The sequence below is a fragment of the Crocodylus siamensis genome, chromosome 3, assembly GCF_052110815.1.
Source record: "Crocodylus siamensis isolate JL-2025a chromosome 3, ASM5211081v1, whole genome shotgun sequence".
NCBI lineage: Eukaryota > Metazoa > Chordata > Crocodylia > Crocodylidae > Crocodylus > Crocodylus siamensis.
In genome coordinates, this window is record NC_143397.1 from 92,047,853 (window position 1) to 92,336,210 (window position 288,358).

Sequence of the window (288,358 nt, forward strand, 5' to 3'; positions counted from 1 at the left end):
TGACAGAAGACGCTGGAACAGGTTTTGAAGGCTGCTTGGTATCCTTGTCATGTGGTTATATTTTACACAGAGCCTGCAACAAAGATTGGTGCCGTAGCAAGGGGGCTGGGGAGCAAGTGGGGCAACCAACCCAGGTGCTAAAGCAAAGGGGCATCAATAGGCACTGCCCAGCAGGGCAGGGCATGGGACGGAGCTGCAATTGGTTCATCTGGGGAGGCTACAGAGACAGGGTGAGGACAGCTCCTACCACTGTGTGCACTCCCAGGCAAGCATGCGGGGGGAGGGGCATGTGCCCCCCCAGATCTATGCACGGATCAAGGGCAAGCTTGCCCCGGCCGCCAATCTTAGTTGCTATGGCACTGCCAAAAGCTTTTACTTGAAATAATTATTCAATAAGTTGGGTACTCCATTTAGATGTTGAATAAGTATGTCCAGTTCACACTGAATCTGAGGCCTAGCTTTTGGACTTGAGATACTACCACCCATGCAGAGATATCTCTGACCTGAGCTTGGAGGTCAGAATAAGGGCCAGGCTAATTCACCCCTTTTTGTCTCTGAGGCCTAAGTTGCTTGGATAAGTGTATTGTATACATAAATAGCATGCACAAAAGTATCCGACAGATGGTAAAGCCCTGCCCTCTTTTGCCCCAATGTCAATATGTTCTTATCCAAAGCTAGCATACCTAGCTGGAAAAATGGGCTGTGGCCTAGCTCTATTTTTGCTTGGGCCAGAACCCGCCCACTATGCAGCAAAAATACAAATAAGGCAAGTGCTGGTAAGTCTTCTCTTCTCTACTCAGAATTGTCACTAAAACATGACAAGTCCTCCCTAATACCACTCCTTAGGAAAACACCCTGGGGCGTCGGCACATTGCATATCCATGTAGAAATGTCCCAGTCAGCCCTGAATGAGCTCTGAATGAGCTGATGACAATGTTCCAGAACAAAGAATTCTGGGATATGTCCCTGTTCCCCCATCACCCCTTCCCACTTCAGGTATAGGCTACTGCAAAGTAATAAAGGCATTGTGCTGGGATACTAATGTCTTGGTAGGGCAAGGCCCCATTGAAAATCTAGACCCAATATGGGTGTTGCAGGGGTCTGGAAATAAGAGCTTCCTTTGAATCTGAATTCATTCAAGACACAAAACAAAACTATCATACATTCTTCTGAAATGCCAGACATTCAAGTAGAAAGTAGCTTATTTAATGTGTGTTCTCTATTTTGAAATGTATGTCAAAATCTCATCAACTGGCCTGTTACTTTTGATCACACAAACCATATAAGGCTCTCTTGACTCCAAAATCCTTTGGAAGGCAGAAAAGGATGACACCTTAGATTTATTGTTACAGAGAGGCATAAGCTTTTTTAGGTGACAGCCTACTTCACCAGGTGCTTTCAGATTACTTCAGACTAACACCGTTAACTACTTCTCTAAAAATCTTGTGGAAGTTTTGCAGCAAAATGCAATGAAAAAGAATTTTAATCAAAGTAGAGCCTCTCGTTGATTTATCTAGATTTTAATTGATAAAATCTGTATTCATGCAATTAGAGACTTATCTATTTTGAATAGCCAAAAGGGAAAAGATTAAATGATCTTCATACATTATTTTGTCTATAGGACTTTTTTCCTTTCTCTCAATAACAAACTAAAAGCTATATTATATTAAAATACACACACACACAGCTTGAACTTCTCTTTGAAAAATTCTAATACTTTTACTTTCAGCTCACTACATAAACGACAGCTTTGAGAGAGAGAGGGCCTTGTTACTAATTTTGAGGAGCTCCTAGAGCTCTTAACCCCTGGATTGTCCACATGTTAACATCTTTATGTGGCTTAAAGCACTTGTTATGCAGATCAAAGTTATGCAGCACTCATTATGCAGTTCAAAGTTATGATCATCACCCCGCAACTCTCAAAAGGGCTTTCACTCAACAAGGACACTCCTCCAGAGAGAAAGATCACACTTTTGAAAGTGTAGCAAAACCCCCAGTTTTTATTTTTTAATACACATAGATATGCATTCCCTTCCCCAATTATTTCTGGGTTTTCTTTCTCTCACTCTCTATTCCCTATAGACAAGCATAAGTGAGCTCAGACTTAGAATAAGCTTTAAACATTTTTATTTTGCTAGCAAGTTTTTGGTTTTAGATATCCACTGTTTTATATTGTATTATTATTAGGTTTGTATTGATTCTTACTGTTGTATATTGTATTATCATTTTCATATTGATTTTTATTGTTTCATATGGATATTGTATGGTTTGGCCTGTGTTTGTAAGTGAACAAAAGTAATGTCAAGTTTCTGTTTTGTATGTCAAGTATCCATCTTGTGTCCTCTGCCTGGGCATCCCCTGTGTTGCAACTGTATGAGTCACGTACCCCTCCCATGTAAATTGGTTACCAAGTGAATGAGAGTGATTGGGAATGATTGAAATGCAATGGTAGCAGGCCTTTATTGAATGGCCAGTAACAACTGGGCCATCACCTCACATTGATTCATCCAGGAACCACAGACCTCACCCAGGAACAGAGACAAGAACCCAGCATTTCAAAGATAAAAGACCCTGCAAAACCAGCAACTCTACCATTGTACCCCACCATTACAGGCACCTGAAACTGCACATCCCTGCATGGAGCACACATGCTCAGTATGCCAGGGGCTGACCCTTGCCTGGGCATGCCTCCTGTCACTAGGGTCACACAAGGTCTGCTGCTATAAAGAGGGGCAGTGAAGACAGACCCAGTGGGATGCCCTTTCCATCTGGACCAGCACCATACCACACCACTCATCCACCCAGAGGCCCTGCCAGCGACCCCCCTCTGGACAACACCTACTGGACAAGGACCCCTTTCCAGCCTGGATAGGTAACTATCACCACCCACCCCCTCTTCAACCAAGGACTTGGACTCTGCTTCTCTTCCCTACCTGGATTCCAACCCTTCCACTGAGCCTCTTTCTCCTGCTGCCATTGTGAGAGAGAGAGAGAGCGAGAGAGAGAGAGAGCGAGAGAGAGAGAACCAATAACTTCATGGGGCTGTGTAGTGTGTTGTCTGTGTGATAAAACTGTTATTTGGACCCCTAAGTTGGGTTTTTGCTTTATTGTGGTTTGGTCCTGCTCCAATCTCTGCTCCTCGCCCCTCTAACTTCTGTCTCATTTCTCCCTCTCCTGCTTCTGGCTCACTGCCACCTCCAACACCTGTCCTGAGCTCCTCTCTGCCTCCAAGCCCCCCCTGATTCTTTGCCACTATCTTATCCTCACTACCTTTTCCTTTTCCCTTGAGCAACCAGGTTTCTGTCTCAGTTTCTTTCCTGGCTGTCTCCTCCTTGCCACCACTTATCTGCACCCTGGCCCCCAATATCTCAGCTGTCTGCCTCAGTTTCCAGCCCCAGTCTACCTTAAGTAAACCCCAGCCACAGTGCCTCAGCCAGCTTCTCTGTAGTCCACTGGTTCTAATCCTGGTTCTGACAACTTTCACTGCCTACACTTTAACTCTCTCTCTTTCACCTGAAACTTCCTCCAGGCACCCCAAGCACACACATACACATTGTACCATTCAAGTTAGGAACTTACCTGTGTGTATGTGTAGGTGGGTTGTATGTGTGTGAACTGGTGAGTATGTGTGTGTGTATATAGATATATATACACACACGGCATTGTGTGCATGATATACAAATTAGTGATCTGTGTCTAATTTTTGGGGTGTATAATGTACGTGCTTGAATTGGTGACAGGTATGCATGTGCCTAGGCTGGTTTGGATGTGTATGTGCCTGAGCTGGTAGTGTGTGTGTATATGCACCTAATTGATTTGTATGTTTGTATATGTGCAATTGTGTTTACACCCTCCTGTCTAACAGCGCAATATTGAGCTCCTGAGAGTCAGCCTGACCTCACAGGGCTACAAAAGAGCCACCCAGATACCATCTGAAGGATTACTGTAGTACAGAAGAAAAAAAACCCCACGAATCGCACACCACTGGTTATGACATATCATCCCTCCCTGGAACCTATCCAGAAAATCCTCAAGCAATTGCACCCCATACTAGAAGGAGACCTAGCTCTCAAAGAAAACCACCCATCCTATCCTTTAAACACATACTAAACCTCACCAACCTTATCACCAAAGGCAAACTTCCTATGACCCAAAACACACTGAATGGATCCAGACCATGTCAGGACACGAAAAGTAAAATCTGCCAACACATTTCCTCCACCCCCACAATTACTACACCCCACAACAGAACCATCAGCATTCCTGGATCTTACACCTACATCTCCAGCAATATAATTTATTTCATTAAGCACACCAAATGCCCTGATGAAAAATATGTGGAAGAAACCAAACAACTGTGTACCAGAATGAATGCACACCAAAAATCAGTTGAAGACAAGAATACCTGTTAGGGCACATTTCTCACAAGAAAACCACTCTGTCTCCAATCTCTCAGTTCTAATTTTCACAGGGAATTTACAAAACAGCTTTCACAGACAAGCCCAGGAACTTCACTTCATTAGCCTACTGGACACTAAAAATCATGGACTAAATATAGACACTGGATTTATGACACATTATAACCTGTGTAACGTCTGACTCTCCAGGTAAACCCTCCACTTTTTACCAGCTATTCTCATTCCCTTCCCCTGCAGGATTATCTCTTGATCCACATAACCCAGCTCCTGTTCCATTAAGATGTGGCCACTCCACACAGATGTGCCACTCAAACTGAAGGTATGACTGCAAGTTAGCACTAAACTGATCACAATTTATGTGCCTCACAGTGTAACATGTAACAAGGCCCTAAGGTTGTGTTCCACAGTACCAATATGAATATTTAGAAGAAGCAATTCTGTATTTAAATTGTCCTTTTGTATATATAGGGACCCTCACCATTCGTGGGGGATACATTCCAGAGATCCCTACAAATGGCAAAATCCGTGAATATGCCATGAATGGCATGTACCCCTGGCAACTGGGGGGGGCATGGCTACGCTGGTGGTAGTGGGAACGTGGCGGCGAGAGTGTGGCGGCAACAGCTGGAACCCGGCGGCAGCAAGCGTGGAGTTTCCGTAGAAGCTGCCAGTGCTCTAACAGTGTCATCATGCTGCCAGCGGGGAAAGAGCATGGGTTGGCACGGCACCGCAAATTTTGAAACTGCGAACGCCAAACCCGCAAATAGGGAGGGTTTCCTGTACACACCTTCCCTTTACTGCATAGAATCAGGTTTAATCAACCATGTGTCATCAGTCCTATGCTACTAACAGTTAATAGATATTCTTCATTGAGGTAAATAGAGGACAACTGTGTTTTGGAGTAATAGCATGCAAGACTCATCTTCACTGTTGTGATATTTTGTAATGTCACTGTGAGCAGTAAGCACTGGAAGAAATCAATGGAATGGAAATACTATAAACTAGACTCAAAGTAGTAAGTATGTAACAGATTCTTCTCATGGCATTTACAGGCCAATTTTGCACACTTGCAAAGTTTAAATGGGTTGGAAAAACAACATCTAGTTGGTTGCATACTTTTTTAAATTAACCTCAAAATCTGAACTTTTCAAGTTTCACTCAACCCTAGACTAAATATGTACATATGTAGTTGTATGACTTCTTCTACACCATTCAGATCACTGAGTGAGAAATGTGTGGAGAGACTATTACTGTGGCGCATTTGTAATTTTCAAAAGAAAACTGAGAAATTTCCATTATGCTCAAGCAAATGTAGCCAAATGAAAGCACTGCCTAAGTAATGTTTGAATAGTGTATAAATTAAGGCATGAAAGCATCTAGTCACTCATTTTAATTGCTAAAATGCCTCAAGGGGTTTAGATTAGACAAAGAAGAGCCCTTAGAAAGCTCATACTATATCTCAGGGGCAATACTGATAGCTAGGAATAGAGCAGCAATTCCTTTTACACTTCACAGAGGAACAAAGTTCAGATAGAGATATGACAAACAGATCATTTTGTCTGAGTAGAAGATTTTAAAAGAGTATCTCATAACCTGAAATGGTGCAAATTACCTGAAATGGTTTAGCAAAGGGCTTCAGTTCAAACAACAGAATCATTCTGAGAAGAACTACTCCTAATTGTTTTCTTTTTGCTATACCACTGCAATAGTAATGTATGGATTGATTTTATCCAAAAAGCTGCTGGACAGGCCCTTTTACTACATAGCCATTTGACTCAAAATAAGAATAAAAAGCAGTTGAAAAGAATATTTGAAATGATTTCATTGTTCACAGGTTCAAATAACCTGTACAATGCAAGTTGGAAGAAATGGACTAATTCTTAGAACTGACATCCAAAGATAATGTCTTTATTAGGATAGGCTTAAGAAAAGCAGTGTTTATGAAAAGGTCAGGACTATTTAAAATATGCTGTAAGCAGGTATATCACAATATGGGTTTTAATTAATATTTATAGTAAGCCAATCCAATGAATGCATGAACCCAGTCACAAAAAACCCACAAAACTTACATATTAATGACCTTTGGTGGAAGAACGTGTGATTAATCTTAGAGGGTTAAACGCTGCCCTTGGTTATGCATGAGCAACAGCCACTGACTTCAATAAAAGAATTGCTTGCATATCCCAGGGCATAATTCAAACCAGAGAGAATGCACAGCTAAAATGGGTGCCTAGTAATCTTTGAAAATCACAGTGTAAAATTAGTGTGCAGGAGATGAATGGCTGCAGGGAGATATGCAGGAACAAATAAGCATGAGTCTATAATACTGTCTTTAGTTTCTTCAAATCCCATGACATTATTACTTAAATGCTCATGGGGAGGGGGTGAAATCAAGCCTTACATACTGGCTTGTGAAAAAATTGACCCATACTGATCATAAATACAAAGATGGTGCAAATATAGGTATCTTTACACTGACTTCATAGATTTCATAGACATTAGGGCTGGAAGGGACCTCATAAGATCATTGGGTCCAGCTCCCTGCCCAAGGGGCAGGAAGTCAGTTAAGGTCAAAGGATCCCAGCAAGATAAACTGTAGAAATGTTTCTTGAAAGTGTCAAGAGTAGGTGCTTCCACCACCTCTGGGGGAAGAGTCTTTTCCAGGCCTTGAGGGTTTGGACAGTAAAGATGTTTTTCCTTATGTCCAGCCTAAAACTGTTTTGCAGGAGTTTGTGACCTTTGGACCATGTCATCCCCTGGGGTGCTCTGGTGAACAGGTGTTCCCCTAGATCCTGATGCGCACCCCTTATGTACTTAAAGGCTGCCACCATGTCACCCCTGAGCCTGTGCTTCTCCAGACTGAAGAGTTCCATAGCTCGCAGCCTCTCTTCATAAGGCTTTTGCCCTCTGATCATGCTTGTGGCTATCTTCTGGACTCTTTCAAGCTTCTCCATGTCCTTCATAAATTGTGGAGCCCAGAATTGGATGCAGTACTCCAGCTGCAGCCTCACCAAGGCTGAGTATAGCGGGAAGATGACATCCTGGATCTTGCTTGACATGCCAAAAGAAATTCTGACTCTAAGTTTGCTCACACTGATATTTAGGTGCAAAACCAGATTTGTTTTCACATCCATATCATCGACAATTCACATTATTACTCTTTATACTCACGTTGTGGCATAATTCCAGCACAAGTCCACAAGCTCTATCTACTCTAGGGGTGTGAACATGTCAGCCAAAACAACCCAATTTGCAGTGTAGTTCCAGTGTAGCTGCATGCTGTAAAGCAAGTGCAAAGATGGCCCCCTGCATCAATCCCACATTTTTCTGTCCCTGTCTTATGGCTGTCCTTCACTCTCTACTGTCTGGCATACTGGGTGCACTATTACCCTAGTTTTTAAAGCCTTTAACCCCCCATTTTCATTGTAGAATTTTCTGCAATTCAAAATAATCCCTAGTCTGCCCTAATAACCATAATCTCCTGAAGCACTAGCTGACCAGAAGAGTACAGACAAATTATGGTGAACTTCTAAGAGTTTAGTAAACACTAGTATGTAAGCTGTAGTGAAGATGTATAACACTGAGGAGTAGGTAAAAGCCTGCCCTGTGGTGTTGATCTATGCCACAGGAGTGAGAGCTGAGAGGCTTGCTCAATATACCAGTGTTCTGGGTCCACTCCAGGCAAAAAGATCTGCTTATAACCTCACAGATGTAGTGCAAGGCATATCAGGCTACAATTAACACCACATTTGGTACAATGACATCTGAACAATTTTGCAGGTGATTGATGCTGTCTTGCCTTCAGCCTTTCAAATACACATGCAGTCACCATTTTGCAGCTAGTAAGAGTGCAACTGAATGGTCTGGATGATCCTATGCTGAAGGTAGGGTAGATTTGCACTTTATAGACTAACCAAAGTAAAGCTAGCACAAGGTTTTGTGAGCTACAGCTCACTTCATGTTGAGAAAGGACATGCAGAAAGCAGAGTATAAGGAAAATAGATAAATTAGAATACAAAAGACAAGGAAGGGGAGAGAAAGAAAGATCTCATGCTGTCAGCAGTATCTGTGAGCCATGTCAGGAGAGAATTGCTAGATGCTGCATGCATCTACAGATGAGGTTACATCGCTGCAGCAATGTGCTACAGTGACAGCATTTGCAGGCATCTACATGTGACCAGCACCTACATCTCCGTAGCAACATGCTTTCCCATTATAGCATGAGGTTACTGCTAAAAATAATCATGCACTGCATGTACAACGCAGTACAGACTGTTACTGCACCATGATTTAGTACTTCCAAAGGGAAGTACTAAATCACAGCACAGTAACGACATTGCCATAGCAACATGTGTAGTAGACATGCCCATTGATGAATATGTCTATGGGAAAGAATAAGATCTCAGTTTTTCTGACCATGCAAATTTCCAGGCTCTTCAGAATCTCAGTATTATGCACTTGCCAATGATGCTGATGTTTGTGCGCATGAACCTTCCCTTGTAATGTGCTAGGCCCTGGAGAACTAGTACCCCTGATGCTCAATATCACTGTCAGTTTCAGAAGGACACATTATGGGCACATCTTCCTTCAGTGGTCTCTACCAGCTTGAAACCCTTTTCTCTAAAAGCCAGGTATTATTTCAGGCTCATCCTTGATAGGGGTAACTGCATCACAAACCTGGACCACCAGCTCAGTGGCTGACCTTCCATACCCTACTGGTTAGCCATGGATCTGTAGCAGTTTGGTCTCAAACAGCACAGTGTGGATTGGTTTGCATGTGCAATAATAACTGAAGGAGGTGATAGAAGGATGGCATGACCTCATAGGACCTGCTACAGAGCATACATAGTGACTACAGAGTAACTACACTCTTAAGGAGAACCTTGGGGTGCATTTTTTTTTATTTAAATTAATTTAGGACTCATGATTCACAGGAGTAATGTGGCATTTTCATAATTTAAGTACAGCTGAAGAGCCAACCCCATAATGGGGACATGTAAAAGCCCCCATTATGATTGTTAAACCAGAAGCTACAGTGGCCTGGGGAATTCTACCTGGAGGAGAGAAAGGAAAAAAGAGTACTTCTGTGAACATGAGGAAGTGTATGTAGGAATCAAGATTATTCTTAAAGTGTGAAACAAACTGTGTACCTTAATGTCTCAAGGCTAGGAGATGAAGTGACCTTTGGGTTGCCGCCATTGTCCATAGATAGTGCCATTATCCACAACAACCCCATATATTCAGAGATAACAAAAAGGATGACCTTGTAAAAAAAGACATTAGGGCTGGATCCAGATGTGTACCTCTTTGTAGTGCTACAGACTACATGAGTTGCACATGTGGGATTTCCTGATAGCAAAAAACCCCTGGAAAACAGATGGCGCAAACCATGCCTAAGTGGTGAGCACTGGGACAAACACAGAGACGGGGGAGCGGGCAATGCACAGCAGCCCAGAGCAGCTGGCTGGGGTGCACTGTGCCTCAGCGTTGGAGCTCCACATGCTTCAGTACAGGGGCTTCACAGTGGAGGCCCTATGCTCAAGCATGCAGAGACGGGAGCAGCCAGCCCAAGGCTGTCTGCTCTCCTGTCTTGAGGCACACTGGGCCCCAGCCAGGTGGGGAGTAGGCTGGGGCGCAGGATGCCTGTACAAGGATTCCACAGTGCATGGAGATGCCCTAGGCTTCCTGCTCTCCCATCTCCATATGCCACGCCCTGGCTGGCTAGGGCACAGGGTGCCTCTGCACAGGGGATGGGTAGCCCCTGCCAAGGCACCCAGTGCCCCCAGCCAGACCCCACCTGCAGCACCTGAAGCAGCAGGACAATGCATCTTGCTGCCAAGCACAAAAGCAGGAGCATGCACTGAGGCACGAAGTATTTGTACTGCTGCAAGGGCAAGCCCCTGATCATGTGGACTCAGCCTAGGCCTGAATATGAGAAATTCCTGCTGCATTCCCAGCTCTTCCATAAATTTGCTGTGTGACTTAGACAAGTCACTGCATCCTCCTGTGCATTCTTTCCCCGTAATATTTTCCCAACTTCCAGGGAAGTATTATTTAATTAACCCGTTATCCAGTCAGTGTGGTCAGACATGTCTTACTATCCTGGATGACATGTGCACCTAATTAGATACAGTCTAAGATGTGGGTCCTAGCCATATAATGGAAAGCTCTCCTCACCTACCAAAGCCACCATAAGGTTCATACTATTGTGTAAACACAGGGAGAACTGAGGAGTGCATCTCTATTATTTATATGCTTTTCTCTTCTCTCATGCAAGGCTTTCAAGGTTTAATGGCAGATAACAACAAGCAATTTTGTGTCACTTACTTTGTCTGATAACGGGATTAATTCATGCTGTTTAAACAAAGTTTTCACTCTTTCTAATATGCTCTTTCTTCCTCCTCCATCCCCTCCACTCTACCCCTCAGAGGACTATCTGCTTTTATCAGGAGTCAAAACAGAAGGGTGAAAAAACAAGTAGATTATTTTAAAAGAGATAGAATGTCGGAAGAGATTACCTGTGCAATATAAGAGGCATTGAGGCAAAAACCTAGAACTGTCAGCCCCACATCAACAGGGAAACCTTCAACAGAAAGGTTACCTACATTCTGAGCAAGTTAAATTGCTTTATGCAGAAAAAGCATGCATGCTAATTATGAAAGCCTAAAAGTAGGGCCAAGCTAAGAGTAGAAAAGTGGAAGTGACAGTAAGCAATTCAAATTCTCTTGTAATCCTTATGCTATGTTTAACTAGTAGAAAGACATAGGTAATAAATTATCCATGGCTTTAAACTAGTTGTAGATTATTGAAATGACTAGTTTTATGGCATATCAGATCCATTTGCACGTCTGCCAAAATTGTGGACCAAATACAGCACCGGTTTTGTTTCTTTTCTCTTTTCTGTGGGAAACGGAAGATCACTTCAAAAAGAAACCTCTCCCTCCTCCTACTGCTAGTACTTCTATTTAACAAACACTGTTTAAATGACTTGCTGTTACATCAGATTGCAAGGAATACAAAGTTAGTATTGCACTGGGGGAGGCAGAGTTAGATGTTGGTTTACCCAGATTATTTTCAAGCCACACTGCATTTGTGAAATCAACAGAGAATCCTGCAATGAAAGAGATGGCTAAATTCTGTTTTCCCTGTGGGTTGCACAAGGTCTCTTTATGTCAGCTCTGGCTCTTTTCTAGCTTCTGGCCACCTTTCAGCTGCACTAGGACATATCTAGCTTTCACCCATGGTTTTTGAAAATTCTCTCTGACCCAAGAAATAAAAGTATTGATGGGCTAAAACCAAAGCAGAACTGTTGATCTGGGTCTTATCCCTTTTTCCTGAAATTTGGAATTATTGGATTAAATGTAAACCAGAGTATCTTGGGTCTGGTTTTACAAAACTAAACCTAACGTCCCATTTCTTTTTAGTTGTATCCTTCTCCTTCTGAAACAGAGGTGGGTCAAATGATGTTGTAACTTTTTTTCTCCACACCATTCTCTACCAGTGGTGTAACTAGGTAAGCGGGACTGAGGCAGCTTCTCTGGGAACTGACTTGGAGTGGGGGTAGTGGGAAAAAAAAGCTGACACTTCAGCTGTGCAAGTACACTGGCAGCAGCAGTGGCAATCAAAACTCATCACTACCCCATATATGGAAGCTGCCTTGGGCACCCAACTGCATCATTATGTCTTTATTTTCTACCACATCTGAAATTTGAGACCTTGAATTTTAACCACCTTTGCTTTCCATTTTCCTAAATAAAAAATATCACCAGTGTTCATGCTCCCATCTCAAAGTTCAGTTTCCCTTTTACGGTGTTTCTCCCTGCTGCTAAGATGCAGGTACCTGGGAAGATAGTGGCATTAACTATCACCCCAGAGAAGGGAAGGGCCTCCCTTGCTGTGGCCTTCAGTAGACCCACCACTCAGACCTCACACCCTTGCTTGGCATCCACATATGCCAGGGAGTGGAAGGCTCCAGAGAACCATCTGGCAGCAGTTGCTGGCCAGAGTGGGGGAGGATGGACAGGAGGCAACCAGTCTTCACAATAGCCTGAGCAGGTTTAAGGCTGGTGCCATTGCTTCTGATTGGATGGGGAAAGGTAAGCAGCTACAGGTGGCTTCAGCCTCATAGTCATGGCACAGACATACTCCTCTGCAGTGGTAGCCAACCTGTGCAGATAGGACTGGCATGAGCCCATGACAGAGCAGAGGGATTCATAGGACCAGAGGGCTCATTCCTGGACCCTCTTTCAGCTCACCAATCCCTGCACCAGTTTCACAAACTGTTAGTCTTGAGCCACAATAGTTTGCTGTAGAGTTCTAAGCCGCTTGTCACGGAGTCACAGAGGGGCTCCGTGATTGTGAGGGTGATTGGCAGGGCTGCCAATCACCCAGGCAGCCCAGGTGCCTGGTTGCCAGGACAACCAGGTGGTCACATGGCCGGAAGAGGGCAGGGCCTGGCCTTTATAACCAGCGTAGGCCAGAGCCTGAGACACAGTTCCCTTCGGGCTGCTGCAGGAGCAGGAGCTCTGCGGCTGAGCTGAGTGGCCTGGGTTAGTGGCTGCTATTTCATCGTGCTAACCGGCTGCAATGATGCAGGGAACAGCATCGCCCTGACTGGAGGTAGGATTGCGGGCCCTGGTGGGGCTTGGAGTTATTAGGCGTGTGGAGCCTTTGCTTATGTTATAGCCAGATGGCTTGAGTATTAAGTTACAGTTTATCCGGAGGACCGGGGAGGCTGTAGGGGAGCGAGGAGGCCTCAAGGGGAGCTCCCCAACAGCTTGGGGGTTCCCAGTGCCCAGTTGAGGCACAGTGCCAGGGGCACTAGTGTCGGTGCGGCTGGGCATTATATTGCGCCAGGGAGGTGCAGTGTGCGGGGTTATAGACCCCAGCCCATAAGGGCGGTGTTTAGCCCCGGAGCGGGGCAGGGACAGGGCGCCAGAGGCGCGGAAGTCAGCCCCGAGAGGGCAAGGCCCCGGAGCGGGGCAGAGACAGGGCGCCGGGGGCGCGGAGTCAGCCCCGAGAGGGCAAGGCCCCGGAGCGGGGCAGAGACAGGGCGCCGGGGGCGCGGAGTCAGCCCCGAGAGGGCAAGGCCCCGGAGCGGGGCAGAGACAGGGCGCCGGGGGCGCGGAGTCAGCCCCGAGAGGGCAAGGCCCCGGAGCGGGGCAGAGACAGGGCGCCGGGGGCGCGGAGTCAGCCCCGAGAGGGCAAGGCCCCGGAGCGGGGCAGAGACAGGGCGCCGGGGGCGCGGAGTCAGCCCCGAGAGGGCAAGGCCCGAGAGCGGGGCAGAGACAGGGCGCGGGGCGCGTGGCGTGTCGTCCCCGGAGGGGGGAAGCCCAAAGGGGCAACGCGCAGGGAGCGCGGTAGCGGCCCCTGAGGGGCAAGGCCCCAGAGAGGGGCCGAATAGCCAGGCCTAGCTAGCCACCCGAGGGCGCCGAGACTAGGGCGGCGATAGCGCCGGCCCAAGGGCGCCGAGCCTAGGGCGGCGATAGAGCTAAGGCTAGCGCACCAGGCGAGAGAGAGCCGGCCCGAGAGCGCCGAGACTAGGGCGGCGAGAGAGAGCCGGCCCGAGAGCGCCGAGACTAGGGCGGCGAGAGAGAGCCGGCCCGAAGGGCGGCGAGAGAGAGCCGGCCCGAGGGCGCCGGCGCCGAGGCTAGGGCGGCGATAGAGCCGAGATCCGGGCAGAGTGAGCGAGCCGGCCCGAAGGCGCCGAGGCTAGGGCGGCGAGAGTGAGCCGGCCCAAAGGCGCCGAAGCTAGGGCGGCGATAGAGCCGAGATCCGGGCAGAGGGAGCGTGCCGGCCCAAGGGCGCCGAGGCTAGGGTGGCGAGAGTGTGCCGGCCCAAGGGCGCCGAGGCTAGGGCGGCGAGAGTGCTCCAGACTCAGACCGAGCCGGCGATTAGCCAGGCGCCGGCTAGAACCCGGCCCAGGGGGGGCCGGTAGTGAGCGGCGCTGGTGGAGCCGACACAGGAGGCGCCAGCAAGTGGCTGGGCGCCAGCGTGATAGGCCCAGGGCGTGGGGAACGGGCCAGAGATTGGGGCCCGACCCAAGGAGGCGCCAGGTGGGCGAAGAGCCCCGGTGCCCGAGAGTGAGAACAAGGGCACCCGAGGGGCGAGGGACCATACAAGCGTCCCCCGGAATAGCTGCGAGGCTTGGGGCGTGCTAAGGGGGAGGCTTGGAGGCACGCATTGCCCTTAAGGCAGAACGCTTATCAAATACCCGTCTGGAATAGGGACGAACAACTAGACCGTCCATTAGGGAAACTGGCAGCCTCCACATTATATATCTTACCATCAAAGTCGTGGCGGGCGAGGTTCTGAGGGTGCTACGTCACCCTAAAGTGACGGTAGGCGGCGCTAGGGGGTTCACGGCCGCCCCTAGCCGCCGCTCCCTCACACCGCTCTTCTGAGCAATCCAGCTGGAGCTCATAGTCAGTGAGCCAGCTGTCAGCAGCGTTATCTTGGTGTGTAAGGAACTCCATGAGCTCCCCCAGCATCTAATCTTTCCAGTCCCACTAATGTTTCTGGCAAGGGACTTAATCTGAACAGGAGTGTCCCTACAAGTCCTTGAGGCAGCATCTGCACTGGAATCTCCCAGGCCAGAGAGAACTCTGGAGAGTGACCAAAGTAGAAGCAACCTTTGATGCTTCCATAGTTAGCAGATAATTCATGTCAATTCTGGAATATCCACACATATTCTGACAGGTGCACAGGCAACTGTGCATTGATAACAGAGCAGACCCTGAATCATTACACATTTCTAAGATATTAGAAGCGAAAGCCAGAACATCTTGCTTTCCCCACTGGTTTCCAGAGGAAAGCAGGATGAGAGTGGTACCACACCATGGTAAACCTTATCTCAGCTAGCTACCATCTCCCCATCTTTTGCTCTGTGGAGTCTTCCACAGGTGGATGGGAATGTCTCACTAAGAAGGCAGCCCCTGACCCATGCTAATTTATCTGGCCCTATCTCAGGACTTTACTTCTCTGGCTGATGTCTCTCTGGCATCACAGAATGGATCTCTTTGAGATTGCAAGTGGCAACCCCTCATGTTATGCCCTGCTGCTTCTTTCTGTGAGCTCTCATGCCTGTTGGCACTGGATTTATGACTCAGACACCCAGGCAAACCCGCACACTAACCATGACCTCTCTGTTCAATAATAGGTGAATTTTATTGATGCACAGTGATAGCAGGTAAGAAAAATGCCAACTATTCCATATCTACTAGTCCTAGAGCTGTCAACAGAGGGAAGGTACATCTGGCCAGTATGCAAGCTTCACTCTGAGGTTCTCTCTTGAACATCAGATGTCGGCAGCCTGAAAGTCAGCGGCTGAGGCCCAATTCCCCAGTGGGCAGGTGAGATGGGATGGTGGTATTTCCTCTGTCCATGGTGGCCTTGAGTTCCCCTCTCAGAGACCCTTTGCTCCTCTGAAATACCTTCTTTTGTATTTTTCCCCTCCTGATGACTCTTCATCTCTGGGCATTATTGATTGGTCTCCCTATGTCATCATACTTTTCACGTTCTGTCCTGTCAGCATATGTCTTTGTTTCACAAACCCGTCACATGCACACACATGCACACATCCTAATTTTGTTGTTTACTGGTTTATCCTAATTTGGTCCATCTACCAAAACTCTAATGTTGCAGAGTCCCTTATCTCATGTTATGGAACAGTGTGGTACATGTCTTCAATTTCATAGCCTGTGTATCTGTTTGCCTGTGTCAGACAGTGGGCCTTGAAGGAAACTTTGTCACAAACAGGCTTTTAGAAATCAATTAACCCTTGCTGTTTGCCTGGACCATTGTTCTAATGAAATATCTACTTTACCTACAAGACAGTTCACAAAAGCAAACCTCTAAATACCATTTTCTAACCATTAGTCCCAGCACCTACCCTAGAATCATGGAAGGACATAGCTAGTTATGATATCTTCCTGGGAAAGGTAGTGATTCCACGGAATTCATATGAGGCTTTAGAAACATATCAATATTATAGCTTCATATCTCTCCCAGGCATCTTAGCAAAGAAAGCAGCAACCAATCTCATCCTGAACTAATAAGATCACATTGCTCTCTTCCCCCATTGACAATTGTCCCCTGAAGAACAATTCCCTGTCCTGTGCCCTGCCTGAATGTTCTAAGCCCGCTGTTGCCATGAACTTGAACTGTGAGAGTTACCTGGAATTACAAAAGATGACACCCTCTATTACCACCTGAAATGGCTGCTTCCAGTATCCTTGGGCTGATGGAGGTGGCTACCATGCCAGAACTCAAATGATAATAATGTTCCCTGGCATACAATCTATCCACACCTGGCTCTCAGAGAGAACCATATGGGACTGTCACTGGCCATTGCCTCTGAAGCTACATTCTGTTTTACACTTCCCCTACTTTTGGATCTCCCTTCCTCTGCTTATCCTCAGACATGCCTGAATGCCTTTGACTGTGTTTTTCTGTGTGCGAGTGCCCTGAAAACATGTCCCAAGGGTTGAACCCTGGTAATGCAGGTAAGAGTTCTGCTGAGCCCACCCCAGGGTACTAGCATGTGAAATACAACTGACAATAACCAATATCCATGGACCAGAGGGAAAGTGAGACCCCCAAAACCCAAACTACCCCAATGCACATCGGATGCCTATAGAGGGAGAGAAAATGGGCTAGAAGCTGCTCTTGCTAGGCAGTGAGGTCTGGCAGTAATGTGGGTGGATCAGGTTTCCAGTCACTAATTTCCACTAATTCTAACTGACCCAGCCACTGAGTGCCTTAACTAGTCTATCAGACCTTAACTGGATCATTGGCCCATACAGAATGCAATGCCCCCTCCCTTTTGGTAAATGCCAGGGGTGGAAAGCAATCTGTACTGATTGACACTCCTTCATCTAGCCAGTTCCCCAAGCCATGCACCAAGTCACATCCACATTCTCAAGCCATACCCTTAGAGCACCAAGTCACATTCAGACCATGTACCACCTCAGAGCCCTGAGAATCCACCAGTCACCCTTTCCCCCAGAGTTGCTGAAACTTACCAGCTGTGGGTGCTTGTCTTCCATGTCTGCTGAATAAGGGTCTCATGCAAGCTGTCCCCATATTGTTCATCTTGGGTTTGGGTCTGGGTCTGGATGGGGAACAAGTCCAATGAGCAGGAACCCTCATGTTCTTCCATGGAAGATTCAGTATCAGGTCATGGAGAAGAGATTCCATTGTTTCATAGTTTCTAGGGTCAGAAAGGACTTGAGCAGATCAATGAGTCTGACCCCCTGCCATGGCAGGAAAGAGTACTGGGATCAAACGACCCCAGCAAGGTGTACATCTAGCCTCCTCTTAAAGACGCCCAGGGTAGGAGCCATCACCACTTTGCTTGGAAGTTGGTTCCAGACCCTAGCCACCCTAACCATGAAGTAGCGCCTCCTGATATCTAGCTTCAATATACCCTCTGCCAGCTTGTGACTGTTATTCCTGGTCACTCCTGGTAGTGCTTGGGGGAACAGGGACTTCCCCAGTGCCTGCTGGTCCCCTCTGACTAGTTTGTAACAGGCCACTAGATCTCCCCTCAGCCTTCTCTTGTGGAGGCTGAACAGGTTCAGGTCCCATAGCCTCTCCTCATAGGGCCTGCCCTGCTGCCCCCTGATCATGCGAGTGGCCCTCCTCTGGACCCTCTCCATGTTGTCCACATTCCTCTTGAAGTGTGGTGCCCAGAACTGGACGCAGTACTCCAGCTGTGGGCTGACCAGTGCTGCATAGAGGGGGAGAAATAATGATGTCATTTTCATCATTGTTGTTGCTCCTGACCAGGCCCATGGATGTGCAATACATGCTGTGGCAAAAAGCAATAGTATGGTCCTCCTAAAGGATCCTCAACAAATCCTCACAGAAGGGGACCACAGTCCTTGCAGTACCCAAGACCTTGTTGCCATCCTTGCCCTGAACATACCATTATTTCATGCATTTGCTTTTACTGCAGATCTGCTTCCAGTCCCTCTGGTGCCCAAGCCACCACCTGGGCCACAGTGCGCTTGTAGGCCACCTGGTTTTGTCAGCTGTTCTTCAAGCTTTTGGCAGTGGTGGCAATTGTTCTTTTCTCACACCAGACTGTGATGAGGTCCTGCACTTCGCTACACCTTCAGTTCACAACTGTCATGCAGGGGTCTGAGGAGGATATTCTCTGGTCCAGTTCAGTTCATAAAGCTAAGTGATTGCTGTCCACACCAGAGCACTTAAGCAAAATGGCCACTTTTAAATGAGTATTTGAGGTGGTGCCATGTAGGTGAGGCCTCCCCTGCATCCCCAAGACAGGTGGTGGTGTCACCTTGAGGCAGTACCACCCCCCTGAGGCCATTGAGTTCTGGGAGGTGGGTGGACCAAATCCTGGAGTGAGCTGTAGGGGAGCATTCGGAGTCGTGCATCCTGGGATGCTGAAGGACTGCAAATTGCTCATGTTATCTGTGTGGAGCAGGCTGACAGTAGCTGAATGTGTTCCTTAATATGATTTAAAGATGCTCCTCACTCAAGAAGCCATGAGTTTGCTACAATACAAGCACACCAGGTATATATTTTACTGCTTGAATACATGGTTTCTTGCATTTTAAGTACATTTAATTCATACTGGGAACGTTTACACAAGATGCTTAACTCGCATTAGCATAGTTTACTGCAAAGTAAGCATGCGCATCTACATGTGCACGTTTACTATGCAGTAAACCTCCCTAATCCCAAGTAATATTGCCACCTGTAAATGCAAGTAGCAAATTTACCCACAATTAGTAACAGCAACATAGCACTCATATAGATGTCTAATCAAGAGCAAAATCTGGGCACAGTCAGCTGTCCATCATGGGGTGGGAGATAGCTCCCTGCCCCTGGGAGCTGTCTAGTGCTGGGATGGGCTGCACCACAGGAGCCCAGGTGGGGACTATGTCCCCCTGTCCAGGCAGCAGGTAGCTCCAAACCCCCTGCTTCCAGATCATGATCACAGAGTGGAGCCCGGGAGACTCTTATCTCCCAGAAGCCACTCCACAACCTTGGGGCCACTGTGGGGGGGATGCTTACAGCCCAGCAGCAGCTCCAGGACTGCTGGACCACTGCTAGGAGATGTTTATGTCCCAGCAGTGGCTCCAAGACTGTGGGACCACTGCTGGGAGAGACTTATCCTAGTAGCAGCTCCAGGACTGTGGGGCCGGAGATGCTCATCTCCCAGCAACACTTCCAGGACCACAGGGCTGTTGCTGTTGGGAGATGCATTCATGGAGCTGGGAGGGGGAGGGGACACAAGCTCCCCAGCTGAGTTCCCCCCCACCCCAGCTCCACGCTTACAGGGCTGAGCAGGGAACAAGCCCCCCAGCCCCCACCCAGCATGCAGGGCCAGGGTTGGGAACTGTCCTGGTCAGGAACAGGTCCCAGCCCCATGCCCTGATTGGGTGATTGAGGCATAGGCTTGGACAGAGCTGCAGAGGTAGAGTAGATCCTAGTCCCCTGCCCCAGTCTGCCAGTGGGGCAGCTAGCAGCTAGCTCACTGTCCCACTGGCAGATCAGGGAAAGGGGCTGGGGTCTGACTCTCCCCTGCAGCTCCTTCCAAGTCCCCTGCCCCTAATCAGGAAGCCAGGGCCAGAAGCATCTTACTGCCAGGGCAGGGGGACATTGTCCCCACTCTGGCAGCAGGAAGCCCCCCAGAGCCAGGAAACAGCTGTCTTCTGGCTCAGTGCTCCCTGCCAGCCCCTGGGCTAGTACCCAGGGGAAGCCTGGAGCTCCCCCCAGTGGTGACAGGAGCCCATTACAGGGAACCTGGCACAAAGAGCAGCAAATCTGCTCCTCAATGCCCACATATGTAGATGCTTCCCCATAAATGCTTACTCTGGAGTATCTTACATTAGAGTAATCTTAGGCCAGAGTAAAGGTATGTGTAGATGTGCCCACTCTCTCATATGTCATGGTCCTTGGAGAAGTTCTACCTTAGTCTACATTAAAACTAATATTATAAAAGTAGTGCCTTTTAACTTTATCTATCTCAGATTTTCATTTAATTATATCTAATTCTCATTAGGAATAAACAAACTGTTTTCTTCATGCATTTAAATCTCAAAAGCACTGAAGTCCTTTATATCTGCATATTTAAACTTAATAACCCTACAAATACATCTCTCTGCAGCAATTACATGTTGGTCTGATTAGTCATTATAGATATACAATCAACCCTTGTCCTTTTCTATCTAAAATCAGATACAGGGAGAAATAATGTAAGTAACAACCATAAACACAAGATTGTGGACACTCACCTGAAGTCATCAGTTTAGAAAGGTAAGAGAACAAGATTTGCACACTTAAGTATGGACAAGGGTGTGCAGTCAACAATAAACAAACAAACAAAAGCATTTTGTTCAACTAACGGTTTCATTTCACCTGAAACAAAATGCTTTATTTTGGGTACTTCTAAGAAAACCAAAATTAAATGAAGGCTAAATTCACAAGCCTGCTAGCAGCAATTAATTTAATAAGGACAAGTGAAAAAATACCACACTTAGGACAGAGTGAGCACATGCACAAATATGAACTGGAGAGTGACTGACTGGGCTGTAGTCCTGCAAAAAAAGACCTGTGTTTTTTTGTGATCCCAAGCTGAATAAAAGTCAGAGAAGTGGGTTATTGCTACGTGGGGGAAGGCAATAGTATACTGGAATGCATTAACTGAAGTGTTACATTCAGGCCATGGGAAGTAATTTTTCTTCACTGTTCAATACTGATGATGCCTCACTTGGGGTGTCTTTACACATGATCTAGGAGTGGGGAGGGGTTAATTAGACCGGATCCAAGAACCATGCTAATTAAAACACCTGCACCATCTCATATACATATTCAGTGTCCTGTGCTTCAAAATGGTGGCAGGGGTGCTTTAACTAAAGCTCATTCAATGAGCTTTATTTATAATTCCCCCACCACCATTTTGAAGCACAGAGATGCTGAGTACATGAGATGTGAATGCTTCTGGAGTATGCTAATTAGCACACTCCAGCAGACTCAATAAATCAAGTAGGTTCTTGAGTGTTGTAATTACAGCACATCAGAGCAGCATCCCTGCACATCTACAGGCACTTGGTGTCCAGTTTTGGAGAAGACAAGAAAGACATGGACAAGTTAAAGAGTTTAAAGGAGAGCAACAGAAATTATAAGATGTCTAGAAACCAGGATATAGAAGTAAAGGCTGAAAGAACTGGGATAATTTACTCCAGGACCATGTAGCCGGAGGCCTGTGGGCCACACATAGCCACCAAGGGTTTATTTTCTTGCTACTGCCCTCCTCATTGCTCTGGCTGCAGCAGCTGGTGTCTCCGGACTTCCTGTCTTTCCCCTGGTTTCCTGCTCCTGTGCCTACCACAGCTAGCAAGGGGACATGGTGTGGCAAGAGTGCCAGGGGAACCTACAGCCAGAGGAACTGAACTTGAGTCTGCGGTGCTTGTGCATGCAATGAAGGGGAAAAACACACGGTGCAGCAGAGGTGTCCAGCCTGTGGAGCCTGGGACCCCAGCTGGTGAAGCCCCAGCCACTAAGAAGCTGGAGAACCCTGATTTAGCCTGAAGAAGAAAAGACTGGCAGAGGGGAGAGAAGGGGGGGCAGAGTTTGGTAACAGCTTTCAAAATACTGGCAGGGTAGTTACAAAGAGGCTGGTAAAATACAGTTCCCTGGAGATACAGAGGAAAGGACAAAAAAAACCAACCATCTGAAATTGTAAGAAGGACATTTTAGGTTAGACTTTAGGAAAAACTTTCTAAGAATGGGTGGTTAAGTATCAGAACAAAAGGTTTAGAAAGGCTGTGGAAACTCTATCCTTAAAAGTTTAAGAGCAGGTTAGACAAGTACTCACCCAGAATAATTTACATAGGGATGATATTGCCTTCAATAGTGGATTGCACTAGATTATTTCCTGAGGTCCTACCAACCCTACTATTCTATCCAATATTCTGTGATTTAATTACTTCATCTCCCATCTCTCTGGAGAGTGTCGAAACCACAAGTCAATAGCATATTCAGCAAGGGGAGGGACATGAGATGATACACTTACAATGCCTCTTGAAGCTGTTCTACACTTTGCAGCTAATTAAACATATCGCTGGAGTGCAGGTTTCTCAACTCCCAGGAGACTGATCTGGCCACCAAGCTATGACACTCACCTGAGACACAGGAGGCCTCTATTTAACTTGACTCTCTAATTCAAGACTGAGATTTCTATTTGTCCTAACCACCTTAAGATAGCTTATTTTAAAGGTATTCTCCTTTTCAGTGAAACAGAAAACAAGAGAATGACTCTCTACCTCATGCAGGTGGGACATGTGGATTCTTCAGTAATTAATTAAACCTTTGATAACGAGGGAGAGAGACTGCCTCCACAGCAGAATATCCCATAGCCTGGAGCTTCAGGCACTCCTGTAAGACATGAAATTCTGAATTTGCTCAGGAAAAAAAAGGAATTAAACCCAGGCATCCCACACCTTGTATGACTGTTCTAGCCACTGACCTACTAAAATGATATTTCCTCTACAAGCAATTTCAGAATCTAGCACTCACTCAGTCCCTGATATTTTCTAGCCAGAAAAGATTTGCCAAAGTCAATCTGAGTTTGTGACTAGTTCTTAGATAAGAAAAAAGCCTCTTTTCCGGCAAATTTACCATTTGCTATGTTAGTTATACTTATTTTTGGTTCCCTACTCTGAAGAGGTACTTGATATTTGTTAAATATTTGGGTAGCCTTGGGTGGAAAATGGAGATTGCTCCTGTTTGCCTGGCACAAAATGGCACCCCATGTATCATAGCAAGACTGAAGTACAAAGAGCTTTAAATGAGGTTCAGTCAGCCTTACAACAAACTAAATAATATCCTAGGATTTTTTTAAAATTATTTTTACTAACCAATTTCCACTTTCCAACAAAGCAGTTATTCATATCAATTACAATGATCAAAATGACAAACACAACCTCAACACGTAGCTATTGTTATACTGTTTATTGTTATTTCCAGCTGAAATATTTGCAAATGCATGTGTTCCCCCCCCCATTTACACTATATTTGCATGAATGCATTCACTTTAGCATTAATCTTGAAAAGCAATGAGAAAGCAACAGGGTTTTTTTTTTAACCTATTTGAAAGAATTTAGCTAAGCCATTCAATAGTTTAGTAATATTCTTAATTGGTCTGTTGAATTTTAATATACAGTAGGTCTACGTTATCATTATGCCTAACACCGTTGAGGAATATTATAAAGTAAAGCACAGCTTGGAACCTTACAGCTCTAGCAATTTGAATGTTTATTACCGTGTTTATGTAAATTAATGTTAAGATAGATCTTAAAGCCAAATACAGTTTTACCTTACAAAGCTTCTTTTTTTTTTTTTTTTTGGAATCTCAGAGAACTAGAAACCCATGTGTTTTACTGTTACTATGTGACTGTATCTACTATTGTGTGATAGTGGGCCTCATTCAAATAAATCTCCATGAATCAATAGGAAACTATATTCCCTTGACTTTATACTTATTTGTAAAGGCTACACACTGTTGAAGGTTATGGTCACTTGCACTTTGGCCAATTTTCCCTTGAAAATATATATATTCATGGTGGTATTTCAGATTTACTTTTTAAATTTACATTAATACAAAATCTGACACAAGCAAAACCAAGTTGCCTTGAAAATCAGTTAACTGGCTTTCAATGCAAAACTGCACACTTTTTCCCCCTCTTTTATCAATAGTGAATTACAGAATATTCTCTTAAAACCCATGATCTTATAATTGGGCTATATTTTAAGTGTGAAAGGCACATTTTGTCTTTGAATTGTTTTTTTTCTATAATAAACATAAGTAAATAGAATTTAACTGGGTTAAATTGCTGTCAATGGCACAGATGCTACCTTCAAGGATGTAGGTTGTCATTGGGAACAGAATTTAACCCTTCTAGGCCCCTACTCTTCATGGTTTCATTTTCTTCCATTTTTTCTTCTATAGTCCCTTTCCATTAGCCCCATCTGTTCTTCTCTCCAGAGCTTCATGATTAATAAGCTTCCTGGTTCCCTCAACCAAGCAAGTTCCTTCTACCTCAGATCTCTGCTTAATATCTACTTCTTTTACTTAGCACTTCCAGAAGCTCATGCTTCAAAATATGGGCAGGATTATATATATGTAAAAGCAGGTAAGCATATAAAAGCATGTAAGGTAAGTTAGTGGCTTGTGTAAATTTTGTTCCTATATTGCCTGCTGTACTCTTTACTTAGATATCTAGCTTAATTATAGAGGTATTTTTGATGCCTTTCCATTCAATAGAACAATCAAGCCATTAGATTATAAAGCCATGCTTTGTAGATATCCCAAACACATACAGCATTGCAAATATAAACAACAATGCGATTAAACCAACAATAATGTGTCTCTCACTTATACAGTATCTCATATCCAAAAAGCCATAATAAAGCTAATGCAGGGTTGTAAATCAAGGACCACCTCATACATCTCATGTACAAAATTATGCTACAGAAGAACCAGTGGGCTTAATTGTGTTGAATTTAATTGCTATGATGCCACTTACAGCAACATAAAAGCCTGCAAGTAGACTAGTCCTATTACATCTTTATATACTCTTAACATAATTAATCTGATAGTATACATGCATGCAGATTGGTGAGTGTGGTCTGGCATGTAGTTCCTTAGCTCTCATGCATGGAACATTTAGAAATTTAACTGCTAGTCAACTCTGTAATAGGTGTGCCCAATGAACAGTTTGCATCAAAACCAACCTGACACAAAGTAAACAGCATGCATGGCTTTAAGTAGTAAAGTTTTCTCAGACTGTAGGTCAGGGGAGGGCAAAATAAGGCCTGCAGGCCAGACCCAGCTTGCCAACAGATCCTATCCAGCCAGTGGCAGGACCCTTGGCCTTGCCGGGCCCAGACATGAGAGAGAGTCTGGTCCATAGCATGTGCGGCTGGTCCTACCATACCCCCCCTCCCCGGTGCACAGCAGGGCAGGGTGGTACGGTGACCAGACTCCACTTCCTAGCAACCCCAGCAGTGACAGCTCCTTCCAGCTGCTGCTGCCAGTGTCACCACCACTGTTGGACCCATCCCTCCTGCCTGAGCACCCCAGCCCATCCACCCCACACCCACTGCCAGGGGTGCTGGACAGACCAGGCAGGCAAAGTCTCCATGGAGACCAGCCAGGAGTCTCTGAGCAGGGTGCACTCAGTTGAGCAGATGGGATGGGGTTGTAGGTGGGCAGGGAGTGGCATCTGGGAGAAGGGTAGGCAGGCAGGGGTGGGGCTGAGGCCAGGGCAGAGCCATGATGTGGGGAGCAGATCACAGCTCTGCCCTGGTCCCTGGTCCCCAGCTGCATGCTGTCACTATCCCATGGTCCCAGACTTGGGCCTGGCCCCCACCCATCCATCCCACCCTTGAACGCCACTCACCACCCACCTATGACACCATCCCATCTGCCTGGCTCAGCATGCCCTACCCATGGGGTCCTGGGCTAGTCTCCATGGAGAGCCCACCCTGCATGCAGGGCAGACAGCCTGGGGCCAGATGGGAGGAGAGGGAGGCATTGATCCTACCACATCAGCACCACTCCCCACCATCCCAGGCTGCCACCTCCTTTCCCCCCACAGTGGGTCAGCACCCTCCCCAGCTGGCAACAGTTCAAACTCCCTAAGTGGCCCTCCATCCTAAATATTTACCCTGTTCTAGGTGGATTTATTGAGAGAAATATTTTAGCCTTTTCTGATTTATAAACTCTTTGGCAATGACAGCAGATAGCAAAAGTAATATGCCACTTACAACTCAGAGCTTTCCATTCAACTGTTCAGTCCTAGCCAGAATATTTCTTCATCAAAATCTGTTTCTGTCTGCTTCTAGCTGTTGAAGCTTCTATTTCCAAAATTGCCTCTTTCCCCTAAGAGGATTTCACTCTCTACAACACAAATGGAAACCCACATAAATTAAGACACTAATAATCCTAAGGGTTCAGGTTCTTGCTATTAACACTACAGCCTCTTATTTTAGTAGGTAATAGCTTTACCTCTTTGGTTGCAGTGCTTACGATTGCACTGCTTAGAAGTTGTCATTTGTTATGGTGAGAAAAAACTGCACAACTTCCTTAACACTTCATAGTGGAGAAAAACAACTCTTCTATACTGCTGAAATCTAGGCTTTTGTTCAGTTCATAATTATAAGGTGTATCTATTGAAGAACTCATCACCTTACTTCAAGTACTTTAACAAGAGATAATGTGCCAATGATCAAATGAGATTCCCACTTTATCCTTAGTTGCCTGCTGTACCACTAAGCACCAAAAACTCTCTTACATCTGGTCCACATTGTTAATCAGACACTTACTGATTTATATCATCTAGACCTCAATAAAATTTATTGGAAAAAATTATATGATATGCAGGATCTGTGATCCCAAACATGTAAAGGATCTCTCAAACCATACATTTTTAGCAATATCTTGATTAGATTCTCATATATTTCTTTAAAATGGTAACTAAACCAAGCTATAGAGGAGGAGCCTTGGGAAAGTCCACCGGACAGATTAATTGATTTTTTTAATTTTTATCGGTCACCACCATTCAGTACATTCCTATCTGAAAGCAGAGTACATGTTAGATGACATTGTGCAGAGTAGCATGTTAGAAAATCACCTAATATTGTGAATTACTCCGATTTACACTGTGCGATAGATACATTTTGGGATGAAGTGTGGTGACATCAGAGAGCACAAAGCATGGCATGTAAAAGCAATTCTTTAGCTATCAGTTAATTTGTACCAGAAGAAGAAAGAGCTTTTTCAAGGTCCAATTTAAGTTGGCAGGTTAAATGTTATGAATATCGTTTTGCTTCTGTTTTGCAAGGCAGATCTAAACGTTAGCATGTACTCATACCTCAACAGTGACATAATGCTCTTTCCTCTGCCTGGTTGCAAATTTTGTATTTCTCACCAGTTTAAAAATCCTGAAAACAAATCTGTGCTACCTTCCATTGAGGCAATGGGAGTTTTGCCATCGACTCCAAAAGGAACAGGATTTGACCCTAAGTAACCGCAATGTAGATTTTTAGATTACTCCATCAGAAACCTTAAAATTCCTTTGTTAGTTTTTGAAAGAAAATTAAGTTAGTTTAGGTCATGAACTTAAAATAAAGGTTTTGGCAAAGCTGTTTGATACATCAGTGCAATACTTGATAAAGGTGCCATTTGATGTTACATTTTCCATCCTTAAATGCAAGCAGACATTAAATATCTTCTAATTTCTGTAGTACATTATTCAAGTCATTTGTGTAGGACAGTACAGAATGCATACTAATAAGCATTACTTTTCATGTAGTGCAAATTTAAAAAGCAGCAATGAAATGCAAAGTCTGAAACTTACCTCCTGGGGGGAGGAGGGTGGGTTTTTTTATTCTTTTTTCAATCTCTTTTTATTTGATTATATTCTGAAATGTTAACTAGGGGTTCATTCTTGTCACACTGAAAAACTACCAAGCTGAAATGTGCATGACAACTTCCTACTGCTCGCAGTCAAAAGGGCTTCACAGACAGGAAAATGCCCATAAAAGGCAAATTTGATTTCCAAAGTTTGGGTGTAACAGGGGGACATTCAAACAAAACTTACTGTAAACTCAGCTGACATGACATTATTTGCCATGTCATGTTGTTCACTGGTAAATCATGCTTCCCAGTATTAATATGGGCATGGGGACATAGTTGCAGAACTAACCACAAAAGGTAGAACATGTGTTGTTTTTTAATCTGATTTGGACATGCTGAAACCCATCATAACTTTTGTGGTATTCATATACTATAGCATTAAAAAAAACAGCCCTTCTGCTTAACACAGAAATCAATTAGTTGTGACCAGAGCTCGAAACAGAAGAGAAGGAAGATACAAACTGTGCTCATGGATAGTTATTTGGAGAAGGTAATAGTTAACAGGAATACAAAAAGGATTTCTGGAGAAGGCTGCACTCCTTCACAAAATATGCCTTCTTTTTTGATAAGGGATTTATAGGCCTTCCAAAAAGACAAGCCCTTGCAATTGGAGCACAAGGGCTCTTTTCCTATGGAACATCTTCCAAGTTGAAAAGGCTAGCTCACACCTGCCACTTAAGAGCATACTTTCCCAATTTAGGTCAGCAAGAACTCAAAACAGCACCCTAGAAAAGCACCAATGTCATATTTACAGACAGTAAGACCATACTTAACTGAAAGGCAGAAGGTAGGGCTGGGTGGCACCTCTCTACTCTGCACTTTTTTGAAAGAGCTGCGTTACCTTTTTTGACCTCTCCCTTGCATATACACTTCACAAGCCAGGCATTCCCTTAATGAGTAAGCACTATTAGCTCAATCCTGCAAAAATCTGTTCCCAGGGACCATATTTCCTCCCATGGGAGGATCTAGAATTTTGAAAACAGGTGTGCAGATGGTGAGATGAAGTATCACATATGAAACAACACACATTTTTCTCCAGTTAAAAATAAACTAGAAGCTTTACTAATATGCTAGGGGCCTAGCGATATATTATTCCATTTAAGATTGAAGCAAAAACAAAAATAACTTCATTTGGGAGGAAGGAGGACCCAGGAAACTACAGGCCAGTCAGCTTTACCTCAGTCCTAGGTAAGCTTTATCCTGGTGCATGTCCATGAGGGGCCAGCAGGGGAGATTATGCTTAGGGGTAACCAACATGGGTTCATTAGAGGCAGGTCCTGTCAGATCAACCTGGTCACCTTCTATGACCAGGTCACCAAATCCTTAGACACAGATGTAGCAGTGGACATAGTCTTTCTGGACTTTAGGAAGGCCTTCGGCACTGTCTCTCACCCCATTCTCATAAAAAAAACTAGGGGACTGTGGTGTCAACACCTACACAGTCAAATGGGTCACTAGTTGGCTGGAGGGCTGCACCAAGAGAGTGGTGGTGGATGGGTCGTTTTTGACCTGGAGGGACGTGGGCAGTGGGGTCCCCCAGGGCTCAGTCCTCGTGCCCGCACTGTTTAACATCTTCATCATGGACTTGGACGAGGGTGTAAAAAGCACCCTGTTCAAATTAGCAGATGACACTAAGATGTGGGAGGAAGTGGGCATACTAGAAGGGAGGAATAGGTTGCAATTGGACCTAGACAGGTTATGGGGGGCGGGGGCGGATGAGAACAGGATGGGTTTGAACACTGACAAGTGCAAGGTGCTGCATCTGTGGAGGAAGAACCAGCACCATACCTACAGGCTGGGGAACTCCCTTCTTGTCAGGGCAGAAAAGGATCTTAGAGTCATCACTGATGCCAAGATGAACATGGGCCGGCAGTGTGGGGATGCAGTCAGGAAGGACAACGGCACCTTGTCATGCATCCACAGATGCATCTCAAGCAGGTCCAAGGAGGTGATCCTCCCCCTCTATGCGGCACTGGTCAGGCTGCAGCTGGAGTACTGCATCCAGTTCTGGGTGCCGCACTTCAGGAGGGATGTGGACAACATGGAGAGGGTCCAGAGGAGAGCCACTCGCATGATCAGGGGGCAGCAGGGCAGGCCCTATGAGGAGAGGCTACGGGACCTGAACCTATTCAGCCTCCACAAGAGAAGGCTGAGCGGGGATCTTGTGGCCTGTTATAAACTAGTCAGAGGGGACCAGCAGGCATTGAGGGAGTCCCTGTTCCCCCGAGCACTGCCAGGAGTGACCAGGAATAACGGTCACAAGCTGGCAGAGGGTAGATTCAGACTAGACATCGGGAGGCGCTACTTCACTGTGAGGGCAGCTAGGATCTGGAACCAACTTCCAAGCAAAGTGGTGCTGGCTCCTACCCTGGGGGTGTTTAAGAGGAGGCTAGATAAACACCTTGCTGGGGCTGTTTGACCCCAGTACTCTTTCCTGCCATGGCAGGGGGTCGGACTTGATGATCTGTTCAGGTCCCTTCTAACCCTACCAACTACAAAACAATGAATTAATTGGAATGAGTTAAAAGAAACCTTCAGGGTTGTGAAACAGGTGCTTCCTCGACTGGAGCAGGGAACATAAAGCAGAATTGCAGAACAAAGGATAGCTTGATTGGTAGAACACTGAGAACATTAAAAAAAAAGAAAGAGGATGGTTAACACCTGTGGAATGAAGAGTTTGAAGCGATCAGGTAAGTTCTAATGAGCCTTAAGGTTAGTTGACTTCCCCCAACTAGAAATGCTGCTGCACTGCCAGGCAGTTGGTTTTAAACTTTGGGTGGACAACAAATCAAAAGGAGATGCCAGTGTACTGGTGCACCCACCCTGGATCTGCCCACTTCTTCCTCCGAGGAACAACAAGAACCACAACCTTCCTAATAGTGTTTACTGACTCCAGCATCAAGATTGTGCGAAGTCTACTGATTCACCTTCTCACGCAATGACATCACTGGGAGATTTTCAACTGACTGTTAGGATTTCTTTACAAGTGTAAGTGCCACAGCTCCAGGCACTTTGAAAAGGACCCAGTGCTGCAACGCTTACAGTTGTATAAGTGGTGAAATGCATGACAGCGCTGAGCAAATGGCAGTGGTGCCCTTTTGAACTAAAACACCTCAGAGGTGCTTTAGTTCAAAAGGGCACCACTGCTATTTTCTGTGCACACAGTTTGTCAGTTATGCAACTGCACATGGCGTGGCACAATGCGCATCAGCTCACTTGTAGAGTAGATTCAATTAATCTTCTCTGAAGTGGCGTATCTCCGGTGCATCGCAGGGAAAAAGGTATGTGCCTAATGCCCTTAGAGCCCAGTCCAGCTCTTACGACAGGAGTGACTGAGGTCATAATGATTACTTTGCCTCATCTTCTATTGCAGAGCCAAACAACAAATTTTTTTAACACTGTGTGTGTTACAGATGAAAATAAAATAAGTATTGTTTTTTCCTGCTCATTTTTCATACTTACCGTTTCTTGTACCTTCATCCAATTATCTAATATATAATAATAAATTAAAAGATAATTAATTCTCTGTAAGCTTTTCTTTAGTAACACTATGAAAAGCAAATCCCTCAAAAAAGTTGTATTTAAAGTATTGAAAGATCCTTTGTACTTTACTTTCCATAAAATTAAATAATGTTTCCTGTGAATTCCATTCCCTTATCTTTTTCTTTAAAAATCACGGTGCTTTACCAAATACGCTGTAAGAAGTACATATTCACAAGTAATACTGTCATTCAATCAAAATAACAAGCTAGAGTAGAGCAAGGACATAAAACACATTCGCTTATGACTTCACAACTTCTGATAACAGTACATTTAGATTAAGGGCTTCAAGCGATACTAGATACCATTCAGCTTCCATAAAAGTATGGTGCTAAGGCTTTTTCAGATAAAAACAAAATGTGATGGGAGTGGGAAGAAAACAGAGTTTTACCATTTGAACAGGATTGGAAGACGAATTTTGGTTTATATGTAAGCACTTTTTAGAAACAATGTTAATCAGCTACTACAAACCTGAATATAGACCTTTATTTCCAAGCATATTTTAAAATTGTTTGTGACTCTACAACAACTGGAAATTCTACTGTCGGTGAAATCCCAGTTCCTGTGAAATCTTTGGCAAAAGTCACATAAGCTTCAATGGGGCCAGGAATTTAGCCCTGGTTTTTATTTTAAATTACTACTGGTATTAGTAACTAACTAAAGATGAGAACAATAGGTGTGTAGAGGGACGGAAATATCTGCACTATATCACAGGCACCTACATGATATTATCCCATGTGATGTGGGAAATCAAGGAGGAAATAAAATTATGGCAAATAAGTTAAAGTCTTTGGGGAAACAAGGGGAAAACTATTAATTGGGAAATACTTTCAGCCTGGCTCCCTCCAACACTGGCAAAGTTTAGTCTTCCTAAACTGAGTCCAGGATCAAGAGGAGCACTAAAGGTCAAATTATTTTTTAACTAATAATTTCCTATGGTGATCCTATTTCATCCTGCTCAAATCTCTCAAAACTACTAAAACAAGAGGGTGGGTGGGCTCTCCACCTCTTCACTACTTCCTGTGACTTAGTCTTGAAACAAAGATGACAGAATGTTACAAAGGTACGTATGATAACAACTCTACAGGAACTTGAACAGGGTGATTTAGGATTGTATTGAGACACCTAAGTCAGCTTACGCACCTAATAAGTGGACTAGGATGTGGCCTTAAAATCTTAAAGATGTGGGCCTACAGGAGAAAGGCATCTGAGTGAGCTGTCAGCAGCTATCCAGGAAGGAAATGCTGATAGAGGGTATGGGTAAACACATATTTTAGCCTTTTTAAAAGGGGAGGGGGGAATGGTTGTTCATCAACTTTTACCCTGTAGCTGTTAGGTTGACATGATCCTATAATGATAAAAGTCCTTCAAACTGTCTCCACTGAACTGGTATCTTTCTAATCAGATTCTCAGGGACTGAACATAGCATTTCAAGTGAGTTCTTATCAGATCTCTGCAGATTAAATAGAGCACTTACCTATTTATTCCCTGATGGTAAAAAATCCCACACATTTATTAGCATGTTCTTTAAATAAAACAAGTGAAAGACTGTGCACAAAGTCCAACAAAATGCCAGCTTCTTAGTGAAACAGAAAACACCATCACTGACAGCATACCTATCTGAAAAACGTCTGCTTAGGTACATTCATCACCCAAGATGCTATAATTTTGCAAGAGGAAAAAAAATTCAGAACAGGAAACAGTGCAGCTTCACCATATTGCTCTGTTATTATAAAACAAATTACACGGACAAAAAATCTGAGAAGATGGCATTTGTTGTTGAGGTGTCTTTTTAAAAGTGTGGTATAATTCAAGTGATCACTGAAGCAACATACATAGAAATGATACCCAAACAAATAAAACAATAACAAAACTGTGTATTTCCCCATTGATGTATATCACACATCAAAAGACTGAAAACATATAGCTGATTCTTTAAGCGAAGGTATGTGGTGAGTCAGTATTCATTCCAGTTTTCTTCCATTCTCACATTTACAGAGTGTGCACATGCACGCACACATTTAGATTTAATTATTTCTAAATATCATCTGTGCTGCAATTCCATGACTTTCCACAGTGGCGATGCAAGCACCCTGCTGTTCCTGAGATTTCCCTCCTGTTCTTACATTTGTCCTTAAGAAGCCAATTAGTAAGATTTAATTTATGAGCAACAGCCATGGAATCCCCCCTGCAGATTGTTTCAGGCCAACCCAGGGAGATAAAGCCAAATATATGAGTGGGTGCTAAGACTCTATAAACTGGTGTTAAACTGTCATGGTGTTTGAAGATGATATGTGTTCAATTTACAGCTCATTCACTGCCAGTGGCATTAATGTTAGACATTATCTTCTGCTCTTTTCCAGAGATAAATTGGAGGGGGGGGTTGTTTTCTTTTAACTTATTCTTTGCTCTATTTCATGATTAAGTTGAATATGTCCAGGTGTTTGTAAACGGTTCACCAACTGGCCATATTAATTCTTGTGATCCAGCTGAACTCTCAATTGCTTTTAGTTTTTGACAATAGATAACTGAACTACTGGAAAACATCTTCTTCAAAACAATGTTTCTTAACCCTATGATAAATAGCAGGCAGAACAAGAGGTATAAGTACTAATGATATTTAGAAAGAGATGGGTTAAGACATGGAAATTTTAGATCCAGATATGAACTTTTTCAAGCAGAACTAAAGGTTTAGGGAGACATTTGAAAGGTATATTATTGTTTATTTTTCATGCCAATGACACATGGGATGCCTCATTCAATATATATATATTTTGTACAGAAAGATTCAGGACCGGATCTTATTCCACCTACTAGGCACATGAGTATACTTAGACACTTGAGTATGATCCTATTTCACCCCGTTTGTAGTAGTCATATGTTGGTACAACCATCTGTACCAACATATGACTATGTATACCTAGACCAGGGGTGGCCAGCCCACAGCATGTGTACCACGAGTGACACAAGCAATCTCTTTGTGTGGCACATGGCAGATCAGGGAGGGAACAGGGAACACAATGACAAATATGGCAGGAAGCAGAGCATCAAATCAGGCACGGGGAGGGGATCAGAGTGGCACTCGAGGAGGATGTGGAGCTAATTTGTGGCATGCCTACCAAAAAGGTTGTGGCTTCTGCTGTTCTACCTCATTGTTTGGGACTTTCAAGCAATAGAACACTTGCAGGTAAGCACTATTATTAGCAAAGTGCGTTCTTTTCAGCATGATACCCATGTCTAGGTTTTTATGGCAGAGACATAAAATGCAATTCATTAAGGATGGGATTTTAAAAAGCACTTGAATGTTTGATAATCATTCCTTCTTAAAAGTCAGTGGTGAAACTTCCATTAACTTGAATGGGAGCGGCTTGTCTTAGATGGCACGTGCATTCATGAACTGTGCAGCCTTTTCTCTAATGATCATAATCATTGTCTGCAAGCATTTAGACAGGTTGGGCTTCACCTAGAGTTCATAAATATTATGCTATTTAAAAGTAAAAAAAAAATAATAATACTTTTGAGGATGTTTAAATTTACTGACTTTCATTTTCTGAGAGACAACCTGCTCATGCTTTTAGGTTTTTCTGTGCAAACAGAAGGTCCAGAAACTCTATTTTGTGATAAAATGAAAACTGAGGGTCTCAGTTGCTTACCTCCAGAAGCTGGGGCTTTAATATAAAAAGAAACACACTAGTATTTGAAAAATTCAAGGAAGAAATCATTAGAGATGGCAGCACTGACATAAGCTCTATATACCTACTACTCAATCCCATTTGCCCGAAGCAGCCAACACTCCCCTTTTTTTTATATGTCTACCTGTTAGAGTTGCATTGTAGCACACCTTATTCTTACTTTCCAATCCAAAAGTGACATTAAAACATAAATATTCCAAGGAGGTGCTTTCTTTAAAGATGTTTTCATTATGAAATCATATAATGTATTGAAATTTTCTATTTAATATTTGCTTTCTACATTCCCTGCCAAAAAAAAGTATTATAGATTATGCCTTTCCTCTCCTAGACAACCACCAACTTTACTAGGGTGGCACCCAAGAAAACACCACAGGATGGAATGTGCTAGAGAGACTTTTTTGAATGTTTAAACATATAAGATGTAAGACCTACTTAGTACTAGACTGTAATTGGTGCTGGCATTTGACAGCGTGTTGGTAGTTTGCACTCAGTAAGTGCACCTGGCAGTGTCAGTCTTTTTTCTCTCACTACCTGTCTGTCATGCTGGAAGCATTTTTCTTTTTTCAGGCACAGCGTATCTTTATCAAACAGATTTGAAATGACTGCACAAGGGTAGGCCCCAATCAGTCACTTTGCCCTGCTGCTATCATTGCAATCTATATTTAAATCATCAAGATCTGTCCATAAAAAAAAATCCCTAACATTCAGGTTAGGTCTTTGTCTATAATTAAATCATATAGCAGGAAAAGAACATTGGGGTGAGTGTACACTTAACCCTTGCACAGAACATCTGTCAAAAGGTTCTTGTATAGCCCTAGGGTATGCTGCTCATCATGGTAAAAATGACTTCAAAATATGAGAAAAGGGGTGGAAAAGAAGAGGAAAACACATTGGTTTTAGAGGTAATATTGTTTTATGGCAGAGAAAATGTAGAGCATGAACAATGACTATAACAACCATCATATAAATGGATAGAATCTGAAATGATCATTTAATTCTTACTCAGTCAAGTGCCTGTTCAGATCCCTGTAAGCACTACTTCAGTAAGGACCATATCAAAGTGGAATAGGGGTACTCAAAGTTTTTATGCCGCAGCCCAGCAAACCACGGCCCAGCAGTCACAGCCAACCGCAGCTGGAATTTTCAGCCAGCAGACAGATAAGGATACCCCCACCCCTGGGTGGGGGGTGAGCTAAACCCTACACTGCCACAGGCCCTGCAGAAGGAGCTGTGGCCTCTCCACCCAGCTCTGTGAGGTCGTGGTTTATCGGTCCACAGCCACTTCTGGTCCTGCAGCTGACTGTGCCAATTGAGCTGATTGAGAACCCCTGGAAAAAGGCTTCAGTGGGCGCATCTACATAAGCTGCTACATCACTGTAGAAACAAGCTACGGTGACTTAGCTTGTTACTATGGTGACATAGCATCAGTAAGCATGAACCATGACACCACAACTACTGCACAGTAGCAATGAGCTTTTACACAGTAGACAATAGGGTCAAAAATGACCCATGTGGTGCCAAGACTGCCTAGTACTGGTTCTTGCTGTGCAGTCAGGTGCATGTGTAGATATTTCTCTACTGCAGTAGACCAGCTTTGTATGCCCTTGATTTATTTACAGTTTAGAAACAGCCATCGATTGATTGGAAGTGATGTTGTGAAAATGCAGAGAATACAAGAAGGAAAGAAAGAGTCAGGACCGAACAATGCATACCATGATGGTGGGTGCCAACCATCACAGAACAATCTGTATAGATACGCTCTTTGACTCGAAAACAAGAACTAATATTGTGATATGACAAATATAGAAAATTCACCATTAATTTCCATGCCCTCCAGTTGGAAGAATTATGGAGAGTTTGAAGTCATGTGAGAGACACATTTTCTCCAACATGGGAATACTAAGAATGTTAACTAAGAATCTTAGAGGTAAAATAAAATCTGTCTGCTATATTTTTTGAGACTGGCATTAGAATAGCTATCTGTGATGTTAAAGAGATTATCCAATATCAAAGCCATTCAATATCAGTTCATGGTTGATAATGAATACTGCATATTCATAATGAACATACTATTAAAACTGTACCGTGTAAGGCTATAAAGAATTTAAAATGTCCCCTGCTATTAAGTATGAGTAATCAATCCAGGAACCTGTATGCAAAACCTGGTGGTAAGTTTAACCCACACAAACACACTGGCTGTGGGTCCTAGAATTGTTGTTAAAAATCAAAATGGGGAAACAGACAAAAATAAACTGTTATTTCAAAGGAAAATCTGAGTAAGGATTATAAACACACTTAGAAATGGGAAATACATTATGGTCATGAGTCACCTGTGCATAAACATCACAGCAAAGTGTTTCTGGGAAGGGATTACTTGCAGATGGCCAGAGATATAAGCAAACAAAATAAATTAAATTACCCTCTCTCTCTCAAACTCACACACATACATATACACAGGTCAGAGGCTTAGCTCCTTCAGTACCCGAGGCAGAGTCATCAAGATTATTCTGCCCTCTGTGGGGAAGAGGCAGAGAAGACTCAAGTAAGACTCTCTTAACTCAGGCAACACCTGCAGCTAGTTTTGTAGTAGCACAAGCTGAATGTGTTGCAGTGGAGGGACAGGCAGTGGTGTGGGCTCCCAGAAAGCCACTCTTGGTGCCCTGTTTGCTTCCTTCCTTTCATAGTTTCATAGTTTCTAGGGTCAGAAGGGACCTGAGCAGATCATCTAGTCTGACCCCCTGCCATGGCAGGAAAGAGTACTGGGCTCAAATGACCCCAGCAAGATGTTCATCTAGCCTCCTCTTAAACACCCCCAGGGTAGGAGCCTGCACCACTTCTCTTGGAAGCTGGTTCCAGATCCTAGCCGCCCTGACTGTGAAGTAGCGCCTCCTGATATCTAACCTAAACCTACCCTCTGCCAGCTTGTGACCGTTATTCCTGGTCATTCCTGGCAGTGCTCAGGGGAACAGTGACTCCCCCAATGCCTGCTGATTCCCCCTGACTAGTTTATAACAGGCCACAAGATCCCCCTCAGCCTTCTCTTCTGGAGGCTGAACAGGCTCAGGTCCCGCAGCCTCTCCTAGTAGGGCCTGCCCTGCTGCCCCCTGACCATGCGAGTGGCCCTCCTCTGGACCCTCTCCATGCTGTCCACATCCCTCTTGAAGTGCGACGCCCAGAACTGGACGCAGTAGTCCAGCTGCGGCCTGACCAGTGCTGCATAGAGGGGGAGGATCACCTCCTTGGACCTGCTCGAGATGCATCTGTGGATGCATGACAAGGTGGGGCACAGGGCTGTGCCTCCCATGGCAAAGCTTCATGACGGAGAAGTCATTCTCCTTCCTGCCCCACAGAACACTATTGGGCATGGGGTTGCACCTACCTGGCCGTGGCAAAGACTCCTGGTGGAGAGGAGGTCTTAGCAGCTTCCTCCTGTCACTCAGCATCCATAGCTAGTGTCACTTTCTCCCCCTACTTACTTTACTGATTCTGTTAACATTTAAATGTCCACTCTTGTTATTGGATGTATGGAAAATGATGTCATTAACCTTATTCTTTTTTTTAATCAGGAGAAAACTTCCAAACACAGAAATACATACTGGGTCAAACCAAGGGTGCAGAAATTTGTTCAAGCTGGAGACTGCCAGCAATTGCTTAAGAGGAAGAATTATTTGCAGTGAGGAGCTAAAGGCTTCTTAGTAGAGCATTATGCCCCAGAGTTTGAGGGCTGCCAGAGTTCATGTTTATTATTTTATGAATTCTGCCTGTAAAAAAACATAGATACTCCTCTCACCCCGCTCTTAATCCTGCTAAAGAGCCTTTCACCTTAAATTGAGTGTATTACTTGGCCACCAAATTATACGCAAGTTATAAGATAAAGAATTTGCCATTAGTTTTGGTTATATCTGATGTTGAATCTCAAGAAAAAATAGCTGAACACATGGCCTGCTTTATATTCCCAATCCATCCAACCATATTCCATGTTATTTTGGACAAGTTACTTCACTTCCCCATGTCTGTGCTTCCCTCCCTTACTCTGTGTCTGTCTAGTGCAGTGGTTTTCAACTGGTGGTCCATGTACACTTGGGAGCCCACAGACTATGTCTAAGAGGTCTGCAAAAGATGACTACAATCAATGAAAAATATGTGAATACACACACTTATAATTCAAAGGGGAAAGCCATTTTGAATTGATAATTTATTAATTGATAAATTTAGACATTTTAGAGTTAGTTTTGGTTTTGATTGTGCCACAGATTTTGCTCTGACAACAAAAAGAAAATAAACTGCATTCAGAAGCCATAATATCATACTAGAACCCAAATCTTACTGGATTAGTAGAGAATTTAAATAAATTTCTATGATGACTTCTTAAATATTCATGAGTTATGTATAATTTGTTTAAACTTCATAAACACTATCATAATTTCTCCCATTTAAAATATTTACATAATTTAATATTTACCTATTGCACTAGATTTATATAAGGAGTATGTAAAATACAGCCTGCAGGCTAGATTCAGCCCACCAAGGGATCTTATCCAGCTCATGGTGGGTTCCCCGGTCCCACAAAGCACAGGAGCAGGCAGCAGCCTGGGCCATGGTACATTTGGCCAGTCTCTCCATCCCTGGGTGCTCACTGGAACTGGGGAGGCACAATGGCCATACTCAGTTTCCCAGCGGCTCCACCAGCAGCCATTCCTTCTGGGTGCTGCAGCCAGCAGACCCAGCCCTGCTGCCCAGGCACCCCAGCCCATCTGCCCTACACCCACTGCCAAATGGGGAACCTGTGCAGGCAGGGTGCTAGCCAGGTGGTTGGGATGGGGCCACAGGCAAGTGTGGAGTGGCATCCAGGAGTGAGACGTGTGGGCAAGGCAGGGGACACGCCAGGATCCTGGGGTGGTGACAGTGTGGGGCCAAGGTAGAGCCATGATGCACTGCCCACATGTTCCTGCAATGGACATGGGTTCCACAGGCAGGGCCATGCAGGATGTGCATCGTGACTCTGCTCCAGGCCCAGCCCTGGCCCCGGCCCCATGCTGTCACTGCCTTAAGATCCTGGCCCCAGTCCTGGCCCAGCGCTGTCACCACCCTGCAATCCTGGGGTATCCATGGAGACCAGCCAGGAGAAGGCTCACAGCCAGATGGATGGAGAGCTTCATACAGGGCCAGGTCCCAGATTTTGCCACAGTGAGCAGGGTCAGGCCCAGAGCTGGGGCTGGGGCTGGGGCTGGGGCCAGGGCCAGGGCTGCAGCGAAGCTGCAGTTTGTTCTCTGAAAGGCCTTACTTGCAAAACCGCTGCCCACCACAGGGATGTGCAGGTAACAGATGGTGGCTTTACCCCAGGCCACTCTGGCGCCAGCAACACTCCCTATGTGGCCCACAGGCCCAAATAATTGCCATGATTTATATGAATATTCAAGTGTATATTTTTCAATATGAACCCCAAATTTTATGCATGTATGGGCATTCAGCTGATTAAGATTACACATGTATTGTATGTTACCTATTACGGTTATCCTAATGTCCTCCCATTCAGGACCCGTTTACACCTTACACTGTGAACAACACAAATGCTGACTGGTGTTACTCTTAGCTTGAGTTTGGAGCAGTCATGCTCAAAGCCACAGGGGTCTGGAGGACAAGAAGTTTTTTCTGGGCTTCCTGCCCCCCTGGGCCCTCCAATTCCCCCCTCTGCCCTATGGTTTCCTCCCCACCCTCACCACCACTTGTGGCTGCCCATGCTGTCTGTCCCAGGGGAGCAGGCAGGGAAGGGTTAACCTGAATGTCCAGCCCCATTACTACCACTGCTAGGCTGCTGCTCTTCCCTGGGCTGAGCCTGCACACAGAGCAGTAGCAGCAGCAGCAGTGGCCAGGCAGGCAGAGTAAACCTTTCCCACCTGCTCCCCTGGGGACAGACAGCATGGAAAGCCGCAAGTAAGAGGAGGCAGGGATCTAGGATGGGTGGGGGTGGGGCAGTGGGTCTGATCTGGGCTAGTAAGGAAAGTTGACCTGCCACTCCGGCTGGTAGCAAGGAGGCGGAGGCTGCAACCCCACTCCTCCACTCCCAGCTGGCTGCAACCTTCCCACCCCCCGCATGTCTGCTGGCTGCAAACCTCCCCGCCTCCGCTCCCATGGGACGCTTCACTGGCTCACCAGTCTAAATTCAACAGCCACACCTGATTCCTATGCTAATCCTTTTATAAAATGCCCTATCTTCAGGTACTAGTAACAGGAACTCAGTTGTTATTGAACCATCTAATTCAACTAATGTTGAACATACCATTATTGATAATGATTGAAAACTTTCCAAATAAGGTTTGTCTCATCCTGCATCCTACATAACAGACGCTAGAGTTCCAGTCTATAATTTCTACCTCAAGTCCATAATTTATGATCACATTTAAAGGACAAGTATCTTCCTTGTTTTGCTAAGACATTTTTTGTATTATTAACAAAATATCAACAGCCTGATATACTTGCTCAGAAAGAAGGCTGTAGAATTGTTTATAAATGTTTTTGTTATCTCAAGGATAAGGCTACTGCAATTCATTGTGTGTCAGTGTTTCAGATCGTGTTATCTCCAGCATTCAGCTGAGTATATCAGTTCCACTTTTAAAACCTTATACCATTTCTCATTAAAAGTTGCATCTATTTTAAAGTATTACTATTTACATATAAAGGCATCAAGCCATGACCAGATTACCCAGTCAGGGTCTGACAGGGACACCTGAAATCCCACCCAACAAATGCATGTATTTAATATGTTACATATACTGGCAAATGTTCATAAGGCATTGGGTACGCAGACACCCTATATGTATATACAAATATAGTATTTTGCAGCAGCATCACTTCTGTCCATCTTTGAAATTCTGATCTTTAGCTGCTGTAGTCTGGACTACCTACCAGATCTTTTGCCATCAGATGACCGTTGTTATTTTGAAGGATCATAACTGGAAACCTGAACAGATTCCTAGATATAACCTTGAGAAAGGAAAGTATATCAGCTCTGTCAAGGTTTTTATATACAGTACTCACTCTACTCAGTTTTGTGATGCACGAGGACGAGGCAAAATCTTCACCAAACAGAAGAAGATGCATCTTTAAGGATTTTGAAATAGCCCAGCTGATTTTCACTATTTGGGGATCTAGTCCAAGATCTTTTAAGTTGTTCATAGGATACAGCACAAGCATAAATTGTGCATCTACATCCTACCTCATAGTGATGCTGTGGAAGAGGCTCTTGGGTACCCCTGGGTGTTCCTTCTTAAAATTCGGCCGCCCAACTCAGAAGTAAGATGCATTCATTGTCTTTGGTGCAGACAGCCCCTTTCTGACTATGGCTGAATCAACCCTGCCAGAGATGACATATTTAGAATGCAAAATAATACTTCCAAAATACTTTGTATATTTATCATGTTAGATTAGATGTAAAAAACAACTGTTTCCAACTGGCACCATGTATCTGAGCAAGATACTTCCAGCCTTCCCCCCTTACAAAGTTTTCTTGCCTGGCCCCTATTTCAAGATAAATGCTGGTCTTTATTTCCAGACTATTTTTCAATAAGAAAACACAAACCTTTGGAATTCCTGCAAAGTTCAGCTTCATAAGGTTTGAAAGAATCACATCATAGAGAAAAAAACTGATCAAAAGAGTGACTGTCAAGCCTGGGAATGATTATTTTAGTGAACAGGTCACAATAAGAGTACAATAGAACTCCAAACAACTGTGTTAATTGGGACCAACTCCTGCACATTGATGAAAACACGGTTGATCGGTAACCACATACAACATGACTGCAAATCCACAGGTAAAAAATAGATGGCAATTTAAAGGGCATTTAGAAGGGTATTTTTGAGAGAGGCAAGGATTATTTGGGGTGATATCTTTTATTGGATACAGCACTGCATGGTTGGGATAAAGACAGACAGGATTTCAAATGCAAGGCATTGTCTTGTCTAACTTTATCCCAACTATATAGTTAGTCCAATACAAGATACCACCAAAAATATCTTAGCTTCTTACATAATTTCTGGACTATCATAGCTACATCACTCCAACGCTACCAAATGGGGACACATTTTTAGAGTTCTCAAAAAACAGCAAGAGATTTCCAGGTCCAAAAAGAGCAAAAACTCTGCAGAACTCTAAGAGAAGGAAATACATTGTACTGCAGAAACAATATGATGTTGACTGGAGTGCAGTTGTTTGGCTTTGGCTGTATATGAAATGAAAATGAATGATTAGGGAAGGTAGAGTAAAGACTTCCATTCATCCTCTCATACCCCATCAAATGCACAGACAGTCTATGGAACATATTGCTACAAGACAGCATTGGTAAGATTCAGGAGGTTTAAAAAAAGGATTAGAGATCAACAATATTCATAGTTAGGGTTAAGTTTGGAAGTGCATACACATATGAATTGGGTAATAAGCCAACCCTTAGTTACTGAGGAGGAAACTGCCTGTATGGATTGGATTTCTTCCTCTGAAGCAGCCAGTACTGGTCACAGCTTAAAATACAATATTGATCACCTGGATCACTGCTGTGGTCTAAGACAACTACTCCCAAATTTAGCAAGATTTGCTGCCTTCCCTCTCATGCTTGTGAAGGAAAGAAATGTTTTAACTTGGAAAAACAAAAGAATAGAATTCCGGAGTCTGACCCTTTCCTCCTGTTCCTTTGTAGGACATAGGCCTTTTTAAAACCCAAGTGGAAAAACAGTTGGCTGGAGATCAATATTCCCATTTTTTGAAAGAGGATGGAGCTAGACTGTTTTCTGTGATGGCAGATGACAGAACAAGGAGCAATGGTCTCAAGTTGCACAAAGGGAAGTTTAGGTTAAATATTAGGAAGAATTTGCTTACTAGGTGGGTGGTTAAATACTGGAACAGGTTACCCAGAGAGATGTTGAAATCTTCATCCTTAGAGGTTTTTCAAACCCGGCTAGACGAAGCTTTTAGCTGAGATGATCTAGTTGGGGATAGTTCTGTTCTGACCAGGGGGTTGGACTAGATGACTGCCTGAGGTCTCTTCCAATCCTAATTTTCTATGATTCTATTTTTCTTTTGGAAATTAAATCAAGTAATATGCAATTAGGGTCTACAGAGAGAGGAGGAAAGAGGGGGACACTTTTCCAGGAAGGTTGTTTTGGCAAAAAACAGGGGGCACACAATTGTGCACTGACATTATTTACCATGTGGTGAGTGCATATAAAGATACTTGCATATGCAAATAGTTAGAGAACTGCTAATGAATACTATGAATACGGTGTGTGAATTTTCATACTAGCTGTGCATAATAGACTTTGCACAAATGCAGAATCTCCCCATTTCCCAGGGAGGAAATGCATTTGGGTGGAAAGTGATTCTTTTTCTTTTATGGGAATAAAAATTTTGAAAAACTCTATTGCAGAAGATCTGAGATGGAGGAGTCGGCTTTTTCCTCCTGGCTCAAATGGCTCAGGAGTTCATTGCATCACATTAATTGCATGTGTAGATGCACCTACTGTCTCTCACCCTGAGCTGCATCAAAAATGAATGCTCTAGCATTGCAAATCCTTTGCATGCATTTCTCTGCAGTTTAATTTGCTAATTATTTATTTTAATTCCCTAATAGTTTTGCACCCTGGCCCCATTTCAGGTTTCCTTCTGTAAGTACACCTGTTGCTAAAAGAGAAGCATGATCCAAATCTAGCTTGTCCTCTTCCTTCAGAGACTGCAGGCTGCTATATAAACACAGCAGAAAAATGAGATGGAAATCTCATGAGAGGAACTTTTCCCTTGAGTTATTCAATTTTCCCTTCCTTCAGACAGGTTGGAAATAAGATATTTTGAAAAATAAACATTGCCTCATCATTTTAGTTTAATTCAGAAAGAGCAGAAATGTGTGCATACAAAAATAGAGAGTATATTTACTTACAGACTGAAATTTGTAGAATCTCTAAAAAAAGAACCTGGTTTTAGTTTGAGTGATGATTAGGAAGAATTTCTATTTTATCCACATGAATTAGTGCGTATACTGTGTGATGCACCTGGAGCCCAGATAGGCATGTAAGTATGTATATATGTATGTATGTATGTACATACTTATTTATGCAATGTATATACTGCCCTTTCCAAAAAGGCTCTTTCAGCAAGAGATGCAGAACAATTTAAAAGGGCATAAGCAAAACAAAATATAACAAAATAAAGCAGATTCGCTTTACCAACACCTCCACCTTGGTTTGATTGCAAATACCTGCCCAAACAGAATGATCTTGCAATGTTTCCAGAAGATGTCTAGCTCTAGTAGGTGTCAGAAGAAAGGGAGTTTCAGAGCTGAGAAACAACTGCCAAGACTGACCTCCCAAGCATTTTCACCAAGTGGACTTGGTGTGCTCATGGTACTTGTGGAAGGCTGCTCTCAGCTGACCTTAGAGCTTGTAAGGTTCAGGCCATGTAGGGTCTTATAGGTCAAAACCAGCACCTTGAATTGTGCCCAGAAAACTACTAGGAGCCAGTGCAGATGCTGGAGGACTGAAGTTATGTGCTCCTGGCAGCCAGACCCCATCAGAAAGTGGGCTGCCACATTCTGCACCAGGAATAGCTTCCAGGCAGTTTTCAAGGGGAGCCTTATGTAGAGCATATTGCATGAATCCAGCTTTGTGGTTATAAAGGCATGAATAATGGTGGCCAGACCAGAGTCTGAAATAAAAGATCACAGCCTTTTCACCAGATGGAGTTGGTGAAAGACATTCATAGCTGTAGTTGCCACCTGAAAATCCAGGTGCAGCAGAGGACCAGGAGCATCAAGGCTGAAAACCTGAGTGACATCGGGAGGCTGAACCCCAATCATGATAGATATCTCAGTCCCCCAAATCAAGTGGTCTTCCCACCACCATCATCTCCTCCTTGTCTGGATTCAGTTTCAATTGATTTATTCACATCCAGTCCCCAACAACAGCCTGGCAGGTGCAGCATCAGGAGAAGAGAAGTTCAGCAAAGTCAAAGTTCATTGCAGGGAGTATTATTTGTGAATATTTCAGAGGCAAATGTGCCTCAGAGAAGAGTAGTGCTACTCTATATACAAAACAAATCATGTAAAACAAAAATAAAATTCCTCCTCTGGGGTAAAAGGAACTATGAACTATTGCCTGACAGTACTTTATTTTTATCTGCATTATTTGTTCTGTACCACATACAGAACTAAAAGTCAGTCAACAAAGGTTATATTCCACATACGTACCTATTCTTGATAGCTCCAAATACTGTCAACTTTACATCTCTATTTACCTGATTCTTAACTCAGGAAAGCCTCCCAGTGAAGTCAATGAGAGCTATGCTTGAGTGAGAAATGTAAGCTTGTTCCTCATCTCTCTTAATTTTTACGTATATTAGAGTAGCATTTAGGAGCCTTAAATTATAGGCCAGAAGGACATGTGCTAGTCTCTATAGAAGCACAAAGCAAAAAGACAGCCACTGTGTCTTCTCAAAGCTATTTATGGTTACTTTTGTTCTCCTGGACTCATGTAAAAGGAGTTACTCTTCTTTTTCTTTGTTGCTGACTTCATTCTGGTCCTTCTAATGCCTCTGAGTAACCAAGTTAATTTTGGACACTGAATCATCATTAATCACCATTAATTAGTTCATGAAATGTGATTAGTTATTTTTAAACCACTTTCTGCATAGGGTCCCTTAACATTTGATACATTTACAAGATCTTCTGCAAAGAGCTGCTGAATGTTGCTTGTTTCAGTTTGGCTGCCAAGAAATAGAGAGATTGACTCTAGCTAAACATATAAACAATTCACATCTAATCCGCTGTCAGTTTCAGAGGAAGCACTGTAAAACACTACCATTTTATTTTTGTCCATTATTATAGATGCCTTAATCAAAATTCTGACTCTTACTATTTAAAATAGATATCTCCAGTTTTACCAGGGAATACACAAGTTATCACACAGACACATGACATTGCAGCATTATACTCTGACTGGGCACCCCTGAAAGGGAACATACCAGGGCTCTGAGCCTAAATAAACAAATATTTTCAACTATTATTAGTTCAAAAGCTACTTTTTAAAGCTGCAGTGATGTAGAATAATGTAGAATCTATGAAGGACAACTGATTCCTTCCAACTCCTGTTACCAATAAGCAAATGCTGCATATCTGATTAGCCCTACTGTTTAGAATTCAGAATAACAGTTCCCCAATTATATTGCCAACTAAACACAGACTATATATCCAGTTATCTTTATTGTTTAGTATTTAAAACACATATTTAATCCACTGCTATCACAGTAAGCATTTAAAGGTCTTCCAACACAAGTCTGAGAAGCAAGAACATATAGGATCAATCTGACAGTCCTAACTATCACCTTAAGTATTACTCAGTTCAGAACCATGCCTTTCTAAGCCTATTTTTGAAACAAGAAGCATTAAAAATAGGATCAAAGAGAATCTTAACACACATGAATAATCTACTCAGATGGATTTTTTACATAAAAATATGTAATTGGTTTTGCAAGGTTTATTTCTAGATGGACAAAAAAGTATTTTGTCACTCCAGATCTGTAATAATGAAAAGTAACATTGTAAGAGCTTTTCCTGCTTGAAAGTAGACTCATTGCTATTATCATTCTATACAGCCAAATGGTATGTATATCCATTGTTTTGAAATTAGTGAGTAAAATCTCACAGACATATATACAGAGCAAAGCTTAGAGCTGCTTTTTTTTATAAAACTGAAAACAAGTACTGCATAATATATAAAGTTGTGTAAATACTACATTTGCTCTGGTTTGTCATATTGTCCAGCATAAGTATTCCAAAATGCATCTATGTAAAACTTCATAAAGATAATTTCAGCCTGGGCAAAGCCCAATGCCAGCAATCCCCTATATACGTTGGAAGAGCTTTCACTAAACAGATTGTTTAGTGTAAAATAAAGAATCTCACTGGCTGGTAACTAAATTGATCATGGAGTGGCTTTGTTTTTCACATGCCAGTCTTACAAATTTGTTCGTTTCATAATAAAATGCCTGTGAAAATGTTGTTGCATATGGAAACATTTTCATGTAGTCGAAGAAAAATCAACAGAAGAAGGATTTTGCAGTGATCTAAATAATAATAATAATAATACAACCAGTAAAGAAGATGTACTACAGGCCACTACATAAGATATTATACAGGGACCCAAGAAACTCAGATTGTAATCTGGACTTTCCTACTGGCCTTTGTCTATTTCAGCTTCCTCACCTATACAAGTGACCGAGAGAGCTGACCTTAGGCAAAATGGCACCCTGGGCAAACTTGTATTTTGCTGCACCCTTCCACCTCCCTCACCCCAAGCGAGTGGTGCTGCTGCAGGCAAAGGGAGAGGCAGGTGGGCAGGGGCATGGGGTGCAGTCCAGTGAGGTACAGCAGCATGATGTGCCAGGTAGGCAGGTGGACAAGCACTGCTGCTTCTGTGCAGGATCAAGACAAGAGGACTAGAGTGGGTGCCATCCTGTCCACATGCGTCTGGCCCAGCTCCCCCTAAGCAGCTGCTGGAGGCAGGGGCAGGCTGAGATGGGCACCACTCCTTCTGCCTGGGGATTGCCCAGGGAGGGATGGGAGGAGAGCACTGCTGTAAGTGGGGGCTGTTCACACATATGTGTGTGTGCATGTGTGGTGCCCCCATGACCACATTGCCCTGGGTGGTCACCCACGTCACTCACCCCTAAGGCAAGCTGTGCATATTAATACCTACACTCCTATACAACATACATTTTCATAATGTGTTTACAATATGGCTAACAAAAATTAAAGAATCACTGAATTAGAAGCACCTATTTCTTGTATTAACAGATAAAGAGTTTAAAGGAAAATTAATCAAATAGAGTGAACTTATTAAAAGAAAATCATTGATATGATATGATATGATATTTATTAAAATGGTATATATTTATGGTTCTGTACCCGTGACATATCCTGTCTCAGTTCTGATGCATTCTCCTTGTCTCCAGACCAGAAAATAACTCACTGGTCTCAAAGAATGCTGACTTCAGTGGGGTTTAATTCTTGGTGCTGGCCAGAGAAATTGTTCTGTTAAATTGGGGTCTTGTTTTGTACTACAAACTAACCCAGAAGACATATATTAAAACATTTTCAAGATTCTAAGATCCATTCCCCTTGAGTTTATAAATATTCTACAAATGTTAATTGCTTCCAAATACTGTTTTTTTGCCACAGAAGTCTTGGCTTACTCAGTGTCCAAATTGATGGTCCTCTGTGGCAGCTATTCAACATGTTATCTACCTTTCACTGTGTTCCTGTAGCTATTTAGGATTGCAGGTATATAAAGGGTGTGCCTACATGTGCATTTCCACTGGCTTAAATGTACTGCACAGTAAACAGGAATAGGCCAGTATCTACACATGAAGGCGTTAATGTACATTAACACTGTGTGTAGACTTACTTGGGACTAAAGCTAGTCCCAAGTCAGTCCACATACACAGTGTTACTGCTCAGTAAGGCATCCATATGTGTTACTGTGCAGTAACTAATTGGGCATAAATTTGAGTGCAGATTTATGCTCAAGTCAGCATCAGTCACTATATTTACTGCACAGTACAGGTTTGCACTTGTAAACATTCACCCATACTGCACAGTAATTTCAGTTACTACACAGTAAATGCACATGTGTAGATGAGCCCAAAGAGTAGAAGAGGCAATTGTCCCAGGCTACTATGTGCTCTGGGGATGTGGAATGCTCCTGTCTGCAGATCAGCCTTAATAAAATAATACGGTGCTGAGAACAACTCCAGAGTAAATCTTCCTCATAAAATGGTTATAAAGAGCCTGACAATATTAACAATATATTTTTAAAGGAGTGTTGAAAGACTGATAATGGTATATCACTTCTATCCAGTTATCTCAAAGCACTTTAATGACCTATGACTCAGAAAATGCCTGCAAGTAAGGAAAATAGTGGTACCCCCATTACAGGTAGGGAATAGGGACTGAGTAAGGGTTAGAGGCTTACATGAGATCACAAAGTGTGCAGCAGTACTAGAAATAGAACTCAGAGAGCCTAGCTCGATGCTTTAGCTAGAAGACACTGTTCCCTTAATAAGAGTGTATGGCTAGATAATCAAATAAAAGGTATAAAAAGTCAAGCTGAGAAGCCTAAGAATAAATCTGAAATGATGAAAGGTAATAAGGACTTTGTGATTTCTGTAAAACAGGCTAAATGGTGCTTGCAGAGGCAAATTGAAAGACTGGAGAACTGTTGGACAGCTACATCTGTGGGAGTGCTGAAAATTCCTTCAGGTAAGAAGAGAGAAGTCCCAGTGGGATTCACAGAGAAATATTAGACGTTGATGAAGAAAGTGATCTGCTATAAAAGAAGTGTTGTTATAATAACTCTCACTAGAGGCTGAGGGAACAGAGGCAAAGCCAGTCCAGCAACAGAAGGGAAGCAGTTCTATACAAATTCTCTACTCACAATGATTGCTGAATCCGTATAACTTGCTCCCATGTCCCCATGCACTTGTTTCCTGCATCTCTAGAAGACCCTTCCATAATAACAGCTATCTGGTGGGTAGTGAGACAGCAGAATCCCAATAATTCTCCAGACACTAAATCTGCACTGACATGCGAGGGATGTAGTATCAGATGTAGGGTTAGCAAAATAAATGGGGAGGAAGATGTCACAAACTGTATGCTAGGCTTCTCCTGAGGCAACTCAGTAACTCCATTTCCAATACATCCGGCTTGTGACAATGCCCCAGGCCAGCCCATAATCCATGTAAACCCAGAGTAACTCCACTGGTATCAATGGAGCCACAAAAGGGTGAAAACTATGCAAGTGAGGTGAAAGTTTGGCTTCAAGAATACAGAGTTCTACATGGATAATCAAGCTTCCTGAGCATAACATAACTTCCAGCATCCCAGATGGAGTACCCACGCATGAGTACAATACAATAATAATACTTAATATTAAAAATAGGGACAAAATAGAACTATGACTCTGACCTTTAGAAATCCAAGAAGGATGTTCTGTGCCTGAAAACTGGTCCAACATTTCTCCCAGCTACACAGTTGGTCTAATAAGTGGCATCACAACAGCAACACTCTATCCCTTAAGAATTCCAAATCATTCATCATTTTATGGCTTGTCACAGAAAACTCACTTTTGCATTTGGTAGTATATTTGACAAAACACAGTTCAGGGAATTTTTTTATAGGATAAAAACACATAATTTGTATATTTTTCACCTAAAGCAAGTGCAAATTTATCTCCCTTAAAAATGCTATTTGTTACCATAAAAACAATTGTAAGTGGGTAGGTGGGTGGGGGCGTGCACGCATGTGAGAGATAGGACTGGGATATATTTAATCAAGTACAGTATTTGAGTGAAACCACGTGATTTTTAAAATGATTCTTGCAAACAAACAGAAAGCAATAAAAGAAAAAGCCTTTGTCCAGCTGCAGCAAACACAGCAATTTGCAGATCTGTTTATGAGATAAATTAATCCCCAACAGTAATAATTATTTGTATCCATTTTGTACAACTGTTGTTTGCGTGTGTCAGCAGAAACGTAAGGATCTGCTATTTAAAGGCTGTTAGCTGACAAAGGTGACATAAGAGGAAGGTCTCAGTTTAGTTCCTGGTGGAGAATACTGTTGAGATCACCCAGAAGCACTGCCACCGGAGGATTCTTCAGTGTCTGAAGAGACACCACAGTATGAATGGTTGCAGAAAGTGAACTGTGCTCATAGTCTTGGGAGTCAGGTCTGTCCACATGCAGTTTAAGCAGATCAAAGCACTGGGAGGTAACCTGCATTTCTGCTGCCCATGTTGTACCTAAAGCATAGGTGCCAACTTTTATTTTTGCCAGGGCAGACCTAAGATGATGGACATATGGAAAGTTTTACACATTTCAGGTGACGGGGAGCCAGGGCCCTCATGCCCCCACATACTTGGCATCTCTGACCTAAGGTCAAGTATTTATAGACCGAAGATTTCAATTCCATTGTTATTCATCTGGCACTTTCATTTCTAACAGAGAGGCATGAAGAAATGGAGTGTTGCTAAGCTTTGGACTGTCCTACCAGAACAAAATATGGAGACATATCCCTGATTTCTAATTTACTTCCAACTATTCGTGCTACAGATGCACCTATCCAGCCAAGCATGCCTTGAGGCAGTGGCTGATCTGTGGGGATACTTACATGGTACCTTCTGTATTTGAGCATGCTGAATTCCAGTCCTCCCACTGCTGCACTTGAGTTGCACTGGAGGAATGAGAAATAGGGTTATTTCATGCAGCTATACAACACAAGACAGAGCATCATCTAAAGTGAAGCAGTGAATGCATGCCACATTGTCCTACATCTCTGGGCTCTGCAGTAAGAATGCAGTAACGCTAATATGCAAATACCTATATTATGTCTGAAATAATGTGTGCAGATAGACAACAGACATTAAAACCACTGGGAAAAAAGAGTGTTAATGCTTTCCAAAGGTTATAATATAGGCAAGGGAGAGTGTGTAATAAATCATAAACATTGCTTTATAAAGAACAAATGTTTTTAGGTTGATTTAACAGAAATAGCCTTGCCTTTCCTTCAGGATATTTTCAGAGATTTATAGCATCTCTACCAAAATATTTTAAGCACATCTTTAAGCAACACATTGCTGCTGATTTTGCAAAGTGAGCAAATGAAATTTTCTAATTTCATTTGCTAAATAAGCTATTTTACTGCCTATTTGGTGAAGTAGCCAAGTTTCTGATTGTTTCGCATAGTGGACAGAAGTTGTTGACTAATCTGCAAATGAGGTACTGAAATTGCCTGTTGTTCAAAAGAAGCAATTTTTCAAAATCAGTCTAACTTACATATTTGCTGGTTGAGCCTATCAAATCCATTCCCAAAACAGCCTTCAAAAATTATACAGAAGAGAAGGGAAACATTTGTACCCAGAGCTTCCATGCAACAATTCATACACAACATGGACAAGTAAATTACCATATTTCATATATTATGTACATAGTATGAGAAATTAAATGTCAGTCTTTAGATTTAAAAGTTTACAGAGCCAATGAAGGAAAGAAGATGGTGTATTTTTGCAAGTAAAGCTGAACTATAAGCTCTGTCTTGAGATTTCACTCAGCTTTACACAAGCAAGCACCTTGAGTGAGTATGAACTGAGCAAGGTTCTCAAGAGTTTATCAGGGCGAAAAGGAGGTAAAGCAATGTTGGCCCTGGCCAGATGTAACATTTGACACACACCAGACACCTTTGAAGTGCTTCAGACAATGAGCAGACAGATACACCTACACACCTCATGAAGCACTCCAAAAATAACACCGGTGAAAACAGAGACTTCGTTGAAGTGCTTTTTCTTGTGTATGCCCATTCTATGGAGTATGACAGGGGGTTGCTCAGGGGCAGGGTGGGGAAAGCAAGGTGGACAAATGAGTGCTTTCCTGTCATGAGGGCTGAAGGGTAAGAATCCCTGTGCACCATTCAGCCACCAGTCTCCTTGTTCAGACCAGGGTTGGGGAGGAAGTGAGGGCAGGGACTCCCAGGATTCTGGTTCCAGTAGGGTGTGCAAAGTCCCCAGTCTCCTGGTTCTGATATGGGGCACTCCAGGAGACTGGAAATGAGTACACAAGAGTGCTTATTGACTGTCCGACTCCTTGTCGCCTGTTCCTCAGAGAAAATCTCACAAGGTTCTTAATTTCACAGGCTATGGGAGAGTCCCTGTTCCCCTGAGCACTACCAGGAGTAACAAGGAATAATGACCATAAGTTGATAGAGTAGATTCAGGCTAGATATCAGGAAGCGCTACTTCACAGTCAGGGCAGTTAGGATCTGAAACCAACTTCCAAGGGAAGTGGTGCTTGCCTCTACCCTGGAGGTCTTCAAAAGGAGCCTTGATAATCACTTACCCGGGGTCGCTTGACCCCAGCATCCTTTCCTGCCCATGGCAGGGGGTTGGACTTGATGATCTGCTCAGGTCCCTTCCGACACTACCAACTATGAAACTATGAATAAGGATTACATGTAAATAAATACAAGCCATGAATTCTATAACATGCTCTATACCTAAGTATCCAAAAGCTGTACCAAGATAGGAAAGTAGCATTATACAGTTTTACAGATGGAAAAACTGAAGGAAAATAATGAAAACTCTGGGAAATTCAGTGATAAATCTTATGACTAGTTGTATATCAAGTTATGATCAAGGCCCGTCAATTCAGTGGGCTTCAGACCAGGCCTGAGGCAGAGCTGAGACTAGAACCCACATGGTATCTGCTGAGACATAAAATGGCAGCAATTAACAAGTGCTGGAGGTATTGCATGTGTGTGTGTGTGTTTGTGTGTGGGGAGAGGCGCGTACATGCGTGTGCATGTAGAAGCCAGGTAGTTAAGCTAAAGATTTTAAACAAGCTGGCAGCAGAGGTACAGTCATGTAAGCACTTTAATTCTTCAGGGTGGCAATAAATTGGTGAGAAAAGAAATTAGACCTGTAAAAATAGACAACTGCCTGTGAGCTGTGCCTTACCTGTAGTAATAAAAATTAAATCATACATTAAAAAACTTAATAGACCCAGTTTGCTTACAGTATGCATATTTGTCCTGAAAAGAACTCAATGTTTTCCTATTGATAGGCATCAGTTAAAGCAAACCATGCATGCAGTAATGCTTATTTCAAGGAATTATATAGATCTGCGGATTAGTAAGAGGTTAATGAACCTTTTCATTCTAGTACATTGATTTGAATAAGGCCCAGGACAGTAGTGACTAGAGCTGAAAGGACTTTTTAGCATGAAATATCACCACTAAAAATGTATTTTTGGTTTTGGGCAATGTCGTGCATGCAAAACATGCAAAGACAATTATATATTTATAAAAAGCAGCATGCAGTATAACTGCCATTGATCCGCATGACTGAAAAAGGGATGGAGCACATGCCTCCATTCTGGGGCACATGTATAGATGCCCATGGTGTACTTGAATATCTATTTCTGTTCAACTACATAGGTGGCCCTCATCATTTCAGCATCTGAGTGCTTTCATGCATTATTTTATGTCAGTCTAGTTTCCCTTCCTTTCCTGACACTGTTGGCTACAAAGGACCAACTCACAGGATCATCATAAATTATAGTTTGTTAGACAGGATGTGAAGTTTTAATAAAATTATAAATACAAATTCTGGTGGGTTATGTGCGTTTGTGGTCACCTTAGCGCGCGTGCGCGCGCACACACACACACACACACATATTCAAACAATTGCTGGAATAGTAGTGTAGCACTAATGTTGGTTTATACCTATCCAAGGCACTGGAGTCTGCTGTCGATGGTCAGCTTCCTCTAGGGCAAGGTCTCCTCCAGAAGGGGGTCACCTGCTTGTCCTTCTGTCTCGGTAGGTCAGGTGCTGGATGAGGGGGCACCAACGAGGGTCACACTGGCGCACTTGTGTGATCCCCCAGCATCGTCTTGGCCACCCAGTCCAAAGGTCACTGTCCCACAAGAGTCTTGAGTAGTGCATGACAGCTGTCAGTCACAGTCACTGGGGTTCTGCCTGATGGTGCAGTTTCAGGAGTCCAACTTTGACATGATTGACTTAACGGCTGTATCATCATGGGTTATAGGAATAGTCAGTAGGGTGAGCGCTTAGTTCCAGGAATCAGTTCCTTGGCTTGATTAGCCTGAAATGGACAGAGGAACACATTCTCCAGAGGACTACAGCACTAACAGAGCACCACCCATTTAAGAGCCAGAAAGTTTAAGACTGACAACGCAGTTCAATTTGCCCTGCCTGCTTCACCTCAGGGCAACTGGATTTAAGATGTAGAACAGTCAGCAATAAGAGGTTGGCTGGAAGACAAAGAGACTGTGGGAGACCTGATAGACTAAGGAATAGCAATAGGTTGTAGCCTGCCAGAAAACCTGTTCTGGTTTGCATCTGCTAGTGCCCATAAGCTGTTAGTGAAGCAGCTAGAGAGGCTATCACTACCAAAGTCAACCTGTAGACAGAGGACCTGACAGTTGAGCTCACAGATGCTGAAGAGCCATTAAGAAGGAACATCTTGTAGCAAAAAACTTGATGAGGGTCCTTTGTGTTACTTAGGAAAAGCAGCTTGGGAGATCGATGCCAGAAAGGGAATCAAGGTAGGAGACAGACCAAGAAAGGATCAAGGGATGGGTGAAAAACCAGCTAAAGTGGCTGTTTTTTAACAGAACCCAAAGGAATAGGTGCATCTGTATTCCTCAACCAACCTCTAGTAAAGCAGGACACCAAAGGCTGAAAAAGAAACTCTTGGGTGCTACCCCAAAAGGAGAGAGAGAGATTTAGATGGAGGTAAGAACAAGCAACATCATGGGGAGTGGGCTATCAGTGGGCACGTATATACATGCACATTTACTGCACAGTGACCAAAATGATTACACAGTACGGGTGCATATCTACACATGCATGCCCATACTGTGCAGTAAATATGGAGTCTATGCAGACTTGAGCATAAATATGATACCTGCATCATGTAAGTATCAAATTTACACCAATTAGTTACTGCAGTCACACATGTGTAGATACTTTACTGCACAGTAACTGTAGTCCTAAGTCAGTCCACATACGGCATTAATGCACTTTACACCTGCACATGTAGATGCCAGCTTATTCCTGCTTACTGTGCAGTAACTTACTGTGCAGTAAATTTAAGCCAATGTAAATGCATGTGTAGACATGCCCAATGGGGTGAAGCAGCAGCAGGAGTAGGCTCCCTGGTGAGTATATAACCAGAAGGAGGCACATGAGGGCAAAGGTGGGTTTTAATTTTTTTAAATATTACTTTTCAAATGTTAATTTCAAAATAGCATTTTTCATATGAAAATAGGCCTATTTAACAGGAAAAAAAACAGGGCAAAAGGATTTTTAAGAGTCAAATAACCCCCAAAATTGATCTTTTCAATTTGGGTAGTTTTCATTTTGGGTTGAAGGAAATTTTTATATACGTATTATTTGACTTTTTTTTTTGGCTTTCGCCATCAAACTGAAAAATCCATTTTTCACTCATCTGTAGTTAAAACAGAGATTGCACTAACTAAAGCAAGCAAGAAAAGGACCTAAAAGAAAGAAATTAGAGTTTGTTTTTTGTCAGTCCGTAACCAATTGAAATAATATTTGTTACAAATGTAGTCCTTTTAACACTAAGTGAATCATTTACAAACCGGTCCTGACTTCTGCAATTTATTTGAGTTTCTTAAGTAACTGGTGAATACAAACAATAATGTGATGCTTAAAGGTCATTCACAACTGTGCATAATGAATATTTGATAACCATGTTGTTTGCTTGGAGACATAAAGCACAGGGCATTGTTTCTTCTCCCAGGATGAATGAAACTTCTTTTAAAAAAAGTAATGCAAGGAAACAATAAATGTTAATTATAATGAACTTGTAGAATGAGTTTTCTGACAAATAAATATTTGGGGAGCCAAGGGTTTACCTTCATTAGCCAATGTGGTTTAAAACTAAAACTGTCATGTCTTAACTAGGATTTTAACACACATTATCTAACATAGGCTAGTTTAGCACAGGATAAAAATGTATCTTTTCACTCTACTGAATGGACAATGAATTATCAAGTGTTTCAGTAAACGTAATCTTTCTAAGGTGCCCAGATACCACGTGATGAATGAAAAATAGATGTTTGGGATAGCAATAAGCACAAATAGCAAAACCAAAACAACAGAAAATCGCAAGACAGAAAGGAAACACGTTATCAGACAACTAAAACGGAGGCACTGGTTAGCCAACGTAAGAATATTATTTTTGAGAGCCACCTTTTAAAAGGCTATGACAAAGCTCATAATCAGGTCTGGAATGATCAGATTAACCGACTACTAAACACCCTGCTTGCTTTATCAAACAAGTAGCTGCCAACATATTACTCTGGTTATAAACAAAATGATCCACATTGACAGAAGCTTGGAACAGGCAATTTGTGGTAGTTGGCTCATCAGAAATGGAAACTACTTTTACATTTCTGAGAAAATCTATTAAAGTGAGGAGAAATGAAACAACAGGTGTCAACGTATCAGAGAACACTTAGAGCACCATTAACTTACACACATTTTTGCAAAAAACAACCCAGTGAGGAACCTCTGAGGTCTATAAAAAGGTATATTTTGCATATTTTATAAGACGATCATTTAGGAAAAGCAAAGGAGCAATTTAAATAAACATAGGGGGATTTGTTTAAGGGAGAAGCAAGGAGGAGATATGCTCTACACAGCCCCCATAAGCTTGTTATCTAGCTTATGATACACTGTTAAAAAAAATGTGTGATTGAATGTAAGAATTCAGTAATCTGTCTCATAATGCTCATAAGCTTAGTGGCAATAAACTTTGCTAAATACTAAGTTTGAGAAAATGCTGTGCAGGCAGATGGTGAATATGTGCCTAAAGTCTATCCCAGAGCTGCAAACATTGCCATCTGCTCCTGCACTGATTTGTTTTTTGTTCAGTGATATTGTTTAGAACTAGAGATCACATTTTCACAACACTGCAGTTTCACACCCAGCCCTCAATAATGGGATTTCCTCTCTCTCTTTCTTTCAAGCCTATTTGTATCTATCAGCCAAGAGCCTTAGTGACAGCTGAGGATCCCAGGACACAGCTGAGGTGTGGGGCACAGGGTGCAAAATTCTTTATACTTCCCTACTTCCGGGCTAGTCATGTGCTAAGCTGGTTTCTCAACATGGCTTGGAGCAGCCTGCAAGCCACTTTAAATTATACCAGCTGTCAGTGCTGCAAGTCAATGATTCAGCAGTCAGACATCAGCAGGGTGTAAGAAAAGCCCAGCCATAACCTTTTCATGCAGTCATTCCCATAATACCAGCAGCAAGTGAAAAAGGTGCCATAGCAAGTTTTATGTCAGTCTATGCAATGCAGAATTGCTCCTTACCAGAAGCATCCCCCATGGCCACATACACCAGCTCTTGCGACCAGCTGTGGGATGCAAACAGCTGACAAAAATGGAGAACACCTGAGTCAAGGTAGGCTGAATTTCAACTGGCTGCAAATGACAGGAACCTATGAAGCAGAAAATGTGCATTTAACACAGGGTCAAATCCTTAAGTCCTAACTAATGCATAACACTAAGCTCTCTGGTGGTTGCTAGAAAGAGGAGTAAGGGAAAATTCAAATGGGAAAAGGACCTGCAGGATTTGTCCTTGAAAACAATAGCTAAAACTTTTGAAAACTTGACTGGTTAAGTTTGCCATTATTTTACAATTCTGGACTATACTAATATTGTGTAGTTACTTGTCTAGCAAAGTTCATTTCAACCACATACTGCCCCCTTCCTCAGCTTTTCTTTCCCCCCAGTGACTATACTAACATGAATTATTTTATGTTACAGTAGGTCCAACAGGCCTCAACCATGATCACAGATCCATAGTGCAAAACACTGTACAGATGGATGGAAAGAGACTCTTCCAACCACAAAGAACTCGCAGTTTAATAGACATAGAAGATGCAAAAAAGATGAACGTGACTTGTGAAGGTCACAGGTATGTCAGTGACCAAGACACCCTGATTTTTCAAAACTTAAAGAAGTTTTGCTCTCACCTTTTCATGGGGGAAAGAAGTCTTTGGCCGTTACTAATTACATCAGAAATATTTTCCTTGTATTTCTTTTACTTTGCTGGAACTACTGATCAATGAGAATAGCATTATAATTATTTGGCAGGAAAACCAAGAGTAACCAAGTGAATCCAAAGTTCTAAAAGCACCTGACACCTTCAAATCACTACAGTTTGGAGGAGAGGAGTGAATTAGAAAGCTTATTAAAATAGCAGTGCTTTAGTTTTTCAGTTCCAAAATACAGAGCTCTAAATGAAGTTGAGTGTCACATGCAAGACTGTAGTGCATGAGTATATGAGAATGCTGGACTCCAAAAAGGTAGTGTGTGCTCTTTGCTGTGTATTTTGGAACTGCAAAACTAAAGCGCTGCTATTTTAATAAGCTTTCTAATTCACTGCTCTCCTCCAAACTCCAGTGATTTAAAGGTGTCAGGTTTTTTGTTTTGTTTTTTTAAAATACACATTTTTCCATAATTAAAACAAAATACCATTATATATTATTTGGATTGATATGGCATTCTCTTTTAATCATGGACAAATGTGGCTTTTGTTTGTTTGTTTTTAAATCAGAGAATTTGGGAATTATTTTTTTAATCAGTGAAAACCATGATCCTTGCAGATGAGCAATCAGACACATAATCTTTGTATGAATTTTACACCTCCAAGAAATTCATATGTGACCATTTACATGTATGATTGCCATAACATACACCTTTAACAACTTTGACAAAATTATACTTGTGCATTTTTGCATAAACAGTTTTGGAGACTAGGACAGAACATTAACCAGGTTGTAGCTGATCAAAAGAAAAATATTTTACTACTAAGGCTGATGAAAAATAAAAAATATGTTTCAAGAAAAAATATTAGAAATTTAAAGGAGTTACAAAAAATGAAAAACAAATCCTTTAAAAAAAAAAATCCCCCAGTATCTCTCTTCTCTCTTACTTCTATAGCAAAAAATAAAGGGGGCAAAAAAAAAAGGAATTGAAATTTGAATTACTAATGTGCTTTTAATCAAATATGGGAAATTCTTCAAAAAGTATATTTTTTGTGAAAATATTCATTTTTCACAAAATGCCATTTATCTTTGAGGAAATATTTTAATGAAAAGAAAATTGAGGCAGCTGTAGTTTCAGTCTCATTCACTAGGGTTGTGTGAGGCTTTGGACAGAGCTTCAGATCTGGAGAATCTTTGGACGCTTCAGGGTCTGAAGCGGCACATCCGGGTCAAAGTGCTGTCTTGTTCGGCTTCCCGAAGCGGTTTGGAGCCGCCTCAGAGATCTGGCCATAGGGTACAGTGGGGAAACAATAAAATATCTATAACTTTGTTAGTTTTTGTTCAATTTGGATGAACTTTTCAGGGGTGGTAGCTTCTGCAGAGAAGATAAAGCCTGCCATGTTTCAAGAAGATTGGTACAGGGGTTTGAGGGGAATGGCACCCCAAATTCTTGAAAGCAAAACTCATGTCACATCTAGGCATTACAACATAGTGTGGTGAAAACTACAGGTATGGTAGCTCTTACTGAGGCCACAAAGCCTGCCAAGTTTCAAGAAGATTGGTACAGGGGTTTGGGGGGAATTGCCCCTCTAGCTGTGGACAAGCAAAACTGGTGCCATAGGTGCTTGGGGGACTGACTCTGTCTGTCTTGGGGCCGGAGGGAAGACACTGTTGCAGACCTGGCTGCTAAGCTACGGTGTTACCAGTTACCAATCAATCAATCATAATTCACTCAGGGACCAGGGACTCAGGGCCCAGCTCAATACACAGGACATAGCTACTACATAATGACTTAAGGAGTATCAGTTAGCACCTACAAAACCAGGCTAAGGAGAAGAAAGACTCAATACATACAGTCAACTGCCCCAGGACAGACAGTCTTGGCATGAGTTTTGTCAGTCTGCAGCTAGGGGTGCAGGGCCCCAGAACCCCCCTGCACTGATCTCCTCCACAGCTGACAGGCATCACAGCAGGGGCCACCATCCCTGCAGCTGTCACCCTGCTGCACCTTAACATACGCAGTGTCACCCATAGCACTTGTTTTGCTTCTCCACAGCTTGAGGTGCAGTTCCCCCCAAACCCCTGCACCTATCTCCTTGAAACCTGGCAGGCTTTGTGGCCTCAGTAAGACCCACCAGCCCTGCAGTGTTGAGCCCCCTGTGGTGTAACACACAGTCGTGACACGCGTTTGGCTTTCAAGAATTTGGGGTACAGTTCCTCCCAAGCCCCTGCGCCAATCTTCTTGAAACGTGGCAGGCTTCATCCCCTCCGCAGTCTACCTTTCCTGAATATTTTCATCCAAATTGGATAAAAAACAACACCATTATAGATATTTCATTGATTCTGCATTATACCCTATGGCTGGATCTCCAAGGCAGCTCCGAAGCTTAGGAGCCACTTCAGCCGGATCGAGGTGGAAACCCAGTCTGGAGCTCCAGATCAGATTGTAGCCATCCGAAGCACCCGGATCCAAAGCCAGATTGGATCGCTGCTGACTCGCACAGGCCTATCATTCACTAAACACTACTAATTGCCAGTTCAGACATCTTAAAAATGGTAATTCTCTAGTTATGATTATGTTACTTGTTTTACTAGTTTTCATAGGTCATTGCTCTAATGAAGTTTGACACTACAGTACATTTACTAGATTTTCATATTGGCTTGTGTATGTTTCCTTCCTGTAACCAAATATGCTAATTCACCATATTCAGTGATGTGCAGTGGATCATAAGATGACAGGGCTGGAAGAAACCTCAAATGGTCATCCAGTTTAGCCCACTGCTCAAGGCAGGAGAATCCCTGACTAAACCATGCCACCTGTCTATCCTGCTCTTGAAAATTTTCAGGAATGTAAAATCCACAACTTCTCTACGTAGTCAGTTCCAATGCTTGACCACTCTCCTAGTTATAAAGTTCCTCCTCATCTCCAACCTTGAGGTCATTGCTCCTAGTCCATTTTCCCATGGTGATAGAGAAAAGCCCATCACTAGCCTCTCTATAATCCCCCTTCAGGTATTTGAAGAATGTCATCAAATCCCTACTTAATCTTCTGTTCTCTAGGCTAAATAACCCTTGCTCTTTCAGCTTTTCCTCATAAGTCTTGCTTCCTAGGACCCGAATTATCTTTGTTGCTTTGCATTGGAATCTTTCCAAACTGTCCAAATCCTTCTTGAAGCGTGGGGCCCAGAACTGGACATGGTACTCACGGTGAGGCCTCATCAGTGCAGAACTGAGTGGAAGAATCACTTCCCTTGATTTGCAAGAAACACAGCTTTTAATTCAACCCAGTGGACACATCTACATGAGACACTAAAAGCGCAGTAGACTAATTCAATTACTCATTAATGCATGAGCTTCTTTCTTTTTTGTTTTGTTTTTTTTTTTGAGGTGAGAAACAAGTGGGATTGTTAAAAAGTAAGTGATCTTTAGTGAGCAGCTATAAACAACTAAGCTATGAAAATAAGATATAAGAAACTTTAAAGGATGTTATTTTCTGGACAGAAGGAAAAATTCTTGTGTGTGGTCCAGAGGAAGGAGTGAAGCATAAACTGGTGTGGCTCCTAGATGCACTGTAACTCAGTGACTCTATTGCTTCCTTCTGGCTGTAGGAATGGTGGTAGCAATTTTTGCTGGTCTATATCAGAAGCAAATTATGACATCTCCTATGCTATCCATTTCTTCCAGGCACCACTCCCATGTCCACCTGATTCAGGTTTGAAAAGAGCAAGTGTGCAGAGTTAATTGCTGCTTAGTGCCTGGATGAAAGTCTCCTATACCCACACAAAGAGAGTAAGACCCCTGTACAGGCTAAGTCATTCATGTGGCAATAACCCAAAACCAAAGCAAATATCTTGCAACATTTTTAGTTGTTGAATAGCCTCAGGCCAGATGCTGATACACCATATTATACCTTACTCTACATATTGGGCCACTCATAAAGTTAGGTGCTACTTAAATTGGGTAACACAATAAACTTTTAGCTCGTGGTGCTCAAATATGCTGCCCTTAGGTTACAGAGTAACACAAGCGAAACTAGTAGTGTTACAGGCACGTTAAATTACTAATCGGGATAAGTAAGTGTGTAACAGGGAACTAGTCTGCCTGTTACCAAAAAGGTGAAAAAAGGGAAGAAATCTCACTGCAGAACTGAGAATGCCATTCCCAGAAGTGATGTCATTATTGGTAGTGACCCGTGATAAACCAGGATCATCTGTGAATGATGAATGGAATCATTTACCAAAAATGTCAAAGAGCACAATAAAAAGGAAGTTTGACTTAATGACCAACACCTAGAGCAGATCGGAGATTGATTATTGATGGTTGAAGCAGCCTCATGTGGAGGCATGGGAACTTTGGGAGAAGCAATTGGGAGGTTAATGTTGCAATGCTGCCCAGTGGTACTTCCCTTAATTTGGACTTTGAGAGGTGAGACTCTTGCAAGTTTTAAGGGCAGGAAGCCCCAGAGTTTTTTTGCATGCTTACGTGACACTTAAGGAGAAGTGAGCCAAACTGTGTGTGGAGTAAGCTTGGCTGAATGCCATTCATTGGAGGAAAAGCTTGGGAAGAGGGACTTTGTTCACTGGCACTATAAGCAAGTTACTGTATGTTACTGGGTTTGCTTTATGTGTGTAAAGAAAACAAAGATCATTCAGCTAATATAAGTGGATTCTAAGATTGGCAATCAATTTTCGTTTGCTTATTAATTTATTTCTCCCATCAAAGGTGTGGCAGGTGCATGGGCAGCAAAGATTGTTGCACTTCTAGCTGATTGTTTACAATACCATACAACAAAGGGCTGAAAGTCTTTAAAAATATATATACCACTAATTGAGCCCATTCACTAAAGGGAAAAAAAAGATGAGGGGACTTAGCAGTAGTCCACAAAAATGTAAATTGTTAAGTAAAAACCAAATATGGTCTCCCAAATAGGAATATTTAATTTATTTCTGTTTATTAAAAATTATTTTCAGTTTCATCAAGATAGAATGCAAAGGCTTCTCCAACCCATATAATTGATAAATTCTCTTCAGCAATCATGACAGGTTCTTGATCTTCATTCTCCTTTAGATAGGTTATTCCCATTATCCTCCCCATGTACTACCATCAATGCTTTATCTTCATATGCAATTACACCTACAATTTTGATTTTGTTTCATTGACACAATGGCTGACAGCTTTGCTGCTTATCTGCCCAATTCTTGTGCATTTTAGGACCTAGAAGAGGGTAAATACAACAGCATACTTCAAAGAAAATTAAATGACTCCTTACTTCATTTTTCAATATAGATGCTAATGTAAAACATGGGGGCACAAGTAGGATGGTCAATGGGAATGAGTATATAGATATGGAAATTACTACTTCTGAGGTGGAAGCAAAACTCAAAAAACCTCAGTGACTGTGTCCCCACAAATGTGTGTGTGTGTGTGGGGGGGGTTGCCATGGGGAAAAAAGCACCAGCCCAAATTTGTGCACCTGCTTTTTGCCCTGGCACATGCCTCTGCATTTGTGGTTAGCACGTGGAAAAATGCTCCCAGTGGGGTTGTAGAGGCTGAGGTCTGCACCAGGGCTCCAGTAGTGGTAATCTGGGTGTGCAGAGCCTAGCTGGGAGCCAGTGGCTCTGGTTATCCAGGCTCCAGTGTTGGGCAGTGCATGCTGCCACCATGTGTGCCATCCTGCTTTTGTCTGGCATGGTTTTGACACCAGGAGATCCTGGTGCAAAAAAAAAAAAAAAGAAAACCCACCATGCTGCAAATTAGCAGTTCAGCAAATGCTTGCATGTGCAGCATGTGTGGTTTGCAGTGCCACAAACAACACATGCATGCTCATCTGGACATGCCCAATGTCTCCAAGTCATGAGAATCATAGAATCTTCATCTCAGAACACTGAAAGAATTGGAAAATGAAACTGCAATTCTAATAGTAAGAAGTTTTAATAAATCTATCAAATTGGAAGTAAGAGCACATGACTGCAGAACAGCAAAGAGCAGTAGGGTTGAAAGGGACCTCCAGAGGTCATCTAGTCCAACCCCTACCTGAGACAGGATCATCCCCATCCAAACCATCCTATACAGGGGTGGCTGGTGACTCTTGAGTCTGGGGGGCCACAGTTTGTGGGCGGGCCCAGGGGCAGGCCGAAACCCCCATTTCCACTCCTATACTTCTGTACCATGGCTTTGTGCCTCCCCCCCGCCCCAACGTGCCCCTGGGCCCACCCACAAATTGTGGCCCCCCAGACTCAGCAAAAAACTGCCCAATCCTGAGAGGTGCTGAGTTGGGGGCCAATCTCAAGGAAGGCACATGCCCCCCCATGCCCCTTCTACCAGTCTTATATAATCCATAATGTAAACTTTTCATAAAACTACCATCAACCCTGACACAACACAAGACATAACACCTTAACTTGCCACAGGTGAAACAGGGGAACTATATCAGCCAGTTTCCTGCTTTTATAAAAGGTTGTTAATATATGCTCCAGATACACCAGGTACAAAGCCACTCCCCAACTAAAGAGGAAGGCAAATACCTATACAGAGTACATCTCTACACATTCATTAATGCACCATAGTTATTGTGCATTTAGTTTAATGCGTCCTTAATGATGTACTAACTGAATGTGCAGTAACTATATTTACTGCACAGTAGCGTGGGTGCATGGCTTTTTTGTGACACTTACTATGCGGTAGATTATTAGCACAGTTTTTGGCCAGCACATTACTGGACAGTGGTTTTAGGCTACTGTGCAGTAAGCGTCTCACATAGGTGCACCCAGTTAGTACCAATCTGATGTTTAGGTACTGATGTTTAAGAAAATGAAAATAAGTGATCTAGGCAAGTGCAGACCTGTTACCCTGACCTCAATAGTGAGAAGAGCACCAGAACAAATTTTGAAGGACAGAATAAGTGAAGAGACAGAGAAAACGGAAAATTGGATCTAATGCTACATGGATTTACTAAAAGAAGATTGTGTCATACTAACTTGAAATATTTCTTCAATAAAATAACTGAACTTTTTTTTTTAATTAGGGAAATATGGTAGATCTAGACCATCATGACATCAGTAATGCCACATTCAGAGCTGGTCTTAGGGAAAATGGCACCCTGGGTGAATTAGTATTTTGGCACCACCCCTGCTCCAAGTCAGTGGTGCTGCTGCAGGCAGAGATAGGCAGGTAGAGGTGCAGGACACATCACTGCATATGTGCTTCTTTAGTTGGGTGTAAGAGTGACTGCAGGAGGAGGCTGGCAATGTATTTGTGTGTGTGTGTGCACTTGTGTACACTTATACATGCACCAGACAATGTATTTCTGCATGCAAAAGAGGTATATGAATGTGTATGGGGCAGGGGCATACAGTGCGTAGGTGCACAATGGATACATATGCACAATGCATGTGCAAAATTGTGGGGCTGCACATGCAGGCAGTCCATGTGCACATCTGCCAATGTAGCCAACCATGAGCGGACTCTACCCACTTCAGCACAAGGCCATTCTGTCCCTGGAGGAATGAATGCTCAGGGGTGTACATGAAGGTGGGAAGTGGTGCTTGCAGCCACCACTAACACTGGCTATACCTGGTTGTCTTTGCTGGCCTGGAGGCACAGCTCAGCTTGTCTGGTCTAGTCAGAGCGCTGACTCAGAGTGGCTTGGGCCAGTGCTGAGGAAGGAATTTCATAGATTTCATAGACATTAGGGCTGGAAGGGACCTCGGGAGATCATCGAGTCCAGCCCCCTGCCCAAAGGGCAGGAAGTCAGCTGGGGTCATAGGATCCCAGCAAGATAAGCATCCAATTTACTCTTGAAGGTGTTCAATGTAGGTGCTTGAACCACCTCCGCTGGCAGACTGTTCCAGACCTTGGGGGCTTGGACAGTAAAGAAATTCTTCCTTATGTCCAGCCTGAAACAGTCTTGCAGGAGTTTGTGACCATTCGACCTCGTCATCCCTTGGGGCGCTCTGGTGAACAAACATTCCCCCAGATACTGGTGGTCACCCTTGATAAACTTATAGGTGGCCATCAGATCACCCCTGAGCCTACGCTTTTCCAGGCTAAAGAGTCCCATGGATCTGTTTTCCTGACCTCTGATCATGTGCGTGGCTCTCCTCTGGACTCTCTCAAGTTTCTCCACATCCTTTTTGAATTGTGGAGCCCAAAACTGGACGCAGTACTCCAGCTGCGGCCTCACCAAGGCCAAGTACAAGGGGAGAATGACGTCCCGGGATTTGCTCGAGAAGCATCTATGGATGCACGCCAGCGTTTTGGTCGCTTTATTAGCCGCAGCATCGCATTGCAGGCTCATGTTCATCTTGTGGTCAGTGATGACCCCCAAGTCTCTTTCTTCTGTAGTGCTAACCAACGTAGCACTGCTGAGCCTATAAGGGTGCTGCAGTTTTTTCCTCCCAAGGTGGAGAACCTTGCATTTTTCGGTGTTAAACACCATGAGGTTCTTGTCTGCCCATCTGCTGAGCTTGTCCAGGTCAGCCTGGATCACCCGCCCATCTTCTGGTGTGGATGCTTTGCCCCAAAGTTTGGTGTCATCGGCGAACTTGGCCAGTCCATTCCTGACTTCAGTGTCCACATCGTTAATGAAGATGTTGAACAGTATGGGTCCCAGGACAGAGCCTTGGGGGACCCCACTGGTCACAGGGCACCACGATGAGTGACTGCCATCAATCACAACCCTCTGGGTCCAACCACGGAGCCAATTTCCCAACCAGCAGATCATGGTGGAGCCAAGGCCACAACTGGCCAGTTTGGCCAAGAGGTGATCATTGGATACCAGATCAAAAGCTTTTCTGAAGTCAAGATATAGGACAGCTGAGGCTGCTGCAGCAGCACTGTGCCCCCAGACCCTCCCCATGGCCAGTCACATTCTGGTGGGGGCTAATCCTCAGCAGATAATGAGTAGTGCTGAATGGAGAACTATCAGAATGGAGTGACGTTACCAGTGCTGTCCTTTAAGGACAGTTTTTAGATCAATCTTATTATAAAATTTCATTAATGGCTTTAGAACAAAAAATAAGAGTGTGTTAATGGTTTCTAACACTCAGCAGGATTAAGTTCTGGAACCACATTCTGTTAAGAGTAATGGCAGCAGGAAACCTGATTAATTAAAAATGTTGTGTGACATGTTTCTGAATGGGTTTATGATCTGGTTACCTGTAACAGCAGGGGTATTGGCAGGATGCCCTTTCCAGTCCAACATACCTACTGTGGTGCACTCTGGAAAATCACAAGCAGTGAGGTGATCATGTGTCTCCTGAAAGAAATGAAACTAGATGGAATATAAGGGCATGTTAAGGCACTGCTGATAAGGACCTTCTGGACAATTTGAACTGGTAAATGAACAGTTTTCAGTGAAAGTTCTCAGAAATAATCACAGCAATTTTCATTGAGAATTTGAGAAAATGGTACCCTACAGAAAAAACTAACAATGGGTCTCTCTTCCTAGCAGTAACAGCTGTAGGGAAAGGATGCTGTTTTATACAATTTATCAAAGAGCCAACATGGCTAATAGTTCTGGACCTGACTCTGGAAGTCATCCAGATATGATAAATAACCCCGACATCAAGGAGTATCCATATCCAGTGATCATAATAATATTAGATTTGAAATGCTCATAAGGGAAAGTACTGAAAGAAGGAACACAAAGGCATCAAGGCTTTAGAAAGGAAGGATTGTAGAATGATTTAAAGGATTAGAATTCTGTGAAGCATGGGCACTCCACTGCAGGAATGAGGGAAGTGTTTAAGAAGTTAAAAAGAGAGAGAAGCTGCAATTAAAATGTATCCCTTCAAAGTCCAACAATGTGAAAAGGCATCAGAGACCAATGCGGTTAAGTAGCAACATAAATAACAGTGCATCTGATGAACAGAAAGCTTTTAACAGAGTAAGCAATCTGGAAAAGGAGAAGGAATGAGAGCGCTATAAAAATAAGCAATAGGAGAGAAGAGGCTAGAGGTATTCTCATTAGGCACCAGAAGAATTTACATGATGGAAATACTGAAATTTAAGGAATTCAAGTGAAACAGAAAAAGAATACATTGAGAATGGCTAGCTTAGTAATAAAATGATTAAATCAGGTTATTTGCACCTCTGATTTAAAATACTTTAATAGCTATACATTCACTAATGAAATGATAGTGTAGGAATCCATGAAAGCCACCTCAAGAATATCCCAGTAAGATAAAATAGCCATAAAAATCTATCACAATAAAGTCTCATTAAAATTGCTATCTTTAAAAAGTATGAATCCTTATCTATGATCCAATGAAGAGTAAACAAAAGTGACTTTCATTAGGGAAAAAAAAAAGGTTTGTTCGCAATATTTTCTTCTCTCGGGTACATACAGACATTAAGGGAGGTTAGATGGAGCCAAAATTGGCTGGCCCAATCTAACCTGGTTCACATGAAGAGATGTAACAAGTTAGATCAGGAGTGGGTTACTATGATCTATAGGACATCTGTACACATTTGGAGAGTAGCCCCAGAGCTAGAAAATCCCTTCCACTCACCCCAACCCCAGGGCTTAGCTTCTCCTACCCACCCAAGCTGACGGGTATTTTTAACCACCTGACCCCCAGACAGACAACCTCCTCCCCCTCCCCCGCAGGCCTGGCAGCTCCTGAGATCCTCACAAAACCCTCTTGGAGACCCAGCCAGTCCTTCCCCATCCCGGTTTACTTAGATTGTGCCTCCAGGTCAGCTCCTGACACCAACACGTGCCACACCCAATTTATATTCACACAGCTTAAAGCAAGCCATGTGACTGTAGATCAAGTATGATAAACATCTAAACATACCCCTTGGATATGTAAAGCAACCCTAGAAGTTCACATCATATAATTTACTGCTATAATTAACTTTGCAAATACCATGGAATGTCAAATTAAGTCTTCCCAATTTTGCAGGATTGTTGGGAATGCATTTGAGCTTTGAACTTTCACTGTCCTTCATCGAAAGGATAGAGCCTTCAAAACTCTTCTTTAATTTAATTATTTGGACAATAACAAACTAACAACACAACAACAGTTCAAAGTCTGAATAAAACCTCCTTGTCCCTCAATGATCTTTCAGTTGCATCTGTTTTCATAAAACTACTGAGTTTTACTCATTCACTAATTTATTCTAGGTTCAAATCTTTCATGAAAAAAGTAGATGGCTATATGCTTATAATGTGAAATACAAGCAAAAAGAAAAATCTTTTAGCTATACCTCTAAGAACCATTTTAAAATTACTTAGAAAAAGGAAGTTAAATTACACATAGTTAAGGCTTGGAAGGGCAGTCAAAGATACTTTAAAAAAATATTAATATTGATACTTAAAAGGATGAAGCAAACATACCAGTGACTCAAAAATGGTTTCCTAAAACATTCAACAATTCATTTGTTCACAAGTTTCAGCTTTAATGTCTAAATTTCAAAACTTATACATAAGACCAGGGATGGGTGAAATACAGCCTGTGGGCCAGATCCAGCCCAAAAGTCCCTGGGACCCCTAACAAAAGTAAAAAATTAATTATTTGCATGTGTCTGCCTATCAAAGATGACAGGGCCCCAGTGGCAGCATGACCCAGGGGAAGCCTGCAGCAGGACCCAGTGGTTGAACAGCAAGGCTTGCCCAGCCCTGCTACACCCCTAGCACCCCCACACTACCTCCAGCCCCAAACTGGAAGCCTCTGCAGCTTCTGGTTTGGTGTTGCTTTGGCTGTTTCCTGCCCTCCCACCATCTGAGTGCAAAGTCAAATAAGATCAAACAGAGGAGCTGGGGGAAACCACTGTGATCAGCCCACACTGTGGGAGCCAGGCTGGACTGAATCCATGCCACACCACACAGCATGGAGCTGCCAGGGCCTAGCTAGGAGGGAGGGGTGGAGTAGAAAGGAGCATGATCTGCCCACATTGCAAGGCCCATTCAGTCCCAACCATGTAGCTGAGAGCCAGTGCTGGCCAGAGTGGGCTAGAACCAAAGCAGCAGGCATGTGGGTGGGTAGGCGATGAGAAGTGGTGGCAGCGATTTGGAAGTGGCGGCAGAAGTGGCGGGCAGGCTTGATGGAGGGAAAATAGGGAAGCATCAGGGGAGTGGCAATGGCAAGAGGGAGTACGGAGCCTGTGCCAGTTCCCTGGGGCCAGCAGGGACCCAGGGTGGGTCAGCAAGAACACGGAGCCTGGGTGCAGAGTCTGCCTAGCTGCATCACAAGGCTCGCATGCAGTCCATGAGAGCTGCACAAAATGGAGCCATCAGCCTGGCCCCATCTCTCTCTGTTTCTCTCCAACCCCACCCACCATAACCCCACACCTTCCCACAGACCCCACCCCAACCACATACTCCACACCCATCCACACCCACCCTCCACACAGCCCACCCCACCACACACACACTCCCTAAATACACCCCGCCACATATATCCCCTTACCACCCACAAACAATATACAGGAGTAGGACTATATTCTGAGCTATCATGGAATTACCTCTAAATACAATATGCAAGCACACATAAATCAGGACCAAAATATTATAGAATAAAATTAAAATCAGTTATAGTAGAAGTTTTAGTTTTTAGTATGATTGGTTGGGGCGGGTTGGATTCAAGATAGCAGCACCCTCCGTACCAAAAGGAGTACTTTCAGGGCAAGTAGGGGGACTTCCGGTGGCAAAGGTCAGGGGTTAGATGTGGGACTTCTGGTCCCAAGGTGATGGCCATGGGGTGGGACTATCCTTGTGGCCCTGGACATCTCACCAAAATTCATTAAGTGCCCCCCGCCACCCAAAATAATTGCCCGCCCCTGCCATCAATAGTACTTGGCTGCTGGGCATTATGCCAGTGAAATTAATAAAACAAAGCCTGGTAGGTAAACATTATGTGTCCATGTAATCACTACACCAACCAGTGAAGACACAAGAGTCAGATCTTTAGACAAAAGTTTTAAAAAGCTGGGAAGCTGGCTTTCTACCAGCTGATCAGTTAAGTGTGAATAGAAAATCCAGGAAAACTTAGTTCCCACAAAACATGGTTAAACTAAATTGCCAAGTAATACTATTGTAGCAAATGATACAACTGCATTTAGGAGCTACTAAATTTATTTATGGAAAGAGAGAAGTGATTGTAGGGTACAGTGAAAAAAGGAATGAAGTGAGGTGTAGAATTTGTGATAAACTTGGATGAAAGGCCAGACTTATTGAGCCTAGAGCATGTGACCATTTTCCTGTCTTGCAATTCTTTATCTCCTTGGGATCTTTTAATTTTCTAGGAAGGAAATAAAGCAATGGTTAGCTTAGTAAAAATGGCTGTTGAATGCCATAATGTATGCCATAAAGCATAGTGGGTACTCTGAGTGCATATTCAGCACTGCAGATGGCACTCTTAATTTCTGTTACTGGCTCTGAGTCAATGTGGGAGGCATAGCTTGCCTCTCCATCCTGAAAAAAATGATGCTGGGTTGCTTTCCCGATTTTATCTCTTTCAAGCATTTTTGCTTAGACAGAGCCAAGTGGACTGTGTGAATGCAGGAAAAAACCTGTGCAAAAGGCAGGTAAAGTATAACATCATTGTGAGACTGTTATAATGCATGTAACAAATTGAACAATCATACTCTATTTTAAAGGGAAAACATGTTGTTGAGGTTTTCTGCTCTGCTTTCCCTTTAGAATGGTGATATTAGAGAGGTGATTATTTCGCAGAACAACTAATTATCTTGTCTCACTTGAATAAAGAATCAAAGTCACTAAAGAATTAGGATATATGTCAACCATATTCCTGAGTTCCCATGAAACTATGCTTGGTAGAACGCACAATATCCAGGAATTGGTTGTTGTAGCGCCAGTCTCTTAAATAGAGAACACATTGCAAAGAAATTCACCCACCCCTGGGGTAAAATGCATTTGTTTCTTAACAGTGCACAGTAGAGGACACAAAGTGAAAAGCAACACATGCAATAGCAACCAAAGAAGAGATTTGGAAAGAAAGAACTCACACTAAGGCTGCATTATGTTCAGTAACAGAATACTACAGCTTTGGAAGAAAGAGTGAAACTACTGATTCATCAGTACCCCTTCTTGTTTCACTATGATGTTTTTCAACAAAGGACTCCTGTTCAAACTATGATTCATTCAGACTCTGTTGGGCTTGCAAGATCTTATATTCTGTTAAGGCTGAAGAGAAAAAAATCAGTTCACAAGAACGATAGTAAAACAAATTACAAGACAAACCTGTCTTGTGGGATATTCTAGAATACAGAATAATTGTGGGAGACCTTGATTAGTAAAATATTATTCACTTCTAATATTATTCACTTCTGAAAATTCCCATCAAATAAAAAAGAATTCCCATAAAAACTATAGAAAATAGGGCTGTAGAATAGGAGCAAATGGCACTATTATCAGGAGTAGCTGAAAAAAAATAAGTGTAATAGAAAGGATAACCTGATTAGTTAAAGCACAAGACCATCCAAGAGAGGGTTCTTATCACCTGCATAGTGTTTGGAGATTTGCAGAAATAGCAGGTAGATTGTAAAGATCCAAAAAGTCAGTGTATTTGTTTAGTTCCTGGTGTCCAGCAAGGTTTCAAATTTATGTTCCCAGGGCCATCTTCTGAAGGTGCTTGTAGATTTTCCTTGAGGACAAGGATCATGAGGTGAGAAAGGGAGTTGATGTTTTGTGAAAAGTGCTCTCCTACCCATGTTCATGTGCATCTGTCCCTTATATTTCATAAGGACATTGCAATTATTTTAGAGTCTCAAACCTCTTTTTATATTAATCAAGAAATTTCCCCTGAATTGTTCCAACCTAATCTATGAAATTCTGAATTTGTTACTATTATCAATTCAGATTTAGGCCTAGGCATTACCAATCAGAATACTGCACTGGTTTCCTTGGTTAATGCTATCTTCATGGTAATGGGTGATGGCCAGTGGTTGATACAGGGAGACTTTGATGTGTACTCTGCCTTCAATATTAATTTTATTAAATATTTTGACTCTCTTGTGGACCGCAGTGGGAGAAATGGGCTTGCTTTGTAATAGCACTATTATTTTGTTTCTGTGGAGGTCCAGAAGGGAATGCTGGACAATTCCTCTCACTCCCACCACTTACATGATTATCTGCAAAATTTGGTTTTGTTTCCCTGCCTATTAGATGCTGCCACAGCCCTCCCTGGGGTGCGGGGCTCTGCTGACTCCTCTCAGGGGTCTTGGCCCCCGATCCACCTGTCAGATGACAGGAGGCTGGTGCTGCTGCCTGGGCATAGCCCGTGCCAGGAAGATTGGTGCCCCCCTTCCCCCCCCCACCAGCAGTACCAACGTCCTGTCATCTGACAGGCAGATCAGGGAGGGCTGCGGGGGCTGTGCTGGACTCTTTCTTGGGGTGTGGGCAAGCCCCAGTCTGCCTGCCAGATGACAGGAGGCTGGTGTTGTCGGCTGGGGCCAGCAGCAGCCTTAATCCTCCCAGCGCTGTGTTGGCAAAGTGTTGAAACAGCATCGAAACACCAAAACAGTTCTGACAAAACAAAACAGAACAGTGCTTTTGAAACAAAACAAAACTCGAAACGAAACACTTCTGTTGAAACATTGAAATGGACATTGAAGTGGAATGCTGCTGCTTTGCACAGCCTATACAAAGTACACAAGAAACAGCTACTCACCTCGGTGTTCCTACAGGAACAGAGACATAATCATGTTATCCACTAAATATCTGCATGCAGGCATTTTCATTACATTTCCAATAGGATCTATAATGTTTGGTGAAAACCACTACTGTTGCTAGACATGAAGGGCAGATAAAGTATGGCCTGCTGGCCAGATCCAGCCCATTAGGAAATTTCATCCAGCTCACAGGCATCCACCAACTAATTGTAGCCTACCCAGCCCATGCACTTCAATCCCATCCTTGTGGGTGGAAGGGCCTGGCCCAGCCAGCATACAGCTTCCAGTTGGAGCTACTGCTGCAGCCACTGGGGAAACTGTTTGGCTTCCCCAGCATCCTGCTCACTCCAGGCACCAGGTAGGGAAGAAGCAGGGGTGGTGGGAAGGGTAGCTGCTGCTGGGCAGAAGCACAAAGCATGCAGCCAGCAGCAGGGGCTGTGCACCATGGGGGGGTAGTGTGTGCGGGGTCTTCAAACCCCTCCATCCTCCCTTCACACCCCACATACCCCACAACCTACCCCCAAAACCCTTCCACATATACACCCCACCCCAGCATAACCTATTGTCCTCCACACACACTGCCACACACCCTCACAAACTCCCCCCACAGACACTCCCCACACCTCACCATGCACACACACACCCCAACCACACACCCCACACAATATACAAGAATAAGACTTTATTTTTTGGTTATGCAATCATTTCTATATATAGTATGCACACACAAATCATGATAAAATTATTTTTGTAATAAAATTAAAATATGTTTATAGTAGGTATTTGATTTATAGTATATGACTTGGTTTTTTTCTGGTTCCAAAATGGCAACCCTCTCCTCCCAAAAGGAGTACTTCTGTGTGGCAAGGGGAGAGACTTCTTCTGGCAAAGATAAGGGGTTAGGGGGTAAGACTTCTGGCCCCAAGATGGTAACCAGGAGCAGTGGCACCTGTTAAGGATCAGGGCTACCCCTGCAGCCCTCAACAGCTCACCAAACTCATTAGGTGGCCCTCCAGCTGAAGCAATTTCCCACCCCTGCTATAGTTGGATACATAAGACTGATATAAATTAATAGCTCCTGAGATGATTTTATTGGATGAACACAGGGAGACTGGGGAAAATCTTGTTCCGTCTCACTGATATCCAGTGACACCAGCATCAGAGCACTCGTATTAAAATACTCAGTCATTACCTAATGGATCAAAGAGTGCTAAGTGGTCCTTAAAGTAGTCAGGTTAGCACAAATTCTTTAGCAGATCAAGGCAATAATCAGGGTGTCTTGAAAGCTTTGTATATGCCCTCAGTCTCAATCTCGCTTTTCATAGTAAAAAGAGGAGGAGGGCCAAGCATAATTTTACGTTACCTTGCTTTTTCCACAAAGCAATTCACTGTATTCTTCATGTACAGGAAGATTTCCTGATTTAATTCATACAGTATATTACATAAGTTACTGCTCTTCCAGAGGCAAAAACATTTTAGGGGAAAACTACTATTAAGTGTATATACTGATTGAAAGCAAAGACCACTTCAATATTTACATTTTGGGTAAGCTTGTATTTACTCTCTTTGTATGAAAAAGTACATTTATGGAAGATGAGCCAGCATAGTCTGAATCCCATTCACTCTCCGACTAAAACTATTGCTGTAACTGGGAAATTGTTATATCACACATGATGACATGGTTCCAAATGTTGGATACTGTCAGGGAATAAAGGCCCCAAGGTCACGGTGGGCCGAGGGTTCACATACGGAACAGGCGGGATTAGCGACGAGGAGTCTGAGCCGTACATGGAATTGTGCGGTTTCAAAAATAGTTGAATTTTATTTACTTACAATTCTGTAGCGTAGGTAGGAAGTTTGCTTCAGTTACAGTGCTACTAAAATGAACAACAGAGGGGTCTGTTGGCCCACGGGGTTCCCGAGTGAGCCCTTGCTTTCTACCCCGAAGGATAGGTGCGGCTGCCCACTCGCTAGTCCCAGGGCTGGTCAACAGCTCATTAAAGGGATACGAACAACAAAACTGTAACACGTTGTGACGCCAGTCCAAAGTGGAATCAACGCCGGAGTTGATGGAGAACGATGCTAAGGTCAGTGCCAGGTACGATGAGGTAAAGCCGTGATCTCAGTAAGTGGGGTTGATCGAAATCATGGTCAGGGTCGATGCCAGAATCAGTCCGGTAGCCAAAAGATCAAGACAGGAAATGAAGAGGAATCGAATAGCCAAAATTGCAGCAAGGAAGAAACCAGTGGGCTAGAAGCTGTCCTTAGGAGTAGCCCCTGCAGCCGCAGTCCCTGCTCTAAGGATCGTTCTCTCCCTGTGAAACAGTCCCTAGCCTCTGCTCACAGGTCAAGCACAGTCTCTCCTCCAAAACACACACACGCCACCTCACCTCCCCGGGGGGTGGGGTGTTTCACAAGCCTTTTATATGAATTTAGTGGCCAATCAGGCTGCTCGCTTCATAGAAATTTCTAGTCCAATTACATCATGCAGTCAGTGAACTGAGCATGTGCGTTAGATCAGATTACCTCATGCTCTGAGTAAACTGAGCATGTGTGTTATGGCAGTCTTGATTGACAAGCCTTGGGGTCAAGCAGGGGGCACATGCTGGGCATGCAGTGGAATTTTCTGCTTGCTAGGTTTGTCTGCGCATGTTCAGATCTAATTCTCTGTGTTATCAGCATACATACAAAATTTTGTTCTGACAGATACGTTAATGAAATAACAAAAAAGATCAACACACTAGAAGGGAAGATTCTTCTGACAGATGCAAAAATATATGAAAAATCTTTCAGAATTTGTAAAAAAGCATTACCACTAAGTAAACTTTAATTTAATTGATGGGGCCCAGGGTGGTGCAGGCATTAAGGAGCACAGTTGGCAACCCAGAGATCGCAAGCTTGAGGCCATAGCAGAAGTACTCATGGCATGGTCCTGTCAGATTCTAATGATTCTGTGAATCTTAATAAATGCCTTATTACAAGCACCTGAAAAAGGAAAGGATTTAATTGACACCTGATTAACAAATGATCCATTATGTTATTATCTAATGGGTATAATTTGTCTTTGGTATGCACCAAAAGAAAAAAAAATGGGTTTCTGTTTTGCATCTTATGTTCATTGAGTGGAGGTTGTTCTGCTCTGTAGATGTTCTGGATCACTGTAAAGCAGTGGTCTCCAATCTTTTTAAATAGGAGATAACCTTTGGCATTTAAAAGCAAACCAAGATCTACCATGCATAGCCACCCACCCCCTTCCCCCCCACCCAGCAGGTAAGTCTATGGGAAGGAAAGGAGGGGACAGATCGAGGCAGAGGGGGAAAAATATTTCAGGGTGCACCTCCCTTGCAGGTAAGTCCCACCTGTCTGGGTCCCCACTAAACTTACCCCTGCTCCTGCCTCTGTAGCACTGTTCCTCACCATGAGGGCTTCAATCTAGCCCCCACCCATTCTATCCCCTCCCCCACAGACTGACTTACTGGGATGGGGCATGTGCTTGCATGCATGCAGACACTCAGGCCCCCACCCAAGCCTCAGATCAACTCCAAGAGGCTCCAACATCCACCACATGAGGTTCCGAGATCTATCTGTGGATCAAGATCCACTGGTTGGTGACCACTGCTGCACAGTAATTCCTCTCCACTAACATAAACTAAATAAAATCCATGCCATAAGAGGTATCTAAGTGAAGGATTAGACTGCAGCATTGTGAGTTTACAGCCAGTAAAGGTAGAAGTTGGCAATGAATACTGATTTAAGGGGAGGGGTGTCTACATGTGCTTTTATGCATACCTAAACTTAATATGTTTTAATTTAATGTATATTAAGGTGATTTAGGCATGCATCTACACATGCATGTGCTAAGGTGCATTAGCTCAGGTATGCAGACTGACTTGGGATTATAGTTAGTACCAAATCAATGGAGATGCACTGTATTAATGAGCATTAGTGTGTCTACATGTTTGCTAATGTGACTTAGCTATTCGTGCATAAATTTGATACCTGCTTTATGCAGGTATGGAATTTAGGCTTGAATAGCATAAAATCACCATTTTTAAGGTGCATTAAGGGTGTGAAAATGTAAGTATGTACCCTTAATCGTCCTTACATTGGGCTAATGTGCATTAAATGTGCACGTGTAGACATGCCTGGGATGTAGCAGGTCTGAGAGATAAAAACTGATGTGGTCAGATGGGAATTGTGAAAATCCTCATTGTTTCCTGCTTCATGAAGGGCTTCTAGTAGAAATGGTGAGATAATAACTACTAGGTGATTGGACCATGGAGTTAAGAAACCATGCATCTCTGACTCATTTCTCCCCCAAAGCAAATTTTGCAACATTTTCTGTCCTCCTTGGCAGAAGCAGACATAGTCTGTTTCTGAAACAGTCAGGATCATGTTCTTCAGAGACTACACTTAATCTCGTTGTTCTCCTGCTTAGGTGGTCTTCCAAATTATTGTGCCCTCCCAGCAGATATACTGGCATGAGGTTGATAGGATACTGAATACACCATTCTCCCAGATGCAAGGATCTTTAAAGCAGTTTTTTTTAACTTACCCTTCTCTATCTGTTTTATATAATGCATTGCTGTAGTATTCTTGTAGAAGGAGTACTGCACCTTCAGTAAAGGTAGAAATGATCTATATGCCAGCAATATTGCTGAGAGCTTCAGTATACTATATTTTCTCACATACAACACACCACGAAATAGCACATGCACCTTACTTTTGGAAGGTAGACCATAAAGAACAACAGCAACAAAGTTTATTCCAGATTCATGGCCAATCTGTGATTCAGTGCAAGTCTTCCTAGGAACACACAATGTTCCGGAAGTGAGGACCCAGGAAGTTCCAGGTGCTAGCTACCTTGCCCAGGCTGTCTCCTGGGATGTCACATTTTCTGGACACTCTAGGAAGTGTTAGTCCATATCACAGAAGGTCAGGCCTGAGACTCTTGCACATGTAGTAGCAAAACTCTTAGTTTTTCACTATAAGTAGTTCTTTATACAAAATTCCTCTAAATAAAGTGTTGTTTCCACATCAAAAACCTCATCACCAACTACCAGGAGCTCACTTGTTGCTTCAGGTACAAGCTATAGTCTTCAGTCAATAACTATGGCTGAGAGAGGATGAACAAGACTCCACTATTTTGGCAGCTGAATGGCATGCATAATGCTGTCTCCAGGCTTTATTATTCTCTGGTAAAGAAAACAGCTTCCTCACTTAAAACACACACCACAATTTTGTAGGGGGGCATTAATTTTGAATAAAAATATGCATTTGTATGTGAGAAAATCCTCTACTTGCATGTGCTCAGAAGTCTGACAGAGACCATAGAAAACATATATTATAGAACAGATAAGCCTCCTAGCCATTTTTGAGATATTTTATCTGAACTGTTGTAGCTAATGGGCTGCAATGGACAGTCCCTGAATACATTCCTTGTACCTGGCCACCAGGATTTGAATGGGAAATAATGTTCTGTCTTGTAGGCTGATAGATTAATCCTAGCCAAACTCTAAAGGGTCTGAGACAAAACCTTACAAATTGTTTTGCAAAGACTGTGAGCCCATGTGTCCAAGAAACTTGAGAAATATCCTCGCAAATGCCAAAGAATAAACCTGAAGCTTTATTATGATAATCTGAATGCCATGAAATCTTCCCTGTGAAAGGCTGTTCCTATGAATTTTGTAGGCTGCATCAGGATGTGAATTGATTTTCTGTGTTTGATATGCGTCCCCACATGGAAGAGATGAAGAACCAACTACACAACTTCTGAGGCTTGACTTTCCTCAAATCAGTCAATCATCAAATATGGGTAAACATGAAAAGATTTGCCTCTAAGGTGTGCTGATACAATTGAGATATATCCTGTAACATCCCCTTAATGCAGTAAAGAGGCCAGAAGGAGGAATTCTGAATTAATACTACTATTCTGACACCACAAAACAAAGATGTCTTCTGTGTTCTAAATGGAGGGATGTTGAAGCGGGTATCTTGCAGGTCAAGGATTATAAACTAGTCTATGGGAGCCAGCGAAGTTATAACACAAGCAAGAGTTGCAATGAATGTCATCCAAAATCTAGACTACAACACCAAACTCTGTTCAAACTTTGAATGAGGAAGTATGAGGCAGTAGACTCCTTTTCCTCAGGTCCAGGTCCTGTAGGACCAGGTGCTGATTCTGGTTCCCAATCAAAGGAGGGAATCTACTTCTTGCAGCGTAACGGTGGTCGCAGAAAAGAAGGAAACTGAGAGAAGTAAGGAGAAAGCATAGACTGGCACTGGACAGCATATTTTTCCTGGGTGACCTACAGGAGATCTTGGTCCATTGTGTTCCTAATGCAAGCCATGAAAAACATAACTGGGTAGCAAAATGTGCTATAAAGATTCTTATGGATCATTCCAAAATCCTCAAATACAGAATGGCTCAAACAGGGCTAACATGTTACAGCTGAAGCAGCAGCAGCAAACTGCTCTTTTTGCTAGCATGGTCTTAAAAATGCATACTTTTTCAATAGTAAACAAAGGATGGAGTTTTTCATTTCATAATCAAAGGTTTAAATTGTTTCCTTCTAACAGATGGGAACCATAATCCTAAAAACTGGCAGGACAACCTCAAATCCTTCACTGTGTTGAATGCCTAGAGCTAACTATTTTAAATTGTTGCCTGACCTCTTTTGTTGAACCAGGCACAACTAATCCAGAGCCCCCCTTTCTGGTAACCACATAGGTTCATTCCTGTACTGCTGACATTCAAAAAAAACCCCAATCTAGCACAGTCAGCAAAGATTATCTTAAATTTTTCCTGGAGGAAAGGAGAAGGAGGTTTTTCAATAAATTCTGATGTTCTGTCCCATTGTTAATGGACATATTTATCCAACATGCACATTAACACTGTATTACCCCATGCTGCCAGCTAGCTGAAGAATACAATTTCCTTCCAAAATCATTTAATATTTGTTTTACTAAAGATACTCAGCTTGTTGCATTTTGCTTAGTGTTGGAATAACTGTTGCTGGTTGGAAAGGTTAGAGGTGTCTTTATTATATGGTTGCCTGAAATCACAAGGGACTGGACTGGACCGACTGGCTCCTCCCTGCACTGTGTTGCTATCATCTCAAAAGAGGATAAGGTCATCCTTCTTGGAGACTTGAATGTGAGAGTTGGCCAAGACTTTAACACGTGGAGGGATAGCATTGGGAAGGGAGGAGTGGGCAAGACCAATTTAAATGGCATCCTTTTACTCAGTAAATGTCCAGAGCATGACTTTTTCCTTAATAACATTATCTTCAGAAAATGTGACAGGTACAAAAGCAACACCCCTGCTTGAAACAATGGCACTTCCTTGACTATGTGTCATAAGAACATGTTATCTAAAAAACATCCATATCATGCATGTCATCAGAGGAAATGATGACTGCTGAACCAATCATCATTTAGTTACAACAATCATGTCCCTCAGGGTTGCATTGAAATATTGAAAGCAACCCAAATCAGTCCAAAGACAGACCCCTAGACACCGCGAAGCCGTCCAAATACATCTCCGTAAGAAACTTACCAATCTTAGGATTGAAAATGATAACATTTATGTTGAGGAAGATTAGCAAGCTCTAAGAGAGACCATCCATGAGGCTTACTCAGAATCAATTGGCTTTATCACCTGATGCTATCAGGACTGGTTTGATGAAAACAACTCTGAGATCAAAGCCCTTGTCGATCTAAAGAGAAAAGCTTTCTGTGACTGGCAAAACTACCCTACATCTAGTAAGAAGTACGGAACTTTTCAACAACTTAAAGCTGAAGCCCAGAGGAAGATTCAAGAAATCAAAAACAAATGACGGGAAGAGAAGGCAAAAGAAATCCAGCAATTTGTTGAAGATTATCACATGTGGACCTTCTTCAGTGCAATCAAACCTGTGTATTGACCAAACTTGTGGACTCACCTTGCTTAGATGTGAAGACGGTAGTATAGCAAAGCCTCCAGTTTTTTGTTTTTTGTTTTAATTTATTGCATTCCCTCCCCTTCCCCAACCATTTCTGACTTTTTTCTCTCTATTCCCTATAGATAAGTATAAGTGAGGTCAAACTTAGGATAAGCTTTGAACGTTTTTATTTTGGTAGCAAGTGTTTGGTTTTGGATAGCCACTGTTTTATATTGTATTATTATTAAATTTGTATTGATTTTTACTGTTGTATATTGTATTATTATCATTTTTGTATTGATTTTTATTGTCTCATATGGATATTGTATGGTTTAGGCCTGTGTTTGTAAGTGAACCAAAGTCGTGTCAAATTTCCATTTTATATGTCAAGCCTCTACCTTGTGTCCTCTGCCTGGGCATCCCCTGTGTGTTGCAACTGTATGAGTCACATATCCCTCCCATGTAAATTGGTTCCAGGATGAATGAGAGTGATTGGGAATGATCGAAATGCAATGGTAGCAGGCCTCTACTGAATGGCCTGTAATGACCTTGCATTGATTCGTCCAGGAACCACAGACCTCACCCAGGAACAGAGACAAGAACCCAGCATTTGAAAGACAAAAAGACCCTGCAAAACCAGCAACTCTCACCATTACAGACACCCAACGCTGCACATCCCTGCATGGAGCACACAAGCTCAGTACACCAGGGGCTGACCCTTGCCTGGGCATACTTCCTGTCACTAGGGTCACACAAGGTCTGCCCCTATAAAGACGGTCAGTGAAGACAGACCCAGGGGGAACGCCATTTCCATCCGGACCAGACGAGCTTCATGTCACCTATCCACCCCAGAGGCTCTGCTGGTGACCCCCTCTGGACAACACCGAGCTGAAGGAGACCCCGACTGGCCATCGAGGATCAATTTCCAGCCTGGGATAGGTAGATACTACCTGCACACCTCTTCCTACAGTTTGGACTCTCTTTCTCTGTCTCTCTCTCCTCCTGAACTTCAGTAGACTTCAACCCCTGCACCAAGCCTTTTTAACGCCTGCTGCCATTGTGCGTGTGTGTGTGGGTGCAAGGGAACCAATCTGGCATTGTGTCACTATCTCCCCTGCTCAATAAAACCAATGTCATTTGCAACCCCTGAGTTGGGTCACGTTTTACTGAATCCCAGTCCCTTTCTTATCTTAAATTCCAGCCTCATTCTCTCTCTCTGTCTGTTTCTCTCTCTCTCTCAGCTCCAGTTCCCACCCTTTCTGCTAGTTTCCTGCTCTCCTGCCAATTTCATCTCCCCTTTTCTGCCACCTCTCAGCCTCTCCTTGCTTTCCTGCTGTCCCTGATGTTTTTCCTGTGATTTTCCGCTCCCCGTCTTTCTGTTTTCAGGCTTCCCCTTCTGCACCTTCTGTAATTCCTCCCCCCCCCAGCTTCCCAGCTCCTATTAGCTGTCCTGCAGTTCTCTACAGCTTCCAGCATCTACTGCCGCTCTCCGCAACTTCTCTAGCTGCCCCAGAGCCGTCCTCTGTCTCCCCACACCCAGAGCCCCTCTTTAACACGCACACTTTCCCTTAGTCCCATTTTCCCTCCTCTCCCCATCTACCTTTTCAGCTCCCCCGTAGCTCTGGCTCCAGTCCCAGACTCTGTGCCAGCATGCTTCCCTGTTCTGCAGGCTTTGGGCACTGTCTTTTAATCAATTAAGATCAATTAACCTGAAGTAACTCCCAAGCCTCAGTTCTTCAGCCCAGGCTCCTGTGGTCTACCAGTTCTAATCCTGGTCCCAGTAACTTTCACTCCCTACACTTCTACTTTCTTACCTTAACCTTTCCCCAGGTATCCCAAGTACACCAAGCACATACATACATACACATCACAATACCCAACTTAGGAACTCACTTGTGTGTATGTGTAAGTGGGTGGTATGTGTGTAGTGAATCAGTGAATACACGTATCTATACATATATAGATATCAGTGTGTGTGTGTGTGTGCGTGTATACATATGGCATTGTGTGCATGATATACAAATTAGTGATCTGTGTCTAACATTTGGGGTGTATAGTGTATGTGCCTGTGCTGGTAGTGTGAGTGTGTATGCCTAATAGGGGTGTATGCACCTAGTGAGTGTGTGCTTAATTGATTTTTATGTATGCATGTGCAATTGTACACCACACCCTCCTGTCTAACAGTGCAATATTGAGATCCTGAGCATTGACCTGACCCCTCAGGGTGACAGTAGTACTCTCCTCAAAGATAATGAGCCCATCAAAAACCACTGGAAAGAGCACTAGCAAAAGCTTCTGAACTGGCAGTAACTGATGAAACCATCAAATCCATCCTGCAGCATCCAGTAAGGGAAGTACTTGCCAGTCCAGCAACCTCTGAACAAGCCCACCAGGTGATAAAACATGAAAAATAACAAAGCATCTGGCCCTGATGGCATACCAGCTGAGATCTTCAAAGCTGGTGGGGAGACTATGACCAAGAAGCTACACATGCTGTTTCTTAAAATCCGGAACACTGAGGAAATTCCTGATGACCTAAGAATGCCAAGATTGTCACCATTTTTAAAAAGGGAGATAAGGCTGACTGTGGAAATTATTGAGGTATCACCATTCTCTTCATCACTGGGAAGCTTCTTGCTTGAGTTCTGCTGAACTGACTGCTCCGTCTGGCTAAGGAAATCCTTCTCAAGTCTCAGTGTGGCTTCACACATGATTTTTGCAGCCCAGCAGTTCCAGAAAAAATGCTAAGAACAACATCAGGAATTGTATATGGCCTTTATCAACTTGAACAAAGCCATCGATTCTGTTTACCACGAGACTCTTATCTAAGTTTGGCTGCCCAGGGAAATTTCTTGCCATCCTAAGACTCCTTCATGACCAGGTGGCAGCCTCCATCATATGCAGTGGCTGTACTACGGAGCCCTTTGCCATTTGAACTGGCATCAAGCAGGGCTGTGTGATCACGCCAATTCTGTTTTCCATCTTTCTTGTGGTCATCAAGATGCTAATCTGTGATCATCTGCCACATGGCAGTGGCATTGAGTACACGATGGATGGTAACTTTTTCCATCTCTCCCACCTTTGTGCCAAAGTTGTGGAACTTCAGTACGCTTATGATTGTGCTGTTGTTGCTCATACTGCAGAGGACCTACAAACAGCTTTTTTTATTGCTTTTCTCAAGCATACCAGTGTCTGGGACAATCTTAACATCAGAAAAAAACAAAACTTGTTCTGGGCCAATTAGCCTGCTCTGAGCCAATTAGCTCCCTCGGCAAAGATCCTCATCAGCAGACAGGAGGTGGAGAATGTTGAACGCTACATACCTCATCATCCATCTCTCCAGTATAGGATCTGATGTGCCATCTCTGCCTTTGGAAAACTGTATCATCACGTGTTCAACAATTGCAACATCAGGACTCAAACAAATCTTCTATTATACATGGCTGTGGTAACCTCGTCTCTTCTCTATAGCTGTGAAACTTGAGTTACCTACAGGGACCACCTGAAAAGTCTGGAACACCTTCACCAGTGCTACCTCCAGAAGATCCTTGGCATAAAGTGGGAGGTTTGTTGCACAAATACCAGTGTCCTCACTGATGTTAACACGACCAATATGGAAGCACTGATTGTTCAACATCAGCTGCAGTGGACAGGGCATTGTGTGCAAATGCCTGATGTACATTTATCAAAACAACTGCTATATTCCCAACTCAGCCATGGACAAAGGACATGTGGGGGCCAGAGGAAATGCTTCCAGGTAAACATTAAGACGTGTGGCATTGATATCACAAGCTGGGAAAACCTAGCCTGGGACAGGACTACATGGTGATACCTTGAGGGAAGGTACGTCTTTCTTTGAGGAAAACTGTCTTATCCTGGAGGCAGAGAAATGACAGACAGGGAAGGAAGGGAAACAAAATTAAGAAATCATGGTTTAACCCTCCCTTTAACCACCACTTGTAGCATCTGCCAGACAGTATGCAGCTCTAGGATCATCCTTCTTAGCTATCAACGACTCATGTACAACCCTTTATTTTGACCCATGAGGTATTGCTGCCGCCACTAATATTTGGGATTTTTCGTTTTTAGGACAGACCCTGATGGACCAGACTACCTTAATTACTCACTAGCAGCTATTATTGTTAAAGAACCAGTGATAGGATAAGTATTAAAACAAAAAAAAACCCTTGAATCACTTGGATGCAACCTGATAGTTGCAATCTACCAGGTTAGATATCCACTAACAAAGATCTCCTCTAGATTAGCCCATAGTGGCAGTTAGAAAATATGCTTCCTCTGCTCAGTATAGTTAACATCCTTAGCCCTTGAGGCTCTGCAGATTGGGAGGAAATGTGCCCAGGTATCCAGTGAGAAATGTTAAATGGGTCTAGATACTGAAACTGCAGGAAATGGCAATGCAATCATGCTTAGAAACAATGGAAATTTGGATCAAGGTGTGGGAATCCAAAGTATCTGGAATATAATCTCTCTCATGAAAAGGATGTAGTAAACTTCTCTTCTGGGGAATTAAGCACCCTTGGAATCTCTTAGGCCCCAATCAGCCAGCTCTACCAGTCTAATCAGTTAGGGCATTTATACATGTGCTCTGGGAGTAGGGGGAGGGCAGGGCATTTTAATTAAAGTGCCTGAAGCATCTTGTGCATCAGTGTCCCCACACTGAAAAATGGTGGTGGGGGAACTTTAACTAAAGCTCATTGAATGAGCATACTGAAGTTCTACAATTGAGGCCAATTTAACTTTGGCATGGAGGTGGGAAAGACTGAAGGTGCTCCTTTCCTGTCTGCCGCCTTTTTTCAGCATGGGGATGCTAATTAAGCCTGGGCCAATGTGTTATAATTACAGTGCCCTGGAGCAGCCTCGCTGCTTGTGTGTAGGCACCCTTAGATTTCTGTGATCTCAGAGAGGACTTCTAACACCATAAGATGATGACAGAGGAATGAAAATATTAATCAGTCATTACTGAAGTTTTTCATATTTCCTCTGAGCTCCAGATGGGCAGAGAGAAATTTATATAGTCATCAAACTATTCATTAGAACTAAAGTAAGTCTGAAAACTCATTGACAGGAGGTAAACATGTAGAAATAGTAATTCTGGTTCTGGGATGATTCTGTGCTATACCGAAGTAGTGAAAGATGCCACTGTAGAATCTGATGTTAGCAGAAACATTAGTATTCTGGGAACCAAGGGAACTGCTGGTACTGGGTGAGTCAGTACAGCAGCAGTGGTTGGTGCCCTCAAAAATCTCTCTATGATTGGTTTCAAACTCAAAGCCAGATGCTGATTGTACCAGGTGCTGCACAGTTGTGGCTAACTTGGATGGGTACACAGCTGTTAAAGAAGCAGCAGCAGCTAAATGCAGTACCAGGTCACTAACAGCAGATTCAGAGGAGCTTCCAGAATGACACATTCCTGACTTTCTTTCATTTGGCACTAGGAATGAACTTCTCTATCAGGAACAGCTGTAGCCACACCTCAGTGGCTCTTTAGGTATACTTGTAAAGATTTACAAATTGCACATTTTGCAGAAATAAGGCCCTCCATACAAAAAAGATACATAATGCATCCATCATTAAGAGGACCATTGCACTGAGCAATGTACCGGTTTTAAAGCCTGGAGGGTTTGATTCAGTGTAGGAGTCAGTGGGTGACTGTAAAAGATCTTATAATCTTAGCGAATTTATTTGTGAAATGAAAGAAATGATACTTGCAACCCACATGACACAAAGAACAGCAGGTCTTGCTCAGTATGCTATGAAGTGTATAGAAATATGAAGTGATGAGTAGAGGAATGAGTTTAGGACTTAGTGCACCTTCCTCTTGTCTACACCAATGTATTAACTTAGTTTACATAATATATCCCAATAATATATATGAATATACAGAGTATAGTATTATTCCATACAAACTTAATTAAGACAATATTAAGTTTGCACAATTAAACATTCAAGAGTAAGGGAAATAAGAAGTTAAGTTAGTGAAATCTTGATTTTGGTCCCCCTAAAAATATTACATGCAATTCATTTAAATTACACAGAAAATATTAAATGTTATCATATAATAATAAAAAATGTCATGAAATTTTTCCTAAAACCATCAACTCATTTTTTCTCCAATTATATTGGAAGATAATAATGACAAAATCAATGCATCTCCAGTATCTTGACATATACGTACATATATATACATATATACATACATTAAAATACATGCCTTGGAGAGAAGAGAGGTTTTATATATATATATATATATAACCTCTCTTCTCTCCAAGGCATATATTTTAATAATTTTCTCATCACCAACATACTAAACATTTAATGGGAAATTGTTGTTTTCCTTTTGAGACATATACATCTTCGAAGAGTAATTTATTATTGTACCAGTTGTTTCTCTGGAAAATAGAAGAAAATTTTGTTAAACAATGTGCATGTTGTTTTATGATATCTTACTGTTGTTCTCAAAGGGGCATTAGAGAGTTAGGCACTCAGTTCCCACTGAAATACTGTAGGAGATGGGAAACCAACTCCCATATGCTTCTTCAAGCCTACCTAATTAGTATTTTCATAAGAACGGGCCTCCACTGTCTCTTTAACATGCAAGCATTATTTTCTTTAACTAGTTTTCCTTGAACTGTCTTTAAAATATTGTTAAACTTTTCTTTTCTAGAGTTGTTTTTATGTAGAATATATTCTTTTCCCCCTACTTATTTCAGAAATAACAATCTCTTTCTAACTGAAGAAGTACAATTAGCTATGGAATTGACTTTTTCTTAAATGAACATAAAATGTATGTGAGCTTGCAGAAGTTAAATTTTTAATTGTATTAAATAGCAAGTGAATTGTGCATGTCATCTAAAACACTTTTACACCATCCTAGGCTCATCTACATGAGACATTTTACTGTGGAGCTGACTAATTAGCTCCATAGTAAAGTGTCAGAGTCTACGTGCGAGGTGCTATTAGGCCAGAGTAAACTAGTAAGAAACAACAGGTTTCCCCCTGAAGGCTGGAAGGGTTCCAGCCTGCAACAGACTGCTTGGGGATGGGGGGGGGAGTAGGAGGAGGGCAATCAGAGGCCGGGGATAACCTGTGCACATGGCAGAGAGGCAGCAGGGGAAAGCAGCCCCCACAGCTCCCTCCAGATAAGTGGCGGGAATGGGGAGAAGATTGATGCCTCCATGGTGAGGGAGGGAATAGGGCAGGGTTGGGGCTGAAGGTGCTGCCCAACCGAGGTGGTGCATGGGGCCCAGGGATGGAATGCGCAGCCGCAGGGAAGCCATAGGTGGCTCATCGGGAGGGGGTGGGGGGGCCAGCCACTCTTATTAAAGCACTCCCTGCCAAAATCCCCAGAGCACCCCATGCAGTGAGGGGCCAGATTTTCACGACATGGGTCCCTTTTAAAGCACTCTGCAGCCATGCACTTCTGTTTAATCATGGCTTTAAAATGCTTTCAGAGGCCAGATCAGGCAAAAACTGTCACTTCTGTCCATGCCTTTAGATTTCTTTGCAGATCTCAACTTAGTTCCCTGACAAAAAGCTATTTTAAAATATTGCATTACTCAATCAGTGCAAGCAAACCACATTGTTTCTATGAGCACAGGGATTTAGTGCTAATCCCGAGATTTATGCAGCTTTATCTGTGCGCACACATACACGCACACACACACATGCACACGTATGCGTGTGTGTCTGTGTGAGTGTGCACGCGCGTGCGCATGTGTGTGTATGCACACATATACACTACCTCACTATTGGTAATATAGACATTTTAATGTGGATATTAATTCTTAATTACTCTTCCCTATGCATCACTGTGCGCAGTTATTGATATGAAACCTAGCCATAGTGGTGAGGTAAGAAAAAATATTCCTTTACTTGTAATTTTGACTTCTCCAGGATAAATTTGTTCACTACCATTCTGCTTCTGGGCCATATCCTTCACCATTTAGGAATGAAAAAAAGTTGCAGAGCTATCAATCACAAACTGGGATCACCATGTCATATCCTTCCTCCTCTTTCTATTATGTGAGAAGTTATTACTAGTTCTAAATGTAAAGAACTTCTCAAGTTTATTCTTCCTATACAGCACTACTTTATCAGAAAAAAAATCTTTGCAGATAGTAGATCTTTTAGCTCCAAACCTATGTTTAAATATATCATTACCACTATCTCACAGAGCGATCTAAATAGAAAGTAAAAGCACAAAAAGAAAGAAGAAAACAGAATATATGGTGTGGGTGTCCAATATAATCTGCTGTGCACAGTATTATTTTTATGAATTCTTTCCCTTGAATGTTTAAAGGAATTCCCACTACAACCTTTATTCCATTAAACAGAGTAAGTATTATGGCACAGAACAGGTGGTACATTAAGGCCTTTGATCATACTATAAACCACATCTCTGTTGCATAAGAGACTATTGGAAATGTAATGAAAACGTAATGAAGGCAAAGATCTCACTTACCAAATGGCAGTCTGCAGCACAGCTAATTGGACTATAGCATAAAATGTTGCAACTCAGTGAGAGAGAGAGAGAGAGAGAGAGAGAATGCAGGAGACCTTTTTTTTAACTTTTAAAATCTCTATTATAAACATTTTTAAAAAACAAAAAAGTGGAAGTGCAAAAATCTGTAGCCCTCCCAGGAGCCAAGGATGAAACAATTGTCAGCAACACAAAACACTCATCACCAGAGACTGAAATCTCCCCATCCCACCTTACCCTCCATGGATTTGCTTATTTAGAACTAGCTATTCATTAGAGCTGTGCAAAATGTTGTTGGGTGTTTTGTTTCAAAGATGTTTTGATGCATTTTGAGCTCAAAACAGCAAAATTGAAACTAAACAAAAGGCTTTGAAACAGCAGACTACACCCAGCACCAAACAAGATTGCTGCTGCCACAGCCTGAGCCTCCTGTCACCTAGCGCAGATCTGGGGGCTGGCACCCCCAGAAGAAGTTTGGCACAGCCCGGCAGCCCTCCTGAGGGTGTGAGTCCTCGGATCTGCACCCCAGATGGAGAGGAGGCTCAGGCTGCTTCTCCCATCTGGTACTGCTGCTGGGCATGGGCTGTGCCCAACACCAGACAAGATTGCTGCTGCCAGCAGCCTGGGCCTCCTCTCATCCAGCGCAGATCTAGAGGCTCACACCTCTTGGAGGAGTCTGGAATAGCCCAGCAGCCCTCATGGGGGTATGACCCCTGGATCTGTGCCCCAGATGAGAGGAGGCTCAGGCTGCCACTGCCACCTGGAATAGGCTGCAGCAGTAATCTTGTTCAGTGCTGGGCACAGTCCCCTCACAGCACCGGTCCTTGGTGGCAGAAGCAGCTTGAGCCTCCTTTCATCCGGGGTGCAGATCCAGGGGCACACACCCCTGGGAGGGCTGCCAGGCTGTGCCGAACTCCTCCCAGGGCTGTGAGCCCCTGGTTCTGCATCAGATGAGAGGAGACTCAAGCTGCAGTAGCAGCAATCTTGTCCAGTGCTGGGCACAGCCCACATCCAGCACCAGTCCCTGGTGGCAGAGGCAGCCTAAGCCTTCTCTCATCCAGGGCACAGATCCAGGGATCGCACCCTCAGGAGGGCTGCCTGGCTGTGTCAGATTCCTCCAAGGGGTGTGAGCCTCCAGGTCAGCGCTGGATGAGGAGGCCCAGGTGGCAGCAGCAATCTTCTCCGGTCCTAGGCGCAGGCTGCGCCCCGTGCCAGTTCCAGGTGGCAGAAGCAGCCTCCTCTCATCCAGTGTGCATATCTGGGGGCTCATACCCCTGGGAGGAGTCTGGCACAGCCCTGCAGCCCTCCCAGGGGTGCAGGCCCCCAGATTTGTGTGCCAGATGTGAGGAGGCTGCCACTGCCAACAAGTGTCAGGACTTTTGCTTTGAACAGTTTGAGGTGCAGTTTCCCACACAACTTTGCAACCTATCTCCTTGAAACTTGGCAGGCTTCATGCCATTGGAATGGGCTAACATCCCTACAATTTGCATCCACATCAGACAAAAAATTACATAGTTTTAGGCATTTTCATGATTCCCCATTATAACCTATGGGCAAAATGTTGAAACTTGTTAAATCAGCAAAACAGTTTTGATGAAACAAAATGGGACAGTGCTTCAAAATGAAATGAAACAATGAAACGAAACACTGTCCCTTTGAAATGGCAAAATGGACATAAAAATGAAATGATGGGGTTTTGCACAGCCCTACTTCCATCTTCTACCTTGAAGAATGCAACCTCAGTGGCCCAGCATGATGCACACTGGTCCACATTCTACTGCCCTCCAGTTCACCTTGCTATGTCAGAGCCAGCCTCTGCAAAGCAATTTCTGTAGCTTTTTAAGGTCACTATTCTGGCCTGGCCCAGCAGGAAATTGGCTGGACAGAGTGTGCTGTCTTCGTCCGTTCAGTACAGGATAGAAAAGAGAGAGAAAGAGAGACTGAGAAATAACCAGGCTGGTAAGAAAGTTATAAGAAATTTGCTTCATTTCCTCTCAGAAAATTGTTAATGGTGTGCCCTAATACTGCTGTTTAAACTTTTAAAATCAAAAGTTTCATTCTGTGTAATTCACGTGAAATGCTATTAGCACTGTTATGAAGAATGTGATTAATTTAACCTTTCTAGACCTGCTATTTATGCTCTTATGAAATGCCATCCTTACATATCATCTGATGTGCCATCCTCACATGCTGGGATGGCCAAACCAGTTAAGAGCAAAGCTAAACTTTTTCAAACCTCAAAGACTATTTCCTTCTCTCTACCCATTATACTTAATGTTTTTACATTTTTGTACAACCCAAGGGGTGGACTACCAAAACAGAAACCTGTTTTGTGACATTTCTGGGACAAGGTGGGGGACAGAATAACAGAAAGGTCACTGTTTATTCTTGAGGGATTCTCAGACCTGAATTGTTGAGTCCTGAAAGTGTTACATGGACTTAAATTATTACAAAGGATTCTGGTCTCTGACCCTATTGAGCTCTTTCTACCACTAGTATCAGTTCAAAGATACATGAATGACTTAGTAGACATTAGAGCTGTTTGATAGGGCTGTCTGAAGCTTTGGTAGCCAATTTGATTCTGAGGAGATTTGGCCCAATTTGGGGACCAAATATATGAATCCAAATTCAATCAGGAGACCAAGTAAAAGCTCCAAATTGATTTGAAGCATCTGAATTTATTCAGCAAAGCTTCGGAAAAGCTTTGGCCGCTTCAGAGATTGGCCCATAGACTAAACAGGTAGCTGACACAGCAGTCTCCAGCTGGTAAGTCAGCTGGGGGAGGGGAAAGGGAAGGGGTGTAGGGAAGAAAGGGATTGGGACCAGGACAGGTTGCCCAGCTGGGGAGGGAACATTACTTGGGAAGGAGTGGGGGGCACGGGATGCAGGCGCGGCAGTGTTGGGAGCAGAGGATGCTGCCGCTTGCCCAACCAGGGTGGGTGCAGGAGGTGGGAGCAGGTTGCTCCAGGCAGAAGGGGACAAGCAGGGAATAGCTCCCACTCCCAGCGCTGTCATGCCCACATCCCACACCATCAGCGCTGGCTAGCAAGCAGTGGCAGGACACAGTCCCCACTCCCAGTGCTGATGCAGGTGTGGCAGCGCTGGGAGCAGGGGCTATGCCCTGCTGCTGCCCAGAGCAAGCAGCAACAAGGCATAGCCCGCATGGCTCCCTCTGCCGGGGCAGAGGTAGGCACAGCTGGAAATGCCACAGGAGAACCTGAAGCTGCCTGGCTGTGCCTGCTTCTCCCCAGCCCATCCGAATCACCGGCTGAATCGGGGCTGAATCTTCTGAAGCAAATTCGAACGAATTCATTCAGGACAGTGATCTGAATCTCCAAATCGAATCACTGTCCTCCGAATCTGCTGAACCCAAATCTGAATCAAATACTTCCTGTTCACACAGGCCTACTGTTTGAGTTCTAAAAGTCAGTGAAAATGCATGTTTTCTTTTGAATGTGTGAAACGTATCATGTCATGGCTGGAATCTTCTTGTTAGAAAAGGTGTCTAATGAGAAAAGAAAAAAATATTATGTTAAACTTCACAGCATTGATCAAAGTAAAATAAATTCTCAAATACCCTGGTGTCACCATGTCCCAGGTCCCCCTCTTTTTACTGCATATGCTCTAGACACCCAGGCTAAATAAAAAGCCCAATGTTGAATTGATTCAATCTTCACAGGTTATTAAAAGCTGCATACACTGAACTGATTAGTAGGGATCTGTTTGCCATGGAAAAACCTGGTAAAACCAGGATTTTCTAATTTTAAGAAGAAAAATACAGGAAATTGTCTTATGCACAAGACTGTGCCATCAGCACAAACCTGCAAAACTGTGCCATCAGCACACACCCGAGCTAGTTGACCCCACCCTCGGAGAACCCTTTTCTTTTTTTCTCTCCTCTAATCTTCCCACACGTGCCAAAAGCAGGGGCAAAAAATTGACCAATCAGCACCCACAACATGAAAGATGTCATTCAGCTTATAAAACCTACGTGCAAGCTTCCGCCTAGCAGAAGCAGCACTCCTCAGTGCATCGAGAAGGAACTCTTCCTCCCCGCCCAGGCTTGGACAGCCTTGATGTGCTTCTCCGCCACTGAGTACGAAATTTCCCCGGCGTACCCTTCCCAGTGCACTCAATAAGACCTCGTTCAAATCTGTCTCCAGAGGGTCTCCGCAGCTGTCGATCTAGCAACGTAACCAATATCCGTTTTCTGCTTGATCTGTGCCTACGCGTATATTCCGCTGACGTGTAAGTAAAACAAAAACAAAAACCCTGCAACCATTTTGCATGTGTAGCCGCCTCCTTTACAAACAACCCACCCAAGGGGAAAAGACCCACCAGCTCCACCGAGTTGCGCGCAACTCAGCCGCGCGCGACATGGCGACGAGGATGGGATCCCCGGGTGGGAGCAACAGCCAGGAGGTCGCACTTTCCCTCCATTGCCCGTGGCGGATGCAGTGCCATACCATCACTGATCCAGATGACCTTTGGGCCCACATCCTCTACCATCAAGCGGGTACCACCTCCCAAGATGAAGTTGCAGGGTACCTGTCGCTAGTGACCGGGGGAAAGGAGTGGAGTGCTTCCCTCTCCCCCTCCGGGTTCGGGTGCGTGATGGCCCACCCCAAGGTTGTCTTTAGGCCACATGAGGTGTGTGCCACTCTTGTGCTCGCCCGTGTCAAGCTGCCGGGCATGGCCAATCCGACCCCCGCCCAAGAATTCGCCTGGTCCTCCGGCATATCCGCAAGGGAAGAGAGAGCACTCCGCCCAATAAGTTTAACTGCCCAGCCATCCGCGAAGTGTCCCGGGCGCACGAGTTGTTAACCCAGTGCCAGGAGAGCCTTGAGTCGGATGGTCAAACGGCAACCAGATGGATGGGATCCAAGTGGGATAAGGGAAAAATGATTAATACTCTCTTCCGAATGGTTGCGCTTCTCCTGCGCGAAAACATCGACCTAACAGCACAGCTTGAGACATTGGTGGCCACGGCCGGTGGGACAGCATCCCAAGGTGGTGCCCGCGAAGTTGGGGAAAAGTGGCCTCCAGCAAGACAGGGCGGAGCATCAGCGCCTCCACTCTACACCCTTTCACCGCCCACCACACCGCCAACTCCTCCCTGGGGCAGAGAAGAACCGAAACCAATTCTCTGCCTGCCCATTCCAACTGCACCACCTGACGGCCCATCTGTCACCTCCGCACTGCCCATTACAATCTTGAAGACTGTTGTCACGGCCGCAGGTCCCACTACAACAACCACTTCATGTACTCACAACCGAAGTGAATTAAACAAACTCATAAAAGACACAAGATGCAAACCAAGTGAGACACCCATCGCTTGACTGGGACGCTTAGTTATAGAGGCAGCCCAAGAGCTTGTTGACCCCGATGAGGCATCATTCCTATTGCGGTGTGGGGATTGGAGTGGCGGATACATAACGGAAATGCAATTGCTGACAGTTAACACCACATGGCCTATACCCTTACCAGCCCTCACCATCGGCTCCCTTCTTACCAAAGCCCACCAGTGGTACGAGGGAGCCAACAAGGGTAACTACGATCCTGAAGCCCTCCTGCACACCCTGATTGGAGTGTCTTATGTGAGTTGGGATCCTGGTACACATCCCCTTGGTCTCCAAGCCGAACACGTCACATAGCCGTGGCCTCACCGTTACATACACAACCCTGGCCTAGGCCCTATTACAACGTAAAGCCTCGATGCTAGTGTCAACATACACAGGGGACAAAATACCATTACCATTCGCCTACTCCTCAACACCCTCATGTGTCACGTGGCGAACACAGCTCTTTCTCACCGAGCCTGTCTCTAGCGTCTAAGCAAACAACCACCAACGACTAGCATGGCAGCTGTAGTAGCCCCTGATGTCAAAGTCAACCTTGTGCCACGTCCGGGGAGACCCCCGCCAGACCGAACCCCACAAGAATGTGCCACGTTTGGCTTTCTACTTGCCAAGTCTGGCCTAACGAAGCAGAAACTCCACACTCTCGGAGACGATGGCCAACGCACTTTAGCCGAAGCTCTCGGGTTTATTCCAAAAGCAAAAAACGAGTAGTGGCCGCCGGCTCACTCCCCAGCGGCCTACTCAGTGACCAGAGGCCTCATTGCGACCTGTTGCTGAGAAACCCCCACCAACCTACTGGGCCACCCATTCGCAAGAGATTCTTGCTTGACACCGGAGCCCAAATCAATGTGATTCATCCCGCTGTTCCTCACCGCGTACTGAAACAGTGCATCATGGTTCAAGATCTCCGCTCAGTATCCTCTGCTCAGTGTGTTAAGTTTTTCCCAACCAAAGGCCCTTCAGATGAACTCACAGCCGTCCAAGGGGACATTTCTCTCCTCGGAGTCGACGGGATCTGTATCCTCAATTTGAAACACCACGTCCTCGCTGCTCTACCTGTGACCCAACTATCTGGTTTGTTATCCACCCGAATACACACACCCCAGTTACTGAAGGCGGTCCATTGGAAATATATGCCAATCCCAATGAAGTCAGCTCTCCAACCGAAGCTAAAAGACCTCCTACAATGCCTAGTTTCCAGCAACCGTATCACCCCGGTGCAGACAAGTATTTTCCTGTCACCTGGATGGGGCATTCCAAAACCGAACAACCCCAGCGCCATTCATCTTGTCGTTGACTACCGCTCAGCAAACAAACACTGCGTACAATTGACACAACCCCAAATGCAGACCCTGCCAGACATCATGGCTGAGATGTCGGCTTTCCAGGCAGAATCATGGGCCAGAGGCACTATCAACCTCAAGGACATGTTCTACTCCCTAACACTCAACAACGAACAAGGAATCTTGAACATGTGTGCCGGAGGCCATATGTATAAATGGAATGTCTGCCCTCAAGGCTACTGCAACTCACCCACACTTGCCACCTTGGTGATAAACACCACACTCCATGATTCCAAGCCACTGGAAGTACTAAGATCTGGACTTACGTTGATGACAGCGCTGTCACAAGTCACCATCAGTCTTCTGCACAGCAGACTCTCCAAAACTTAGTCACAGTACTAAACAGCACCGGGTGAACAGTAAATGCAGAAAAATTTACTGTAGTGCCGAAGGATTGCATTCAGTTCCTGGGGACATGGTTTGAAGGGCATCTTCAATCCACTGCCTCTCTCTCGCCTCCCCTTAAAACCAACCCATGATCCACCGACGACTTCAAATGCGTACTCGGCCAGCTATCATGGCAAATCATTTACCACTACTCAGCTGCATCCAAGTGAAGGCACGGAAAAAGGGCAATGCCTGAGAGCCATGCACGCACAGAGACAACAATGCGCTGCAGCAACTCTTACAAGAGTCAGCATTCACAAAGCTCCATGCTTACGTTCCCAGTCAACCTGTCACACTCCACTTTGGATACACTCGCACTCATCTCTACACCACTGGTAAAAATGAGGAAGGCCAGTTGCTCTTTAACCTCCATAAAATCCTTGAGACAAGTCAACACCGCTATGGAGTAACCGGCACCGTACTCCTCAGTCTCCAACTAGCAGTCCATCTAAAACTACAACAAGGAGTAAGCATTGCACCAGGAGTGACCTGTCTTCCTCAGCTCTCCCCCGACTATCCATCCCCTGATTTTGAGGGTGACCCCGCCACATGGGCCACCCTCGTCCTGGAGTATATGTATAACTGGAAATCCTGGGCATTGTGCAACGCACCCCCACCCGACACGACCGAGTGGCATCGGCCATGCCTCTACGGGATAACCCAGATGACATGGATGGCCTCGGATGGGTCCTCCCACAACCAAGGCTCCTTCGGGTTCACCTGTGCCACCTGCAAAATCTATGAAGTACGCACAGCGCCAAGCACTGCATCACCCCAAGCCTGTGAATTGTATGCCTTTGCCAGTGTCCTGACACACTATGAATCAAACCACGATGGCATTCGACCCATCCCCATCATCGCCATCGACTCCAAGTTCACCTATGACATCCTAACTGGTGTCACTGAGCCCACAACATATGAAGAAGACTGGGAAAATATCTTTTACTTTCTAAGCAACCTGCGTGAATTGCCCCTTATCAAACACACACGTTCCCACTGCTCAGATACAGACCCCGTACACGAAATGATTGACAAGTGGCTACAGGAGCCACTGCGCACAGATCAAGGGTGGGTGTCAACCGCCACCTCGGGACCCACTAATGCCGACACGACACCACTACTTGAGTGGCTCCACAGTCATTGGGGGCACCCAGGGCCCCAGCAAGCCAATAGATGCTGGGTGCGCCTAGAGGGGAATCAAATACAGGGACCGCACCAGCTTAGGTGCCAAGTTAGCCAAAACTGTGAACACTGTGCAAGAGAGAAAAAACATCCCAGCACAGCAGAACATGATGCATATAACCCAAAACATTTCCCACCAGGAAAGGTGTGGCAAGTTGACCTTATTGGGCTGCTCCCCGAAAGAAGGTGTTTCTCAAAAGGCCTCATTGTTGTTGATCTTGGTTCCCGCATGGTAGCCTGTACCCCACTGCACCGCAGTAGGGCCAGCGACGTCTGCAAGGCACTGCTTGGCCTCTTTGCGCGATGGCAATCACCCGATACGATTCAATCCAATGGAGGACCACCTTCTGAAAGCAATGAGGTCCAAAAGTTCGTGGTGTCCCACAATGTTACTTGGCACATACCTTCCTTACCACCCACAGTCGAACAGCATTGTAGAACGAGCCATTGGTCTAATAAAGGAACAGATCCGCATCATAGGCCATGGATCATATAAAAGATGGGAGAGTCGCATCAACCAAGTCATTTTTAACTTTAATACCAATAAAACCCAGTGGGAACAATGATCAGTGGTACCCAAGACACCGTGGACCCCCAAGTTTCAGACAGGCGAACTAGTGTGGCTCCTATGCCCCACCGCACCACATTGCCCTCTTCCCGAAAAAGGGCTCATCATAAGAACTGGCTCTTTTCCAAACACTTACGAAGTTCGCTTAGAAGCCCAAGACAGAATTGTGCTAGCTCACCATAATTGGCTAACTAGGCGTTCAGAACGCCCCTAGGGCAATGCTTTATTATCCGGTCACTGTTTGTCTGTCTTATTTTGTTTTTACAGGATGGCCCGCGTACTAGTCAGCCTGCCCATTATTTTATCCCTCACTCTCTGGCGCAGCTCGTCCTTTAATGTTTCTACTCCCAGCTCATCCTTTAATGTTTCAACACAGTCCTGCATCTCTTGTCAGCTTGAGCCAACGCTTTGGGAGATGGCAAGACAGGAAAAGTTCTTACCGCATGCCTGAAAATACCCATGTCGGTCACCGAACCTGTTCTCACCAGGCATGTTAATACAGTTAACATCTCAGACTGGCTCCTGTGAGCCTTACAAAGCTCGAACCCTTCCATAAACATTACACAAGGCCTGCTGGATGATGGTAGCTTTAGCACTGTACAGTATGCCTGGAAGCTCAACCTAACGTTTTCAGACCTTCGCAACATCGAAAAGAAAGAGTGTAACAAAACTGTCTTGGGAGAGCCTCCAAACAAGTTGATAACTACATCATTACCCTGTTAAAAAATCCCCTGGGGATTCAACTCAGAGAGCAGTGATGAGTCTTGTCTTGATGACTCACTTACATGGGATCCCCACTCCCTGACGCCTCCTTGATTCTTATCACTTTCCCTGACACCTGGTCCCAGGCATGTAGCTACCATCACCCATGTTCCTCTCACGACCCCTTCACCCATAGTTCAATGGAATGCCTCCCTGTCCATTAACCTAACTGCACCCAGGAATTTTGGCAATGATCCTTACCTTGGGTTCTATTATCCCTTTCTCCAAGCAGCAGTGCTTACTGCAGCTTGTCACGGAGTCAAAATTCCTTTGGACGACACCAGTGAACAGTATCCTGAGCGACTTTTCCAATTCGGGGGGTGCTGTTCCGAATTAAGCACTCCCGCCCCAATAGGCCTCGTTTGGGCCTGTAACGATGGTTGGTTGCATACCAAACTACCGCCCACTCTCTCTGGCGTCCAATGTTTCTTAAGCTTTGTCAGTTTTTGTCCACCCTTACAGGCTGATACCGCCCACCCGTTGAGCCCGACACTGCAAAGACATGCCCGTTCGCTGACCCATCAAACCACGTGGAGTGAACTCACCTTCAGCGACAAGGTCCGCCAACAGCTCGCCTGGTCGGTTACAGACTTCTCCCTCCTGTGGGGCGTAGGGCTTGTGAGAGCCCGCATTCAGTTAGTCTCCCTTGCTGAAACCGTAAAAAAACTAGCAAACTCCACATCCAATTCTCTTGTGATGATAAACCAACAACTGCAAGCGACCTCACAAATGAGTCTACAAAACTGCCTTGCGCTTGACGCCATGCTAATCCGCGAAGGTGGACTTTGCCAATTTCTCAATTTGTCCCACAAACTGTGCTGTATTGCTATCCCTAATGTTTCTTTACCTCTCGAAAAGCAAATAATTAGGATCCGCCAATTGGCCAAAGAAGTGAATGCAGCATCCGGAATTGGCCAAAGTTGGCTATCCAGCATCTTCAATTGGTTTGGGTGGGACACCTCAGCCTGGTTTGTAAATCTGTTAACTCCATTGTTAACCATCTTGTTTATATTCGCAATAGTGATTTCTTGTGTTTGTTGCGCATTTCAATTTTTAAAGCGAAAGTTAATAACGCTAGCTGCTTTTGTATATACGTGCTTGCCGCTTAAAGAGTCTCTCGACCCAGAGAATGAGGATGAGGTCCAGCATGTTGATGTTTGTGCTTGACAGCAAGGGGGCATGTCTTATGCACAGGACTGTGCCGTCAGCACACACCCAAGCTAGTTGGCCCCGCCCTTGGAGAACCCTTTTCTTTTTTTCTCTCCTCTAATCTTCCCACGCGTGCCAAAAGCAGATGCAAAAAATTGACCCATCGGCACCTGCAATGTGAAAGACATCATTCGGCTTATAAAACCTTAGCAGAAGCACCGCTCCTCAGCACATCAAGGAGGAACTCTTCTTCCCCGCCCAGGCTTGGACAGCCTTGACGTGCTTCTCCGCCACTGAGTACAAAATTTCCCCAGTGTACCCTTCCCAGTGCACTCGATAAGACCTCGTTCATCTCTGTCTCCAGAGGGTCTCTGCAGCTGTTGATCTCGCAATGTAACTTATGTCCATTTTTTGCTTGATCTGCGCCTACGCGTCTATTCCGCTGACGTGCAAGTAAAATGAAAACAAAAATCCTGCAACCATTTTGCGTGTGTAGCCACCTCCTTCACAAAAAGCCCACCCAAGGGGAAAAGACCCACCAGCTCTACCGAGCCACGCGCGACAGAAATGATGAGTTCCTCCTTGCAGGCTGGCAGACTTACAGCCTGCAAAGGTCTGGGAGGAGTGGAAGGAGGTGATCAAGCAGGGGGTGCCATGTGCATTTAGCATGTACCCATGCACACGGCCACCACGTAGCCTAGAGAGCAGTTCTCTACAGTTAGGTCTGCTGGGGGAGATTGAGGCCCCAACAGTGAGTGAGGGATGGAGAGAGTTGGGCAGGGCTGGGACTGCTGCCCAGCTGGGGTGATGCGTGGGGCTTGGGGTCTGGGGCTGTAATGTCCCCCAGGTTTGTGCATGGGGTGGGGGGCAGGCTATGCACTTCAGGCTTGGGGCTGCCTATCCTGCTCCTGCTGCCCTCCCCTAGGGCTTCCACAGCCGAGTGGACGGGACCTGGAGTGGCAGGATAGAGCAGGGTAGGGAAGCTCAATGCCATTGCTGTGAGCCCTGGATCTCTGTGGCAAGGTGCTCCCTTCCTGTCTGGCAGCAGTAGGGGTGGCAGCATGGAGTTATGCTCTCTACTGCTGCCAGGCAGGTGGGGGCATCTCACCATGGTGGTGTGGAGCTTCCAGTGGCAGCACGAGGCTTCCCCACTCAGTTCTTCTCTGTCCTGCCTTGTCACATCCTGGACTATGGAGGCCCTGGGAAACAGACACCAGGGTGGGAAGCCCCGAGCCCACAGTGGGCAGCCCACAACCCTCACCATGGGCTTTACTCTGGGTGCTGCCCATAGGGGAGGAAAAGCCAAACCCTGCTCTCTGCTCTGCCACAGCAGCCATCACCTCCCATAGCTGGCAGCTGGGGCTCAGGCACTGCTTCAGGGGCAGGGGCCTGTGGACCCAGGTCCCTGGCCCCTAACCCTGGCAGTTGGGGGCTGTCTTTGGCAGGGCTGGAGGGTGGGGGGGATGTGGCTGGGCAGTGAATAGAACCAGCAGGAGCGAGGGAGTTGTTGGTGGGCAGCAGCAGAGCTGGGGGGCTGTGGTTTGGGAGTGAAAAGCAAAGGCATGGGCAGCCCACCAGCATAATCAGGGCTGCTCAGTGCCACAAAGCAGCTGGGGGGACAGACACAGCTAGACCTGCATCCTATTGAGGGAAGGGAGCACGGGAAGCTCTGATTTTCCATGTAAAAAAACCCAAAATCAAATGCCAAATTGTGTAGCTATTTAGAATTTATTTCATTATAGTTGTTGAGGCACTGGTAGGCTTCCAAATTGCTTTAAAATCATAAATATATCGATAAAACATTGTGTTTAACTGATATCTATCTCTCTTTCTATAGTGGCATCTCATTTTAATCATGGAAAAATGTGGATTGGTGAGGTTTTAATGAAAGAATTTTGTATTTTTAAACGAAGAAAACCAGGATCCCCACCATTAAGCAACTAAACAGACATTCACTTTTGATTCCAGAAATGCAGCCACATTCTTGCAGTGACCTAAGCCAGAAATTGTGGGGTGCTAGAGCATGCTTCCCTGCTTAGCTGGAGCAGACAACTTGGGCCAAGTCTTGTGCACATGCCCTGTGTGTGGGGTGGGGGGGAAGAAGTGCAAGGCATCCTGGGATGCTGTGGGACTGTTATGTTAACTTGAATCTGATAGGGATCTGGGAGAGAAGTTCAATAAACTGATTTAATCTAAACCAGTTAAATCTGACACTACATCCATCCAAGTTGATCTTAAACCTTCTTTGGCCATTTTGAAAGTGGTTTATGTGCACTGAATTTCTGTTGTGTTACAGATTTGAACTGGTTTCTGACCAATTATACTAGTTTATGTGTAATTTCTATCCCTAGTCCCAGTCAGCTTTTCTACATAGGCATCTGTCTGGAACAGCATCCATGATGCACTGCAGTTCACCATCTTTATATTTCTTCCAAATCTTTGACATACAACCAAAAGGGATTCGGTTTTCCAGGAAGCTGTGAAAATGCTGCCTTCCTCCCCACCATTTTTAGAATTTTTCTGGAAAGCTGTAATCTTCATGTAACAATATTACTACCTCACTTTCTGGAAGATGGACTTTAACGTAGAGCCTCTGTTGTGGTTTTATGGAACATTATCGCTTATGAGAACAGAAGAAATGACTGATTTTGTTTTTCTGGCTATTTGAAAAATAGGTTTCATTGGTTCTGGTTCTGACCACTATGCTAAGCACATCAGAATTTTTGAGGTTTTTTATGGAAAATTTTAGTGGTGATAGAGGGGTTGGCTGCCATCCCTACAAGCTCTCACCTGCTTGCCCATCCAATGTCCTGACAACTTAGACTTAAAAAAAAAAAGAATGTATGCAAGAATTGTCAGGGTCTCCAGTTTTTTCCATCCTCCATGCTGAGTTGGAGACCAGCTTAGGCTTGGCAAGGTGTATTATGCTTGTATGCTTCCCCGCACCCAAGTGCCACAGTGTGATTTAGGCATGAAACATTGGCAGGAACAGAATATGCTCCCTAAGAGCTGGGCTTTTCCATCCTAAAGCACTGAGGGGATGTTTTCTGCTCCCAGTTTGTCTGGGACCAACATACACACTCCTTAACCCTATGCAAAGGGAGGAAGAAGCAGCAAAGCCCACTGCCTGTACAGAAGTTCTTCCTCCTGAGAGAGAGATCCTTTAGGAAGCTGCTTCACTTAAATTGTTCCCAAGTCATTTTTCTCCCCGAGTAGCCATTTGTACCCTGGGAGAAAGATTACACTCTGTACACTCACAGTTTCTCCAGAGAGAGTAGGAACTCTCTCTGGAGATATTGAATGTCTGTCCAAGCCCAATGTACAAGCTGCTGGGAACTTACAAGTAATAGGAATGGAAGGTGAAAAAACAAACAAACAAAGGCACACTTTGACCAGAAACAATGGTGAAAAATATCCTTGATCAGAAAGTGTCCTTCCAATGGAAACTTTCTATATTTCATCAAAAATTTAAAACCAGAAAAGATAGTTATTCAAGAAAAATTGAATTTTTGTAGTAGAGAATTACAATGAAAAGTGCTCAAATCTCTACTTTTACTGTAATTTTCTATAAGAAAAAAATCTGATCATCTCTAGGTTTTACCCACAGTCCTCTAAACATGCATTCTGATTATTCCTCCCTTCAAGATCCAAAAAGCCTCCAGACAATGGAAAACTATTCATTTGTAAAGGGAAACTCAGTTTTTGGGGGAAAGTGGGAGGAAAAAGGGAGTCCCAATTCCAAATAAAAAGAAATATATCAAGTAAATGTTTTCCATTACAATTTTCATTTTATCAAAAGCTCAATGTCACACTGAGAAAGTAGATGGAAAAGTTGCAACCTACCCTAATACAAAGCAATATTCTTTATTTGTTCTTTAAGAAAACAAAGGACTCTCTGGAATAGTTGAAAATATGGTTTCCAAAAGCAAAATAACCCTGCTAGTATCCACTGATTATAATAGTTTCTGTTACTTTAGATAAAGATGAACTCAAGAGTTCTAACATAAATAAGCAATCTTTTCATATTGTATGTGTATTTTATTTGATACATATTCTATATTAATGATATATAATGCATCATCTTCATATTATATAATATGAAAATTATCACTATTTTTTCATAATCATATATATATATAACATACCCACAAATATGTTTGACTGAGCAGGGAATTGATAACAGTCTTCAAATACTAAAGAACAATTATAGAGAAAATGGAAATGGTCTTTTCTATGTGGCTATAGAGGCAGAACTATGTGTAATCAATGTTGAAGCAGAGGAAATTTAGTTTGGAGATTAGAAGGAACTTTTTGACTGTGAATTCAGTCAAGCATAAGAACAGGCTACACAGAGAAGTTGTGGACCTCCATCCCTTTTCAAGAGCAAGTTGGATAAAGACTTGGCTGACATGGCTTAGTCAAGGAACAATCCTGCCTTGAGCAGGGGGCTAGATGATATGACCTTGCAAGGTTTGTTCCAGTCCTACTTTCCTATGACCCTACACTCTTCTTTCTAAGGAACTGAAAAATATCAATGAATTACATGGTCTTGCAGTGCAAAGTGATAATCTTTTATGAGGCTGCTACATTTAAAAGCAATCTTTCTTGCCTCCCTTTCTAATTTCTCTTTAAATGCTACCTGCCAAAGGAGGGTGGAATGGTATCTGGGCAATGACAGAAGAAAGCTAAAGCTTTTATTATACCTATGAACCTATGACAAGAGCCACTGCAAAGAAGCAAATTTGGGATATAATAGAGATACTAAGATAAAACTACAGTATAGTTATATTTGTATTTATAACTATAATAAAGCTTGTCGTAACCACAGTAACAAAAATCTTATAGAGGTAAAACATGTTGGGCCATAATTTTATACTAGTATTTGTATAGTTACCATGATTTTACTCCATGTATAATCTAAATATCATTTTATGAGAGAGGGGAAGAAAAAGACTAAGGCATCATGAACAATACTAAAAAATGTGGATTTTAGCTGTTCTGCTGGATGAGCAATAATATCTCATGACTTAGGTACCAAATAAGGACTGTTCCTCAAATATTTTTGAGACTACCCATAGATGACCTGGGAAGCACATTTTTACTTAATATTTTCCACCTAAAAATTAAACATGGCAACAACTGAGTTAAACCAGTAACTCCTGGCCATGCAGCAGGTGGAGCGAAAGCAGACAAGGAGAATCCTACCTCTGAACTGTGCAGCCCAAACCTCTCTTGTTCCCTCTGGCACCCCTGTGTTCATGGTCAGCCCAGTCAATACCATTGGGATCAAGAAGGATCCCAAGGTCAGACTGGTATGGCCTGTGAGGGTTCTAGCCTTCCTCTGTAATGGGGAGGAAGGTATAGCCTCCTTCCCTGGATCTCTCAAGGGCATTTAACTGCATTTTCAGCATCAGGACACTGACTGCCATTGTTCTCCTGCTTTACCTGTGGCTGATTAGAGTGCTCTTGGTGTCCTGAGGTAGTATGTTCTGCAGTTGTGCAGCAGGGTTGATTGGGTAGTTTTAGAAATAAATTAGATGAGGACTTTTTTGGGGTGGTTTAGCTAAGCATGAACCTGCCTCCAGTAAGGATTGGACTAGATGACCTCTGGAGGTCTCTTCCAGCCTACTTTTCCATTATTCTATAATTTTATGTAGGGGAAGAAAAACATTTTTCCTTTTTAAGATGACTAGGCGTGGTATGAAAAAATCCCAGCAGCATGTTAATCTCCACCACCACTTTTTATGGTCTTGGGGAACAGTCTGAAGAACGGATTTTGTGGACCAGAATTGAAAAGCACTATTTAGAAAACAGCCCTTTATTCGGACAGAATTCACAAAAGCTGTAAACTCCAGCTTTCTAAAATGAAGTCAGCTTTTTTAAAACTCCTGCCCCCCATCTAAAACCAGCTGTTTAATGGAAAAATTGAAGTGTTACCTAAATGACATTTTCTACAAGAAATTTCCTGCTTCTGATGAAATATGAGTTTTCACAGAGTTGGAAAGAAAAAGGAAAAAAAGATCTTTTGAATTCGCATCTCACTTTTCTTTTCTCTGCAACAAATTGAAAATTTCCATGGAGGGAGAAAAAAACTGATTAAAATAAAGACCTGAGGAGGGCAAGGACGCTCATCTGACTGACTTTCAAACAGCCCTAGCCTCAGTTTAGGTTACAGATGTACAACCAAGCAAGCTAGTAGCAATTTGACCCTTATCCAGCAGACACTATCCAGTTTGTCATAAGAACACCACAGTTGCTCTATATTCCCAAGACAGGAAAACACCTCCCTTTGACTTCAGTGCATTTTTTATATATTTACAATCATAGGAATAGACTAAAAATAAATTTGTAATAAATCAAATTTTACACAGAATCAACATTCAAAACACAAACACTTTGGCAATAATCTTTCACAGAAGGCAAGATTTTCCAGTTCGATCAGCATTCGCTTAACTCTGCTCCTGACTGAAGTTAAAACATGCCCTGACAGAAGCAGGATTGGGCCCTATGACAGACTTGGGTAACCCCACTCCAGAGTCTGGTGCCTCAAATGCCCACACTAGCCTGTCCATGTTCCTTGACCTCCTCTGCCTTCTATCACTCACCTGCCACAACTTGCTGTTAGATTTATGTAAAAGGAGAGGCCACCTATGGAAGGCTTACTCCTTGGGGTCTGATACCTCTCTCCTCCCACCCTATGGGTATATTCTCTTTTTAAGAGTCCCTTAGTCACCTTAGGGAGCTAGAATGATGACCTCCAGTTGCCCCCAAAGTCACATCCGTGCCTCACAAATGTCAGTCAGTACTTTGGTGAGGAGTGAACCTCTGCACTTGGCCCTCAAGCCTCAAACCATTTGTTGGGGCTTCTGCCCCTTTCCTCTAGCTGGGCCCTCCAGTCTAGGTACACTGTGCCAGCTTCTGGAGCAGAGCCCTGTCTTGCCCTCTTGGACTCTCAGCCCTTGGCCCTAGCCTCCTGTGTTAGTCCCTGGGGTCTCGAACTCTGGCTTGGCAACTTGCATGCTACTCCACCCCTGGGGTCCTGAACCCTAATAAGATCTATACTGGGTGCTTCTCAGGTCCCCCCAGGGCCTCCATGCCATCCCTGTAGCCATAATCCACTCCTCTGGTTTCAAATTTAAGGATAACAGAAATATAGGCAAAGTACCTCCCACTAAAGTCCGTCCTCACTGTAGGTCAGTACCCTACCACCAGTTATACTCCCCCTTAGCTATCTTGGTCTTGCTCTTGTGGATAGCTTGGATGTCTATGGGCTTGTTTCCTACATCTAGCTTCCTTGGGAGCTCTTCTCCCTGAAGTATACAAAGAAAGACAGCCCCTTCTGGCTCAGGTCTTGGGCTTATATGCCTCAAAGCCCTGCCCCTTCCTGCCATGTTGCTCCACAGGCCATATGACTTAAGGGTAAGTCTGTGTTCCTCTTTTGCAGTTACACACAACTAACTTAGCTTGCTGCACTCCTTTAAAGCACCAGGAGCCCCTGGCTCCCTGCTACAGGCCCCAAATGTTTTGGAAAGACCCTGATCTGAAAATCCTGGCCATGCAGGATTGTAAATATGGTAAGATTTAAACAGTTCTTTCCTATCAAAACTATAATAATTTAGTATAATAATCAACTTTCAGATATTTTCTGAAATTTAAAAAATATATTTACAACTTCCCAAAGGTATTTCAGTGAAAAAGGATGCATTTTTGCTTTGCAGCATATGCTGTGCTCCTATTTGAATCTAGATACTAATGATAGCACAATTATATGTACTACAAGGGACTGTGATGTCATAAATGTCAGTTCTGGCTTTACTAGATAATCATGAAGAAGGTAAAGCTAAGCCAGTAGAAAAGCACGTATGCAAAACAGAAACTGTCAGAAATAATAAAATAGGAACACAAAACCACAGACACCTGTTACTGCCACATAAAAATATTTCTATAAAGCCACATTAAAAAAATCTTAAGAAGTTCAAGCTTCCAAAGTATAATGGGAGGAAGATGTTTCCTACTGTAACTATATAAAACTGAAAAGATCTTGCTACCCAGAGTACCAACATTAATATCAGAACAGTCAATTAGTTCTGAGCAGCTGAACATAGGCCTTTAAGTTAAATGGTGTCATAATCTATTTTGTTGCTTCTGGGAACTCAGAAAAGAAATTTCAGCTCTCCATTTTATTTCTATTCAATCACAGGGGTAAAAAAAAAAAAAGGCATAAAAGTAAAGAAATCCACTCAAAACCCCTTAAAACACTCCATGTACATCATAGCCTGGGCAAATGTTGATAACAGTAACAGATGACTAAGGAAATGTATGTATTGGAGAAACATCCCGAAGACCAGGTCTGTCCCCTTGAAGTGCTAACTGGCAATCACCTTTAAAAGAGCTATCAAACGATTAAAAAAAGGATTGTGATTAGTTGTATAATTAAAAAAATTAGACAAAACTAATCACGAGTTGAATCGCACTGGGAAAAACTCAAAACTATGCATAGAAAATCTCAAATTATGCAAAATTATGCAAGTACTTTGTAAGGTTGTCGGTGAAGAGAATTTGTGAAGGTCTGGGGCCTGTGGGTATTTGTGTATGGTTTGGAGACTGGGGAGGAGGGTTTCCACATGCCCTGGCGGGATGCGGTACTGTGGGTCAGGAGTGAGGGTCAGTAGGGCTGGGAGAGCGAGGGACAGACACACACAAACATACAACACCCAGAAGGTAAGACTGTGGAGAGGGCAGACTGTGGTAAGACTGTATGAAGGTTGGGGAAGGGGTAACAGCACCAGATCGAGCCCCCCAAGGTGAGGGAGTAGGGCAGGAGCAAATAGGGCCCCTGGGCTAGGGTGCATCATGGGATGAAGCCGTGGGTAGCTTGTCCAGGTGTGGAGGTGCTGCAGCTTCTGCCACTGTATGCACTCTGAGGGGAGGCATGGGAGGCATGTGCCCCTTGGATTTGTGCACAGGTTGGAGATGAGCTGTGGGTTCACGGCTCTGCTGCATTGTTCCAAGAGCCGCACAATGCCATGCTGTGCCTCCTGCCTCCAGGAGGGCAGGAAATGCACGGTATGGCCATCATGTGGCTTCCAGGGCAAAAGTAGTAGGATGCAAAGAGCCCCAGCCTGCAGCCCAAAGCCCGCCTCTGTCTCTCACACAAACCCGGGGGGCACATGCCCCCCATGCCTCCCTCAGGGATGCACATAGCAGCAGCAACTGCCCCTCCCTGTCCCCTTGGACAAGCCTCCCATGGCTGTATCCCATGACCCACCCCAGCCCTGGGACCCCATTCACCCCAGTCCTTGCCCCAACTCCTTCCCTCCCTCATGTCCCTTCTCCCCCCACAAATGTACCAACTGGGTGGTGCTCTACATGCCGCCAGGCTGCACTCCTGGCCACATGCAGGCTGTGGCTGCTTGTCTGTGCCTGTGCGCACCCTTTCCCACCCTGCTGCAGCAGCCTGGAGCCACGTCTAGGCTGCCCTGAAGTCCTCTGCTCTGTCACCACTGCCCCACCGAGTGGCCCAGGGGCAGCAGTGATGGCAGCAGAGTGAAGCCTGGCCATGGGTTCCAAAACCACGTGCACAAATAATGCATTAAAAAAATTAATGTGAATACCGTTCACTGGACGTAGAACTCCAAGTAAGGCCTCACCAGTGCTGATTAAAGGAGAAGAATTATTTCTCTTGATTCGCAAGAAACATACCTTTTAATATAATCCAACATGTCATTGGCGTTTTAGTAGGGTTGTGCAAAGCTTTGTTTGCTGATTCGATTCAGAGGAGATTCAGCCCAATTCAGCAGCTGAATCTCCAAATCCAAATTGAATCAGGAGACCCCTTAATCTCTCTTAATCAAATCAGAAGACTTTGAATCAATTCAGAGATATTTGAAGATTTGGACACAGATACAGCTTTAAATGTTTTTCCTACATACCTCAAGGTACCAGGCAGCTCATGAACGCTGAGATGGTAGGGTGGATGAGCATCCCACAGGAGCACAGCAGGGTCCCCAGCATGTTCGGCAGTGGACCTGGAATAGACAATGGGATAGCTTAAAGAGCAATATAAATGAGAGATGATGTAATTCAGGGGGAACTCAGGTTTAAAAAATTATGGCTCAAAGTTTGTAGCTTTATATCACTTCATTAATGATTTTGACAGTGGGACTGAGTGTGTGCTTAGCAAGTTTCCAGATGACACCACATTAGGTGGAGCTGCAGATGCTCTGAAGGGAAAGCAGGTAGAATTCCCTGAATAGAATGGAGAAATGGTCCATAATCAATCAGATGAGACTCACCAAGGATAAGTGAAAGCTCTTTCACTTGGGACTGGGGAAGGATTAGCTAGGCTGAAGTACTGTGGAGAAGGACCTGAGGGAGTTATGGTGGACAATAAGCTGAGTATGAGTCAACAGTGAGCTCTTGTTACTAAAAAGTAGGGGTGTGTGACATGTCCTGTATTCGATTCGGATTCAGATTTGGACTGAATCAGGGGACAGTGATTCTGTTAGTTGATTAAGATCTATCCCAGGGAAGATCTTAGAAAAGTTTATTAAAGAGGCCATCCTTAATGGACTGGCTGATGCCAACATCCTAAAGGATAGCCAGCATGGGTTTGTTGCAGGTAGGTCTTGCTTGAACAATCTCATTTCCTTCTATGACCAGGTGACCTGTCACCTGGACAAGGGAAAAGAGATTGATGTCATATATCTTGACTTCAAAAAAGCCTTTGATCTGGTATTCCATGATCACCTCTTGGCGAAGCTGGCCAATTGTGGCCTTGGGTCCATCACGACCCACTGGCTGGGAAATTGTCAGACCCAGAGGGTCACTGGGGCCTGTGGGTATTTGTGTATGGTTTGGAGACTGGGGAGGAGGGTTTCTACATGCCCACTGGCTGATCATGGTCGGACCCAGAGGGTAGTAACTGATGGAAGTCAATCATTGTGGTGTCCTGTGACCAGTGGGGTCCCCCAAGGCTCTGTCCTTGGACCTATACTGTTCAACATCTTCATTAATGATGTGGACATTGGAGTCAGAAGCGGATTGGCCAAGTTCGCTGATTTACGAAATTTTGGGGCAAAGCATCCACACCAGAAGACAGGTGAGTGATCCATGCTGATCTGCACAGGCTCAGCAAATGAGCGGACAAGAACCTGATGGTGTTTAACACCAAAAAATGCAAGGTTCTCCACCTTGGGAAGAAAAACCTGCAGCATCCTTACAGGCTCGGCAGTGCCACACTGGCTAGCACTATGGAAGAAAGAGACTTGGGGGTCATCATTGACCACAAGATGAACATGAGACTGCAATGCAATGCTGCAGCTAGTAATGCGACCAAAACACTGGCTTGCATCCATAGATGCTTCTCAAGCAAATCCTGGGACATCATTCTCCCCTTGTACTCGGCCTTGGTGAGGCTGCAGCTGGAGTACTGCATCCACTTTTGGGCTCCACAATTCAAAAAGGATGTGGAGAAGCTTGAGAGAGTTCAGAGAAGAGCCACGCGCATGATCAGAGGTCAGGAAAACAGACTTTACGATGACAGGCTGAGAGCCATGGGGCTCTTTAGCCTGGAAAAGCGCAGGCTCAGTGGTGATCTGATGGCCACCTATAGGTTTATCAGGGGTGACCACCAGTATCTGGGGGAACGTTTGTTCACCAGAGCGCCCCAAGGGATGACTAGGTTGAACGGTCACAAACTCCTGCAAGACTGTTTCAGGCTGGATATAAGGAAGAATTTCTTTACTGCCCGAGCCCCCAAGGTCTGGGGCAGCCTGCCATCAGAGGTGGTTCAAGCACCTACATTGAACACCTTCAAGAGCAAATTGGATGCTTATCTTGCTGGGATCCTATGACCCCAGCTGACTTCCTGCCCTTTGGGCAGGGCGCTGGACTCGATGATCTTCTGAGGTCCCTTCCAGCCCTAATGTCTATGAAGTCTATGAAAGATCACTCTCCCAATTTGATTCAGCCAAATCCAAATCTGAAGTTTTGATTCAGATTTGGAGAATCAGCCATTCAGCCATAGACACAGCTTTAAATGTTTTTTCTACATACCTTTGGGCACCAGGCATGGCTTGTAAATGCTGTGATGGTGGGGCAGATGGAGCTTCTCACAGGAGTGCAGAGGCTGGGGTGGGGGGCGTGGCCTTCATGCTCAGCAGTGGACCCAGAAGTGGACCGGAAGTACTTTTGGTCCACTGCCGAGTGCGTGGGGGACCCCCCTGTGCCCCGATCAGCCACAGGGAAATCCCAGGTGCTCCCCCAGACCCAGGAGGCACCAGTCACTGAGCTGGGGGGCAGAAGAGGGGGGACCCCTGCATGCTCTGTGCAGAGCCAGAAGTAGACTGGAAGTGCTTCTGGTCCACTTTCTTTATTGAAGGATCACAGCTCATTTTTATAGTATATTTTGTAGATGCCCATCCAGCTTCACAGGGGTGTTATTATGATATACAGATCACACTGGTGTGCACATTTTCAGGTTAGCCACAGAAAACTTTACTAAGAGAAAATCAATGTTTCGTCACTGCAGTAATAGGGAGACACCTGTGATATTTGTTATCTCCCTTTAGCCCTTTGACATTTAATGTAGGTGGAGCATCAAAGTGGTCCCAGTCCCTTAGGTAATTAGTGCACACAAGTGAATTAAAGCTTGCTACTTAGACACCCTTATTCCTCTTCCCAGGATCATCAGCAGCATCAGAAGAAAAAGAAGGGGGAAGGAGGAGGGGAACACCAGCACACATTATCATGTGATCTTCCTTATTTTGCTCCATCCATCTTTCCTTATTGGAAACTTCTTAATTGATGAATGAGGACTTTATCAAGCCTGGCAGGAGTCGTTATGTCTGTGATTTTCCTTGAAATGTATCTGTCACGCAGCTCAAAATTGAATAGCCAGTTTGGGGCCTAACCAGAGACATGGCACTGACTTAAGACACTCAGAAGGGAATGAATGATTAATGCAGTTTATAGACAGGATAGCGCTTCCTCTGTCTCATGTGCTTTTTGTATGTAATCTCCAGTGGTTCAACTTTGGATGGCTCTAATGAAAAAGGACTGGATGTTTTCCACCTTCCCTTCAGTGCATGCTGTACGATTTATCCACTGACAAAATGTGCTAATGAAATGTCACCTTGGACAGCTTCCTAAAGGATTGATGGGCTGAAAGTTTTGCACTTTATTTAACTTTTGCAGGAAAAATGAATAAGTCCTCCAAACTCTGTATGATATAGAGATCCATTATGGTTTCCAACTCAGGAAGGAGTAGCTGTGCTGTGATGGAAAAGGAAGCTATTGCAAAAAGCTGAAAGTAAAATAAAATAAATAAATATCTAAAAATCCAGGGTGTGTGGCATTATTGCACTTGCAGCTGTAAATCATAATTTAGTTGCATAACTTTCTTTGAAGTTGTTTCTGTAATATTTTTTCTGTCCCCTATAAAATAACCTTAACATCACACAACCAACCATTCTATTTCCTTATCAGATTGAAATAGGAGACTCTTTCCTTTTTGCTCCAACCTGAAAATTTTATTTACTTTAATCCTTTTCATTTGTAGCTAAATTCAACCCCTTCAAGCTTACTTCTGTCCCCTGAACAATGAGCTACTGCATAACTGTGACTTGAATAATTTGTCAACCTTGTATTTTGTCTTTCCTCTAAAACATGGCTCTAACAATAATAAATGCTCACAATAGTTGAGGGAGCATTATGTAAACATATGCGCACATGTGAAGTAGTAAACAGAAATAAGATATCACATGTTTACTTAATATACCAGTGCCATCTCTGGAACTCAGTGACATAAAATAGCATAGAATCATAGTATCAATGAGTCGGAAAGGACCTAGACAGATCATCGAGTCCAACCCCCTGCCACAGGCAGGAATGAGCACTGGGGGTGGCAGGGGTCATAAGACCCCAGCCAGGTGCCTATCCAGTCTCCTCTTGAAGATTTCCAGGGAAGACGAGAGCATGTATCAACATGACCAAGTGTTTAGTACATTGCACAATAGGATTAGACATTAATGTAATAAATATCAACATCCACAGTGGTATTAGGTTAAAACGTTTTAGAAAGGCTAAAAAACCTTAGGCTTCAAGACATAAACTAACAATTGTCTAACATCAACTTTCCTGTGTTTTTTTGTTGCTGGGGTTTTGTTTTGTTTTGTTGAATTTGTTCATTACAGGGATTCAGCTCCTTTCTTTCCATCATCCAGTGCTGGTTTTCACAGAGATAGGATTTAGGATTAGGTTGCTCACTGGCCTAATCCAATACAGGAATCACTCTCTTCTTAATCCTCATCCTTCCATGTTTATATCATATTTACCATATTTATTCAGATAGAAGACGAGAGGCTTTTTTCCCCAGTCAGCATAGGGAAAAAAGCTCATCGTCTTATATATGCATATAAGGAAACTTTATTAAATACACTATCATTAAGCTGCTGCCAAAAACAGCATATGGTCATTAATAGAACCCAAGTATGAAGTTGATTACATGCAATCAACACTGAGCACAACTATAAAACACATGGCCCATATTGGGCAAACTTACTAATCCAAACCATTTTTGTTCATTCGTTTGTTTGTGTAGCCCTTAAGAAAATGCTTGGGTGTTCCCCCCTGAGGAAAGCCAGAGCCAGCCCTGACACCCCTCTCTCAGCTTGTTGCATTTGATCAGTGTGGCCCTGCCCTCCATGAGGTGGAGTCAGACCAGGTTGCCTTGTGCTTCATTTGCATGTCAATTTTTGAAGGATCCCAGGACTTCTGACAAGAATACCTGGGTCCAGTCATGATTGGGGGCTGATTAACACAAATATCCTTTGTGGGGATTATCTGCAACACACATGTATACTGAGCTGTGCCAAGCTGTGCAGTGACCATGGTTTGTAATGCTATTGATTCTGCTGGGGCCCAGCTCAATGAACTGTATGATAAATCATAAAACTTTTGGCTTTAGGCTAATATCATAAATAGTTTGTACTATATATAAGTAGGTACAAAAGCATTGCTTAAAAGTGTGTTTATGGAATACTTGTGCTAAAAGTTGTGGGAGTTTCAAAAAAGATAAAATGAATCAATTCTAGATAAGCTAAGCCTATGGGTTTCATAGAAGCAGTGTTTTCAAATGTGCTCCTCACTTCCATGTGCTTAGAGAGAGTAGGGTCTGACTTTCTGTGTCTCACTTTTCCTTTTTGTCCATTTAGACTACATGACTTTGAGAAAGGCATTGTCCTTTTACCATGTTTGCAACAACCAGCATAGAGTTCTGATCTCAGGACTTCTTGGAACTAACGTAACAAGAATAATAAACAACTATTTGCACTCTTCCAGGGTCCTACTAAATGCCAGAGCTCTTGAAACCCCACTGTTATCATTACTATTATTTATTATTCGTACAGTAGCAGAAGGGTGCCCTGGAGTATGTACAAAATTTCAGTTAAATCAAGATTTCTTTTTTTTTAAGAAAAGAGAAATAGTAAAAGTCTGTTAATACCGTGCAAGTGTTTTTGTGATGAAATAAAGTAATATAAACCAGAAAATTAGCCCCCAAATTTTCCCGAATACAGGCAGTCCTCGACTTAAGATGTTTTGAGTTAGAGCAAATGGCACTTAAATGCTATAAATTGACACGCTCTTTTGACTTTCTGACATCAGTTTTGACTTTACAACACTTGATATGATGCCACACCACGCCAGTTAACAAGTTTGCTGTGTCACCCATCTCCCTGGAGAACATCTGTCCAAACTTCCTTGGACACTTTCTTTAAGAAACCAGACAAGTCTCCAGAAAAACTGTCAGCCAAGACTCCTGAGAAGACTTCAACCAAGACCCCTTCAAAAAGTCCAGAAAGATCACCTCAAAGAAATCCTTCCAAATCAACATGACTGCTATTTACAATATAAATACATTAATGTAGCTATATTACTCATTTATAATTGACTGAGTACACAATTCTGGGTTATTTTTTATGAAAACAGGGTATCGGGCTTTGGTTCAGGAACCAATCCCCCAATTATAAAATTGTTCCTATGGGAACATCGGTTCCAAGTTACGATGTTTCGACTTAAGATGTGGCTTTCAGGAACTAGTTGTGTCATAAGTCTGAGGACTGCCTGTAATTAAAGCTTAGTTGTATCCTATTTTTGAGTGCCTACATTAGGCTTTGTATTCTGAATTCACTTTCTTCAGAAAGGGGGTACTCAATGCTTTCTAAAAGCCAGGATCTTTTAATATGTTTCAGACTGGGAATCCAACAATGGAAGCATCCAAAATCATTAAACATATCTGAAAGTCTATCAGCACAGGCATCTACTTTGAAAATTTTTGGATGTCTTAGCAAAAATAACCACGCCCTAAATTTCTAGCTAAGGAAACAAACCTATATATGGATGTATTGTGTGTGTGTGCGTGTGCGTGTGCGTGTGCGCGTGCGTGGAGAAAGAGATAAAGAGAGATCTTTTTTAAAAAAATGACAAGGCCAAATTAAACATACAAAATAATTCAAAAGGAAACTTTCAAGATATTATTAAGTGTGTCTTAATGTCAACAGTCAGCCAGAGGCTCTTACCAACTGTAGCAGGCAGGGCATTTAAATAGTTACCCTGTGATCTGTTTAGGGATGGGGAGGGGAAAGAAAAATATTTAAAAATCTATCAGTTTGTATTAGACCAACATGATTTCAGTGCATCTGTTCTTTCTTGCTGAAATAAAATATTTTTGTTTGGGGATAAAGAAACAGTTTGTTCAACTCAAAACAAAAATGTTTTCTTTCTACCTTAGTTATTTTTAACCAGAGTAAGGTAAAAGAAATGAAAATTAGTTTTAGGCACCATTCACTAAAATCAAAGAGAAACTTACTAAAAAGTGCAGTAGTTAGAGCACCCTTCTATAATGAAGATAACGTGTTAAATTCTTCCTCTGTTTGACAGGACTTGAACTCACAACACCTACCTCCCAGGCGAGTACCCCTAAGATCCCTATTATTGGATATTCCCGGGTACATTGCCTTCTGTATGTCCTCTTGAAGTTGTTCTACTTCATATAATACAGGGTACACCTCCACAGATTCTCTGATGCTGCCGGGTAATTGTTAATTGGCATGCCTTCCAACTGCTACAATTCACACTTGGAACGTGTCTTCCAAGACTTCTGGAGAGACGGACAGAACTTGAATAGGTAGCTCTCCCAGTTCTTCTTGGTGGCATCCATAGTATGGATATAACAAAAACTTGGACTGAGTTCAAGAAGTTTAGACCTTACCCCTTATTTCTTTCCCCTCCATGCAGCTGACTCCTCTCACTTCTCTCTTTTTACTTGGCAATTGCTCTACAGAAGTTGTCAGCTGTCCTTTTTTTATTCCTGCAGTTCAGGTCAGCTGCTTACTGAGAGGACTCCTTTCTATATGGCTAGTAATAGATAGGTTATCTTCAGATGTTCCCTACAACCATCAGCAGATGAAGCCTTTCTGTAGCTTCCTTGATAGCCACCCACATATCCTTTTGATATATGACATATTCCTTCAGCACACAGTTTTTTAAAATCTAAAACTGGATTGTAGGTTTCGTAGGGGAAAAACTAAGAGATCTTCAGAACCCCCTGATAACTTTGATGCCTCATTTTTTGTGTGGAACTTGAGACCCTTTCAGGCTGTTGAACACCCTCTGAAAACCAAACACCCTTTTAGTGCTTCACATTAGGCATTCAACAACTGAAGAATTCAATATTTCTAATTGATTTTGAAAAGCTTGTTTTTAATTGACTTACAGATCTAAGGTGCTCTGTCACACTGATGCTGCTGCATGAATAAGTTCATATAAACATAAGCTTCACTGAACTCTACCTTTTGTTTGATTTATATTAAGGTCTAACATACAGTGCAGGGAAGCATTTCTCACTCTTTGCATACCTCTGCAGTATGCGCCTTACACTTTTAGGAATATTTGGGACCTTTATTTTAAAGAGCAAGCTACATTTTCACTTGCCACATAATTTTTTTTTTTACTAAAAACTTATGAAGTGTTTAATGAAGCAATTACTACAAGACTTACTGTACATACTGCCTTTGATCACCATAAGAATTCCATAGTAAGATAAGCAGTTTATTTTCCATCTGTAAAGCATTAAATGATCTAGTCATAGACATAGAATGATAGAATCAATGAGTTGGAAGGGTCATCGAGTCCAACCCCCCTGCCATGGGCAGGAAGGAGCACTGGGGGTGGGAGGAGTCATAAGACCCCAGCCAGGTGCCTATCCAGTCTCCTCTTGAAGATTTCCAGGGAAGGTGAGAGCATCACCTCTCTGGGAAGCCTATGCCAGGCTCTGGCCACCCTCACAGTGAAGTAGTTCTTCCTAAACCTCTCCTCCCTCAGCTTGTGGCCATTGTTCCTGGTGACTCCAAGGGGGACCCTGGTGAACAGACTTTCCCCGACTCCTTGCTGCTGGCCCCTGGTAAGGTTGTAGGCAGCCACAAGATCCCCCCTCAGTCTCCTCTTGCAGAGACTGAAGAGATTCAGGTCCCTCAGCCTCTCCTCATAGGGCTGGCCACGGAGGCCCTCAACCATATGAGTGGCCTCCTCTGGACCCTCTCCAGGTTCTCCACATCTTTCTTGAAGTGCGGCGCCCAGAATTGGACACAGTACTCCAGCTGCGGCCTAACCAGTACTGCATAGAGGGGGAGCAAGATCTCTCTGGACCTGTTAGTGATGCCCGTGTTGATGCAGGACAGGGTGCGGTTTGCTCTGCTTATTGTTTTGTCATATTGGCAACTCATATTCATCCTGGAGTCAATCCTGACTCCAAGATCCCTCTCTGCCTCTGTGCTGCTGAGCGGGTCAGCCCCTAACCTATAACCATAATGCTGGTTCCTTCTCCCCAGGTGCAGCACTCTGCACTTGTCCTTGTTGAACTGCATCCAGTTCAGATCCGCTCACTTCTCTAACCTATCCAGGTCTGCCTGGAGGCAATCCCTGCCTGCCGGTGTATTCACTTTTCCCCACAGCTTGGTGTCATCAGCAAACTTGAACAGGGTGCTCTCCACACCCTCATCCAGGTTGCTAACAAAGATGTTGAACAGCACCAGCCCAAGGACCAAGCCCTGGGTGACTCCGCTGCCCACATCCTCCCAGGTCAACATCAACCTGTCCACCACCACCCTCTAGGTGTGTCCCTGGAGCCAGTTTGCCACCCATGTGACTGTGCATTCGTCAATGCCAGATAAGGCAGCTAGGCAGGGCCTTAAATGCCTATATACCAACGTTCGTAGTATGGGGAATAAGCAGGAGGAACTTGCCCTCAGAATAGCCAGTTCAGACCCAGACATAATAGGGTTAACAGAAATTTGGTGGGATTCATCCCATGACTGGGCAGTTAGCATTAGGGGCTATAGGCTTTACAGGCAGAATAGAGAAGGAAAGAAAGGCCGGGGTGTGGCGCTCTATGTCAAGGAGCAATACATATCCTCTGCCAGCAAAATGGGGTCAAAGGAGGGGCAAGCTGAAGTGCTCTGGGTCAAGATATGAGAGGGCCATGGGGAAAGGGATTTAACAGTGGGGATCTACTACAGACCCCCCAACCAAGGAGAGGAGCTGGACCGGGAATTTTTGGGCCAGCTTGCAGAGGCACTTAAGGCAAGGGATGTAGTTGTCATGGGTGACTTCAATTACCCGGACATCTGCTAAGAGGAACAGTCAGCCAGGTCAGACCATTCCAAGAGGTTTCTGGCCGAGATACAGGACCTCCACTTAATTCAGGAGGTGCACAGTCCCACGAAAGAAAATGCCCTGTTGGACCTGAACCTGGTCCTGGCCATGGGCAATGATCTGGTAAGGGGCCTCCAGGTGCTTAACCACCTGGGTGACAGCAATCATCGCTTGCTGGAGTTTACCATCCAGCGCAGGGTGTCAAGGGCCAGCAGCAAGTCAACAGCCCTAGACTTCAAGAGGGCCAACTTCAATGAGTTGAGATTAGTGGGAGAGGCACTGGGGTTCTCAAGGGCAGGGAAACTCATTGCCCAAGATGAGTGGTCATTCCTTAAGGAGACGATACTCAGGGCCCAAGGGGTGACCATCCCAACAAAAAGCAAGGGGGACAGGAGTGCCCAAAAGCCCCCCTGGCTCACCAAGGGCATCCAGGAATGCCCGATTGCCAAAAAGGTGGCGTATACCCAATGGAAGGGGGGTGCTATCTCCAAAGAGGAGTATACCTCCTCTGCTCGGGCCTGTAGGGGGGCTGTCAGGAAAGCTAAGGCGGACATAGAGCTAGGACTTGCATCCAAAATCAAAGATAGCAAAAAGTCCTTTTTCAAATACATAGGGAGCATGAAGAAAGCACCGGGAAATGTGGGGCCCCTGCAAGATCCTCTGGGCAATCTGGTGGTTGCACCAGGGGAGAAAGCAGACCTCTTTAACCAATTCTTCACCTCTGTTTTCTTGGGGAGGGACCAGGACTTCCCCACCGTGATGCAAGACAGACTCAAGGGGAACGCCTCCAGACCTCAGGTTGGGGAGGACCGGGTTAGAGAGCTTCTGGAGGGGCTGGATGTGTTCAAATCAGTGGGTCCAGATGCTCTCCACCCCAGGGTGTTGAGGGAGCTAGCAGGGGTTATTGCAGGGCCTTTGGCACAGTTTTATGAGCGCTTGTGGTGCTCGGGCCAGGTGACGGATGATTGGACGGTAGTCAGAGTGGTCCCCATCTTTAAAAAAGGGAGGAGGGAGGACCCAGGCAACTATAGGCCCGTCAGTCTTACCTCAATCTTAGGGAAACTCTTCGAGAAGATCATCATGGAGTACATCTGTGATGGGCCAGCCTCAGAGATGATGCTCAAGGGCAACCAGCATGGTTTCATTAGGGGCAGGTCATGTCAAACCAACCTGATTGCCTTTTATGATCAGGTCACAAAAGCATTGGATGCAGGTGTTGCCGTGGATGTAGTTTTTCTGGACCTCAGCAAGGCCTTTGACACCATCTCCCACCCCATCCTCATTAAGAAATTGGGTGATTGTGGCATTGATGCCTACACAGTCGGATGGATTGCAGATTGGCTGAAGGGTTGCACTCAGAGGGTGGTAGTGGATGGGTCATATTCAACCTGGGGAGAAGTGAGCAGCAGAGTCCCCCAGGGCTCACGCTGTTCAATCTCTTTATCAGCGATTTGGATGACGGGGTGAAAAGCACCCTGTTTAAATTCGCTGATGATACCAAAATTTGGGGTGAGGTGAGCACACTAGTAGGGAGGGAAAGATTACAGCAAGACTTGGATAGGTTACAGGGGTGGGCTACCAAAACCAGGATGCGCTTCAACACCGACAAGTGTAGGGTGCTGCACTTGGGCAGTAGTAACCAGCAGCACACTTATAAGATGGGAAATTCCCTTCTTGAGAGCATGGAGGCAGAAAGGGATCTTGGAGTCATTATTGACTCCAAGACGAACATGGGCCGACAATGTGAGGTCATGGTTGGCAGGGCTAACTGGACCTTGCCATGCATCCACAGGTGCATCTCTAGCAGGGCCAAGGAGATGATCCTCCCCCTCTATGCAACACTGGTCAGGCCACAGCTGGAGTACTGTGTCGAGTTCTGTGAGCCTCACTTCAGGAGGGATGTGGACAACATTGAGAGGGTCCAGAGGAGGGCCACCTGAATGATCTGGGGACTACAGGGCAGACCCTACAATGAGAGACTGCGGGACCTGAACCTGTTCAGCCTTCACAAGAGAAGGCTGAGGGAGGACCTAGTGACAGTCTATAAACTCACTAGCGGGGACCAGACGGGTTTGGGAGAGACCTTGTTTCCCCTAGAGCTCCCTGGCATAACAAGGAATAACGGCCACAAGTTGTTGGAGGGTAAGTTTAGACTAGACATCCGTAAGAACTACTTCACAGTTAGGGCGGCTAGGATCTGGAACCAACTTCCAAGGGAAGTGATGCTGGCTCCTACCCTGGGGGTCTTTAAGAGGAATCTTGATGCCTACCTAGCTGGGATCATTTGAGCCCAGTTTTTTTTTTTCCTGCCCTAGCAGGGGGTCGGACTTGAAGATCTATAAGGTCCCTTCCGACCCTATTTCTATGATTCCCTCAGCTTGCCCACCAGAATTGGGTGGGACATTGGGTCGAAGGCCTTCTGGAAGTCCAAGAAGATGACATCAACTTCCTCCTTCACATCTATGCTCTTTGTTACCTGGTCATAGAAAGAGACCAGGTTAGTCAGGCAGGATCGGCCCGGCACGAACCCATGTTGGTTACCCCTCAACATTACAAATTTATTTAGCACATTTCACACTTGAATTTATTTAGTACATTTCATCCCAAAGCATGTTACAGATTATATGTGGTACACATGACACTGTAGCAGGCATGCAAGGCAGGCATATGCAGTACCCACAACTTCATACAATTTTCCTATGGGGTTATTAGCATGTTGAGAATTTGCTGCCTTGACTACCACTTCTGTATGCAAATTCTCCACTCTCATACTGGACAAGAACTGTGTAATTTCTATGCTGTGGGGGAATGGGGAAAGGGGCAATGACTGAACTGCCATGCTAATCTTGTGACAGAGGTAGCAGTAGGAGCTGGCAGCACTGTGTGCAAGATTGAAATCCCTGCCTATGCTCTACATGGACATAGAATTACATTTGGGGTAGAGGTTGGCAGCCACATGGGTAACACAATAAAGGGAGACAGAATTTTCAGCATAATAAAGCTCATGCTATGCAATTTTTAGTACACAGGCAGAATAGGCACAGGTTGGCTATTTAAGGATTCATTTGCAAGAGGTAACCAGAATATGCCATTCAGTGTATGTGCCTAAACCTCAGAAAAAGACGACACAACAGAAATTAACCCTGTTGTGTTGGAAACTGCCACTGGATTGATAGTGGATAGAAATGACCAATAAGCATGTGCTCAAAACCCAGATGTAGCATGTAACTCATTCCTGGGTGGGTTGCACAGATACCAGATGAGGCCTGGTGGTTTTTTATCTTTACACAATGGCCACAATATATAGTTTGTTATGGCAATAAAGTTTCAATAAATTTTAATTGATTTGAATCTGAAAGGATAAAATATTTTTTGTTTTTTCAAACCTGATGTTTAGGGACCTTAAACTTGAGCACTGGCTTGTTAGCTGAGCTAGAAGCCAGATGTAAATAGGATGGCTGGCAAGGGTTAACTGCTAAAACCTCACTGAAACTTCAGGCACCTGGGAGGATTGGAACTTATACCTCAGAACTGAATGAACAGAAGAAAGGCCTGTGCCTGGTACAAAAAATGTTGGTATTGGGATGTGCTTATTGTGAAACAAAGGGACATGTGAAAGTTGGTACACACTATGAGGATGCTGGATGTGCTTATTTGAAATGATTATGCATATATGTTTTTAATAGCTAACAATAAGAAGATGGTAAAATACATAAATACCTGCTTTGTGTAAGACTACTTTAGCATGTATGTATCCCTGACCTAACCCCACTGCCAGCAGACTAATCCACTAGAGCAGGGATTGGCAACCCCCAGTATGCATGCCAAAGCATGGCACGCAAGGCCATTTTCCTCAGCATGCCATTGCTGACCCAGACTCTGGGGAGGTTCTGCCAGTAGCTGCCCAGAGCCTGGGCCAGCTGCAGCCAGGAGGCTGCAAACAGGTATATGGGGCTCCACAGCCCCAGCACTACTTTCCAGACTGCAGCACCTGTGCCTGCATCTCTGGGCACATGGCCAGGAAGGGGCCTGGGGCAGCATAACCCTGCCTCCTCCCCCACTGTCTGCAGAGGCATGTGCACAGCTGCTACTGCTATGGAGCTGGTGCCAGGGTTGCAGAGCCTGGCACAGCTGTTTGCAGCCTCTCAGCCACGTGCTACAGCTGCCCAGAGCCTGGGCCAGCTGCAGACATCTGTACTGGGCTCTGGAGCCCCAGCACCAGCTCCATGGCAGTGGCCGGTGCACATGCAGCTCACAGTGAATGGCAGGGAAAGGCCTGGGGCAACTCTGCCCCTCTGCTTCCATCCATCCAGAGGCATGTATACAGCCACTGCCAGCAAGGAGAATTGAGCCCCTTGTGGCTCTCTCATCTCTGGCATGTCAAGTTGAGGCATGAGTGGAGATTGGGGTGATTTTGGCACTCCATCCAAAAATGTTGCTGACCCCTGAGCTAGGGGACTGATTAGGCTATTTTGGTAACACTCACAACATGCGTGTGTATCCAAACTTATAGACAAGAGGCTGTGCTGGCCTCAACACCTGTGACACCAACATTTTATATAACCAGGGGCAAAGTCACAGATTTATGCAATAAACTACTGTACTGTAGCAAATACCTCCTGTTTAAATGCAACCACCATTTTAATACTACTGTTGTAATATTAGAATGTGTCAACAAACCCTCTCAGACTTCCTTTAAGCTGTGGTTGGTGCAGAGGACTATGCAAACATGCAGAAGATGGAATTCGCCTCAAGTCTGCTGAGATTTGCTTCCAAAGCTAATAGCTCAGTTGAGTGTGAAGAACTCCCTGTACTAACTGAATGACTTTCACCATTAGTGCATGTACCAGAAATCTATACAATGAATTGATCTTTTATTACTATTTATAAGGAGATGGCACCTAGGATTCAGAACACTATACAAGCACAATTTTGAAAACTGGTCCCAGCCCAAAAAGACACAGAATGCTTAACCGTACAACCATCCCTCCTTTCTGGCCTAGGACTTGGAAGAGCCAGATTCAAATCCCATTTTTAACATAAACTTCCTGCATCTATGTGAGTTAGCTTAGGTAGCTCACTTAGCCTCTTAGCTCATGTAAAAGAGCACTTCCCTACCTCTCTGGGATATTATGTGGATAAACTCATTGCAACTGGGTGAAAGGAAATACTTTTGATAAAAAGCATTTCAATATGATAGCCATTGCTGAGATTTTTTAAATAAGATCAGTATTCTTGTCACTTTTCTTAATAATTCCTCTTGCATCATTCTTTTCATCACTAGATTTCCATACACTGTACAAAGTATATCAATATCATTTTACAGATGGGAAAACAAGGCCCAGAGAGCTGATGTAACCACAAGCCAGTTCTGATTGCCAGTCTGGCATTTTGCTCACTAGTTCACCTGGCCTCCACTGAGATACTGCTCATCTAGAACTGACCACACTTGTCTAACTTGGTATCTAGAAAACAGTTCTAAAAACAAAGTGACATAAAGGTCATGATAAAGGAAGAGAATAATTCATAAAGAGCTGCAATTGTATCAACTAATCTATGTACAAACCTGGCTGTGCAGGATCAACAAAGGAGGTATATGTGAGAGACTGTTAAAGGAACTGTTAAATGAACTTGTGTTGAAAACAACCTGTGCAAGTTGGAATCAGCTCCCATGTGTTCTTAAGCCTTGTGATATCTATGTTGACAGAGCAAAAAATGGTTCCTTCAAGTAGGGTAACTTCTTTGAGATTTAGGAACATCAAATACATTACAGGGCAGAGAGAGAGGGAGGGAGGCATGGCTGCACCCAGGAGCACTCGTGTGGTTTGCAGCCCCTCAAAGCCATTTGAGGTGCTGAAAACCATATTCAGTGCATGTGTACTCATGCACCATGATGCTAGTTTGCAATGTGGCAGGTTCTTTTGACACTACAAGATACTGGTCTAAAAAAAAACGCTGCTAAAAAAAGCAGTCCAGCACATATGACAGCAGCATGCATCCCCAGAAACTGGAGCCTACCCAGCCAGAGCCATGCTCTGCCTGCCAGCCTGGCTCTAAGCAGCTGGCTCAGCATTGCAGCTGCCACAGGAGGCCTGTAGGGCCCCAGGTAAGGCTACTGGCGCCAGCCTCAGCCCCACCCCTTCCCAACCCAGGTCCCTTTGCCATGCACTAAAGCACGTGTGCAGGAGTATGCCCAGTGATAAATAGCAGGAGCACAAATATGTGCCACCGCTACTTGTGCTATAGGAAATGTACACCCCTGCACAATTGCACACATGGGGATGCTCCCATTGCGTACTAGTTACTCTAACAAGCCTGCCCCACAGCAGACTCCTTCAGTCTTTTAGTTTAGGGACTTTGTAACAGGGGAGCTAATGCTCCTTTTACTTTAAGGGAAAACTTGCAGCAGATAGAGCCCTGGCAGCTAGACAGAGGATGGCTGCAAGGGACTGGGTAAGGAGGAAGCCCTATTAACTACGCATGGAGCTTGCCATTAAGTCGGACCCAGAGGGTTGTTATTGATGGCAGTCACTCATTGTGGTGCCCTGTGACCAGTGGGGTCCCTCAAGGCTCTGTCCTGGGACCCATACTGTTCAACATCTTCATTAACGATGTGGACATTGGAGTCAGGAGTGGACTGGCCAAGTTCGCCGATGACACCAAACTTTGGGGCAAAGCATCCACGCCAGAGGACAGGCGGGTGATCCAGGCTGACCTGGACAAGCTCAGCAAATGGACAGACGGGAACCTCATGGCGTTTAACACCGAAAAATACAAGGTTCTCCACCTTGGGAGGAAAAACCTGCAGCACCCTTATAGGCTCGGCAGTGCTACGTTGGTTAGCACTACAGAAGAAAGAGACTTGGGGGTCATCATTGACCACAAGATGAACACGAGCGTGCAATGCAATGCTGCGGCTAGTAAAGCGACCAAAACGCTGGCGTGCATCCATAGATGCTTCTCGAGCAAATCCCGGGACGTCATTCTCCCTTTGTACTCGGCCTTGGTGAGGCCGCAGCTGGAGTACTGCATCCAGTTTTGGGCTCCACAATTCAAAAAGTATGTGGAGAAGCTTGAGAGAGTCCAGAGGAGAGCCACGCGCATGATCAGAGGTCAGGAAAACAGATCTTACGATGACAGGCTGAGAGCCATGGGACTCTTTAGCCTGGAAAAGCGTAGGCTCAGGGGTGATCTGATGGCCACCTATAAGTTTATCAGGGGTGATCACCAGGATCTGGGGGAATGTTTGTTCACCAGAGCGCCCCAAGGGATGACGAGGTCGAACGGTCACAAGGGATGACGAGGTCGAACTCCTGCAAGACTGTTTCAGGCTGGACATAAGGAAGAATTTCTTTACTGTCTGAGCCCCCAAGGTCTGGAGCAGTCTGCCAGCGGAGGTGGTTCAAGCACCTACATTGAACACCTTCAAGAGTAAATTGGATGCTTATCTTGCTGGGATCCTATGACCCCAGCTGACTTCCTGCCCTTTGGGCAGGAGGCTGGACTCGATGATCTCCCGAGGTCCCTTCCAGCCCTGATGTCTATGAAATCTATGAAATCAAGGGAAACACCTGCAGTGGGTATAGGAAGCACTGCCCAAAGTGAACAGACTGCTGCAGACAGACAATAGAGCAGAACCTCACTGGGCAACAAGGAATTGTAACAAGCAGCTGCAGATGTAATTGTAAGCTCTCATGAGGACTGAAGAGCAAGGCCTGATGAGTCAGCCCTGCAGGTAGCAGGGAGAGTCATCTGACCTGCAGGGCAGAGCTTAGGAAGTATATTACCTGGGAGCTGGAGGCAGGGTGTCAGCCCTGTCCTGCAGGCAGCCAGGAAAGGAGCTCTGCATTTACCAGGGTGACTGGTGGGGAGATGTTTGCCTTGAGAACTGCAAACTACCCAGGGAAGGATTTCAGTCCTGCAAGGACTCTACCAGAGAGACTGGATGGAAGCTGGTTATCCCAAGGACTGTGAGATACCAGGGTAGAGCCCTTCAGCCAACAGTCTCTCTAGCTGAGAGACTTCAGTGAAGGTTACAAGTAAGGGCCTAAAGGAGGGCTGGGATAGGTTAGTTATATCACTGGTATCCTTGGAACTTGGGTTGTAGCCAGTGCGCTGATGTTTTAGTTATAGTTATAACTAGTGGATTGTGTTTGGGACTACAGGAGTGGTTTGGAGGTCCCATTAGTACCTGAGGGGCAAGTGGCTGCCTGGAGCCCTCAGGGGGGTGGGAGGGAGGGAGGGACAGACTCAGGCCACTGGCTCTAGTCAGTGCCCTGAAACACACAAGAGATGTAACCATTGTCTGCAAGGAGTAGAAACTAGAGTTAGGCCCCATAGCCCAAAAGGGGCACAACCATTCCCCAAAGAAGGGTGGGGACATGAACTATTGCCCAAAGAAGGCCTGGGAAGCTGGGAATAGAGCACTTGTTAATATCCAGTCCAGTGAAGTTGGTGCTTGATGATCACCAACTCAGTGGTGGTAACATTGGCTTCAGCAAGGATGATGGTGTTTGTGCAGCAATATTCCCTTCTTTAATGTGGAGGATTTTCTGGAATCTTTGTTGATAGTACGTCTTAAGGCTCCTGAGATGACCGTGGTAGGTCACCAATGTTTCATATCCATAGAGAAGTGTGGGGATGATGACTGCATTATAGACCTGGATCTTGTTGTCTTTCCAGACATTGCAATGAATAAAGACATGCTGAAGCAACTTCCCAAAGGAGGCACTTGCACACCAGATCCTATGCTGGATTTCCTCATCAATGTTCACTCTCTGACATAGGTGACTACTGAGGTTGGGGAAATATTCAACTACCTCCAGATTCTTTCCATTAATGATAATTTGGGGAGGGCGGTCACATTTCATGGCCTGGGGCAAGCGATAGAGCACATTAGTTTTCTTGATGTTGAGAGAGAGGCCTGAGTTTTGGTAGGCTTCTGCAAAGAGATCCAGTGCAGTCTGGAGGTTTTCATGAGTATGCACAAGGATTGTTTTGAGTACTATGGTCTTTGACTAAAAACATCCCAGATCGAAGAGCATCTATTTGATACAATTCCAGAAGGAAGGCAATCCTTAACAAGAAGCAAGATGACTGTCTAAAAATGGAGAACAGAGTTGGGGCAAAGACATATCCTTGCTTGACTGCAGTTTGGATGACAAATGGATCCATCACCAATTTGCTACATAGAACAGTCACAGTTATCTAGTCATGGAGCAGCCTTAGGAGTTCAGCGTACTTTTTCTGACATCCAAATCTGGCCAGTACATCAATTATGAAGCCTTGCGGAAAGTAATCAGAGGCCTTAGTGAGGTCAATGAAGGCCATATACAGGTTTGGTGGTGTTCCTGACACTTTTTTCTTGGACCTGGCAGGCAACAAAGGTCATGCAAATTGTCCCACAGGATGGTCTGAAACCACAGTGAGATTCTGGCAGGACTTCCTTAGCAAGAGGCAGAAGATGGTTTAGGAGAATAAGGGCAAGGATTATCCCTGCTATGGAAAGGAGGGCAATACCTTGATCCAACACACACACAAACGTATCTCCTTTCTTGAAGATAGTCACAATATTGGCATTCCTCAGGCACCTAGGGTCCTCTTCATCATTCCATGAATAAATTTGTGGAGTCTCAGTACCAGTTCCTTGCTGCCAGCCTTCTGGATTTCTGCTGGTATACTATCCAGTCCAGTAGCCTTATTGCGCTTGGTTTCCTCCATGGCATACCAGACTTCTTCTAGGAAAGGAGGGTCAGTGAGGGATCCCGTTACATGGTACTGGGAGATGGATTCAATGATGGTGGCAACTGTTAGGGTGACAATATGAAAAGAACTGTTGTTTGTGGCTGCTTCCCATGTTCATAGGGTGCATTTCTGTGAGGGTGCTCGCCCGAAGCTGTCTCCATTCCGAATAAAGCTGCTGTGAGCAATACGTGCTGGTGTTTACTCCCTGCTTGCTCTGGCTATTGAGCAACAGGATCCATGAGCAATTGGATCATCATCTTGCTAGTCGCTGGGCACTGCATGGAGTCTTATAGTAACCACCACAGTCAACTGACAGTTCAGTAGTGCCTCTAAGTGCTCTTTCCATCTAGCTTGAATAGATTCATCGTCTTTGAGGAGAGTGGAGCCATCCTGTGATTGCAGGAAAGTAGGACGATGTGAAACTGGGCCGTAGATGACTTTTGCTGCATGGAAAATATTATGCATGTCATGTTTGTCAGCATGTTCTGTGGTCATTTGCACCACAGGCCAGGTAGACACCCAGTCAAGAATGCTCCCAGCACAAGGGTATCTGTTGCTTGTCTATCAGAGGAGGCTTAGGTGTATGGAGAAGATGAACTGGTGGCAGATAAGGGGCAATGGCTTTTATTTTTTTTAAGCACCCTATCAGTGGCCCAGGGTCCATATAACGAAGGTGCAAATCCGAGCAATGTTCAGGTTACCCTAAAGTGACTATAAGGCTGTACTAGCTTCCAAGAGATGCTAAACAGAGGCGATAAAAATGCTTTTCCTCAATCACAGTATCAGTGTCTGTGCTCAGGCACAGAAATTTCTCTGGGCCTCTTGCATTTAAATATGTGATACACACACAAAAAAAGTGAAAATTATATTTACAACTGCTAACAGCAGCATACGAAGGTTTGTTTTTGGATGGAGTGTATGTAAGGAAAGATCACCATGAATATTACATCAGGATGTCCTTTTTGTGTCTTCTTAAAATCTTCAAAGAGAATTTGGCTCAAACTAACAGTGAAGCAGAGGGACATGTTCCTCCCAGGAAAGTAACATGCCACATGACTGTGGCCTGAAAGATAGCAGCAGAGTTGCATAGCTCTTGTTCAGTGACTACTGCTTTGTTACATTAATTGTAATTGTCTCACTGATTACTTCTTTTGACTGTCCACTTATTGAGGGTCTGCTTATACTTAGATCAGGACTATATAAAACTGAAAGTCTGTGGGCTTCAGGCAGCCCACAGAGATTTAAATTGTAGTGCTTGGGCTTGTGTCTGGCTCCCACACCTGCATAACTCTGGCTGGAGAAGTTGTGGAGAGGGGCGGGAGGGAGCACAAGTGTATAATGCAACAGGCATAGGGGAAAATGTCCATGCAGTATGCAGCCTGGAGGGCAGCCCCCAGCCCCTACTAGTTTAGCCCACAGAGTGTTTGGCCCCAACTACTTAGGAGTTGGACAGCCTTCATTTAGATTATAACACCTCTGCAGCAGGAAATAACCTTATATTATATGCACGAACACTACTTATCTGAATCGGTCTCTGAGTCCATTATTTAGGTCTGTTAGTACCACCACCACCATATCAATATAAATGTGTTACTATTGTTATCATCATAATTATTATTAATAATAATAGCAATGATAATAAACAGTAGTAGCTTTTGGTATTATTGTAAATACATCCAGGACTATCAACTGCAACTATTAGCAGCTAGATTTATAATGAAACTATATTCGTCTTTGATTTGCTAATTATCTGCCATAATTAATTCTCTCTCACAGTGAACTCTTATGTATAGTAATACCTCTCAGCAGGATCCCTGTAATGTTTTATTATGTACATGGACTAAAACAAATTAAATCCTGACATACTATTTGCTCTGAAAAAGTATATTAAATATTTACCCTTGTTTATTCGTTCACACGCAACACAATCTACTTTAAATGCAGTGGGCCAAAGATCATCTTTCGCATAGCTCTACTGATGTCAAAGGAGTGACAACAGGAATGAACTTAGCCCATTAATCTAATGTTACAGTTGCCAAATGTGTTTAGACATGGTGGACAAAAGAAAACTTGCATGGAAATAGTGCTAAATCGGCTACTTGAAATAGAAAGCAAAGGTCAAGAATCATTCCTGTTTTCATTCGTTTATGCCTGTAAGGCTTTTAGAAAAAAAGGGCAATGTTGCTTCTTACTAATGTATAATGTGTGGCAATATTTATGTAGAGCTACATGAGTTAAGGTGAAAAAGGACAGTTTCACCTCCGTGAAGAATTTAATTGACAAGTTCAGCACCATTGTTAATTTGTTTCAGTGCAATTTTGTGGCATTTATTTTCAAATGTGGCTATTAAAAAAAAATGTAAGGAATATCTGCCATGTTTCACACCCAATTTTCTGACCTAAACAGCAACTTTACTTACATACACATATGAGCCATACAGTCTTAATTCTGCCCCCCATTTCTCCAACTTGTGCAATGAATGACACAGAGGTCCTGTGCCAAAAACCAGTATGTGATCATATAACTAAAGATTGCATCATATCCAAAATGCAAAAGGAGACTGAATGAAGGTTGCATCAATGCATTCATAAGCCTTTTTACAAAGATCCTTAATGTTTTTAATAAATCACATTATGCTAAGCACTGACACAGACAGCAGCAGCATGAAATGAGATATTTTAACTGCTTGGAAATCAGTTGTGATTCAGCACATTCCATTATAAAGTATGGTGGTGGAGCTCCTGTGGTGTGCCCAATGAAAATTATAAATACCTTCGCCTAATAGCCAGTTGCTTCTATAATGGAAACATCAGCTTTCCTACTCAAGGGACAAATTCCCCTCTTCTCCCTGGGAACCACTGCTTTGTTCCATGTGGAGCAACACTTCTATTTTTCAAACAAATAACAGATCTGGCCTATTGCACTCTTGTCGGAGTTTCCAAAATGAATTTTTCTTCCAAATTTCAAAGTCATATGAAACTATAAAAATATCTGTTCAATCCAAATTTGGAACAAACACAAATATTCAAAATAATCAAGATTTCTGTTGACCTGGATATCCTATATTTCATCTAGTAGTATGGAAGTAGTCCCAAAATTTCTATTTCGAAGTGTCCCTTTTCCCTTCCAGACTAAAATGCCAACCCCCCAACTCCCATTCCAAGTAACTTTTATTCTCTTTCCTTGAATTCATCTATTCATATTCTCCTGTCACTGACTTATTTCAGTATTTTTGGTCATCCAGTCCCAGGCTTTCTTCTATCCCCTCAAGCAGCCTCTGAGTAGTTGTACGTATTCTTTTTGCACCCAGGCTTTGCTCAATTTTCTCCCCAAATGTCTATTTTTTGTCCCTTTGGAACTGCAATCAGGCAACATTTTTCTCCTGCCTGCTTGGGCCCAACAGGGAGGTGGAACTGCAACTTCAGGGACAATGTTATTCAACCTCAAGTTGGCACATACCCAATGTGGACAGAACCTTTGGAAGACTTGCCTATTAAACTCTAAGCAAGCTTCTACTGTAACTTTTCAAAGGTTTGTAACTCAGCCAAATTTGGATGGATTTTCACAAGGATGACAAAAGGTTTACTTCTGAGACACATTTCAGCTCTCTGTTCCACCATGTGGAGGCAATAGTTTTTTTTTGAAAGTTTTAACATAGGTGCTTACAAAAGTTACATTTTTCACACAATGAGGCCCCTGAAAGTGCTCTGCATCCTTAATGTAGCAAATGTTTAAAGCTGCAGAGCAATTTTGAAATGGTTGATAGTACAAAAATGTAACCCTCGTCTGATAAAGTATCAGACGGGTGCTCTCAGGCCCTGTGAGGACACCAGCCCAGCCCTGCCTCTGACAAAGTCTCTTCTCTGCACAGGGGGAGGGAGTCGGGGGGAGACAGCTGCCCCCCCCCCTTGCTGAATATGCCCCCCCCTCCCCCAGCTGCCCCTGCTCGGGTCTAGGGGAAAGCTGAGCTGGGCCATGCAGTGCATGGCTGCCTTCCTCAACTCCTGCAAGCATCTTGACAGCTGCAAGGGCTGTCATACCCAGAGCTAGGGAGGGCAAGAGATACAGAGACAGCCCAGTTACCCCTGCTGGGGTCAAGGTGCTCATGTGGAGAGTGGGAGGTGTGTGTGGTGGGGTGGAAATGGAACCCCACCATCTCATGGGCCTGGCCCAACTTCCCTCAAGACCTAGCAGGGGTAGCTGGGGGGCATGCCTGGCAAAGGGGCTCCATTGCCCAAAGTCCTCACCCCCTGCACAAGTATCTTGACATCAGTAAAGGCTGCCACACCCACAGCTGCAGGCCTGACCTCACTAGCCCTGCTGGGATTTTGAGGGGAACCAGACATAGCCTACAAGGTGTGGTGCAGAGGGGGCTCCGTTAGTAATTTTGCTTGAGCTAACATTTGTACCATCCCCCTTTACTTTTCTTGTGCACAGAATTCACCAACCAAATCAGCATTGATGAAATGCTTAATTCTTATGCTTGTTTATGGATATTCCAATACATGATATCTGGTGTTAAACTTTCTCCTGCTATGGTTTACATATAGTACATCAACAGAACCTTTTGAATTTGAATAGGTCATAGGGATTTGTCAAACCATATGTTGTAAGAAATCAAAAGAAATCCAACATTTTGCTGATATCCGTGACACTCGTGGCTTCTTCAATGCTACCAAAGCTGTCTTAGAGGATTAAGGCCCTAGCATTCAAGGCCTTAATCCTCTAAGATCGAAGGATGAAATAACACTCTTGAAAGACAATGAATCCATCAATGCTCACTGGAAAGAACATTTCCAGGACCACCTGAATTGTGACTCAACTGTCAATGAAGATATCATAGAAGATCTTGGTTTGCTGCCTACCTTGGCAGAGGTCAAGAGTGCCATCAAGAAAATGAAAACTAACAAGGCAGCTGGTGTTGACAGAATACCTGCAGAGATTTTCAGAGGAGGAGGAGAACAACTTATGTGTTAGCTTCATGTCCTCATCTTTAAAAACTGGAACAATGAAGAAATCCCAGCTGACCGAAGGGATCCTTGATTGTTACCATCTTCAAGAAGGGAGACAGAGCTGATTGCAAGAATTACTGAGGCATTTCACTGTTGGCCACTGCTGGGAAAATCATCATCTGTATCCTCTCTAATCGCCTTCTCCCATTTGTCGCAGAAATTCTTCCAGAATCTCAAAGCAGCTTTAGACCACTTCGAGGAACTGTGGACATGATCTTTACAGCATGTCAAATCCAGAAGAAGCGTTCTGAGAAAAATTGACATCTCTATTTGACCTTCATCGACCTCTCTACAGCTTTTGTTTCTGTAAACTGTGAAGCCTATGGAAAATCCTGTCCAAAATTGGTTGTCCAAACAAGTTCACCAGTGTTCTGATACTTCTCCATGACATGTCAGCAAAGGTTCTCAGCAATGGAAATCAAACAGAACCATTTGGGGTGAAAACTGGAGTGAGGCAAGGTTGCATCATCACTCCAACTTTGTTTTCCATCTTCATCTCCACCATAATGCACCTCATTGACAGAAAGCTTCCACCTAGAATTGAAATTGTGTGTAGGATGGATGAAAGACTCTTCAACCTCAACAGACTCAAGTCCAAAATGAAGATCAAAACAACATCCATAATGGAGCTCCAGTATGTGGATGACAATGCTGTCATTGCTCAATCTGAAATGGACCTCCAAACCATTCCTAATGCATTCTCAGAAATCTATGAGAGTATTGGCCTAAGTCTAAACATCAGGAAATGCAAGTCCTTTACCAACCTGCTCCAAATGGAGAAACAACCTCCCACCCCATTTCAAATGAATGGAGAATTGCTGGAGAATATGGATCACTTTGCCTATCTTGGAAACCACCTTTCATCAAAGGCAGACATCACCGTGGAAATACAACACCACTTGTAATGTGTGAGTACAGCCTTTGGACATCTGAGTAAGAGAGTCTTCTTAAAACATGACATCCTTGCTGAAATGAAGCTCTTGGTTTATCAAGCCATTATCATTCCAACTCTGCTGTATGGCTCAAACTTGGACCACATACACAAGACATCTCAAGAGCTTGGAAAAGTACCACCAACGGTGCCTCCGCAAGACCCTTTGAATTAGTTGGGAGGATAGACACACAGACATCATCTTGGCTGAATCAAATTCCAACAGCATTGAGGCCATGATCATCCAAAACCAACTTCGCTGGACAGGTCATGTTGTTCGCATGCCTGACTCCTGCCTTCCAAAGTGAATCTTTTTCTCACAGCTGTAAGAAGGTCAGCAAAGTAGCGGAAGGAAAAGAAAGCACTTCAAAGACACCCCAAAGGCAAACATGAAGAGGTGTAACATTGACATCAACACTTGGGAGAGCCTCACTCAGGACCAACCAAAATGGAAAAAGGCTCTTTGGGAGGGACCTCAACATTGTGAAACAGCTCAGCCAACAGGCAGAAAAAGAAAAGCTGAACAGGTGAAAAAAACATCAGAACATCCAACGTAGCAACATGTCCCTCCTGGAAACACCTGTCCTCACTGCAACAAGACATGTGGATCTAGAATTGGGCTATAGAGCCACCTGCAGACTCACTATTAAGATCTTTGGAAAACGATCTTACTTGTTCGTGAGTGATCACCCGTCATGCAATAAGCCAAACAGACGTTAATTGGCTTAGCGCTGCTCAGCTTAGTGGAGCAGTCACATGTTAAGGCAAAAAATGTGCTCTTATTGTCCCTTATCTGCACACCTGTGACTTGCCACTGGTGACCAGGGGAAGGACAAGATGTTAGGGGAATGACAGTCTCCCTGGTCCATCAGGACACTGTGGGTGCTGCAGCCCTAGCTCCTGGAAACCATGGTGCCTCCCATCACTGCTCTGATCAGATCTACTCCTGGCTCTGCTCCCACCAGGACCAGAGCCAGTGGCATCTGAGTGGGAGAGGGAACAGCATCACTCAGACCCATGTCCACTCCCCGCTGAGAGCAGAGCCAGCCAGGTCCAAGTGCCAGGGGGAAACTGTGTCACTTGGACCTGGCTCCATTCCCCATCAGAAGCAAAGCCATCCAGGTCTGAGCAAGGGGAAACTGTGCTGCTGGTACCCAGCTCCACTCCCTGCCAGGGGCAGAATCAGCTGAGTTTGAGGTGGGGAGGGGAATGTGTTGCTTGGAGCTGGCTGCATTCCCCACCAGGAGCAGAAACATCCATGTCCGAGCAGGGTGAAAATATGTCACTGGGACTCATCTCCATTCCCTGCCAGGAACAGAGCCAGCCAGGTCCAAGTGATGCTCCTGGCAGGGAGCAGAGCTGGGTGAATGGCAGTGGGGACACAGTTCCTTCTTCTGCTCAGACCCAGCTAGCTCTGCTCTTGGAAGGGAGCGGAGCCGGGTCTGAGCTATGGGGTTCCCTCCCCTGTTCAGACCAGGCTGACTCTGTTCCCAGTGCAACCAGCACCAGTTGGAGCAAACAGTGGTGGGAGACACAGTGGACCCACTTCCTCCTGGGTTGCTAGAGGACTACAACTTGGGCCCAAAAGCTGTGGAGTGTAGCCATAAATTAATAAAACAGGAGCAAAATTAGGCAGATTGGAGATAATCCTGCCCTAGAGTGGGTTAATGTTAAATCAAATACAGAGTGCTTTAAGCATTTTAAAATGTGTTAATCTGCAGCCAGTCCAGGAATTAATAGCTCCAGAAGCTGCCTAAAATTACCATGCAACTAAACCCTGATTCTAGAGACCTTTTTATTTGGAACAAACTTCCCATCTCCTAAAAGATGCTGTGGTTAGGATGAAGACTACTGACAAATTGATAGTTTTTTAATCTTTGTCTAAATGACCAGGTATAATACAAAAATGAAAATCTTTTTTCATATTATATTAATGTTGTTTCCCATAATTTCAATTTTTATTGTATCATATGCCTTGGTCCATTATATAGGCAAAAACTGAAATCCTTACTCAGCTTTCACTAATTCCATACAAAAACAATTCCTAATGACTTCATGAATAATTTGCCTGTGTAAAGGCACCAATATTTAAATAAAGTGTTCAGGATTTGAACTTTGAAAGGCTAAGATGACTTGACACCATAACTGATACCAGGTTATCACCAGATATTGTCATGCATTAGACCATCCGTACAAAAATTAAGCATAAGGATTAAGCTTCCTATAAAGCTGATTTTGTTGGTGAATTTGGTTGGTGAAATTTCTCAGATATTAGATAAAATGGGTCTAGTGCAATAAAAGGAAATAGCAATAAACTTGAGTTATAATACTGTAGCCAATAACATTAAATTATGTTTATTCTATTCTAACAGACAATTTCACATTGAAATAGTAACACAAGTATGAAGAAGGTGCCACAACATGAACATGGTGGCAGAAGAGAGTTGTAACACATCCACACATCACAGAAATGATAACTGGGGAGAAGCAAAGCTTCAATTCAGAGGAAGATAAGACCGAGGCTGGAAACAGATGCTACCTTTGCGTTGCCACTAACATTTTTATGGCAGCACAAAGCCCAGGGAAACAGACATGCCCCTTGTCATGCCACAAATGCCCGAAATTGTTGCCGCAGTAATAAATCACATAAAATTTGTGCTACTTTTTATGGTGGACATCTGTTTGCTTTCTGGTGGGAGAGGGTGGGCAGCCTGGAGATCTGGGAAGCTTTGGGAACACCTCTCAAGTTTCCCCACTAGCAAGGGTTCCCTGCATGCATATCAAAGTGCCACAGCCTGACTCAGGACAACAGACAGTGTTTATGTTGCCTAGTGCCATGGATCCACTATGTCAGGACACATTCTAGCACAGCTGATCTTGCTCCAATAACAACAACATCTGTTTCTAGCTTCAGATGATAACCAAGCGAGGCTGTCAGTCTCTGAACAGGGATAACACGCAGATACAAAGCATACGTTCGCAGGAGATGTGGTGGGGCAGAGCCAGGGTGCAGTTGCACCCATCTTTGATTCCTGGTCCGCTCAAAGTTTAAAACTGACTGCCAAACTGGCAACAGCATTTCTATTCAGGCAGCAGTGAGGGAGTCACTTGACAACATGACTCATAATAACCGACCTGAATCCTTCTAAACTCTTCATTCCACAAATGTTAATCACCCTTTCTCCTTTTTTAATGGTCCTGACATTCCACTAATCTAGCTGTCCTTTATTCTGCAATTCTGTTATCTGTTAGCTACTCCTCTTTGGGTCCATACAGATGTTTGTGAAGGTTGGGGGGTGCAGGGGATTAGATTACATTAAATTTAGTATGCCCAGGTGTGGACATTACACTTAGATCCCTAGTTAGGTGGATCCAAGTATGAACTGTGCAGAAGTTAAGGAAGTTCAGATCAGCCTAGAAATGGCCAACCCAATACAAGTTAAATGCATCTCTCAGGCAGTCTAACTTAGATCGGGTCTGGCAAGACAAATCTAACTGAAATTCTGCATACTTCCCAGCAGAGCCCTGGGGCTAGGAAAGCCTAGTTGCTGGCCCCAGCTGCAGCCCCAGGCCCACTGCTGCACTCTTCCTACTCTTCCCCAGCACTAGGCTATTTTTAGCCCTGTTGCCCCAACCCAAAATGGACAACCCCTTTTCCCCACAACAGACCAGCCAGCCCCCATGAGCCTGCCAAACCCCCCATCCTGCAAGTTGCTCCTGGTGCCTGTTTTACCAGTATTTGCCAGTGCTAGGAGCTGAGTCACTCAGGGCAGGGGAAGGCATGGGTAGGATGAGGGGAACTGGTTAACTTGGGGGTGTTGTTATTCTGGGGGTGGGGAGTTAGGGGGCTAAAAATAGCCTCTGCTCCTGGGGAAAAAAAGGGGTGCCCATTTCCCCTAAGCCCTCCTCCCGGCCAGGACCCCACTAGCTCCTTTATGCTAAACCCTACTGGACCCCACTAATCCTCTTGTCCCCTCCCCTCACCCCCTGCCAAACCGCACTAGGCCCCCACCAATCCTTCTGATCCCCTGCTGTGGACCCCTCTTGCCCCTCTGATCCCCACAAGCCCTGCCAGTAGTACTCTCCCCCCCCACACCCCGGCTAAAGCTCTGCTGACTGTGTTTCTGAAGCTAGATACGAGAAGTGAGGTCTATAATTTTCAAAAAGGTTTGATTTGGATAAGTTCTGCATTTTTCTAGTGAAGACTCCCTGAGCTCTCCAGAGATTGAATTCCAACATGCCTGTTTTTCATGTGCTGGAACTGCCACAGACACAGTACAATACAATACAATGCCATAGACAGTACTTTTCACAGTATTTCATCTTATTTCTTTCTGGAAGGGACCAGAAAAAGTCCAGGTATTCATGAAAGAAACCTTAAGGATCATTTGGTCAAACCCCAGCACAAATGCTCTTCCCATACTATCCCAGCCTCTTGAAATTCACTAATAAAAATATTCCACAAATTGCCTAGACAGTTTTTTTTCTGAGATTCAATCTAAACGCGTACTGTTACAGTTTAAACCAATTGCTTCACACCCTGCCCAATGCAGCAAGGGAGAATATCTATTCTCCCTCTTCTTTATAACAGCCTTTTAAATATTTTAAAACAGCTATTTTATCACCTTTATAACCTTTTTTCCAAAGTGAACATACCTAGTTTTTCCACCTTTTCTCTGTATACCTTGCTTTCTAACCCCTTTATCATCTTTGCTGTTTACCTCTAGATCCTCACCTCTAGACGTGGCAGCATAGAGAAAGAAGCCTGTGTTTCTTATGCCTGACTTACTATCAGGGGTCCAGATCTATCACTCTTAAATTCCGTGTTCCTTTTTCCTCATTCCCTCACTAAAGGGGCAGGATTTCAAGGGCTTATTAACGCTGTGGTGCTGTGATGTTTTAGGGAACAGAGGACCACACCCCAACCACGTGTGCCAGCTAACATGCTCTAGAGACAAAAGTTTACCAGCAAGGCTACTCTGGGCTCATATCTACAGCCAATTCTTCAGCTAGTGGGCTTGAAAGAACCCAAAACAACCTCAACTTCCCTGGTGTCCTTCTGCCTCTTGCTGTTGGTGGCCACAGGTGGATGGGTCTCATTATCCTCAGGACAAGTGGCCTTCATTGGACAGACAAGAGGTTTTTTTGTCCTTGTGGGCTCTGCACCAGATTTGAAATAGGCTAATACCTCCTACATACTACATTTCAATCAGAGTTATGAACTTTTCAGACTCAGCCTGAGATCTAGGCCAGTGAGCCAACCTTTTTGGCAGGTGTGCCACATATTAGCCCTGAACCCTGCCTGAGTGCCACTCTGATCTCCTTCCCATCCCCAATCTTTAACTCTACTTTCCGTTTCTGGCCCAGTTGCCTCTGTGCTACCTACCCACTCCCCAGCCTGCTGCATGCTGTGTACAGCGGCTGCCTATGACATTTGTGCCACAGCTTGGCCACCTCTGATCTAGGCATAGGGTTCTGCAAGTCCAATTTTATCCAGACTAGCTCACCCATGATCAAGCCCCTGTTATGCACAAAGGCCTAGATGGAGTGTATGCCTGTTTGGAACTGAAAGAGATGCTCCATGAGATAGCTTATTAAAGAAACCAACAAAAAAAAGCAAAAAAATAAGTTTCTACACATTTTAGACTAGACAATACATACTGGAGCCCAGGAGAGCAGAGTTTTCCTCACAAGACCATATTCTATTTAGTGTACACAAAAAAGAGTAACTCCCTTAGCACCAGACATGTTACAGGAGTATGGCTAAAGAGAAGTAAAAATTAAACAACAAAGGGGCTCAGTAGAGTAGAGGGTTAAATTAATTAGGTCTCCTTATAAGTGTTAACATTTATGTAAATAATTGTTTTTCTACTATGTCCTCCCAGAAGTTTCCTGTTGGTTCTTCATGAAATATCTCCATACTGGTTTCTGTCATGGTTGTACAAATAGAGAGGCAGATACCTATTCTACTTCTGGCTGGGCAGGATAAGAATGTCTCCCTCCCAAATTTAGGCTTTATGGAGGTGGAAGAAAGGAGACAGCAGTTAGTGGAATGGAAGACAACATAGCTCAGCCCTCTGTCCTCCGTTATTGAGCCTTCTGATTCTTGTTTCCCTCTTCCCAGCAAAGCCGCTCAAGCACTACTTATCAACAGTTCTGTGTGCAACTGGCAGTTGTCCAGCAGGGACAGCAACATGCAAAATGTTGCTTCCTTTTGGCAGGATGAGGGTGGAACGAGATTCAGGCTCCTGGTCCCTAGCCCATGACCAAGAAGGGAAAAAAGAGTTCTGATCAGCCCTGCCCAGATATCAAAACGAAAAGATACTTTTGATGGGAAACAGAGAGACTGGATGCTGACAGAAGTGACATGTTGTGCCCTGCAAGCACTCTACAGCTGTGCCCTGACAGAAGTGCATAGCTGGAAAGCACTTTAAAAGTGTTCAATAGTGCAACAAATAAACCTTTATTACATGAGGGTAATAGATGAAGGCACTCCAGAACAGACTGCCTTTATTAACTTCTGTCAGTGCCTGCCTGGGAGCAGGGCTGGGCTCATGCAACCCAGCTCTGCCCCCAATGCTGTCTTCAGGATGGGAAGGGAGAGAAGGAAGGGAAGGGAGCTTCGTTTGTGGTTTGCCTGATCTGCACTGGAGGGTGGGAGGGCAGATGGATTGGGCTGCCCCCAAGGTGAGGGGGCTTCAATCTACCCCATCCCCTACAGCACAGGCCAGGCAACCCCCTGGCCAAGCTCCCTGCCCTCCTTTCCATCTCTCCCTTCTGAAGACAGCACCGGAGCTGGGAGGGGAGATGGGGATAGGGGAGAGAGGTTGCAGACAGACAGCTGGTTCCAAGTGAAACTGAATCCCCTACCCTCCTGAACCCAACAGAGAATGTATGTTGGGTTGGGGGAGGTGTTCCTGTAACTCACAGCGCTTCCTGTAAAATACCATGCAGTACAGAGGGGAATTACACATCTGTCAGCATCCAGTGGGTAAGAAGATGGAAGCTGGAAGGGGAAAATGAGGAGGAGAAAAAAAAACAAGATGGAGAGAGGAGACAGCAGGGTTTTAGGGCATTGGTAATACCAAATTTTCTTCACACCCAGTTAACTGAAAGGCCCAAGCTGCCTTAATGGATTTGTCCATCACTCATTTTACTTTGAGCATTTCATTTGATTTTATTTTCTCTTGGAGTTCTGCTTTTCTGCTGTCAGCCAAACATGTCTCCTTCCCTTTCACACGTTCTCTAGCAGTAATTTAGTAAGCTTCTTGGATGGCCTTTCCAGTTCCTGTGCTAAAGAGGTCTGCTTCAACAAAGGTACAACCTAACCATTTAACAACCCAAGAGGGAGTGTTAATTAAATGTTAGGCCAAAGAAGTTTGTGTGTTCTGCAATCCAGCTAATGATTGTTTGTTTGTACAGGTGAAAAGAAGAGAATAAAATGAGACCTGTGTATTAGGACATGATACTAGAGAAAGGAAAATGCTGTATATATCCAGTAATGCTTTCAGACCAGAGAAATAAGTCTTGTGAGCCACATCTTGCTTCTACTGAAGCCTAAAGGAATTTTGCTATTGATTTAAATATAAGAAGCAGCAGATCTCCCATGTCTAACTAATCAATTGTTTTCTGAGTTAGTGAAAGGCATACCTTGGGGTCAGCAAAATTACAGGCTATTTGGGGAATAAAACAAATCACTCAGACTTACTGAGGAAAGATTCCATGAAGCAATTATTTTCCTAGTTCTGATTGTCCCAAAATATGAAGAGGTAAAAAATCTAAGTGAAAAACATAGTACACCAGCATGTAATAAACTTACAGTCATTTTCCCATACACACACACATTCATAAAAGACTTAGGTTGCAATTGCTATTTGCTATATCTAACTAGTGCATCCTATCCTCAGAAGAAATATCACCATACAAGTTATATCTACCACAGAAGCTGCTGCAAATACAGCTGAGGTAGAAACTAGCTGGCTCTGGATGCTAATGTCCTTCACCATTTTTGTCTCAGTCATGGCCAATGGAAACCACAGCGTGAACCTAAACATGTAGAGGGAGTCAAGAAAAAAAAAGGGATGTATACAAAAAACCCATGCATATTACATTTTCAGAAAGGAAAACTCACCACTCTTGCAATACAATGCCACAAATACCCAGGTTGGGTTGGCATCAGCAGTCCCTCAATATGAGGATGACAATCTTCCAGTAAATAAGGAAGTGGTCTGTGTGTCCATTGATGACTGAAGAAGATGATCCAAGTGCCACATTTTTGACTGCAGATACGGCAAACAGACCCAGGAAGAAGGAGTAGCTCCTCATGATTTTGGATCTCAGCTCTTTCCCTTTGTCTCTCACTTATCTGCATCCATAGTGATGGGAGTTTTTTTTAAATGATCAATGCCTTGTACTTCATGATGCCAAAGGGGACAATATGATATTTGAATCTTCCACATGTTGATATTAATATTGTATTTTTTCAAATTGGCCTTCAAGGTGTCCTTTCTTCTTTTGCCCAACACTAGTATGGTGACCATTGGTGAGTTGGGAGTATAGAACCTGTTTTGGGAGCCAGTTATCAGGCAGCTGGTTGTCCTATCCAACACAGCTGGTGCCATATAAACATGGTTTCAATGCTGGTGGTGTTTGCTTGAGCCAGAATGCTGGGTTTTGTTCTTCTGTCCTGCCAGTTGGTACGGAGGATTTTCCAAAGATATCACTGATGGTCACAATTCAAAGTTGTGGGTATTTCTGATATATTGTCCAAGCTACACACCCACAAAATAGGATAGGGATGACAACAGCCTGGTAGACAGCCTGGTTTGAGCCCTGATGTCATGATCTTCAAAGACACAATTTCAGAGACATCCAAAGGCAGCACTAGCAAATTTTATCTGGTATTGGATATTGTCATCTATATGCACTTCTTAGGAAAAATGGTTACCCAGGTTAGGGAAATACTCAACATTCTCCAAGAATTGTCTTTTAATTGTAAAAGGTTCATAGGCTTCACAGAAGGAATCGAGAGTGACATGTTGCACTTTAACAGAGTAGGCAAGCACAGAATAGTTGTCCGTATATTGACAATAAATAATGAAGGTGTTGATTACCTAGTATTTGGAACATAACCAGTTGATGTTAAAGAGATTACTGTCCATTTGGTACTAGATGATGATTTCAGATAAAAGCGTATCAGTAATGAGATGTTGAATAGCTGTGATATAGATGGAAGAGAGTTGGTTCAATCACACATGCGCATTTGTCTTCAATTCTAATAGTGAAGGATTCCATTTCCAAGCCATTGCTTAAGACAGTTGCTGTTTTGTCATTGTGGAGAAGTCTAATAATGGTAACTAAATTTGGTGGGCATCCAGTCTCATCAGGATGAGACCAGGTTAAGTACATTTGATGACTAAGTTGAGTACAGCATAGAGGTAAATAGGAGTGTGTTGCTAGCCACAAAAATATGTGGTTATAGCAGCCACATTGCCATGAGAACCCAATATATAGGAAGATACCTGGCACCACACAAATATACAAAGCTCCAAAACAAAGGCTAATGCATAATCATTAGTGCCTAGCTGTGTGTTCATGTTAGAACGGCCCTCCTTGTGAGAGCCTGTGCATACAGGATAATACTCCAAGCTGCATTATGATGGAGCAGTAGAATAGAACATTGCTCTACAATAGTTTTGAGATAGTTGTAAACAACTGGATTTTTTCCCAATATTATGCATTAATCTACTGTTTACAATTCTTTATGCATATATCTACATTAACCTCACTGGGATAAGGAGTCCTACTTCATGAGGTTTATGTTTTATTGATCATTTGTTTTGCATATTTTGTTGATCTTTTGTTTTGCATTGTACTCAGACCTATCCTTTCCGCCCCTGCCTTCAGGCACTGCCAATGTAATGTGTATTGCATTCCAATATTATTTTATATTGCATTCTAATATGAAAATGGCCTCTGACAGCTTTAATCTACATATTTTCCTCTGTGCTTTGTTGGCGGTGGTGGGACAAAATTCAGGTGGCTCTTCCTCCACATTCTGCATCTTAACTTCTACTATGGGCTTTACTAGGCCTGTGTGAAGATGCGGTCTAGCACTGCCCACATCACTCTGTGCACAGCATCTGCCTTGCACTACTTTAGTGTGGATGTAGCACACAGTTCTTCTGTAAATGAACACTGATACACTGTCTTTAATTTCTATTGCATGAAATAAAGGAACGAAGAACGTCCCTTTTCTTGAACACCCACCCCTACTTCTCAATTTAGAGCCCAATTCTCAGCTTGTATAAATCAGTAAATTCCACTGACTGTAGCAGAGTGAGGCTAGTTTAAACTAGCTGAAGATCTGGCTCAACTTATTGCTATCATAACCACTATTCGATAACTTAATAGTAATTAGAACAGAACAGAAAAATGGGATACAAATTATAGAATAAAAAATAAACTATGAACCTTAAATGGATTGAGCTGTAATCATATTGTCTGGGACAGGTTGTGTTCTAGGAGGGGATGAAACACAAAACTCAGTGAGAAGGAGAAGGAAGATAAAACTGAAGTGCTTGGTATTTCAAAAGGGAAATGAAATTGCCCATAACCCTGAAGGCCCCTTTCATGGGCTTCACTGCAATTGTCACTATGAAACAGTGAATGTTATTAATACGTACAACTCTTGGTGGAAAGCTGATATATACGAGTTCCACTTAAGCATCATACAGCTTGTCTGGCAGTATGCAGCTCTATGTTAGAAACCAAGGAGTGTGGGGGGAGTCTCCGTTCTTCTTTAATGCTGCTTGAACAATAATAAAGAAGAACAGTGTTAAAAATTAAACAACTGTTTAAATATTAAAGATGACATCTATCTTTTTAATGTAAAACCAGTGTTACAGCAGATTGAAAACTGGTTTACAATCTGTGACGTGCTGCTAGTGGCATCAGTGTCATGTCTCAGCAAGATGGCCTGTGCCAGCAGGAAGCTCAAAAATGCCAATTGTAATTAATACACACCACACTGATATGGGCCAAGTATAACCGTGTGTTTTGGATTTTTTTCCCCATACTACTGCCTATCCTCAGAATTTTTGTTGTCTGAGTTAGAATGGTGAAGTTCTTCTCTTAAAGGATGAGAGAATTGATCACACTCATCCAAAGATGGTAGGGAATAGGCATCATTTGGTGGTTAATTGTAAGCTCTTTTCAGCAGGGACTGGCTTTTATTATATGTCTAAACAGGTCTTAGCACAACAGAGCCCCAACCTGCTTGCAGCTGCAGCCCCCAGCTGCTACCTTTTAACAAAGGTTAATTAACGATAACAGCAATCAAGTGTCTCATGTAAAATTTGCTTGGTAATTTCAGTCATATTTTTAGCAGCTGTTCATATCAGACACACAAAAGTGACTGTAACTGTAAACTTCTTTGGCAAACTTGACAGAAAGACCAAAGACTGAATGAACAAGAAACAACTACCTCATCACTATAGGTGATCCAGGAAGGTCAGGATTGAAGGAGGCTGGCAGGGCAGCATGGAGAAATTGGTTATTTATTATTTATACTGTATTAGCACTAAGGAGTCCCAGTTATGTGACCAGATATTCCTTAGGCCACATCGTGTACAAATACATAGGACAAATAAGGCCTCTGCCCCAACATTTGCAAGCTACCTCTTGTGCAGCTGCACAAAAGATTTCCATGAGAACTAAGCACATACAACAGTGGCAGTAATGTTTCATGGACTCTGTAAAAATGATGTTGTGAATCCACAAAATAAAAGCCTGAATTTCAGTTGTCTTAATGCCTCTTTTCACTTGGGACATGCCCTTACATAGCCATATTCATCAGCAGATCTCAAAGGACTTCACAGAGGTGTTCCATACTTTTTATTGAATTTTATCGATGAAGAGCTCAGGCTACAGTCAGTGTTTTTGTCATGTGTTTAGCTGTGTCAGGATGTGTCCTGGCACAGCTGACCCAATTGATTGGCAAGTACAGATGTCACTTGAGGCTGTTGTCCTGCAGGAGTGGGTCTCTACCACTCCTTGGATTTCAAGAGGCCAATCTTGTGGGACAACAGCCATGGATGCCTGGCCCTGACCCCAGAAACATTAAATGCATGCCCTGGGAATTCCTGTGCAGGGGATTCTTGGGTGTGTGTTTCACACTGCAGAGCAAGGAAACCCACTTGAGTTTTCTAGGTTGAGGCCAGGCACTGGGGGCCATTTTCCTGCAGGACCAGGCCCCAGAGTCCTCTGCAAGGGAATTCCCAGGGTAAATATTTAATGTTGCCACAGCAAGGGAACCCAGGGGTGCTCTGCTTTGCACATGCATATGAGCACCCTGGAATTCCTGTGCAGGGACTTGAAGCACCTTGCCAAAAGATAAACCAGCAGGCCAGCAGCCGAGCTGAGAAAGTTTCATAGGGGTTGGAACCCTTATGCTCTATGAGATCACGTCCCTCTATATCAGGAGCGGGCAAAGTGGCAGATCTAGCCAGCAACCAGACTCCATTTCCCAGCAGCCCTGCCTGCCTTACTGCTATTGGTTTCCATGGAGATCCCTGCAGCAACAGGCTTGGAGACTGGCCATCCAGCAGCCCGGCAGGCCATGCTGCTGGGCAGGGCCTGGATCTTGCAGTGGTGACAGCATGGTCCAGAACCAGGGCAGAGCTGCAATCCACTGCCTTCCTGCCCCTCCCTGGGGCATGCGGGCAGCAGATCACAGTTCTGTCCCAGCTCCAGACCATGCTGTCCAGGCCCCAGAGCAGCTCCCTGCCCAGCTGTGCACCCTGCCAGTGCTGCTGGGGCCGGTCTCCATGGAAACCCTGGCCCCCTGCTGCCACAGCTCCACTGCCATAGTAACCAGTCACACCAACATGGGCAGAGGCTTCTGGGAAATGGAGTCTACCAAGGGCCAGATTAGGACCATGGGCTGGACTTTTCCCACCCTTACTCTATATGCTTACTTATCACACCAATTTCCTGCTAGATTATGTCCAACCTGAAGGCTTATCACCAATATACAAGCTAAGATTGGAAATCTTATTATCAAAATTCTGCTTCTGTTCTATTTCTTAAATTATCAGTAAGAAAAACCCTTATTGGCTGAGTGGAATCCAGCTTCCCAGAAGAAGGAAGGTGGTTCTGTGGTTTAAATAAGTACTCCAATATTGGAAAGACCCAAATTCAATTCCTTAGTGTGCTACAGACTTCCTGTGTAACTTTGGGCAGATCATTTAACTTCTCTGGCTCTCAGTCCCCTTCTGTAAAACAGGATAATGGCACTTTCTTACCACACAGGGGAACTGGGGAGATACATCCATAAGTACTGGGAAACACTCAGCTGTTACAAGGGTGGAAGCCATATTAGCTGGAGTCATCTGACTATTGCGGTCCCTTCCGACCCTAACATCTATAAATCTAAGAATCTATTAGTACCACAAATGATGTAACTGTGCTGTCTCTACAAGGCAAGGAGTGCAACGTGACCATGATTCCCCTTCGACTCCAACAGGAACTGAAGGTGCTCAGCATGTCTCAGAATAATGAACCTTTTCACTAGTAAAATAAGGAGAAATGGCTTCGGGGCACAGAAGGCTGATTTTTGCCATGCAGGAAAGCCCAGCTGGACATGGTAAATGCAAGAAACTACTCTTGCAAGGACCCCAGCACTCCAATGCAGCACCATAGCAGTCTGAGGACTTTCAAAATAGGACTTGGCTAAATTAACATTCTTGCTGCTACATCACTCTTCAGGTGGCATAGTCAGTTAGGTTTGCACGTGTGGTACATACTAGAAGAAAGAGTTGGTCCTCCATTAAAAATAAGTAGAGTGTTTCCCTACACTAGACTTATATGGCGGGAGGCCTTTACAGTCACTACTCTTCCCATAACAGAACTTAAAGGGAACAAGCAGGTAAGTCAGACCCAGAGCATATGCTAGTGGCTATTCGGGGGGGTCAAATTCCAATCAATAATACAGTTCAAAGCATATTTTAATAGAATTCATCTACCTTGGGTTACTTATGCACATGCTTAAGCAAATAAACTGTGTAGTGAGCACAATTATTGTTGAACTCTCTGCTACAAAACCTCTGTAATAATAATAAAAAACATTCCTCATCCTATTTTTCCTTGGTGAATTCAAGAGCAAATTAATATAAAACAGGAAAAGTGATCTAAAGGTTAGCAGAAAATGACTCCCCCTTAGAACAAGTCATACTAAATTAATAAACCAGCTTACAGAGGGAAAAACTGAAGACTGATTTCCTCTTCATATGTTATGCCATATTTGCAACAAAAAAAAATTGTCATGCTTCCAGAATAATATTTTTAGTATTATCTAGAATGGCACACGCACACAAATTATTTATGCAATGGACAGTGAATGTTACGAAGCAGGAGGAGCAGTGAAGAGCTACATGCTTACTAACATGGTGTCAGAGTGTCTGGCTTGTGTGTAAATATATACATTTAAAATGTGTTTGCGTGTATATACATTCAAACACACACAAGGATGTATAGGAGTGTTTTGGAAAGTAACAACAATTTTGAAATAAAACAATTGTGTGTGCAATAATCATTTACTAGACCACAACACTTATCTGTATAGTCATAAACAATGAGTGCATAAGACAGTGCCACTAGTGTTCCCTGCAGCTTTACAGTTTCTCACTTTGTCACAGACAGAGAAGTGACAGCCATTTTGCTGTTACTTTCTGAAACACTTTCATGTAGTCATAAATACACACATATATGCACACATATATACACATATGTGAGCCTGTATGTTTGTAGACACACACATATAAATACATATACATATATATACATATACATATACACACACACACACTCACATATTTATCACACACACACACACACATATATGCATTCAGCTTTCCTAACGTTTTACTTGCGTCAGCGAATAGGGCAGTAAAAGGTCACTTCAAGGTCTTTAAAGGGAAATATAAAACAATATAAGCTGTACAATGTAATATAAAGTACACAACTGTCTATGTTTTGTATTCCTTGTTAGGCCTCAAACTCCAAACTGTGCTGCATTACAGGCTACAGTAAGAAAAATATTTGAATAAAACACATGATTTCTGTGATTGCACAATATAGTAACAAGGTAAGGTAGCAAGTAGTATAATGGACTGTGTGGTATAATAGATGTGCTCTTTGTTTTCTTGATTTTTTTACCATGAATTGAATCAATCATATGTAGCAGTTATAACTTTCAAGAGGCAGTAGTACAGAACTGTACAGAAATGAATCCATGTGATCTTATTCCAGCCTCTAACAGTTACATCAGTCCCGACTAGACTGCTAAATAACATGTGTACGGCATATAATAAAAAATTGTTCTGCAGTCTTTTCTTTCTTTTTTTTAAGAGGTGTACCAAGCTAGTCTGAAAACAATTATAGATGACAAACTGTTGTACTAGCTGTTCTGTAGATAGATCACCGATATTTTGACAGATAGTAGATTACTTGGGGGGGGACTTAATCATATAGCCGCATATTGCTATTCATTTCTCTATGCTAACACAAATATTAAAATCTTGTACAATTATGCCAGTAATTTTTGCACTACAATATTAACCAAAATATTAGGATTGTCCTTTTGAACAGAGGATGCGATAAAGGAGACTCATGAGAAGAAAAATGTTCCTGAGCTGTAGGGTAATTGTTTATTAGTGAGTTACCTCTTTTAGCCAGTGGACACGGACAATGTTGTGCAGATAACACATCAGTGATTCAGACACAGACACAACTTTAAAAGTTTTTTCTACATACCTCAAGGTACCAGATGCTGCTCATGATTGCTACAATGCTGGGGCGGATGGAGCATCCCACAGGAGTGCAGGGGGGCCCTCTATGTGCTTGGTGATGAACCCAGAAGTGGACCAGAAGTACTTCCAGCTCTGCCAGGGAGTGCATTGGGGGCCTCCTGTGTTCCCCCTGGCTCAGTGATTGGTTGCAGGGGGACCCCAGATGCCCCTCCAGACAAAGGAGGCACCAGTCACCAAGCCAAAGGGCTGTGGGGGGCCCCCCAGCGTGCTCCCTGGTGGACCTAGAAGTGGACCGGAATTGTTTCTCATCCACCTCCTGGCCTGCTACTGAGCGTATTGGGGAGCCCCCCCGTGCTTCTTTGGGACACTCCATGTGCCTCAGCATCACAGCATTCATCAGCCCCTGCTACCTAGAGGTATGTAGAAAAAACATTTAAAGCTGTGTCTATGTCTGAACCTCTGAATCTTTCCAGATCGATTCAGAGGGTTCTGATTTGATTCAGAGAGATTAAAGGATTTCCTGATTTGATACAGATTCAAAGATTTGGCCACCGAATCTGGCTGAATCTCCACGGAATCAAATCAGGGACTGAAGCTTCACACAGGCCTACACATGTGCCCAACTGCTAAGTAACTGGCATTCCTGTGCAGTCCTGACACCGCACGGGTTCTTTCACATGCTACTGCACAGTAGCAACAAACTACTTCATAGTAGCTTGTTGCTGGGCAGAAGTGTCAGCATCATAGTTTGTGACCACCAATGCTGTGTCTATGTAGCATCTCATGTAAATGTGCCCAATGGATGTAAATCACTAGTAGCATTATGCACAGGCCCATGTTCTCAGTAACACTAAGCTTCTTGCCTGAAAAGTTTCAAGGAGCCTTAGGTTCAGACTTTTGGGGCACGTCCAGAGGAACCAGAACATTCAAAGTAGCGGCACGGGGAACACCTGCACGTGTGGTGTTCTACATACTGCATGTCCACACTTGTCTGAACATGCTCTTTAAAGTATTTAGGCATCCAGAAATGAGACAGATGCTCAGGGGGATTTTCAACACTTAGAATCATAGAATATTAAGGTGGGAAGGGTTTTCAGGAGGTCATCTAGTCCAACCCTCTGCTCAAAATAGGACCATCCACAACTAGATCATCCCGGCTAAAGCTTTGTCTAGCCAGGTTTTAAAAAGCTCCAAGGTTGGAGAAACAACAGCCTCTCTGGTTCCAGTGTTTTACTACCCTCCTAGGGCATGTGTAGATGAAATAGTTTTTAAAAACACCACTACAATTTAGGACCAATTAAACCCCCGTGTCATGCATGCCTCTCCAGTGGTGGGGAAGGAAGGGGAGGGTGAGCTGCCAGTGGGTGGAGCAGTCCCTGGGCTGCGGGGGGGGGGGGGGGGGCTGGTGCTTCCCTTTGCAGCAGTGGCACCCCCCCACCCCACGCCACGCAGCACTCACCCACAGGTGCTTGGATCAGGCGGTCCCAGGGGACACCAGGCCACTGCGCAGGTCAGGCAGGCTCCAGGGGGGAAAAAAAAGCTCAGGCTTGCTGATTTTCTTGGACAGAGCCTGCTTGCAGGGCTTCCTGCAGAGCCCCTGAACTGCATGCAGCCCAGCGCTCCGCTCTGTGGGCTGTAGGCGCAGCAAACTAAAACTCCTCAGAAGAGTTTTCTTTTGGTGCAATCTGTCTATGTTGCTCTGAATCCTAACCCTACCCCTCCAGCATATCTACCACTCCCCTCCAGCTTCGTGTTATCTGCAAACTTGATGAACTCTTCACCATCTTCCAGGTCACTGCTGAAAATATTTAACAAAACCAGCCCCAGGACTGACTCCTGGGGCACTCCACTTGATACTAGCTGCCATCCAGACATCGAGCCATTGACTACTACCATCCGAGTCCAGTGATCCAGCCAGTTTTCTACCCACCTTACAATCCAATCATCGAATTCATACTTCCTTAGCTTAGCTTGGAATATGTTGTGGGAGACTATATCAAAAGCCTTGCTTTGATATGTAAGGTATACCACATATACTGGTCTCCCTACATCCACAGCCAATCATCTCGTTATAGAAGGGAATCTGTTTGGTCAGGCATGACTTGCCCTTGGTGAATCCATGCTGACTGTTCCTAATCACCTTCTTCCCCTCCAAGTGCTTAGAAAAGGATTGCTTGATGACCCGTTCCATGATTTTTCCAGAGTGATGTGAGGCTGACTGGTCTGTAGTTTCCTGGATCCTCCTTTTTCCCTTTCTTGAATAAGCACACTATATTTGCCCTTTTTCCAATCATCCGGGACTTCTGATCGTTATGAGTTTTCAAAGACAATGGTCAGTGGCTCTGCAATCACAGCCAACTTCCTCAGCATCCTCAAGTGCATCCCATCTAGCCCCATGGACTCGTACACATTCAGCTTTTCTAAATAGTCCCTAACCTGTTCTTTTGCCACAGTTGGTTGCTCACCTCCTCCCCAAACTGTGCTGCCCAGTGCAGTAGCCTGACAGCTGACCTCACCTGTGAACACCAAGATAAAAAAGGCCTTCAGTACTTTAGCCTTTTCTTCATTCTCTCTTACTAGGTTGCCTCCCCATACTTTTCACAATCCTTCTCTTGTTACTGACATACTTGTAGAAACCCTTCTTGTTACCCTTCATGTCTTTTGCTAGCTGCAACGTGCTTTGGTCTTCCCGATTTCAGCCCTGCATGCCTGAGCAATTCCCTTATACTCCTGCCTAGTTGTTTGTCTAAATTCCCACTTCTTATAAGCTTCCTTTTTGTGATTTAGCTCACTGAAGAGTTCCTGACTAAGCCAAACTGGTCTTTTGCCATACTTGCTAGTCTTCCTGCACATCGGGATGGTTTGTTTCTGCACTCTCAGTACTTCTTTAAAGTACAGTCCACTTTCCTGGACTCCTCTCCCCTCCAGACTGGCTTCCCAGGGATCCTGGCCTAAGTGAGTCCAAATCTGCTTTTCTAAAGTCCAGGGTCCTTATTCTTCTGTTCCTTTCTTTCCTTAGGATCCTGAACTCAATCACCTTGTGGCTACTGCTGCCCAAGTTGCCATCCACTACTACGTTCCTCACCAATTGTTCCCTGTTTGTGAGCAGCAGGTCAAGAAGAGCTTGGTTCCTAGCTCACCACTCCATTACTTGAACCAGAAAGCTGTCCCCAGTACTCTCCAAAAACTTCCTGGATTGCCTGTGCAGTGCTGTATTGCCCCCCCCCCCCCCAGCAGAGGTGATTGAAGTCCCCCAAGAGAACCAGGGCTGGTAATCGGGAAACTTCTGCTAGCTGTTTGAAGAAAGTCTCATTCACCACATCCTCCTGGTCTGATGGTCTATAGCAGACACCCACCGTGACATCACCCTTATTGCTCCTCCCCTTCGGCCCTAACCCAGAGACTTTCAACAGGCCTATCTCCGGTTTCATATTGGAATCCTGAGCAATCATACGACTCTTTTACAAAAAGCGCAATTTCTCTTTCTCTTGTCCCCTGGCTGTTCCTCCTGAACAGTTTATACCAATCCATGACAGTGCTTCAGTCATACGAGCTATCACACCAAGTCTCTGTTATTCCAATTATGTCATAATTCCATGGCTCTGGAAGGACTTCCAATTCTTCCTGCTTGTTTCCAGGGCTCCAAACATTAACGTACAGGCACCTAAAGTAAGTGGCCCTGATTTCTCAGGAAGAACGAGAACACCTCCCCTGTTGCCCATTTCTGCTTACACTTCCTCCAGGCCACCCACTTCCCCACTTACCTCAGAGCTTTGGTCTCCATTCCCTGGAAAACCTAGTTTAAAGCCCTCCTCACTACATCAGCGACCCTTTCTGTGACGATGCTCTTCCTTCTCTTTGTCAGGTAGTTCCCATCTCTTCCTATCTGCCTAACTCCCATTGATTTCAAAGGAGTTATGCAGCTAGCTGCTATTGAACACTTTATATAGCATCTGGTATTTGAGAGAATCAAGCCAAAAATTCCCAGCAACATAGATTAGGCCCTGTGGCAGTGACACACCCCCACAGGGGTTCAGAGGGGCGGAGGTGGGCTCCACGGGTCCCAAAACCCCAGAACAGAACCCCTGCAGGGGAAACTTACCCCCCTTCAGTCTGGCAGCACGGGAACCCAGACCACGGCCGGAGCCACGCAAGCCGACGTTACACCGGCTGTTTAATCAGCTGTTCCCAGCATGGAGAACATCTGGACCAATCGCAGCGGCTGTACCAGCCACCGCATGGAAGTTTAAAAGCCCCGGTGGTCCCTGCAGTGAGGGGGAGCTGGAGGAAGAGGGAGGAGGCGAGCAGCACCCCAGAAGTGTTGAGGCTCCCAGAGCAAGGAGGAGCGGCACAGACAGAGCAGCACCAGCAACCAGGGAAGGGGAAATCTTTGATACCCCTGCTGGAAGGAGGCCAGGGGGAGCACTTAGTCCCCCTGTAGGAGACAGAGCAAGGGAAGCACTACAGCTCCCTGCAGCAGGCAGACCTAGGGAAGCATCTGAGCTAACCTCCAGGAGGCAGAGAAGGGGCAATGTTTGAGCCCCCTGAAGGAGGCTGGGGAAAAGGAGGCAGCTCCATGTCCCTCCTCTCCCCAAGAGAATATTTCCTCTAACTTAAAACAAAAGAATAGGAAGAAAGAGGGGAAAGGGAAAAAAGGGAAAATCAAAGAACTAGAGAGAGAAAGAAGGTGAGGAATCAAAGTCGGAAATACCCAAGTCAACTGAGCCCCACCTGGACATGGGGAGCCCCACCTAAAGCAGGCAGCAAGCAAGCCCCTTGGGGTCGAAACAACCATCACACCATCACTGATCCGGTTGGTGAGTGGACAGGGAGTAGGGGTGGTGGAGCCCCAGGGAACTTTGCAACTAATGACCATGAGTACCACTATTTTCAGGGAGCCCTTCCAAAAAGATCTCCACTGAACCCCCTGCTTGGTACCTTAACATCAAAGTCGTGGCAGGTGAGTTGAGGGGAGGGGCTATATACCCGGCAGGCTGTGCTACCCATAAGGCTCCAGAGATCACAGGCCCAATGGATTTATACTAGTCCAAATGCCAGATTAACCAGACCCAGATTTTCTTTCACAGCAACCAAGATATTAAGCCATCAATAACCATACGGGGACTGATGAGGTAATAAACCATGTTTTGTCTCTTGAGTAAAGAATCAGCATTCCTGAACAAAAATAAAAATACATCAGAAAATGCAGTTGTGTAAAAGCATGTTTGCATGCAAACATAGCTTAAGGATATTATCTTCCAGGCTCAATTACATACACCTTTAAGAAAGCCCATGATGTCTTCTACCGATGATTCCAGACATAACAATCTTGCTGATGAGTTGTACTAACAGATTTAGGGCACAGTAAGGTCTATTTGACAAAGTTTTACTAATAAAATATACAACCTCCACAGTCCCAAAAGGCTACTACCTCCTCAGAATAGGTTTAAGCCCATTTTCAAAGCAATCTAAAGGAGTTAAGGACCTAGAAACTGTTGATCCTCAGCTGTCTCTTGAAATATAGCAGCCAAGGTATTTAATACACACATGGCTGCAGGACCTTGTCTACAGCAGAGCTACCATCTGAGACCAGCACTAGTCTTAGCAAAACTTAGCGTAAAAAAGTTTTTTGGGGCGGAGGAGGGGATGGAGATGCTTTTCAGGCAGGCAATTATCCAACCTAACTGTTGAGTCTAAAAAAGAAAACGAAAACTGACAATAAACCCTAGTCAGATACATTCTTTTATCCTCAGATGCAAGTACCAAAACATTATTTTCCTAATGCCATATGGTATGTTTTGCCTTTTAAGTCATAAATTGATCAAATCAAACTCAACCTACCAATTACCAAGCCATGGGTTAAATTTGTCTTAACATACAGGTGCAGCTTTCAATTTAATTCCTTTGTGTCTTTTTAGTGATACATCTGTGTGCACAGCTCTCTCAGTCCCACCACCACTCTACCCTGTTTTGTATACTAGCATGTGCCAAACTGCTTAATCATGTGTGCACATATGTTGAAAAGTTTATGCATACCTAGCAGCCAGATCCTCCATTGCTATAAATAGATAGGGTTTCACAGATGTCACTAAAACTTATAATTCATATCAGCTGGAACCTATTTCTATTTGCATTTGTCACAACAGCTATTAGCATACACATTCCTTTCATTTCGGAATGAGATTACCACTGTTTGAGTTTATCCAGACTATTTAAAACTTTCCCCAAAAAGTCTCAGCAATAACCAGGGCCACACATTATGCCCAGTTGGAAGAGTGCATGTAATAATTTTGGTCTAATTTAGACTTTGATCTAACAGCTTTATAAATTAGAGACCAGCTCCTCAGCTGGTACAAATCATCTAGATCCATGAAAATTTGTACAACTGTATCCATTTGCAGATAACAGTGATCTAGCCTAAATTACCTAGACTTAAAGAATAGGTTCTTCCAGGCTGTTTGGCAATTCAGTTCTAAGTGACACACGTGCAATTTCTAAGAAGGACATATCTTTCTGCTTCTTGTCTACAATTTCCAGAGCCATAGATTATGTACACATATTCAAAAAATCTGGGAGAACTCTCCCAGGTTTGTTCACTGGGTAGAAAAACTTAACATAGAGCTGCATATTGAGGCCTTGAAGAGTAAAAAGTTTGCAGTACTGTCACTGTCCAGCCATAGAAATTGGGGTGGGAGGAAAGGTGGGGGGGGGCCTGTGCCCACATCTCAGCATGTTCTGTAGTCTCTCTTAGTCTGCCTAGCAACACATAGCAGCAGTGCTTAGGGCAGCCCTGATTGGATGACCCTGGCTGCCCATGGTTAGACTGTGTTCTCCTGCAGCACAATGTGGGGATTGTGAAAAGGGTGTGTTCCGCCTTTTGCTTCTCCCAGGAGAAAACAAATGCCTGTATGAAGCCACAGCATTTTCCTCAACACATTCAACAGAGCAAAATCTAAAGAGTTCCTTGAGGCTCAGCACTGTCTCAAATCAGACACCCTTAAAAAAATGCAACAGTAGTGTAAGAGTGATGTTGTAGCCATGATGATTATATGATCATCATGGCTACAACATAAAATTTGGTCCAGAAACATGGTCTATAAATTATGGGTGATATTTTTTTAATTGGAAAACTATATATTTGGGATAGAGTTAGACAAGCTTTTGAATGCTGACCTGAAGAAGAATGTCTTGCATTCAAAAGCTTGTTTAATGCTATTCCAATTATACAGTTGATCCAAAAATGATATCACCCTAAGATCCTTGCCTTTCACAAGAAATGCAACTATGTTAAATTCTGTTCTAAATTCCCCTAGCCTCTTATTCCAGTTGCTGCCCATTATCAACCTATTCACTCATGTGAAAAGATTGATAACCTATACTTGAGGTGCAGGCATGGCTGTCATTAATTCTAAGCATAGAAAGGAAAAAAAATATATAACCCCATCTGTGCCAATATAAGCCCATTTGTGGACCTGCACAACCCTAAACTTCCACAAATACTGTAGTGTGATGTGCCATTTTAGAACTTTGAGCCACTCATTCTTCTCCCATTTGCACTTGCAGGTGGAGGGTTCTATGTGATAACCAAAGAACTGAAAGTAGATACCTCAGAGGTCTGATTCTTCAAGGTCCTCAAGTTAGGTCCCCATGGATGAGCCAGCGCAACATATTCTAGACAAGAGCTGTCCAACTTCTGAGCAGTTGTGGGATATGGGCTGCCCTGCAGCTGGGCCACAGACCATAGCTCAGCCACTGTTCTGTCAAGAAGCAGAAGCTGGAAGATGGAGAGGGAGCCCAGAGGCCTCCAGCACCACTGGGGGAGGGGAGGAGTGGGCATAGTGGACAGAGGAAGTGAAAGCAGGAGCAGGCAATGGAGGGAAGTAGCAATAGACTGGGATAGTTGAGTCCAGATCTGTGGGAGGAAATACAGTGAGCTGGAAGTAAGTGGTAAAAGCCTGTAGGCTATGAGTCAACCACTCATAGGCTGCCAGTTGGACAGCCCTGTTCTACAGATTAGCATCCTTTCAATCCCAAGAGTTTAAGGCCCTCTCAGAGAAGAGTATTAACCTAGCAGGTCACCAGTCAACATTGAGAAGTCTTTATTTTCTTCCCCAAATACAATCTTGTAAACCCAGGTTTTCGTATTTTTTTAAAAAGCTTATTTTTGTATCGGGTTGAATTTCAAGCTATTTTTGTCTGATGTACTGACTGCACTGCCATTTTTTAAGTGCAGCAGCTCATTTGCATAGTAATTACAAAGTTTAACAAATAGCATTAATGGCTGAAAGAAAGAGGTACTCTCCATTTAAATTACTGACAGTATTACATTACACATTTTTAACTGCAATTTAAAAAATGAAAGCTATTCAATCCTAATGTGCCATATAGATTCCCAAAGCTCAGCAATATTTGTGTTTTAAGAAGGTGAAACCTCTTCCAGGCTCCATTGTGAAAGCTTTGCTCTTTAGTGACTTCCAAAACCCTATTCATAAATACTGATTAGGCACTATTTCACCATAGGGTGCAGCATTGCTAGCACAGCTCCCTATTCAGGGCCAAATTGGAAATGTTAGGATAGTAAATCAGGCCATGTGTCCTGGTAATACTATACATGAAAGATCATCTTTAATAACTAGATGCTAACTAGGGATTCAGCTCACTTTATTTTTAGTTTGTAAATGTCAAATACAGGGACTGATTTAGAAGGAAACTAGGTACAAAAAACACACACACAATTTGATCAGGCAGAAGGAAAGGCTGCAAGGCAAAGCATGTTTGCGATGCCACTGGTCTCCAGCAGGATCACTTTTACTTTTTAAGTAACATTTACTTTTTGAAGTAAAATGATGGTTACATGCTAGCTGTCTGGAACTGTCAGCCTTGACAGCGCGCAGGAAATTATAAAATGGCTTCAGAAGCCTGGACACCAGTGGAGTTTTCAGACTGGCCTTTGGCCCAGTCCCTTATAAAATCCTGTCAGGTGTAAAATAATTGGGATAAAATGTGCCAGTTGTGTTATCTTATTGTTTAATTGTAAAAGAATTACAGAACTGTACAGAAATTAGGGAGCTTTTTGACTGTCAGTCATTCTCTTATCCATGTCAATTATGAGTGGTAAATGTACAACTAGCTATTTCCTCCATTTTGTACTTAAACATTATAATTTCATAATAAAAAAAGAAAATACTGTGATCAGTGTATTTCTTGAAGATAATTATACTTCCAGATTGGTTACAGTCATTTGACTGTCGGCCTTATGCCTCCCAGCCCTGCCTGAGGCCTACACTTTGGCATTCTTATTATTGCTTAAGGGAAGCACCAAAGTTTTAGCTGGCAGGAACTATAATGTCATTCACAAGCCATCAGTGTTTAGTCAGTTTTCCAATACAAAATCCTCATTTTTACGTAGGTCTGTGGCTTCTGAAGTGCCCGGTAACTATTTACTCTTTCCCTCTGACCCATTTTGCCTTTCTGCCAAACATCACTTTTGAACTAACAGTGCTTCTGCAAAATGATTCCTCCTAGAAATGACACCACAATTCAGGGCGGAGAGGCCAGCATGGCTGGCCTTATCTCCTCCACCCCCCCAACCCCCATTGTCATGGCGGACTATTCCTGCTTCTTGGAGACAGAGGGGGACAGAGGGGGGGAAATGGGTGACCTGATGTGGTGGGCAGGGAGGGGGGAGGAGGAGGAATGGGGCCAGACGAGAAGCAGGGGTGGGGTTGGACACGGAGGCACAGGGGGATGGCAGGGAGTGCTGCCATGACAGCAGGGAATGGAGGGGATGGAGCGGGGTGCAGAGGTAATGCCAGCAGCAGATGAAGTGGGCGCACGGAGCCGAACATGGGGAGGATGGAGGGGGCATGGGCCAGAAACACAACGGCAGCAGTGTGGGGCATCAGGTGGCACCACTCTGTCCCCACTCCCATACCCCCATCATTCTTGACAGGCAATTGGCTAGTATTTATATATAGTGGTGCTTCATTTTGATCATGAAAAAGTGTGAATTTTAGGTTACTTTTGTTAATCTGAAAGTTGGGGATATTTTTTTAAATCACAGAAAACCAGGATCCCTGCTGATAAGTGGCAAGAAAATATTAACAAGATGTTCCATGTTCTCCTTTTGGCTCCAGTTCTTTGGTTGTCCAAGAACTGTATTGACAGAGATTCTGGGCTCTGGCCTATACCCATCCTCCTAGGCATAAGTATGTTTTTGCATTTCCATTTCCTGATCTGAATGCTAGTCAAACTTATGTTTAGCTTTCCAATAAAGTGATTCTCTTGAAAAGAAACAAACATGCTCTCCCTTTATTCAAGTGCCCCATCCAAGAAGCAAGCTCCCTTTGTCCCAATTTGGGGATAAAGGGATTCGCTTAAAGGGATCCTTCAACAAGGACATGTAGAAATGGCCCCAAATGCTAGGTAGCTAAAATCTTTCATTTTCCTGGGGCATCTGGTTCCCTTGTTACTTTCTCCTTTACCTGCAAAGGACAGTAGGATGCCTTCCACACTCTTGAGCTAGGGGTCTTCCAATCAGTACAGGACCCACACAGTCATAGAGTTGCACACAAATTAGAATGACTTCAGTAAAGGTGATGTTGAAGTCTTATGTCTCCCTTAGCTTATAGCAATGCTAACCCAACATTAATGAAACAAAAACAATGTAAACATTAGAAATATTAAATAGAAGAGGGAAAAGATGGATCCAAAAGCAATAAAGTGGTACTGCTACTGCTGCAACTGCTGTTAATAAGGGAGGGAACATACACATTGTTATATCCAGTCACTGCCTTGTTAAAAAGTACAATGAGCTATGGAGATTAGTTTGGGGGCAAATATATGGAGCTGGTATAAGCTGTCTCACTTTTACTGGAATGTCAGTAATTTACACCAGCTAAGAATCTACTCCCTTAGTACACTAGGTCATTTCTTGTATCAAGCTATATATTAATAGTGATGCGATTACAGTGACTATGGGCACCTATGCAATTTATGTGTGCGAGTGGCAATGCCAAAATATTTAAGCAATATACAGCACATTTTTATTAATTTTTTAACATTCACTTTGTTTCCACTTTGCAAACAGACAGACATCTTCCTCTTCAGGAATCCTAGTGGGTCCCTTGCTTTAGCTTCCTAGAGACTAAGGGTGAAGTAGCAGTCAACAGAGCTGAGACGTCAAACTAGTGGGGTAAAAGATCACTAAGTATTACCAACTACTGCATGATGTGTTGTTTCCTAAGAGATCCTAGTATCTCCATCTTGTGCAGGGAACCAAATCCATTGCACTGTACTGCACAATCATACATGCGATCTTAGGGATTTCCAACCTGAAAGGCAGCAATTTCTAGAGGAGAGGAAAAGAAATATGGTGTTCCAAAACTGCCACCTTGAGTGGCTGGTGTCTGGAGGAAAAGCTAATTTCTTAACACCATACAGGATACCCTTGTTATTTGCGGGGGTTATGTCCTAGAGATTCTCGCGAATGGGGAAATCCACGAATACTGTGCTGTACCGATAAAAGGCTAAGATAAACAGGCTGGATCCTCCCTGCACTCATTGCACTATAATTTGCTTTTCTTTTAGGTGCCTTGATTAAAGGTATGAATTAATGCTGAAATACTGCAATGTACTGAATGTAAAAGTATCACAAGAGCGCAGTAACAAAGTGTCATCATGTTGCATGGGGAGAGAGCATGGGTCGGCGGGGTGCACCACAAATATTCAAAACTGCAAATCACAAATCCTCGAATAGCAAGGGTTTCTATGGGGCAGAAAGCGGGGGAAAACAGCTTTTGCTTTCTCTTAGAGGTAACTATTCTATTTTTCTCTGGAAAATAAAATATTTGAACCCATATGAGAGAATATGTTGTTCCTCTGAGGAGACTTACAGCTTATTAGAATAACTCAGACCTGAATAAATATTGATATCAGAGTACAGGCTTAGAGCTCCTTGCTGTTGAGGCAGGGAGACATAGTCCTCACCCAAGTGGCAGAGCCCACCCCAGTAGCAAGCAGCTCCCGGGGGCAGGGAGCAATCTCCTGCCTCCCGGTAGCTGGCTGACCAGGAACAGATTTGCTCCCAGTCAGGCATCTAAATGAGTGCTACTGCACAGTAACTACTCACAACTAAATTTGCTACTTGCATTTGCAGGTAGCAAATTTACTTGTGATTAGCAAGGTTACTTTGCAGTAAACATGTACATGTGTAGACAAACAGGCTTACTGATCAGTAAACTATACTGCTTCGCAGTAGAGTTTCTCTTGTAGGCGCACCCAGAGATTTTTGATTTGGTCCAAGCCAGCTCATGAGAAATATCATGAAAGGCACAAACATAACTTGATTGCTCTTGTTCCCAGTCTTAACGCTGGCCAAAATGGAAGCTATTTATTACTGTTAGGACAGTGTGAACAATACAGTCAAAATGGTGCCCTCTACTAGAATGAGTAGTCAATAAACACACAGACACACATCATAATGGTAACATGCACAAGTGTGCTGCTAAGAGACTTCTATTAAAGCACATGCAGAGGCACTGGGGCGTCACATGAGTTCTGCTTTCCTTAAGAATTTCTGATATGAAACAGATACAGAAAATAGAATAAAATTAGCATTTAGATACATACTATTTGAATCCCAGGGTGTGATTCTGTGCTATATTACTCCAGGATTAAGCTGGTGTCAACTCCAGTGAAAGGAATAGAATGATATTGATGTAAAACAGGAGTGGTTCGTTGGTAAATCAGATATTTCTTCTTTACCTGCTTATAGAGCTTTTGCTATTTATTGATATTTCTGTCCATGAGAACAAAATACATTAAATGCATAGAATTGTCAAGGTCTTGAACTAATCATCACAGTACTTCAGTAAGGCATCTAATTTTCATCATGTCGTCTGTATTTTGTAAACCTTATGAACCAAAAATTTTTTTAAGATGTAATTCCTTTCCAACCTTGATAAAAAAGATATGTTTTTCTCTATTGTATGATCCCATTTCAAACTTCAAGGGACAAACAGTAACAGCCTTGGCATTGCTTTTGCTGGGGGCTGGGTAAATTGACTACATGATGAGTCCTTGGTTGTCCCTAAACCAAACTTTGTTGGACAGGTTCATTTACAATGCTCAAACAGAATGACCTTCCAATCTGGCTTAATGGCCCCTGGATTGTTGCAAATGTGACCTGACATTTCCTTATGGGTGAGTTATTAAATTATATCAGGGAATACAATAACATAATTTTATTTCAGAGCCTAAGTGAAAGTGATAGTCTAGAAGATTAAGATGTAAAATTCTTTTGTAAAATTAAGTTATTTATAATCTGATGCATACCCCTTGTTTTATCTTACATATAATACAATTATCTTATATAGTACAGTAGCCACATTCATTGATGATGCTGACAGAACAAAAATAGTACTGGAAGGGGGGTGGGGTCAAGAACTGCTGAGGGCAGTTACCCTGACTTCTAAAGTTACAGCTGCAAAGTGAAAAAACTTGTAATTCTTGCTGTTCTTTATAATGGGATCTACCCATTAAGCTTGCATCTATTTCACCTATAATGGTAGTCATAATCACCTGCTTTTTGGCAATCTTTTAAAATATCAATTTTTTAAATGACAAAGTATTTCATATTATTGTCTGGACTTTTAAACAAGGATCTCAGCTCAGTTTCTAATTGCTTGCAATTTTGTGTCCATAATCAGCAGGGGTGGCCTCGCAATTCCAGGTGCAATTGACAGCATTTAGAAGCCAATGCATCTGATTAGTGGCTGTCGATTTGCTAGTTAAATTTCTAAATGCTATCATCTGAGCTTCTGAAATTGCAGGCTCAGAATTAGAGGCTGTTTTTAAAACTGAGTCCTATGCATTTAAGAAGTTCAATATCCCTTTTAAGTTCTCTATTCATACCTAATTTTTATTCTAGTTCTTTTTTTTTACTATAACTTTTAGGAATCCAAGTAAATAAAGATTCATGCAAATTACCTCAGCTCTTTATTTCAACTGTGCAAACACTGCCCAGAGCAGAATCCAAAGGCATTGGTAGTTATTAACAATGTATTCCTAAATTGGATGAACAAGACTCAACACTAGAAAATTTCTATTTGTCCCTTTTCGTGCTGTTTGCTTATTTTTCTGCTTTCATTGTAATACCAGAAGAAAGAAACATGAAGTTTCTTTGTAGGAAAGTGGAACCAAAGATAAGTTAATAGACTAGAAATGCTGAGTTTCCAAAAACTTATGGTTTATTCTGCCATCTCAATAGCAACCTAGTGAGAAGTCCTAAGATTCCACTGAGTTGAATAAGTGTGTTGTGTTCCTCTCTTAATTAAAGTAATATGCTCACAAGCAACTTAGGAAAAACAGCAGCAAGGAGCTTAGACTGAAACTGAAGTTCTGAAAATGCACACGAAAAGCAGGTAGGGTCTTTTGCCCGTCCAGCAACAAACTTCTATACTTTCACTCAGCCAGTTAACCAACAAGCTTATTCTTAATAGTAAACAAGAAAAAACTAGAAGCCCTGAAACATCAACAGAGGCTGCATGCATACATTTAGATAACCTAACAGAATTCTCCCAAATTTGCTCTCTGTGTAGAGAAACTTACCCAGAGCCACATATACAGACATTTGAGTGCTGAGGGCCTGAAAAATGAAGAGCTTGCAGTGCTGACACTGTGCAGCTTGTGGGGAGGGGGAGAGGCACTGAGAACAATCTCAGCATGCTCTGCAGGCTTCCTTAGTCTGCCCAGTGGCAGCAGTGCATAGGGCAGCTTTGACTGGCTGACTCAGACTGCCCATGGTCAGCCTGGGGATTGTGAAGGATGGTATGGAGCAAAAGATTCCCACAAGTGACACATCGTTTCCTTGAAAAGGAGGAGGAGAAGCTGAAGGAATGTGTTCTTTTCTGAGAGAAGCCAGTTATAGACACATTTCCTGTCCCAGGAGAAACTCTCTTGGAAGTAATTTAACCCTGGTTGTTCTCAGGTTATTTTTCTCCTGCAGTGGCCTTTTTTACCTTAGAAAAAGCCTTAACACTTGTGATTTCTCCTGAGAGAGCATCAACTCTCCCAGGAGAAACTGAACATCTGTATGAGGCAAAATCTCTGCATGAAAATATTATTTAATATAACAGTAGAGTCCTCAGCCTGCCTGCTGTGGCCATTATGGCCAGGTACAGACATTATACTTTTATCAGTATAAGTGACCAGAAATTGTTCTATACCCATAACAGATGAGAAGTTCAGCACACATCAACTAACTTAAAAATGGTGGAACCCAGTCTAAGGGTGCTTACAGACATTCAGACACCCACTCTAACTCACGGCACTTTACATAAAGCACCATGAGTTAAAGCTCCACCCCAATCCAACAGTTGTTCAACTGGTGAGTCGGGTGGGGATCAAGATTGCCTGCATCAGCTCAACACCCCCCACAACTCTGGGGCTGTCAGCAAAAAGGGAGGGAGAGGGGGAAGGGGAAGCAAGGAGCATGGAGCTACCAGCTTGTCTTGCCAGAGCTGGAGGGGAGAGGGTGGAACAGAGCCACCTTGGCTTGTGGGACCCCCCTCAGCTACCCTGCCTGGGGTAGTGAGGGGAGCTAGGCCAGGCCTGTGCAGTGAGGGGGCTCTGTTCTACTCATCCCCCTCTAGCTCAGGTTGGGCAAAGGTTCCATTTGCTACTGATCTAAACTATGCCACTTAGAGAAAACCACATAGCTTAGATCAATTCTGCCTAAAGCTTTTTGAATGTCTCTACCTAGCCAACTTATGCTTTCGTTTGTTTGTCCCTGTTTGCAGGAAGGGACTTTCCCCAGAGCAATCTCTTGTTACTCACCTTCTGATCTCTTGTTACTCACCTTCTGATCTTGGGAACATTTTAGATTGTGCTGTCTTGGAAAATGAACACAGCTTCTTGGAAACACCAAATTATACTGCCTCAGTAGAACTACTTATTAGCGGATCTACACCATTCCTGCTTATTGAGAATAATAATGCAATGCATGATGCAGATCCATCCTCAGAAGACCCCTGTCTGAAAGAATAATGAGGCAGCCCATTACCTGCACCAGGTAGTGGGGGAACCATGTGAAAAATCACAGGGTGAAATTCCCTGACATAGGGTCTATTTTAAAATGTGTTTGGGTTGTGTATAAAATAAAATGATCAGGACTTCACATTAGGCCTTATTCTACAAAAGGGGATTACTACTGGGTAAATGGCATGAGATCCCTCACAGAAGTAAGCGCTTTTGTGCTTAGGCACATTGTCTTGAATGTGGAAGAAATAGAGATATATTTGAAATAGGAAGAAAGAGTTGGCCATTGAAAATAGTTTTTGTTTATTATAAAGGGGAATAAAAGCCAGGTATTTCCCCATGTAGTTTGGATCTGGCAAAAGCTTTGTTTTTCTCATTTTGCTTTGACTGCAAAAGTATTCACATCTCTGGTATAACTGAATCCCTAGTACATCAATGCACCAGAGATTCCAATCTCTTTATATCACTTTAACTAGGTTAGAAATCTTCAAACATAAAAGTAAAAAGAAAATATCAACCGCCATAGCAATGTCATTAATTTCCTTATGGACCTTAAATACTGTATCTTCCTGTCCAGCCTTCGTGTTCCAGAGACTTGCTGTTTCACACAATTGCAAGGTTCCTGTAATTGTCATGTTTTGAAGGCCTCTGGCCTGCTTTCCCAAACAAAGTCTTTAATGATGTCCCATCTATGCATCCATCTACCCATTAGCATTCCTCAAACACTGTAATGCCTTATTAATCTGCTGGTTTTATGCTGGCTTTGACTGTACAAAGTGGGGCAGTGGACAGTATGATAGATGTGCTGCAGGATCTGCACTTTTTGCATTTCTGTTAACTATAAAACAAGCACTCTTTTAATTAAGTTGCTTCTACCTGCCTGCTTACAGCCAAGTGCACTGCTGGGAGCATGGAGGAGGAGTTGGCATAGGGACTACCTGGGACCAGGGAAGGCAGTAGCAGTAGCAGCAGTCCCCAGAGCTGCAGGAACCACTGGAGTTGCCGGGGCAGGTGTAAGGTGCTGGACAGAAAAAGAAAACATTTACTGCCTCGCAAAAGGGGATCTCATGACACGCTTCTGTCACTCTCGTGGCACACCCCCATGGCACACACTTTAGGAGCCACAGATTTAACAGAATAACTCAGAATCTACAGAGTTTAGGCAAGCTGAATAGGCTCATCTATTCCTGAGATAACTATGTTATATATGCACATACACAGTGATTTCTTTCTGATATATAGAATACAAAGATGGGGCCACATGTCAGGGTCCCTAAATAATGAATATTTTCATTAACACTCTTATTGTAAAATATTGCCCACTCTATTTTCCACTCTACTGCTGTAAAATATTGCCCACAATACTAACCCACCTGGAAAAGTGAAGAGTGAGTGCATTAAAAAGTCAAAGTCCTTTCTTCTTGTACTACAAAGATCATCCTAATAAGTACACACGTCCCACAATCTCAGTGATGCAGCCATGCCCGGGAAATTAAGGTATTTATTTAAGTGTATTTCTGTCTTTGAGCTACACATGGCCTTTGTAAACCATGAATGATAGAATATATCCACCAGGACAGAGAGATAATTTTGCACTTATGGTGCAGGTACAGTATCATATATATGCACAAAACAGACGATGCCTTTTTTACAATATATCAGGACCTTTATGCCTCAAAACCAATAACAGAAAGAGGAAAGATCTTACAATCATTTATTCCTATCTTGTTACTAAAAAATTGCTTAAACACGCTCTCACACACACATAGTGAAATTTACTTCACTCAGGTTTTTTTCTCATTCCATTCCATCCTTCCCCTATCTGGATATACGGCCACCTGCAAAAAGGGAAAACATCTTTGACTTTCACTTTAGCATTTCCAAGTGAAAAGGGTATCTCAGTCACTTGTAACACATCTTAATTGCTTCATTATATTTTTATAGAGCACCTGAATTAGTTAGAAGCAACTTAATTAAAACAGTGCTTGTTTTATAGTTAACGGAAATGCAAAAAGTGCGTATCCTGCAGCACATCTATCATATTCTCCACTGCCCCACTTTATACAGGCAAAGCCAGCATCAAACCAGCAGATTAATAAGGCATTAAAATGTTTGAGGAATGCTACAGGAATTTAGAATCACATCCCTTTGCAACCCTCCTTTTTTCTCCATGAACTTTTAATTTTTTTCTGCTGTGGCCAACACCCCTTTTAATGAACACCAGTCTCTACCCAAGCTGGCCTACTTTTGAAGGATTGCCAAATATGTAAAGCAGAAAAGTAAAAGCAAGCAGAAATCATTCTAGCTTGAGAAACATGTATGCACTCTTATTGTTTCCCACAAGAGCTACATGTGCCTAGTCAAACTAGAGACTGGCTTGTCTATAGGTCTTATTTACAATTAAGATCCTTTACAAGATTTTAGCTACAACTGAATTTGCTGCTAACAGGGTGCAAAATTGCTTCAGTATAAATAAGAAACAGGATCTACAAGTTTTTAAAGATTTTTTGAAGTAGTGTCATAGGTGTGAAAAGGATAATTTTGTGATGCCGCTGCAGTTCTAATAAAGTTTTGCTTTAATAATTCAGTGCTTTAGTTGTAATGTGTTCTTTTTAATTCAGCATGCGTGTAAATACATGCATATAGACACTAGTCTTCTAGAATAAAGTATACCTAGAGGTTTAGTTTAACTTCCCATTTTAAATACCTTTACAATCTTTACTGATAAAAACTGAACACAAATGCTCCCTTGTCCCTCAAAAATATCCCATTTCAAGGTTGTAATGCATAAAGCTTGAAAGATCTTTATATATGACTGCAATCAATCTAAGTAATAACATTACATACAATTTCCTCTTCTGATTGAAATTAGTACAAAAGAGAAAAATGGTTTTAGTATTAAAAGCATGGTTCAGCTCCATGTTCTAATGTAGATTCTCATTTGTAAGGGCTAAATAGTCATTAGCACAGTGACAGAGTAATAATTAAATTAGATCACCTTTTTACTGTATTAAAATAAGCCAAAGCATCATTTTCTGCTTCTCTTTTTTGTATTATCAACTATTATTTTCAACTGATTTTCTTGGTTTTCTGTTAACAGTAGGCTGGTAAGATCACAATTATAAAACAATGGCAGGATAGTAAATTAATTAAAGTGTGATGATTAAAAAAAACTAGCTATAATGAAACACATGGTGTGCAGCCAATGCAATTCAAAAGGATTTGGATCTTCTGGGGATGAGACTGACATTTAACAAATGAGAAGTACTGTTGACAAATGTAAAAGTATTGCACATCGGTCACAACAGTTAGACAACCATAATGCTAAGTGCAATGTCTTTAAATTAAAATGAATAGGTTCTCAGTCCAAGAAAGCTCTGCAAAAGAGGCTGAAAAGTCCATCCCACAACTAAGCCTTGGAAATATGGGAAAGGCAATGATGCTAAAATAGCTCAAATGCAAAAGAAAAATAAATATCGAGTCAATTTTATAAAATAGATGTTAAGTGTTTTCAGAATTCATAGGAAATATACAAATAATAATGAACATTTGGCCAAACAGAAATGGGGTTCTGTAAAAAGTAACAAATAGAGATGGTGAATAAGTTTTTTCTGTATTTAGATAGAGAGTTCATGTATGTTAATTGAAAAAAACTAAAAAGTCAAAAAATGCATCTGAATCAATAAGTGAAATCACACTTGTGGAAAGAATAGGTGCAGTTTAGAATATCATTTTTAAGGCATGAAACAAACTGAGATAATTCAATTTCTCTCACTTGAAGTACTGTATATGTAGACATAACTTCTCAAACTTTTGCCATGCTTTTCTTACATCTGTTGTTTCTGAAAACAGTTGAGTCCATTTTTTCCAAACAGATATCAAAATATATTGACCAAAATGACTGAAAATGGATAGTAAATATTTAAAGTATTTATTGGTTATTTATAAACTGTTATAAATAGTCTGAGTTCAATGGATCTTCCCTTTTTAAAGGAAGTTTGATGCTGGTTGTAGTAGGGCACAGCAGGGCAAGCAGCCTAGAGGTTGTTTGCAGGTGGCAGAGGGGGATAATGAGGGACTCACCTGACTGGAAGAGGGCTCAGGCTGGAGCTAGATCAGCTCAGAGCCTGCACGGCTCAATTCGTCTCTCCCCAACAGCTGTGTAGTAAGGAGCTCCCGGCTGTAGGGCAGCAGGGCTCCTAAAGGGACCCAGAGTTTGGGCTGGGAGCAGGGGCAGGTTCCTGGGACTGGGAAAGACTAGGTTCACAGGTGTCCTTTGTTTGTGTTAAATGCCTTGAGGCATCTGCCACAGGGCGGTGATGTTGCTTGTGTATTTAAGTTACACTGGTAGTTTAGCCTTGAGCCCTGCTGGGGCAGACGCAAGGCCTATTTAGAGGACCAGGAGCCCTCAAAGAGATGGTGGGCCCAGTGAGGGGTCCCAGAGCCTAGCAAAGGCTGAGACCCACATCAGGAGGTCCAACAGTCCCAGATAGGACTACATCAGACTAGGGGATCTGAGAGCCCGGAGTAGGGGGGCTGTATTCGGGGTGAGGGTCCAAGAGTGAAGAGGGAGACTAAGTAAAGGACCAGGGGGTCCAAGGGCCCCCAGGGGCCGTGTATAAATAGTCATGTCAATGAGAGAGAACATCTGCGAGGCTTGGGACATGGTGTAGGGCAGAAAAAGGAGCCACACAATTTGCCCTTAAGGTTACTGGTGCCCTATAGGGCCTCGTCAGGCTGAGAGGGACTTGCCAAGCCTGGCGGTTGAATCGAGGGTAGAGGGACCTCAGGAGGGACCCAGTGGAAACACTGAAATTAAGGCTTACTCCAAGGCTTGTTGGCAGCCTCTCTGAATCAACCTATAATATTAAGAACAAGACATGGTGGGCAAGCAATCTAGGGAGAGTGTCATTAGAGTTTGAGCCAGGCAAGAGCAGTGGCCAGTGCAGTGAGGAATTTGAACCAGCTGGAATGTCTCCAGAAACAGGCACAAAAAATCACCAACTCACTTTGCATTAGCAGTGGGAGCTGTTCATTCAGATGGTAGTTTCCCATTGGATTGGGCTCAGTCCAAACTGATAGCCCAGAAGTGAAGGTCTTCATACCAAACAAACCTGTCTCTGTAGTCCCTATCTATTTGCTAACATTGCATTATGATACGTGTAACCTATTTCCACCAAAAGCAAAGTATTTTCACATGACTGAAACTACCTATGCTTAGAAGTCCCAAGCTGCCAATGGCAGAAATTTTTCCTGGAGGGAAATATATTTTTCTTTTCTAAAGAGAAAGAAGTAGCAGCAGTGCAGTTAATCAAGGCTATAATTGAAATGGTTTTATGAAACAAATCTCCTAGTAATGAGGAACCCAAAAAATGGGGAGTAGGAGCTGTTGAGGAGAAAACAAAATAGAAAAGCAAGACTAAACGATCCTAATGGGAAAAGCCTAAAAGAAAAAAAAACTAAAAACAGCAATAGTCACTGAGGAGAAGCAGTCGTTTTGGATTGATGAAAGGCAGCAAAATATTTGATAGATAGGAATAATGTGTGAAGAACTTGCTTATGTACAACTAAGTTGTGTTCACAAACCTACCATCAACTCTTCTTTTCCACCACAATCGCTGTAAAACCAGCAATTTCCAACTTCTCCTCCAAGCCTAGTGCCCACTCCCCCATATCACTGCTTGTTTTGGCAGTCATTTCCCACTACTTACTCTTATGCATTTCTCACTGACAACCTTCACTGACTACAAAATGAACTATGCAATAATGGAAGTATGTTCATTGTTTTTCAAACAGCTTTAGTACCACAGGTCATTAATAAACATCTCTCTGTGGACACACCGTTTAGAACAAGTGCTTCTGTAACACATTTACAAGACATTCACATTTCATTCAGCATTTTAGCTATATTCTGAGAGATTCCACCCCTGTGGAACTATAACCCATACAACATTTCACCTTTTATATACAAATTATTGGCAAGATGCAATTGCACTAATGGGAGCCCTTTCCAAGTAATTCAAAACATTACAGTAGAAAACAAAAGAGAAAATAAAGAGAGGGTTTCAAGAGGTCACAAACTGTTCCTTTAGTAATCCAAATTAAAAGATAGTGATTCACATGTATATGAAAAGTTATTTTCCTACATTGACAGTGCCATTCATTCTGACAGCGAAGCAAGAGGTTTTGGGTGATATCTTTTATCAAACCAAATACATATTTGGGAGAGATACTGGACATGCTTTCTGGCACATTGTCTAACATCTCTCCCAACTACATAGCAGATCCAGAAAAAAAAATATCACCAAAAATACCCTAGTTTCTTGTATCTCTCCAGAACCACCATAGCTACAACAATACTCCAACCTATTACTTTCTCTCTGGTGGTAATTTAAACTGGATATATTGAAATCCTACTCTTGCTTTATATCCAAGCAAGACCAAACCTAGTAGCACTGTGCATCTTATGGGAAAAATGACTTTCTCTGCAGTTCCTCAAGTAAAATGTCAGAAATATTGTGGGTGGTCCCTAAAAAAAAACCAAAATCCAAAACAACAGAAACAAAAACCAAACAAACAGACTCCCACTGCATTCACCCTCTGAGATTCTGTCTACCTAAAAAGACTGAAATTGGGCACTGGAAGAAGGAGGCACCCAAAATTTACTAGTTGACTTTTGAAAAATCTTCGTCCCTAACTTCTCGAGAAATTGTAAACAGTAGTAGAGATTCTGCAAGACTGAATGCTGCACATTCAAATGCTATAAAAAAAATGAATACTCCGACCTATTTAAATATACTTATTCTAACAGTAGTAGTGAAATTGCTGAAATTGCAAAATATTTGGAAGTTGTAGCTATTTAATTTTCCAACAGTTCAGGGGCCATATCATCTAAAGAGCTCAGCTTCCATATAGACACCCAAATAAAAGGCGCTCTATTCTCAGTGGCCACTTCTACGTGAGTGGTGGATTGGACAGTTGTTACTGTGCAGTCATTTAGTACTGCATAAGCAAGTACTAAATGACTGTACAGTACTTGGCCTTACTGCACTGTACCGTCAATGCAGTTTTTTTCTGATACTACTGTGCAGTAGCTCATTACTACTATGCAGTGTTTTCACCTCACTGTTTGTGCCCACCTTGTTGCTACTGTGAAGTAGCATCTCGTGTAGACGTGCCCAGTAAGAACTATTTCATTTCCAAATCCCCTATTGAAAATCTAGCTCTCATTTTTTTTCATTTCTGGCCACGTCTACGTCAGTGTATTGCAGGTGTTTTTGTCCCAGCAGAATCAGACAAGGAGGAACAAGGCAACCATATTTTTTATAAGAAAAAAAGGGTTAACTGAACCCTTTTCAAGCAAAACAACAGGCACCAGTGGGAGATAAACATAATAAGGAATAACACCAGCTATTGGCAGGTACATGTAACATACATATAAAACACTCAATACATAACACTCCTCACAACTACATAATGTATCCCTTAAGTACTTAGGTCATTTGACTTGCCTTGGATGACTTGATTTGAGGATTGGAGTTATCTCATCCATAATAGCTCTTCTAGAGTTGCTTCAGCAGCTGGATGATTTGATGGGTCCAGAACAATAACTACTGGACTTTTAAAAATGTCCTGTGGGCAGCATGATGCCTTCTGGATCTGTAGACAGCACATCATCTTGAACTTGACCTGACATCTGGTTGACATGTCTGCAAAAGTCTTGACCTTATTTGACACCAGCCCTCTGTTTCAAGGACAGATGCAGACACTTAGTGTCAGTTGAATAGTTTCAAATGTAGGTAGGATCATTTTGTTTGAAGGTATGCACAGATGAAGTAGCTTGTTTTGCAGAGAACTCAATTTCTTTGTTTGGCACTCATCTATCTACTCATCTTGTTTGGATCAGGGCATTGCTGATCCAAACAAGCCTTCAGTAGGTGGTTCATCAATAGTTCTACAGTGCTTTAACCTGTGGCTGTGCATTCTGGCAACTTGATACCCAGTGATTCAAATCATTCTTCATCTAGCAAGCTTGCTCACTGTCCTTTGTCAGTTAAGAGGAAGAGGACTCCTTGATCTGTCCCATAGGATGTAACATTTTCCTTTCAAGTCAACTGTTCATTTATTGCAGTTGACAAGTCTTGCTTCACATGAAACAATAGGTGTATGATTTCAAAGCCATAGTGATTTCATACATCTCTTCTGAAATTAACAGTCTCTGATCCTGAGTCTACCTCCACAGCACACAGAATACCTCTGAGCATCACTGTAGTATAAGCCATCTTCTGTAGGGGCAATGTTTCCATACTGATGACAAACCCAATAGTACAAACATCTGTGAGCATCCCACCGGCTGAAATTCTATTCAGACCAGCAGCAGTATTTCCTAAGCTGTACCCTCCCTGGCTGCCTTCTTTCTGAATGGTTTAAACTTCTGATGACACACATGATCAATGTGATCCTTGCATTTGCAATGAGGGCCTTAGAAGGAGGTGTTAGACAACACAAGAGCAGCATGTGTTGAGCCTGTAGCTCCTACCACAGCTATAGAAACATCCCAGGCATAAATAATTCATTTTCTTGTGCAGTGTTGACAACTTATCTAGAGAATTCCATTTGGATTGCACTTGGGGAAACTCAATTGATGTCACTTTCATGAATGCCACTTTGATCTCTTCTGAATGAAAAGATGTGGCATCATGACCAAATGCAGCAAATGTCAATGTTTGCTTCATGAAGAGTTTAAGTTTTTATCTCAACCCCAGGTGAGTTTATTCCTCAGTACTGACTTAACACTCGTAGCAAAATCACAGCTGTCAGATAAACAATCAGAACTCATCTACCTATGCTGCAATCCCAGCCTGGCAGCTGACTATGTTAGCTGAAACTGAGCCTTCTTACTCTTTCCGGTGGAGTCAATGTGAAGTAATTTTAGTAGTGGGAGGATTTCATCATAAGATTTGCCAGAGGATTTGGTGGAGCCATGAGTAAACAATGTCAAAAGTTTGTGAGCCAGTGATAGTCAGTAGCACTGCATAGTTTTGGTTGTCCTCAGTCATCTGATGGACTTCCAAATAAAAAATGAGCCAGTCAGTGTAGGAGTCCTAGAATAATTGTAGATGCGTCAAACTCTTCAATGTAGCCCAAAGTTGTTATGATGGAGAACAGCTGTAGAGAACGTACCATGGACAAGACCTGCCTGGTCCAGGCTCACCGGGAAGCCTAAGGTCCCCTTCTCCCTTGCAGCACTTGAAGCACTGAGAGCGTCCTACTCACTGGGATCCTGTCCTTGTGACCAGTTTTGTGACCCAGTTTGTTAGTCACAGTGAGATCAGGAAGGGAGCAACAAGGCAACCATTTTCATCATAAAAACAAAAAGCTTACCAGTTAAGCCCTGAGTGTTCTTCAGGCATACCGACAAGCAGCAACAGGAGACAAGCAGCTCCTGGCAGGCATGCATAACACCTACCATGCTGATTGCCTAAATATAGCAGTCAGATTTCATTTGCATCTCACTCACTCAAAGCAATTAGTTTGGCAATTCTGGTTGGGAAAGGGGCCCCAGGCTTTTTGCTGGCATAACGTAATTGCCTCTATGGCAGAACTCTAGCAAATGGTTGACCTGGTATGTCTAGCTATTCCTAACTGTTCACAGAATACCCCTAAGGGTATTTCATTTCCTGGTCTCTAAAATTTCCATCACTACCACTGCCATGGACCACGAAGCATCTGCAAGTTCAGCTTTACTAATAAAAGGACTGCTGATATCTTTGTTTGATTTGTCACTGTTTTAAAATTCCTTTTCATGAACACTTTTGCATAAGAGTTTAAAATGTGCTTTCTTCAACTTTCATGCCAATGTATTTCAGTAACTATTGACCTCGACTGATAAGAGAACATTGCTCATTAATACGCTGCAACTAGCAGTTTTATTCATACACCAAAATGTTTTATAGCATTGTACCTACAGAACTGCATAGTACAGCAAAGACCTTTTCAAATTCCCCTGTTGCAGCTTTTGCATCTGCAGATAATGCAAGAAAAGGATACATTGTGAAATTCATGGCAGGGTGTGCAATCTGCTTTAGTGGCTGAGATGTTTCCGGTGGGTTTTCTGTGTTCATGAACACTAAAAGATAATTAATCTGCCAGAGTTAGTATTAGGGGGCTCATATTGAAAGCACATTTCTCACAGATGAGAACTTTCTTGAATTCTTTTTTGTTTTGTGATTTAATCAGCAAAAGAGACTAAGAAACTTATCAGTCCATATTTATTTATAACAGAGTATGGGTACATGCACTACCCGTACTCTTGGGCTTCTGTGGAGTCTAATGAATGAAACTTTCTATGTGACCACAGACAAATCAGCAGCACCTACTTGAGCAGCCCCTGCTCCCACAGGGTTACCAGACCCTGCCCCAGCCCAAGTCCTCTCCTTTTCCTGACTTCTGCTGCCAGTGCCCCTCTTACCTTAGTACCCAGGCTTCACATGCCAAAAAATTCACCTATTGTCCACGCAACAGGTTGGCCACCACTGCCCTAGACAAACAATTGTGGAGTGCTTCATTAGCAATGATGGATCAACTACAGGTGTCAGTAGTTTGTCAAAGAAGTATGATTGCTGCACGCTTCCACCCTTGCGTGTGACAACTGCACACTTGAGTAGTACAGTAATGCTATAACTGAGGCTATACAGGTCTTTTTTTACCATGGATATACGATTGCATTCCATCAGCTATTCTGGTCTACAATGTTTCTCACATTTGCCTACCCTAAAGTTTTGCTTAAAAACTATTTTTTTTTATAATATGCTGCCTTTCCTGCTGAACTGGCATCAACACAGGCCGCTATATTTCTTTCCAAGCAAACCACTGATTGAGTCATCAGTCCTAACACAAAAATCCTGGTTTCTACCCTTAACAAAGGCAATTGTGTCATCAACTACATAAAAGACGTTATAACATAAAACCCCCAAACTATTGCCCTGCAACATTTAGCTTGAACAGTTCAAAAAAATAATCATCATAATTTAAAAAAAAAAACCATCAGAAAATGCAATACTTAAACCAGCAATGATGACTGGACCACACAAAAGATCCTGGATTAGCTATAATAGGGACATGACTTCAATTGACTAAAATATGTATTTAAATAGAAAAAGAAGGGAACATAAATCTTCTTTTATTTGCACTGAAGATCATTTAGTACTGTTGTGGCAACCAAAGGGCAGATTCTCAGCTCATGTAAACTATAATGCACCTATTTATTTCACTGGAGACACTTTGCAAAACCTACCAATCTCCCTCCCCTTAACTTTTGCATTCCTATTTAGAATGCTAAATGATATGATTGAAGGTCATTTTTGGCATTCAATTTCTTCACACTCTCCTTTAAAAAGAATGAACAACTGGTTAGTAATGAAAGGGGGAAAAAGCCCTGTTTTGCTAGCTAACTGGTACTCGTCTAAGACAAATGATGCCTGTCATCACGTGTTGAAAATTGCATGTCCAAGACCCTGTTCTGGCAAAATTCCCATTGATTTCAATAGTGTTTTACCTCAGTAAGGACACTGAGAAGACTCAGAATAAAATCCTGGCCCTCACTTAACTTCTCAGGGCCAAGATGTCATGTACAGCTTTTTGCTGAAGTCTCATGATGGTTGTTCTCTTTATAGGGTTCTAACTTCTGAAATCATGAGGCTATATTAGAATCTTAACATACATTAGCCCTATTTAGGGTTCAAATTTTTTGGATTTTCACTGCAATAAAGTCTCAGAAACTAGGAGGAAAACTAAAATAATCTAAAATGTACTACTTTCAAAATCTTACCGTTTTGGAGACCTCCATCATGACTATTGAATTCTTGGTAATTGACAAGAATAGGAATGGGTCCTTTAAATAAATGTGCATGGATTTCTTATTTCTTTTTAGGACCAGAATCTGCACAGCTCTGGTTCAGTTGCACAGAATACATGAAGCCTTTCCATTTTCGTAGGTCCAGGCTAGGACAATTTCTTGCAATGGACCGAGAATTTGGAGTAGGGCATTTTGAGTGACTCAGCCCTAGATTAGAAATTTTATCCAAAGTCAGTGGAAGGACTCCTATTGATTTCAGTGGGAATTGGATTAGGCCCCTAGTGACCAAAAATGCCAGTTAACAAACGCTCTTCAGTACTGACACACAACCCAGATTATTTTTGGAAGCCTAATTTTCCCCTTAAATAGTTTTAATGCAACTGAAACAAAGCAGCTTTTAAAAAGGTAGGAAGGAAAATAAGCTTCTGATGCATGTCTTCAACTCATTAAGCTTGCCTTTTTGGAAAATATTTACTACACTGTATTACAGCTAAATTAAATATGGTGAATGGATCTCTCCTAAGGGGATAAACTAAATTAAACCAGGAAGGGACCAAATCTAATTGTATTGCATTCTGCATAATCAAGCAGCAGGAATTCCTTATTCTGCCTTAATTCTTTTGCTCTGGTAGCACTTACATTTTATCAATTAGAATAATATTTCTGCACTTTCAAAGAAAAGTAAGGTGAGGAAAATAGCAAAAGTAAAAAAAAATCCTTTAAAGCTTACAGTGTAATGCTACAGTTATACAAAGTAAATAACAAAATGCAATTATTTGTTGGGGCAGGAAGGGAAGTGCACATGTGCGCGCGCACCCACACACACATACAAGTCAACTGAAAGCATTTCCCATCTAGTAAAACCTTTGATATTTTCCACAACTGTTTGTTAATATCGAAGTGAAAGAACAGAAAATCCATAGAGTTGACATTAATACCGATACATTTGGGCTGTAAACACAAAACATTCGAGAGCCACTCTAATTAAAGCACCACCACATCTCATTTATTACTGTCCCTGCACTTAAAAATGGCAGCGGGGGGTGCTTGAACTAAAGCTTGTTCTACGAGCTTTAATTCAAGCACCCCCACCAACATTTTTGTGCGGGGACACTGATACACAAGACACAGGAGGCTGCTAGAGTGTGGCAATTGCCGTGCTCCAGCAGATTCTATTAATTGAGTCTGCTCTGATGCGCTGGAAGTCCAGCGTGTCAGAGCAGCCTCCATGCTCATGTATAAGCACCCATACATCACAATTGTGTAGTATTAGTGCTGTTCACAGTTTTGTATAGACATCATTGTAGACTAGAAACTAATCATTCATTCTTAACTTACAACAGAACAACTTGCAGAATAAGCACAATGAATTCTCTTCACCAGGAGGTAACATAGCAACTGTGTACTGCTTGCAGTGTTTTTGGTGGCCAGAGATAACACATAAGTTTCCATGATGCTCTACATGTCAGGCAAATGATTATTTTTTGTAATACTTTAAAATTTCTGGTAAAACGCGTCTTACTAAGAGTGATCCTACATGTCATTCCCATGTTACACTGTTACATTTCCGTATTACACTACCATGTCACTTCATTGGCAGCACACTAATGAATAATATCGTTTTTCCTACTTGCTTTTTCTTTTCAGTGTATTTATCTGCTTGCTAAAAAGAAATTGCTAGAAGGCGACAAAAATTTTAAGGTTTGAGAGAGACTGAATAGATCCAGGAAAGCATGTACCAGATGCATAATACCTCTGGGAATGAAAGATGTGCAGGAGCAAAGTGAGATAGCAGGATTCAGTTTTGGGGGAAAAAAATAAGATAAAAAGAGTGCATGCTATCACTCCCCACTGCTCTTTCATAAAGCAGCACCACAGGCCCCAGCCATGATCCCTGGAGCTGTCCCCACCTGAGCATGTATGGTGGAAATAATCTGACCTACAGAGATCTATTAATAAAAATATATGTAATACATAGGGGTCTACCCAACTTAAAGAGGCAGTCAGCAGATTTGAGGCAGATAGCAGAGATGTATTATATTGCACCACATTTAAATTGACACTGCTTTACATATGTGTGTGCACTCTGACAGTTAAGTCAACTTTAAAAAGTTAAGTTGGCTTAACTGTTAGAAAGTTAGTACATATGTACTAGGCCTGTGCAAATTGGTAAGTATTTGATTTGGATTTGGCTGATTCAGAGGACAGTGATTCAGTTCAGAGATTCGGATCACTGTCCTGAATCGATTCAGCCAGATCGACTTTGGAAGATTTGGACCTGATTTGTAGAGATTTGGTGATTCGGGTCAGCTGGGGAAAGACAGACAGAGCTGGGCGCCTGCAAGTTCTCCCGCAGGTCCTCTAGCTGTACCTGCCTCTCCCCAGGCAGGGGGAGCCACAGGAGAAGCCCCCATGGCTGCCCTGCCCTGCCTTATCCCCTATCCGGCCCCACTCCTGGCACTTGACTGGGGCCTCTGGGTGCTCATGAAACTACCCCCACCATGCAGTGCAGGGGCAGTGGGGATTGCCTCCCCTCTCACCTGGCACCCACAGAGCAGCTGACCCATGGCACAAGTGCAGCGTGGCTCAGCAGGGTGCTGCATGCCATCTCAGAGCTAGGCCCACTGGGACCGAGCGCTGCTGGGCTCTGGCTGACACATGGAACCAATGCTGCACACCCATCAGCATTGGGAGCAGGGGCTCTGCCCTGCCACTGCTTGCCAGCCGGCACAGAGGGTGTGGGATGTGGGCGTGACAGCACTGGGAGCGGGGACTATGCCCTGTTGCTGCTTACCCCCTTCCACCTTAAGCGAGCCACACCCACATCCCAACCCTACCCTCACCCACTCCGGCTGGGCAAGCACCAGCAGGGCAGAGCCCCAGCTCCCAGCGCTGCCATGCCTGCATCCCACCCCCCCACCCCATCTGTGAAGCTTGTCCCAGCCCCAACCCCAATCCCTCTCTCATGCCTCTTTCTTCCCTCCTCCCCCAACTCCAACAGACTTACCAGCTGAAGGCAGCTGTGTCAGCTGCATGTTTAGTCTATGGCTGAATCGCCAAAGTGGCCAAATCTTTTCCAAAGCTTTTCAGAATCAATTTGGATGATTGAATTGATTCAGAGCTTTTAGCTGTAACTGGTTTCTCGATTCAATTGGGATTGAGAGATTTAGTCCTCAAATAAGGCAGACTGCATGCTTAGGGGCAACCAACATGGGTTCATCCGTGGCAGGTCCTGTCAGACCAACTTGGTGGCCTTCTATGATCAGATTACCAGATCATTAGATGCAGGGGTAGCAGTGGGCATAGTTTTCCTGGACTGCCAGAAGGCTTTCGACACTGTCTGTCACCCCGTTCTCATTAAGAAACTGGGGGACTGTGGTATCGACGCCCACACAGTCAACTGGGTCACCAACTGGCTGGAGGGCCGCACCCAGAGGGTGGTGGTGGATGGGTCCTTCTCAACCTGGAAGGTCGTGGGCAGTGGGGTTCCGCAGGGCTCGGTCCTTGGGTCTGCACTCTTCCACATCTTCATCAACAATTTGGACAAGGGGGTGAAAAGCACCCTGTTCAAATTTGCTGATGACACTAAGATGTGGGGGGATGTGGGCACACTAGAAGGAAGCATCAGGCTACAATCAGACCTAGACAGGCTACAAGGGTGGGTGATGTGAATAGGATTCAACACAGACAAGTGCACGGTGATGCACCTAGGGAAGAACAACTGGCACCATACCTACAGGTTGGGGAACTCCCCTCTTGTCAGCATGGAGGCAGAAAAGGATCTTGGAGTCATAATTGACTCCAAGATGAACATGGGCCAGCAGTGTGGGGAGGCAGTCAAGAAGGCCAACCGTACCTTGTCATGCATCCACAGATGCATCTCGAGCAGGTCCAAAGAGGTGATCCTCCCCTCTATGCGGCACTGGCCAGACTGCAGTTTGAGTACTGCATCCAGTTCTGGGTGCCGCACTTCAAGAGGGATGTGGACAGCACGGAGAAGGTCCAGAGGAGGGCCACTCACATGATCAGGGGACAGCAGGGCAGGCCCTATGAGGAGAGGCCACGGGACCTGAACCTGTTCAGCCTCCACAAGAGAAGGCTGAGGGGGGATCTAGTGGCCTGTTATAAACTAGTCAGGGGGATCAGCAGGCACTGGGGGAGTCACTGTTCCCCCGTGCATTGCCAGGAGTGACCAGGAATAACGGTCACAAGCTGGCAGAGGGCAGGTTTAGGCTAGATATCAGGAAGCGCTACTTCACAGACAGGGTGGCTAGGATCTGGAACCAACTTCCGAGAGAAGTGGTGCAGGCTCCTACCCTGGGGGTTTTTAAGAGAAGGTTGGATGAACATCTTCCTGGGATCGTTTGACCCCAGTATTATTTCCTGCCATGGCAGGGGGTTGGACTAGATGATCTACTCAGGTCCCTTCTGACCCTAGAAACTATGAAACTATGGACTCTCCTCTGAATCAGATCAGCTACTAAAGCATCGCACAGCCCTAATGTGTACACACCCTTTGTGTGCAGCCATCACTCCCATTAATGTCAATGGGAGTGATGCGTCTGCATGCAAAGGGAGAGACCCCTTACTGTGAAACTGTAAAACTTTTGTTCACATTTTCTGTAAAAGCATTTTTTATTGATTTTCATGTGCTGGATTTTAATATTTGATAGTAAATGTTATGAATGATGAAATACTTCCAATTCTTGACAACAGATGGAAGATTAATTATATGGTCATAAAGATGTTCATTTATAGTTCCGGTACAATATATTTCAGTAATGCATTAGGGCTTTCTTAATATGGAATTTAACAGCATTTTAAGCGTATCATGGGTATGAATGGTCTGGTCAGAGAACGCAAGAGACAAAAATAAAATAAGCAATATTTTTTCCCTACATGTGTACATATCAGTAATGGACTGTATGTTGTTAGGTTTGTAGTGCAAGAGAGGATAATAAAAACATTTCACGTCCTCTTAATGTATTATTATTACTAATGATTTTACATCCCACATTATCAATCAGAATGAAAAATAGTTTCTCCTAAACCAATAATTTCTTCCATATGCACTAGTGGCTCAATCCAATATCAAACTGAAATTAAGGAAAACCTTCTGCCCTCCCTCCCCACCTCAGTTTACTTCAGTGAATGTTGAAATGGGTTGTAAAGATATTCGAAGTTATTTAGCAAAACTGCATAAGACACCTAGCATTGGGTGGCAGGCAGAATTTTCTGTTGGTTCCATCAACCAGTCATTATCTTGTGGTTAAAAAGTTAGAATTTGATTTTTTTCAGTTAATACAAATGGAAAATAACTAGGCCTGTGTGAAGTGGCTAGTATTCATTTCAGATTCAGATTCTTTCAATTCGAGGGACAGAGATTCAGTTCAGTGATTTGAACCACTGTCCTGAATCCATTCGGTCAAATCTGATTAGGAAATTCAGCTGCTGCTGAATCTCCAGAGCACCCAGGCCCATCCCCTGCCCGCTGTCCCAGCCAGCCCCAGCAATGGCTGCCCACCTGCCCCAGCTCCTGGCACTTCAAAAAAAACAAAAAACAAAAAAAAAGCCCCAACTCACTGGGTGCTGCCAGGTGTGTGGGGGGGCAATTCCTGCTGCCACTGCCTCACGCTACATGGGGGCTCTGCCATGAGCCCCCTGAGCCCCCCCTGCTCTCCCAGCCCTGCCATGGCTGCCTCGCCTGCCCCAGCTCCAGCCATTTAAGGAAATCAAAAACCCATAAAACCTGGATTCACCAGTTTCTGCCTGGTGGGAAGTGATCCCCACTGCCCCCTGTTGCCCCATGCCATGTGGGGGGCTCTTTCATGAGCCCCCCAAAGCCCTGAGGTCACTGCAGAAGCTGGTGAGCCTGGGGTTTTTTTCAGGTTTCTTTCTTAAATGGCCAGAGCTGGGGTGGGCAAGGCAGCTGTGGGGGGGGGGAGCTGAGGGAATTGGGGGGGGCTTGGGGGGCTTGTGGCAGAGCCCCCCACATGGTGGGGGGCAGTGGGGATTGCCCCCCCATCAGGCAGCACCCAGTGAGTGGGGGCTGTTTTTTAAAGCACTGGGAGCTGGGGCAGGTGGGGAAGCCATGGGGGGGCAATTACAAGTTTAGGGGAGTTAGTGGGCTTGTGGCAGAGCCCCCCATGCAGCATGGGGCAGTGGGGGGCAGCAGAGATGGCCCCACACTACCCAGCAGCACCCAGTGAGTATGGGCTTTTTTATTTTTTTATCACTGGGAGCTGGGGGGAGCAGCCATGGGGTGGCTGGGGGAGTGGGCAGAGGATGGGGTCTGGCAGGGCCCCCCCCATGGTTCCTTCCTCCAACCTGTCCTCCCCCACCCCCTACTTACCAGCTCCAAGTCCAGATCCAGCTCCCTGCTGCAGTGGGCAGGGACTGCCTGAATCATCAACGCTCTCCAAATATTTTCCAAAAATTCAGAGAGCTTCAAATCAATTCAAACCTTTTTACTGGTCCCCTGATTTGATTTGGATTTGGCCACCAAATTGGGCCAAATCTCCTCTGAATCGAATCAGCACCCAAAGATTCACACAGCCCTAGAAATAACAGTTATTTCAGTGCTGAAGAAATGAACTGGTACAATAGAAACACACACAGAGAAAGAGAGTCTAGAAAGGTATACATATGGCCACTGTAAATATAGATCAGTTCATACATTGCTACACTGAGAACAACTGTGTATATGACATATTGACAACTGCCTCCCAGAAGACTCTCACTTAATTTCATTACATGAATGTTATAGAAGATGATGTCCTTAGAAGAACAGAAGATGGTCTAGCTCATAGGACAATTTGCCAGATTTCCATCAGGTGCTGTGACCTTAAAGCCACCCTTGCCTGCGTTGGAGTGTTCCACACCAGGAAGGAACACATGTCCTACTTTGTAGTGCAGTATATAGCTATTCATGAAGATCTTTTAACCAAAGTAAAGATTTATAAAATCTTGCCTTGGATGCTTCTGAAAAGAGACTTTCTAAATAACCCAGGGTATGACAGATGCATTGGACAGGCTTCAGAGTTCCACATCAAAACCCATTTGTTACAAAAAATGAGCCCGCTATCATGGTCTGAAACAGAATTCTTGTTTTTAAAGGTACAACAATAAAGCATATTGGCAATGAATACCCAGTGCACATGGGCAGCCTGACTTCCACAGTTGCTTAGCAACTAGTGACAGGTACTATATATTGGAGAGCAAGAGGGTACAAAGGAATGAATGAAAGCTCTTATCAACAGTATTGATTTCAGGTGAAGGAATCCAGTCTCCAAATAAAATGGCTTCTATTAAGTTAGGTTTTGAGGAGAAAGAAAGGGAAGCTTATTAAATTAAGTGCAAACATAGCTAACCTGGTGTTGAGGGACTATGTTACCTTCGCTAAAAGGTTACAGACATGCAAAAGAAGTAATGCTCCTCCAGCAATTCAAGGTATTGTGTTTGACTTCTAAAACAAAGTCTTCCTGCGAAGGCTTAATACTCATCCTGTATTCTGCTTCTTAGCTACATCCTATCTTCTCTTTTTTTGCTAGATACTGCTCATTGCATTTGTAGCACTTCATGGATGTCCTCAAGGCCAACTTTAAACAGTGCAACATTGATGTCGACTTGTGGGAGGCTATCGCCCAGGACTACCCCAAATGGAAGAAGAGTCTGCTGCAGGGATCTCATAATTTTGAAACCTCACAACTATAACAGGAGATGAAAAAACAGGAGTGACAGAAACATTGTGCTGTGGACAAAAATCAAGAATCCAGTGCAACCCACTGAACACAGAAACACATGTCCAAGCTTTAGTAGAGCCTGTCTATCCTGGAGAGACCTCATCAGCTATCTTCAGTTACACAGATAAGACAACCATGGAAGACAATCATCCTTAACTGCCAGGAGGAGAAGGAGAAGGAGAAGGAGAAGGAGAAGGAGAAGGAGGAGTCAGGGAATTCTACTCATTTTGATAGGCAAGGAAATGAGAAAAGTACTGCTGGATCCTAACATTAAATGCAAAAAATATCCTACTCCAAAACTCAAATCAAGTGCTGTAAAAGTCCCAAGATGGAGGAAAGATCCTGCATTAGTCTCCCCATTTCACCACAAATCCCTTGTTGAGCTGATAGTACATCTTACTGCTATTGCTTTCATAGAGACTAACACCAGAAGGAACCATTAGGTGCTCTATTCTGACCTCCTATCATAGTTCATTGAGTTTTCCTCAAAAGTTCCTATATTGGGGGCACTGAAATGACTTCTTCAGTGTGCATTTTCAAAAGGATAATTACTACATTTACTCACAGTACCACATGGACCTTTCCCTCAAAAATCAGCCCTCCAAAACTGGGGTCTGTACCTTAAGAAGGGAAGCTAATTTTCTGTACCAGAACAGAGGAAGTATGGAGACCTATAATGGCTGCCATGCTTCTCTTCCCTACCAAACCCAAGGAGGGAGGGGCAGAGGTCACTGTTCAGGTCAGAGCTATAGCATTAACCCTTTTACAGCTGCCACTGAATTAGCAATAGCTTTTGGCAGCTCAGCCAAAAACAACTGTCAATTCAGCAGTGGTTATTAAGTTTGTTGCATTTGTTGATGCTGCAAAGTATACTCTACCTCTACAGTCAAGTCTTAGCCATGCCTGGAATTTTCTTATTTTTTCACACTGATTTCTCACACAACATGCATGACTTATTGAGAGGGTATAAAGTGTGCAAGAAAATATGGAATGGCCACATATGGAATTTACTCAAATCTAGGACAACTTCTAATTTAAGACAGGCCCTCAATAATCTCTATACATGGGAAATGTATAGATAGCATTGTTATAATTTATTCCATGTACAATTACTAAAAGATCATCTTACAAAAATCATTCCTGTGAACCACACCCCCACCCACCACCACCACCATGGCAGTAGGGCAAGCAGCACCAAGAGAGCAGGAGGTGAAGGAGTCAAGTGGCCTCATCCCTGCCCCTTGCCCCCTACCCACCACCAAGTTCCCACCACCCAACCCCAATACATGTTCCCCCTCAGCATCTGTCACCCTGTGGTGCCTGCAATCCCCTGGCACCTGACTCCCTACCACTTGCCCCCTCATGCACATGCCACTGCACTTGACCACCATGTTCCAGCTCTTTTGTGGCTCTGGTTCCTCTCTGGCTCTGGTTTCATAGCATGTAGTCACTCTGATACCCATACAGCCACCAAGCAGCAATTGCAGCAGTGGCAGCTCTGGCCCCAGCTCCAAGTCAGGGCTAGAGCAGCGGCTGGAGTTGTGTCACTGCTGCTGCATGGCCAGGTGAGGATCTGAGTGACCATGAACTCTGTATCCCAGCCCAGAGCAAGGCTGGAGCTGGAGCTGGAGCTGGAGCTGGAGCTGTGGCACCAGAAAGGGCAGTGGCTGCAGCTCTGGCTCCAAAACCAAGCTGAGGCCAGAGTCAGAGCTGCATCAGCTGCTTGCCCCCAGCCTGTACTTGAGGCCAAGATGAGCGGCTTCTCTCCCCTGCCCCACTCCCCAGGTTGAATGGAAGAAAAACTTCATCCTGGATTTGAGTAAATATGGGATTAAATACAGCTCAGAATTTTTTGGCCATCTTAACACCTATGACTTAAGATACTGAATCAACACAAATATCTGGACTCTTTAATCTTGGACTGGTATTAAGTGGGGAAGAGGAAGGGTACCTTCAACTGTGAAGTGGCCTGCTCAGGTTGTTCTCTTCCATGCTCATAGTCCCCTGATTCAGTCTTAAAATGGGTGAAGGTAAAGCATTCTTAGTGAACGGTTCTCAATAGTGGAATTTTCCCCTCACTCCTTTTGGCCAGGCCTAAATTGGCTGACCTTCAGCTCTTTCCAACACTCCTCCCATAAAAAGTGACAGTTCTTGGTAAGAATATCAGTGAATCTTTGGATTTTTGTTGACGAAGGGGTTCTTGACTGATGTGCTATGGTAAAATAATATAAACGTGTCCATTGATAGAGATGAATGCATCAAAGTCAAATTAAATAATATTTCGGAGTGGCAGGCTTGAAAAAAGAGAGGAAAATGCAACTGTTGGTAAAATTCTAACCAGTCCTTCTAAAGCAACTTATAAAATCACATTTCCCTTAGAGATCATAAAACCTTGAAAACTTCAGTTCCAAATAGAGCTGCTGAACTCAGTGATTTATTTATGTTGTTTTATTTAACACAAAAACCACAGAATATGCTATTTTTGGTAAATAGTAGGAACAGCTGTACTGAAGAAACTGCATTTTATATCACATCTATTTCCTGTACTTGAAATAAACCACAATGAGTTGCTTAAGTAGGTTTGAAATTTCCAGCTGAAAGTTTGTCCATCACTAAATTATGTAGTGAGCTGTGCTGCTTGAAGATAATGAGCTGTCCCTTGAACTGTGGGTGTTTCATGTCAGCAGTTCTGAAGTATACCATTGGTGGAAGGATAAAAAAGTAAGGAATAAGTTGCTTCAGAGACCCTTTGCTTTCACAGAGTTAGATGTGGATTTTGGTTTGCTTATATCATAATCTCTTCAATAGAACACATTTGACTTCAGATCGTTATTTGTACATATTTGTGAGCATTGCAACAAATAGTGAAGTGATACGGACATCAGAAGATATAGGAAGATGCTAGATGGACTGCATAATTCAGTGGGACAATACTTCATTTCTTGTACATAGTACTCCAGGTGAGGCCTCTCCAGTGCTCAGTAGAGGAAGAATCACTTCCCTTGATCTGCAAGTGACACCCCTGTTAATAGAGCCCTATATGCTATTGGATTTTTGTTTTGTTTTGGTTTATTGTTATAAGAGCACACTGTTGGCTCAGTCTCTGACAGATGAAGGACTTCCACAAGCCTCTGTGTTTACTTACTGAACAGAATATCCGTCCTTCGCCTCACCATATAACCTGGGAGAAAAATTGCTGGAAGGAGCCAGCTAGTGTATATGAAAGTAGAACTTCAGCTTCCAAAGACAGTTAAGCAAGGACAGACAGAGACTGATGATATCAGACAGCTTTTAGCAGTTTTTACTAGGGCTGTGAGAAGCTTCAGGTGCTAATTCAAACTGGAGGAGATTCGGCCCTATTTGGCAGCCGAATCTCTGAATCTGAATCAAATCAGGAGACCAATAAAAAGGTCCGAAATGATTAGAAGCTCTCTGAATCAATTTGGAAAAGATTCAAAGAGCTTTAGAGAGATTCAGCACTTCAGGCAGTCACCACCATAGGGAGCTGGACCCGGACTCTGTGCCGATAAGTGTGTGTGGGAGGAGGGGGGGCTGCAGGAAGGGGAAAAGATCATGGGGGGACCTCCACCCAACCCAATCCAGTGCCTGCTCCCTCAGCCCTCCTGAGCACCCCCAGCCCCCACCCGCTCTCCCAGCCCCACCGATGGCTGCCACGCCCAACCCCAGCTCTTTAAAAAATAATAACCATCATTTTTAAAAAGCCCTGCACTCACTGCCTGTTACCGCAGTGCCCCCCATTTCCTAGCACTGTGTGGAAGGCTCTGCCATGAGCCCTCTTCCCCTGTCCTCTCTCCCAGTCCTGTCAATGGCTGCTCTGCCCAGCCCCAGCATCCTGGCTCCTAAAAAAATAAAAATAAAAATAAAAAAAAATGCCTTGCACTCACCAGCTGTTATTAGGGGAGAAAAAGGATACAAAAAGAGGGATTTCAGAGCATAAAAGGGTCCTTGAGGGGGGAACCTGAGGTTACCATTGGCACAGGGTGCACCACCAGCCCATCTCACCCACCCCACTGGGAAGGGGTGAGCCTTAGCCTTTGACCTCCAGGCTGCTGACATCTGACATTCAAGAAAGAACCACAGGGTAAAGCTTATGTACTGGCCTTCCCTCTGTGCTCATGTACATGCTTATGTACATACCTTCCCTTTGTGACAGCCTTAGGATTGATAGCTATAGAATTGGAGGGGGAGAGTTATTTTGTTTCCCCTGGCTGCATTATTCTTATCTGCTATAATTGTGTATCAATAAAATTTGCCTGTTGTTGAATGGAGAAGTCATGGTCAGTCAGAGGGTTTGGGACCACCTGGAACAAGGTATCTGGATCATAAATCCAGTGCCAACAATTGTCAGTTATTCTCTGTTTTTAAAGTGTCTAGTATGATGAGAACCTATTTTGGGTTTGACTCTAGGCACCTATCATATTAGACATGAAAAATACATAAAATATCGGTTACTTTCTTGGTATTCTACCACCATCTACCACTACCGCCATACCACTTCTAACAGACTTAGAAAGACAGTGAAACCAAATTTCTGAAGGGCTTACACACTGTGGTCATAGAAATGGGAACTTAGGCAGTGACCAAGCCTAGGCTTGAAAATGTTTGTTGGTATACAGAAATAAGTAAAAGCTTCTTGAAAATAAGATGCTTGTTATTATTGATATTTTTTATAACTAAACTACCATCATGTTCTGAAGAACTTGATGATTTTTTAAGTTTAATTATTTATTCAAAGGTATTCACTATCCCCATCCTAAACTCTGGGCACATTATAAAATACTATATTTACTCATATACCACATATACCTATCTGGCAAACAACAGCCCTCGAAAATTAGATTGCATGTCCTATGTGGAGAAGTTGACTTTCTGCACTAGAATTGAAGCATATAATGCCTGCCATTGGCTATGCTCTCCCATCCCAAGAAGGAAATTATTTTTGACCCTATTACAACAGCTGCGGAGCAGTAGAACTGTAGTTCTGAAGTTGAAGTGATTGAGGAATGCTGAGGAGTGGGCTCCATCCCTTCTCCTGGGGACAGCATGCTAACTCAGAGTCCTGTATTTACCCAAATCCAAGATGGCTTTAAATTAACGGTGACCCCCAAATAATTAGATTCTACAAATGGTAAATTAATAATTTTGTTATAATTTCCCATGTACAGAATGTAATTATTGGAAGGTCATCTTGAAATTATCTCTCCCAACCACTGCAAATAGGAAAGCCTCAGCATCACCAGGGAGACAGGTCATGAGGGAGTCAAGCAGCCTGACCCCCCCCCCCACCCCTTTCTCCCAACACCTTGACCCCTACTGCCTGTTCCCCATACCACTGATCCCAGACAGTAGCGGTTGCATCAGCGCCTCCAACTGGCCCCAAGGTCAGAACTCAAGCTTAAGTTGGAGACAGAGCTAGTAGTGATGCTGCTGCTGAGCCATGCAGAGGCCACAGAGAGGCTAGACCCATATCTGGACCCAGAGCCATGATTCAGATAAACAGCAATTGGGACCAGTGGGCAGGGAGGCAGGGAAGTTTGTGCAGCGTTATTATATATGTGAAATCATTCACTGAAATGCAAGGATTATTTAAAAATTTACTAAGTCAATAAATCAAGTTAAGTTTCCTGTTTATATTTTTAGGGCTCACCATGTGGTTAGGCAATAGCTCTTTCCACCTAAATCAGTGGCCCAGCCACCACTATAGGCCAACAGATGGCCACATTGACTCAACAGGATTATACATCCAGATGATTCTAAGCACACAATATATCAACACTATTTGAATCTTAATCCTTCCTTCACTGTCAAAATGTTGCTGACATTGCTGTCTACCTTGGACAGTTCTTTGTATGTTCTCTTTGTCATTAAATACAAACATTCTCCCTCAGTGCTGTTTTGCAGAGAGCTTTTCTATTTGTTCCCAGTCTGGAAATAGAGAGTCATTCCACCTGAACCTTTTTTTTTTTTTTTTTGGCAAATTTATTTTTAGTGAAAAATTGCCCAGTTTTAAGCCTCACCATTTATAGCACATTCCAGCTGCAGGCCACAATACATTTTATGAACATTAGTGTGTTCTAGTCTCCTTTGTCTACAACCTCTGAGGTCCCCCAATAACTCTGCTTAATAGACTGGGAAATGGAAAAAGAGTCCTTTTATTGCATCTTTTCCTATTTCTCAATACCAGCAGCAAGCCAGACTTGAATCTTGACTTTCACAATACCCAGCCTAAACTGGTCAAAACCTAGTAAACTTCCTTCTAGCCTGTTCTTTTGCCATTTGATCTACTATGGATCTGAGCAGTTGACTTTCTTTGATAAGGAACTATGCAATTTGGGAAGAGCTTCTGATTAGTAGAAATTAGGAGGCATGCTAGTTCTACTTCCAGCTCAAGCCCTATCAATATTTGGCCTGCATTTAATAGGCCCTAACTGTTCATTGCTCCTGAAGGGACATAGTTATTTCTTCCACAATCTAGTGTTTCCATTCAAATTTAGAAGGGAAAAAGTAGTATACTATAGTTATCTATCCCCAGTGTTTTTCTATTCCAGACAAGATGGGTTTTGTGACATGGACATCCATCCAAAAGCAACTGAATAGAGACCACTTGGTTACATTAGTTGGATCACTCTGCAGTGTTTACATATTAGGAATTTCCAATCTAATGTGCATTTCTCTAGTACTTGAAAATACAAGGTGCCTGTACACGAGCTGGGAAGCTGCTCTGATGCACTGTAATTACAGCACATCAGAGCAGACTCAATTAATAAAGTCTGCTGGAGCGTAGGAATTCCCATGCTCCAGACAACCTCTGCATTTCATGTATCAGCATCCCTGCTCATTTGATGAGCTTTAGTTAAAGTGTCCCCGCTGTCATTTGAAGTGCAGGGACACTGATGCACAAAATGCTCTGGGTACTTTAATTAAATCCCCCACCCCTGGAACACATATAAAACCGCCCACAAGTACTAGAGTTAATGTGCATTAGTTAAAGCACATTAACCAATGTGTAGAAATATGCAAATATGCTCCTGGTCATACATTCCACTAGAGGGCTAGCCTCTGGTTACGGGCAGAAAACCATGCCTGAGAGCCCCTCCAGCCATGGGGTAGGGATGGCTCTGCTGCAGCCCCTATCTAGTCTTTAGCCCTCTGGCCTGCCCTCTGAGCCCAGGGGCCAGCTTCTGCCAGCACCTAGACACTGGGGGTTTCCCTGGTGGCCTGTCAGGGCAGCAGCAGTGCTGCACAGCCAGAGGGCTCTGCTAAGCCAGAGGACTCTGCTGCCTGCTTCTTGTCCCTGGGGCACCGTGCCCCTGTGGTGTAAGCATGTGTTGGCTCCAACACTCGAGCAAGCCCCTGGCCTTGCTCCCGGGACCTTGTAATGCACCTGCCTACAGTCCCTGGCAGAGGCAGCCTGTGGACATGGCAGACTCCCAACCCCAAGGCACTCAGTCTCAGACCCCAATGGGGCAACAGGAAAGGCTGCAGAACTGGGTGCCTGGGCATGCAGACCAATCTCCACATCTATAAGGAGATGAGAGCCCTCTCAAGGAAGCAGTGCCAGGACAAAGTGAAGGCCCTGTGGGTACAGTGGGTGCAGGTCATGGACCACAAGAGGCTGTCTGGAGGAGCCTGTAGAACCATGCCCTGCATGCAGAAGCTGTACAGGATACTCACACCCTGGAACCCAGGCCATGGGTGGCATATTTATTCAAGCAGCAGTGGCCTGCCCAGCTCCAAAGAGAGGTCCCCAGAGGAGGGCCCATTAGGCCAGTAGTGCCAGAAGCCAGCACACTCCCCACCTATGGCCTCCTCATCCAGTGCTGGCAGCCTGGGTTGGTACCTGCCCCAGCAACTGTGGGCATGCAGTCAGAGTGGGGAGGACAGCCTAGGGAATGACCCACCCATGGCCAGCTTCAGCTCCCCCCACTCAGGGGGCCACTGGCTCTGTGGCTAGGCACCAGGCCTCCACACCCCAGCACCATGCAAGCAGCCAGACCACTTCCCCACAATCAGGGTCCAAGGCCAACTGCTGGAACTGCCTACCATGCCCAGCCAGTAAGCTCCACACAAGGAGGCAGCCTTGGGGGCACTGAAGCCATCCATGCCCATGGCACCTCACCCTGGACTGCAGATCTGCTGCCAGGGAACTCCCATCCCCTCTCCTCTCTTCCTTGCCTGGCCAAGCTCCCCCTGTCCCTTGGAGTTTCCCCTTCCCCCTCCCCACACAATGAGGTGGGAGACAATGCAGAACTTTATTTAGCAAACAGTGCCCTCCCAGCTAGGCAGGCAGGGCCCTGTCACATGCAGAGACTGGGGTGCCGGGTGCTTCTCCCCAGGCTGTGTGCCATTGACACTGCCAGCCCACCATTCCCCCATCACACTACACCAACCACACTCCTGTAAAAAGTAGCATGGGGAAGATGGTGTTTTACTGGTGGTGCGTGTTGTGGCTCAAGGGGGTGTTGTTGGAGGGGGGAGGTGGGATGGAATGTTCTGTGTTGAGGGGAAATAAACTTTGTTGAATGAAAACTGTCCAGAACGCACGTAGTTTTTGGGGAGCACTGTGGACCTGGGGTCTGTGTGGGAGTAGGGGAGGGATAGTCCACAGGTTCTCACAGGCACAGTACCCTGTCTGCCACTGCTGGGGATGGGGAGTGTCCTGGCACCTGGGCAGCTATGGCCAGAGGCTGCAACTCCCCCTGGCTGCTGGAGGAGCAGGCCTGGATCTACTTAATCCTAAAGTCCTTAATCTGCTCACAACAGGGTGCACGTATAGATGCGTTCCCAGGGCTGACTTACTGCATACTAATTTACTGCAAAGAAAATCCAAATAGCATTAATTGCGCCTTGTCTCAATTCAGCAAAGCCATTACATCCATTAGTCAACTTGAACTGTCAATTATCTCCTTCTCACCAATGAGAATCATTGTGTGGTTCAACGTGATTAAAGAACTTGCTGAATTAGGGCTTAAGTGAACAAAATCAGAAGGTTCTGTTAAATGGCAAGGTAGCTCCAAAGCAGTCCTCTTGCACATATAGACTTTTTAAAATACAGTATATAACATAGCTTCAGCCTTAACACTTTTTAGACTCTCATTGGAGCTGAGGTACAGTTGCTGTAGGAGACAATTTAGAATTTTCTTACTCTTACACATTTTAAGTTCTCAAGCATAGCATTACACTGACTAACACGTTTGCATTCATATCTCCTTTTTTGCCAAGAGAGAATCAAATTATGTAGTGCTTTTATAGACCTCTATAAAATGTATCTAATTAACCCCCCACACACAACCCAATTACATGGGTTTTCTGCAGGAAGGAAGGAATTTCACCCTTAAGAAGCAAATGCCTAATTAATAAAACTTAAATTAAACAGTTTAATGTTTCTAATTCATTTTCCTCTGAATGAAAAAAAGAAAAAGGGAAACCAAGAATGTTTGCTTATAGCAATGCTTTTCAGATAGTGACATATTCAAGTACCTACTTTCTTACATGGGTTACTTTGAATGATTACTTCAATACTTTAGATAGTTCAAAAAATGTTGTATCTGCTTTTCCAGTTTTATTTTGCAGATAGTGGTGACAAAACTGCCTGAATTTTAAAAAAGCATTTGGCAGCTCTCGCCCCACAATTCACTTTGAAATCTCGTGAAGTGTTACAATTTGCTAGTAAAAATAATTAGTGTCATACAAAGCTTCATAGCAGAAGTAAAGCACAAATAGTTTAAGTAAACATAGTCTTGAGCCAACCGTTTAATATAGATACAGGAGCAAACAAAAGCCCATCTCTCTTGGTGCCATGAAAAAAACTGGATGGAGTTAATAATTCATTTTGAAAAAAAGGAAGTTAAAGCTAATGACAATACAACTACTGCCAGTTGAGGCATTAACTTAGAAAGCAAAATAGAAATGGTAAGTCAATTCACATACCTTGTCAGAGACATCCTACCCAATAGATATAATGAAGGAAGTAGTGGAAGTAAAGGTGGCAGTTACATTCATCAGCTTAACCAATACGTGGTAACTGAAAATCTACAACAAAGAGTAGACTATGAACATCAACTTCAGCGTTATTCCATATTAACACACTGATGTGAATGCTGGGAAAACAGTTATAGAAAGACCTCTAAATGCTTTTGAAAGAAAAATCCTTAGGAAAATAATAGTTAGTACATGGAATAAATGTTTAATAAATTTTGTGATTTGAGTGTTCAACAATCCTTTATCCCCTAAATTATGAAAAAATAATAGGGAAATATCTGGGGCTTGTTAATACTAACTCTAGTACATATGCCATGGCTGGTCTGACATTGAGAAACTATAAAAAGGGGTTATTTTGGTTTAACATAACCTAAATTAAAGGTTTAACACACAAATTATGGAACTTAAAAGTGTGAGTGTGTGGGGGGTGAGACAGATTGTTTTAACCCAAAGCTAAGTTTTGCGGTTATTTTTCAGGTTTTACAGTTTGCCAAAAAATAAATCAAGCAAACCACAACCCAAACCAAATGAAAAGAAAAAAAAAAATCTTGTTTCAAACTAAACTATTTTTTCCTCTCCCACATCTATATACATGTAAATGCCTCTGCCATTTTTTTTGGTTCTACAGAATTTTCTTTAGTCCAAAACAAAGTAATCTTAACAATTTATCAATTTTTCCTTATCATCTTAAAGAGAATACAGCCCAAGAGATGACATCTATTTCAAATTTTAATTAAAAAAGTTAAAACCAACAAAAAAAGTAAAAACTATTACAGGTAATTTAAAAATAGAACAAGAACCTTAGTTGCCTGAAACAACTGTGTGCATGTCCACACGTATTCTACCATTGTTTAAAGATCTCCATGTACATCATTTCCAGATCAGTCCCACTTTCATGAACTGTGCATTTCAATAGTAGTAGTTTCCACAGAAATTCATTCTTTCACAGAGGCTCCAGTGAGAGAGGTAGCCACCAAAGTCTTGGTGCTACCTTCCCGAGGCTGGGGTCTGGTGCATCTGGACCCCAATACTGAAGCCATGCCCTTGGTACACATTGGCAGTGGCTGGTGTGGAGGAGACTGGCTGGTGTTGGAAGTGCTGGCACAGTAAAATGAATCCCCCTCTTCCACATCCCCTCTCCTCTGCCCTTTGGCCTCCCTGACTCTACTGACCAGCACCTCTGTCCAGTGATCAAGGGTTTTGGTGCTGCCAGTGCACATGCTCCCCTTCACTCTCGGGTCTTACATGCCTGCCAGCATGTGGACCGTACTGGACCACAAGGAATCCAGAGCAAGCATGTCCCCAGTGCTCTAGGTGACCTCACTCACCCTTGCAATGTGCCCCCCCTTTGTCTGTGGCTTTCCTCCACCACTCTAGGGTGGCCTGCCACTGGTTTGGAGTGAGCAGGAAACTTCCTTTGGGCAAGCTCCCACTGATGCCAGGCTGAGGAAGAAGAAGGACAAGGAGGTGCTGCCTCCTGAGATGCAGCAGCATTGCTGTGGTGGCAAAGTGTTTCACCTCCTTGACCCAGCTGATCTACCTTCAGCAGTGCTGGCAGATAGCATACTTGGGATCATCTGACACCTCAAAATGACCCCACACTACACTACTCCCCCTACTTCTGGGTTGATAGTGGGGATTTTGCTGTATCCCCTTCCTCAACAGGTAGAGGGACAACAACAGCTGAGCCACTTGCCTCCACAAGCCTCTAGGAGGTGCCTTCCTGACAAGGAGACCTGGGTCTAGGGGAACTTTGAGGTGTGCAGAGCACAAACTCGGATTCCCCCTCAGTCCCCAGAATTTCCCTAGCTAGGGCACTCAGGTCCCCTGGTTCCAGATCCTTCTCTGGCAGTGGGAGGCTCATGCTGGGAGATAACACTGGGGTGGAGGAGACAGTCATCCTGCTGCTGGTGCCTATTTCTGGAGTTAGGGAGGTGGTGCAGGTGCAGGGACAGGTACTGCTCCCACCTCCTCGCTTCCACTGGCAGCAGAAGACCCAGGGCTGCTAGGAAAGAGAATGTGTCTATGTTTGGGGAGGAGGGGGACTTGCAGCTCTAGCTCTCCCTCTACCCACTCTAGCCCCTCTCCTTCCCCTCCCAGAAGACCTGGCACCTGGTTTTCCAGTATGCTTCATATTAATCTTTCCTGTGCTGGAAAATGTGTTTGTGTGTGTAACTAACTAATAATATGTCTTTTTCTTCTTCTCTGTTGTATGACTGTGTCTACCTTGTTCTTCTGTGTTGTGTTTACTATTGTGTGTATAACTAAAATAATATCTCTTGTTCTTCTTCTTCTATGACCGTCTGACTTTTGTGTTGTCAGAATCTGAATATCTGACTTCTTCCGTGTTGTCTTTAGTTTGTATGTAACTATAACTAATAATATTAATAACTGTATATAATCTTTTCTTCTTCTATGAATGTCTGGCTTCTTTTGTGATATAATAATATCTGACTTCTTCTATGATGTATGTGTGTGAGTATCTGTAATGTATATGCTTCCCTACATGGTGATGGATCCCACTGCCAGGGAAAATGCAGCTTTCTTTTTAAAAAGTGCTGGGGAAAAAAACCAAGAACAAACATAAATTGAAAGAAATGAATTGGATAGTGAACTAGGATACCTCTTCCATAAGTAGAGGTATCCTAGTTAGTAAGCTATATCCAATTCTTCCCAAGAACAGAAAGTAGCAGGAGACTGACTAGGTAGGAAGCCAAGCCAGTACAATACCTTTCAGACGCTGTTGCTCAGGCAGAAACAGCTCACAAAAGGCACAGAAAGCCTGCAGACAGAGGCTTATGTGATGTTTCTACATCCCTCTCCCATGGCACTGTGATTGGAAGGGGACTCAGGGAAAGATAACAGTCACTGGCCAGCTACAGATGTAAGTCTCCCCCTTTCCCCCTGCTCCCCCTCCCTCTTGTCAGTTTCTGTTCCTCTGAACAACTGCCTTCTGAATCTCCAAATGTCTGAATCTTTTCAAAATTGATTTGGAGAGTTTTTTTCTTCTCCTGATTCAATTTGAATTCAGTGATTCAGCCTCTGAATCGGGCTGAATATTCTCTAAATCGAATCATGGACCAAAGCTTCACACACCTCTGGCATTTATCAGACTAATTCTAGTAATGATTTCTTTATTGGTACCCAAAACACTGAATCTGCCTGTTGCATTGTGAGCTCTCTCAGAGTAATGCCACCCATAGCCAGGGATGATCAGTCCCTTTTATCCAGCATATGACCCATTGTTTACCCATAAACAAACCTAGTGTTCTCCCTTGAGCCTCTACAAAAACCCCTACCTCAGCTTCAGTCTCTGTCCTGGTGCTTGGATCCAAAAGTTGCACCAGTTCTACCTTTTTTCTTCCTGGAATACCTTTAATGAATATCCTGGGGGCTCTGCCTGTCAGCAAACACCTGGGAATCTTGGAGTGGTGAGATCCCAACTCCCTCTCTCTCTCTCTTGTTTAAGCCCACTTTCGAAACCTCAGACTTGGTTCAATCTCTCTCTCTCCTTCTCTCTGTACTCTAGGCATAGGTTTCTAAACCTGACTTTTGCTGATCAAACTTGAGCTAGACTTCCCCAAATACCTAACTGAAACTGTGTAATATTGTAATTGTTTTGTTTGTTTTTCCTTGTATGCCTATTACTATTAGTATCATCATAAGTTTCATATACCTGGCAATAAAATATTTTTTATATTCAAGCTAGTTGCTATACTCTCTCTCTGAACCTCATTTACTCTTCCTTCTCCTCAGCCTCCCCATTTGCTCTGCAGCAATACTTCTTTTACCTAAGCCAAAGATCCCTGTAAAGCACAAAGATCCTGTGGGGTCTGCTAATCAAGGGAGTTACTACTAGGACACTTATTACAAGAGAGTGGGACATGCTGAGTTCTGAGGCACATGAGGACATCAGCTGAAAGTGTTGATCAGACCTAACCTGCTCAGACGTACCCTGTTAGCATGTGTGAGTGTGTGCATCTAACTGCATTTATTATTGACCTGCTGAAATAAGGGGGTGCTGAGCCAGGGCCCATGAGGGTGTCAGCTTGGAAGTGCTGAGTAACCCTGCCCACTCAGAGGTACCCTATTAACCTGTGTGCATGTGTCTGACTGTGTTTTATTGATTGTCCTGCTGTGCTGAGCCGTGGCATATGAGGGTATCAGTCTGGAAATGCTAAGTAACCCAGCCTAACTCAGATGAGCTCTGTTAACCTATATGTGTTTGATTGATTCAGGAGCTGAGGGAACCCAGCCCCATAGAAATTAAATCCTGCAAGGTAGCTCCATTGGGGATGAAGATTTGCATAAGGGAGAGATACAGCTCCATATAGAAACACAAGTGATACAAGCAGCATATTGATAGAATTAGTTACCCCAGAAACATAACTCTAATAAATGAGTGCACCCCAAAGGGATGGGCAAATATGGTAACAAAGGATCACAGTACTGCATTGCCTTTCTAGTAATAGTATGCAGCACAAGCTATGTTTCACAAAGTTCTCCAAAGTTGAATTTTATTAGCCTTTCAATCCTGTTAACACTGCCAGGACCTGAGTGAATATTATTGTCTCTATTTTACAGATGGGAAAGAGAAGAGCAGCCAAATTCAGGTGATGCATTAATTACTTAGCAGCCATGGGGGCCAACTGGGGCTTGTCTACACTTAATAGTTTTGCTGAATTAACTATATTAGCATCACTGAAGTAAGAATTCTCCCCTACTTCTCTCACTACATATCCAATTGTCCTGGTTTAGCTTAACTTGTTTCTGTTCCCAAACTAGAATATCTCAGTATAAGGCACCTACATGTTAGTATAAATACATCCAAGGCTTTTATTAGAGTGTGTATGTGTGTGTGTGTATGTGTGTGTAGGTGAAATACATATTTCCAAAATAATCATGTGGGTAAAACATTTAAAATTTCAATTATTCTTATCCTCAGTTCTAAGTGTGGCCCAGAATAGTTAGAGCCTTTATGAATTATCACACAGAACTTTCTGTGGGGTTTCATTTAGGGATGTAGGACCCCCACCCCTCATTCCAAATAAAGCAGTTAGAAGATATGACTTGATATTTGTAGTTCTGGGTTGTAGAAGTAATTGGCTTACTTGACTAGAAAAAAAAACAGACAAAGACCAGAAGTGCTGATACTGCTTAATTCAAATATTCTGAGATAAGGAATCCGCATTCCTGCATTCCTTGGGTTATCTTGATATCTTGCCCTGTGCATTCCTGCATGCCTTGGGATAGCCCTATGCATATATAGTTGTTTAAGTAAACTTTCTAAGTTTCTGTGTAATTTACTATTGTTTTGTTTCTCCAAGGTGTATTTTTTATCTCTTTCTCTGTCTTTAGTATAAATATGCTTGTAAACTTAGAGAGTGTGAGAAATCCTTTGAAACAGACAAGTGGGTGATTCCCCTTGCTGTATGGAATTCTCCCTGTGATCACAGTATAGCCTTAAATAAAGAAAAGCTGGCTCTGTCAGTTCTGATTCAACCGCAACGCGAAGTTTGATTTCTTCCACAGGGTAAATGTAAAAATGATAAAAATATATTCGTCTAACCAAAGTTCTTTGTTTTGAAGAGCATAAGGTAAAGCACGCACAAATATTAAAAGGGGCAAGAAACAGGGCTCCACTTCTGTAGCAGAAAACTGGAGTATTGAAGGAACTTTCTACGCACACACCCTCCCACCCAGTTCCTTTTTATAGAAAATGAGTTTGAAAGTTTTGGCTGTAATCACAGAACCCAGAAAAACATGTTCCCAAGTTCTTACTGGTCCTGTGCATGCTCATGAATACAAAAAATGAAAAATATTTTCTTACTGATGACTGTTCAACCCCATTCCAGGAGCTGAAGAGAAGATACAAAGAAGAAAGTGCCCCAAAACAGTGACTGTTTTTGTATGAAGCATGAAGGCCAGAACCCCAATAATGGATACCACCCACCTCTACACTAAAATCAAACACTCTGAAGACACAACTTCATGAACAAAATACCTAAAAGAACATGGACTACACTCAGATTTACAGCCTCAACACAGTGCACAAAACGTCCACTTCATCTTCACCTACACTAACTTCATTTTCAACAACCATCACTTCCTCTAAACCAGGAGACAGCTGTGGGCACAAAGATGCACCATCAGCCTGAATATGCCAACATGCCACAGCACCATAGCATCAGCAGGCACAGACTGTGATGTCACAGCTATATTTCCATAGCAGCATGCTCCCTCCGTGTAGCGAATTGCTACCACAACATAGTGGCAAAAAATAGCCATACGCTGCCAGCACGGTGCAGTATGGGCTGTTACTTCACCATCATATAGTATTTCCAAAAGGAAGCACTAGATGATGACACAGTAACAACAGTGCAGTAGAGGCACATGTAGACGTGCCCATTTTGTCTTTTCACTGATTTCAGTGAGCTTTGGCTGTGATCCTTCATCCTGCAGATCAAGCAGCAGAACTGTGCGCCACACTGAACATCCTGAATTCAAGTCCTGTTACCAGTCTGTGGTCTTTTCCCTGAATCAGTCATGTATGGGTCATCCATCCCAGAAGTTTTCATGGATGTCCTAGGCAAAGGAGTTTAAAATTGAAGGAAGAACTCCCATTCTGATTCTACCCACATTCCAGAACAGCCGATACTTTTTTATTTAACTTCTAAATTTCCCCCTGGAATATACGTGGATAGTAAAACCTATACATCTAAAGAATTTCAGTTGTCATTAATAGCATGTCAGTGCACTCTGCTTGCTGTAATGTACCCTGATGGTTCAAAGAAGATATATCAAAAAGATCAGAGGCCTGACTGAGAGCTCCTGAACACTTGCAACTCCCCTTGGGATGCAATAGTTGTTTTTGAGCACTCAGCACCTCACCGGATCAAGCTCTGAAAGATTTCAACCAAGTTTTTTCAAACAGCAGGAAGCCCAAAGGCCAGAATATTTCTGTTCTTTCAATTCCAGCTGCAAACTTTCCAGTGTGTTGAGAAAAGGAATGGGTTAACCATTTGGGGATGGGAGCACTTGCCTTCCAGCCTAAGAAGGATTTCAATGAGAGAAGACAGACAATAAAAGATGACTGACTGCAACAAGATGGGAAAAAAAAATATTTTTTTTAAAAGAAAAAATATCATATGCAGACAAAACCCAGGCTGTGCTTTGTTGATAGTTGTAGCAGGAGGTTAATTAGCATTAGCAGAAGTAGCAGCAGCAATTTCTAGTCATATTTCTAGTCTCATTCCCAGCAGCAAAATATAGAGAAAAAAACAAGTTAAGAGTAGTTTTTTGTTCTTCCCAACTCTCTTTTACACAAAAAACCATTTAACAAAACAAACATAAAGTAATTGGATTCTTTTTTGTTTGCTTTCTGTGCTTCTTCCCCAGCTAAGTGCTTCATTTAGTTGCATTCTTTGCTCTCTCCAAGTTCTACATGTGTTGAGTAGTAATAAAGGTAGTTGTGCCTCTTTTTTCTCGGGCAACTACAAAAGCAAGTTGTGAGTTACTTCAGTGTGAATTAATGCTCTCTGTGTTGCAGGGCAAGTCTGTGAGATTTTGATAATATAGATCAGGGGGCCAAATTAGTCATTCCAGTTACTCTAATTCCTTTACAATAAATCTCACACCACACAACCCTTTTCATCCCCAAACTCTTTTGTGTCCCTCCAGGTTTTTCAGCAGTAAGCACTGTTTACCAAAACCCTATTTAGCATCTTTCTCTGTTTCTCTGGGAACACAGAGTTTAAACCAAACATAGCACAGACAATAAAATGGATTTTTAAGTGCCAAAGTTATGGTCCTGCTCTACTGCCCAACCGTGATATTGTAAACTTGGGTGATTTCACTGCTTCTAGGCAGAGAAGTTAAACAATACACATGATCTTTAGTGGACAAGTATTTTGTAATATTTTTTCTCCTGTTTTCAGACCCAAACAAAAACCTATTCCATCAGCACCATCTTGGAAAAAGATTTGCCTTTGTAAAATATTTCACATTTTCCTGTGTAAAATAGAACAAATGTAAAGAGCATCAAACATGCAGGTATTGATCTTAAAACATATTAACTGGTCAACAGCATTGATCTTACATTGGTGTTAGGAGTTCTGATTTAGGTGGTTTCCAAACCAAAATATCCAGTTTATGCACCTATTAATTAGGCCACCATAGAGATAAAGGATCTGTATTATAAGCCCCTTTATTGTGTTACATTTTAGCACCTTGCTCCTGCAATTGCATCATTGCATGGGGCTCCTATTTGTACCTTCAGTGGAGCTGAATCCAAACAAAGCTTCCTTCCAGATCCTGTGGCTGTGATAGCAGCTCTGGTTCTAACCCAGTCCTGGGACTGGAGCAAGGGCTGGAGATGCTGTTGCTACTGCTGTGTGGCCAGGTGGGGTCTCGATTCAGCATGTACTCTGTTTTGTGGGCCAGAGTGGGGCCAGGGCCAGGGCCAGAGCCTTTACTGAGGGTAAACTGTGGCAGAGGTGGAGAGAGTTGTGGGGAGGGAGAGGCTGCAGTCCGGAGTGGAGCTTGAGCCACAGGAGCTTCCTGACTCCCCACCTTGTACTCAGATCCAAGACAAAGGGCTTCACTCTGCCCCACCATATTGAACAGGGAATAAAGCCATGTCTTGGATTCGAGTCTACCATTTCTCTATTAATGCCCCAATCACAGCAGCACTGGGAAGGGGCCTGCCCAATGCTTTTAAAATATGATTTTCAGGATAATGTTCAATTGTGAGCACTTTGTTTATTCATGTAAATACCTGATGTGTTACTGGTGCAGATCAAAGAATCACAGAAACCATAGAAAAATTAGGGTTGGACAGGACCTCAGGAGGTCATCAAGTCCAAGTCCCTACTCAAAGCAGGGACTAGCCCCAACTATATCATTCCAGCCAAGGTTTTGTCTAGATGGGTCTTAAAAACCTCCAAGGATGGGTAACCTGTTCCACTGCTTTTACTACTCTCCTCATGATAAAGTTTTTCCTGACATCAAGCCTAAAATTCTCTTGCTGCAACTTGAGACCATTGCTCCTTGTTCTGTCACCTGTAACTGCTGAGAGCAATCTAGCACCATCCTCTTCGGAACCACCCTTCAGGTAGGAGAAATATGCTATTAAATCTCCCCCCTCCCCTAGTCTCTCCTCTCCAGATTAAATAAGCCCATTTCCCTCAGCCTCTCCTCATAAGTCATGTGTCCTAGCTTCCAACCCATTTTTGTTGCCCTCTGCTGGATTTTCTCCAATTTGTCCACATCCTTTCTGTAATGGGGGGGCCAAAACTAGACACACTGCTCTAGATATGGCTTCACCAGTACCAAATAGAGAGAAATAATCATTTCCCTTGATCTTCTGGCAGTGCCCCTAATAATTCAGCCCAGTATGCCATTACTCTTCTTGGCAACAAGAGCACATCGTTGGCTCATATTCAGCTTATTCTTCACTGTAACCCCCAGATTCTTTTCCGCAGAGCTGTTGTTTAGTCAGTCAGTCCCAACCTGTACCTGTGCATGGAATCATTCTGTCCTAAGTACAGGGCTTGACACCAAGCTGGATGGAGTAGTAGAGATGCTGGAGGGTAGAGCTAGAATTCAGTAACACCTTGACCAATTGGAGGATTTGTCCAAAAGAAATCTCATGAGGTTCAATAAGGACAAGTGTAATCTGTGAACTTGCTGAGAGTGCACTCCATCCTATTTTCCTGGTTGTTGATGACGATATTGAACAAAAACAACTTCAGGACCATAGACAGCAGAAGGCGGGGGCCAACAGGGCTTAGTGCCCTCCCCCCACAACATGGGGCAGCAGTGGCAGCACAGAGGGCCACAGGGCATGCTGGCTCCCGGCAGCTGCAGTGGGGAGAAAGGGCAAGCACGGACACAGACACACAGCAAGAGCAGCCTGCAAGACTGTAGAGCACTGCCAACCACGGCAGGCAAGTCTGTCATGGTGAAGGGGTGTGGGAGGGCAAATTGAGGCCGTCATAGGTAGGGAGTGGGGTAGGGCTGGGATGAATGGGGCCCTGGGACTGGGGTGGATTGTGGGACTCTTGGAACCTAGGTGTTTCATCCAGGGGCACAGGGAGGCTCCTGCCACTGCGCGCATGACAGTGGAGGCTCAGGTGGCTCATGCCCTCCATATTTGTGTGCAGGGCAGAGGTGGGATGCTGCTGTTAGCTGGGCTCTGTGCCTGCTGCCACTGCCCCAGAAGCAGCACAACACAATGCCCTGTCTCTGCCAGTCAGTGCATGGCAGGCAGATGACATCGCAGCACTCCTAGGACAGCAACAGTGGGGCACAGAGCCCAGCCCACAGCAGCAGCCTGCCTCTTCCCCATGCACAGACCTGGGGAGCATGCACCTCACAGGCCTCTGCCAGGGTGTGCGCATTGGCAGGAGGCCCCCACACAATGTCCCTGGATGTGCTGCCTGGACTCCAACGGTCCCATGACCTGCACCGGTCCTGGAGCTCCATTCACCCCAACCCCTGTACCTGCCTCTGCCCCACTCCAACCCTTACCATGGGGGACTCAATCTGCCCCCCTCCCATGCCCCTTCCCCACAACAGACTTACCTGTTGGGGTGGTGTGTGTGTATGATAAAAAAGCCTCACCAGACAGACACAAATACAGTGAAGCAAGCTCACAGTACTGTATACCAACAGATTCAGTGTGAAAAGGAGAGCAGAAAGAAATGCCACATGCATGCTGCACAAAGGTATGGTAGCAGACTATCACAAATCCACAAATGCATAACTATGAGTAAAGCCCAGTTGTCACTCCTTTCTTTTCAGAATTTTTAAGTAGATGTTGCATATTACCAACTCCTTTTTTTTTTTTTTTTTTGTTACAAATTGGTCTACACACCTTTTAGTGGTATACTAGTAAGTGGTATATTATCATAAATAATTTAAACTAAATTACATCTGAAAACTGAATGAACAAAAATGCATTTAGTGATGTACTATCTCTGATTTTTATTACTGTTTTTGTATTAGGTCTTCTGTTTGGCAATTGTCATACCCCCCAACCTCAAAAAAACCCAATAATTCACAATGGGTCTCCCAGTCATTCAAAACATAATGTGAATGTAATCTGTGTAACAACAGGAGGAACCAGGAGGCACTGTGCAGAGCTACACTGTGAACTGGACAACAACTCGCAGAAACCCCCAGGTTCCAGGGGAAAAACAAAGAGGAAGTTTAAGTCTCAAGTAAGGGGAAGAGAATGAAGCATCTGTGTGGAACCTGGTCATCCCTACACAGAGGAGTACACAGTAGAGCTGGAGACCTCAATGACATGCAGATACACCCCTGTTTTATCCTTGGATATCTTGGGCTTCCAGTTTTCTCACCATTTCCATCCCAGTAGTTAGCTTTATGGCTTTGTCCAGACTATAGGGCTTCCTCCACCAAAGCAGGACCATTTCTCTCTCTCCTGCTGACAAACAGGTTACAGGCCAGTAGGTTCTGTGTCTCAGGGATGACTTGTGGGAACGCCTTTACATCTAATCATGTTAGGGCAATGTCAAACTCTTGTACCGATTCTGCTGAAGTCTGATTATGATTAAAGCAAGCTGCACAGTCCCAGTCAGGACTTGCACCTGGTTCTAAAGCATTCCTGAGGGTTTCTGTCAGGTGCTTATAATCCTGTTTGGCTTTGTAGCGGGCCAGTAGGGGGCTCTCCTGTGTTAAGACACCCACCTCCCTGCGCCCGACCACCTTCCAGGCTTCGAGTGCCTCATGTCCGGCTGACCCCTTCCTGAAGCACACTCGCTAGCCTGGGGGTAACATAAGCTGCCACCACCCCGAGAAGGGACTGTCTCAGACTTGTGTCCTTGGGGAAACACAGGCCTTATAGTTCTATGGGTACTCAACCCAGTACAGGCACTTGGGGCACTTCCCCAAATCGGAGGCCAAAAAGGAAAGTCTCCCTTAGTCCACAGACCTAAGAGGCCTCTTAGGCATAATTTAGACCCACCCCTCAATAAGTCTCCTACACCAGTCACAAAGGAGAACTTTATTAATTAGAGGGGTAGGGTGAAAATAGGGTACAAGATAGAGCAAGATCATAGAAATCTCATAGAGCAAAACAGTCTGGCTGAGGTAGCCTTTTGATCACACAACTGAGTTACTGCCAGCTAGATATCTAACCAGATCTCCAGTGGCTTACTCACAAGCATCATCCAGAGGTTGTTGGAGATTCCCTCTGGAGGCAGGCCATTCCTCGCGCATGAGTTATGGGGGAGAGAGCCAGTTTCAGATAGTATATTTCCTCTCTAAGTCTGAGTCCCCCGCATGGCTGCTGCCCCCTCCTCCTGGGCAGTCTTAACTTATATAGCCCCTGTGACCTCGTTCACGTGGTCCAATGGAGGCCAGCACCTGTTGGCTGTTGGCCAACCAATTTGAAATGCATCACTAGTTGCCGGGCAGACTCTAGCCTGCCAGGTAGATGCTCCTCACCCAGGTAGCTGATACCAGTCACATAGGCAGAGGGAGTGGGTTTCCCCCCTCCCTCAGGAATGTAGCCAGCTCAAGTTACCTAAAGAGAGAAGGTAAGGGTGTGTCTCCTCTGCTGGGCCCATCCTAATCAAATTGTCACAGCACAGAGATTTTGGGGAGAAATGAAGGTGGCTTCCTGCCACAGGCTTCACTGTTGAGCCCTTGGTAGACTTCCTTGGCCTTCCCCATAAGCAACAAGATAAAACATTTTAGCTTAGTAGCCTCATTCCACCCATTTAGCTGCCATTTCAAATTGTTCATACTGGTCATGCCATTCTTGTTGCTCCCCACTATAGGGTGATGGATTGAATATAGACCTTGAGACACTAGATGGGATGTGTGTGTTTTCCCCTTCCACTGGGGGTGCCTCATCCTCCATGATACTCATCTTCCCCGACCAAATGCCCACACAATAAACAAATTCTATACACTTACTGCAGTGGTTTGCCCTGCGCCTTAGGGCATGTGACCTCCAATCCACATTTCCCTCACTTATAGTAAAGCTCCCCTTTCAGAATTTACTACTCTACCACGAATTTCTGCCAACCCTGCAGCCCCAGAATCTGGCACAAGAACAAGGTGGAGTTCCTACTTTTATACAGAAAGTCATAGGGGTTAGGGGCACAAAGCCAAGGAGCCAAAGGGATGGAACAGGTAAAAGGTAAAGACACATTGTGATAACATACACTCAGCACCTTAATTCCACCCCCCACCCAACAGACACCTCTGGAGGTGTCCCCAAATAAGCCTTTAGAGCACTCAAACAGCATCATGCAGCTTCCCCCAAGTCTGAGTCCAGCGCCTTTAGTACACAGTCCTGCCTGACTGAGCCAGGGAGATCTCCAGCTCCACTTGTTGCACCTGTGTATAGGGATACCCAGATTCCATGTGCACCCTGCCCTCTCTTCCCCTTCTTCCAGCCTTCAGCTTCCTCCTCCTTTTTCCCTGGTCTCCCAGCCAAAGGAAGTTTCTGGAAATTATAGTCCAAATTAACATCCAGTACAACTCAGCAGGCTGCAGTTCCTTCTGCTGTGTACACATTACATTCACATTGCTAAATGAATTAAATATTCTATTGTATTTCCAGGAAAAGCCAAAGAGTGTTAGCTTCCATGTCTGTTACTGCTAGTACTAGTAATGCTAATGGCATGTCTTGAAAACTGTGTTGTACCTCAAATTCAGGTTAGAAAGGAAAATAAAACCTAAACAAGCCCAAACACCAAAACAAAATGTATTGAAAATCTGATTTTAGCCATTAAAGAATTTGCCTTAGCTGTTGGATGAGCATTGTAGTTTGTGCCTGAAGCCATAGTTGAGCTGGCTCAGGTCAAGAGAGCTGCTAGATGTAGTCTATAGGTATTTTGATGAGGCTTGTAGTGTGGAAAGAACACTACATTATTTTCAGGATCTTATATAAAGAACTATTTACTACAAAGCAGTAACAGTCTCATTACTGCCCTTACAAGGATCTTGGGCCCAGCCTTGTTGCTGTATTGCCACACCAGGAAGTTCCTGCTGCTTTAACCAGAATGTCTCCTGGGATGAAACACTTCTTAGACACACTGTATTTCCAGAAGGACTTACACTGTTATGCAGTCGACCATGACTTTGGAAAAAATATTTTTCTCCTACATTCTGCCTTCCAAAATCAAGCTGCATGTCTCAGGGCTTTGTTCCACTGTAATTTTGGGTGGCTCCTGGAGCTTTTAACCCCTGGTGTGTCTGAACATTAACACCTTAAAGTGGTTTTAATGTGGCTCAAAGTTGCGCTGATCCATGACAGGATCATCCCTGACCCACATTACCAAGATTCTTTTCCATTAAAGTGTGGCCACTCCCTGCACATGTGCTGCCCAAATTGAAGTCCCCCAGTACTCCAGGATCTCTCGCACCTTTGCCCATAGAGCAAGGATAGAGCCTATCCTGGCTCATCAGCCCTCTAGTGGCAACTCACAGCTACCGCTCCTAGTCCTGCCCCTGCGCACCAGATCTCTCGTGGCAAGTCATAGCCGTGCAGATGTGGGGCAGTCAAAGAAGGTTTCTAAACTAAGGGGGTGACTGCTTCAAACTCTAAGCTGGCACGAACACCATTTGTGAGGCTCACAGTGTAAGGTGTAACAAGGCCCTTATTTGCCATAGCTTTGTTATCTAGAAACAAAAATAGGTTTCCAGTACCATTCCTACTCCAGATTTCTGAGAAAATCTAAAGGGCCTCAGTGTGTCCAGGGGCAGCGGGGAGGACTTCTACGGTTATAGCAATTATTCTCTTTGTTTCTCTATGCAAGTTAAACCTCTTTTCTGTCATCTTTTTCCTTTCGGTGTAAAACAAGGTAGAATATATTTTTTTCTATTTTTTCCTTTTACAGGCTAAGATTAAATTCTACAACCAATGATGAAAGGCAGCAAAAAAATCAGGAACTTTTAATTCTACATGATCAAGTCCCCCACCTATCTCATAATATGGGACCTCAATAGCTGCCTCTGTCTTGGGAGTTTTTCAGGTTTAAATCATATTACATATGATTTGTTTGAGTGAACAAATGATACATATTAGTATGTGCAAGTTGCACCCAAGTTTTGCCTACATGTTAGGAAATAAAATGGCTAGCTGATAATACTTAAAATAATGGATAATATTTAAAAGAACAATTAATTATGGGTTAGAAAGTTTCATGTAAAGAGTTTTTAGATTCTGGCCTTGAAATTATAGAGCTACTTCTGTGACTCAGCATACAGATCAAGGACTGCATATAAAAGCATTATTAATGACACTGATGGGAAAAACATCTAAACTGAGCATCTCATTCTAATCTTTTTTCAAGTTCAAAATGGACCTGGAATATGCCCAGACACAAAGGCTGTTGTCTGATGGCAGTACCGGTGCATCAGCTCTGCTGTGAAAAGCAACAGAATCTCCACAGAGCCACACTGAAGACAGCTAGGAAGATCAAGATTGACAAACCAGCACTTGCAATGTTACCCTGAGACAGAGTTTTTGGGTACAGTGTTGTCAGCAAAGAAGGTTGGAGTTATGCACAAAGAAACCTATAGCTTTTCTCCTGACCTGAAATCAGGCTTTCTATACATAGTTTACAAAGAAATCATTGAGGGAAAGAAATGCCCAGCTCCATCACCATTTTTCCTCCTAACAGAAACATTCTACAAAATCCTAAATGTTTATTAACCACATAGGTTAAAGGGGTAACAAAATTCCACATAAATTCAGTGGATTTTATACTGGACATTAGGGATATTAGAAACATTTTTAAAAAATCTAGCCTTTGTATTAGTTTTATTGTTTTCTTTAAAAAAAAATCAGCAACATTAAATTTTTCTTTAGGTCCTGAGACCAAGTTACAAAATTCAATAGATATTTTTGGTGGACTTCAAAATGTAGGTCTTTTGTTAGATTTAAGCATTTCAAGAACTTTTAAAAAAATTACCTTCTGATTCAAGGAGCATAGAAATACATTTTGTACAGCTATCTCAAGGAAGGGCTCAACTCTATGCTTAGAAGCATGCTTTGTTTTTCACCTGTTCTTTATAGAAAATTATAATTGGATAGAATAAGCATTATCTTATATTTTGAAAGTGTGGAAGAATAAAAAAAATGCACTGCCATTTGGGAAGGGAGTCAGAGAGATGATATCTATTTCCATTTATAAACAAATGCATGCAGTGAACACAAGCTCTCTTCACTTCAAAGGATTTTCAAATGAACTTGCCTACTTGATATCATCCTAAATTGCCTTATACTGCAGGGATCAATTAAAATATAATCGCTGATAAATTGCTGCAGGGAAATTGCAAGTCTGGACATGTGTAGCCTCAAATCATGAAGCAGTATATACTCATATGATTTACAGTGGAGAGGAAAAGTAAATAAATTAAATGTTTAATAATTATTTAAAGCAATTTGAACACATACAGACATTATACATAGGGGCTGTATTTGATTCAGACTTGGCCTGAATCAGGGAGAGTGATTTGATTCCTTGATTCGGATCACTGTCCCCAATTTGATTTGGCCAAATCCGAATATGAAGATTCAATGCTGATTCGGAGAATCAGCGATTTGGCAATAAACACAGCTTTAAATGTTTTTTCTACATACCTCAAAGCACCAGGCATTGCTCATGAATGCTGTGAAGGTGGGGCAGATAGAGCGTCCCACAGGCGTGGGGAGGGCCCCCCCCCATGAGCTTGGCAGCGAACCCAGAAGTGGACTGGAAGTACTTCCTGTCCACTTCTGGGTCCTCTGGGGAGCATGGGGCCTCCCCTGTGCCCTGCTGGCTCAGTGATTGGTCACGGGAGATCCCCCCCAGCCCTCCTCAAACCCTGGAGGCACCGGTCACCAAGCCGGGGGTGCGCAGAGGAGCACCCCAGTGCGCTCCCCAGTGGACCCAGAAGTGGACTGGAAGTGCTTCTGGTCTACTTCTGGGTTTGCTCCTGTGGAACACTCCATCCCCCCCAGCATCTCAGCATTCATGAGCTGCCTGCTACCTTGAGGTATGCAGCAAAAACATTTAAAGCTGTGGCTATACCCAAGTTGTTGAATCTCTCCAAATCGATTCGGAGGGTGCCGATTCACAATTTGGAGAGATTAAAGGGTCTCCTGATTCAATCTGGATTTGAATCGGGCACCAAATCAGGCTGAATTTCTGCCAGATAGAATCAGGGACCAAAGCTTCGCATAGCCCTAATTATATACACTTTCATATATATAAGAAAGAATGGGGGGAGGGGGACATCATGACTATGATATTATATACTGTATTGCCAAACTGGCTTCAACAGAGCTCTTCAGCTTGGTTAATGGAGCAAAGCATGCTGGCCCATTTAGGAAAGATACTGTTCTAGTCTTAGCTAAAATCAGAGGGCAGCAACAGAGCTGGAACATTCTTTAAGGGGCACTCACATGCTGTCTTCCTGCCTAAACACTGTCCACTTTGGAAATTGTGACTCCCCAATGATTATTTAAGTAAAGAATTTATGGATTAAAGATCAAAATGGAAACACAAATGCTGCTGCTTCTTAAAAGCAAGCATACTGATGTAAACAGATTTGTGGAGTGGGGAAGCATTCTTTGGAAAAATTGAAAAGTTCGATCAAAACAGGAGTCATCCACAAAAAAAATCTCGTTTTCAAAATAAAAGGCTTTTGTCAAAACAAAAAAGAAAAAACAAAGAAAATATAAGTGTCATTCATGTATAAATATTAATTTTCATGGTATTGGAGACTTTTTTTATCTAGTATCTTGTAAGGAAATTATGTCCTACAAGAGTTTCCTGATTAAAATTAAAGGATAAATTAGAGATTTATATAATGAAACGCAACATTTAATACAGAAAAATTCTATTACTGTGGCTTTTTTCCCCCCTCTAACTAGCCTTTTCTGGTTCCTTAAGATACCAATGGCTGCTTACAATTCTCACTTAGAAGACTGTTTTGTACGTATCTTTTCGCAGCATCTCATAAGTGAGCTCAGGCTCACAAAAGCTCATGCATATCTGCTTTCAGTTAGTCTAAAAAGTTTATCTCTACCCTGCCTTCTGCCTGACCTGGAGGCTAACTATCTTTCACTTGGATCTTTGAAAACTCCTGGCGCACTGGTATAGTGCCCGAAGACTGGAAGAAGGCCAATGTGGTGCCGATCTTCAAGAAAGGGAGGAGAGTGGATCCGGCTAACTACAGGCCCATTAGCCTGACTTCTATCCTGGGGAAGATCTTAGAAAAGTTTATTAAGGAGGCCATCCTTGATGGACTGGCCCAGTCTAACAGCCTAAGGGATAGCCATCATGGGTTTGTTGCAGGTAGGTCTTGTTTGACCAATCTCATTTCCTTCTACTACCAGGTGACCTATCACCTGGACGAGGGAGAAAAGATTGATGTCATATATCTTGACTTCAAAAAAGCTTTTGATCTGGTATCCCATGATCACCTCTTGGCCAAACTGGCCAGTTGTGGCCTTGGCTCCACCATGATCCGCTGGCTGGGAAACTGGCTCCGTGGTCGGACCCAAAGGGTTGTAATTGGTGGCAGTCACTCATTGTGGTGCCCTGTGACCAGTGGGGTGCCTCAAAGCTCTGTCCTTGAACCCATACTGTTCAACATCTTCATTAATGACGTGGACATTGGAGTCAGGAGTGGACTGGCCAAGTTCACCGATGACACCAAACTTTGGGGCAAAGCATCCACGCCAGAAGATAGGCGAGTGATCCAGGCTGACCTGGACAAGCTCAGCAAATGGGCGGACGAGAACCTGATGGTGTTTAACACCGAAAAATGCAAGGTTCTTCACCTTGGGAGGAAAAACCTGCAGCATCCTTATAGCTCGGCAGTGCTACATTGGATAGCACTACATAAGAAAGAGACTTGGGGGTCATCATTGACCACAAGATGAACATGAGCCTGCAATGCGATGCTGCGGCTAGTAAAGTGACCAAAATGCTGGCTTGCATCCATAGATGCTTCTCGAGCAAATCCCAGGACGTCATTCTCCCCTTGTACTCGGCCTTGGTGAGGCCGCAGCTGGAGTACTACGTCCAGTTTTGCGCTCCACAATTCAAAAAGGATGTGGAGAAGCTTGAGAGAGTCCAGAGGAGAGCCACGCACATGATCAGAAGTCAGGAAAACAGATCTTACGATGATAGGCTGAGAGCCATGGGACTCTTTAGCCTGGAAAAGCGCAGGCTCAGGGGTGATCTGATGGCCACCTATAAATTTATCAGGGGTGACCACCAGGATCTGGGGGAACGTTTATTCACCAGAGCGCCCCAAGGGATGACGAGGTCGAACGGTCACAAACTCCTGCAAGACCATTTCAGGCTGGACATAAGGAAGAATTTCTTTACTGTCCGAGCCCCCAAGGTCTGGAACAGTCTGCCATCGGAGGTGGTTCAAGCACCTACATTGAACACCTTCAAGAGTAAATTGGATGCTTATCTTGCTGGGATCCTATGACCCCAGCTGACTTCCTGCCCTTTGGGCAGGGGGCTGGACTCGATGATCTCCCGAGGTCCCTTCCAGCCCTGATGTCTATGAAATCTATGAAATTTATAGATTCTTTTAGATCCACAATGTTTTGCAGCCAAAGCAACCATATTATGATGATGAGATGCAAAAGCGTGCGCTGCCTTTAACTGCAGAAAGCAATGGTCCAGCCATGATACAGACTGCATCTTCATTACCTCACACACAGACCAAAATACAAAGATGTATAATTCATCATTTCATGCTGCCATTTTCAGTGAGGACTGAAAACATTGACAAAATCACCTCAAATACTACTGTATTGAGAGCAGCCAGAAAGTCAGCCCACCAGAAACTATTAACAGAACGTCGCATTTCATGCAATTGATGAACTCGGCTCTCAGAGTAATTATTCATTTCTAAGTTCATAAAATCATAGGGGAAGCAAACTATTCCTCCAAAATATCTTCCTCCTTTATATCAGGAACACATTTTGTATTTGCAGTATTTGTAGGCACAACATGACTTTTCAAAATCCTCAAGTCAGATTTTCAGAAAAGGTCAAGTACTTCTCTGAAATCAGCTGTGTAGGTAGCAGGAGAAGGGTAGATTGAGTCACCCCCCCACACACACACACACACACACACACACACACACACACACACACACACACACACACACACACACACCAGGCACTAATACTCCATGGTGAATAGCTTCTATATAAGGAAAGAACATATGCTTTGCCCTTGTCATTGAGTTGATATGGTATTTATAAATAATTAAAAGAATGCCTGTCCCTTTACAGCAAACTTCTAATGGAAAAACTAGGGAATCTAACCCAAAGTCACAGTAACACATTGCAAAACAGGTATTTTTTTTTCTCCCAGTGGCCTGTTTTCATTCCAGGGTTTAGTGTCTTGATCACTTCTGTTTGATGAATCAGCTTTCCTGTTAAGTAGAGGTGCAGGGCCATCATCTAATGAAAACACTCTGTATTTTATGACTCCCTAGACTGTAGTTCTGCATATTAAAATAGAATTTCAATCTCAGCGTTAGAAATAAAATCAAACCTAGCATCTGTGGTTTGAACAGAACTGATAAAAATGCTGCTCATTTAATTTTAACAATATTTTTTATGCTAGACAGTATAAAAGGAGGCCTTGGATATAATTAAAAATGCCTATAAATTAGAAATAAATTGGTAGAAATCAGCACAATAGTTCAGTGCATGGGTTAGTTCATTAAACCTACAAATCAGATGGCTGAAAGTTTGCAGTCCTAATTAAAAGTGTACGAAAGTACTGCAAAACCCTGCTGACTTGTAAATACCTCCATATAGAGCCAAACTTTAATTTTACCATCCAAAATATATTTGCTTGCCTGTTTGCCTAAGCTTAAGCCTAAACCCAAGCCCAGCAAAGCCTTTTCATTGACTTAATTGGGCTTTTGATTTTTCTTCCATCCAAAGGTACCTCTTTTGTTCAGTTTCATGGTTAATAACCTTAACATTTTTTAAAACAGATATCCATAAAGCATACTGTCAGGATTGACTTAGTCTTGAAGAATGTGGCTTTGAATGTGGGTAGATAAATCTTAGCTGAACCCATTTAAGTCAATGCCCAGTAAAGAGATAACCTACTTTTTAAAGCATAAATTTGCATTTTGTAAGCAGAAAAACCCCATGCAGAAACAATGAACCCGTGTTACCCGATAAAGAAATGAACATTTTTCACATTACCAGCAGACTCAAACAGCACCATAAGGATGCATTATATTCAATCCAGCCCAATTTAAGCTGAATTTATGTATGTTGCCCACCTAAGTCAGCTTTTTCTTTGCAATAAAACAAACTAAACTCTCTACATCTCCTTTTAGAGAGTCATTAAGGATGGATCAAACACATACTATTCCCAATGCAGTGTGGCCAAGAAAAACAGCTTCCTTGTGTACTATGGTTTGTTGCTTGGCTGCCAGCAGTCCACTAGAAGCGTCTTAGAGGCAAAGGGAAGATGATGAGAGTTGAGATGCAAAGAATGTAACATTCCCTCTAACAAGCGAATTGCTATAGAAAGTCTAGTGCAGTTCCATCTAGGATCAACTCTACTGTGACCTACGCCCCCATCCATAGCAAGTGATATACAACTATTGGTGGAGAGCCAATCCAAATATGACCACCCATCCATGGATGGAAGGATGGCTATCCATTTAACCATAATGCTAAGGACAGCTAGTTTTGAAATGAATGTAGTAAAACTCTATATAGGTCACCTCTGATGCATTCAGTTATGTCTGGGTTTCCTGCATGTCTAGGACTCTGTATGGTTCATTACCCATACCTTTTGCCCATAATATTCATTGTTCAATGATGGACAACACAATATTCGTAAATGATCAATATGATGTTTCGCAGTAACAATTTTTCTTTGTCTTTGAGTTACCTACTATCCTCCCAGCATCAATAAGGAAACAGTAAATGCTGCTAATGGAGTATTTGAATAAATGGTACTCTTGAAAAAAAAATAGAAACAACCCTCTTTCAAGAGTGTTATTTTCTGTATGGTACCCAGCATAGCAATGAACAGATGGGACCCCTGGAAATCTGAGGACAGGCTGTAAATGTTAGCGTTTGTCAGGAGGTGAGCACGTGCTGCTCTGTGCTTGCTGGAGGCAGAGGAAAAATGCAGAGAGAAGCCCCATATTGCATGAAACCTGTCTTGCCTATGATCTGAGCAAGAATAAACTTGTTAAAAGAAACTCTGACTATACCAAAAGGTTAGATTCATATTAATTTTTCCCCATCTACCAAACTAAATGCATGGTGGGGGGAGGAAATCAGTCAAGCCTTCCTTCAGCAATAACCTTTAATGGAACATCTGTTTTCATACAACAAGGTTAGCCCTTAAACAGATTTCTGCTCCATTGACTCATGTTTCTGCTGCTCTTGCCTATCACAATGTATCATATTCAGCCACATCCGTTATTGTTTTAACTGATATACTTGTTAACCTGATGCAAGGTTAATGTGGTACCAGGGAACATTATAAAATCAGATTTTGTTGTTATTAGCACGAGTCATAACAAGAACAGTGGGATTTGAATTTGATGCAATACAAAAGGTTAAATAGCTAACATAAAATAGTGGCTGACACAATGCTGGCTTCTCCCTGTAATACTTGGGATGCCATGAAGCATGCCACAGTGCCAGAAAGAGGTAGGCTCAATTATTTATTTATTTCCTCTTAAAGCACTGCCTTTTGAACTTCCCACAGGCCTACATTAATAAATGTTAGTATGGACTGCATTCAGTTTTGTGCAAATAATTAGCAGGTCAGGCTGACAGCAGCAGATAAGCTTTATTATTGGCAAAAAATATGCCAAAGCAGCTCCTGCGCTTCTAATTTTAATGACTGTAATCAACTTTGAGGTCACAGACTATAGCATACTGTTCTCTCTCACCGATCTCAGCTGCACATTGCATTATCCTTCTTATGTATGTTTCAGACATTAAAACACCTTAATTTGTGATCTATGTGCAGATAAAAGTTAATCTCCAACGGGTGGGAAATTGGAGAAGTGAAAGTGCCAAGATTTACTATTTGAAATAGGTTAAATGAACTCTGATTTGTTAAAATGAACTCTGATGTTTGTTTATCTTCAGAGCCACAGTGGATCTGAAGCATTTTTGAGTTTCACGGAAGTTTGGTTAAGGATCATGAAATACTAGCTTCACTCTACAAACAGTCCCATTTACCTTCTCCTTCTACAATAATCACCCTCCTTTGCCTCCCTATTGTAGCAAAACCCCCAGTTGTTCTTTTTTAATACATATATGATAGATATGCATTCCCTTCCCTTCCCCAATTATTTCTGGCTTTTCTCTCTCTCCCTCTCTATTCCCTATACACAAGCATAAGCAAGCTCAGACTTAAGATAAGCTTTAACATTTTTATTTTGGTAGCAAGTTTTTGGTTTTGGATATCCACTGTTTTATATTGTATTATTATTAGTTTTGTATTGATTCTTACTGTTGTGTATTATATTATTATCTTTTTCATATCGATTTTTACTGTTTCATATGGATATTGTATGATTTAGGCCTGTGTTTGTAAGTGAACCAAAGTCATGTCAAGTTTCCATTTTGTAGGTCAAATCTCCATCTTGTTGTCCTCAGCCTGGGCATCCCCTGTGTTGCAACTGTATGAGTCACATATCCCTCCCACGTAAATTGGTTCCCGGATGAATGAGAGTGATTGGGAATGAATGGCCTGTAGTGATGGGGCCATCACCTCGCAATGATTCATCCAGGAACCAGGGACCTCACCCAGGAACAGAGACAAGAACCCGGCATTTGAAAGATAAAAGACCATGCAGAACCAGCAACTCTCACCATTGTACCCTATCATTACAAACACCCGAAACTGCACATCCCTGCATGAAGCACACATGCTTAGTATGCCAGGGGCGGACCCTTGCCTGGGCATGCCTCCTGTCACTAGGGTCACACGAGGTCTGCCCCTATAAAGAGAGGCAGTGAAGACAGACCCAGTGGGACGTCCTCTCCATCTGGACCAGCACCATGCCACACCACCCATCCACACAGAGGCCCTGCTGGTGACCCCCCTCTGGACAACACCTACTGGACAAGGACCACTTTCCAGCCTGGATAGGCAGCTATCACCCCCCCACACACCTATTCAACCAAGGACTTGGACACTGCTTCTCTTCCCTACCTGGACTCCAGCCCTTCCACTGAGCCTCTTTCTCCTGCTGCATGCGTGCGTGCGTACACACACACCAATAACTTCATGGGGCTGTGTAGTGTGTTGTCTGTGTAATAAAACTGTTATTTGGACCCTTAAGTTGCGTTTTGCTTTATTGTGGTTTAGGCCTACTCCAATCTCTGCTCCTTGCCCTTCTAACTTCTGTCTCAATTCTCCGTCTCCTGCTTCTGGCTCACTGCCACCTCCAACACCTTTCCTGAGCTCCTCTCTGCCTCCAAGCCCCCCATTTCTTTGCCACTGCTTTTTCCTTTTCCCCTGAGCAACCAGGTTTCTGCTTCAGTTTCTTTTCTGGCTGTCTCCTCCTTGCCACCACTTATCTGCTTGCCCCCCGCCCCCCAATATCTCAGCTGTCTGCCTGTTTCCAGCCCCAGTCTACCTTAAGTAAATCCATGCCTCAGATTCCTCAGCCAGCTTCTCTGTAGTCCACCGGTTCTAATCCTGGTTCTGGCAACTTTCACTCCCTACATTTTAACTCTCTCTCTCTCACCTGAACCTTCCTCCAAGCATCCCAGGCACCCCAAGTGCACACATACACACTGTACCATCCAAGTTACGAACTTACTTGTGTGTATGTGTAGGTGGGTTGTATGTGTGTGAATTGGTGAGTGTGTGTGTGTATTTTATATATATATATATATATATGGCATTGCGTGCATGATATACGAATTAGCGATCTGTGTCTAACTTTTGGGGTGTATAGTGTATGTGCTTGAATTGGTGACAGGTATGCATGTGCCTAGGCTGCTTTGGGGGGGGGGGTGTGCGCGCGCGCACACCGAATTGATTTGTGTGTTTGTATAGGTGCAATTGTGTCACACCCTCCTGTCTAACAGCACAATATTGAGATCCTGAGAGTTGGCCTGACCCCACAGGGCAACACTCTATTTCTCTTAACATTGAGCTTATCCCCGTCTACATCAACCCACCAAGAGAATGCATGAAACTGATGTGATAATTGCAGTAACTATACTGTTGGCTTAGTGAGTCCTGGTGCACAAGAAAGAAGCAGCCAGAGCAGCTCTCCTTTTTAATTTAAGGTAGTGGGGTGAAAGAGGAAAATAGATCATCATTTGTGAGGGAGAACCATGGAGGAACCCTAGTCACAGGCATTGAATCACACACATAAAATCCTTACCCCTAACTAAGGCCCCTGGCACATGATCCCCAATCCCAGAAATCATACCCACCATTTCACATATGTAGGCACACACATCAGTGACACGTACTATTCCAATCACACCTTTTCTACTTATCAGTGCAGGGGAGTCCATGATTATGATCATGATGATTCATAGTAGAGAGGAAAGTTAAATAGATTATCATAATTCTGAGCTCCCTCTGCACCAGAAAGTTAAAAGCCAGGTACCTCCAGGTCCAGAGCTGGGTTGAGACCATGGTGTCATCCCAAGCCAAAGCCAACCATGAGTTAATTATCAGCTCCAGCCCCAGTACTGCCACATGTTCAATTTAAGACACTATATAAACCACCCTTAAAAGTGTTCAACATTGTATTTAAAATACTTTTGGCAAGATTGCCATTTCAGGGTCCCATAATTTGGTGTATGTATAACATTTATGCCATGATTAACACATTAATTGCAGCATAAATGCAACGTGTAGAAGGGGGCTGATTTACAGTATAAAATGGTGTCAGGCAGATAGGAGGGCAAAACATCTGCCTCCAAAAGCAGGTGAGGTAGGTCAGCTGAACACTGATGGAAATGGAAAGACACTACGGGCGCATCCACATGAGCACACACATGCCTCTTGCCCTGCCTCAAACCCTTTGAGGTGGGGCAACAGGCACATGCAGGAATGAAAAAATGTTCCCTACACTCCAAACTTGCAGCGCGAGGAGAAAATTAGGCCCCTGGATATCCAGGGCTCTAAAAAAAAATCAAAGCTGAAAAAAAGCGATGCAGGGCACAGTCCAGGACAGTGCCCTGAGGCAACTGGAGGCTGGGGCCTCCATGGAGATGCTCTGGCTGCCAGAGCGTCTCTATGGTTGGCCCCTCGCCCTGGTGCTGAAACATGTAGTGGGCCACGCTGCAGGTTTCAGCACCAGGGCTCCAGTACCAGTGAGTAAGGGGTGGGGGCTGGAGGAGGGGGAGGGAACCATGGGGGGACCCCAATGGCTCCACCCACTCCCCCAGCCCCCCAACCCCTGCCACAGCCAGCCCCTTGCCCCACCAGCCCCCCCCCCCGAGGCCCCTGACCCATGCCAGGTCTGGCCCCTCCCCCACCAGCCACCCTCGTGGCCCCCAACCCCTGATCCAGAGGGACCCTCCCCCCCAGCCCCCTGAGGCTCCCTCCCCCTGCTGCAGCTGGCCCCTCCCTCCACCAGCCCCCCCAACCTACTCCCTGGCTGGCCCCATCTCCCCAAGCCCTCCCCATCCCTGCCCCCCATACTTAAAAAAAAACAACAAAAAACCCCCAGCACTTACCAGCAGTTGAAGCTGCCATCTGTCTGCCTTGGGCCCCACCTGGAAAATGTGGGGTAGGCTGACAGCCCCAGCCCAGGCCCTACTGCCCTGCCACTGCCCTGTGTTGCCCCAGGGCACTCTAGTAGGAGGCCCTGGAGCCCCCCCCCCCAGCCCTGCTTCTTGTCAAGGAATAATCTTAAGTTTGGTGCTGCCATCACAGGGAGTTGAAAGTACAGACAGGCCCCCAGAACGTGCCCTCTGGGTGACCTGGGGGCTTGTCAATCACAGAGCATGAGGTAATCTGATCTAACGCACATGCTCAGTTCACTGACTGCATGATGTAATTTGACTACAAATTTCTCTGTGAAGAGCGTTCTGATTGGCCACTAAATTCTTATAAAAGGGGGGGGGGGGGGGGGGGTGTGTGTGTGTGTGTGTGTGTGTGTGTGTGTGTGTGTGTGTGTGTGTGTGTGTGTGTGTGTGTGTGTGTGTGTGTGTGTGTGTGTGTGTGTGTGGTGACTGTGCTCGATCCTGTGAGCAGAGGCTGCCTTTGCAGGGACTGTCTCACTGGGAGAGAACGATCTTGTGAGCAGAGGCTGCGGACGGCAGGGACTGTGAGGCGCAAGCAGAGGCTGCGGAAGGCGGGTGGAGTGACTCATCTTTTCAATCTCAGTTACGGGACTGTTTGGCTTCAATCTTGACTTTGGCTTACTTCGTTCTGGCATCTCATCTCCGACCTCGGTTTATGGACTGTCTTTTGGACTGGCGTCACGACCCCATTCCTCGATTCACTACGTTACAGTTTTTGTTGTTTGTTATCCCGTTCATGAGCTGTTGACCAGCCCTGCAACTAGCTAGTGGGCGGGTAGAAAGCAAGGGCTTGCTAGTGAACCCCATGGGCCAACAGACCCCTTTGTTTTTCGCTATACTGTAACTGAAGAAATATCTGAGCCTCTGCTTCCCAAGCACGAGTAAATAAATCATCTTTGTTTAAACTTCCCGTACAGCTCACACTCCAACCCCGCTAATCCCACCTGTTCATATTCCAATTGCCACCCCGGCCCACCGTGACCTTGGGGCCCGATTCACTCGGTGTTCGGTTACCCCGACACTTCTGAGGTAAGCAGAAGCTTCCCCCCCTTTTTTTTCAGTTCTTTTTCTGTTTTTTTGGGGTTTTTTTTAAGTGATGGTGCCTGGGGTTGTGGGGGTAGCCTTGGGGTTCTGGAGGTGCAAGATGGGGGATGGGGCTGGGTGGGGCAGCCATTGGGGGGCTGCAGCAGCTGGTGGGGGATGGAGCCAGGTAGGGAAGCAATTGGGAGGCTGGGGTGGGGCATGTGGGCCTTGCAGGGGGGCAGTAGCCCCTGTGGGGGCCATTTGGCCCCTGTTAGGGGGCCAAACCCTTTGTGTGGGGGCCAAACCGGGGCTGTAGCCCTTGTGTGGGGGACATCACCCTGTGGGAGGGCAGCAAAATATATATTCATGAATTCATAAAACCTATATTTACAGTTCACTTTATTATTATAAGAGACTTGCTTTAACACTGTAGATATATCTATAAAACATTGTCCAGCTGATTGCTGTCTCTGTCTCACTTTCTCACTCTGTATAGCGGTCTTTTGTTTTACTTGTGGAGGCACATGGATTTGGGGGTATTTTAGAGAGTGATTTGGGGACTTTTTTTTTCAGGGATTTTTCAGTTTTCCAATAAGGAACACCAGCATTCCTGCCAGGGAGGCCAGTGGCAAAACCCTGCCTGCTCAGAGCTGGCACCTTGTACCCATCTGGCTGTGGCTGACCTACTGGACAAATGGGGCCAGTTCAAAGCAGGCCACTACACCTGGAACATCTTCCGGGTGATAGCTGCCCGGATGGCTGGACAGGGGGTACAAATGGCAGCAGTGCCACACAAAGGCCAACCTTGTAACCACAGTCCACTGGCAGCTGGCCCAGAGGAGTAGATTCATCTACTGGCTCTGCAGTCCCCATCCAAGTCTGGCAGGTGCATAGCAGGTCACAGCCAGGCAGCAGTCCCCACTGCCAGACTGCTGTAGTGGGTAGAGGGTGCAGGGAACTCTCAGGGCTGCTTCAGCCATCCAGCTGGCACAAGGGGTAGTGTCTCCAGGTACCAACTGGCTGGGCCTCAGAAGTCTTGAGGGCTAGGAGCCCTGAGCTTGCCAGGGCAGCTTCTTATACTGCTGGGGCCAGGACAGGGCAGCTTTTTATACTGCTGGGGACAGCACAGGTGCTGGCTTCGGGCTCTGGCTCCCCTTGGCTGAAGATCCGGGAGGAGCTAGGCAGGGTTATTTTGCAAGAAGTGGCACAATTTGCTCTACAACAAAGTGCATGTCCGAGCACATGCACTGAAGCAAAAAGCCCTGGCTCAAATTTGCACCACTTCTATCTGAGCTGCTGCAAGCACACGTGCTTGCATATGTGGACACACCCTATGAGCTTAAATGCGAGGAAATCATGGTTTTCTCTGTGTTCATGTCAAAACTGGGTTCAGGTAACCAAATAGAATCTGCAGAGTTTGAGTTAATTTAGTAACAATTTGATTAAACATAAACAATGTTTAACAACCACCCAGAAAAGACACTCCAGAAAGGGTGCCCGGTCCCTTAATTGGAGACAGGGACAAAGATAAAAGAATATCTTCACTTTTAAGCCCATAATATTGAGAAAACACTAAAAGAAAGTTTAACTTCTATACAGTAGACATAGCTAAAATAATTAGCAAAGCACCAAAAGTGCCACTGCATAACCTTGACAGAATAGGCATGGAAATCATACAAATATAACACTGGGAAGCCCACATCACTATCTGAACAGCAACTGAATGTTTCAAACTTGTTATCCAGTGGGACAAATAGTGTAGAGTACACTTGTCTAGGGAAGGTTCACTGTTCTTATGCAAAATAGTTCCAGGTCAACCCTCATCAAGACAGAATCAAAGGATGAGGAAGTAGAAGGACTGTGGGTTAGGCTAAATGGGGGGCAAGGAGAAAAGGATTTGGTGGTAGGGGTCTGCTACAGACCCCCACATCAAGGGGAAGAAATAGATTTGGGGCTCCTGAGGCAACTCTCGGAGACCATAAAAGCTAAAGAGGCGGTGGTCATGGGGGACCTAAACTACCCGGACATCTGTTGGGAGACACAGACAGCAAAGTCCCACCGCTCACGCAGGTTTCTAACCTGTGTACAGGACCTCCACCTGACGCAGGAGGTACATGGTCCCACTAGGGGGAATGCCTTACTGGATCTGGTATTGGCAACGGGGGATGACATAGTAGGGGACCTACAGATCGGTAGCCATCTGGGGGACAGTGATCACCTAAAAATACAATTCAACATAAGGCGTCGAGTGGGTAAGGTAACTAGTAGGGTGAACGTGCTGGACTTTAGGAAAGCTGATTTCAGTGAACTCAGGCGATTAGTGAAGGACGCACTACAGAGTAGTAGTTTTGAAATGATGGGAGCCCAAGAAGGGTGGCTGTGCCTTAAGGAAGCTATCCTTCGAGCACAAAGCGAGACCATCCCCGTGAGAGGTAAAAGAGGGAAAGGGGCCAAGAGGCTTCCCTGGCTGACCAGAGAAATCCAGGGCAGACTAAGGCCAAAAGGGGAGCACATAAAAAGTGGAAACAGGGAGAGATCACCAAAGAGGAATATACCTCTTCTGCTCGTGCTTGTAGGGAGGCAGTTAGACAGGCCAAACCTACCATGGAGCTGAGGATGGCAACCCAAGTAAAAGAGAATAAGAAATTGTTTTTTAGATATATAGGGAGTAAAAGGAAGGCCCAGGGAGGAATAGGACCCCTGCTAAATGGGCAGAAACAATTGGTGACGGACAGAGGGGACAAGGCTGAACTCCTCAACGAGTTCTTCGCCTCAGTGTTCCTAAGCGAGAGGCACGACAAGTCTCTCATTGGGAGTGTAGGGAGGCAGCAGCAAGGCACAAGACTTCCATGCGTGGACCCTGAGGTGGTGCAGGGTCACTTGGAAGAACTGGATGCCTTTAAGTCGGCAGGCCCGGATGAGCTCCATCCGAGGGTACTGAAGGCACTGGCCGACATCATTGCAGAGCCACTGGCGGAAATATTTGAACGCTCGTGGCGCACGGGTCAAGTCCCGGAGGACTGGAAAAGGGCCAATGTGGTTCCCATTTTCAAGAAGGGGAGGAAGGAGGACCCGGGCAACTATAGGCCAGTTAGTCTCACCTCCATCCTTGGCAAAGTCTTTGAAAAAATTATCAAGGCTCACATTTGTGAGCAGGGCAAGTTATGCTGAGGGGAAACCAGCATGGGTTCGTGGCAGGCAGATCGTGCCTGACCAATCTAGTCTCTTTTTATGACCAGGTTACAAAACGCCTCGATGCAGGAGGAGGGGTGGATGTCGTATACTTGGACTTCAGGAAGGCCTTTGATACGGTATCCCACTCCATACTGGTGAACAAGTTAAGGGGCTGTGACTTGGATGACTGCACAGTCCGGTGGGTGGAGAATTGGCTGGAGGGTCGCACCCAGAGAGTCGTGGTGGATGGGTCGGTTTCGACCTGGAGGGGTGTGGGCAGTGGGGTCCCGCAGGGCTCGGTGCTTGGACCGATACTCTTTAATGTCTTCATCAGCAACTTGGATGAGGGAGTGAAATGTACTCTGTCCAAGTTTGCAGATGACACTAAGCTATGGGGCGAAGTGGACACGCCGGAGGGCAGGGAGCAGCTGCAAGCAGACCTGGACAGGTTAGACAACTGGGCAGAAAACAACAGAATGCAGTTCAACAAGGAGAAATGCAAAGTGCTGCATCTAGGGAGGAAAAATGTCCAGCACACCTACAGCCTAGGAAATGACCTGCTGGGTGGCACAGAAGTGGAAAGGGATCTTGGAGTCCTAGTGGACTCCAAGATGAACATGAGTCGGCAGTGTGACGAAACCATCAGAAAAGCCAATGGCACTTTATCGTGCATCAGCAGATGCATGACAAATAGGTCCAAGGAGGTGATACTTCCCCTCTATCGGGCGCTGGTCAGACCGCAGCTGGAGTACTGCGTGCAATTCTGGGCGCCGCACTTCACGAAGGATGCGGATAACCTGGAGAGGGTCCAGAGAAGGGCCACTCGTATGGTTAAGGGCCTGCAGGCCAAGCCCTACGAGGAGAGATTAGAGAAACTGGACCTTTTCAGCCTCCGCAAGAGAAGGTTGAGAGGCGACCTGGTGGCTGCCTATAAGTTCATCAGGGGGGCACAGAAGGGAATTGGTGAGTATTTATTCACCAAGGCGCCCCCGGGGGTTACAAGAAATAATGGCCACAAGCTAGAAGAGAGCAGATTTAGATTGGATATTAGGAGGAACTTCTTCACAGTTCGAGTGGCCAAGGTCTGGAACGGGCTCCCAAGGGAGGTGGTGCTCTCCCCTACCCTGGGGGTATTCAAGAGAAGGTTGGATGTGTATCTAGCTGGGGTAATGTAGGCCCAGCACTCTTTCCTGCTTATGCAGGGGGTCGGACTCGATGATCTATTGAGGTCCCTTCCGACCCTAGCATCTATGAATCTATGAATCTAGGTCCTCATGTTCTTGATAATTAACTGATTATCTGTAGACATTTAGCATCCTATGTGTGCTATATATCTTGATGGGGCATGGAGATATGCAAGTTATTATATGATCCTAAGAAACTAGGTCAATGTTTTCATAATTATACACTGTCAAAGATACTTTGCTGAGATTGCTCCTTTGCTTACACAGCAATACAACCAGTTACCTGAGAAAACACTGTTTACTAAGCAAGTTCTTTCAACAGTAGAATTCCATATAATAGTGGTTATAAGCTGGGGCTCCTGATACCTGGGAAGGTTATGTCTGCTTTAACTTCAGGTCTATGGTTTTCTTGGGAAATGTCATAAATGAAGGCCAATCTGTTGCAAATATTCTTTGTTATATTAAAGCAGTAGCTTTATCAGGGTTTTTTTTGAGGGGAAGAAGGGCTTAAAACAAAGAGATCCAGATTGCAAAGTCTTTAGGGGCGGGTACCACATACCTAGTTTCATGTTCCTATAGTGACAAGCACTGTGAAGTCCATGGCAGTGGCTTTACAGACGACCACAATGCACTTGAATTAAAAATAAATACGAAAGCTTTAAGACAGAGGGATTTTATCATGTTTGACAATGGCAACTAAGTTAGACAAATAAGACAGTCTTTGCACTAGTGCCAGAGCTATTCTGTTTTCTCTAGACCCACTGCTCTGTACTCACTCTCATGGTCCTTGCAGTGCACATAAAAAAGCCTGCATGAACTGCTGCAAATCAATGCATTCCTGGAGCAGGTATATAATGGCTTTGTAAATAAGGTACCATCTTGACAAATTATAATTGATATTTAGAAGGGAATAATGGGAAGGCCCAATGTTTGTCTATTATTATTAATATTATAATTGTTTTTGGATCTTACCATTTTAAAAGTGTTTGGGGATGGCAATATAAGAAATGAACTCCAAACTGTAGGCCTAAGGACAAACATTACACATAAATAGGTTTAAGTGATCAGAAACTGGTTTACACCTGTAACAGAACATATATTCAGTGTATATCAACCAGTTTCAAAATGGCTGAAACTGGTTTAAGATAAACCAGGTTGAATGTAGTGTCAGACTTAACTGATTTGGGTCAAACCAGTTAATGCAATGCATGTCCCAGACCCCTTCCTAGTTTAAGTTAAACCAGAGTCCCCCAGCATCCCAGATGCTTTGCAGCCCTGGGCTGTACTGTCTGCTTCAGAGAACAGGGTTGGACCTGCCCCCTGTCCCCTAGCCAGAGCTCCAGCAGAGACTTCAGGCACAACCGGGTCTGTCTTGCTTCCCCCTGCCTCGCTGTGCAAGCAAGGGACCCCCTCCCTCTCTCCATCCCACAGCACAAACCCCAGCCCCATGGATGCTAGGTATTTGATATGCTAGCTAATGGTAAGGGTGGGTGGGTGGGTGAGTGTGTGTGTGTGTGTGTGCGCGTGTGTGTGTGTGTCCAACGTCACTGGGACAGGCAGACAGAACAGTGTCCTCCTAAGACCTTCTTGGAGCTAACCTACAGGTCAGCTGGTAAATGTCCCTCTATTCCTTCCTTGGAAAAAGCTGCTTAAGAAGATCTTGAACTAATGACAGAGGCTTTTGTTTTGTTGATGGGCTGATAAATGCTGTTATCAGACCCTTGCTGGCGTCCTCACCTGTCATGCTTGCAGACATTATGAAGAAGCAGGGAGAGGTAAATTGAAAAGCTCATTAACATTAACTATCATTAACAGATGCATGCAGTGCACGCTCCCCCTTTGCCTCAGAGTGCTAGCCAGGGGCTAAGGTCTGGCAACACTCCCACCCCTTGGGCAGAAAGCAGGGAAAATCCCAGGATGGTATAAGCTGGGTGGGGTTTATACCCTTCCCTAATCGGAGGATCCTGTTGCAGCCTGGCCATGGCCCCATTCAGCTCAGCACTATGGAAGGGAAGGGGCAGCTTCTCTAGTGCCACCCAGCTTGCTGCCTGAGCCAGTGCAGGCATGTGCCTGCATTTCCCCCGTCCAGAGAGAATGTTTGTGCAGTTGCAAACAGGTTCGACCTAGGCAGGTTAGACTAATCTGCAAAGATTGAATCAGTTCAGGCTCAGGCTTTTTGAATGTCTGTCCCTAGCCTAAAGGCTCTCAGGACCATCCAACAGTGAGAATCAAGCAATCAGTAGAACTGCTAACCGAGGAGCTGGTGTTAGCACTAGTATTAGAACTCACTGGAGCTGGACAATTCATGCACCCATGCAAATACTTCTTAGCCACTGGCAGGAAAGCTATTTAAAGCTCCAATGGCATCAGCTTCATAGGCTTTCTAGCAGATCTCAGGTTGTTCTGTAATGTAAGGACAGGTATAAGCCTGGTTTGACCATCTTTAAACCAGAGGATTAAAGATTTATTTGTGCTGTAAATTATAGGATAACCTCTTGAAGTGGGAGACAGGGTTTGTGGTTTTATTTTTGTTTGTTTGTTTGTTTCTAAGTTAGAACTAGCAAAAATAAGAGACATTTATTCATAACCTTACAATTTAGAAAAACATTGCTGGAACTTATAAGTAGGTAGTTCTTCATGCCTGGCTTTACAGGAGCATCTTTATTGGAACCTGGTCAAAAAAGGCAAAAAAAGATGAATTGATATATTCTTAAAGGCTAGAAGATACTTTTGATCATCTAATCTGACCTTCTGAATCAGACAGGTTCCAAGTTAAATGGGAAACAAGACCTCTTTGCTCCTAATCTGCACCTGATCCATTAGATGAGCTGCTATTTTTTTTTTAGCAGGAGTCAGGGGTGAAGAGAGAACTAAAGAGAAGTGAAGAGGTTCCTCTGTCCTACTGCAGCATTTTCAAAATTCAATTTGTTATAGTTCTTTTGGTCCCATGGAAGCACTGCTTTCACAGGAGCTAGGAGTTTTGTGTTTATTGACTGGAAACTCAACCAATCATCTATTAGGGAAGATAAAAATACTGTATAAGCAAATATGGCTCCATGCATTTATTTTAAATGCATATACTCCTAGTAAGCTGCTATTTTTGCTAAATCCAGGAACTTGTCATTAGATTTCTTTCATATCCAAATGCCTTCCTTTAAAACATGCTGGAAAAATAAAAGGTAATCAAATGTACAAAAATCTATTTAAAACCACAACACTTCCCATGGTATAACTAAAGCACAAGTTATTTTGTTTTCCTAAATTGTTTTCTTGTCAGTTTGTACCACACGCACCAGGAACCCTTAATAGTCTATTATTGTACTTATTAGGACAGCCCCCTCAAAAAGGAAAACGAGATTATGAATTTAGGAACAGGCAAGATGGTAGTGCATTGCATCCCAAGCTACATTGACTTTACACATTCAACTCAAGTGGGAAGTCACCTGATCCAAAAGCTATTCAAGTTAAGAAGACAACTCTAAATGGCTCCATTGTGCTTTGGATCAGAATTATTACACCTTTCATGATATTTACTACAAGTCAAACAAATTCAGTTTGGTTTAAAAGCAATGAACACCGTTTCCTAATTGGCATCTTAATTGTTATGGCTATCATTTGTGCAACAATTCAGTTGTAACCTCTGCAAACCCAGGGCAAATTTTGTTGAAAGTTTGAAAAGTGCTAACTGGGGAGGGCTTGCAACTGTTATGATTTAAAGACATGGTAACCTTTGTTTTGTGCTCAAATAGCTTCTTGAATAAGCAATGGGGGGAGGGAAATAGCACTGTTTCGCCACATTACATATTCTTCACAGTAAAAATGCTGAGATTACAAATATTTTAAAATGTTACCAGGTGAATAATATTTTCCTGTACATATTCTTGTTCTACAGGCACTTGCCATCTGGCAGTCTTGCAACTCAGTCTTTTTCTCTCTTAAACATACAGTACATATATTTATGCATGTCTTTCCCCTGTCTGTTTCTATTCATAATTAATCTCTTGGTTCACGTAATCCTTTCTACTGTATATTCTCTTAGTCAAGGAAGCGAGTTCTCAAGAGTGCAACATCTTAGGTCGACAACAAAGGCTTTGCTTTTCTCTATCCGTGTTAGAGAGCACCGATTTGATTCTCAGGAGCCGAGCTTCTTAGCAAAGAAACTAAGGATTTACAGCCCTCCAGCTTTCTCAGCTGGTGAAGCTCTTCAAGGTTTTCAAGAGCTGACCTTCTTTGCAAAGGACTGTATTCTTTTAATGCACTCACTTTTCGAAAAGAGGCTACCCATTTTCCCAGCCTAATGCAGATACTGTTAAAAGGGGTTGCCATGGCTACTAACATCAGTGGAGGATGAAAGAGGCCTGTTCGGGTTTTTTGACCCACCGGATTTCCCCAACTGTCACTATAGCACAGCTTATTGATGTTGCTGTTGCTTTTCTTTCTGTTTTGTACATGTGAGTTTCTTAATTCCACAGTCTGTAGAAGGTGTTGACAGAAATGGGTGAACAAGCTAAGACAGAATATGTTCCAGTGCACATCATCGCTGAAATTTGGGTTAGTTTAGCTTTGCTTCGCTAGCAAAGTTTTGCTTAGCTTTGCCTTTCTAAGAGGTTATCACCACCTGCCTCAGTCAGTTTCAGTAGCAGACATTGCAAAGTGGAAGGAATCTAAGAACTGTTTCGGGGTCATTCATCATAAGCAATTATCAGTAAACTGAGGGGTCAGTCATGTCCCCCTTACATAAGATGTCCCTTAAGAGGGTGAAGATGGGAAGAGGGTTAACGGGATCCAAGTTCTGAACTAGGAAAGAAGTGAATTTCATTATTTGGACCAAGTTTTATATCAAAGGGTAGGACTTAATTCCATTGAAATCACTAGGAGATTTTCCAATAATTTCAGCAGGTTTTGGATCAGACTCTCAGTTCATGCTATAGAACCCATATGCAACATCAATGCTCTAAAAGTGCGATAATAATCAGAACGTTCATGTGCGATATTGATAATATAAGTGAGGACCTGATTTCTTAATGGTAACTACTGATAGGTGTTAGCACATGCCTTTCATTCTGTACAACTTTAAAATCTTTTGTTAGGAAATTATGTGTTTGAATATCTATTTAGACTATAGCCAAAATGTTTTCTTTAAAAACAAAATACAGGAGTATACTTCTCCCCCAGCCCCAACACAAAATACATAAATCATTCACATGGCAATGGGATTTGGCTAGCGTAGGGGAGGGCAAAAGAAGTTCTGCGAAAAAATGAAATTGAAGATTGGTAGAGAAAATAGCTATTGTGGTAAACCACTCAAACAGAGGATGAGACACCCCTGTGCCCCAATAAAGATGCTGTTATTTTATCATTTTCTGTCACTTGAATTAGTCTCTTTTTTGAGTCATCTGTGTGTATTTTCTTATTGTTTTATTTCCCATCCTTGCCATGAAGGGCACATTTATTGTTTGGTAAGCAGAATTAGGGTGGCTGCAGTTTACATAGTCAATGGCAGTCAAACAATAAGGTCAATGTCTATCCCATCCTGGAAAAATTGGGGTTAGAGCAGGTGAAATTATCATTCTATTTTGTTTTTATGGCTCTAATAGAATGCCACAGAGTCCCTGACCCCTGCTGCCACTCATGTCTTACTCTAATAGCAATGTATAACCTTTGACACTCAATTAAAACAGGAAATAAGGCAAAGAATAGGTCAATATGCATGTTTGGCCAATCTAAGCCTTTGAAATAAATTCTAAGAGGGCCTCCAAAGGAGTAATAACCCTTATTCATTTGGCATATGGCCATTAAAGTTATGGTCAGTTTAAAAAAAAAAAGAAAAAAGAAAAAAAAAAAGAAACTACACCATTTATTTTCTCAGTGACCTTAAGCCCTGAGCATTAAAGCATCCAACAACACAGCAATTCACATGTACAGTCTGTCATTATTAAAGGTGCAGATTCTTCTTGCTAACTGGCTGAACGGAATGGGACAGAGGCCCTTAGAATAAAAGGTTACTGACTTTAATATTCTAGTCCTTTCATTTAATGCAAATGAAGACACGTAGCTTATTGCTTCCATCCAATAATATTAAACAGTTGTATTGTAAAGGATACCCAAGAACTACTGCATACGTAATAGGATGAGACTTGGAATCTCTGTTTTTAGAGTTATAGCACAGATGGCAGTGGAAACCATATGATGTCAGCTATGGTAAGATGGTGTATGAATCAGTTTGATATTTGTCCTCCATTAGTAGACTGTATTTCTCTGAATAAGCAAAGAGATGGACTCCATATTCTGGCAGGCTGATTCACTAACCATTATAATCCTCTTTATCAAAATAGATGCTTAATTCTGAAGAAAAAGATGCTGGAATTATGTCTGTGGCTATTAGACTACAAAAATATGCTATATATTTATCCCAGGATAAACCAGTGTATCCTAGGGCAATATGGATGTTCATAGTTGGGGGGGGGGAAATAAATCCTAAAAAGTTTACTGGATAAAAAGTACATAGTTTGTATTGGGATATTGCAAAGTACATTGGTACAATTGCCCTTGGGATTGCATCATTGAATCAATGGGAGAAAAGCTGGACTGCATCAGTCATTCAATAAACTCTGCTTAGAAGGGCAACGTGTGTAAACGTCAACCCCATAATATTTTTGGTCTGGGACAAAAACACAAGCACAACCCAGGGGCAAATAACATTTACAGCCTTACTATTGCACATCAGAGATAGTCCATCTATTTCTCATTAGATGCAAGAAAACTGAACTAAATGGGAGGTCCTAGTTTTAAAAGCTGTATACGAGATACTGAAAGCAGGAGACTGCCTGTCTGAATCTGCTATATCCATAGGAAACATGTTTCACATGTAGAGCACAGCATGAATACAGTACAAAGTCAGTGTCAATAAAACAAAATCTAAATTATCTAAACCATTCCATTATCCAAATGCAGGAACTGTGTGGTTCATGATAGAAGTGAGAGCAAAGGAAACTAAACAAAAGAATTATTTTGATGATTGAGGGGAAAACTTTGAAATAATCAACAAATTTAAAACAGTTTATATATTTTACATATAAATGCTTATTTAATACACATTTCATTAACTGAACGTTTTGATTTTATGAACAAGTTTTGGATAATTGACCCCTGTGTCAGGTAATCCACCTCTTGTGGAGTCTGGCATTTCTAGTTGCTAGACTGGCCCATAGGTGTTCCCTGAGTTCCTCCACCTCCTCTCTGTCTCATGCATGATTTGCTGTTGCCTGTATACAAGGGGAGACTACCTACAGAAGTCAGGGTGGCCTACTCCTTGGTACCTGTTACCTCTTCTCCTCCCACCTGACAGGTGTACTCAATCTTTGAGAGCGCCTTGGTAAGTGGCTAGAATCATGACCTCCAGCTGCCCCCACAGTAATGCCCATGCCTCACCGATGTCAAGCAGGGTTTTAGAGCAGGACTCCTGACCCTGACTCCATCCTTGGCCCATTAAACTTCTGCTGAGGCTTGCTTCTACCTTCCTTGCTTCAGCCCTTTCCTCTAGCTGGGTCCCCCAGCCCAGGTCCACTGTCCCAAACCCTAGTTTCTGCGCCCCAGCCCTGTCTCTGGCTCTGGGCCCCCAGCCCTGGTCTTGTATGTCAGCTCTTAGGGCCACATACCCTGGCAGGCAGCTTGCACACTGCTCCAGCCCTGGGATCTCAGACCTTTGTTGGCAGCTTGCACACTGCTCCAGCCCTGGGGTGCCAAACCCCCATTGGGGAGCTCTATATTGGGTGCCTTTCAGGCAGCCCTGCAGCTTCCAAACCACCCCTGTAGCCACAATTCAGTCCTCTGGTATAAACTACAACACAAAGTGTCAGCAGACTGCTCCTAAAGAAACCCAAAGCTGCCTCTTGGCTGGCATACCACTGCAAAAACCTTCCCCTCACTTAATGGCTCTCAGGCTAGTAGACACTCTTTCCACCATGAAATTCAGGGCAGCCTTCCCCCCTGCAACAAGAACCCAGGCTTATATCCCCTGAGCCCTTCCCTTCCTGATCAGGGAAGAGAGGGAACAACAGCTGCAGCCCCTATGAAGAAGTACTTAAAACATAACAAAACATAGTGCAATAGAAAAAACAATGAAAAAAGGCTTCAATGTGTTAGTACCTAGACTGGAATTTTCCAAGGTAGGTAAGGAAGGAAGGCAGGTGCCTCAAACCGTATAGCATTTCCCTAGGTTCATTTGAAACTTCAGTCATAATCCATTGTCCGATCAGTTCCTTAGGTGCCGAAGTATGTTCTTTAGAAAACCAGAGTGAAAACATTTGGTTTGGCATGTTGTATAAGGAAGTTTATATTTAACAGATCCTGTCTTTACCATGTCAGCTGAACAGGGAGCTATATAAAGCAATACAATAAGAGCAGCAGAAAAATATTTAGGTCACTAATACACTGTATGAGCAGGTTGTGAGATCTGGTTCAGTGATAAGTTACTGGACTCAGGAGAGGTGTAGGTTGTTGCCGTGTTGGTCTAAGGACATAGGCAGACAAGGTTCTTTGCATAAATCTGATATTTTATTAAACCAACAACAAGTTGGTCTAATAAAAGATAATAAAATAATAATAACAACAAGTTGGTCTAATAAAAGATATCAGATTTAACCAAAGAACCTTGTCTGCCTAGACTCATAGCATTCTTTTATTCAGCACACAAATACAGTTCCCTCCTCTAAAAGAATTACTGGTGATTGGCCTACAAATGCTTGGTGTTGATGATAGGGATAAAGAAGTCCTTTGTGGCTTAAAATCTAAGGACTTTGACTTGGAAAGACAACTCTGTTTGGGAAGTGTATTTACATACATGCTTAACTTCAAATTTGTGCTTACATGTTTCCAGGACCTAAAGCTATGAATCTCAGAACATAGCTCCGAGAGTGAGGAGTAGTGGTGAGACGCAGGCCTGTTTTCCTTAGCTGTGGAGGTTGGAGGAAAGAATTTCAACTGGTGCAGAGAAATCAAGTGAAGCCTGTATACAGTGAATGTGCAAGGTCAAGAGGAATCAAGTGGCATATTTGTCTTTTTTGCTACTATCAGCTTTCTCAATTCTTGGCATGACTGCCAGGGTTCTGCCCTGAGGTACATGCTTGTTGCTTGGCTGACACTGTAGGCAAAGAGTCCCATCAACTTCTGGATAGATCAGATGAATTGAAATGACCATTTCAGCAGACTAAGCATCAAGGTTTCAAGGCCTCTGTTGTTTTGTGTATTTAGCACCAGAAACACCTTTTTGGCGAGACAAGCACCTTGCTTTCAGGATTCTAGCATTCTTTTTCTCTGCAAGACATTGACTGGTTGATTGCAAATTGCAATAATGAAAAATGCTGTAAGTTAGGTTGTCACCACAGCTATCTGAAACTGATGAGAGGTGTGAAACATTTGTGCTCAAATCACATAAGACTGCGATAACTCAAACACTCCATTTGTCAAAAGCACTTCCACTGTCACTATTGCAGGGACATGTTTCAGAATTTCAGATTAAAAGAAAACCTTCTCATTTTTAGTGAAGCAGGGAAGAGCTACCCTGCAATTGCTTTCTATTCAAAACAATAATACAACAAAACATGAGGAAGAAAAAACAGCTAAATTTGTAATCAACTTTGAACATTTCAATCAAAACCCCTCTAACTTTTCTTCTTTTATGGTGATATAATCCTACTGACTGCAGTCTCACTGCAGAAACCTGGAGTAGGTCTATACTGCACATTGTGGTATAACAGAGATATCCCATACAATTTTTTATCGTGGCACAAAGTGAAAGCAAATAGACATCCATATCCTTTGGCAAGCTACAGTGTGGCCACAACAAAAGTCAGTAATAATTTGTACTGCTTTGTTGTGGCTGACGTCTACCTGCTTTATGGCAGGAGAGCATGGGCGATCTGAATCTGCCTGCACTCTCCAGACACGCCAGACAGACAATCTTGGGTCGTGAAGGGTTCGGTCCTGCATGCCCCAGGAATTCCTTTACAGGATTGGGCTCCTCAAGGCTCAGGACAGCCTGCCAAACTTTTCCCACTTCCACAGATTGCTAGCCCGATTCTGGTCCATCTCTGGAAGTGTGGAACATGTCGCCTGCTGTCCCACTAGATCAATGGGCAGTATAACAGACAATGGGCATTTCACCCAATGAAGCAGATCCTCTGTGCCAGGACACATCTCAGCAGAGCTTCATTTGGCAATGTCTGTTTCTAGGCTGAAGTAGCTTGCATGTCAGATGCTGTCTAGCCATGGCAGTAAGGAGCTCCACATAAGTTACATTATCAGTAGGAGCACCAAGCTGCCACAGCTAGACTGTTCCTGGTACCTATTTAGAACTAAGTTGGGCATCTCTACATTAACCTTCAGGAAATAATTTAGACATACCATCAGATGTCCACCTACAGAGTTCCTAGTTTCAGTCCTCACAAACAATCCACCCAAAAGAACATTATTCTAAAGGCAATGACTACAATAAAAGATCTCAAAGTACATTTGGCATCAGAAACTTTTAAAATGGGATTCCAACGCAAGGCTCTCATATTTATATTTAAACACTTAAGTCATCTTGCCTATGCCCTTTTGTGAATTACCTTTCAGCAATCATTGCATACAAAGCAAGGCACTTAGCACTGGGAATGGAACTTATAGAGCCAAGTTAGGCACTGAAACCCCTTATATTTAAAAAAAAAGGAGAGAGTTAGGTGCCTAGGTTAGGGGCATTCACACTACATGAATCAAGGAGATACTTTAGTCAGTCAAAAAGAGATGCCAGAGAAGATTGTGTCTGAAATCTCACTTTCTTCCTGAATTTAGGCATATATGTGAAAGATTTCTAGCTGGATGTTTTCTATGGGCTAGAGAAATGGGAAGATGGTGGTGGTGACCATCTTGTGATTAATATTATTGCCTAGAGATTACAGCACTTGTTCCACTTTCACCCAGAAATATGAAGTGCATGAACTGGGACTGGGGACCAGAATCCTGGACTACCTCCCCCTCCCAGGGGAGATCCCTCATCATTTGGTTATGAAGTCATGCTCCATCTTGCTCACTGTCCTTCTGGCCCAATGAAATTTGTGTTCATGGTGGCCCAGCTTCCACAGAACAGATCAAGACAGATCACGAGTGCCTTCAGCTCAGCCTAACCTACAGTTTGATAGTTATGGCAGTCTCCTAAAAGGCTTGAGACTTCAGTTTGAACTCTCTCTTTCTAAGATGCAGGTCTCCCACTTCCTGTGTAAACAGGGTGACCATACTGCCTGGTTTTGTCAAGACAGTCTGGGATTTCATAGCCCTGTCCTGGCCAGTTGGTCAAAAGTCCTGGGCCAGAGTCCAGTGGGGACTCCAGAGCAGCATGGTGCACCAGGCAGGTGGGCAAGCAAGCACCGCTGCTGCTGTGTGGAAGCAAGGTGGGTGAACGTATGGTCACCCTAAGATGCCATATCCGGGATCCATACATTCCTTGCTCCCATGTAACAGTGCCTGCCCACCCGCCTTCCTGGCACACCATTGAACTCTGCCTCCCTGTTGGACTCTGGCCCAGAACTTTTGACCAACCAGCCAGGACTGGGCTACAGAATCTGTCCCGCCCAAACCAGGGTGTATAGTGACCCCACATAAAAAGACTCTAACTACTAAGCTATTACATACAAGGTAAATATCACATTTGAATGAAAACTGTCCTGACTGCTGAATTCTGTGATGTCAGTTAGTCTATACAAGATGTGCTCCAGGCAAGCAGCCTACAAGATCAGGGCCCTCAGGGTACTGATGTTTGCGATTCCCAAAAACATGTGCAAAGGCATCAAAATCACAGGAAAACAAGGCTTAAGAGGTTATTTAATTCACCCCTTTGCAAATTAACTGGATCCAACCTACCTAAACTATCCCAAACAAATGTTTAAATGCAGTTTAGACAAGCATCCGGTGATGGAGATTCTGCAGCAGCTGAAATTTACTTATCTAAATAGTATTTTGTGATGGAAGTTTTGCAGCTTAGGAAGTCTCAGAAGCTAAGAAATCTAAGCTGGTTTTCCAGGAAGTGCTCTTTTGGACTTGCATATCTAAATTTGAGGCACCTAGGGATAGATTTTATTCAATCTACCACACATCTAAGTGGGCTTAGGCAGCTAAAGTGCAATGCATTCCAATTTTTTTCATGATCCCAATTTACAAGAATAAATACAATAATTTAATGTGCAATAAGCACTTGCACTGGTAGAATATTTTAAGCTTCAAATGCCTTACAGCTCTGACAAAATATTTGGAAGTAGTTCCCTAGGCTAGAACCAAGATCCTGGAATTCAACTCAGATCTGGATTTACTCTCAGCTGATTTAAGGGGTTGATTAAAACCCACCAGAGTTAACAGAAGTTATTTTTGTTGGCTTCAGTAGGTTTTCAACCAGGCTGCAAGAGTGGACAGTTCCACTCTGACACAAAGTAGATGCGATTATTTAGAAAAATAAATGTAAACTGGCAAATGCATTTTTCCCCTCCTTATGACCTTATTAGAACGAACTATTTGAGCTGCAGTACTTGGGAGCTACAGCGTGAGTTAAGGAAAGGCTGGTGAATTTTCTTTGAAAGTCTTTTATTAGTATAGCTATCAGTCAAAACCTTTACAGGATTTTGAGGTAGTTTTCTAAACTCCATATTCATGGCTGAAAAGAGGCGCTTAGAATGAAACTGCTGTTTCTACTTTAATTATAACATCACCACTGTCTTCAATATTAGTCACGTCTCTAATTGGGAGAGAGAGGAGGGGTTGAATAGTGGTATATATGTATATATAATCCAAATGAGATGTTGTTCTTATGATGTATTAGACCATGCATCATCAGAACCAGCTGTCACTCTCATGATATATTAATGTAATAAATCACAGAGTAGGGCACATTGATAAAGTATTACTCAGAAGAAAATGGTGTCCATGTGAGAAGTGATCCTGCATAAGTCAGACAAAAAAAAAAGCGGGGGTGGGGGAGGGAAGGAAGAAATACCTCAAACACATAAAACAAAACTGCGTGCTGGAACTTGATTCCCTACTGTCCAACAAAAATTTAGGCTGGGACTTAGGCAGAAGCCAGAGCAAAATGGCTACAGAGTAGAGCCCCAAAGTTCTGCTATTCCTGTCATTACATAACTAGTTGTTGAATGTTGCTTTGTACAGCTTAAAATTAATCACAAGGGACTAGTTAAAAATCTGGAGAAAACAGGTTGGAAAAACCTTGGATAAACCATATTTTCTTAGAACATGCAGTTCAGCAAGAAAAAAGACAGAAAGAAAGACAGAAAGACTTAGTGAAATCAGGTTTTACTGGAATCAGTTTTAGCATCTTCAGAAAAAAATGTTTTGAACTTTAATTCTGAAATGTTTTCAATTTTGTATCATATTATAATACAAGTATCCCACTCTAAACAAAATAATTTACCTTTCCCGCCCCACAAAACTGGGTTTCGATTGCAAAAATCAATAGCTGCTTTTTGGCATTTTCCTTCATACGGAAAATATTGTATTTCTTGTCCCCATCACTCCAGTTCAAAGATCAAACCCTGCTCTTGTTCAGAAAGTGGAACTTCTCTCTTCTACACAGTTTCAGATAACCTGCTTTTCCCCTCCCCTAGTGAGAGGAATTATAATTGCACCACTAGCAGAGTTTTTGGGTTACGTTTCCTTTGGAATCATTTTCTGACAGAACCCCATTTTCCATCATTTTTGCAAGTTCCCCAGAGGAAATTAAATTTTGCAAGAAAACATTTTGTTTGTTCCACTAGAAAAGTCACTCTCAGGTCTATTGTTCCCATGCTCCATAGCAATCCAGGCTCTCCTGCTGTAGATGCGCTGCCCCAGAATTGGGGCTTCTAGACACCTAAGTAAGCTAACCTAAAACCAAATAGATGTTTACAGACTCTGTGGTTCCCAGACAGCTTGGCAGCCAAATTGGCCACTGCCAGGAAGCCAGTGCTCCCTTAACCATCCAGGCTTAGACAGACAAGTGTGAGGACTGTGGTGCAGCTGAATCTAGTTTTGTTGATCCCTTCCTACCCATACTAATTTAACCCACTTCATTCATGGAAAAGATGCTTTGGTTTAGCACTACTCACCACAGGATAAGAGCAAACAAAAGCAGTTTAATTGATGTGCACTCCTACCCAGTGGACTCCTGCATTTAAAATGGTGTAAACTGGATCTCTCTCCAAATCTATAGCCTACCTACTGGTAATTCCCACTGCTGTTCTTTGGTCAAAAAAAAGCCCAAGGAACAGCAGTTACCCAGGTAAACAGTGAAGTCAGCAGACCTGTCTACCCAATACAGAAAATTCAAGATCAATTTTAAATCTGCATATTTGTCACTGTTCATTTCTTGGCTCTTTAAAAAAAAAAAATGGAAAGAAACTGGGAATAGAAGAGACATTTTAAATGTCTGAGAGGCATCTATACATAAACTAAAAATCAAGTTTTGATTCTGCTGCTATTCTTCCTAATTTTACCATTGTCAAGTGGTAACTAAGGACAACCATCTTCAAATCAGGAGGAACCATCCTCACCCCCCTCACCTGCCCCCCAAAAAGAGGGGGGGAAAGAAACAAAGAAAAACTAGAGGACTACAACAGGTGCCACAGAAGCAAAAAGTCAAGGAGTTATATAGCACAAGACCCCATTGCATGGACCAATATATGTATTTCTCAGCAGAATACTACCAACTCTTTTTCAACAACTGCATCCCAAAGCACATCTCCCTTTTTAAAGAACAAGCTCTAATATCACGTGCCTGTGTAGATTTAATGCAAGATTTTGTACTGACAGTCTTGGGAACTGAAGCATGCACACACTCCACAGAATGAACAGCTACAAGGAAGTTTCTATACATTGCCATACTCAAATGTTTTCGTTCTGAACTTGAATGGATCTGTGTAAAAGTGAGGCAATACAGTACCACAGAGACTGAATTAAATATTTAGCCCATTTGCTGAACCTGGATAAGGGTTGAAAATATATTTTAAATGTGGAAACAAGTCCTTCTCACTGGACAATTCTCAATTCATTTCAGAGTTGCACATATTTTAAACAGCAGCAGCATCCTCTCAAAACTAGAAATGAGTCCAGGTCAACACCCTAAGCACTTCACTTCCTAATCTTTGGAGAAATTAGGATTCAGACTTGTCCTTAACTTTCCTTTCCACCTCTGCTCAAGAGCTACAACCCATATCTTCAGTTGAGATCATTCAAATTAACTGCAAGAACTTGGCAAGTATAGCTATAAATCTAACACCTTTGTGCTCATGAGGTTGTTCCAGGTTGGACAATTCCTCTGGGTTAAGCTAGGGCCCAATACTTCAGCCATACCCTTTATAGTTTTAGGGGGTAACATGGGTGGCCTCTAGCTGTTACATTAATTCTAAACTATCTAAGGATTGGCTATGCTGGTGTTATCCTCTTACAGCTAGCAATACCAGCTTTCAGGGACTTATGTGCAACAGCAGCACATGTGTGAACATGAAATAGAATTTGCCTCATCATTGTAGATGCTTATCCAGTTGTGAAAATAAATTCTATGGTAATTAATAAGGTGGGGAGCACCCCCAATATAAGGATAGGAACAGGTAAAAAAAAAAAAAAATAGTCCAACTTGTCTTATGGACCGGTCCAGTTCACATAGTCAAACCCCAAGCATCTGATCCTACATAGACCTTTAGCTAATGTGCAAGCCAGGATAGCTCTAGTTCCTGCAATGGAATTATGCCAAATTGCACACCCTTTCAGAATCATAGAAAATTAGGCTTGGAAGGGACATCAGGAGGTTATATAGTTCAACGCCCTGCTCAAAGCAGGACCATCCCCAACTAGATCGTGCTAGACAAAGTTTTGTCTAGCTGGGTCTTAAAAACCTCCAAGGATGCAGATTCCACAACTTCTCTGGGTAACCTATTTCAGTGTTTTACTACCCACCTAGTGAGAAAATTCTTCCTAATATCCAACCTAAACTTCCCCTGCTACAACATGAGACCGTTGCTCCTTGTTCTGTCATCTGCCACCACTAAGAACACTCTAGCTCCATCCTCTTTCGAATCCTGCTTCAAGTAGTTGAAGGCTGCTACTAAATCCCCCCCCGCCCCCGAGTCTTCTCTTCTCTAGACTGAATAAGCCCAGTTCTCTCAGCCTTTCCTCATAAGTCACGTGCCCCAGCCCCAGCATTTTTGTTGCTCCACTGAACTCTCTCCAATTTGTCCACATAATTTCTGCAGTGGAGGGCTCAAAACTGAACACCATGCACCAGATGTGGGCTCACCAGTGCTGAATAGAGGGGAATAATCACTTCCCAGGACCTACTGGCAACATACCTACTAATGAAACCTAGTATGCCATTAGCCTTCTTGGCAAAAAGAGCGCACAGTTGGCTCATATTCAGCTTATTGTTCACCATAACCATGAGGTTCTTTTCCGTACAGCTACTGTTTAGGCAGTCCGCCCCCAACCTGTACTGGTGCATGGAATCCTTCCGTCCGAAGTGCAGGATTTTGCACTTGTCCTTCTTGAACCTTTTGAGATTTCTTTTGGCCCAGTCCTCCAATTTGTCTAGGTCACTCTGAATCCTAGCTCTACCCTCCAGCATATCTACTACTCCACCCAGCTTGGTGTCATCTGAGGGTTTGGGCCTTCATTACTTTGTGTGCACAGCACAAAGCCATTAAATGTTCTGCAGTCTTAAACACAACAACAGTGGTTCTCAACCATTTGAGACTTAAGGCACCCCTCAAAAACATGTCACTCTTACCTTTCATTTGTGTTTTGAATATGGAAAAATAAAGAACTTGGATTAGAACAGGTCAGAATAGTTTTGACACTATGGGGATTCCTATTTGAAATACCTGAATTCATCTTGTGAATCACGTGCAGGATACTTAACAGTGCTAATTTTGTTCAGCACCCCAGGGCATTCTTAAAAGAAATTCATACATCAAGGTGCCACAGCACCCTATTTGAAAAATCCCACTGCACTACAGATTCACTATGCATCGCTAGGGGGAGGAAAAAAACAAACCACACATTAACATGAGAGAGATGCTGCAGTAAATTCCTTCAAGATTGTTAAGATGTAAACTTAATACAAACATTAATTACTTCTCAGAAGTAAGAAACATTTTCTCCCTTTCTGAGGTTTCATTTTAAGATCCAATTATAAAGAAATGCAGTTTTAATTATAATATTGATTTTACCTCTTTCCAGAGAGCTGCTAATTCAATTATTTCTAATTATGTGAACAATGTGGTCTGGCTAATCTTGCAGGCTTTCAGACCGCTAATTTCAAAACACTTCCCTGCATAGTCAAGTTGTGGAGCTTTCCACAGTCACTTCATAAAAATGCTTGAAGGATTTGTGCCATTTGGAAGTAGGAAGGCAATGAGTTGATGTTTACTGTAGAAGCACCTGAAAGCATGCTTGAATTTGGAGGCAGAAGAAACCAAGGAAGAGGAATGGCCAAGCAAAACAGAATTAGAGCTGGGAGAACTTCAAAAGTTCAGATAGCTACATAAAAAACAGTGTTTTACTGCCAAATCAATGTAGCCCACTAGGACTGTATGAAAAAGGAATTATTCGAATCTGATTCAGATTTGGCCAATTTGGTGGACAGCAATTCAGTAATTTGAATCACTGTCCCCATTCTATTTAGCTGAATCAGAAATTGGAGTTTTGGTGCCAATTCAGAAATTTGGATAAACTGGGGAGACAGGCACAGCTGGGCAGCTGCAGATTCTCCTGCAGCTCCTCCGGCTATGCCCGACTCTCCCCAGGTGTGGGAAGCTGTGGGAGAAGCCCCCATGGCTGCCCTGCCCGGCTCCATCCCCTGTGCGACCCCAGCTGGGCTGAGCGGTGCTGGGCTCCAGCTGACAGGTAGAGCTGCCCCAGCTCTCAGAGACCATGCAGCGCCCTGCCTATCTGTGCTGCACCTGCATGGTGTGATAGCTGCCACATGGGTGGCAAGTGCAGGGCAATCCCCGCTGCCCTGTGCTGCATGGGGAGGGCTCTGCCATCAGCTCCCAGAGGCCCAGATCCCCACTGCTACAGCCAGTGAGTGCAGGGCTTTTTAAGTGCTGGAGGCTGGGGCCAGGCAGGAGAAAGAGGCAAGCAGGGCAGCCATGGGGGCTTGCCCCATGGCTCCTCCCACTCAGGGAGAGGCAGGCACAGATGGAGGAGCCACGGGAGAACCTGCAGCCACCCAGTTGTGCCTGTGTCTCCCCGACCGATCCAAATCTCCAAATCGATTCAGAGGATTTGGATTTGATTAGGACCTTTTAATTGGTCTCCCTATTCAATTTGGATTTGGAGATTTGGCTTCCGAATTAGGACAAATCTCCTTTGAATCAAATTGGTGACCAAAGCTTCACACAGCCCTATAGCCCACTAATAAGGCCCCAGGATACTAACAGTAGGGCTGTGTCAAACAGTACCATTTCATTTTGACTTCTGTTTTGCCATTTCAATGGGACTGTTTCATTTTGAGTTTTGTTTCATTTTGAAAGCACTGTTCTGTTTCATTTAATTGAAACTGTTCTGCTGTTTCGACATTTCACCCATATGCTATAATGGGGAAGCACAAAATTGCCTATAACGGTCATTTTTTGGCATATTTGGATAAAGGCAGCAGGGACAGTAGCCCCTTCTGAGGGCATGAAACCTGCCAAGTTTTGAGGAGATAGGTGCAGGGGTTTCTGGGAAACTGCACCTCCTCCTGCTGACAAGCAAAACTCATGACATGTGACTTTGTGTGCATTAAGGCATGCCCTCACTGATGCTGGGACCTCTACATGACATGGTAGTATGCCCCAATGAGGCCTCCTCCTCTCTTACAGCCTCAGTCCAGTCCACCACTTTAAATGACAACAGGTAATAATAACTTAGTAAGCAGTGGCACAGTAGCACCAGCAACATCTCCAGCAGCCAAAAATTGTGACAGAGCCTTTCTTTCCCCCCTGCAGGAGCTTCTTCTCCAGCAGCTGCCAGAGAACTCTCCCTGTCACCCCCAGCCCTGGAGCTTAGATGTGTCTAGGGCCCTGCCTCCTTCCAGTCAGCTGACCGGGGACAGGTCCTGGGGTGTTGCTCTAAGGTCATGGCACTGGCAGACAAAGTTCTTTGGGTTAATCTAATCTCATATCTTTTTGCAGACCAACTGAATAGTTAGAGAAATGTATTTTAGCAAGGTTTCAAGTTGAAAAACCCTTTGCAAGCTGAGGAAGCACCTGCAGTTTGTGTGTGTGCTGTTCCTGGATGGAAAGATGGAAGGAATAGTAAAGCAGCCAGAGGTTGACATGCAATGCAAGCAAGAAAGCCAGTCAGTGAAAATGGAAATGGAGGCATCAGGGGGTGAGGGACAGGCTGGGGATGGGGAGGAGGATGTAGCAGCACAGGTAAAAGTGGAGAGGTACTTGGGGAGTCAGATGTCCGGCAGGTTGTAGTGTGTCAGAATTCCAACATCTATATCGAGTCCATGAGTTTCTGTACCTAGGAGGTGATGAAGTGCAGTTCATAGGCCCGTTTGTGAAAAGTGTTTTGAAAATTCCCTTTGAGGATCAGCGGAAGCTGAGGGGGGATTTGGTGCCTGCCTACAAACTCATTAGGGGAGATCAGCAGCAAATACGAAGGGCCCTATTCCCCCCAGCAGCACCTGGGGTGATGAGGAACAATGGCCAGAAGTTGCTGGAGAACAGGTTCAGGTTAGAGATTAGGAGGCACTTTTTCCACAGTTAGGGTGGCTAGGATCTGGAACCGACTGACTAGGGAAGTGGTCCTCGCTCCTACCTTGGGTAAATTCAAAAAGAGGTTGGACGAACATGTGTCTGGGGTCATGTGATCCCAGCATGTGCTCCGGCCAGTGGCAGGGGATCAGACTAGATGATCTGTTCAGGTCCCTTCTGACCTCAAACTACTATGAAACTATGAAATCAGGCTAAGAGACTGAAGACAAGTGGTGTTCTCTTTTTGTCTTTGATAGATTTTCGGCGTGCATTCATTCTGGTGCATAGTTGTTACTTGGTGTCTCCTACGTATTTACGATGCAGCAGTGCAGGTAAAAGTGGAGAGTCAGATGTCCAGCAGGCTGCAGTGTGGAAGTTGCCCCTGCAGCTATGGCTCCCACCAGCAGGTCCTATTGGGAAGATGGGTATGTAGGGTGTGAGATGTGTGGGAGGATGTGGGGCTTGTGGGTGAAAGGCTGTGAGGGTTGGGTGTTTGTGGGGAAAGTTAAGGTGGTTGTGGATGGATTATGGGGGAGTTTGTGGGTGTGGGTGGACTGCTTTGGAGGGGTGAGCCCCCCAACGACCCTCTCACATGGCTCACAGCCCCCCCACATCAGCAGTGGCCATCAGGGTGCTCATGCCCACTCCTGGCAGAGACCCTGGCAGCATGGGGCCACCTCATACAAGCAGCTGCACGTGGTGCTGGCCCATCCCAGCCTATGTGCCCTTGGACAGAACTTAGCCAGCTCCTTCTGTCACCCACAGCTTCCAGCACCACAGGCAGAAGCCATGGACCCTCAGTTCCAGCTGGGTCCTGCCTCCGTGTGCCTCATGTGCCTTCAGGCCGGGCCAGCTCCATGCAGGCAGCACCCAGCCAGGCCCAAAGGCACACTGCTTCTGCCTGAAGTGCCAGAAGCCACAGGCAACTGCAGGAGCTGCCCCAGTTCTATCCAAGGGTGCACAGGTGGGGCTGAACTGGCACCATGTGCAGCTACTGGTCTGAGGTGGCCCCGTGCCACCAGGGTGGGGAGGGTCTCTGCCAGGAGTGGGCATGAGCACTCCGATGGCCACTGCTGCTGCATGTGAGCTGTGTGGGGTGGGGGATCCACCCCTCCTGAGCAGTCTCTCCCATCCACACATCCCTACTTACCTGTCATAGTGTTTGGGTCTGAGCTGCTGCTGCAGCCTTGCCCCACTCCTATTTGCCCCAGCACACTGAGGCAGCATGCTGGAGCATCAGGGGAAGGGGACAGACATAACAATGCTTTATCTAGGTGTCAGAGCATCTCTTTGGAGAACCCAGCCTCCAGTTGCTTCAAGGCACATGCCAGGAGTATACCCTGAGCAGCCTTTTATTTATTTATTTATTGATTGATTGATACTGGCATTTTCTGGTATCCAAATTAGAGCCTGTACTGCAAGTATGCAGTTTAGGGAACAATTTTTCCTTCCCAGAGTGCCTCTTGTGAGGTCTCAAACTTATCAGCATGCCTCACTCATCTGGATGAGGCCAATGGGTGCAGACAGAAGAGCAGCTCCCCACTGTAACTAAGAAAGCTTTCCAGGAAGTGCTCTGAGTTGCAGTGATTCCCAGAACCAAACAGAAGTTCACTGTTGGTTAGGGGAGAGGAATCTAACTGCGGTCGGCAGCCAGTTTCCCTTAGCAATGGCTCATGCTGCCTGCCAGCTCCCTGCCAAACTGGGCCATTTTCAGAATGGGAAGCAGGAAAGGGAGCAGAGGGAGCCCATTCTAGGAGTTCCTCACCTTCCAGTGGGGACTGAAAAAACACCAGACCAAACTCCTTCCCCTCCCTTTCCCCTATCCTAGTCTAAAAACAGTGACGAGTTAGGAGGCAGGCAGACAAGTTACAGAAGATGCTTTGTTTTGAAACATCTTAATCTAAACAGTCATGCAACGAGGGTTCCAGATTTTCACCCAATTAGCCATTTTTAAGCAGTCTGCAGCCATGCACTTATGTTTGGTCATGGCTATCAACTATTTACTGTGGCCAGATCAGGATAAAATTGTCACTTCTGTCTGCACCCAATACGGAAACAAAATTAAATGGTGGCAACTTCACTCTGAACTGTTTGTACTAATTCAAACCTCACAGAAAAGCTAAAGCACAAATGCACAAAGATTAAAAACCATCTTCACATCCCCAGAGAAGGGATAGTACTGAATTCTGAACATCTTTAAAAGGAGAGCTTCCCAGGCCAGCAAAATTTTGCTGGAAATCTAGTGAAAGCAGTTTCTTATTGCTGAACATCTAGCTTTTAAGCCAGGTTAGAAATAAGGGGAACAGAACATCAGATGGTAATTTGGCTTTTCTGCTTTCTACTAGAATGAGAGGGGGCTGGAGACAGGAGAAGAAGGAAGGGCACTTTTCTTTAAAACTCAAAAAACTCACAGATTCAAGTATGTCATGAAGTTTTGGACCAGACTACTTTTAGCAGATTGGTTCACCTTTCCCTTCCATCCAACTTAAACTGTATACTGATAGTAGAACACTGCTACAAGAATGAGCTTATTAAAGCAACATAAAATGTACCATCTAGCTGCATGAGAGCAGCCTTATTCCACCAAAGGAGTTTCTTAGGTACTAAAAGGCATGGTATCTAGTCATATGGGTTAAAGTTTTCAAGAAACATAGAGGTTTCTGTTACAGATCTTCAATTAATTTTAACAGATCTAATATCAAGTATCAAGTATGTTCTGAAAAAAAAAAAAATCAAATGATGTTATGTTCTCCTCATGACAGAGCAAGATGCTGAATCTCTTTGACACTAATTTTTCTTTTTGTGTTATTCAATTTCTATCCCTGATGCAATGCACTTTACAACACACACAACACAGCGAGTGAAGCCCTAGCACTATAGAAGTCAATAGCACAACTTGAATGTACCTTAAATACTGGGTTTTCCTTCACTATCCTACCCAAGGAGCCTGCAATCCAAGATAGAGATGCACAAAAGACACAACCACAATGGGAAAATGGGAGCCTCTGTGGATCAGCCATTGTCTTTGTGGAGTGACAAAAAAGGCTTTATTTATTGTAATTTTTAAATAATCCCAAAGTATGTCATTTACGCTAAAATAACTAACAAAGAACTATGGCATATGAAGGAGGGATGAGGGGAGTAAAATCAGTTTCTTGAATTAATTAAAAGATAACATTCACAGAGGAATGGGCCACTGCTACAAATAATTATCACTTGAGATTACACAGTCAAAAAGGCCAATTAAGGCACCAAATATAGCTAATGAGAAATCCTAATTGATAATTTTTCATGCTCTTGGATTAATCTTGTATTTTATCCTTAGTTCATCACACATACAAAATCATTTAGTCTTCTGCCTTCACGTTCCCTGACAATTGCACAAGCACTGACTTATTTAGAGGCCTAGCTACGAGGAGAAATAATTCTCTGTGGCTAGAGAGAGCCGCTCAGTCCAACACTTTTTGTAAAAAGCAAAGACTTGATTCTATTGTCACTACGGCAGTGGAGAACTATGAGTTACTTTGCTGGCATCTATTCAGATTTCTTGATGTCAGTGTTTCTACTAGCATGCACTTCACCATCTTCCCATCCACCAAAATAAAAAGCTGTAGGTTTTAAACTCCACTTTGCAGTTGACAGTTCCTCCTTCCTGATTCATCCAGTTAATATTTTGTCCAAGATTTAAAATATGAATCATATCAATCTTGATTTTCTTAAGATCATTAACAATAGATTATGATGTCACTGGCGTAAACAGATCGGATTGGTTGTTTCCAGAGAAATTTTTTCCTGGATAGAAATATAATGGCCAAGTTCTCTTCAATACTATACTAACATACTATATTTAAATCTAAAAGAGGATCCCTTCCCACAATAGTTAGATTATATATGGAAAAATATTAATTTGTTATACTTTCCCAGGTATAGAATCTAATTATTCTACACCCTCCAATTTATTATCTCAGCTGTAGAATAATTAGATTCTATACTTGGGAAAGTATAACAAATTAATAACTTGGCAAATTAAGAATTTATCCCTCCCCCCCAAAAAAGGATCCATTGTGCTAATTAGCATCCCTATCATGACTGCTAATTAGCACCCCTATCATGAGTCCTGGGATCCTCCAAAAATATATATGCAGCTGAGTATATAAACATGCACAGGGCAACCTGGTCTGGCTCCACCTCATGGAGGGCAGGGCTACACTAATCATATGCAAGAGGCTGAGAGAGAGCACAACAGAGGGATGCTAGGTGAACTGCTTGGGGCCAAGTCTGGTGATGCTTGCCAAACTTTTTAGGCTTGTGAAAAATAAGAATAATAGGAAATGGGAAATAAAAGTGTATGTCAGCTGGGGGAGTGAACAGGAAGTCAAAATATATGCAATATAGTGACCCACCATGATTTGAAAAAGTCAGTGCTGAGAGGAACTGTGCCCTGTGAACACTACCATACATCTTACTCAGGTGAGCTGCCCTAGCCTAGCCTTGAGGTAGGTTTACGTAAGTAGATTGCTCCTCGATCTGCGAGCCAAAAATCAGGATGATCGCCTGGTCTGGCTAGAAAACTAAGGGAGGATCAGCAGCAGCAGCTGAAGCAGCGGTGGCAGTGAGAGCAGCAGCATTTGGAAGGGTAACAAGGAAAGAGAGCCAGACAGTGGATGAGAGCCAAAAGGAAGTGGTTTTGTGTAGGATCTCTCCTAGGCAAGGTTTCACTCAGGCATTTTCAAATTAGAGCTGATTTGGCTAGATGTCAGCAAGAGAATACTGGAGGGAACACTGAAGGTTTGGGTGCTAGATATGAATTTTCTAATCCAGATACCGAGCAACTTGGACTGGGAGGCAATATTTGGGGATGTGACAGCATTTTAAATGTTATGGGAGACCTACAAGGAATGTTAGGAAGACGCCGTCCTAGCACATTTTGATTTGGGGGTTGTTGAGGACACCCAAGAAAAAGTAGTCACAATTAAGATATACACAGACTTTATTGAAGAGGAGGATGAAGACTGGAAGACAGCCCATGTTGTACCCATCTTCAAGAAGGGAAGGAGAGAGAACCTGGGCAATTATAGGCCAATTAGCCTAATTTCTATCCCATGGAAAATCCTGGGAAAATTCATTAAGGAGTCCATGTGAGAGAGGCTTACAGAAGGTAGGATTCTAAATCACAGCCAGGATGGCTTCATCATGGGCAGGTCTTGTCTTAACAATTTCATCTCCTTGTACAACCAGGTAACTTGCCACTTGGATAAGAGAGGAGGTCAACATGGTATACCTTGACTTCCGAAAGGCCTCTGATCTGGTATCCCGCGATGTTCTCATGGGAAAATTGGAGAATTACAGGCTTAACTGTTCAACAGTCAGGCAAGTAGGAAGCTGGCTGTGGGACAGGACCCAGAGAGTTCCAATGAATGGATCTGTGTTGTCCCGGTAAGAAGTGGCCCAGTGGTGTCCCTCAGGGGTCCATGCTTGATCCAGTGCTTTTCAACATCTTCAACAATGATTTGGATGTGGAGGTGTAAAGTTCAAAGATGGCACCAAGTTATGGGGGAGTATGGTGACACTTGAAGATAGGTTACAGATACAGGAGGACCTAGAAAAGCTGGCAAGTTGGGTGGATTGGAACCAGATGAAATTCAACACTGAGAAGTGTAAATCACTCCAGCTGGGGATGACCAGTCCCCAACATACCTACAGGCTTGGTCACAACATACTGACTAGCACCACAAATGAAAGGGACCTAGGGGTAATAATAGACCATAGTATGAACATGAGACACCAATGCAATGCTGTAGCCAGCAGGGCAAACAATATTCTAGCATACATCAACCAACACATCTCAAGCAAAACCAAGGAAATGATTCTTCTGCTTTACTCAGCATTGGTGAGACTACAACTGAAGTACTGTGTCCAGTTCTGGGTGCTGCACTTCAACATGGACATGGAGAAGCCACCCATATGATCAGTCTTAAAAGGCAAGCCATATGAGGAAAGGCTGAAAGACTTGGGCCTCTTCAGGCTAAAAAACAAAAGGCTGAGAGGGGACTTGGTAGCAGCTTACTGCTACATCTGAGAAATACAACTACTCTCCACCAGGGCACCCTTGGGGAAAACTAATGGCCACAAACTCCTAGAAGATCATTTCAGGCTTGAAACTAGGAAAAACTTCTTCACAGTCAGGGTGTCCAGATTGTGGAATAAAGTCTGTCCAGAGGCAGTGCAGTCACCCACCTTGGAAATCTTCAAGAGGAGACTGGATGGTCACCACACTGGAGTCACCTGACCCCCGTTGTCTTTCCTGCCTAGTGTGTGTGTGGGAGGGGATGGATCCAATGATCTTGTGAGGTCCCTTTCAGCCCCTTACAATCTATGAATCTATATAAGTTTTTTGCTTTTCAGGCACTATGAGAGAGTAGAGAATGTGGAGAAGTTGTGAGATCCAAGTGTGGATTAGACTGGTCCTGAAGGCCTAGATATTATTCTGGGCAGATTCAGCAGGAGCAGATAAGGTATAATCTGTGAATTGCTTTAAGTCCCCAGAAAGGACTGGTGATTTACTATGGACAGCCAAAGTTATGCTGAAGTACAAGGAAGAGAGGCATTAGGCAATGGCCTGCCAATGCAAGTATTGCACAGCATGCAGAGAGAAAGGTCATGGCAGGCAAGAGTGTAAGGAGGAATGGAAGTGTAAGAAGGAATGGAAGTATAATTTGTACAAAGAAAAGGGTCATGTGTTCTGCATGTGCCCCAGATCATTCACAAATAGTCAAAAGAAGACAAGGTGGAGAGAGAATGGCAGGGAAAAGTGGGTGGTGTGGAGAGGGACCACAGGGGGCACAGATAAGGGAAGAGGAAGCAGATGAGGCAGAGGAAAATAAGCCAGAATGGAGGAGGAGATATGGAGGAAAATTCAGGAGGGAAAAAGGAGGAGGAGATGAGGGGAAAGGGAAAGAGAATGAGAATGGGGAAGAGAACAGGACAGACGGGATGAAGAGAAGTTAGAGAGAGAGAACAGGTGGGATGGGACAAAGAGAGGTGGAGATGAATGGAGTAGAGAAGAGGGAGGGAGAGGGAAATTGGGAGAGCACAATAGGAGGACTAGGGGGAAAAGAGAGAATGGAGGCAAAAAGGTTTACAGGAAAGGGTAGGGAGTGGGGGAAGATGAGAGAGGAAGAGGAGGAGTAAGACAACAATGATATGCAGTGGTCTGGAGAATGCATGAAGCAAAACTGGAGCGATAGATGTTTGAGAGAAGAACGGGATGCAGGAGGGAAGAAAAGGAGACCAACAGACAGCAACAGTCTCCCCTTGAGTCTCCCCCCACCAATTCACTCCTAGCCCTACAGCTCTCAGGTTCATCAGGGCCTGCAGAGGGAAACCAAAACCCTGTTGGGGTAGAGTTCTTAAAATAAGGCAAAATATAAAATTTGTTGCATGCAACAGACATGGTGAAAGGAAAAGGCAGAGGAGGAAGAACACAAGAGGAGAAGAAAGGATCAGTCTTAAGTTTGGAATCAATTGGAATCATGCCCAGACCTAGACCTCAGTGCATAGATTAGACATAGAAGATGGTGGATAATATCCAGGGTCATCCCTGGGGGTGAGAATCAGGGCGACTGCCCTAGGCCACACACTTTTGGGGGCCCCCGCAAAGCCAGGCCAGCTTTGCATTTGCCCACTTGCCACCCTCCCCACCACCTCCCGCATCCGCACCCTGCACAGACTGATTTGCCCTGGTCCGCACACCCCGATATGGTCATCTCTGATAATATCTTGGGTAAATACGATCATCACACTAATATTGGTTAATGTAAGGAGCATTCATAGCCAAATGGGTGGGAATAGGCCAGTATTTGGACCAAACAGAGGTAGACATAATATGCCCGCACGCATGTGGGATCCAAGGACAGACCCTTCATTCCATCTTGTACTTTTGCCTGCCATGACCCTCTCCAGCCACCATGCAAATTTTGTACTGGAAGGCCATTGCCAAATGCCTGTCCTCCTATAAAGACTATATAGGAAGATGGAAGCATGGCCCATCCATGTGGTAAGGCAGTAATGAGAACTGGGAAGCCAGTGTAGCAATTCTAATTAATAGACCTATGCAAAGAGGTTAGTATTTGCTTCAGATTCAGCCGTTTCAGAGGTCAGTCATTCAATTTGGCGATTCAGATCAGTGTCTCAATTTGATTCGGCCAAATCTGATTCCGAGATTCGGCAGCAGCCAGGCCAGGCCCACCTCCTGCCCCTCTCTCAGCCCGGCAATGGCTGCTCCAGCTCCTGGCACTTTTAAAAAAAAGAAAAGAAAAAACCCTGGATCACTGGGTGCTGCTGGGTGGGGGGGCAATCCCTGCTGCCCCCCACTGCCCTGCACCATGTGGGGGGACTCTGCACAAGCCCCCAAAGCCCCAAGGCTGCTGCACAAGTGGTGAATCCCAGGGTTTTTCTTGGCTTTTTTTCTTCTTAAAGGGCCAGAGATGGCCTAGGTGGGGCACACATGGGGGAGCTAGGGGAGTGAGGGGAGGAGGTTTGGGGGGCTTGTACAGAGCCCCATGCAGCATGGGGCAGTGGGGGGCATCAGGGATAATCCCCCCTACCCAGCAGCACCCAATGAGCACCAGGGCTTTTCTTTAAAGCATTGAGCTGGGACAGGGGGAGGGGGCTAGCAAGGGTCCCCCCATGGTCCCCTCCTACAGCTCTCCTCCCCCACCCCTAGTACTTATCAGCTCTGAGTCAGCTGCAGCTCCCTGCTGCAGTCACTGAGGACTGTCCAAACCATCAAAGCTCCCCGAATCTTTTCTGAAGATTTGGAGAGCTTTGAATCAATTTGGACCTTTAAATTGGTCCCCTGATTTGATTCGTATTCAGAGATTTGGCCACCGAATTGGGCCGAATCTCCTCCGAATCGAATCACCACCCAAAGCTTCATACAGCCCTACTAATTAAAGATCCACATCTGCAACTAATAAGCTATGAGGAGATAATGGTGTGGATGGGAAGTGCTACAAGTCTTTGTGTAGAAAGGAGGAGAAATGGTGAGAATACTGAAAGTTTATGAAATGGCAGAGTGGGAGGCACACCTGCATCCAAGTGGATGCATCCAAGAGGACTGACAGTCCTCCTAGAGGGAGTATTGCCCCTAATACTGGTTGGAGATTTTAATTGCATATTTGAAAAAGGGGATAGGATGGGGAGAGATGTCAGGATTAGGTAGATTGTCACAGATACTGGTAAGGATGGTAGCAGAACATATGCTACAGGATACCCAAAAGACAATGCCTAGAGTTGAGAGTAGGTTTACTAGATTGGATGAGGTGGGTTGCTTATAGTCCTGCACAGGCTTTACTTTTGGGTCCGTAGACTGGAAAATTCGGCAGAGAGAATACTGGTCTTCTTTGACCACCTGCTACTGAGGACAGTGTTGGAAGTGGGAGAACAAGGAACACCAAGTAGAAGGCAATGGAAATTAAATAAAAGACTATTGGAAGACAAACAAAGGTGAAGATGGTACAGAAACCACTATAATAATGAGCAACAGTAAAAGGAATGTATACAAGGAGAGTGAGATGGTGGGAAAGAAAGAATGTGAGCCTTTTCCCTGCATTCTGAAAAAAAGAAGGGCCTGGGAAACGTGGAAGTTTACAAGATTGTAATGGAGAATGCAGCATCTTTTACAACTTTCACAGACATTAGGGGCTGGAAGGGACCTCATGATATCATTGGGTCCAGCCCCCCCACCGTTGGTGGGAAGTCTGCTGGGATCAAGTGACCCCAGCAAGAAATATATCAACCTGTTTTTGAAGGAGTCCAGAGTAGGTGCTTGCACTACCTCTGAGGGGAGTTCCAGACCTTGGACACATCCACGGTAAAGAACTTTTTTCTTATGTCTAATTTAAAAATCGGCCTTCCTGGAGTTTATGGCCATTAGACCATGTTATCCCTTGGGGACCTCTGGTGAACAGGTGTTCTTCCAGGTCCTGATGTACCCCTCTTACATAATTCTAGGCTGCCACCAAGTCCCCCTGAGCCTTCTATTTTCTAGACTAAAGAGTCCCAAGTCCCTCAGACTCTTCTCATATGGCCTTCCCTCCAGGCCTTGGATCATACAAGTGGCTCTCCTCTGGACTCTCTCAAGCTTCTCCACATCCTTCCTGAAGTAGGGGCCCCAATACTGGATGCAGTACTCCAGCTGCAGTCTCACCAGGGACAAGTAAAGCAGGAGGATGACTTCCCTGGCTTCACTTGAGATTCATCAGTGGATTCAGGCCAGAGTTTGGTTAGATTTGTCAGCCACAGCATCACATTGGTGGCTTATATTCATCTTGTGGTCAATCAAGACCACTAAGTCCCTTTCCGTCATGGTGCTAGTGAGTGTAGCACTATCGAACCTGTAAGCATGCTGAGGGTTCTTCCTACAGAGGTGCAGCACCCTACACTTCTCTGCATTGAAAGCCATCAGGTTTTGGTCGGCCCACCTTGAGAGCATATCCATAGCCTGTCCTGCGGTGTGACCACCCTCCTCCATAATTCGGTATCATCCAGGAGCTTGCCACTTCACATCTGACTCTGGAATCCAGATCATTGATGAAGATGTTAAAGAGTACTGGCCCAAGTGCTGAGCCCTGAGGGACTACACTAGTCACCCAGCACCACATTGTTTGCTCCCTTCAACTAGTACTCTTTGGGTCTAGCCCCGAAACCAGTTACCTAGCCAGTGGACCATATGATGATAAAGGCCACAGTTTCCCAGCTTAAGCATGAGGACATCATGGGGAACTAGGTCAAAGACTTTCTTGAAGCCCAGATATATGATGTCCATGTCATCTCCCTTGTCCAGGGCACATGTTACCTGGTCATAGAAGTAGATGAGGTTGATGAGGCAAGACCTGCCAATCACAAAGCCATGTTGGCTGGCATTCAGAAGCTTTCCTTCTGTCAGTCTGGTGTTGATAGATCCTTTGACAATTTTCTCCAGGATGTTTCCAGAGACAGACATCAGACTGATTGGTCTTTAGTTCCCCGGCTCATCCCTCCTCGCTTCCTTGTTGAAAAAGAGCCAACATGGCCCCTATCTGTCATCCGGGACCTTGCCCAAGCACCACAATTTTTCAGATCTCTCTCCCAAGGGGTATGCAACGATGTCTGCCAGCTCCTTCAAGACTCTCTGGTGCATTCGGCCTGGGCCCACAAACTTGTGAATGTCCAGTTTCTCAAGGTGTTCCCCCACCTGATCCACATAGAAGGCATAGATACTGGAAGAACTTGGAAGGCAACATGAACCTTTAAAACTGGAAAGGCCCCAAGGAATGACAGGCTCCCAGCAGAATTTTAAAAAAGTCTTTTTGGGACATACTAAACCTGGACCTATTAGCATTGGTCCAGGAGTGTCTGGAGAGGGAGCAGCTGGGGGCAGGTATGGAAACAGGAATGATAACGCTATAATGCAAGAAAGGAGAGTGGGAAAAGTTAGAGAATTGGAAGCTAATCATCTTACTGAACCTAGATTATAAAATGATGGCAAAGGCGTTAGTCAATAGATTCAAAAAGTCATGGGTAAGGTGGTCCACAGTGACAGGGCTTGCACAGTCCCTGGCAGAGAAGTAACCATGACACTGCTACTAATAAGAGACAATATTTGGTACTATCAAGAATGAGGATTGAATGTGGCACTCCTGAATCTCAATTTAGAAAAAGCATACGACTGGGTGGAGCATACGTTTCTGTTGGCACTTTGAACAAGAGGGAAGTACCACTGACATTTCTAAGTTGGATCAAAAATTTATATAAAAGGAGTGTGGTTTAGGGCAGAAGTGAATGGTCATCTAATGGAGGAAGTCAAGGTCAGATCAGGAATGAAATGGGTTCTCTCTGTTGCCACTATTTATCTGTGCCATTGAGCCATTGGCACAGAGGATCAGGACAGATCATGTGATTGAGGGTGTGCCAATCCCCAGAGGGAAGGGCACACAAACAAAATGCATATTGTACATGCATGATGTTAATATCTTAGCAAGAGACAACATATACCTAGAATGGGCAATAAGGCATACAAATGAATTTGAGAAGGTGTTGGGGGGAAAATCAAATATACAAAAAAAGTACGTGCCTGATGGTAGGAAAGATGGAAGAAAAGGAAAAACTGGGGTTACAGGTCACAATGGACCAAATCAACGTATTGGGAGTAGAGATGGACACGTGACTAACAGGCAAAGCAGCCTGGGAGAAGATGAAAGGGAAGATACAGCAAAAACTTAGGAGCTGGTTTGACTGCAAGCTGTCAATGCCAGGATGGGTCAGTGTAATTAAGGAAGTGGTACTCCCAGTCATACTATATGTAGGCATGGGGTTCCCTCCATCATGGGCCACCACATGTGGGATTCAATGGGAACTGATGGCATTCTTATGGAAAGCCAAAAAAGGGAAAGGCTTAGGAGAACAACATTGTACAGGGAGAAACTGAAGGGAGGATGGAGTTTCCCAGATTCTCTCTGGCAAAGTATGTCAGTCTATGCTGCACTTAAGGGATAAAAGGGGGGCATCAAATGGGCTGGGTTTATCCAATTCCATGCAGGGACATTATTACATTAATATAATGCATGTAAAAGGTCACTCTCACGTCCATGCACCTGGATAATGCTGCCAGTGTGATAGATTGTAAAATTTGTGAATTGGTTCAGGATGCAGACAATAGCCACAGCAAATCTGGCAGAACATTTAAAAAAAAAAAACAACCAAGGTCTGGGTCAGGGAAAAGGAGATTGTATCCCTCAGTAGAGAGGTTAATAGGGAAGAAGCACGGACAATTTGGAAGGGACTGTTTTGGGGGGGGGGGGGGGGAGGAATAAAAAAACAAAAAAGAACTTAGAACCAGCACCAGGGCCTCTGTTGGCTGCTAGCACATCAGATCATACCAGTATAATCATGTCCTTTATTAAATGGGGACTATGTTGAACAGTGGTTTTCATTCTGTGGTCCGCAGATCCCTTCTGCAGACTACATCTAAGTGGTCAGCAAAGATGACTATGATCAATCAAAAGTAAGTGAATACTCACACTTACAATTCAAGGGGGTCCAGACCTCCATTCAAAATTTTGTAAGAATCCACAAATGAAAAAAGGTTGAAAAATCACTGGTGTAGAACAGCCAAATGCCCCAGACAAATATATTGCAGGGAAGAAAGTATATGGCATGTGATGCGGAGTGTCAGTTTGCCCAAACAGTTTGGGGGAAGGCAGAAAAACCCCTACAGTGGCTGGATATTAAGAGCCAATGCATGGTAGAAGCGGGTCTGTGCAGAGTGTGGCCCCAGAGGAAGGATGAAGAAAGAGAATGGAAGCTGCAGGGAGCTTGAGTGGTGTTATGGAAGACAAGAAACTTACTAGTCTTGCAACAACTGGAACTCTATGTAGAAGATACCTTGCATTTCGACTCAAGTCAACTGGGGTGGCATTGCTGGTGAGACACAAGACAACTTAGGAGCATGCAATGGCTTTATGGAAATGAGAAAAATTGAGATACCCAATAGATCTAGGAGGATAAAAAAAAAAAAAAGAGGAAGCCTGAGAGGCAGTAGAGCTATAGCTTCAACTAAGGGGGTGGTTAGGGAAAGGTATGATAGGGGCTAAGCCAAGACACATATGGGAGAAGAGGCAATAGGTGTTAATAGATTAGCTTGAAAGGCAACAGCAAAAAAATATGGTATTAAGAAACTAAAGAGTTAAGGCCCCTGGATTAATGGAAATTTGGAGAAGGAGGGAATCACTGGATAATGTATAAGTGTTCTATGTTTTATTGTTGGTCTTATTTGCTGAAGTTTTGGAAGCATCTTTTAAGTTTTGACACTTTCTTGTTTGACTTGTAATTGAAGTAGGTTTTTGGGTTTTTTTTTTAAAATCACAACATAAGATGATGGAAGCAAAGTAAAACAAAAACAAAACAAAGAGGTTCCCATCAGTATGTTTACCCATGTTTTAGTCATGCTCAGTGTTGGCTGCATTTAATAAACTGCATAGTTGGTGTCCGTTACGGATCACAGGCTGGTTTTGCCAGCAGTTTAAAAGTAGACAATGTATTTTAATTGGGTTTCCTTGTGTGCGATTGTAAGATGAGGGGCTTTTTCCCCCCTATGCTGGCTGGAGAGGAAAGTGTCATCTTCTTTTGAGTAAATGTAGTAAATTGTTAGCTCCTCCACTGCTGTAAGTAGAGGTAACTATGGCAGTGATTCAGTCAGTATACACATTTGCTTGGGATTTACATTAATGTCAGACAGGAATATCTAGTTCTAGGTCTAGATTATGAGAAATCATGAGAAAGCAGTATCTACATAACAGAATATTGTTCCAGTGTTATTTGGAGAGTTCAGCTAACATTCTCAGAAGAATTACACCCCACTTTTTAAATTACCTGGGCATTTCGGAGCTTAAGTTTAATTGAAAAACTCAGTGCGACTTAGGCTCCTAAATAACCTCTGAAAAGTTTCCCCATCAGTAACTTAAAGAACAGGTAGGTTTAAGAAGGATAAACTGCACATTTTATACAAAGCAAAGAGGCTGAACAGCTGTGTTCAGTGCAAAATGCAGTTGAACTCTATCCATAATATTATTAACATGAGCCTAGCAAGGGTAGCTATAAAATTCCCAAATTAAAGAATTCAAATTGGCAAAATGATGGAAGATTACTTAATTTGAGCAAACAAGGTGATATTTTATGGCATAAAAAGAAGACAGCAGGTCTACTTGCCACTGTCAGATTGACCCCTGCATTCGATAAAAGCTTGTCTTTATTATTATTTTCAGCTGTTTCCACATTAAAATAAGAAGTCCTGCTTTCTAATTGCATCTCATAGTAGCTTTGTGCTTCAACTTGTCATTTCTTTTCATGTCTCATTCATTTAGATGTTCAAAAGCTGAAGCGTGTGTCTGATTTGCCATTTTCAGGCACTAATTGGTACTCCCTTTAATTGCAGGAAGGACAATATCAGTATAATGACAGTCCTCTTGTTTTGGGTCACGAGTCTACTAATACTCTAGGCGATGTAACTTATCCCTTCATTATGGCTTAATAATATATGTTAGTGGGCTTTTATGTTTTATTTTCAGGTACTAATTGGTGCCCCCTTGAATCTAAGCATAAGACTAGATAAGTCAGTTGTGGCAGAAGCTAGTTTGTTTATTGACCATTGTTCTGGGAATTTCTGCTCTTCATTTCATCTCCACCCTGCACAGTTCCATAATTTTGTATGGTCTTCTATCACAGGAAAACAATGCAAATATTTTCCAATGAGGAGCAAATCCCGGATCCTTCTTTAATAGCCATTAAGTCTTCCAGTGCAGTAGAACAATGTCATTCTGGGGCACAGTTCTACAAGGTACCAAAGGCTTTCAACTCCCATGGATTTCAGTTAGACAGGTGTCCAGAGAAGTGCCTTGTATTTTCCTAACCAAGAGACATAATAAAAATTAGTACAATAGTATTATTCTCCATTTTCTGGGAGAAGAAACTTAGATTTCTTTGGAAAGGTTTACTCTTTCTTTCTTCAGAAAACATCAAGGTCTGCAATGAGATTTGTTGTGGATTCCTCAAAGCAGTGGAAAGGAGGTGTTAGAGAATTATTTTCTATGGTTACAGTACCTAAGCTCTTTTTCTGGTCTCTCTGACTATACCCAGTGATCATCGCATCGCCTGTACTGTCTCAGCATAAAATCCTGTATTTTTTCCTTTCAAAGATCAAGATTCTGATGAAGTTGCACATACAACTGCTTATGGGAACCATTTTGTTTTGCCTATATGTAAGGACTACACAGACTGTAGCAAGCATGCTTTACTATCACAAGACCAAATAAGGAAGAGAAGAGAAGAGGCAACAAATTCTCCACCACCTTCCCCACCCCCCACCTTGACCATTTAGTCCATTCTCTCTCACACACTTCCTTGTTGTGTCATTTTACCATGTAGTCACATGGGCCTCTGCTCATCTCTTATCCCTGCTTTTCTCTCATTTGCTCATTGTTGAGTCTTGTGACTCAAAAAAAATGCTTGGTTCTGCTGTAGGGTTCTTGGAATTGCCCAGACATTCAGTATAAACAGCACAGGGCTGGGAAAGGGTAGTTCCATCCAGGCATTTTCCCTTTCTTGGCTGGATAGCCTAGGTTCAGCATTGACACTAGAGCAGCTGGCACTGGAGCAGCTGCCAAAATTGCTGTAATGCAGGGATTAACTCAAATAGGAAAGGGCCATCTCCTATTCTTGTGCTGACTATCTACATTGCCAGATCTCAAAATTTATTTATACTAGCTTGCTTTTCCTGCAAAGCAAACATACTCTGCATATACTGGAGGAAGTGCTCAAAATCTTGTCTAACATCTTTCCCAGCTAGATGCCTGGTCCAATAAAAGTTATCCCTTCCCTGCACCCCACCACCAAAACCCCCCATTTATTCGTCACATTTGCTGGACCACCGGAGCTATAACAAAACTCTACTCCTACTACATCAGAAACAGTTAAAAGGCACTCTCCAGACTACCTACCAAGCACAGGTAGAGATTTTCTCATGCAAGGCCTGAGGAGAAACATCTATACAGGTAATGCTGCAATCATATGGTGGGGCCTGTACATTTATGTGAAGTGGCTTGTGAGCAAACAAATGCCTCTGCACCCAATTATCCCTTTTCCTGACCAGAAAAATCTCCATGGATAATCTGTCAGGGTATCTTCCTGGGGATGCTTTATGCCAGAAAATAAAATACACATGAATAGGACTTATAGAGTACTTCTGGGAATCTTGAGGTAAAATCTTGTTCAGTGTGCACAGGATTTTGTAGGCCATGCCCAGTTTGTATGTGCGTTGGGCTTTTACTGCAGTGATGAAAAGCCCACCTTTCAAGTATTGTTGATCTTGCCTTAGGTTAGGGGAATGGGCAAGACATTTTCCAGCCCTTTGATCATTTCAGAAGTATTTGGTGCTGGGATATGGCCCAGGGTGTTTCCTGCCTGTCTGCCCCACAGACTAAGATAAGGGGGTATTTTATCTTTCCTAAACTTTCTTTTTTTGCTTACACAGTGGACGTTTCTGCATCCTTCAGTCTTGAGGCTCCAGACAGTGATTAGTGCTTATTACTTGGTGTAGTTCTCTTGCAGTCACTGTCATACCAGTAGTATGCATTTGCTACACTGCACCTTCAGTTTGCCATAACCCTGTTTGGAAAGTGAGATTTTCAGAAGCACTTGGCATTAGCCCCAGGCAATGTCTACTGTATGGGGCTGCCACTCTTAAATGAGGCACCCATTCCCTCCAGTCTAGATACAACTCTGCCAGCAGGTTTCCTCTGCCAGATTTATAACAACTATCCCAAACAGCAGAAGCCTTCTTCGTTGGAGGAGCTGCATCTATACCAGGGGAATTTGCCAGCAGAGCTGTTTCAGTTTGGTTTTAAATCGTTTCGTGTATCTTTATTCCCTGTTCTTTTCATCTGCAGAAAACTCTATACAATCTTTCCATTCCTTAGGTATGACCTTACTTTTCTGGCATGTGATGTCTTTTGATTGCAAGAGTCATTATCATGTCATTGCTTTGATATTAATGTTTGGATTTTCAGGTACTGTAATGGTCTCTACCTAATGCTTTCATTAAAAAAGAAAATCCATAAAGTTAGCCAATCAACAAGACAAATAGTATGCAGCCTATTTTTTTTCCTATTAACACCCTCGCCTTACTCAACTTCTTCATTTATCCTTATGTTTTAAAAGGAGCTCTTAATTACTTCCAGTCCCATTTCAGTTGTAAATGCATTTTTATTGCCATTCTTTCATCAGAATAAATCCTCTGGCCTATTCAAAGAGCTGACACTTCACTGCTGATTTACAAGTGACCCATTTTTATTAATCAGAAGTTTGCCCCAGCTTTGTTGTATCTATAATGCCATTGCTGATAAGCATTGATGAAGAGCCCCCTTCCCATCCCTTTTCCAAAATGTATATTTTGCATGGATTCACTATTTGTTAAATTCTGCCTTGAAACAGCAATATCAACTTTTTATTGCTGAAAGCCTGAACATTAAAACAATACTGTGAATAACCTAAAAGGAATGAAGATTGATCTGGTGGCTCTTATGCAAATAATCCTATGGAACTCAATAGGAAAGCTCAGGTGTAAGGATAGCAAATTTGAGTCCTTATGTGGAACTTTTCTTTAATGTTATTCTTAATACTTCTTGGAGCAGCATAGGAAGAGGGGGAAAAAAAAACAAAACAAAACGTGAGTAAATGGCCCTGGAGTGGGGGCTGTATCTTAAGGCTGAGTTGTTATTCAGAAACACTCCTTCCCTGTCCTCTTTCCACCACCAGCCCTCAAAGGCAACTATGCCAAACCCTGCTACTCAGCTCATTACAAGATGAAGAGGAGCATGTTATGAATATAGCTGTAAATGTGGAAGTGATGGAGTGCTTCCCTAAGCAATGTCCATGAACTACACCATGTGGTCAAAACTTCCATTGTTAGCTAAGCTAGTGATAAGCTTTTTGCAGGATGTACAGCTTTGTGACTGCTGGTGAATTAAGAATGTGTAAAGGGGGAGGAAGTGAAAGAGTTGCATTTGACAAAGAACAAGAAAAACTCTTTCAATTATTGTTTTCTCTCTTTTTTCTGACAGTACATGTCATACATTTCTAAGCTAAATCTTTTCCTTTAAGAGAATGGGAGCTCACTAGATGGCCAAGAATTATTGTTTCCATTTCTGAAAGCTAAGCAGAAATTATTCCAGTGTCAGTTCCTTTCAGAAAAAAGCACAAGTACACTAGCAAGGAAACCTGATGCTTTGTAATTCCCTGCATCTCCTTTCACTTCAATGGAGCTATAGTAGCTTATGCCAGGTAACATTACAGCCCTGTATGAGCATCACATGCTATTTGCAAATAAAGCATTAGTAAAAAAATCTGATAACCCTGATAAGTTGTAGTTGCATGATATTTACAGTGGTAGCAGCCTGGTTTCCCAAATTTTAAGTCTAGTACCTTAAAACACGCACATGGTTTTGTTTTCATGAGGCACTTCTATGCAGTGGTGTGAGTATGTGAAGGGCCCTTGATAAATGACAATCTGAAAAAATAGGGGCTAGAATAGACAATCAGATCAGCCCCTCCCAGTGTCATATTTCCACATGAAATTCAATTACATAAAATTTATACTCATTTGGACTTAGCCAGTACAAAATAGCACAACTCCTCCAGTCGAGCTATGTACCACATGAGAACCCGAAATGTCATTTCTCCCTGCTCCCCATTTGTTTCTATTTATACTCCCGTGCAACATACTAAGACCTTCCTAACCTGCATCAGTAGTAGATGTCTGTAGCAAATTGTATTTCTCTGAAAAAAAAAATACAGAACCAAATGCACACCTATTCGTAGTTTTAAAAATCAGACCTTTCTGAAAACCTAGGAGTCCCTCCCCATACCAAGTATAAATGCTCCTATTCACAATTACCGGGATTGAATTTAGACTAACAAAAAAAGGTACATTTTTCTTTTTAAAAATAGTTATCGATTTGCATTGAACTTGAATTCTAGATCTTTGAGTGGCTGCTATCAAAATTTCACTTTTCCAAAGTTACTGCAAACTAATAGTGGCAATGATGGTATCCAATAGAGTGCAACACAGCTCCATAAGACAAAAGCTTATATCAGATTTGAGTTTTTGGTCTTCACTAGCTTTAAAATCCTGTTCCAAATTTAGATGCTATAGAGTTCAGTGGGTGCCAAAAACAAGAAGGGGGGAAGAGAGTATGGTTTTAACATGACAATCAGCAGATCAAGTGCCAAAATAACCAGAGTAAACTGCTATACAAATTCAGTCATGCAAGCTCCATTTAGTTCAAGGAAGTGTAGAGAAATTTATTGAGGAAGTGGCTGGTGATGTTGTAGTCTAGACTCCCCAAAAGGCAATTAGAAGGGTTGTGAAAATTCCTGACTTGGTACATGCAGTTGTACAGTTTTCCATCATGCCCCAGATAGTCATCACTCAGGCCTACAGTCCAGTCTCATGAAACAGGATACCTCAGAGCTTCTCACAACCCTTGTCAATAATAAGGAAGACTAACATGGATGAGTGAAACAAGTTTGAGCCTACTACATTACAAGCTAAAGAGTCCCTGAATCTGCCTGTTACATGCTGCAAGAGATGTGCAGCAAATAGTGGCTCAAGGGTTCCACCACCATCACCATAAAATTCTTACTGCCCTGCATGTATCAGGTGATTTTGCTAAAAATGTATTTAGCTTGATGGTCAGAGTACCTGTTGGCCACCTTATTTATGAAGTTGTTCAAATAAATGTTCAGACAAAGGCACATGAAATAGCAAGTATGTAGGCTATGCAAAAATACATCTTGCTGTGTCAGCAGCAGGTACCAGGGAGGGTAAGATAAGGGCAGATTACCCATGATCAAAGCACCTAAGCTAGCCAATTCACTCCAGAAACAAAATTTAAGTGGGGTTTGCCCCTAGCATCTAGTCTTGAACCTTTGGTCTCCTTCAAGTTTAAGAGTGGGCACTGGGGCCAAGCCCAGAGTGCCCTTATTGGCAAGAGGCCAGGTCTGAAATGCATCAGCAGACTTAAGTGGGCAAAGCAAACAGTCTCATTCTTCTTAAAACCCACCACTGACCTTACACAGATTTTGGTCATAAGCTCATGGTCATACCAGTCACAATTCAGGCATCATTGATAGAAATACCACAGTCAAGACGACCTTCTTCTGCTCAATGATCAGCTCTTTCAAGCACTTCCAGAGGGTAGAGAAGATAGTGGAGACCTCCAAATGGCTCAGTGCCCACTCCTTTGGATGGCTATAGCATGTCCCCAGAACATTTTACCAGTCAGTGAGACAACAACTACCCCAATAGCCACAAGAATGCTAGTGTAGCATTCAATGCAAGTTTTACCAGGGGAAATGGTCAGACTACAAAGGGAAGAAAAAAAATTCCAAGAGGTTAGTCATCATGACCACCTACTGCCAGCTCCGCTGAACAACTCAGCAGGTACGTCTACACATGATCTTTACTGTATAGTTGACTAATGAGCTCTGCAGTAAAGTGTCACTATCTACACATGCATTAGTATTAGGGTGCAGTAGATTAATTAACTGTGCCCCAAGAAAGTACTGTCCCCAACCAGTACTTTCTACTGTGCTGAAGTGCACATGTATATGGTGACCAGGACAGGTTGGGGCATGAGGGTGCAAAAGTGCAGGGCCTGCCTGACATCCAGCCCCACACTTTAGCACTCTTGTGCCTCATCCAGCCCCCTCTGCTACTCAATGCCAGGACCCAGAGCCCAGGGCTGACACCCTGAGCCCTCTGCCAACCTGGTACTGCTCTGCCCTGGCTCCAAATGCTGTGGTCCTGGGGGCAGCATCTGCAGGTGTGCCCCAGACCACAGCAGTAAGAGCAGGAATGAGTAGTTATTATGGTACTGAGTTTTGGCAAGCTGTCAAGGGCTGCATGAGTAGCCTCGTCCCTTGATGGGTGCCCCGTCCCTGGTCACTATCTTGATACCAAAAATCCTGCCCCCTAGCCCCTGACCTTTTCCACCAGACGTCCCTCCCCTCGTTCCCAGTAGTACTCCTTTGAGATGGCAAAGCCCCTTGCTCAGAATCAGAAACATACCAAATTCAAACCAAACATATACTACAACATTCATTCATTTGATTTCAAAAAATATTTTTGTCCTGATCTACATGTGTTTGCATAGTGTACAGGGAAGTGATTTTACAATAGCTTAAATCCGGGGTCAACAATGTTTTTGAGGAAACCGTTGAAAACACCCACGACCTCAACTTGTAAGATGTTGGCATGCCTTGGGCGGATGGTGGGAGAACCATGAGGTGCCCGTTCCTTGTTGAGGCAGCGCAGCCCTGGCCCCTTCCTTGCCATCCACCCTGAGGCATGTGTGCCAAGCAAAATGCCTTTGAGTGCCACACTCTGGCACCCATGCCAGGGGTTGCCTACCTATGGCTTAAAATTAAGTCTTAATCTTGTATTTTGCAGGGGCTTGGGGGGGTGGGTATAGGTTTGTGGAGGGCTTTGGGTGTGTGAGGGGGTGGATAGGTGTGGGTTGAAGGAGCATGTGGGAGTGTGTGTGGATATGCGGAGTGTGGATGGGTATCGGGTTTGTGGAGGGCTGTGTGGGTGGAGGGTGGCTGGGGGTCTGCATGTATGGCAGCATGAGGAGGGTGTGTGTGACTCACCCTATGAACACACAAGCTTTCCCTTTCCCTCCCTCATTGCACACACAGACGCACACACTGCCTCCCTCATTTCTCTCTCCATCCCTTTCTCTTCCTCTCAGTGTGTGGACACATACACACCGTCTCTCCCTCCCTCATTGCATGGATGGACACACACACACACACACACACACACACACACCCTCCTTCTGGCCCTGGGGTAGTGGCATGGGCCCTGGGCTCCAGCCATGTGGTGGTAGAGGCTGGCAGGTGTGCAGGGAAAGCTGTGATAGGCAGAGGCTTCAGGTTGGGGGGCCCAGGGCCAGGACAGCCTTATTGCTGGGTCCTGTTGGTTCCCATGTCCTACTGCCCCTGGCTCCTATCATCTTTGACAGGGAGCCAGGAGCATATAAAAGTTAATTTTCTAAATTTTTTAGGGGCTGGATACAATGGCCTGGTGGGCTGGATCCAGCCTGTGGGCTGTATTTTGCCTGCCCCCCCAAGTATAGAGCATGTGTGTGTGTGCTATTACAAGTGCCATGATAAACTCTGATGCAAACTGCTCTGGAGTTTAATCGCATCATCTACATGTGCCGTTAAGGTGAATCCAGAAAATAGAAGCACTAATCCAATTACTTGTCCTTAGAGGGAAACGCATTTAAAGCTATGAGCTTCAGTGAAATTTGGAGTTATGGAGTTAGTGATAGGCAGAATGCTAGAACATACTGAAAAAAAAAATTCCCAGATGCCATGGCAACTGAATTACAGAGACCATAGTCACTTGAGCAAGTTGTGAACTGTTCTATTCAACTATCCGAGCTATTGTTTCACCCTTTGCAAATTCTGGAAAACATCAGAACATTAGTTTATTCTTGATTTATATTTTTAAGTGGGCTTCATAGCCAGAAAAGCTATAAATATGGCCATTTTAAGAAAAAGGAAGGAGGGGGGTGTTAATCACTGACAAGTTTTTGTGAACCCCTGAAACAACATACTTTAATCATATTGCCAGTAATAAAGTCTTCTGGAGTTCCTGCTTTTCCCCTCCAAAAATAAAGTGAAAGGTGCTGAGCAAGCTGTTAATAAACTCTTTGGAGTCCTCTGCCTCTTCAGATTAAAGCCTTTCTAAAAGGACTTTAATCAAACACATTGAAAAATAAATCAATAAAAAAAAAAAGTAGGTGCTTAGTAGGGAACAAACATGTTACCAGTCTGACCTGACAGCACTGCAAGAAGACACCTGATTGACTTCCTTTTCTAGATGAATTTCTAGAAGACAACCATATTACATCACTTATCAGTTCTGTCACTTAACACTCACCTTTCTGCAGCTTGCCCCTCTCCCAATTCACCCACATTCCCTGGACTCCTAAGAAGGGGGGAAAACCCCCTGCATCACAACACACAAACAGGACTTGAGTGTAATTGTATTAAATTTACCCTTCTCCCCCATCCCCCTGGGATCAGAATTTATGGGTTTAAAATGTGCAAGACACCCCTATTAATATAAGTAGCAGCTGATTTCATAGATTTATAGATGTTAGGGTCGGAAGGGGCCTCAATAGATCATCAAGTCCAACCCCCTGCATAGTTAGGAAAGGAGTGCTGGGTTCAGATGACCCCAGGCAGATGCACCTTCCTTGAAAAGACAATGAAACATTTGTTTTCCTGGCCTAAGTATGAAACTTCTTCAGCAACGTGGTCAAATAGGCCATTAACAATAGAATTTGCAATTCCCCATGGCCTTACAAGAGATGCATTTGTTTCAGTACCACATATAGATAAATGGAATATTCATACTTTTCTCCTACTCATCACCTTTCTTTGGCTTAAATCCAGTGAGCCACTTTTCCCCTTTTCTTCAGAATAGAGGCCAACAAAAGTTACAAATATTCAACTCCCAAGAAACCAAATCACAGAACTCTACTACATTTAGCCTCCTTATTGGTACTCATGAGAGAGATGGAGAAGACTATTCCATTTGCTTCCTCTCTCAAAAAAAAGTCCTTCTGAATTAGGAGAAGAGAGATTGATAAAGGTTATCCATGCATGTTTGGAAGATTGACAATAGGAGACTTAAGTCTATGTACCACCTTTAAAGAGCACATATATTGCCGGCACGTTTATTTTTGTAAAAATATGATCTCGAATCTTATATAAAAAGTTAAAAGTAAACTGTTTTTGGCTGGGTAACAATGCAAAGCTTAACTCTTGATTTTGATTTGCATTATTAGCTTGTGTTCCCTCCCTCCCCCCCACAACAGCCTAACTATTGAATATCAATTAGCATCATTATTTGATCCCAGTAGCTCATTTCCAATATTTGATATTTTATTTGAACAAAACAAAAAATTATCAAAATCACACTAAATTGGTATTTGAACTTCATTAATTTGTAGCAATAGCTGGGATAACACTGGAGACTGTGGGCTTTTAATACAATTATATATTAATATATATTAGACTTTATTTTACATTTTTACCATATGTATAACATCATTTGTTCAAATAAAGTAAGCTGCAGACTAAGTGTTCAAGTGTCATTTCATTATCATTAAAGTCAATATTCTGAGCAATATGCATTTATGAAGGCAATGAGACTTAATATGAACTCCTAATAATGATGGAGATTACTTTAGTGGCATACAATTCATTAAAAAAAAAAATCTTACAACAATTTAAAATAGCTGTGGAAGACATTCTAAAACATGCTTAGTAAGGATTTCTAACTTGATAGATATTTCTAGCTATGCTTTTTGTAGCATGCAAACCTGCTTACAAATATTTTTAGGGCTACATCCAATAGCCAGGGAAGATAACAGAAAGGTCACCATTGATTTCAGTAAACACTGGAACAGGCTTTTGCACAATTAAGGTCTTGATCTTGCAAACAGAAATGTACAAAAGCAAATCTATTTTTTTCAGTGAGAATAAAGTCCCAATAATCCACCAGCTGGTTTATATGCCCAAGAATATTTACATATATTGTTATAATTAAAGGACAAAGTATTCAGTTTTTCCAAGCAAGGCTGTTCAGAAGATTGCCACAGAATACTGAATCCTTTCTTCACAACTATGGGTACAATGCATCAGAGATTACCTCTGCCTTTTAAAAATTCCTATAGACAACAGCTTCATGCTGAAAGTCAGTGTTTGTGTTTTGTCTTTTGTTATATATTAAAACTAGTTACCTATATATTCAGTACTTTGTTTTTTGTATTCAAAGCCAGTATCTTTTCTCAGGTAAACTAACCTACTGTCCCTACTATTTTAGAAACTTGCCTTGAGGATGCTCAGAGCCTATAGTCACTTAAGCAAGTTGAGTGAACACATTAAAATTAAAAGTGCAATATGATTTGATGTGCAAAGATCATGTTTTGTGGCATGCTAGGCATTCAAGGCAGGAGGTGCGATTGTGGGATCAGATCCCAATCATGCCATACTGTTTGTGTAAGGAGAGCCTGGGATCATGATCCTGGGGTCCCCCTATATCAACAAACAAGTTTGGCTCCATCAGACAATTGGGTTCCCAGCCTCTGTAGGGTACCGGAGTCTTGAATGGCTTCCAAGGCTGGGAACACTGGCCACGTTCAAATTTAAGATGTGATACAAACCATCCACAAACTTACTACATGTGGGTTTCATTCCCCATTTTATGGCACCATTAATTGAATGAATGTGTGGCCAGGTCACTATTTAAGACTTGATTAACCAGTTCATAGACGCAAGGGTCAGAAGGGACTTCAACAAATCATCGAGTCCAACCCCCTACCTAAGCAAAAGAGAGTGCTGGGGTCAGATGACCCCAGCCAGATGTCTGTGCAGCCTTCTCTTAAAGATCCCCCAAAGTAGGGGAGAGCACCACCTCCCTTGGAAACCCATTCCAAATTTTGGCTATCCTTACCGTGAAGTTTTTCCTGATATCCATCCTAAATCTGCTCTCCATCAGTTTGTGACCATTGTTCTTTGTTACCCCAATAGGTACCCTGATGAACAGAGCATCTCTGATACCTTGCTGTGTCCCCCTAATGAATTTGTAGGCAGCCACAAGATCACCTCTCAGCCTTCTCTTCCAGAGGCTGAAGAGGTCTAGGTTGCTCAGTCTCTCCTCATGGGGATTGTCCTGTAAGCCCCTAATATGAGTGGCCCTCCTCTGGACCCTCTTGAGTCTATCAACATGCTTCTTGAAGTACAGCACCCAAAACTGGATGCAGTACTCCAACTGCAGTCTGACCAAAGCCACATAGAGAGGAAGTATCACCCTCTTCTATTTGTCATGCATTTGCTGATGCATGGTAAAGTATGGTTAGCTTTGCTGATGATTTCATCACACTGAAGGCTCATGTTCATCTTGGAGTCCACTATGACTCCGAGATCCCCTTCCGCTTCTGTGCTGCTGAGAGGGTCACTTACTGGCCAGTAGGCGTGCTGGATATTTTTGCACCCTAGGTGCAGCACTCTCCACTTGTCCTTGGTGTACTGCATCCTACTGTGTATTGCCCACTTACCTAACCTGTCCAGGTCTGCCTGCAATCATTAACCACCTTAAGTGTAACATCTGTCAGGGGCCTTATAAATACCAAATAGTATACTGTGTGGGAGAGATTTCAAAAGAAAATAAGGGGCAAGTATACCTGAGGCAGTGTGGAAAATGAGTATCCATAGAAATGAGATGTTTTCCTCAGTCACTTTTGAAGAGCCTACCCTTCATAGTTTGTGGATGTTATTTACTTCCATGAAGAAAACCTACATACATGCTATGCACCATGAGACCTTTACATATCACTGTCCTATTTTAAGTAGTTGATGGGTCTTGCAACAAGTTCTCCGTACCAAAAAAAGAAAGCTCCATAGAGTTTAGGCAGACTAATCGAAGTTCATGTCAAGAATTAATTTAACATATGTATGAAAAAAATATTAGTTAAGTGTTATCCCAGTTCTTGGCCCTGATTGCCATATAGTTCAGCTAGATCATTAGTGCTCAATGTTTTTTCCCCAGCAAGCCAGAGGGGTAGCAGCTGGTCTGTCCATGGGCCAGATTCAGCCAGCAGCCCCAACCCAGTGCCTGGGACAGGTGTGGCCTGGCCCTGATCCAGCTGCACAGGGGAAAAAGGAGTGTAGATTCAGTCCTTGTCAACATTATGATTTCTATCCCCCAGCCTGGTTCCACTGACCTCAACAGGATTAAGGAGTGCTGGCAGTCCTTTGAATTCTAATTATGTTTTCATTTAAGAATATTCAGTACCTCATGACATCAGGCCTTAATGTTGCAAATACACTTCAACACGCATTGCAAGTCAAATGCCCCATCCTTGGCACCACATATACACAGACAAAATACTGTGTTTGACTGGAACATAGCCTATGTTAGTCTTTCAGTAGAACCCTTGTTCTGTGGTGCAAGCCGCCATTCCATGGTGTAAGGCCATGCGTGCAAAGGATGTTGTGTGTCACGGGTAATATGAATTACCCTGACATCAACTGGGAGGAGCAGTCAGCCAGGTCTAGCCACTCAAGAAGCTTCCCGACGTGCGTACAAGACCTACACCTCGTGCAAGAGGTACTCATCCCCACTAGAAAAAACACCATACTGGACCTGGTGTTAGCCTCTGGGGACGACCTGGCGGGGGATGTGCTAGTACAAGGGAGGCTAGGCTCATGAAATGAGCCAGTTTGCTGTTCAGAGAAAGGTGGGGAGGGTAACTAGCACAGTGCAAATGCTTGACTTCAGGAAAGCCAACTTCGATGTACTCAGGGCAGTAGTCAGGGAGGCACTCAGAGCCCAGGGTATAGCTAGTATGGGGGTCCAGGAAAGGTGGTCCTTCCTCAAGGAGGCTATCGTTGGGGTGCAGCAGGATGCAATTACTCTGCACAGAAAGGTGGGAAAAGGGTCCAAGAAAACTTTGTTGGCCTAGTGCGGATATCCAGGCTGGCCTGAGGGCAAAGAAAAAAGCGTACAGCCAGTGGAAGCAGGGGGCAGGGACAAAGGAGGAGTACACCTCCCTGACCCAAGCTTGTAGGGATTTGGTGAGGGAGGCTAAAGCAGCACTGAAGCTTAGATTAGCTTCCGGGCTTAAGGATAACAAAAAGTCCTTCTTCAAGTATATAAGTAGCATGAAGAAGTCTCAGGGTAACATTGGACCCCTACGGGGCAGAGCAGAGCAGTTCGTGACAGATGCGCGAGAGAAGGCAGAACTCTTTAACAAGTTCTTTGTCTCCGTGTTCCTGTCTGCTGACAATGGGGTGCTCTCGGGTGATAGCATAGAGAGGCCCAGGAAGGATTTGAGTCCCCTGACTGTTAGCTCAGACCTAATTAAGGATTACCTGGAGGGCTTAGATGTATCCAAGTCGGCATGCCCAGATGACCTTCATCCGTGGGTGCTGAGGGAATTGGCTGGTGTCATTGCGGAGCCATTGGCACGGCTGTTTGAGGACTCCTGGTGCTTGGGCCAAGTCCCCGAGGACTGGAAAAGAGCCAATGTGGTCCCTATTTTCAAGAAGGGGAGGAAGGAAGAACCTGGCAACTACAGGGCAGTCAGCTTCACTTCTATCCTGGGGAAGGTCTTTGAAAAAATTATCAAGGGCCACATTTGTGAGAGCCCTGCAGGGGAAGTGATGTTGAGGGGTAACTAACACGGGTTCGTGCCAGGCCGATCCTGCCTGACTGACCTGGTCTCCTTCTATGACCAGGTAACAAAGAGCTTAGATGTGAAGGAGGAAGTCGAGGTCATCTTCTTGGACTTCCAGAAGGTCTTTGACACAGTGTCCAACCCAACTGTGGTGGGCAAGCTCAGGGACTGCGGCATTAATGAATGCACAGTCACATGGGTGGCAAACTGGCTCCAAGGGCGCACCCAGAGGGTGATGGTGGACGGGTTGATGTCGACCTGGGAGGGGGTGGGCAGCGGAGACCCCCAGGGCTCGGTCCTTGGGCCAGTGCTGTTCAACATCTTCATTAGCGACCTGGGCGAGGGTGTGGAGAGCACCCTGTTCAAGTTTGCTGATGACACCAAGCTGTGGGGTAAAGTGAATACACCAGCAGGCAGGGACCCCATCCAGGTAGACCTGGTTAGGTTAGAGAAGTGGGCGGATCTGAACAGGATGCGGTTCAACAAGGACAAGTGCAGAGTGCTGCACCTGGGGAGAGGGAACCAACATTATGGTTATAGGTTAGAGGCTGACCCTCTCAGCAGCACAGAGGCAGACAGGGATCTTGGAGTCAGGATTGACTCCAGGATGAATATGAGGCGCAATGCAACGAAGCAATAGGCAGAGCCTACCGCACCCTGTCTTGCATCAACAAGGGCATCACTAACAGGTCCAGAGAGGTCTTGATCCCCCTCTATGTGGCATTGGTCAGGCCACAGCTGGAGTACTGTGTCCAGTTCTGGGCACCACATTTCAAGAGGGACATGGAGAACCTGGAGACGGTCCAGAGGAGGGCCACTCATATGGTTGGAGGCCTCTGTGGCCAGCCCTATGAGGAGAGGCTGAGGGACCTGAATCTCTTCAGTCTCTGCAAGAGGAGATTGTGGGGGGATCTTGTGGCTGCCTACAACCTTATCAGGGGCCACCAGTAGGGAGTTGGGGAAAGTCTGTTTACCAGGGCCCCCCTTGGAGTCACCAGGAACAATGGCCACAAGCTGAGGGAGGATAGGTTTAGGTTAGATATTAGGAAGAACTACTGCACTGTGAGGGTGGCCAGAGCCTGGAATAGGCTTCCCAGAGGGGTGGTGCTCTCACCTTCCCTGGAAATTTTCAAGAGGAGACTGGATAGGCACCTGGCTGGGGTCTTATGACCCCTCCCACTCCCAGTGCTCCTTCCTGCCCATGGCAGTGGGTCGGACTCAATGATCTGTCTAGGTCCTTTCCAACTCATTGATTCTATGAAAAAGGAAAGGTAGGAATTGATTCAATCAATATGATCCAACATTTTGATCTAGCTACAAGATGGTCTCCCTTCTTAAAAACTGGCAGTCTTGTTTGAATAGCAATTATGCAATCTCTCATTCAACAGAGCCACAGCTTCTGAGCATTTCTTATAACATTATTAGTGAAAATAAGATTTACAGTTTTTAAAAACCTTCTGTGAGACTTCTGTTACAGAACCAAGAATATAAATTTTTCCTTGCAGAGAGACTAGTGAAGTAATTTCTACAGAGGGATTCTTTGAGTTCTACTTGTGCCAACCCATTGCCTTCAGTGGGTTTGTCCAAGTGTTACAGGCTTGGGAATCCTAAAACAATGTATTGCACAGGCTATGATCAAGGGCTTAATTTGGATGGATGGCAGGCCCTTCATTATGGGTGCTGATGATTTCACCTCCAGCTGCCATTTGAATTTTCAGGTCTGACAGCTTAAAAAACCCACAAATGCATAGCTTTCTATTTGCACATTAAGTAAACTTGTTTTTTGTATTCTGACAGATAAATGTAGAACTCTGAGATACCCTTTTTCAGCTTAGATCAACCTTTTAAATACAACAGTGAACAATACTTGATAAAATGTTACATACCATTGCTGAAACATAACAAAAAAGGATATTGCTTACTATGAAGGTAGATGAAGACATGACAGCCGGCTGCAAATTCTGTATTTGCGGTTCTTCTAAGAAAATTACTCATAAAAATGTATGTCAGTTACAAATATAGACAATTGTAGGATTATCTGGACCCCACTTTCCTAACAAAGGTCTCAGCAGGTGAGGTAGAAGTAAATGTCCTACAAGAACATCTTAAAAAGGTGGGATTTGGTTATATTTCCACAAAAGATGTTTTAATGAAACTTAATTTCTCAATCAAGGGTTGGTCCACAAAGGTAATCAAGCATGTAAGTGCCTAATTTTGCTCAAAACGAGTAAATATTCAAACGGGGCATAAAAATCTGGTTACACAAAATTCTTAGGTGCTATAATTAGCTCATAACATAATCAGAGATCAGAAAAAGTTATGGTATCTTTCCACTACATACTGTAAATGTACAGTCTGAGCACTATTAATAGAACTGTGATGGAAAAGGACAGTGCTAGCCTATTAGGAATTTGTGTGGTAGAGGGAATTTTTCAGGCCTGGGACCTTTGGCTTAGATAAAAGCCAATTGAGTCATCTTATAGAAGAATTTCTTTATGAGCAGGGTTTCTGGTTTTCTCCGATTTAAAACAAATCCCCAATTTTTGGTTAAAAAAAAAAAAAAAGATTTCTGCTTATGAGCAAAGGCTTCTTGAACTACATACTAAGAACTCAAAATGCTAAAGGCATGGCCTCCATTTCTTTGGGCATAATTTGGGCCACAATATCAGTAATAAATACAAGTATCCATATTTGTATTATCCAAACAGATGCAAAACTGAAGAGATGCTTTTCCTTGAAAAGAGGTGGGATGAGAAGATCATAAAGAAAGGAAGCCAGTGCAGGTATTATTACATAATTTAAGTGTCTTTAAGGGATCACAACAGCACATAGTAAACCCTCTATACTCAGAAAATGTAAGGTATTACACAGGTCACAATTCAAAGTTAGAGAGAAAGAATCTAAAATTGGGCTTCAGGAAAGACGTTTACCACTCACAGAGGCTGAATGGAACTGGACATAACCTGTAGATTGGCAGGGGGGTAATGAGGTGGATGCATCAACCGTTTGAGAGAGAAGACTAGGTGTTTGGTGAACACCAGTGAATGCTATACTCATCTATCAAATAGGATCTGTAGATATACAGTTCTCTCTGAATCCAATCTAAAAATCCACTGAAGTCAGTGAAGAGATTCCCACCGATTTTAATGAACTCTGGATCACATCTTCCAACATGCTGTATATATTTTTTGTATATATTGCAGTTGAATAGCATGAAATCCTGCCAAGCTGGAAATGCATTTATTTGTAGCGACTTGCATGAAGCTTACTTTATCTTCAAGTCTTCATAGCATGTTGCTGACAGGCAAATAGAGGAACAAATTCACATTACTGTAGATTGAAATGTTACCTTCTCAATTCAGAAATTGTAGAGTTTGGTAGTAAATGAAATATAAATTACTCCCTTGAAACAGAAACTTAAAAAAAAAAAAAATGTATGTGGTGTTTAAGCTTTTGTGTTAAAAAGGTGTACCAAAAAACTTGCCTAACCTCCCCACTAAAATTTCCATGCTCTTCAATAGTTCCCAATAGTTTCTGATTAACCTATGAAACAAAGATTGTTCAGTCATTATCTATCAGTAGTTTCTTTTGACTGTTTGGGACTCATCAAGTACTTCTTTCAAGAAACGAGTTAGCAAAAATACACGCTGAGTTGTGGAGGATAAACCACATGATGGTACTCCCAAGACCTTTTTGAAAAATAGCTCTGCAATCAACTTCACCTCAGCATCAATGAAAATGGTAATTTTCCATCACTACATGCATCTAATTTTAATTGTTCAATGGTGGTCTGTTTAAAAGCCCCGTTCTACCATGCCTGTAAATTTTATATCTGTAGGAAAAAAATTAATGAAAAGGTAGTGGAGGGAAGTGGCCATCATTTAATGTGAAATACCCATAAACATTTTTATATAAAAGTTTGTAATAGGCAGATCATTCTTCTTTTCAACAGAATGGAATGATGGACATTGTCAAATAAAGCCATCAAATGTTTTCCTTGTTGCCTTGAAAAATAGATAAATCACTTTCAGGGAGACAACATAACAAGAGTAAAATCTCTAGTGTCATTTCTGTGCCTATTTGATTGTACCTTTGAAGTCTTCAAGCTTATTAAAACATGAACATTTATATATATTACTATATACAGGAAACAGAAGAACACTTTAAAATTGCTTGCTTCCTTGCCTTAATGGAGTACTGAGCCAGATCCTCCAGTATAATCCAGCAGTTGATGGGTCTTCTGGGATATGTTTCCCTTCTTTCCTCTGCTGAAGCAACACCAACTGGCCTGATGGCTTGAGTACTGATCTGAAAGCCTCATTAAAGCTCCTGAGCTATACAGATGTCAGCCAAGCCAGGTCCAGTTAAGGCACTGCCTCTTCGGGTCATGCCAGGAATGTACCAAGTTTAAAGCAAAGCGCTCTTTTATTTATTTAACATCTGCAAGCAGCCTAGATGACTAGAACAGAACACAGTATTCTAAGAGGGCTTTTATTGACAATTTGTACTATGGTACTTATATTTTTCTGCTTTTACCAAATTCCCTCTAACTTCTTGAGACTGTCCCTGGTAAAAGTTTCTATTTAATATAAAGATGACAGTCTAGCCCTATGGAACTAAATTTGCCTCTTTGAAACTTAGCCGTCTCCAATAATTATCAAGGACAGTCTTATCAACATTATATAACTTAGTAGAAAGCACTACTCTTCTAACCTCAGAGCAATTTTCAGTCAAATGACACCACCCAACACATATCAACTTGTAATACTGCCACTTACTTAATCCTCTAAGCAAGACCATGTGCCTAGACCTTCAGTGGTCTGACAGTTCTCCTGCTAGCCCTTTAGACAACACAGGGACATCAGTAAGTATTTCTATCAATTTTAATCTCTCCCACGGTTTAATAATGTGGCATTAAGCATACCATCAGATAAGAGGTAGTTGTAGATGTATTGTTCCTTTCATGGCTATTATTCCTTCCTTTTTGTATATCCTATATAAAGCACATTTTTTCATTCACTCCCCCACACACACTTTTTCTGTGTTGCTCTCTTCTCCCCTCTAATATTATGACCTTTCTTTATCCTCATCTCTTTGTGAGATGAGACTATCTTGCTACTGAAATGATGGCAAGAGACAGATTTTGACAGACAGAACAAGGCACAAGAGAGATCCACTGAAATCAACAGGAGACTGAATCCCTTTGAAATCAACTGGATTTTTAGACACCCAAGTCACTGGCTTAAAGTCACACAGGAAATTTGTAGCAGACCATGGATTCAAGCCTGTCACAAGCCCCAGATTTGTGCCCTAAGTGCAGAGCCACTGAAGAGTTTTTTCGTCTTTACGTCCTGGTCTTTTTTTTGGCATCCCTCCCAAAGTCTCTGTCACTTACCAGAAAACTGTACACTACATTTAATTGTACAACCAGACTTTGGAGAGAACAAGCATCACAGCTGTCTTTGGTCAGGCTTTCCACATTGACCAAATGCATGTTTGTCCTTCTTAAATCATGATCTAAATTCAGATTCATCTCAGCATGGCAGCTAATTACATCCCCCAAATAACTCTGCTTCCCAGTATAATAAAGACATTAAACAGTTGCACTATACTTTTAAGAAGTTAATCACTCAAATTAGGTGTTAGTGCCACAGCAGGAAAATTTTAAACTACAAAGCATACTTCAACCTGGAATGACAGAAACAACTGCCTATGTATTTAAAAAAAAAAAATGGCTAGGGTACACCAGATATATTACCAGGTATCTTAGAAGGAGCACCACAAGAACAAAATAAGCACTATCATTATGAGAAGTGCACAGCAACATCATTATCTATTTTAATAAAACTGAATTCTACTAAAATTAATGAAATTTAGTATTTACCATATATTAAGAAAATGAAATATACATTTCACTCACTCTGGGACAAGCAATTTTGAGGAAAAGGGGTTGACCAATTTAACGACAAAAACAAAGTTGTCAAGCAGAGCAGCATTCCTCCATATGGAGGATCTGCAAGAATGAAGCAAGATTTACTCCAATGAATCCCCAGCAGAGAACTGTGGTCTGGCTTTTAGTTTAGCCTCACAGCTGAACTGAAGTTTTGGCTTGATCTTCAAAAGCATTGCTTACAAAAATCAAGGGGTATGGACAGCCTCTTCTACTGCAGGATTCCCATTCAGTATACAAGCCACCCAAATACCAGCACCATCCAAAGTACAATAATTACTTTCTCACTTCTGGGAAGCAAATGCAACCACAGTATTTTAAGAGAACAAATATCAAGGTTTTGTTTTGTTTTGTTTTTTATTAAAAATAATACCATGCTGACAAAGTAGCTTCTAGGTGGGACTGCATAAACATTACATAGCTATTTACCATTTGTAGTGAATAGTCCTAATACTAAGTCCTTTAATAAGTAGGATAACTACAGACAGTTTCATATTAAAAGCAAATATAAAATTTGAAGCCCTAAGATAAGAGTGGGCTCACCAGAATGTCAAGGGGATATTATAGAAGCATTTTACTGTACCTCTGTCAAGGGACTGAACCTTCACTATGCTGAGTCAAGAGAGGTTACAAAAAGTTTCTTTTCGCAATCAACATTTAAAAAAAAAATACAGTCAGCAGCAAGCTGAGAAACATGCATCTGGAGCAGTTCAGCAGCCATGCACATCAATTTTACAGGAGGTTACAGGTTATGAATTTAGGAAATGAAGTGTAGACAACCCAAGAAATAAAAGTAGCCTGCTGCAATATTTGTAAAGTCCTTTAAGTATCTCATTTCACCATTTTAAATGATTAATCCATACTGAAACCTAGCATAAAGATGTGTTACATACACCATATTATCTAAGTCTCCTTATCTCTACTTGCCACTCCAACACAGCAAGACTTCCCTAGACATTAAAAAAAAAAAAAAACACAAAACAACAAAAAAAAACCCTGTACTTTCTTGCAACTTTATGAGACTTAAAATGTGAGTACTTTACATGCATTTTACTTCCTCTTTGTCTCCAGCTGCTTGGCAAGCAGAATTAATTTTAGCAACAAACCTTTTTAAGAAGATACACAATGTCATTATCAGACACGATCACTCTAGATCAGCCAAATTCTGCTCATCTTACTTTATATAAAGTAGAGCTACTAGCTTCAAAGAAGCATTTGCACCATTAAAAGCAAGTAGCATATTTATGCCTATATCTATTAACACATTACCATTTGTTTTAGAAACAAAACAAAAATGCACTGTACAGAAAGAAAACAACCAGAACACACACAACTACCCACATATCTAAACTCTTAAATTCAACTGAAACAATAATTGGGAGGGAAGGGGGCAGAAGGGAGATCAATTTTAATTCAGAGATTCACCAATTTTATGGTCATGCCATATGTTTTGCTTGTTGGCAGAAGTATGAAAGCACCCATGAGTCCCAGAAAGGGGGAACAATTTGAAGGCATACTCCCCTCATATTTGGCCAAAGAAGCCTAACCAGGAAATTCAGTAGGGAGTATGAAGATAAGATGAACCTGTGCACAGCGGTAACATCTGCAGTCTGCTTCTGCTATGTTGAGCTATTTGATAAAAAGCCTCCAACAAAATTCTTAAAACTATTCTACACAGAATGTAGAGACAACTGCCAATTACCAGCCTATTGAATGCTACTGGACTTAGGTGCTATGCTCCTCAGCTCTCAAAGACATTGCTGACTACTTTGCCAAACTGGAGTACTTTTAACATAACATGCATACAAACAGAACCCCACACAAAACCAAGGCTAAAGTGCCTTTCCATTTTCATTCTTTACTAGAAGTCCAACAAGACTCCACTGGGAGCACAGTATGCTTTTCAATTCACTTTAAGTGAGATCCTCCTAACCATCTCACTCATGGATAGATTTATTGAACACTTCAGAATAGGATTATGACTAAGAAGGAAACAAAAGATCTAATTTTAATAAGGGAATGGAGGCACCACTAAACATTTAAGTTAAAGCATACCAACTGTCTTATGTCAATCACCCGTATAATAATTTTCACCAACAGCCATTACTAGCAGCAATTCTGATTGCTAAGGTAAAGGAACCAATATGTGCTTGAAACTATACCACTTCTAGCTATGATTTTCTCTGCTCTCCCAAATTAAACAGTGGCCTAGGTCAAGCACTTGGATACAAGAACTGCAAGAAACAACTAGAA

At 43.6% G+C, this 288,358-nt stretch overlaps 1 long non-coding RNA gene across 3 annotated transcripts; it reads right to left on the reverse strand.

The window, feature by feature from the left end:
• Positions 1 to 42,333: 42,333 nt before the first annotated feature.
• Positions 42,334 to 168,446, reverse strand: LOC149868539 (uncharacterized). 3 transcript variants are annotated; one of them, XR_016441004.1, is made up of 6 exons: positions 168,357 to 168,446; positions 148,623 to 148,744; positions 112,470 to 112,565; positions 59,049 to 59,176; positions 52,305 to 52,367; positions 42,334 to 42,456 (listed from the first exon to the last, which is right to left on the reverse strand). It is a non-coding gene; the product is annotated as an uncharacterized LOC149868539 (long non-coding RNA). The 3 variants fall into 3 exon arrangements; XR_016441003.1 differs by lacking the exon at positions 148,623 to 148,744 and having other exon boundaries at positions 168,357 to 168,439; XR_016441005.1 differs by lacking the exons at positions 42,334 to 42,456; positions 52,305 to 52,367; positions 148,623 to 148,744 and adding an exon at positions 55,484 to 55,789 and having other exon boundaries at positions 168,357 to 168,439.
• Between the last annotated feature and the right edge of the window lie 119,912 nt (positions 168,447 to 288,358).